This window comes from Atractosteus spatula, chromosome 24 (genome assembly GCF_055471065.1).
Source record: "Atractosteus spatula isolate fAtrSpa1 chromosome 24, fAtrSpa1.hap1, whole genome shotgun sequence".
In the NCBI taxonomy this organism is placed as follows: domain Eukaryota; kingdom Metazoa; phylum Chordata; class Actinopteri; order Semionotiformes; family Lepisosteidae; genus Atractosteus; species Atractosteus spatula.
In genome coordinates, this window is record NC_142729.1 from 3,749,528 (window position 1) to 4,012,260 (window position 262,733).

Genomic DNA, 262,733 nt, shown 5'->3' on the forward strand with positions numbered 1-262,733 from the left:
GCTGCCAGAACACTGCACTGTGTCAGGCCAACACTGTGTCACACCATACATCTGCCAGCACACCTCACCTTGCAGGCCAACACTGCGTCACACCACACAGCTGCCAGCACACTGCACCGTTCTCTGCGTCACACAGCTGTCAGCGCACCTCACCGTGCCCGGCCACCACTGCGTCACACCACACAGCTGCCAGCACACTGCACCGTGTCCAGCCACCAGTGCGTCACACAGCTGCCAGCACACTGCACCTTGCTCCGCCACCACTGCGTCACACCACACAGCTGCCAGCGCACCTCACTATGCCCGGCCACCACTGTGTCACACCACACAGCTTCCATCACACCGCACCGTGCCCGGTCACCACTGCGTCACAACACACAGCTGACAGCACACTGCACCGTTCCCGGCCACCACTCCGTCACACAGCTGCCAGCACACTGCACCGTGCCAGGTCACCACTGCATCACACCACACAGCTGCCAGCGCACCTCACTGTGCCTGGCCACCACTGCGTCACACCACACAGCTGCCAGCACACCTCACCTTGCAGGCCAGCACTGCATCACACCACACAGCTGCCAGCACACTGCACCGGGCCCAGCCACCAGTGCGTCACAAAGCTGCCAGCACACTGCACCCTGCCAGGCCACCACTGCGTCACACCACACAGCTGCCAGAACACCTCACTATGCCCGGTCACCACTGCGTCACACAGCTGCCAGCACACTGCACCGTGTCCAGCCACCAGTGCGTCACAAAGCTGCCAGCACACTGCACCTTGCTCCGCCACCACTGCGTCACACCACACAGCTGCCAGCGCACCTCATTATGCCCGGCCACCACTGCGTCACACCACACAGCTGCCAGCACACTGCACCGTGCCCAGCCACCAGTGCGTCACACAGCTGCCAGCACACTGCACCTTGCTCCGCCACCACTGCGTCACACCACACAGCTGCCAGCGCACCTCACTATGCTCGGCCACCACTGTGTCACACCACACAGCTTCCAGCACACCGCACCGTGCCCGGTCACCACTGCGTCACAACACACAGCTGCCAGCACACTGCACCATGCCAGGCCACCACTGCATCACACCACACAGCTGCCAGCGCACCTCACTGTGCCTGGCCACCACTGCGTCACACCACACAGCTGCCAGCACACCTCACCTTGCAGGCCAACACTGCATCACACCACACAGCTGCCAGCCCACTGCACCGGGCCCAGCCACCAGTGTGTCACAAAGCTGCCAGCACACTGCACCCTGCCAGGCCACCACTGCGTCACACCACACAGCTGCCAGAACACCTCACTGTGCCCGGTCACCACTGCATCACACCACACAGCTGCCAGCACACCTCACCTTGCAGGCCAACACTGCATCACACCACACAGCTGCCAGCACACTGCACCGGGCCCAGCCACCAGTGCGTCACAAAGCTGCCAGCACACTGCACCCTGCCAGGCCACCACTGCGTCACACCACACAGCTGCCAGAACACCTCACTATGCCCGGTCACCACTGCGTCACACAGCTGCCAGCACACTGCACCTTGCTCCGCCACCACTGCATCACACCACACAGCTGCCAGTGCACATCACCATGCCAGGCCACCACTGCGTCACACCACGCAGCTGCCAGCACACTGCACCATTCCCGGCCACCACTGCGTCACACCACGCAGCTGTCAGAACACCGCACCGTTTCCATCCACCACTGTGTCACACCACACAGCTGCCAGCACAGTTCATCGTGCCCGGCCACCTCTGCGTCATACCACACAGCTGCCAGCATACCTCACCATTCCCGGCCACCACTGCGTCACATCACACAGCAGCCAGCACACTGCACTGTTTCCGGCCACCACTGCGTCACACAGCTGCCAGCACACTGCACCATGCCCGGCCACCACTGTGTCACCCAGCTGTCAGCACACTGCACCGTGCCCGTCCACTACTGCGTCACACAGCTGCCAGTGCACCTCACTGTGCCCGGCCACCACTGCGTCACACCACACAGCTGCCATCACACCTCACAGTGCCCGGCCACCACTGCGTCACACCACACAGCTGCCAGCACACCTCACCATGCCCGGCTACCACTGCATCACACCACACAGCTGCCAGCACACTGAACCGTGCCACGCCACCACTGCATCACACCACACAGCTGCCAGCACACTGCACCGTGCCCGGCTACCACAGCGTCACACCACACAGCTGCCAGCACACTGCACCATGCCAGGCCACCACCACATCACACCACACAGCTGCCAGCACACCGCACCGTGCCCGGCCACCACTGCGTATAACCACACAGCTGCCAGCACACTGCATCGTGCCCGGCCACCACTGCGTCACAACACACAGCTTCCTGCGCACCTCACCTTGCCAGGACACCACTGTGTCACTCAGCTGCCCTTTAGATGCGTTATGCTCCTATTCTTTTTATGCTCAGCTACTAAAATTTCCCTTTAATGGTAAAATTCCATTTAAATTTTCAATAGTAAGCGGATTAAAACGTGGACAGTAAAGATATTAAATGATTAAATCTTTCCACGACTGACCAACGCACCACGAGTGCCCCTGTCGGTCATTCTGGCCAGCCAATCACGTACCGCGGTATGACGTGTTATCGTCTATGACGTAATGATTTGACCGTTGTACGGGTTTGTACCGCGCACTTTGAATGGCTGCATCTGCATATAGAGTATACACAGTACTGCACAGTTCAAAGACATACTGGGAGGTTAATTGTTTCATTAAAATTGGCTCTGGAGTGAGTGTGTGTGTCTGGATAAATTATTATTAGTGATGGTTTCATGATTAAAGGGGATTTGCCTTACAAACAATGAAGAAGAGCACAAGAGACTGTAAATGCAGCCCCATTCCCCAAACAAAACTGCCAATTCAATGTGCTGCATGCATAGGCTGCAAAGGAACAATTGAAGTTTAACACAAGGCAATCAGCAATCCAATAGCCTGTAACACTCGTTTTTCTTGTACTATAGTTTTAAAACGTTTTAAAAAGACTATACATTAACTAGTAAACACATTTTATAGTTTTAAAACAACTACACATTAACCAGGAAAAAAATGCAGCTGAAACATGTATAAAAATGAAAATTTAGATTTAACATTTTGTAATTTAAAAACTATACACGGTGGCATTAAAATCTGTATTTAAAACTACATTTAAAACATGTTATATACATGTAAAAACACAACTGCAATTTCTGTTTAAAAGCATTTTTAAATTATCTTGCTGTTTGAAAGGTACCTTGATATGTTTGATCTGTTGGTATGGAGGATTATTTGTGTTATTAGTTAAAATTCAGAAATGTGAATATAGTTTACAAATTATTTTAGTGTAGAGACTTTTTAATATACGTGATTGCCTTATGTTAAAATGTGACAAACAATGAGGAAGAGGGCATGATACTTAAAATCCCCCAGGCAAATCTGTCTATTCCAAATAACAAACAGTGGGATGTATCATCCCCACCCTTTCTAATAAACAAAATGTTTGTAAAAAAAGTTTGAGTAGGGAGCCGCATTCACGGAGCTGAACTTTTCTACACAACCCCTTTGTGTGTTTTCCTCAAGACCAGTCAATTTGAAATATTCCTTATACTACCCCATACCTCTGGGTGTGAAACAGTAATATTATTACATTTCAGAATACTATATTTACAAGGCAATAATTTTTCAGAAAGCAGACTTCTAATCCAAAATGTCCCTCTTAAAAATACATTTTGAGTTAAATGTGTGACAGTCACTGCAAAAATGCTTATTTAATGTCTAAAATTTTTCAACAACCAAAACTGACAAGTTAAACTTATAGATAGAAAAGTATAAAATTACAAAGAAAACTCTGTAATTCCTTTTATGTAATTCCATTGTCAGCCACGTATTATGATTCACTTCTCCATTATCATACAGTATATATTGATGTAAATGTTTGTGTGAAGGCAAGGGGTTGGTGTGCATACGGAAGTTCTACGAAATCAAAGGCCTGCCTTTTACAGGAATCCAAAACTGAAAGTGCAAGTGTCTCTTAGTTGCTGAGCTGTTTAGTTCAGATGTGGATGAAGGCTCCACCAAGGTACAGTTGTTTTCTGTTTCTTTATACCCTGGACTATGTATTTATCACAAAACTATTTTCACTTTACCTGTGTACGGCTGCATCATTATGTAATGTATTTTGAGAGTCAAAAGATCTGACATATATCTTTTTCCATTTTAATTTATATTTCCAATTACCTATAGACATGGGTGGTGTAGTGGTGCAGTGGTTAGTATTACTGCCTCACAGTACTGGGGCCCTGGGTTCTATTTCTAGGATGCTATCAATGTGGGGTTTGATTGTTCACGTGAAAGATTCAGAAATTGCAGCATCATCTTGATTGCTTTTTGTAACATCTTCCCTATTTCTGCACGTTAACCACCAGAAAAAATGCAAGCAGTCACTCTTGCTAAATGAAAGACAGTAGGAGTACTTTAAAGGATATATTATATCTGATTGTATCACAAAGGTGCCCCCTCACGTGAACATCACAAAGGTGAAAGTGTAAAGATATCTGTATCGTAACCAGTATCAATGATACATGTCCAGTATCACTTGGCATCGTATCAAGGTTAAAATTGGAAGCTCTTTGTTTTGTATTTTAATGTTTTCTTGCTCATTTTCTTATCATCTCAATGAAAGCGTCTGCAGATAAAAGAAATGGCACTGAAATTAGGAAAGTCTGCATTGCATCTTCTTTTTAGTTCTTAGTTTAGTTCTTTATGTTTTGTAAAAAACATTTTTCATTGGAAATAACCACTTTGGAGGCAAAGGTTCTATGATTTTGAGCTGATGTCTCTCGTGGAGTCCACTGCTCTTCCTTATTTGTATTTTAGATCACAAGGTTTGAAGGACAGGTAGGGAGGAGTTTGATACATTTGTTTGTTTGTTTTTTGTGTTCTGCAGGATCTGAATTAAGAACAAAGGATATTCTTTTACAGATATTCAAAATTGAAAGTGCAGTGTTTCAACAGCCAAAGCTGACAAGTTAAAATTAGATATAGAAAAGTATAAAAATATTCTGCTTGTTTTTATTTTTTAATGCAATGAGAAGCAGATACTGTACTTATGTACAATATGTAATTCCTTTGTCAGCCAGGTATTATGATAAACTTCTCCATTTTCATTCAGTATATATTGATGTAAACGTTTGTGTGAAGGCAAGGGTTTGGTGTGCACACGGAAGTTCTACGAAATAAATGGCCTGCCTTTTACAGGAATCCAAAACTGAAAGTGCAAGTGTCTCTTAGTTGTTGTTGAGCTGTTTAGTTCAGGGGTTTCTTCAAAGTATCTCTGTCTCTTTATGCCCTGGAATATATATTAATTATATTTATCACAAAACTATTTTCACTTTAGCTGTGGAAGTCTGCATTGCGTAATGCATTTTGAGAGTCAAACGATTTGATTTTTTTTCCTATATTGTTTATATTTCAAATTGCCTATACTGTAGGTATGTGTGGCATAGTGTTGCAGTTCTTAGCATTGCTGCTGTGCAGTACTGGTGCCCTGGGTTTATTTTGCAGGATTCCCTGGGTTCAATTCTCCCTGTGTTTGTGTGGGTTTCCTCAGGGTGTTCCAGTCTTGTACCTGTGGTAGGTTAATTGTTTTCTGGAAAAACTGTCCCTGGTGTAAGTGTCTGTGTGTGCCCTGTGATGGACTGATGTACCTTGCAAAGTTTATCCTTGATTGCCTGTTGCTTGCTGGGATAGGCTAATGCTGACCCGTGATCCTTCACTGGATAAGGCAGTGTGAAAATGGATTACTGGATTGTCTATAAGCTGCTAAGAAGTTGTTTTCACTGCTTCATTCAACAATATATCACCAGATTCTTGTATAAATTATTGTTTAAACTGCTTTATACAGGTTACCTTTAGGTAAACTGAGAAATGTTGAATTTTGGAATAATGATATATTTCAATTGAAAGGTAGAGTAGTAAGTAGTTTCACAGCAAATTTGGTTAAATGATTTTTATTTTTTTTTCAAATTTATCTTGTGAATTGGCTGGAAAACTCGAAAAATGTTTTAATGTACAGAGATTTCCATACTGTTTCCATATTTTTTAAATAGCTTTTCCACGTGAACAATATGTTATATTTATTTTTATTAATTTATTTTGCTGGTACTGTACATTACAATGGAACATCAAAGACATTACGTAAATAAAATATTAGTGCAGACAGTTTTATAGTGCACTGTTCTTATCTATATTTAAGCAGATGTAATATTTTAGCTTCAGCCTGCTTTACCTTAAATACATGTAGGCTTGTGAAAATGTTTAATTATGAAAATAATTCATATAATGCTATATGATCTAGAGTATATGCTGATTGAATATAAAGTAGTTTAGGTATGAAAATGTTATAATTATCTAGCATTTACATTAACTGTAGCATGACTTGTCTAAAACATGATACAAAAAACAATGATCAAGCATTGGGGAATTCAATGAAGAATCTAATATTATTTACTTTTGTATAACAAATTACACATTTTGAAAATTAAAAGACATGGCAATCAAATGTCTTCAAATTTATTGTTCATGAATTTGACTAGGCCTAGTCAAAGAACATTTCATTTGTATTTGTCATTTTATTTGTATTGTTGTCGAACAATGATTCTAAGTTTTTTAATTGTTGATTACTTTCTTCATCCAGAAGCAAACAAAACTTGATGATCAAATATGTAATTGACTTATAGGTATGGAAGTGATTTTTCAAGGAAACTGTTGATCTGTTTTCTGAAATCATTTTTTAATGTTATGACTGTGTTTTCAAAGTCTGCTTAGCTTTGCTGCCTTAGATCGAATGAGACATACATATACAAGAGACTGGCTTTATACATGGTTCTGTTACGGTCGTGTCCTACATGGCATCTCTCGCTTAGTCCTGGGAAATCATCTAATTTTCACGAGGCCTCATGGTTTTCCAGGGCTTACTGCTCTCCATTTAAAGCCAGAGCCCCGCTTAAAAATGGGACTCCATCATTGTCTTTTCACTGGTTCTGTTTTCCCATCTGCACTTATTTTTCCTTGGTTCCGGATTTATTTTCTCCCTGTCCCATCTCTTCTGGTTTGCACTCTGATTCCAAAGTAGCAGCCTCAGCAGCTTCAACGGGTGGTCGTCTCACCCTGGATCCTGAAGCCCATCTGTATTCTTGCCTGTGGCTCTTGATGCCAGGATACCATTCTGAAGTCAAATGTCCTGTTCTGCCTTCAAAGCCCAGCTTGGATCCCACTCTGTAGCCAAAGCTGCTCAAATCTGTGATGGGCCGTCTCGCCAGGGTAGAGATCCCCGGGCTAGATGCTGACCACCCGCTTCTTGCTGCTGAAGCAGTCTGATTGCAGTCTGCTCAGATTACTGCAGTCCGCTCTCACCCTGCTCCAGCATACACCGGTCTGCTTGCACCCTGCTCTGGATCATGGCAGCCTGCTCACACTTGCTCCAGACGTCTGCTACCTGCCTGGACCCCATTCTACATATTCCCATGTTCTCCTGATCACCGCAACCTTTCGAACTGGACTATACAGAGGCTCTGTCTGTGCAGTTCCCTCACCTCCTTGCCCACAGCCCAGTTTGTTCCCTGTATGCCCTGTCCCTCTTCACCTTTTCTATTCCCTGTCTTTTTGGCTGCCCTTCTGGCTTTTCTTTGGTGTGGCTTTCTTCCTTTGTTCAGGGCTCTATCCCTTCCTTCACAATCCTGCTTCTCGGGCTGTCCGGGTTCTGCTCTGTCCTGTTCTCCTGGTTTTCCCAGTCTCCACTCAGTGTCCCAGCAAAGCCTTCTGTTTAGTCCTGGAGAGCCAGGAGAGGCATCCAGTGTCCTCTCTGTCTGGATGTCCCTGAGGATTCTTGTTTCCGGGCTCTGACTAGGACTGCTCCTGGCGGCTGTGCTGACTCAGGGCTCTGAGAGTTGAGAGGGATATTAGGGCAGAATACTTGTCCCCCCATCCTTGCAGAAGTCTTCCCCAGTGGGACCAGAGGACGCCTGGGTATCCTATCCTGATTGCACCCAGGCACCTCCATCAGAGAGGATACCTGGGAGACCATTCTGACTGTACATGCCTGGCCTCGCAAGTGTACACCTTGAATCATTGGCTTCCGGTCCTTCTGACTTGACACTGTGTGGAGGTTCCCTGCCTCGTATGTGGGCTGCAGTGGGCTGGGCTGAGCAGTCTAAGCAGGGGCTGGGGCTTAGTTGTGTCAGTCTCTCTCTCTGGTCGCCAGGGATCCAGACAGCTAGCATCCCCTGACCCATCACACATTTTCTTTCTGTCCTTTTGTTCTCACTTTCCCTTTCTGCCGGAGCATCCTAACCCTTAATCGTTCGGACCTCCTAGAGAGTTCCCCCTCTCTCAGGTCTCTTATGCATGGACCCTTCCACTTTATAACAGGTTCATCATTGAATGTACAGTAGAACCAGTGAATCACATTCTTGGATTACATTCTGATTATGTATAGAAGCAGTAAAATGCAAACCAGGTGCTTGACTATATGGCAAAAAGTGTGAAATGTAAATGCAGGAAGGTTATGCTTGAGCTCTATAATGTATTATTAAGACCTAATATACAATACTTGGCTTGGATCCCACTCTGTAGCCAAAGCTACAGAGCTACAGAGGTATTCAGTTTTTGTGACCACACCACAGAGAAGGTATTGTAGTCTTCAAAGGAGTTCAAAGAAGAGTAACACAAATACTCCTGATCTGAAGAGACTGTCCTGAAGATCTGAAGAGACCTATATACAGATGCAGCCATTCAAAATGCACAGTACAAACCCGTACCGCAGGCATCTACGTGTGCGCCACCACGCACTACCGTGGTATGTGATTGGCTGGCCAAAATGACCGACAGGTGCACTCGTGGTGCATTGGTCGGTAATGAAAAGATTTAATCATTTAATCTCTTTACTGTGCACATTTTAATCCACTTAGTATTGAATATTTATATGGAATTTTATCACTAAAGGTAAATTTTAGTAGCTGAGCATAAAAAGAATAGGAGCATAACGCATCTGAAGGTCATAAACGATATTAATTTAGGAACATAAACATGTTATGTAAACTGTATATTGCTGGTCTTGGTATTTTAAAGAAAAAACACACACCAGTATTCCATTTCTCCCTAAGCATTTTAAGCATCAAAGTCTTACATGTGGTTGTTTCGGAAACGTTTTTACGTGCTCCTTGCAACTTCTGACCATGTTACTGTACGTTTATACAGTATACAGTACTTTGTGAGAAAAGTGATAGTTTTAAGCTTTTTTGCGATACCGGAGTAAACAGAAGCATACTTTTAGAATTTGATCAGTATTTTCAAAGAATTCATAATAATAATAATAATTAATTGCAAGTTATGATACACAATTGAACAGTTTCCAGTTGTGACCTTTGACTTGTATTTCACTGTGTATTCTAAAGGAACCCACTAGGATGACTCTAACAATACTTTTCAAATTCCAAATACTTGGATTAGGTCCCCTCTTCTGTGTTCTGTGTTTAACACTAAAAAAGTTTCAGTAGAGAAGGGCAAAGGTAGTTAGCAAAGAGCTATGGTGATCAGAAACCTAGACACTGAGTCCATTGACAGGCATAGGGAAACCTCAGCCCTTCGCATGCTGTTCACTTGGTTTTGTGGAGCGGATTCCTGCAGCTGAAAGCTTTCCCAGAAAAAGGAGGACCCACGGGTCTGGCATTCCAGGGAGACATAACTGCCCAGAACAGCTCAGTTCACTGCAGGTGTAACCCACCGGACTGGAGAAGTAAAGGTTCCTGAATTAAAGAGAAACCCAACCGAATAATTGAAAACATAATTGCTCATTAGGAATTGCTCTAATCGGACAGAAGGATTGCAAAACAATGACTCCTTTTGTGAATGCAATGGTTTCTTAAGGCAACTGCAGGCAGGGAGATGTTGCAGGACAGCTGTCATAACATTTATAATATACAATTGTATATACTATTATTATTACAGTATATAGTATATAATGAGAGAAACACTCTGCATCCTAAACAAAATAATATTATCCAGGGCTAAATCTCTCTTCCTATATCTCGGATGCCAAAAAGTGAAAGAATGTCTTTAGCCTTTAGCCAAGAGGATTCCACAATAAGAAAATAAAAATTTCCTTAAATAAAAGAATGGCAAACTCAGTTAAACAAGGTTGAGATTACTTAGCTAGAATCTGGATTCGAAGAATGATCAGAACAAAACCCTCTTGTCTGGACTGGTGATGGTGTTTCTTCTCATTGTCCCTCTCTCCTTCTGTTTCCTTCCTGATTCATTATCTCTTTTCACTGTCTTTATTGTGTTTTGTGTGTTGATTTTTTTATTTTTTATCATGATTAGCCAGAGTAATTCACTAGAAAATTATTTTCAATTATCAGTTACCTATAACTAGTTAAACACGTGAACTGTAACTGATTTTTGTTAAATTTTACAGCAGCTTCCAGATGTAACATTATTAAACATAACCTAATTTACATTCTACACTTTAAACTACTGTGCCTTGAAAAGATTAAACCTTGAAGATAATAAACAATAGAATAACTTTCAAAACAACAAGATGTATTATAACAATAAAGCATTAGCATTAGCATTAGTACTGATTGAGCTCAAAAGCACAGCATGAATGGCAGATCAACAGAAAGGCATGAAACAAGTGTTAATTAATATCCTAGTCTGGACACAGAAATTTCTAAAATTTCTAAACTTAAATGATAGCATTTCACATACAGTTGTATGCAAAAGTTTGGGCACCCCTTGTCAAATTGCATGTTTCACTGAATCGCAAAGTAAAAAAAAAAGTTAGCACAATTTCTGTGGGGTACATGTAATGTAACATGACATATTTCTGCACATTTTAATGCACAATTACTATTTATTTGCTGAATTTAACAGATTTTAAAAATATTTGTGATAAATTTAACCAAATCCAAACTTTTTCAAACAACTGTATTTGTCAAGTATGAGCTTAAATAAAACATGCACATATTCAAAACTAACCTTGACAATTGAATATGACCTTTAAAAACTGTCTTTAGTAAAAAATAGCATTTAATACTCTGTGTATTATATACAATACACTCTGTGAGTGATTTGTGTTTTTATTACAGATGGACCTCAAGAAGATCTTTAACCTGCTGGAGAAATATAGGCTTGAAAAATATTATAATGCCTTCCTTGAGTTAGGCATTGAAGATGAAAGAGACTTCAAAGATAGTGTCACAAAAGACAACTTGAACACCTTAGGTAAAGTATTAATCTAATCTGTAATTGTACTTAAAATAACCTGTAATTAGAAAGGTCTATATAAACAGAACATAACGAGCGGGGTACGCTGCGGTAAAACGCGGTGGGCGTGTAGCATCACAACGAGAAATAACGCGTCATACCGTATAATACCACAATTATGATAATAGTATCTGGAATCACTGCCAGGTGAAGCTAATAAAGCTTAACCTCTCATGTACTGCATTTGAGCTATTGCCAGAAAACGCATGGTTTCAAATCCCGGTCACTGCTGAATGACAATCTTTTTCCAACACTATAAGTAATATCTTCCATAAAGACTTTGATGCATAAAATATTTCTACATAATTAAAATATTTATGATGAAGGTGGTAGGTTGTGTACTTTTGTCCAACTGAGCAATCTTGCTTTCATAAAATATACTGACTTTTTCATGTTTAATGATTAACATGCTGTAATACACAGTTTAAAATTATTAAAAGTCTAAAGAGTATACAACTTAAATTCTTAACTGGAAAAAGATTGTCCCTGAGCAGTTTTTTCTGGCAACAGCTGAAATGCTGTACATGAGACGTTAAGCTTTATTAGCTCCACCTGGCGGTTTTACAAGGTGATTCCGGATACTTTTATTATAACTGTGGTATGATGCATTATGACGTGTTGTGGCGCACCACGCCTACCGAGTTTTAATGCAGCATACTCTGCGCATTTTGAATGGCTGGATCTGTAATTTCTACTTTTGGTTGCGCTTCTCCCGTAAAATGACCGAGATTGACGCCATTTTGTTTACATACCGTACCGCAGATTGTACTAATGATAACACTAGATGGCAGCAGAATGTGTCCTTTTTTGAGCACAGTGGTTTTAATTGAAGAGCAATAACGTACAGGGCATAGTAAAGCCAAGATCTAATGTCCTCATATGATGATGCGGGATCGCACGGAGGATACCATATACAGGTATATAGTGTGCAATTAAATACTTTGCTTAAATGAGATGCTTATTTCTGAAAATCCATTTGAAATTCCTTATGTATTTACCACTGTGGAGTTTTGGTCTAATTTCCTGGTCTAATTTCCTGTTTTCTAATTTTCTAATTTTCTTAGTTACAGTACTAATTTTCACTGACAAAGTACAAGTATTCAGATGTATAAAACTCATTGCAGGAATGTGTTGGAAACAACTTATTGCTTATCAGTAATTCATCCTATTAATAAATTTAAACTTCAGTCCTCTGTTCTGAATTAATAAAAGCCAGGCTGTCTTCACTTGGAGGATAGTATAACAATAATGGGACTTTTTTTTCAGTGTAAGATGATGTATTTCATGTTTTTGTATGGATGAATTCTTTCATCTTACAGTCAAAAGGAAAAAAAAACAACACATCCTATGGTATAATACATGTGCTCCCCCTGGAATGTATTTTGCATATACTGTATGCATACATAATTCATAGAAAAACACCAATTTTGTGAAAAACACCAACACTGAGTGAAATAAGCCTAAAATAACCATTTAACAAATTCTAAAACATTGAATTTTTCAGGTTTCAGTCAAATGGAAAAGAATCGATTTGAAAATCTAGTAGACTACCTTAAACACCTTGGAAGCTCAAGAGATCATGAAGCAAGACCACTTATCAGAAAGCATTTGGAAGACTACTATTTGAAATATAGAACTCCAAAGTCATCTGAGACTAAAATCATCAGAGGTGAGAGAATGAGAAAAATATAATTATGGAACTGAATTATACATCTATTATTATATTATATATTATATTTTATTTATTACTAGCTGAAGTTAAAATAGGGAGGCTGTAAACATTGAGTATTTTGTTATTGCTTAAAGATTTGTATTACATAAATATTTACTCATGGAAAGCTTCTTTATACACAACATTTTTTGTTTTGCCTTCTGGAGGAAAGATGTGAAGTTGTTTTTCACTTTTAACGTAAAGTTGTCCATGATGAAGAGAAGCATGATGATTCCAGGTTCAAGCCCACATTTTTGAGTCACTGACCCTGCGCATTATTGATAGACATAGCGAAACTGAGTCTAATGGGGAATTGAAGACGTTTGAACCTGAATGGCAGATCAGATGGAATGATTAAAAATTCTTGGAATTAACACATCTTCTCCCTTGAACGATCCAGAGAGTATTGATGCACAAGCACATATGGGTGAAGCTTTTTGATCACTAAGCGAGTTCCATTCTGCAGTTTTGGGGGGTTCCAAATTTCATGAAAGCATGACAGGACATCCAATTTTGAGAGATAGATTGAGAGGTGGAACACCAGGTGGATGCAAGGTGTTCAAAAACTCCACAGGGTATTGGACAACATCATCAATGTCAACAACAGTATCAACACTTTTGAAAACTGTTGCTTCACCAGGCACCTTTTTCAACATTCGATCATTGATGTAATCCACTGCATCATTTTTCAGTGCTAGTAGTGCTCTTTCACTAAGCCAATTGGTGTTCTTGTAGTTGGCAGCCAAATTTGGGAATACAACACTTTCTAGTGCTTCTTTGGAAGAAACAGTGACATGCTTTGCGAAGTTTATTTAACCATCTTTTTCTGTTGCCAATGTACCATCTCCTTTTCTCAACAAATTTTCAGCAAAGATTCCAGCATGCTTATCCTTTTTGAGGTGGACTCTCATGTTTGTTTGCAGATGAAGCTTCTGGACATGTTTCCAGAAATAACAGGCTTTAACTGCAGCCTTCAATTCATCAGCTCTGGTTCCTTTTGGGATAATTGACAAAGTTTGTCAGAAAACTCCTTTCATTAAAAATGTAATTCCTCCCATAATTGCATCATTGCCTCTTATGTCCTTCAGTGTTCGATCAACAGCTTCAAAGGCATGTTTGTGAGACATGGTGCGCTCATCCCAGACAATACGCTTGCACTCAATCAAAACCTCTGCAAGTCCTTTTGAAATGTTACAAGTTTGTGAATCATGTCTGATCAGATCAAGAGACAATTTAAATGTGGAATAAGCTATACCTGTTGATGCCACAGCAAGGGCAATGTGTCCTTGTGAACGCAAGTGTGCAAGGAGTAAGTTAGTGACAAATGTCTTTCCAGTTCCACCTGGAGCATTGAGGAAACAGAATCCACCATGATCAATGGCATCTAAATTTTTTCTGTAGACATTTGCTTGATCTGATGTGAGCATTGTTTCATTGCTTGCAACAGACTCCTTCAACTCTTCTTTGCTGTAGGATGTTTCCCTGAGCATTTCCTGAGAGATGCCATTTTTTTCTGTTCTTGGTTGAGGCAATCCAAATTGCTTCAGTTCTTTGCCATCTAATGAAAGGACCTTGTCTTCAATTTTCACCAGAGCCTCATTGAAGATAATATCATCATATGAGGCATTTTTATTCAGTTGCTTTTCATGATACAAAATGTCTTAGCTGAGAGCCTCCTTGTGATTCTTCCATAATGCTTGTGGGTTGTAATGATGACATGCAGTGAGCATTATGCAGAAGAGATCTCTGAGTCTATAAGGTGAAACAGTCAATGTAGCCTCTGAAAGAGCTTCATCGCAGTGCTTTTCATTTTCTAGAAGTCCATGGAGATTGCAGTCTTCTCTGTAGGTTGAACACACTCTGCCTTCAAATGTCCTGAGTGATTCAGAGGAAGTTGGACCTCTAACAGTGTGAAGTAGTAAACACATAATAACACTCACATAATAACACTCTTCATTGTTGGGATGAGCAGCGTAGACTCTTCCAAGGGCATCAGATGCTTTGATTTCAGGGAATCTTTCAATTGGTGTTCCTTGTGATCTTGGTTTCCATGTTCTTGATCCACTGACCCAAGTGAAGTATTTGGGAACTTCATGGTAAATCAGTGTCTTTGCAAAATTATTTTAAGCACAGAGATCAAAGAAAATTGTCAATGTAATAGTGGCTTTTGGATCAAGGGGGGCAGCTCGGTCAACAGTTTCTGGGTTGAAATATACATGTTGCCCATTTTCAAGGTGCACAGCAAGAGGAACAACTGTGGGATGACGCTTGGAGATGGGAAACTTCAGTATCTTCCAGACAGCTTCATTGCTACTAATGTATCTGCCCATTTGAAGCTTTCTGACCTCATCATCGTTGCTTTCTTTGTTTTGGATTCCAAAAACTGCCATGTCAAAGCCTTTGTTGACATATTTGCACACATACTTGATGGATTTGACTGAGCTGCAGTATTCAACGTGAGCAGTGAAAATTTGTGAGAGAAGTGGATTGTAGGGAACAACCCACCTGTTGTCCGCAAAAACTTCTTAACCATTAATCATGAAGATTGCCTCATGGCCACCATCTCCTGGTTTCCTTCTCTTGTACAATGGATAACCATCCTGATCGGTTTGAGTTTCTTGTAAGAACTTTCTTGGATACTTGTTGGTGAATTTTCCTCCCTGCAAGGACCACAGGTGCCCCATGAATCATGTTTTTCACTACAACATCAAACAGAACTTTGTCATCATGAGGATCTGGAATTTCAGCTGAAATAATTCTGTCAACATCTTTGGGGTGAATTTTGTTGACCAGCCAGAGCAAAATATGAGCATGAGGCAGACCTTTCTTTTGCCATTCTATGGTATACATGTGGCATCTTGAATCACCAAAGATTTTGTTCTTTGTTAGAAGATTGATGAGGGACACCACCTTTCTCCGAAAAACTCTTTGTAATAAGATCATGTCTCTGGATTGCCTTTTGGCCAGGGAAACATTCTCTCTGTATCTCCTGCCATGTAGGGTTGCATGTGAAAGTAATGAAAAGGTCAGGTCTGCCATACTTTGTGACATTTGTGACATAAGTCATGGCATCTTGAGTCTTTTCATGCATGTATCTTGTTCCTCCTGTGAATGTAGAAGGTAATATCACCCCTTTTCCAGTGTTGTTGACATCTCCATCACTGGTGATTGCATCTCTCAGACCCTGGTATGTCTCAGCTGGAAGTTGTGCCCGATAGTGGCGAATGAACAAAAGACGCTCACTTTCAGTTTTTGCCTACATGTCAACATTGTACTGGTGGAATAGTTCTCTGCACTTTAAAATGTGATTGGAACTGTTTGAACTCACCATAATTTGGTAAGCATAGTAATCATTTGCAGTTACTTTCTTTCCTGATGAGAGAGGCAGAATGTTGATGAAGTAGCCATCTTGTCCTTTCCAAAATATTATTGGGTATTGAAGCGCATCATATGAACAATGTGTTTCCGAAATTCTCTGTAGGGTATCCTCTCCCTAATGAAGGATAATGTCACATTTTCCTGCATCTTGATCAACCAAAAGGATTGCAACTTCATTTGTGGTTTGGGCATTGAACCTGCTCTTATGCTCACCAGCTGGTGTCTTGTCTGCTCTAATGATGACTTAGTTATCTCCGAGTGCAGGATCTTGCAGCACTGACTTGAAACTTCTGACTAAATTGTTGTGCTCATGGAGCATGTTTTGTAGGCTCTGAATGACTTCCTGTTGAACACCAGGCATAATATGGCACCTGCGATCTGTTTGTTCTTGCTTATCTCACATTAAGTAAATTTGAACAAATTTTAGGCAATTCTTCTTCAAAAGGTAAAAGCGAACCAATTCTGTGATACACTTGTCCCTGGATTTTGAAGGTGGGATTATCCTGGCTCATTTACTTCTTTTAAAGCACCAAACGATGTAATCTGGAAACATGAATTGTACTTTCTGATGTTTGAAAGGAAGTGCCTGGACTTTTCTGTGTCATCTTCCATCAATGAGAGAAAAGGCTCTGGTGGTTGTTCTATTGGCCAAAGGCTCACTTTTCCATTATTCCAGCATTATTCCATTATTCCAGCAAAGACCTGGTGCAGTGATTGCGCACCACACTCATAGTTCCAATTTCAACAGTTTTGTGTTGTGAGATGAAGTTATTAATGTAATTAAAAGCTGCATTGTGAAGGTCAAACTGTCTTTATCTTAAAGCTGCTTTTCTTGTTTCGTCTACCTGTTGCCTTGTTCTTCTTTGATCATCTATTTTAGCTTGGTGAGCTACAGCTGTTCTAGCTCTTTGTGCCTGTAACCTTGCTTCTCTTTGATCATCTGTTTCTGATAGGCGCGCTGCTTTGACTTTTGAAGAAGCTTTGGTGGAGCTACCCAATGATCCAGACCTCTTCTTGGTTTGCATGTTTTGATCTATCTAATTAATTAAATGGTTTATGAGAAGGTTTAAATTTCAGGTGCTTTATAGATTTAGAGAGATATTAACACAATGTCACGATTATTTGAGTAATCTGAGTTTACACAGAGTGATAAAGAATAATGCACCACCGCCTGACGTCATAATCAAAAAACAAATGTTATGAATGAAACATAAATTTACCACATGCTCAGCGTGTTTGGAACATCAAACGTTCACTGCTGCACTTGTGTTTTTAATCCAATTTATCGAAAAACAATCGGGGACGGGGATTCCCCTCAGTTTTATATGACACATGCCGGGTTTTAAATTAAATGGCCTTTTCAGCCTTTATTGGCCTTGAAGGTGAAAGGTTTTATGTTAAAAACCTAACCTAGGGTAAGATGTACTTGTGTGCAAAATTTCAGGTCTGTAGGATGAAAAATAAGAGCATCTGTAACAAACAGACAGACAGACACTGCACTTTATAGAGAGAGAGTTATTATGTTGAAGTTCAAATATCCCTACCTCCTCAACTATCTATTGGAGATAACTGCCGTATCTAAAAGGTTACTGTATTAAAAGCTGAAGATAAAATATTTCAAAGAAATATCTTAATAGTTGAACCTATTTATTTTTAATGTCATGTTTTTTGTTCATTTTAGAATGATCATTATTCCATTACTTTTTTGCTTTATTTTTAATCAGTTAAGAAAACCTGTAATGGAGTAGCAAGTGCTCTTTGCAGAAGCTGGTATAATCTCACCTATTGTTATCTCTTATAATTAATTTCTATAAATCAATGGCAGATCTTGTTTGGCCCAAGGTTGGGAGTAAAAGTGATTCTCGAACAGATGAGACACAGAAACTGTAAATGTATTTTAGTTTTCTAGTTTGTATTTTCAAGAGTTTGTCTTTTCTTGCAATACAGTAGATTCTATTGTGCCTCATTCAAAACATCTCTTGTTTCCTGAGTGGCACTTTCTGACTGTTTCAGTTCCCTTAATAATGAAAGAATTCAGCTCATTGAAGGTGTAGCTGAGTTTTCTAACTCTGAAGTTACTCGTTCTGAGTAATTTTCCATATAGAAACTGCCACAGGCCTATTCATCTTGGCCTTTATTTTGTGAATAACCCTGGCCATGAGAGGTTTAGGACGTATCACAACCACTTCCTTCTTTGTTTTGCCTATGCTGTATGCATTGACTGTCTGTGTTTGGATGTCCTTTGTCCTGGTGTTCTAGTCTTTCTTACATAGTCCAGATGTCCAAGGAACAATATGTAGTGGTGGTCTGTTAGCTTCAGGCTAGGGAAGACTTGAAAAATGCTGGGTTAAAGTACTGTCATTCCATCTTCTTTATCATTCTGGTAATTATTGTTTGTTCAAATGTTTATATTATGCTAGATAGACATTAATTGAAAGATAATTAAATAACTTCAAACTGTTATCAGCTCACTTGAGTCATAAACTTTAAGGACACATTGGACATTTCTGTTGAGGCTACCTGTATCATGGTCACCAGTAATATGCCACTGTCCTTACTCGTATGGGGAGTGAAATCAGACTGTTTTTAGCACGAGCATATTTGTTATCCTTGAGAACAAAGCATGTCTTTTTTTGCTGTTTAGTGTGCATGGGTATTGCTTTTGTAAACAGAAGAGGTTCCAAATGTATTAAACTTCAGAATTGAGGTGGAAACTGTCTAAAACCTACCTACTGTACCTCAATACAAAGCCAAAGGTCAATTGTTCATAAAAAGGACTTGCACAAACTTTAACTGCACACTTCCACAAGTTATTGGAAATGATTAACTTTAATCCCCTGTTTCTGGCTACTGTGAGGAGTGATTTCAAAACAACAAAATAAAACAAATACTGGTGTGTACCTTGTGAACATTTGTTGATCCCATTCATAAAACTGAAAGAAAAATGTTCACTTAACTACTTCAGCATCAAAAGACCAATCAGGTTAAGGCTTCAGCTCAAAAAGCTGCCAAGCAATGGTGCCAAAAGTATTTGACAATTTTTCCTGACTTGGAGGCAAAAACAACTAAACTGAGGGATGGAGCAAAACATATAACTATACTCAAAAGATATTATTATCTGTCATACTATATTAGGTGCAATTCTCCATCAACCAAAAAATGCACAATGCTGTTCCCATTACCTCTGAGCCTGCAGAAGTTGTCTCAAGGCTGATAAAGTCATCATGGAGAGATATCAGAAAGCCCAGGCTGTGACTTATAGAGGAACCAAGAAGCACAGTGTAGTCCACTGTTTATCAAGCAAACTTTACATGTGATGCCATTATTTTAACAATAAAATGTATTATAATATATTGCATATTATGCATAATACTACAATTCAATAATATACAATAATATAACATACAGGTAACTGTGAAAATAAAGGAAATACCAACCCAAAGTTTATTAAGGGGGCTAGGGTAATACAAGCCACTAGAACAGCTTTAATTCAGCTAGAATATACAAGTATCTGGAGCTCTACTGGAGGGATCAGTCACCATTCTTCGATGAACCTCATACCATAACAAATCCACCAGAACGCTTCACTGTATGAAAGAAGCACTCTAGCCTCTAAGCTTCTTTTGATGTGTGTTACACACATACTTGTCTTCTTGTTGAAGGTGAAGGATGACTGCACTGCAGCCTGACCATAGTATCCCTCTCTGTGAAGTACTTGATGAAACTGCCTGCTCACCCCTTAGATTGACATTTTCAGTCAATTGATTCAGACTTGTTTGTCTGTGTTGCTGTGCAATTCAAGCCAATGCATGGACATCATCATCCAGTATTATGCACTTTTGTCCATAATGGACCCCACTTGATGATGTCTTTCCCTGAGACTTCCATGCCAGCATCATCTTAGCCATTGTTACTCATGAAACATTAGAAAGTTAAGCAGTTTTCAACTGAAGCTCCTGTCAAACATACCTCAACAACCAATCCCCCCTTCTCTCAAAGTCACTTCTTATAGCCATGGTAGCTAAATTAAAGGGCAACTGCCCAGCATTTTTATACTTTACTCTTAGGATGATGGAATATTAATTGCTTAATTAATGCTGGAACCACACCTGTGTGGAAGAAACCACTTTGAGCATACCTTGTATCCCTCATTTACTCAAGTGTTTCCTTTATTTTTACAATTACTTGTATAATATTATAAAATAATATTGTATGGGACTCTGGAACTGCTACCTTGCTGCACTAAAGCCCTGGGTTAAATTCTGGACCTGGGTTGCTTTCAGAATGGATATACAGCAACATGGTATTTATAGATTAATTGGCTTCTAGGAAAATTGCTTCTAGGTGTGAGTGTGTGCATGTTTATGTTTGTGTCTGTGTTTGCCCTGCCACGGAAAGGCATGCTATCCAGGGTATACTCTGCCTTGCACCCTGAATTGGATGTGGTTAGAAAATGGATGTACAGATGCAGACATTCATGATGCAAACAGTATGCTGTGGTAAAATGCGGTAGGTGTGAACGTCACACCTAAAATGCAGTAGGTGAGCCGTGTCACGTGTCACAATGCGTGTTATGATAATAGTATCTGGAATCACCTTGTAAAACCGCCAGGTGGAGCTAAGAAAGCTTAACGTTTCATGTACAGCATTTGAGTAGTTGCCAGAAAAAGCCCAGTTACGAATCCCGGTCACTGCTGAGGGACTATCCTTTTCCAATTAGACTTTTAATAATTTTAAACTGTGTATTACAGCATGTTAATCATTAAACATTAAAAAGTCGGTATATTTTATAAAAGCAAGATTGCTCAGTTGGACAAAAGTACACAGCCTTCCACCGTCATCATAAATATTTTAATTATTCGTAAATATTTTATGCATCAAAGTCTTTACGGAAGATATTACTAATAGTATTAATAATGAATGACCTTGGACAGGCTGTAAGCTCAAAGTATTACTGTGGTCTACTTTCTTTATAACCGTCTGCATCAGTTTAACTGTTGCAACAGGAAAATACACTGTTTTTTCATTGACAAAAAGTTACACCACAGCATTTCGTTGATCCGATCACGTATTTGTTTCCAATCATACAAAGTAAGTTTTTAGAATCTCCGATTCACCATGCCTTTCACATGCTCATAAACGATATTAATTTAGGAACATAAACATATTATGTAAACTGTATATAGCTGGTATTGGTAGTTTAAATAAAAAATACACACCAGTATTCCACTTTCTTCCTAAACATTTTAAGCATCAAGGTCTTTCATTCGGTTACATACTGTGGTTATTTTGGAAACGTTTTTACATGCTCATTCTGACTATATTAAGTTTATATACTTTGTAACAAGTTATAATGTTTTAACCTTGTCTGCGAATACCCACACTCGTTATTGCAGTAAAAAAATGCATACTTGAAGAATTTGATTAATAGGGAACATAATATGGAATTGTGTATCTAAAGAAATTAATAACGATATAATTATATTCATATACTGTAGCTCAAATCCAGCTAAAAAGAAAATTAGACACAAGAAGAATATTATTGGACAATGTTGTGGGATTTCTCTGTAAACTGAAGAGTTATAGAGGAGACATATTGTGTACTGCCTCTTTTTAGACTTGTAAAAAAGAACATTCCAATGTTAATGCGACACGGAAGATATTATTAATAATGTAGTGCTTTCGGGCTCACATACAGATGCAGCCATTCAAAATGCGCGGGCGATACCGCATTATTTTGCGGTACGCTGTACGCAGTCTACCGCAAGCTACCGGTAAATACCTCGAGTTACCGTAAATTCTCCTATAATACGACAAGCAAAATAATAGTATCCGGAATTTCCGCAAGGTGGAGCTAATAAAGCTCAACCTCTCATGTTTGAGCTGTGGCCATCAAAGTCTTTAACGAAGATATTACTAATAGTATTAATAATGAATGACCTTGGACAAGCTGTAAGTGTAAACTCAAAGTATTGCCCTGGTCAACATTCTTTTTTTCATTGACCGTCTTTGTAAAAGTAACACCACAGCATTTCGCAATCACGCATTTGTTTCCAATCATGCAAAGTACAGTGATTCACCATGCCTTTCACATGCTCATAAAAGAGATTGATTTAGGAACATAAACATATTACCGTATGCAAACTGTACTGTATACAGTATGTATATGTATATTTAATGTCTTAACTGTGCCCGTTTAAGTATTGAATATTCATATCTAATTTTACCACTGAAGGGAAATCTTAGTAGCTGAGCATAAAAAGAATAGGAGCATACTGCAACGCGTGTGAAGGCCATAAACGATATTAATTTTGGAACATAAACATACAGTATATGGCTGGTCTCGGTACTTTAAAGAAAACATACACGAAACATGGTTTCATTATGACCAGAATCGGTCTTGAGATATTTTTAACTTGATTTACAGTATTTGAGAGGTATGTCTTAACACCGATACTACAGTGCTTAAGTACTGCTCACGTATATGTTTCTAGGTTTATATTATGCATTTCATACGGTCAAATTACTTTTGAGCAACTAATAAGAAGCGCGAAACGGTATGCGTTTTAGTTTCGTTTTGTGCTGGGACCCGTGGATTGATTAGAGATATCAAGTACATACAAGTCATTTTTTAAATGTTGTAGTTCGTCTTGAAAAAATGTTACGAGTACATCATCTATCAACAATTACACAGGTTCTGTTTCCATATTGCGGATTTTGGTTACGTAATATTATTTTCTAGATTTCACGTTGTGAATATATGATTTGGGCAAACAGAGCCGCAAAGAAGTACATTATGGGTTGTTGTTTTTTTTTTTGCAGTTTTATCTAGAACAAGCGATGCTTAAACCTTTGTCTGATTCTTGTGAAACTATCCACATGACAGTTACAGTACCTAGGAGTTGACTTCAGTGATGTCACTGATGGGATGTTTCTAAAAATCCATCCTCTGTAAAACGTCTTCTCTAGTTGTCCTGCATATGTATTAGCTAATGAAGCTGTGTGTTCTGAGCCTGGATCTCTACATTTCTGTATGAACCAGCTCAGAGGGCTAAAGACAGCTTGTGTTTAAATTGAGTGTAAGGCAATTTATGCTTCTAAAGTCATGGTCAGCATTTATTATTGTACTGTGCTGTAAACTTGTTCTGTGCCAAGTCACATTATTTTATAGCGTTTTTATAGCGTTATCAAATCCGGTGGCGCTGTGTGTTAGTTTCCTGACTCCCATGTCACATGGTCTGTGATTGAAACCTGTAAAACCGGTTTAATTCGTCACAGCCAGCACTCCGGTTGTAAAGTAGAAGTAGGCGAGATTTCCAGCGAAAAACACCTCCCCCTTCTTCAGGTGTGAGAGTCTTCTGCTCAGAATGAAACACTAAAATGTAATGTAGGCTCTGAATGGGTTCAATTATGATTTGGGCTTGATTAAGGTCGCTGCCTTTCATCTAAAACCCTACTTGAATCCTTCTAAACTAAAAATCAGTGTTAGTGAGTTCTAAATAAAGAGGTATCAAGGTAACAGTGAAACGGGCGGACAGTCTGGGGAGATCGCCCGTTTTCCATGTAAATAGTTCCCTGGTTCCGCACCCCTTGGTGTTTCTCTCGCTCTCTCTCGGGTCACCTGATCATTAGCTCGAAAGATTTGAGTGCTTTGTGTATATTCTAATGGTAGTGGGGGCAGGGTGTGTGGGAACAGGTTTGGTTGAAATTGCATTGGAGATCTATGTTCTTCACACCTGAAACATTTTCTCTGAAAGCATTTTCTTCGCAGTTTAACCGATCTTGTTACAGCATGTTACAGTTTACTATTATTAACCATATTAATTTTAAGTGCTTAATGTAAAATCTTGTAAAAATATATTTTCATTGTTCAAATATACATTAAGTCTGACTATCATATAATAAGTTAAATACAAAACTAAAGAAAAAATAGGGTTAAATATAATTCAAAATATTTTGCCAACAATGTTAACTATTTATGAATAATAAAATGTATTAACTAAGGAGTAGGATGGCACAGTTGTTAGTATGTTTTTTGTTTTGTTTCTTTTTCATAAATACAACAGTAGTACCTGATGTCTCAGTGGCTTTCAAAATTAAATTATGCATGCAAACCTGTGAACTAGAAAGATAACTAAGATATCCATCCATTTATAATGGTGGCAAAGTGGTTAGCATTGCTATCTTGCAGCACTGGGGTCCTAGGTTCAATTCCTGCCATCCTGTGTGTGCGGGGTTTACATGTTCTCTCCGGGTTACATGGTTTTTCTCCATATGTGTGATATGACTCCCTCTCGCACTCCAAAACATACTGGTAAGTTAATTGGTTTATGGGAAAACTGGCCCTGGTGTGTGTGTGTTTGTGTCTGTCTGTCCTGTGATGGACTGGCGCTATGTCCCGGGTGTATTCTGCCTTGAGTCTATTGCTTACTGGGATAGGCTCCAAATCCTCTGTACTGGATAAAGAGATTAGAAATGGAAGTAAAGGCACTGTGTGGATGGAACTATACACAGTGTTAGAAACCCACTATGAAATGGCAGCATCTCACTGAGATAAAATATTTTATAGTGCTGGCTTAAGGAAACAGCCTTTCCACCTCTCTTGCACATCAGTATCCATACCTAGTTATTTAAACAAATTGCCTCTAATTATAAACATCTTAATATGCTGGCTCTGTGGATCCGCATCAGCTATGTTTGCCCATTCCTTCAATTCATGTGCATCCAACACACAGTTCAATGCCAGCAACTACACATAATCTAAAATACAATCCTTATTTCCGTATCTATGTAAACATATAGTCTGTTAACTTCATCATCTTCATCAAAAGTATGCCTAACCCCATTAGGAAGTGTTCTTGTTATAAGTGTATTCCTCAGCTTTCCCCAAATTATCTTCTTCTTGCCAACATCTCTAGTCTTTTATCCTGCAATAACTCAGCCAACACTTAAATCTGTTAATTTCTTTAAATCACAAATATCATGTGTAAATACTGGCCATGTAATACTCTGCATTGTGGAATAATAGTTTATTTTAAAGGGAACTAGAGAAACTAAGAACTAGAGAAATCAAGAAAGGCTTTTTTTCTAGAATTAATAAATGCACATCCTGTTCACTGGGGAAATTAAATCCACACTGAGCAATCTTCAATATGTTCAGAATATGACAGCAAGAATCCTATCAGGGATGCATTACACCTGTTTTCAAGTCCTTGCACTGGTTACCTATCAGATTTCGAGTCAACTTCAAAATCCTTATCCTCCTTATATACTGTCCTACAACTGTTATTATTGATCTCCGAATTATTGTACTTGACATGACTTCATTCAGCCTTTCCTGAACGTCTATGACAGGCAGAGAGAGTGCTGTTTCTGGTGCGATCTTTTGCAGCTGACATTTCACTGTTTTAAACGAACAAGAAATTAGATTGCTCATAAATCACTTATTCTATATAAACACAGCGTAATTGCCCTCCGAAAATCCTCTTTTTCTTGTTCGTTTTAGAGACCTTGATCGAAACTGATTTTAGATGTCAGAAAGGATTTATTTTCTCTGTATTTCCTACATTGCTTTGTCGAGATTTTAACTTTATATCTAACTTTATATCTAGGCTCAGATTTCAACTATAAATCGTACAGTAATTAATAGCAGTAAATACTGATGTTTATACATAAAAAAGTCATGCCTTGGAGTATAGACCCCCAAAGGAATGCCATAGACTCAAACTGCAAAATAAACACATACAGAAAGAAAGTATTTGTATTGTAATTGCAAATCCTGGTACTGTATGAGTGATTGGTATGACTTTCCTCATTACAAATCTCTTATTAGAATTTAAATTTCTCTGTAACTCCAGGTCAGAACAGAGAAAATGTAACTGCCTTAAGGAGTTTACGATTATGAAAAATAGAAGGATAAGCATGATACGTATGTCTTCTGTCATTTTCTAAGTCATGTTACTGAGCACCAAATCTTATTGAGAATATGAATCCATTTAAGGTTTATACCATTAAAGTAACGGTTTATTCCATGCTGAAAATGTTTGTACCAGACTTTTTTGAGGCCTGTTTAATTGTGTCTGAAGTCTGATGTTGTAAATTTTATTGTTAAAAAGATCCATGAAAATGTCACTACTAAAGTTAGCTGGTACTGTTGGTATTGTAAGTGGCAAGTAGAGCTCATATTTTAGATTTTGTGTAGTTGCTAGCGTTGAACTGTGTGTTGGATGCACATGAATTTAAGGAATGGGCAAACATAGCTGATGCGGATCCACAGAGCCAGCATATTAAGATGTTTATAATTAGAGGCAATTTGTTTAAATAACTAGGTATGGATACTGATGTGCAAGAGAGGTGGAAAGGCTGTTTCCTTAAGCCAGCACTATAAAATATTTTATCTCAGTGAGATGCTGCCATTTCATAGTGGGTTTCTAACACTGTGTATAGTTCCATCCACACAGTGCCTTTACTTCCATCCATTTCTAATCTCTTTATCCAGTACAGAGGATTTGGAGCCTATCCCAGTAAGCGACGGACACAAGGCAGAATACACCCTGGACATAGCGCCAGTCCATCACAGGACAGACAGACACAAACACACACACACCAGGGCCAGTTTAAATCTAACCTCAGAACCTTTCTTTTCAGAAGACTTAGTGTCTGTATCTGCTTCATTTTCTAATTTTGGTAGCACCTCTAACTGCTTGTCTTTCTTATATGCATTTATTTTGTAATCTGTGGTCCTTTTATCTTTTTTTACATCTACTGTATTGCTTTGAGATGCCACCTTTAATGGTGATATATCAAATACAGTTTTTTATTATTGTTATAGGGAAACATGATCAGATTTTCCCTGGTTCAGAAAAAAAGATCTAAAGTATACTAGTTTGTCACTCTTCTCATTCCCTTTGCTAAATGACTTTTCATACTAATCTGATCAATCTAACTGCCAGTTTTCTGTGCTTTCTCTATCCTGCTAGATTTGCAATTATTCTGAAAATTTTCATCTTGAAATAACTCATTTCTAAATACCTTTTTCACTGTTAACATCTTGCAGCAACTCTGCGACAAAATATACACTCTGACAGTTCATCCTGCTACCAACATTAAATAAAACAAATCTTAAGATTTCTATATTTATGTCTTTATTTAGTGGTTTCATTAGTGACAAAGGCTAAACTTTCTTGGAAAAATGTCTTTTATGTGTTGCGGAAAAAAACTGACTTGCTTTAACAAAATATGTTTACAAATCCTTTCACCTGGCATTTTCGTAGTTAGAAATTATGGAACGCTCTGTTAAAAGCAAGGGAGTTTTTATGTCCGTTGCAGTTCTTTTGCAACATGAATATAATTATATCGTTATTAATTTCTTGAGATACGCGATTCCATATTATATTCCCTTTTAGTCAAATTCTAAAAGTATGCTTGTTGACTCTGGTATCGCGTTAGTTAAAGACTTCGATGCTTAAAATGTTTAGGGAGAAATGGAATACTGGTGTGTATGTTTTCTTTAAAGTACCGAGACCAGCCATATACTGTATGTTTAAGTTCCAAAATTAATATCGTTTATGGACTTCACACGCGTTGCAGTATGCTCCTATTCTTTTTATGCTCAGGCACTAAGTAAAAGGAGATGCTTCATATTGCTTGACTAATTTTAAAAACTAAGTTATAAATGCAGACGCTCCCTCGGTGCGCTGCTCTGGTGCGCCGGCTCTTACACAGTGCCTGTCTGCCGTAAGCGTTACAATATACATACCCAACACTGCTTGTGCCCATCTGTCATGCAAATAAAACACCTTGAATTGAATTGAATTGAGGGGAGAGGGGGGGGATACTAAAGCCAATACTGGCTCAATGCCCTCGATGGGCTTTGATGTGCTAATGCGTTGGTTTAATACTCCGGGTGTGGCAGGCTTCCAATGTCAACTCGACTCGATTGGAAGACAATGAACGTATTTTGTGATATTTAGAAATATAAATTTGTTTGGTGCGAGTGAGGTTTTATTTAATCTCTAACCAAGGGAAACGTTTCATTTTTTCAAAGAAATGTTTGTTAAAAAATAAAGTCATAGTTCTATGGGATTCAATCACAGACCATGTGACATGGGAGTCAGGAAACTAACACACAGCGCCACCGGATTTAATAACGCAATAAAAACGCTATAAAATAATGTGACTAGGCACAGAAAAAGTTTACAGCACAGTACAATAATAAATGCTGACCATGACTTTAGAAGCATAAATTACCTTACACTCAATTTAAACACAAGCTGTCTTTCTGTATGAACCTCTAAGCTGGTTCATACAGAAAATGTAGAAATGCATTAGCCTGATTATGATTAAAAAACACATAATTAAACACGCGTTTGCGATTTAAATCAGAACACGATTTAAATCAATATAAATGTTTATATTGTAACGCATACTGTCCAGCCTCCATTTCTCTATAAAAATTTACTCTGTTGCACACACACACACACACACACACACTAGAAGCAGGAACCGCTGTCAGAAGGGAAGATATGTTCAAAATATCGCAAATATTGATCATGTTGCGATATTTTGAAATATAAAAGTCAATTGATTGTCCATAATATCGCTATTCTATTTTTTCGAAGAAATGTTTGTTAAAAGAAAAGTCCAGCACCAGCTGGATTCAAACACACAACCTGCCAGTTGGTAGTCACGCACCTAGACCAGTAGGCTACAAGACAGCTCGCATGAACAGGCAGGCGAAACAGCCCTACACAGCCCTGTCGCAGTACACGGATATAATCATACCATTATTAAATTCTTTAGATACGCGATTCCATTTTATATTCCCTTTTAATCAAATTCTAAAAGTATGCTTGTTGACTCCGGTATCACGTTAGTTAAAGACTTCGAAGCTTAAAATGTTTAGGGAGAAATGGAATACTGGTGTGTATTTTTTTCTTTAAAGTACCAAGACCAGCTATATACTGTATGTTTATGTTCCAAAATTAATATCGTTTATGACCTTCAGATGCATTATGCTCCTCTTCTTTTTATGCTCAGCTACTAAAATTTCCCTTTAGTGGTAAAATTCCATATAAATATTCAAAACTAAGCGGATTGAAATGTGCACAGTAAAGACATTGAATGATTAAATCTTTTCACTACCAACCAATGCACCACAAGTGCCCCTGTCGGTCATTTTGGCCAGCCAATCACTTACCGCGGTGCCCTACGGTGCCCTGTGGGTTGGTTACTGCACCGCGGGTTTTTACCGCTCATTTTGAATGGCTGCATCTGTAGATATGCGCCCAACACCGCTGGAGGATCAAACCCGGGTCTCTGGCGTCACTCTACAGGGAACCAGCCAGTTCAGCCAAAGTGAGATCTCCCCTCACCCCTGGCAGAACAGGTCCCTGCTATTCACAGGGATGGCAGTGTCATCACCGCGCTGGCAAGCCCAGTATGTGTTAAGCCTTTGTCACTAATGAAACCACTAAATAAAGACATAAATATAGAAATCCCTACATTACAAACTCCAAGCGTTTCAGTTTTGTCTATTGCTACAATATCGACAGCAGTGTAGTTACAAGGAACATGTCAAAATGTTCCCAAAATAACCACAATTGAACGAGTTGAGGGTTTTGATAATAAAAGAGAAATCATAACATACAGCAACCTGCGCGGCAAGGGAGAGGCATTTATCAAGAGATGTAGGTCTGTTCGGAGACAGCTGACCTAGCGTTTGACTGCATGAACATACTGTCTCCGGCTTCTGCATCTTTAGGAGTATCTCCACCCTCCCAACCCTTCCCAGCAAAGAGTCATACTGCTCCAGCTGCTGCTGAGAAGTCTTCACACAGGTGCTGCTTTTACAGGTTGGCACCCTGGCCAGTGGCTGAGAGCAGAGACCCACAGGCTGTGGCAAAATAACAGAATACATGTAAGAAATAATGTCACACAGTAGTATTTAGCAGTTGCGGAACAGACGTCAACATAAACTTTTCGTTTCATCCGTCTTACTGCTTTCTTTGTTACTGTCCTGGTAGTCTTCGAAGATCATTTCACGTGTGCGGTGTTTTCCTGAAGAACAGGCTGCGAAGAAATATTTATAATAGAATGTATAATTCAATACAGCAATAATACCTTGTATTATGCACTATAATTGGATATCTCAGATGAAGCCTGCTGTATTTGCTTTCCCTCTGCACTTAGTAAGCTGAGGCAGCTGAAGTACTACGACTCTTCCCGTAAAAAAGTCTTTGTTTCCATACTATGGCTGTTATAGTGCAGGCTCGTGGATTTTTTTTGTGATGGGAACTCAACTTAACCAAATCCCTTGGTGTATTTATATTATATTCTTGTGTACGACTAGAATAGGTGAACCTTCCAATGAAAGACAGGTTCCTTTCGCCCAAGACTGGCAGGAAACAGTCGAAACTCGCCACACTCGGACTGTTAACTCGATCAACCTTTTTTAATAGCCTTGCAAATGAGCTCACACTGTAGGATATGCCTGCTCAAAAACTAATGTGTTCCCAAAAGCAAATACTGCACAATTATCACAACATTTGCAAACATTCCCAATACATAACTACGTTATTTAATCTGCATTGTTCTATTTTATACCGTGACAGGAGAATACACACTGTTTAAATTATTGTTGCTGCTGGGCTTCAAGCTTTGAGTCGCCTACTTACTTCTTCGACTAGCTTGCAGAGAAAGTCCTTGCCCTGCTTTTTATCTATCACTTAATAAAAAGGTCAATGTAGAACATGTTATTTATTACTGTGAATTTATTTTTGGGCTTTACATTTACATTTATAATACAGAGTCCCCTTTACCCCCATTTTGATTAAAATCGAAAACGCTTTTTATTATTTAGCAGTTTAATTAACTGCTTTTATTGATTCACAATCTGACAATGCAAGACAAAACAAAAGCATCTGTGAAATCACATTCCCGAATGTCCCCAAATGCGCTCAACAATCTTAGGAAGAACATGAAAAAGCCTGTTAATAAAATTGTTGCAACTTTGTTCTGTCAGTTCTTCCTCCCAGAATTTGTAAGTCACTACATTATTACATAAGATGTAACAGAAGATACATTATGTTACATAACATATGTAATATCTTCCGTGTCACATTAACATTGGAATGTCCTTTTTTACAAGTGTAAAAATAGGCAATACACAATGTGTCTCCTCTATGACTCTTCCGTTTACAGAGAAATTCCGCCAGAGCCTCACAACATTGTTCAATAATACTCTTCTTGTGTCTAATTTTTAGTTTAGCAGGATTTGCGTGATAAGCACATTGTTTAATGGGGATTACATTACCCCCGTCTATATCACTGTACAACACTAAGTATTTCAGGGGGATGGCTGTGTGAGCCTGCATAGTCTGCAAAGGAATAAGTAATAGGTTTATTCCATGCTGAAAAGAGAAGAGAGAAAACACAATGTTTTGGCTGTGAAGCCTTCTTCAGGTGTGAGGGTCTTCAGCTCAAAATGAAACGCTTGGAGTTTGTAATGTAGGGCGCTCTGAATGAGTTAAACTTTGATGCGGGACAAATTTCCCACAAGCTATACTGATTCTCTCTGATGCAGTGCATCAGCTGGTCAGATGACTGAGGGTGGTACATTATTTCCCACTGCATTCCGGGGAATGTAGTTTTGATAAGAAACCTCCATCTACAGATGCAGCCATTCAAAATGCGCGGGCGATACCGCATTATTTTCCGGTATGCTGTACGCAGTCTACCGCAAGTTACCGGTAAATACCGCAAGTTACCGGTAAATACCGCTAGCAAAATAATAGTATCCGGAATTTCCGCAAGGTGGAGCTAATAAAGCTCAACCTCTCATGTTTGAGCTGTAGCCATCAAAGTCTTTAACGAAGATATCACTAATAGTATTAATAATAAATGACCTTGGACAAGCTGTAAACTCAAAGTATTGCCCTGGTCCACATTCTTTTTTTCATTGACCGTCTTTGTAAAAGTAACACCACAGCATTTCGCAATCACGCATTTTTTCCAATCATGCAAAGTACAGTAATTTTTGAGAATCGATTCACCATGCCTTACACATGCTCATAAAAGAGATTGATTTAGGAACATAAACATATTACCGTATGCAAACTGTACTGTATACCGTATGTATATGTATATTAAATGTCTTAACTGTGCCCGTTTAAGTATTGAATATTTATATGGAATTTTACCACTGAAGGGAAATCTTAGTAGCTGAGCATAAAAAGAATAGGAGCATACTGCAACACGTGTGAAGGCCATAAACGATATTAATTTTGGAACATAAACATACAGTATATGGCTGGTCTCGGTACTTTAAAGAAAAAATACACACCAGTATTCCATTTCTCCCTAAACATTTTATATATATAATATATAATATTGAATATAATATTGAACCGCGTATATATTTTATGAAAGCAAGATTGCTCAGCTGGACAAAAGTACACAACCTACCTTTATCAGAAATATTTATGCATCAAAGCCTTTACCGAAGATATTACTAATAGTATTAATAATGAATGACTTTGGACAAGCTGTATACTCAAAGTATAATTTCTTTAGCACATTTGTACAAGCACTTGGAATCTGTCCAAGCCATACTTTGTCAGGCATTTTGTTTTACTTCAAAGGGCATAAAAACTCCCTTGCTTTTAACAGGGCATTTCATAATTTCTAACTACGAAAATGATTTAAAATGTGACACTTATCATTCAACTAGAGCTCAAAATATCACAAGGATCCTCAAGAGCACAGCAAAGACTGTATTAAAATATACTTGTTTGAGATACATGAGAATCCAGGCTTTTTTTATCAATGCTTTCTTTTCCGTATACCAGATTTTATGGAACCACTTCAGAAGGGTGTCAGCCAGTCAGATTCCAGGAATCGGTACTTTAAAGGAAAAATACACACCGGTATTCCATTTCTCCCTAAACATTTCAAGCATCGAAGTATTTAACTAGCATGTGAAATAGCGTGTGAAAAAGTGGTAGTTTTAAGCTTTTCTGCTAATATAATATGGAATCGCGTATCTAAAGAATTTAATAACGATATGATTATATTCGTGTACTGCGACAGGGCTATGTAGGGCTGTTTCGCCTCCCTGTCATGCGAGTTGTCTTGTAGCCTACTGGTCTATGTGCCTGATTAACAACTTGTAGGTTGTGTGTTCAAATCCAGCTGGTGCTGGACTTTTCTTTTAACAAACATTTCTTCGAAAAAATAGAATAGCGATATTATGGACAATCAATTGACTTTTATATTTCAAAATATCGCAACATGATCGATTCTAAGTCATTTTTGATAACAATGAATAGTCACCTTCTTCCCTTCTGACAACGGTCCCTGCTTCTGCTTCCTGCTTCTATTGTGTGTGTGTGTAATAGAGTACATTTTTATAGAGAAATGGAGGCTGGACAGTATGCGATACAATATAAACATTTATATTGATTTAAATCGTGTTTTGATTTAAATCGCAAACGCGTGTTTAATTATATGTGTTTTTTTAATCATAATCAGGCTAATGCAACATAAATTGATACAGTATCTCTGTCTTATTTTTAGTAAATAAAGTGCATTTTTGCACACTATATGTGCAAACGTTTTATGATATGTCGTTGTTGTGAATGTCTGTGGACATGTGCTGGCTGGACAGGAGGCTCCACTGTACACAGAGAGCTTAGAAGACAAAGATCAGACCTGGGCGCCGACAGTCAATCTGGACAAGACCAGTTATGGTTTTCCAGAAAAAAAGCCAGACCCCAGGGAAACAGCTACAAATTCACACTTAACAACACATTAACACCTAACAACGGGAGCAGGGACGAATTAGGCCAGTACCCACTATTGTTAAACATACAGAAAAGGATATTAAAGTATTGAATATTAGTATTGGCTTTAGTATTAGCCATACAGAACATTAAAGTGCCCCTTTTCCATTCAGCGGGTGCCTGAGCCGCTGTGTCCTATCTTCTGACAGTCGCCGTTGTGAACAAACATTTCTTTGAAAAAATGAGACGTTTCCCTTGGTCAGAGATATAAATATATAATATATAAATAAATTAAATTTAACTAACGTGAAATAGCGTGTGAAAAAGTGGTAGTTTAAGCTTTTCTGCTAATATAATATGGAATCACGTATCTAAAGAATTTAATAACGATATGATTATATTCGTGTACTGCGACAGGGCTGTGTAGGGCTGTTTCGCCTCTCACTTCATGCAACTGTACCAGGAAGAGGATTTCATTCTATTCGAAACGTGTATTTTAAAAGTTTAAGAAGTAAAAACCTTACAGTGTACACAGATTTCTAAACTGATCAGGATCGTTATCTTTGTCTTATGCATAATAATGTTCACCGCTCTGTCCAGCAAATTAATAATAAACTTTATTTTATATAGCGTTTTAAACGAATAAGTAATTAGATTGCTCACAAACCTAATCACTTGCTTTTTCTTTTTATTTAGGCTCAGATTTCAACTATAGATCGTATTATTAATAACCATAATAACAACCAACCAACAAAAACAACCATATAAACATAATACCAACCAAAAACATAGATAACAACCACAATACAAAATCAAATATATCAAACCAGTATACTCTCGCAAATTCCTCCAATTATCATAATCCCGCCCCTTATGCAAAACCAAACCCTCCTCCCATCCCAGTTTCTCCTCTTTATCATAAACAAAATCCACTTCAATTTTCAACATAAAGCCTTACTGCTTGCTGGGTTTTTGAGGGGGGGTGTCTTTCGCTGGAAATCTCGCCTGCTTCTACTTTACGAGTACAACCCCCTCTCTGCAGGAGTGCTGGCTGTGACGAATTAAACCGGTTTCACAAGTATTGTAGGAAGTACAGTGTTAACTGGTAGATGGGCACCTCAATTAAGTCGCTTTAACATGCTAATGCATTGGTGTAACAGTCCGGGAGTGGCAAGCTTCTAATGTCAACTCGACTCGATTGGAAGACAATGAACGTATTTTAGCCCTAAATGAATTAATAGCAAACATGGTTTACATAAAATACATTTTTCCAAGAAAGTTTATAATAATGCGATCTATAGTTGAAATCTGAGCCTAAATATAAAGGAAAAGCATTTTCAGAGAGCAATCACGCTGTGTTTATGTAGAAAAAGCGATTAGGTTTATGAGCAATCTAATTACCTATTCGCCTAAAGCGCTATATAAAATAAAGTTTATTTAGAGATGAATGATCAGTGTCGCAGTTTAAATAATTTTCGTAGGAGGGCTTGGACAGATTCCAAGTGCATTTTTGCAATTTACGTTGTAATACAGTTTAGAATACAGTTAGTCTAAGCTTTATCAGCTTTATTTATGGGTTGCAATTTAGAAAAAGTCAAAAACTGCACTCAAAATGCAATTTAGAGCTTTCTGGCAAGGGGAGACACCCAAATTATAATGTAACATGCCACTGTTTGTGCATTAACAAAGTTATACTGCAATTTTCCTTAGATACACGATTAAAAAAAATAAATTTTTTGAATCCCCGGCGGAACACACTCCATAAGAATCAGCGCTTTTATACAGTATATCGCCTTTAAACACATATATTTAAACACGCGTTTACGATTTAAATCAAAACGCGATTCAAATCAATATAAATGTTTATTTTGTAACACATAGGTGACTATTCATTGTTATTAAAAAGACTTAAATTTGATCATGTTGTGATATTTAGAAATATAAATTTGTTTGGTGCGAGTGAGGTTTTATTTAATCTCTGACCAAGGGAAACGTTTCATTTTTTCAAAGAAATGTTTGTTAAAAAATAAAGTGATACACCAATGCATTAGTATGTTAAAGCGACTTAATTGAGGTGCCCAGCTACCAGTTAACACTGTACTTCCTACAATACTTGTGAAACCGGTTTAATTCGTCACAGCCAGCACTCCTGCAGAGAGGGGGTTGTACTCGTAAAGTAGAAGCAGGCGAGATTTCCAGCGAAAGACACCCCCCCTCAAAAACCCAGCAAGCAGTAAGGCTTTATGTTGAAAATTGAGGTGGATTTTGTTTATGATAAAGAGGAGAAACTGGGATGGGAGGAGGGTTTGGTTTTGCATAAGGGGCGGGATTATGTTAATTGTAGGAATTGCGAGAGTATATTGGTTTAATATATTTGATTTTGTATTGTGGTCGTTATCTATGTTTTTGGTTGGTATTATGTTTATATGGTTGTTTTTGTTGGTTGGTTGTTATTATGGTTATTAATAATACGATCTATAGTTGAAATCTGAGCCTAAATAAAAAGAAAAAGCAAGTGATTAGGTTTATGAGCAATCTAATTACTTATTCGTTTAAAACGCTATATAAAATAAAGTTTATTATTAATTTGCTGGACAGAGCGGTGAACATTATTATGCATAAGACAAAGATAACGATCCTGATCAGTTTAGAAATCTGTGTACGCTGTAAGGTTTTTACTTCTTAAACTTTTAAAATACACGTTTCGAATAGAATGAAATCCTCTTCCTGGTACAGTTGCATGAAGTGAGAGGCGAAACAGCCCTACACAGCCCTGTCGCAGTACACGGATATAATCATACCGTTATTAAATTCTTTAGATACGCGATTCCATTTTATATTCCCTTTTAATCAAATTCTAAAAGTATGCTTGTTGACTCCGGTATCACGTTAGTTAAAGACTTCGAAGCTTAAAATGTTTAGGGAGAAATGGAATACTGGTGTGTATTTTTTTCTTTAAAGTACCAAGACCAGCTACTGTATATACTGTATGTTTATGTTCCGAAATTAATATAGTTTATGGCCTTCACACGCGTTACAGTATGCTCCTATTCTTTTTATGCTCAGCTACTAAGATTTCCCTTCAGTGGTAAAATTCAATATCTACAACGGGCACAGCAAAGACGTTTACTGTACAGTAAGTCTTTCTACGACAGACCAACGGACCACGAGTGCCCCTGTTGGTCAACCAATCACGTACTGCGGTGCCACGCGTCATCTTGCGTCACGCTGTGCGACGCCACCTGCGGTACGTGTCTGTAACGCGCACTTTGAATGGCTGCATCTGTATCACTCTCTCACAATCCATCATGCCTGAATGAGTCAAATAAAAAATAAAACGTGTTTACAAAGTGGATTACAGTAATACTACCAGCTATATAAATACATATATTTAGATCCTTAAATTAATATCATTATTAATTTCTTTAGATATGCAATTCCATATTATATTCCCTAATAAGTAAATTCTAAAAATTATGCGTTTCTTTTACTGCGATAATGAGCGCAAGTATTCATGGAAAATGTTAATCACTTAACTCACTTCACTTTGAACGTTTTGTGATATTTATATTTGTGATATACAAAATGTGAATACAGTGTCCATAATATTTGCTATTTTAGTTTTTCAAAGAAATGTTTATTTTGTTCAAAGAAATCTTATGGTGAATGGTGATAGCCGGGATTGAACCCCCAACCTCAAGCATGCAAAGCACACGCTTAAGCCATTACACCACAGACATAATCATATTGGAAAGAGTGAAACTGATGCAGACATTTCCAAAGAAAGTGTACTACTGTGATCATTTGAGCTCCAGTATATGAATATAATTATATCATTATTAATTTCTTTAGATACGCAATTCCATATTATATTCCCTATTAATCAAATTCTAAAAAGTATGCATTTTTTAACTGCGATAACGAGCGTAAGTATTCGCAGAAAAGGTTAAAACATTATAACTTTTTATGAAGCATAGAAACCTGATATAGTCAGAAGGAGGACGTAAAAACTTTTCCAAAATAACCACAGTATGTAAGCGAATGAAAGACTTTGATGCTTAAAATGTTTAGGAAGAAAGTGGAATACTGGTGTGTATTTTTTATTTAAACTACCAATACCAGCGATATTCAGTTTACATAATATGTTTATATTCCTAAATTAATATCGTTTATGACCTTCAGATGCATTATGCTCCTCTTCTTTTTATGCTCAGCTACTAAAATTTCCCTTTAGTTGTAAAATTCCATATAAATATTCAATACTTAGCAGATTAAGACATGCACACTAAAGAGATTAAATGATTAAATAATTTCACTAACAACCAATGCACCACGAGTGCCCCTGTAGGTCATTTTGGCCAGCCAAATCACGTACCGCGGAACACCGCGGTGCACTGTGGGTAATTTTGGACAGTACGGGTTTGTACCGTGCATTTTGAATGGCTGCATCTGTACCATATAATAATATAATCATATATGCACATATAATTCATTACCTTCTGCATATTGGTCATTTTATGAGTGGTATTAGAGAAGATACCATGACAGAAATAAAATATAACCTCACATTTGTCTATGTCTTAATAAACAGGCTTGGATCCTTCGCAGAATACAATTCTGGACCTTATACTGAGAATGTGTCATCTTGAAAATTTGGAAAAGGACATGACTGTTTGTCTCTTTTCACATGAGGGAATCCCTTTAACAGATGACCCCTTCTTTAATACATGTGAGTTATTAAAATTGTATTATGAAAATGTTTATGTCAGTGGCATTTCAAAGGAATCTGCCGGTAGGATTATATTTTTCTTTTATTAGTAGTTCCTTTCTAATAGGAAACACAGGATAAGAAAAATTTTAACAAAAATATATATTTTATATATATAAAATATAAAATATTTTCTTAGATTATGGATAAATTTAAATTCAATTTGAATGATACATGTTTCAAACATAATATTATTAAATATTTAGATACAAAGAAATACAATCTGAATATGCATACACACCTATAAAAATGCTAACACCAATTAAAATATGATGTTAATACAACAACAAGCTAATAATCAATCCACTTTGTGAATATGAGACTGATATGCTGTATTTTCTCATCTGATTTATAGGGAGTCTAAACGATAGGAACATTGAAAATGGAAGTGAAATTTATGCAATATTTACACTGAAGCAAAATGTGAGGCACGAACTTCAAATTGATAAAGGAAATATCCCTGTCATCTCCGGGGAAGACAGCATTCGTTGTCATATTATGCTTAAGGTATGTATTGAAATATTAGCATATCAGAAAGAAACTAATTTTCAACTTGACAAGTTATAATAGCTAATTATAAGATCTAATAGCTTTCAGTCACTAAAAAATAACATATTGCATCCTTTTAAAATTACAAACATGTTTTATTATAAATGTATATTTATAATAAATTTATAATATACATAATATAATATTGTAATAACTTTTATTGTTATATTATATCATTTAAAATATCTGTCAACAAGTTATGACAACATATTGGAAAACATAGCCAACTATACATACCTTTATCAGTCCATCTGACAGTTTTGACCTGGTAGTGATGAAGGCACTGGAGGAGTAGATGTGTAGGTCTTGCTATAGAATGTGCCATTGAAAACAAAGAACTAGCAAAGCACTAGCACAAGGTGGGACCTGCTGGATGTCACCACAGCCAAGCAGCACAGGGACTCATTATGCAGATGCAAGAAAGTTGCCCAGTGGGTTTTGTGGGCATAATAATACAGCAGGACCTATGGAACACCATGATTGAAATTAAGATTAGCGTGCCTGTGTGAAACATATGTAAGTTGAAATAATTGATGAAATTAAAAAAAACAACAACAAATGTCTTTGTCACTATGCTATGAAAAACCAAATTAGATGTTCTGCAATTGAGAAAGAAAAGTCCTAGGAGTTTAGGGAGTCCTAATTAAGAGAAGAAAGTTCTAATTGGGAGAAAAAAGTCCTACATATGAGTTTTATTATTTTTTTAATTTTATCCCTTGTGGCACTAGGGTGCTGCCTTACAGAGCTAACAATATTGGTAAAAGATTGCTATGTTGTATGTTGGTACAGTGACAGAGCACTGCTCTTCTACTTTACACTTTGTAAATCTTCAAATGTATATTCATGTTTAAGAGCATGATGGTCAGGTAAAGTATAACTCATACTACATCATGACCCGTCTCACTGAACATCTCGTGACATCAAATCCCCCTTTTTTAACTTTTCATTTGTCATACCCTCTCCTCCACTTTTTTGCACTTGTCACTCTCCAGCTTCCTCATCATCAAAGGATGGAGAGGATGGTGATGTGAACACATTATTTCACAACATCATTAATCTTAAATGTCTGTAGTTTATTGTCTTATTAATACCACTGTCTTATTTGGGATTTAATTTATAAAATTTATTATACATTGTGGTTTAAATTCTTAGTATTTAAAAGCAATTATACAGTACATGTAAATCCCTCAATTGTGATTTCTGTTTAAGGTTATCTTTAAATTATCTGACACTTGCTGAATAACTTAGAGAAGAACCTTGTTGGTCTCACTTGTAGAACTGTTTTTTACTCCTGCCATTGACAGTATTCACATTTTGCTAACTCATTTACATTCATGTTATTAATTTGATGTTAATATTATTTTAATATTTAACCACTATGATATATATATATAAATAATAAAAAAGTTATTTTTGATTCTGATAACTTTCTGCTATAGGAGTTAAGAAGCCTATAAAGAGGATAGAGAGTGTGTTAGGTGGTAGGGAAGCACCAAAGGAATGCAGTTGTTAGGCCGGGAGTTCCTGATCGAGTTGATAGCATTCCTTTGGTGCTTCCCTACCACCCTAACACACTTCCTATCCCCAGGACTATTAACGACAACTTTTCCATCCTACAGGATGATCCCTCCATTGGGGCCCTCTTTTCTGATCACCTAATCATCTCATACTGCCGACCACCCAATCTGTGTAGCCTTCTTGTACACAACTCCCTTGACTGCCCTCAGCAACCATCCACACCAGGCTCTTTCCCTTGCAACAGAGCTCACTGTATCATCTGCAAGTACATATCTAACACCACACTCATTCTAGGCCCCTCAGGACAATTCTGGATCACTCAGATGACAACTTGTACCACTAGCAACCTTATTTACTGTATCTCCTGCAGTAAATGCCCAGCCATCTACATTGGAGAAACAGGAAGGAGACTCAGAGACCGCTTCAGAAAACATTAGGGCTGTGAAGATTAAAGAGTTCTCCAAGCCCATAGTTTCTCATTTCACCTCTGAAGGCCATGATCACACTGATATCTCTGTCTGCGTTCTCAGAGTAGGGTTTCTTAACTCCTATAGTTTCTAGACAGTGAAGATTCTTTGAGCAGTGTGACAAATCACACCATGGCACAGCAAAGACATCTTGACCTGGAAATGAGTTTTGAGGCACAATCTAAGTGGCTGTATCAGTACTAAACATCTCAATAACATCTTAATATATGTGTTTACACAAACAGGAAGATTATGAAATTAAAGTGGATTTGTCAAAAGACAGCCTTAAAGACCTGAAAATGAAACTGTTTGCTGAAACTGGGATATCTCCTGCAGTACTACATGCCAAGTCAGTGTATTTTTTTTTTCATTTTTGTATTTTTTCTTTGGTATCTTTGATGAAATGATTATAATATTGTAAGGCTATCTTTTTTTTTCTTTATAAGGAAATTATGTCTGCCTTAAAGAGTAATTGATAATTATTTTCACTACAGTATTATCAATATTAGAAGGCATGGTACTTATAGGAAAGTATGATTCACTGGTAACCTAGTTTTATTTCATTTGCAATGGCATAACAGTGAAATTAATTTGAACAGATAAATTCAACTAATGCAGTAGGGTTTGCTGGAACCATACATTTATGTTCATAGTTTCTTTATACACACCAAATGACAGTAACACTAATAAATACTATATTCTGAAAAACAAATATGAAATAAGTCTTAATCTTTCATACGTGGAAAATATACAGATATGGAAAATATTAACAAACAATTAAACCTGTTACAGTCCTTGGTTAAGCAAACAGACATATTGCTGTTGATTCAGTTATCAGATGATTAGATGGTGACTTAAAAGAGTATTAAAAAATACTGATGCTGATGAGCCCTAGTAAGAGTGAAACAATTGTCTTTGGTTTCTTGTCTCTTCTTGTTGTAAAATGATAATGCCCAAATAATATTTACATATATTACTAATAGCAGCTTCTGCATGCTCTTAAGAAATCTCTTTAAAATTAGAATACTGCTATTAATATAAACAAACATCCATTTATAAATGTAATGCTCAGTTATTAAGGGTCTGATTAACCTCAGGAGTTTAGGATATGGAAAAAAATATAATTGTGAAGTGATTTACAATGGTTGTAAATTATAAGTTTTTACAACCAAAAATAATGAAATGCAGTGGTGTGGTAAAAGGAGTCCAATAAAGAAGGGAGAGTAAAGAATCAATTAAATTGGTATTTACAAATTTACATCTTCTTGCAATTTTAAGATTACAATCTCACATCTCCTCTAAATGGCACTCAAACAATCTCTGCAGACTCCAACATTAATCCTGATTCACACACCTGCACACATTTTTTAATCTAGAGGTTTCACCATTCATTTAAACAGAGACCAATGCCACCACATAAGACCACATAATAGGTTCTTAATGGCTGAAACTCTGACACACTGATGAAGAGGTAAATACAAATGCAACATGGAGAAACACAGAGCACAGTACAGACAACACGTTTAACTCAGTGGTAACAATTAAACAATACACACAAGGTTTCAGCGTGCTACTTATAAATGTGTGTCATGCACATCGGCATTGTGTTTGTGCATGTCAGTTAATGAAATGTGTGCTTGTAATATTCCTTACTCCACTTATACTGTTTGTTTGATGTTCTTCGTGATCCTGATGTAGGATCAGATGAGTAGACCTTTAGTTTGTGTTTGTATGTATGTATGTTTTGTATGTCCATTAAATATAACTTAAACATCATATCATGTAATTCTCATATCATGTAACACATTAAATTATTTTGCAGAGTTACTACAGGGGACAGAACCCAGTCATTGGATGAACTTGGAATTCAGAATGATTCTGTCATACATTTTTCCCTGTCTTCATTTTCTCCAGAGAAGGAAAAAGTTGAAAACAACTTTATAGCAGATATAATCCCTGCTGTAAAACAGAGTGAAAAAGGGATGAGTGTGTTCTTTTCAACATTGTATGTCATTGTAAGTAATTATTTGTTTATATCATATAGGTAGATGCAATTTTATTAATGTAATTTAATTGAACATGTAATATTGTAACAAAGGAAGATTTGTTTTTGAATGCTGCATGATAAGGAAGAGATGAAAGGCACACATCCAGCCATGCAGAATGCACGCTGGATATTACAGCACATTACACTGCACACACCGCGAGGCACCGCATTGCACTATGGATTTTTAAAAATATTCTGTTGTTGGGCTGCACTACTTTGTTAAAACCTCGAGGTGGAGCAGTGTGCTTAACTTGGCATGTGGAAGCATTTGGGCTGCAGCCTAGTTTCAAATCCCTGTCAATGCTGAGTGACAAGCATTTTCCAATTACAGAATTTAAGTTGTATACTGTTTAGAATTTCATTAATTTTAAACTGCACATTACATTATGTTAAATATTAAAATTAAAAAAGAAAGTAGGAGTATTTTCCAAAAATAAAATTGCTCACTTGGATATATAAAAAATGGTTTATTGTTATATTGTAGCTTGTGAACATGATGTGTTTTTTTTAGGTTTACAACCACATTGAGATGATCTATATTGTGCCTTAATGCATATTTCAGCAATGGGTAATCAGTAAACAACTTAAATTTTGATTATTATTTTTTTAACCCACCTCCAGCCCCCCCCCCCCTACTTTGGAGGACTTTAGTTTTATTTGTATTTTTTTCACTCTTTTATTTTTGTTCTTATTAGATGATAATAAAACAAAAAAAATCTTACATTCACAAAAAAATATAATTTCAAAAACTTCCTACTAATATTCTTAACATCCAGTGCCATTCAAGTATGTATGTAATGGGCCCCAAACATTCCTAAACTCATTACGTTTCTCCTGTAAATTATATGAAATCTTTTCAAATTGAACTTGTGATACAACCTCTTTAATCCATTCTTTGTACGGTGGCCCTGTACTATCCACACATTTTTGCAATATTATTTTTTAGCAATAATACAGAGAGTCAAAAAAGTATTTTTATAAATATTAAATAAATAATAAATATTAAATTATGATTATGAAAAATATGTTTCTCACATACTGTATTGTAGTGCCAATAAAGCCATACGGACTCATATATAATATAAACATAGAGTAGAGATGGTCCCACCTTCTTCATAAACATTTTATGCATCAAAGTCTTTAACTAGTTAACTCAAGGTGGTTAAGAACACTTTACTTGCAGGGAATATTAATATGGAAACATGTAACTAAACAACTTTTGGCAGCTAAAAATATCACTTGTGCATATTTTGGAAACATTTTGATGTTCTTTTTAACCATTTTTATTGTCCTTGCAGTGGTAATGGACATGAAATGTTCAAAAACTGTAATGGAGCAAGCTGCACCCAATTGGCAGTTTAGCACAGTGGTTTAGATGTCGTCTGCTATTCAGAAGGTGAAGGGATTGATTTCCAGACATACAGTACCATTGCTTTATTTTTTTTAATATCTGTATATATAAAGAATTAGTTTATTATTATAGTATGTTGTGAACGAGATGTGCCTCTTTCAGGTTTACATCCACATTGAAATAATCTATATTTTAATGCAAACTTCAGCAGCTAGTAATCAGGAAACAATTTAACCTTATATTTTTATAAAAATATATTTCACACAAATTGTACTATAGTAGCTTTAAAGTCATACAGTAGCACACTGTATGTACTGTGTATACTGTATATTTATATACAGATTATATCATACTGCAGTTGATTACTGCATAGTATGATATAATGCTCAGTATTGCACAGTCAGACATACTGAGAGACTGAAGTACTGAAGTTCAAGTAGGTAGCTGCATCAGCATGTGTAGGCTGCAAAGGAATAAAAAAAGGTTTATTACAAGCTGAAAATAGAAGAAAAGAAACACTAAGACTCAGCTGTGGAGCCTTCTTTGGGTGTAAAGCCTTCACTTGTTCCTTTGCAAAAAAAGGGAGACTTCCACCTCCACTGAGAATGTGTCTTGACACAGATTACACAGTTGGACCCAGAACAGCACTTGGAAAATAGGGACTCTATGGAGATTTGAGGAAGGCTCCAACATCATCTTCCACCCCCTACGTGGTACTGGTAGCTGGGATCAATGGGGTTGTTTTACCATTTTATGAATAATGAATGGTAGTGTAGGGGTTTTGTGAATTTACTGGGACAATTATTAATTGTAGCAGTAAGTCACAAAATGATTCTTTGATGGCTATTAGAAAACCGACCTTGCGGGATAACTCAGCAACGCACACACACGGATACTAATACATGAAACTTTGATTACAACTTTACACTAGATACTCAAAGGCAAGTACCTCACTCATAGGAATTAAATTAATATAAACTGGGATTGAGGTAACAATTAAATTCTTGAGCTGTAATGCAGAATGTTGAATACTCATCCAATCTGTGTGGATTCAGATCTCCCGCGGACACAAGGAAACAGCGGCAGGCTGTTGCTAAGTCCAATCGGCGTCCTCTGGCCTGGTGCCAGGCAATCCTGGTTCGGCGTGAGGTGGGGGAGAAGGAGGGAGAGATTCCTGCTGAGACACGCTGGCAGTGGGCTCTCTGAAGACTGGTTTGTTCCCGATGTAGCGCTAGTCCCGAATACTGAGATTCAGCTGTCAACAGTTCCAACCATAGTTCACTCGTTGATCAGGCGAGCATTCGCGGTGGGGTACCGGGTTCACGAGGCTTGCTGCTGGGCTAACCTCGGGCGGATCCTTTGGTTACGTGCGGGGGACCTCCATTCTCGACTCTTAGAACAAAGTTAATTCCTGGCACTCGGACACACTGGCCGTCACGTGATTGCCCGAGCTGAGTCTGAGAATGTCCTGGAGGAGCACCTTCTGGGCCCTGTGCTGCCTGTTTTATCTGGAGGAACTACGGTCGTTCATTGGTTGAATGTTCTGTGGGCATTCGAGACCCACGTGGGGTTGCCCTACCAGTTCCTGATTGATTGATCGAGGTAGAGGATGAGTAACAATGCTCTCTGACATTAGGGTTGTAAACAACCTGAGATGAGACTCTCCCAAGGAATCTCCCAGACAGTAAGGCATCAGAGATGACCATTTATTAGGGTGGCTGGAGAATCTCAGCCTTGGGAGTTGTTCCTTATCAGGAAATTATATCAGCTAGAAAAACACCTTAAATGTGAACCAAATGGAATGACCTCTCTGTATAGAGCACCACTAATATGAGGGAGAGAGGGACTGGCAAAGGAGCAGAAAACTTAATTCCTGTATTTTTAATAAGCCTTGCCGCTACAGTAGTATTTCATGTTTGTGAGATGCAGACTGCTTGTGCAAACTGGAGCGAATATCACTACATGCGGACACAAAGTCAAAGGGCAGCCTATAGGAGTGCTAGGTGCACTGGGTACTTCTAGGGTGAAAATTTTACACTTATAAACTAGGTGCTCCAAAATACTGGTCCACAAAGTGGAGCTGGGAGCTCTAAGTTAGTGAAACAGTGAAAAGGTGATGGACAGTCCGATATAGTATCAGACTCAGTCCTTGCAGTCTCACACTGTTACTAAGGTATAGAAGTGTTAAAGTATAAAGTGTTTCTGGCCAAAAAGGAATGACATAGAGAGGTGGCTGTTTATGTTCTTATTCTGTGAGTCTGTGAGTGAGGAGCTAAAGTCATGTGGAGTGGCGAGCCATAGATAGAGAATCCTTAATGTATCGCACATTGAATGAACCACCATACTTCTCATCGACTATTAAAATCAGTCCAAAAAAAATCCTCACCACACTCCTTTTATTGTCCTTGATACATGAAGAAGCACAAACCTAACGAGCAGTAATTAATTTACTGCCAGATCCCACTGCTTTTACTGCTATTTATTGAATTGTTTATAGTTAATCCTGTTCTTCAGGATTCAGGTTCAGTTTAAACTTTTGCAGATTTAATACAATGAATATTTAGCAAGGACACAAGTAAAGGTTTATTCCATGCTTCAGGTCACACCTTAATGTGCAGCAGACTAAATATTAGGAACAAGTAAAGGCTTATTCCATGCAGAAAAGAGAATAAAAGTAACACAACGTTTCACACACACCTGAAGAAGGCTCCACAGCCAAAACTTTCTCTTTTCTTTTCCCTTCAGCCCTTCAGTAAATAAACCTTTACTTGTTCCTTTGCAGCCTATGCATGCTATGCATGCTGATACATCTACCTACTTGAACGAAATGAGTATTCATGCTCATAAACATGATAGTATAACCATAACTAAGTATAACTCATACTACACTATGACCTGTCTGATTGAACTTCTCATAATAAATCCCTCTTTTTTCACATTTCATCTGTGGCACCCCTGATCCACACCTTATCCACTTTTGCAGCTATCCCTTGGTTACGTCACATCCTGCAGGGCATCCCAGCTTCATCCTCAAAGGAGAGAGGGGATTAAAGGGAGATGCGAACATATTTTTAGTTATATTTCACAACATCTCTAGTCTTAAACCTTTACTGTTTATTGTGTTTTTAATGCCACTTTGAGGTGTAATGGAAAATGAAATTAACAAAAATTTATTTTGGCAATAAACCAACCGCTCGGCCAGCTAGGGAGAAAATGAAACTGAAAGCTCTATTCAAACACTGAAGTTTTCCCAGGTGGCTGTGCAGAGTTTACATATTGTATGTGTTCTCCCTCCCACCACCTTGCTCCTTGGAATAAGTGCATGTATAGTGCCCCAAGTAAGGACATTATCCTGGCTTTATTATGCCCAAGGGGCAATGCGTTAAAAGAACAATATGCGGAATGTCTGGTTATTGAACCCAGAACTCATGCATAGCAGACGCCAATTCTACCACAAAACTGCCAATGCTTCACTCTGATTAGACAAGCTAAATTAAAAACTCTGTTCTGTTACAACAAAAATGACAGTAAGTGTTCACTGGAAACATAGTTAAAATAAGCATGTTAATAATAATCTTATACAGAGTCATTCTATGAGTCTTTCCTAGTAAGAAAATCTATCTTGGCATTGTTAATAATTTCATAATTCTATATACATTTTTTGTTAAGTTATTTTTTCAGAGACTTTTTTCAAAGTTCTAAAGCAATACTATCGTAATTGTTTTTTAGTAGAGGCTCCTGCCAATACTGAATTTGCAATAACTATAGGAGAAAGAATACATGAATTACATATTATTAAAACCAGACAGGACAAGTAATATATACATTCTTAAACATACTGTTATGATATTTTATTAATAACTAGCCCTTTTGACGCCATTGTATTACAGTGGAAAAAAAACTACCATAGTCTTAGAGTAGTCTAAGTCTTAATTATGTCATGTTAGTATTATTCTAACAAAGTGACAGACCTGTGCTACACATCTGACTTTCACTCTACGCATATTCTTCTGAACAAAAAAGACAAAATGCCTACAAACGCTTTAAGATGCTAACGTTACAATAATATTTTCTTGGCTAAACACCCACCTACATAAACAAACTACATGTAGTTTTAAAAAACATATATGAACAGAAATCAGATTTCTGACAGAGCCCCATTACAAAGCTGAAATGCAACGAGCATTGCGTGTTTGACCAACTCTCACATTTTAAAAGAGTGACTTACTTCTTACATATTAATCTTTAGCCAAGACAAAAAATAGTCATTTCCTGATGCACAAACTGTAAAATACAGTTTATTCTTGCTTATTGTTCTATTTAATTTGTTGACTTAGCTACAATGTAAAAACTGGATGTTGTTTCACTGCAAATGTCTGGTGATGTGGCTCATATGGTGCTTCAAATTTGTTGTAGTTTTTCAACTCCTAATGTAGCCACATTACTGAACATTATCTTCAGTAATGATTTATAATATATTTTCCCTGTTTGCTTGTCCTATATGAATTGCTACCAGACTCCAGATCCTTTTCTTCCAGCTAAAAACAAAATATTTCTTGCATCTCTGCAGCTTTTCTTCTTCTAACAAGGAGCTCTAGTTTTAATATGTATTCTAATTAGTACAGTGTATACACCTCAATGTTTTCTGGGTATCAATCAATTAACAAACAACAAGGATTCATGACATGAGGTGTGGAAAAGACTAGCTGGACAGATAGAACACAAAACAGAAGAGGAGAAAAAACAGCCAATAATTTATGATTCCCACTGAGGCACTGTTCAGTTCACATACAGCCTTTGGGTTATATCCATTTTCTAGCCTGCTATTTTCCAGATAGAAAGTAAATGCACAAATGATGAACCTCATGTGACAAAATTAATTTCAGTTTTAATTAGACAAGTCATTTGGTCTTGTCTTAATTCACGAAAACAAAGATGCAAAGATGCAAAGCAATTTAGTCTCTGTCATTATCATTGTGGATTATTTCATTAGCATATAGTTTTCATTAACTAAAATAAAAAACGGGTCATTGATGAACATTTTCTTCATAATTCTTATCCACAAAATTAACACTGCTCCCAGCCTTATATCTCTTTGTGAGAGGCAGACACACCTGGTTCACACTTTGGTAACTGCTGCAGCTTTCCAAATAAGAGCATAGGCATGTTAAAAGTGCAGCATTTCATGGAAAGGCACTGCTTTTCCAGAGCCTCAGCTCACGGTTGTGTCACAATATATGTACAATATATATATGGGTCAGTTTTGCCCATATGTTATTAACTTTCTTCTTTATCCACTTTATTTGTATCTGTCGGAAAAATCATGTGACGATGACGTGGCATTTGGGATTCAGGTGAGCATGTTTTTAGATTTGCTTTCTTCTAGACTCCACTGTTATATGATGGAAAATTTATAACAGCTTATTTCAGAGCATTAAAATCACAAAGATCTGATATTGTCAGCAGTGGTATCACCCTGTAGCTCACAACTGGCAACCCACTAAAGCTAAGCAGATGTGAGTCTGACTAGCACCTGGACAGGGGACTTCCTGGGAAAGCTAGTTTCCTTCTGGAAGAGGTGTTAGTGAGACCAGTAGGGAACAATCATGCTGTGTTCTGTTTGTGTCTTAATACCCCAGCATAGTGCTGGGACACTATACTTTAAAAAAAGGCACTGTCTTTCAGATGATATGTTAAACTGATGTACTGACATTTCTTGAAAAGGGTATGGATGTTAACCCCGGTGTCTTGGCTAAATTTCCCCCTGGCCTATATCAGTCATGGCCTCCTAATAATCCCCATTTATGAATTGGTGTGGTGATCACACTTTGGCTGGCTGCATAATCTAGGTGGGTGCTACACTTTGCTGGTGGTGGAGGGGAGTCCCTATGACCTGAAAGAGCTTTTGAATGGAGTTTCCAGAAAAGCACTAGATAAGTGTAAGGATTATTAGTATCTATTTGCTGATATTTATTTGCATATGCATGACTTTGACACAAGCTCTGTGACACAAACTTTAATTTCTTACAGTACATTTCACATAAAGGAAAGGTCATACTGTTTTTATATTAAAAATATTATACACTTTTCTGAACATGGAAATAGTAATTTAATATTTTTTTTCCATGCTTACACCTGAAGAAGGCTCCACGGCCGAAACGTAGTATTTTCTTTCTTCTCTTTTCAGCATGGAATAAACCTATTACTTGTTTCTTTGTAGCCTACGCATGCTGATGCAGCTACCCACCTAAATTAATAATTTTGTCTTTTAGAGTCGGAAGAATGGTGGAAATCAATTCAAGAAAGTTATAGCACTTATTAGAAAGCTGAGTGTCTGTAATGCTCTGGCCCAAAGTTTGCATCAAATTATATGCAAAAATGAAGTCGTGAGCACAACACAAAAGGTAAATGTTATTAATGGATAAAAAACATGTGAACCATGAACCTTTAATTAAAATTACAGAAATGCAAAATGATAGCTGCTTTTTACGGAAGCATCAAGGAGAAAACAAATATTTATTGCATTTATATTTATTTGTATAATAAAATCTAAGAAAATATTTAACACATCTGATAAGTTTCTGTTAAAAATCACAAGTATCTGTTGCACAATCTAAAGTGTATTGATCCTCAAAAAGGGCAAATATGAAATGCAAGAAATATTTGTGCAATAAAGGGTTAATTATAATCTTATTGTATTGTATGAATCTTCCCTAATAAGAACATATATTCAATTCAATTCAACTTTATTGTCATTAAACTTACACAGGTGCATAGTATAATGAAAAGTGTTTCTCATTAGTCACTCAGGTGCAGTATATAAATAGGACAGAAGATAAGACAATAGACAGTAACACAATAGCAATAACAGTAACATGTAATAACATAACATAAGCTTCAGTGTTTTGAGTAAATAACGTGACAAAAAACATAAGAATAACGAACAAAAAGCACCATTGTTTGAGAGCTAATGAAGCTGCTGAGTCCATGCGTGCCGCCATCTTGTAGGGGAGATTTTGACGCTGTTAATAATAATCCCATACTTTTATTTTTCTAATGTTTTTTAAGTTATTTTTTCAAACCAACTTTTTTAAAGGTTTCAAAGCAATATTCTTATAAATCTAGTTAGCACATTTGCAATTACTATAGGGGAATTACTGAATGAGTTACTTAAAAATATTAAAATTGGACAGGACAAGCAACATGCATTCTTTAACTCATTGGTAAAATATTATTAATAATAAAAACTACCATAGTCTAGGTAGTCTAATTGCTAATGACGTTGTGCCAGTATCATGCTAACCAACTGACAGGCCTGTGTTTCAGGTGTGTCACAGTGTTTTAATGCTACATTCCTCTGAGGAAATAAGTAAATGCCTGCATGCATGGCAAGATGTTGCTGGCACTACAATAATCACTTAACACCCAGCCACACAGACTACAAGTAATTAAGAACATTATTTTCTAATGGCTATCACATGTTGTGAAATGTACAATACACAAAACCATTTTACAGACTGATTTTAACATTTTGAAAATAAATATGAACAAAAATCACATTTCTGACATAGCGTCATTACGAAGCTGAAATGTAGCGCTCATGGTGTGTTCAAACAATTTTCATATTTTAAAAGAATAACTGACTTCTTACACATTATTCTCTGGCCAAGACAAAAAATAATTTCCTAATATGTAAACTGTAAAATATGGCTTATTCTTGCTTAGTTTTCTACTTAATCTGTTGACTAGCTACAGTGTATGAAACAGATGTCTTAATGCAAAAGTGTCTGCATGCAGAAACTCATGTCACTTCAAAGTTTTTGTACATTTCAACCCATAAGGTAACCATGTTCTATTTATCTTTATTAGGGTTTTACAAAAACTTTTCCTGGTTTGCTCATTCTATATAAAGTGCTGCCAGAGTCCAGATGTTTTTCTTCCATCTGAAAGCATGGAGAACCATAAGCATCTCCGTGACTTTTTTTGTAAAAAAAGCAAGGTGTTTTATTTTTTATATTTAATATAATTAGAACAGTGCATACATCTCATTCTTTATATGGGTAACAATCAATTAATGCCATAAGAATTTCTGACATGAGGAGTAGAAAAGACCACCTGGAAATGAGGGACAGTCAGAAAACAGAAAGAGGAGAGAAAATGGCACACCCTGAAATTTGCAATTCTCTCACATTAGAAGCCAAAGGGCACCGCACAGCCCACCTATATACAGTAGTATTTGTCAGACATAAAGTAAATGTGTAAAAGTAAACAAAGTAAAAGTGAATGTCATGTGACAAAATTCATTTCAGTATGAGTTTTAGTCGGATGTCATTTCGTCTCATCTTAATTCAGTCAAACAAAAATGCAAAGCAATTTAGTCTTCCTCATCATTCTGGATTATTATTGTGAGCACATAGTCTTCATTAACTAAAATGAGAAACAGGCCGTTGATGAACATGATAAATTTTGGTGATTAAGTTAATAGTGCAATCATTAAAATTATATTAGCAGTTCTGAGCAGTGCATACTGTACTTCAACAATATGATGGCAAATTGCAACATTTCAGCTATTTAGAACAGTTTATAGTCACAAAATTAATTGTTTTCTGAGAATTTACATTAAACAAAGCACATTAAAAACTAAGGTCCTATCCAGGCTCCAATCATGTAATACACCCTGTACAGCCACATTACATTTTGAAACAATAGCCGGGGTGTACATTTTATGTGTTTACAGAACATATAAAATGCTATATTTTCAAGAAATATTATTAATAGACTGAGAAATAACAGATTAAATGAAGTTACAGTTTTTGTAACATCTAAAGCAATACAGGTGCCACCTATCGATCTGTTTTGAGCAGTAAAGAGCTGAAAGCAACATGCTGGACCAGACTGTAGTATGCACATTCAAGATGGCTGCACCTATATATTGCAAAGAATAATAAACATTATTAATTTAGCCTGTTGATACTGATTTGAGCCAGAAACAATAGTACAGTATGCCAATAACAAGTCATAATGATAAAAAAACAAGTTATTCTCTTAGAATGAGAATGGCAACAAGTTCTGAAATGAGACAAAGGAGGAACAGAAAATGTGATAATAATGAAATGTTTCTCTTTGAAACTGGGCATGGAGCATCACATTAAGAGAACATCATGACAAGGAAAAACTGGTAATTTCACATTCAACAACAGAGATGCAATATGAGGGAAGATGACCCTAGTTTTTAAAATACATAATACATAAGACCTTATTACTACAACATTTTATTTTATTTATTGATACTTTTTTCATGGACATTCAGCAGTGTATAACACCTAACCATAATTTATTAACTACACCCTCTCATTCTTAAACTGTTGGTAATTGTTGATGCCTGTTATTTTATACTTATTGTTCATTTGCATCTTACCACTTTGGCAGAGGTTTATATTTTTGCAGTGTGGTGTTTCCAAAACAAACATTTTTTTACAGATTGTACGTCGCTATATTACAATAACAATTTTAATATGGAAGGCTTTTGAAGTTCATCACTTTTTTTTGTTTTTGAAAAAAAATAAATGTCATTCCAGATTGCTGTGGTTGAGGGTCTTTACAACCTCTTCAGAGAGCTTTTGCCCAGCGATAAGAAAAGAATGGGGAGTGAAAGAATCATCGAAGACCACGAGGTTTTTGAACAAGCTGCTCTTTGCTGGGCATATATAATAAATGCAGCCCAGGTAAATATTTAAACTAACAGTAGTAAAGTACTGAAGAATCTTGAAATTGTATTGAATATGGCTTTAAAATACATCACTTCCATGAACCATTTTACATTAATTAAGCCATTTTAGTGTGTTTCAAGAATAAAACATTTACTATATAACATACAGTTTTCTTTTGAAATGAATGTTTCTGTTTTAGACTGAAAGTATTGCTCATGAACAATATGCACCTATATCATTGACCTGTCAAGGATCTGAGGAACACCTTTGTGAACCTGTGCGCATTCCTGGAATCCAAACAGTTTTTGACAGAAAGTATGTGATGCAGAAAATATCAGGTATGAGAAGATTTTTGCTCAAAGATATTTATTTGAAGTAATTTGCTCAAGATTACAATAGCAGGTACAGGTACCTTAATAATTTCTACCAGATACGTATTAATGCAAGCTTTTGTATTCTTCTGAATCCAATATGGTAATTACATAATTTAGCATTGTAACTAATAATGCCACTTATAGTTGAGCTTTTTTGGAACTTAAATGTACTTAAATGTCTGTTTTCCTGTGCCAGCTCAAAAACTATAGCTTTTGAGCATGCTATGAACATGCTCAATTTGGTATAAATCTGACGACAGTATCAGTATCTTCAGATGAGATCAGTGAGATCATTTAGTTGTATGTTCAAGGAGCAAAACCAAAGAGATATTTGGGATAACTGTATTTATAACTACAGGTGCAGCCATTCAAAATGCACGGTACAACCAGGTACCACGTAAAATTATCTACAGTTCACCGCATTGTACCACAGTACGTGATTGGCTGGCCAAAATGACCAACAGGGGCACTCGTGGCGCATTGGCTGTTAATCATTTAATCTCTTTACTGTGCATGTTTTAATCTGCTTAATATTGAATATTAATATGGAATTTTACAACTAAAGAGAAATTTTAGTAGTTGAGCATAAAAAGAAGAGGAGCATCATGCTTCTGAAGGTCATAAACAATATTAATTTAGGAACATAAACATATTATGTAAACTGAATATGGCTGGTATTGGTAGTTTAAATAAAAAATACACACCAGTATTCCACTTTCTTCCTAAACATTTTAAGCATCAAAGTCTTTCATTCGTTTACATACCGTGGTTATTTTGGAAAAGGTTTTACATGCTCCTTCTGACTATATTAATTTTACATACTTCATAAAAAGTTATTAAGTTATAATGCTTTTGTTATTGCAGTAAAAATATGCATACTTTGTAGAATTTGATTAATAGGGAATATAATATGGAATCGCATATCTAAAGAAATTAATAACAATATAATTATATTCATATAGCTCAAATTATCACAGTAGTACACTTTCTTTGTAAATATCTGCATCAGTTTAACACATTCACCCGTGATTACATGAAAACCTTTTGCCTGCCCTTTTCAGCTACAGCTTAAGTTGTTAAGCAGTGCGTTGCCGTTTCAGATGTCAATAACTTTGTGAACAAATGACACAGAGTCTGCAACCTATTGCGATTCGGACACAGAATGGTTAAAAAATGGGAACAGGTGAGGCACTACACTACCCATTAAAACTCTTTCCCACAATTTCATGGGGGTAAGGTCATGTGGGAAAGAGGTTTAGTGGGCATTGTAGTGACCATAGTGTGTTTTAACAGTATAAAGCCAGTATGTTTTTCTATGTTTGTAATCGCTGTTCTTGCAAGTACATTTTGTATTCAGTTTGCTTCTGTGTGTTAGCCAGTGGGCAAACATTCGAGGTGAAAATTCACTCACAAGGAGTGTACTTTTAAAGCAGAGAGGACAGCACCAAACTTTTTCGGCTTTGTATGTTGCTCAAGCCATTTGTCTTTGACAATTTCTTTAGTCATAGAGGTGGGAAGACACCTCCCCCCTCCTCCTTCCCTCTGCCTGCCTCACCATTTTTAATCATTCTGTATCCGAATCGCAGCGGGTTGCAGGTTCTGTGTCATTTGTCTCATAAATAGTTATTTTAATACGTGAAGCTTATGAAGAAAAAATGGCTCTGAAAAAGATACAAGAAGCTTGAAATTATTATTATTGAGTTAATACTGTTAATAATGACCAGACACATTATTATAGTTTCAGTGGTATTTTTAATACCACTTTGTTATTCTTGATTCTAATTACAATATATACAATTTTGTTTTAAGGCTTGAGGCATCTGTTAAATTGCCGCACTGAATAAAGTGTTTTGAATTAAACCAGTTGAACAGTTGACAGTATTCACATTTACTAATTCACATTTTTATTTCATTATTAATATAACTTAACATTGAATAAGTTATAATATATATATACAAAAAACATGTTAATATAGTGTACATAATACTTCATCATGCATGAATAAAACGTTTATAAAAATAAAACATGTTTACAAAGAAAGTGGGTTACAGTAATACTACCCTGCTATACAGTATAAATACATATATTTAGATCTTAAATTAATATAGTTATTCATGTCTTTAGATATGCGATTCCATATTATATTCCCTATTAATCAAATTCTAAAAAGTATACGTTACTTTTACTGCGATAATGAGCGCAAGTATTCACAGAAAAGGTTAACCACTTAACTCACTTAACTTTGAACATGTTGTGATATTTAGAAATACCAAAAAATTCAATATAGTGTTGATAATATTTACTATTTTAGTGTTTCAAAGAAATGTTTATTTGTTAAAAGAAAACTCATGATGACAGCTGGGATTGAACCCCTGCCCTCCTGCATGCAAGGCACACACATAAGCAATTACACCAACATGCTCCTTAACAACTTAAGCTGTAGCTGCAAAGGGCAGGCAAAATGTTTCACGTAATCACAGGTGAATGAGTTAAACAGATGAAGACGTTTACAAGGAAAGTGGACCACAGTAATACTTTGAGCTTACAGCCTGTCCAAGGTCATTCATTATGAATGCTATTAGTAAAATCTTCCGTAAAGACTTTGATGCATAAAATATTTCTGAAATATTAAAATATTTATGATGAAGGTGGAAGGTTGTGTACTTTTATCCAACTGAGCAATCTTGGTTTTTATAAAATATACCGGCTTTTTAATGTTTAATGATTACCATGCTGTAATACACAGTTTAAAATTATTAAAGGTCTAAAGAGTAAACAACTTAAATTCTTAATTGGAAAAGATTGTCCCTCAGCAGTGACTGGGATTCAAAACCGGGCATTTTCTGGCGACAGCTCAAATGCTGCACATGAGACGTTAAGCTTTATTAGCTCCACCTGGCGGTTTTACAAGGTGCTTCCGGATATTATTATCATAACATGTGGTATGATGCAGTATGATGCTCCATGCCCACCGCATTTTAAGCAGCGTACCTGGCGCCTTTTGAATGGCTGGATCTGTATGGATGAATTTTACAACTATAACTTTTATAAATGTATTTATAAATTTTTAGATTTGAATTCTTACCCAAGTAATAACTTCAATTATTTAAGTATTTAAAGGGAAAATGCAACATTATTTTTGTATTTTGAGGTTGGAAGGAATCAACATTGATGACTGCATTTCAAACTACAATAAAAGAAAAATGTACACAGTAACATGCAAAACCTGTACACAGTTTACATTACAAACTAGATGAAATTTCTAGGTATCCACAGTGACGTACAGTATTCCGCAATTCAGTATGAAGAAACAAGACTTCTGGTGATGTGTTGCCTCCTTATTACATTATTACACTGTAAAGAAGCAGGCTTTTAATCTGATAAAATATTGTTTTCAATTCTGAAATGGTTTTGCAGACAAATATTGCTTACTAGTTAACTCTGCGTGCAGATCACATTGGAACATTTCTGTGGTGAATGCCTGCTATAGAACATGTACATTGCATTTCATTAGTGGCTAATGAGCAGTAAGGGCCACTTCACATTGCAATTCATGGAAACTCAAAAGCAAATTTGTGACAACATGGCGACTTACAGTACTTTAACAAAGTTAATAATTGTGTACTTAATTTGAAATTTGTAAAAACTTTTTCTATTAAGGAATTTATTTTGTTACTGAGATTTGAAAATCATTCTGAGAAATAAGGACTGCAGTTCCCCTTTAAGATCTAATTTAGAATAAATACTAGGATCCCTTGCAGCCCTGAAAAAATTAAAAGGCTTACCCCCGGAGTAAAACTAAAAATTTAATTAACACAATTTAATAATAACACAGTAGATATGTCAGCATGAAGAAAAGAAATGCCAAACTTCTAATAGCTAGCTGAATCTGAGAAAACATCTTTATGTACTTCTATACAGATCGAGGAAGCTAATCTTTTTACCTACATGTGGTAAATGAAGTACTTTATCTTATTCATTTATTCACTTTACCCATCATCTTTTGAGGTTTGTCTTTATACTTGTATTCTTTTCCATGAGGTGTAATCATTCAAAGCCACACATTCCCCTTCCATTCTGACACCTGAATACTAAAATCATGTTCCTTTCCCCAAACTGAAGGAAAGACATAATTCTCTTCTCTTTCAAGAAGGGCAGTAATCATCACCTTTCATATTCAACCAAAATGTTTTCAGTTTCTTTTCAAAGGAAAAACTAAAAGAGTATACAATCAAAAGATGGCCAGTCTGTCCATTCAGCTTATTTGGTATCTAGTAGATGTCTGATGTAAGAATTTTAATCAGTTATTTGTTAAAAGAAGCCAGAGTGTCAGTTTTAACAACAGCCCTATGTGTAAAAAATCCTGCTCCCAATTTAATTTTCAAACTAGTTTACATTTGTGTCCTCTTTTGCAGCTATTACAGTGATCACATATCCTTTAAATCTGCTAGTACTAGTATCATCTGCAACTTTAATTATTTTCTAACTAAAGCAGAACACCATATCTTTGATTCAAATTAGAAAGAGTAGTGGTCCTAATACAAGTCTTTAGTACTTCAATAATTGTATCACCCCAATTTGAACACTAACCCCTTTTTTCTACACATTGGTAAGTGGTAGAGCACACATTAAATTAATAAATATATCAAAGGTTGCAAAAGTCACAGTAGATGACAATCACGTATCAATATCTGCAGAGCTACTGTATATACTGTACTAATCTAAATGGTATAATTTCAATTAAACATGAAAATGTAGTGTTTCTACTGTTATATTAGTTTTCAGTATAATAATCCAAAATTATATTCCAAAAACTCTAAATGAAAATCCCAACTTTCCAAATTTAGTGGCTTTGCAGGTAGCTCAATAGTTAAGTGAAGGTAAAGTTTTGTCTAGCTATTACTACTAGTCCACGATTAGGACTAGTCCACAGTACTAATAGTCACCTTGGTGTGAAAGATTCCATTTCTGATAGCGTGCCAAGGGATTTCCACATGAACCCTAACCGTATCTTTTCCCAGATAGCAGTGGCAAGAACCTCCCTCGGTTGATTCTGGTTTGCCAGGTGCGCTCATTAACCATTTTTCTATTTACCGGTATCCCAACCCGGAAAACGACCGAGGCTGCTACCAACATTATCCCACTGTAATCTTTCTCTGATTTGTTATACCTGACAAAAACCTCTACCTCCAAATTGTCTTTTATATACTCACTGTTCTACCGTGAGGGTCTGTGAAAAAAACAACCTCTGGCTGCCTCAGAAACTACTTTTAAAGGAAGCTAGAGACTCCAGGTGCATTCAATTCAGTGATTTCCTCATGAAACTTTGGACAATGTGACTCGCCTAAATGAGGTGACGCCACCCCTTGGTGAGTTACCTATGTTCCCAACACCTGCTTTGCTACACTTGGGTAATCCTATTTGTACTAAAACATCATAACTCCTGGATCAAAACTCCTCTCAATCTACTTTGGTGTAAAATCTCTCTGGCCATCTCTCATACTTACAGTACCTTATCTGTAAATTAGTGTTATTGGAAATCTTTCTAAGCAATCTCCTAACTCTGGTATGGTAAAACTGAAAGGCAGTATTCTAAATAAGATCTTTCTCATGCATTGCAGCTGAAGAATAATATCCCTGGATTTTTCACTGTTTTTAATGCTTCCCCAAATTGCATTGAAGAGGACATAGAACAATATATCTAAACACCCAATCTATACTGTATAAAAACAAAAAACTATTTTCTGTGTAGCCTCCTGCAGGTCAGAATCTCCCTTGCACTGAGCATAGTGTAGTTGTCAGCTACTAGCATCTCTGGATCTCTTTGCACTTACATTTTATTTTAACAGATGTAAGCCCACCCCATGAGTTTGCATAAGTCTTTTTGCAATTATTTTGTTGCTTGTCCTGTGTTCGCAAATCCCCTTATTTTATTGTCATCAGCAAATTTGACTAGTTTGCTAACTATAAAAGATCAGGAAGAGCAATGGGCCAAAAATGGTTCCTGTGGCACACATGTAATCACATCAGCCCAAACATAGTTTATACTACCTTCAGAAAGCATTATTTCACAATTTATTATATTGCAAATTCAGATAGAACTATGTTTATATAGATTTTCTATCACTGAGCTACACAAATTGGAAAAATGTTCTGGAAATATTTTACATGTAATTTAAAAGAAAATACTTGAATGTATTGATTTGAAAAGTATTCATCTCATTTGAATGACAGGTGCATCTGATTTCTTTCTGAAATTACTCTAAAACAGGATGACTGTAGTCAATTCATTTGGTTAACATGATTTCAGAAAAAAATAATCTGTCTGGTTAAGGTCCCTCAGTTGAGTTGAGTGCATGTCAGAGCAGAAATCATGTAGACCAAGGAGCTATACGTACAACTCCATGATAGAATTGTGGAAGACGTAGATATTTTGGAGAGGTACTTAAACATATGTAGGGTGCTGGAGGTTCCCAGATATGCAATCAGGTCAGTCATTAGAAAATGGAATGAATACGGGAACCACCCAGACTGTTGCTAGAGCTGTTTTCTAAACTGAACAAAAAGGCAAGAAGGATCTTGGTTAGGGAAGTGACCAAGATCCCAATTTCAACCCTGATAGAACTACAGAGAATAGAGAACCTGTCCAAGGACAACAATACAGTATGTGCAGCTCTATACAGATGGACATTTTCGATGGAAGAGCACATCCTGGGGCTTGCAAAAAAACACATGGCAAACAGTGAGGCCATGAGGCAAAATATTTTCTGGTCTAATGAAACTATAATTGAACTCTTAGGCTTGCACAAACCTAACACAGTTACACTGTTAAAACAAGCTGTTTAACACCAATACTATTAAGAATACTATTAAGAAGCATAATGGTGAAAGCATCAACTTATGGGGATGCTTTCCAGTGTCAGGGACTGGGACACTTGTCAGGACAGAGTGGACAATAAAAGGAGCCAAATACAAGCAAACCCTTGAGGGAAAATGTAATCAGTCAGCAAAAGAGCTTTGACTGGGGGGAACATACACATTCTAACTGGACAATGACACCAAGTATATATCCAAAGTGTCACCATAGAAGGTACTGTAAATGTCCTTGAGTGTCTCAGCCACAGCCCTGACTTGAATAAAGCTATAATTGCTGCAAAAGGTGCTGAAAGTATGAACTCAGCAGAATTAATACTCAGTGTGATACACAGACCCACACAACCACCTATTCTGTTCTGGTTTTGAACAGTCCTGTCATTTTTAATATTATATTTGACTTGCTCCTGACCATGTTATTATTAATCCTCATATGATAGCTCCCCATTAATACCATAGATTTGGGTTCCTAATTATTTTAGCATTGAGACTAAACACATAAACACAGAATGCATCAGTTCTCATTTGAGTTTTTCCATAGTATTGCCTTTGGCCTTCCTGATCACACCACAACCTCCTCAAAAAGCATGAGGTCACTTTGGTAAAATAAAATAAATTATTTTTTAGATTGCTGCTCTTCTAAGTAGGAGCAGCCATTGGCAATGATTTCATTGCATTCCCACACGGCTGTCTGGGAGGTGAGAAATAAGCCAAATTCCTGATCCTTTAGGCCCCTCTTGTGGTGACTTAGCAGGACTTCGACTTACTGTGTTACAATAAAGAGTGTTGAAAAAATTGAGTTATTAAAAATATTTTCTTTTTCAATGAAATTCCACTTTATTAGCCTAACTTTATTAAGTGTTTTACGATTATATCCACATGCTACTGACAAATGTCAGTAAGAGATGCAGAGTAGTTATATGTGTACTATAAAAACAAATTAAAAGATAAAAAAGTGTTTCACAGATCAAATTTTAAATGTAAAGCAGAAATAAAACTTGATTTGTACTGTATAATTCTCATATGCCATTTTAAAAATTATTCCTTGTCTGAAATTTGGTATTTTGCAGAACGTCGAAGTGAAACGAAGTCTTATGTAAAAAAAATATTGCATTATATTGTTTTGTAATAGATTACACTTTATGGTAAATATTTCTTTTTACATGTTTACACAACATCTTTAATTTTTTTAGATGGAGAAAAAATAGAAGGCTGTACAGAAAAGAACCTCCAGTCATTCCATCTAACCAGAGCCACAGATGTTGAAAGGATTTTGCTGTGTCTTCCACCTTCACGGAACAGTTTCCCCTTGTGGATTTCATCTGATTTTGTCATAACTCAAAAGTAAGCATTCATTTTAAAAGGCAGCACATTGTGTATTATCCTCAGTAATGTTTCTACTATACATGTTATGTGACATCCACTTTTATTTACTTTTATCAATGTTAATGCTCAAACTGAGGGGAGAAAAAGTTATATATCTTAAAATGTTTTTTTTTTCATCTCCAACCACATGCTGTGATTTTTATTTCTAGTTTATTTTCAGTTATGGTCCAGTTCCTGTAAAACTAAATGTTAGTATAGAGGACCTGTAACTATTATGAGCAAAGGCAGCATTTTGAGTTATATTTTTTAACCTGTAAGGTCAGTCCACAAGTTCGACATGGTGACAGGCATCAATAACTTTCAATTATTCGAAAATCATTTAGCTTCAAATTATATTGCTGTTACCAAAGAATTGCAAGATGAAAACATGCATTACCTTTACATTATTATGAATATGTTTGATAGAATTGTTGCTTTTTTGTAAACAACAGTGCACTCCTGGTTAATCATATGTTACATCCACGGACCTCTCACTAAATAGAAACATCCTAAATTACAAGACTTTCCCCTGCTAAATCACTACATCACCAGTCAAAGGAGCGTTCCTACTGCCTTTGTCAATGATGAGGAACATTCTCTTTCTTTCTTTTCTCTATCTCCATGCATCTTAAAAATTTTAAGTCTGAATTATACTTTGTCACACAGCTGTCTTCATCTTACTTTCTTTTATTCAAATTTTCACTATTATTCTTCACTCTCATTTTTTGTCTTTCTTCATCTAAAACTTTCTCCCATCCCTGTTTTCTAATACTCTTATCCCAGCAGATCCTGTTTGGCCAGAGTCACCTTTCTGTAAGAAATGCAGGCATTGTTGAAACAACTATACAGATCCAGCCATTCAAAGGGCGCGAGGTACACTGCGTTAAAACGCGGTTGGCGTGGCGCAATATACCACATCATACCGCATGTTAATTGAAAGATGATAATAGTATCTGAAAGCACCTTGTAAAACCACCAGGTAGAGCTAATAAAGCTTAACGTCTCATGTACAGCATTTGAGCTGTCACCAGAAAACACTGCTGAGGGACAATTTTTTTCCAGTTAAGAATTTAAGTATACTCTTTAGACTTTTAATAATTTTAAACTGTGTATTATAGCATGCTAATAATTAAACATTAAAATTTTGGTATTTTTTTTTAAAAGCAAGATTACTCAGTTGGACAAAAGTACACAACCTTCCACCTTCATCATACATATTTTATGCATCAAAGTCTTTAACTTGGTAACTTACATAGGTTCTGGTTTTAATGTGCTTGTTCTAACATTATTAAGCTTATATTCTGTACTTCATTAAAAGTTCTAACATTTTATCCTTTTCTAAGAATACGTAGTAAGATCACCACTTGCTGTTATTGTAAAAAGATAAATGTTGTAGTGATTTAACATCACTTGATAGTCATATGAATATGGAATTGGGTAACTAAGCAGCTAAAGTATCACAAGTGGATGTTTTGGAAACATTTTGACATTTGTTTCTTTTTAAAAAAACTTCCATTGTCCTTGTAGTGGTAAGCACTGTAATGTTGTGAGGTGCACCCAGTTCAAAGCACGATCGGAGCATTACTTCGGTTTGTTTCTCATATAGCTGAATGCAAAAATTAGTCCACTATTATAGCTTGTTGTTGGCTCTGGCATTAATTTGTGTATCTGGATAAATTAAGTGATGATATTGTGATTAAGGATTTCTTCGCTAAATTCTTTAAGTGAAACAAAGGAGGGAAAAAGTATTATTTTTAAAATTGGCACTCCGAGATTCTGACTGATTTAATTCCCCTCATTTAGCTGAAACGGATAAAGAAATCATGCAGTAGTTATATGTATTGGAAGGCACTTTGTTTTATTACAGACACTTTGACTCAAACCTGTGTTGTACAGTGATATAGATGTGGGTAATGTCATACTCATTAAACAATGTGCTTATCACACAAATCCTGCTAAATTAGAAGCATTGCAGAAGGTGATAAACTGTACATTATTCACTGGAGCACAGCTGAGTTCAAAGAAGGAAGTCTGTGAAGCCCCCCTGTTTATTGGTACCAAACATTGATGAGACGTCACGGTTCTGTAAAGATTACAGAAAAGCAAACACTGAAACTCCACCAGACATTGTATGTACTGTTTAACTGTAGTCAAGGACCGATGCCTGTTCCCATTTGTAACAGTGTTACTCCCTGGAAATGAGTTCCTTTTAACTCGGAGTTTGTAATGTCGGGCGCTCTGAACGAGTTAAGCTTTGATGCAGTAAAATATATTTCCCACAAGCTATACCGCAGTGGCTTTAAAACTATACAACATCATGCTGTTTGCATGTGGCACATCTTTGTACAAGTTTTAAAACTACAGTATGGAAAAATGAGCGTTAAGAAAAATCAGGACATTTGATTGCTGGTTGCCTTATGTTAAACAGCAACAATGACAACAGGGCATGCTTCTGAAAATTCCTTCCTATCCTCCAAAGTGTCTCCTCTATAAATCTTCAGTTTACAGACCATCCAAGGTCATTTATTATTAATAATATCTTCCATATCGCATTAAAATTGGAATGTTTTTTACAAGTGTAAATCCACCTATTTTCTAGCCGCTTTATCTAGGACAGGTAACAGTTTCACTCCTCCCCCTTCCCTCTGCCTGCCTGACCTGTTCTCATTTTTAACCATTCTGTGTCCGAATCGCAGCAGGTAAGAGAGAGTAGGGCGAGACAGAAAAAAAGTGAACCCTGGTTTTTTGATAGTCAGACTTAACGTGTGTTTGAACACAGTCTTGCAAATTAATGTTTTTACAAGATGTTGAAGTGCAACAATTTATCACAGTGTGAATTTGAAAAAATAAAACATGTTTACAAAGAAAGTGGATTACAGTAATACTACCAGCTATATAAATACATATATTTAGATCCTTAAATTAATATATTTTTTAATTTCTTTAGATAAGTGATTCCATATTATATTCCCTATTTAGCGGATTCTAAAAAGTATGAGGATTTTTACTGCGATAACGAGCGCAAGTATTCATAGAAATGGTTAAAACATGGAATACACAGGGAGTTTCAGAATTTAAACAGAGGTCTGGAACACCCTATCTCAAAAATAGACGTTTAATAAATTGAAGTTTGTGAAAACAGTGACAAATCACCATGAGCAAAATATAATTTTGAAATACAAGCAGTTTGAAATTATTAGTTGTTATTAATAAATCACTTAACTTTGAACGTGATATTTAGAAATACCAATCCTAAGACTTACTGCTCCTATATAACTAGTAAAAAGTTCCACTGCTCCAGATGCTAATGCCTCCTATTCATACTGATCTACTAGATCATTCCTGCTCCTCAGCAGTGCACGTCTACACCATTGTAATACATAATATATAACTGTTTTAATAAAAAGTAGAAAAATCTTAAGATCTTGGACAGAAGAAATGTTCCATCATTTAGACCGTATTAATTTCAGATATCTGTTCGATTAGTAATTAGGAAACCAGATTTAAATACCCAGACTACCTCTGACAGAATGGATACAAAATATATGTTAGAAAATATTAAACACTACAAATCAGAAGAGACCCATATACAGATGCAGACATTTATAATGAGTGAGGTGTCAGGTGTTATACCACAACAAGTGCCATGAAATGACAAACAGCACTGTGTCACAGTGTTTTTGTTTTTTTTTTAATAATATGATGCAGGACTGCATTACGCTGTAAAACTACCAGGAAGCACAGTGAATCCTTAATGTACAGCTGTATCTGGTCATCAAATCAGTCCAGTATTAAGTGTTTATTAACCCATTAGTATTTTCCTGCACTGTACTACTGAACAAAGAAAACATTAAATACAATTATTACACACAATTCCAAATAATATATTTTATGGTATGGTCTTTAATAAAAGGAAGGTTGAATCCATTACTCACACAAGATGTGTACAGTAGTTGTAACCTATTTTGAGTCTGTAGCATTCAACTTTATATTCTCATCTGCAAGTATTTTGCATAAATGCCTGTAGTATTTGAGTATCAGTATTTGCTGTGTATATATGTGAATAATAGAATTAAATCTGTCTTCATAATAAGTGGATTTAAAGAAGTATCACAGCAGATTAAGTGAAGCTACCATTTCACTAACATCACAAGTTTTTGTGCAATTGCTAGTAACTAAAGCAAGGATCTCCTCTGGCAGTTTCCATCATGACTCCATTCATCATGTGTGTCCAAAATATTTTATCTTTATTTTCTTGAACAAATAAACAAAATAACTCTTTAAAAAATATTTTTAAGTGGCTCATTCATCTTCAACAGTCAGTTGGTTCAGTCTCTCTCACACTGTACCAGAAACTCTTTTCCAAGTGTGGTTCTCCCTCAGAGCCTGAGTGTGTGGCTTCACTGCCTTCTTCCAGCTACTGTACCTAACACCAATTACATAACAAAGAGCTGTCGGGTATTAAGAGTAAAACAATTTTGGTTCTTTTAGCCAGTGACTCATGCTCCCTGCCTTTTAGAATAATAAAATAGGCTTGATAATATTTATATATTTTTTTTATTTATTGTCATAATACTCATACACAGGTATATGGTATAACAAATTGTTATTTAGTAGCTAGGCGGTTAATAGTGCAAACAACAATGCAATTGTGCAAGAAAATAAAGACAGAGACAACAGGCAATGTGCAAAACAAAAACAGGTAAGAGGTAATGTGCAAAACAACAACAATTGGGCAAAATCATACTTCAATAGAATGAAATAAAGGATACAAAATTATGGAAAGTAAACATCTTGACATTTGAGGTAGAGGTAGATTTTAATGTGTGTTTGTGTTTTGATAAAGAGAGATAAGAGAGGCTGGGAGTTAAATAATTTGATAGTGCCGTGGTAAAAACTGTCTCTTAGTCTGGTAGTCAGGGCCTGAACCCAGATGGTAGAGGGTCAAACAGTCTGTAGCTGGGGTGTGTGGGTCTTTGATGATGCTTAGAGCTTTCCTCAAGCACCGTCTGTCATAAATGTCCAGGATGGATTGGAGAGCAACTCCAGTGATGGACTGGACAGTTTTCACCACCCACTGTAGGGCATTGCGGTCAGCAATACTGCAGTTGCCATACCACACTATAATGTGACCTGTCAGTATGCTTTCTGTAGTGCATCTGTAAAACTTAGTGAGAATCTGGGGAGATATCTTAGCCTTCTTCAACCGTCTTAGGAAGTACTGGCGCTGTCGGCTTTCTTAATCAAACAAGTGGCGTTGAGAGACCATGTAAGGTCTTCTGTGATTTGGACACCAAGGAACTTGAAGTTACTGACCTTTTCCACCTCAGTCCCATTGATGTGGATAGGGGCATGACCATTTTGCAGTTTTCTGAAATCAACAATCAGCTCCTTGGTTTAGCTGACGTTGAGGGTGAGGTTGTTGTCTTCCTTATAGTCATGGGTGTAGAGGGAGTAGAGCATTGGACAAAGCACACAACCCTGGGGGTCCCCAATGTAGCGGCAATTCTTATTAATAAGACAGAATTAAGTGTTGCTGTGCTTTCCCAAATGAGGCCCCATCTCTCTCTTCATCTCTGTGGTGCAGCCACAGAGAAGCTATTCATGCAGGCTGATTTAAAGATGTTTTCTTTTGATAAGGGACAGCTCCCAAATGGGGATGCACTTAGCTAAGCCTGGCTATCATGATCAATGGTCATCCATTGGCGCCTATCTGTCTAGGGAGTGCCAGATGGACATCTGGACTGCATTCCTTAGTGTCAGGAGTAAGTGACTCATATCTCACCTTGATCAACCAATCAGGGACTGGTAGGGCCGAGTAACCCACGTGGGACTCTGATGCCCATGGAACTTTCAGCCAATGAATGAGCTGAAGTTCCTCCAGGTAAAAACAGACAACACAGAGCTCCAAGACTATTCTAAGGACTTTTCTAAAAAGGAGAAATTCCAGTAGGAGAATTCTAAGGAGAATTCCAGGGGTGCGAGACAATTCCAGGGCAGGACGGCCTAGGAGCAGAAAGGCTCCCAAGGGCAGGACATTCTCGCAGAGCGCCTCCTGACCATCCTGAGACTCCCCACGGACAACCACGGAACGGCCAGTGTGTCCAAGTGCCAGAACTTTCCTTTGTTCTAAGAGTCTAGAGCCACTAGTAACCAGAGGATCCACCCGAGATTAGCATCAGCAGCAAGCCTCGTGAACAGGTCGGAACTGTGGACAGCTGAATCACTATTCAGAACTAGCGCTTCATCAGGAACGAACCGGTCCTCTTCCTGACCTGCTGGGACCCACAGTCATCTTTTCTCCTGAGCACAACTTTGCTAGTTAAAGCCAACACTAACTAACGAGTCTTCAGAGAGCATCAGCAGCGCACCGTCGCAAGCCGCACAGCACAGCCTGGCACTGAACCAGAGAGTGCGGATTGGACAACAACAGCCTGCAACTGTTTCTTTGTGCCCGCAGGAGATCTGAATCTCCAGAGATTGGATGAGTATTCAACTTCACTGCATTACAGCTCGAGAATTCAATTGTTATCCCAACCAGTTGATATCAATTTAATTCCTAAGAGTTATGTACTTGTTTTGAGTATCTAATGTAGAAGTTGTAACCAAGTTCACTTTATGAAACGGTCTAAATGAATGATATACTGAACGTATGTCCTCTTGATATATGTAACTAAATATATACCTTTTGTATTCTGATAACCCTCACGATAAGATCTGCTAGGTTTACATGCATATTCTATGTATTAATAAATGTATCCTCGTGTATTAGTACCTGTGTGTGTGCGTTGTTTGAGTTATATTACATGGTTGGATTCTAAGGCCATTAAAAGAATCAATTTTGTGATTTACTGCTACAATTAATAATTGTCCCCGTAAATGCCCAAACCCTACAGAACTGGTGCCTCGTGAGAGCACACTACACCAATGTTCTGAGTTAGTGTCCTGGAAGTGTGGTTTCCAAGCCAGACAGCCTGGGGTCTGCCTGTCAGGAAGTCCCGAATCCAGTTGCAGAGGGTGGTGTCAAGACCCAGTGCACTGAGTTTCTTGACTAGTTTCTCTGAAATAATGCTGTTAAAAGCTGAGCTGAAGTCGATGAATAGTAGTCTTGCAAATGTGTTCTTTTTATCCAGATGGGATAGGGCAGTGTGTATGCCAATGGAGATTGCGTCATCTGTGGATCTATTGGTCCAGTAGGCGAATTGGTACAGGTCCAGTGTGTCTGGAATGGTGTCCTTAATGTGCCCCATGACCAGCCTCTCGAAACACTTCATGATAACAGCGGTAGTCATTAAGGAATGCCACTGTGGTTTTCTTCAGTATTAGGATGATGGTGGTTGCCTTGAAGCAGGTGGGGACTACAGCTTGGGCCAGGGACATGTCAAAAATGTCTGTGAATACCTGCCAGTTGATTGTCATAGGCTCTGAGGATGAGACTGGGTATGCCGTCAGCCTTGCATGTGTTCACTTTTAGTAGAGATCTCCTTCCCACATCTGCAGACAGCGAGAGCACCTGGTCAGCTGCAGGGGCTGCAGCTCTGTTGACTGGTTGTGTGTTGCTGGTTTCAAACCAAGCATAGAAGGTGTTTAGCTTGTTAGGCAGGGAGGCATCATGGGCCTGATGCACAGTGTTCTTTCTTTTGTAGACTGTGAGGGCCTGTATATCTTGCCACATGCAACGTGGGTCATTAGTGCTGAAGTGTTCCTCTAATTCCTGTTTGAGTGTGTTTTTTTGCATGTTTAATACTGTTCTTTAGATTGATCCTGGCTGGCTTTAATTCTAATTTATTGCCTGGTTTGAATGCTGCATCCCTTGCTTTGATTAAGATGCGAACCTCACTGTTAGGAAAAGTTCTTATTTCTTTTGTGAGTGTCACATCATTAGCGCATTTCCTGATGTAGCTAATGACTGATTATGCATATTCCTGTATGTCAGTGTATGATTCAACTCCTTCAGGCCGCACTTTCACCGTTCTGGCCACTGGTTTCACTCGCCTGTGCAGCTGTCTGTATGCAGGGAGGAGAACCAGAGTGATGTGGTCTGAGTTTCCACAGTGGGGGAGGGGTAAGGCCTTGTAAGCATTCTGAATCTTAGTGTAAGCGTGGTCCAGAGTGTTTTCTCCTCTTGTTGGGAAGGAGACATGCTGTTGGTATTTCGGGAGAACAGAGTTGAGATTTGTATGATAGAAGTCACCTTCTAGTTATGACTAGAAGCTTCAGTAAAACAATAGACTGAAACAGAAAAAAGCATAGTTATAGCCTACAGCTACAGTATATCACTCTGCAAGTCACAACTGGCAATTCCCTGAAGCTAAGCAGGTATGACCCTAGCCATTACCTGGATAGGAAACCCCTTGGGAAAGCTAAGGTTGCTGATGGAAGAGGTCTAGTGGGACCATGAGGGGTATTCACCATTTGGTCTACGTGGGTCCTAATGCACATGTATAGTAATAAGAACACTGTACTACCAAAAAGGTATTAACCTACAGAATGAAACACAAAATGGAGGTCCTGACTCCCCACGGCCATTAAAAATCCCAGGATGTTTCTTGAAAGTGTAGGGTTCTTTATTCTGGTGTCCTGGCCTTTACCAATCATGGCCTCTTAATAATTCCCATTTATGAATTGGCTTCATTACTCTGTTTTCCTCCCCACTGACAGCTGGTGTATGCGTATGAGCAGCACTCTAGGTGCTTTTGCATACCCACCCTGGTGGTGGAGGGGAGTCCTCATTACCTGTAAAGTGCTTTGAGTGGAGTGTCCAGAAAAGCACTATATAAATTTAATTCAATTCAAGCTTTATTGTCCCCTAAAGGGACAAAGGGAAAGAGAATACAGTAGTGTTACAGGAGATGAGAAACAAGAGACAAGGTAGTTACTTTGCATTGTTTAAGAGTTTAATTGCAGTGGGAATGAAGATTTCCTGAGTCTGTTGATTTTATACCTGGGGGCACAGAGGCAGCTCCCAGATGGGAGAAGTGTGAATTCGCAATGGAGGGGGTGAGACACAAACTCCCCGATGCTTTTGGTTTTCTTAGTCACCCTCTGTTTGTAAAGGATTCTTAAGTTGATTTGATTATTCATTCATTTGATTATTTTGCCACTTATATTCACTAATTTACCCAGCCTATTACAATTACCGGTACTTATGTTGCCAAACCAGCAAGTGAAGCAGTATGTTAAGACACTTTCAATGAATGATTTGTAGATACGTGTAAGAATAGTTTTATTTACCTTAAAGCAGCTGAGTTTTGTAAGAAAGAAGAGTCTCTCTTGGCCTTTTTTATAGTGTCACAACATTTGACCTGTTTTAGGTTTTTCTCAATGACCACTCCCAAATACTTGAAGTCATCAACAATTTGAACAGGCTGACCATCAATTATAGTGGGTTGGCAGGTGTTGTATTTTTCCTAAAATCAATAACCACTTCCTTTGTTTTTTAAACATTTAACTTTAGGGAGAACTCGTTGCACCAGTTAGTAAAATTGTTTAGAATGGGCTCATGATGGTATTTTGTGTCCTTTAATAAACTGACCAGGGCTGTGTCATCAGCAAACTTAATGAGACGTCTATCTGTGTAGATAAATGCAAAGAATATTATTTTTATTATTATTGTGTTTTGTCTAGAATTTTTTTAGATCACCATTTTTTTTGTTTCTATAATTCATGGTTTCTTGTAATGTATTGGGAGTTCATTCTTATAATGCATTATTCCTAATATATATATATATCTTTTTACAGTTTTCAGATAAATTCTACAATGTCATTTGCTGAAATGTGTGAAAACCAAAATAAACCTGATTTCTCTCATCTGCTGGTGACACCACCTTTAATGCTAAAGAACATTGGACTACAGGGCCCACTTTTAGTGCTTTTAAGCAAAGGTAAGTAACATTGGTAAATTATCAGATTTGAAATAAAAATAGCATTCTTGAAGGCAAAATTACAAATTCTGTAAATTAATTTTTCCTAGTACTCATGCAGAAAATGGGAATTATTTACCTTGTTTCATTAAGTTTTAAGTTTATTTTATTCCATATGGAAATAGTTCATATTATATTAAATTGTAAAATAATTCAATCCAGGATTTGGCATGTATCACAAGAATATCATTCAGTGTAGTAAGTTAACAGCATTAATTAAGTACAAGTATCATCATGGGATCCAGCTCTGTGGCTTTACATGCATTCAAAGAACCTCAAAACTTCAGTTTCCTCCTCCTTCAGTTTTTTTCTCATGTTTCTTGTACAGATGTTATCAAATGTTTACTTTACCCGATGACAAACCTGACTTTCAAAAAAGTTTCCCCTAAAGATATTATTGTGTGAGAAATCTTAACTTTGCTTTGTTTTATTAATCTAATACAAAATACAAGAAATATATTTTAATTATCTTTAGCAAAAATGCTGCTGTTTTCATTCCATGTATTTGCTAAAATAATATACAGAAATCTTTCTAATATGATGCAAGAAATTAAGATTTTATCATTAGCATTATCATTATCATTAGCATATCAATGATGGTGTAATCTGAAATACTAGTCAGGCCTAGGTATGGCTTCTATGTGTTTCTGTTCTCAGCTGCAAACACTTGAACACTGAGAATTTCTGAATGATCATTTCCATAGGAATACCAGTTAAACATTGAATATAAATTTAATTCTGAACGTTTCATAAATAATCCATGTAACAATTTTCTGAATGAAGAAGAATATAAAATTCAAATATGTTTTGAGATACTGTAGGCATGAAAAAAGATAATTCTTGTGTTACAGTATGTATAGACCTAGAATGAATTGCAAGAATCAATTTTTAAATTGCGATTTTGTTTAAAGTGCACTCTTTTGTTCCAGATAACCTTGGTGTCTACCTTGAAAAAGACAAGATGTATCCCAACATCATCAAAGTTTTTAACACAATGAATGGAAAACAGGAAAATGTTGATGCAGACACCTTGGCTAAAAAGTAATTTTTTATGTTATGTTTATGTATACAAACTGAATAATATTAATATTGTTAATTTCCCAATAAAGTGCAAAATACATTAATAATGAAAGAAAATATAAAAGTCTTATACCCATCATAACTGGGTAATAACAACAACAACAATAATAATATTAATAAATAATAATAATTATTATTGTTGTTGTTGTTATTATTATTATTACATTACTGCTAATTTTTATAAACCATATTTTTTTCAAATATTCAGTCTTAGATCCATCCCCTAAAAGACAGGAAAAATGCCTGTGCCCAAGAAAAATATACTGTATACAAGAAATTCTTTGTTCCCTGTGCAGTATATACAATACAACTAAATGACTTTCCTGTATGCAGCTATTGGATTTTGTTTAATAGTAGTGTTATTTGTATTGCTGGATGTCTAGAACTATTGTTTGTTTTAATGTGTATTTATTTTATGTTGAGTGGTGTTTTTTGTTGTTTTGCATGGTTATACTAAAGACATATTTCCACCCTTTTGAATAGACAATAAAGTTACATCTTGTTTTTCTACATGTGCTACATGTGCTTCACTACAGTTTTTAATGCTTGTTACTAAGAAAGAAAGTTTAGTATGATTTTTTAAAATGAAAATATGAATTATTTTAGATTTGCACCACAACTGCTATATCACTATATACAGTATGAACTGTAAAGTACCAGCCATCTTACAGAACAACCCTCCTCTGGCTCTCTCTATAATTTGCTATATATATATATGTTATACAGTATATTCATGGTAAAATTTCTATAATTTAACACCAACCATTATCAACCATATTATTTTAATAATGATTATATTTCACATTAAACAACGTTTACAATAATTCTCATAGCACAAATTTCTATACAACCATTTGTATATTTGTTTCGCTTATGTGGAATACAAAACACAAAGAACACAAAGTAAATATCATTTTGAAGGCATATTTTTTAACATTTCAACACTTAAATATTTTGTTTCTTGTTTCTTCATATTTATTTTTTGTGCATTTGTTAAATATTTTATATAATTTGTATTTTAATCCAGATGAGGCATAGCTATGTTTCTTTTTGTTGCAGCACTGAAGATAAAAGAATTGACCAATCTATCAAGGCCTCTCGATCTCCTGTAGAAGCAATACTGGTAAAGTATAAATGGATTTCTTGCTTATTAAGGATTGTGTGAATTGAATTAGACATATAAAACTGCTGATCTCAGTAATGACAGAGAGAAAAGATCTGAACTCCGTTGATTAAAATTGATCATCTTCATATATTTATATGGTATACCAATCACACTGCAGTTCATTGACTTATAAGCAATGTTTTAGTATACAGTATCTGTAAATATGACTTCATGTGATTTGCGTAACCCCAGTGACACGTTGGGGCTTAAAGTCTTTGTTTTGTTTGATTCACATGGCCAATGTTTTAAAACTACATTACATTCTGTTACATTTAGAACGTCACTGCAAGTTGTGAGAAATTGCTTCAACTTAAAAATTCTGATTGGGAGAAAAAAGTCTTATGCATGATTTTTTTTCCTCATTTCAGTATATAGACTTACAGTGTGAATTAACAGTATATATGACAAACCAATAAAAAAAAGCTTATTATATTTATTGTAAAACCACTTACATCAAACACATGCATATTTATTTTAATGTGAAAACTCTAAGATTGAATCTGTAAGAAACCCCAACAACCACATCACTGGTATAACACACATGTGTAACAATTGCAACATGAGCCAATTAATATTAGAATTGCCATTGTATTAACAGTTACAACAGATTTCAAGACAAATCTTAAACCTTTTAAAACAAATGTTATTAACCCTACTGTATTTCATACCTGCATATCAGATCCAGATATGGCACACCAAGGCATATAGATGCAGCCATTCAAAACAAGCAGCACTTGTCGCACTATCACATGGGTTACTGTATAATACTGTATATAATCCCACATAGTACCGCATGATACCGCAAGTAAAATAATAGTATCCGGAATTTCCGCCAGGTGGAGCGTTTGAGTTGTCGCCATCAAAGTCTTTACTGAAGATATTACTAATAGAATTAATAATTAATGACCTTGGACAAGCTGTAAACTCAAAGTGTTACCCTGGTCCACATTCTTTGTAACCGCCTTTGTAAATGAAAAGACTATTTTTTCATTGACCGTCTTTGTAAACAAAAATACTTTATTTTTTCATTAACAAAAAGTAACACCACAGCATTTCGTTGATCCAATCACGCATTTGTTTCCAATCATGCAAAGTAATTCTTGAGAATCTCCGATTCACCATGCCTTTCACATGCTCATAAAAGATATTGATTTAGGAACATAAACATATTACTGTATGTAAACTGTACTGTATATGGCTGGTCTTGGTATTTTAAAGAAAAAATACACACCAGTATTCCATTTCTCCCTAAACATTTTAAGCATCAAAGTCTTACATGTGGTTATTTTGGAAACGTTTTTACATGCTCCTTGCTCCTTCTGACCATGTCACTGTACATTTAAAAGCATACTTTTAGAATTTGATTAATAGGGAATATAATATGGATTCGCGTATCTTAAGAAATTAATAACGGTATAACTATATTCATGTACTGTAGCACAAACAGTAGTATAAGACTTTCCATTGAGATGTACGTACCACATGACTGCCTCGGTGGTGTGATCGATTAAGTGAGTGACTTCTAATCCTGAGGTTGAGTGCTCAAACCCAGGTGTTGCTGTCAGTTTTCTTTTAACAAATACAAATTTCTTTGAAAATCTAAAATAGCTAAAATTATTGGCATTATATTGACATTTTTGATATTTCTAAATATCACAACATGTTCGTACCGTATGTACACAGCGGTAGGGTGCAAATTCACGTGATCCCTATTAATAAAGGGTATTAAGGGTATTAAGATCCCTTTAGATCTCCCTTCAGATTTAAAAGGTTATTAATAATATCTTTGGTGTCGCATCTTCCCAGTTTAGCTGATCTTTTGCTGCCTACGCATGCTCCCTGGGTAAAGTATCATACTTGACTGAGAAAGCTTTAGAGAACTTAACATTTTATTATCAACAAATTGTAAATACGACGTTTACATTGGCGTTATTAATTTTTCACTTGAGTGTATGGAGGAGTGTCAGCTATCATTGAGAGCAGACCCCCCCCCTCCCCTCTTAGGCTTGGCAAATTATTTTTTTTAATTTTTAAAAAAGAAATAAAAAAATAAATATAATAATATAAACATTTACTGTAATACAACACTGCTACGTTTTGGCTGTGAATCCTTCTTCATGTGTGAGGGTGAAACGCTTGGAGTTTGTAATGTAGAGCGCTCTGGATGGGTTAAACTTTAATGCAGGAAAAAATCAGGAGAATTAGCTCACTTATAGTTTTATGTGGAGGCTGTGAACATTTTCACAAGTCATGGTCTTTAAAATGCATTTGGTTTGAAGGCTTTCTGTGTTTCCCTTCCAAAGACATGGACAGAAGAATATTCGAGCGTAGGCAAAAAGCGTGGTTTTTATGGTCTGTAGCTCAAATCCTGCTTAATTAAAAATTAGACACAAGAAGAGCATTATTGCACAATGTTGTGATGCTAAAGAAATCAATAACGATATTAATTCAAAGATCTAAATATATTTAACGCTTACACCTGACATTAGAGGTGCCCTTTTTTTTTGTTTACAGTAGTACTTCTCACGTTAAGAAAGTTAGGTGTTAGCATAAACTATTAGTAAGAGGCTCTGGTGAAAGCTGCAAGACACTGGGGGGATTCCCCACTTTAAGAAAACAATACTTTTTATGTCAGCAGGCTCTGGTGTTATTACCTGCCTAAAGATGAGTGGCCTGTTGGAAAGCAATGGAAATGAGGCTAGAAATGGCTGCCATTTTAAATCGTTGGGTGTTAAAAGTTCTGTCAAATCATATACTATTCAGCTGGAATGCTGGCACTTTGCCAAACTGAAGGCTGACACAAAGGGGAGTTGGCAGACTTTTTCCCTGAAGGATGACACACTTGCATTTGAGATAATTGGGAGGTTTTCCAAAAGATGGCAATATGGAATTTCATAGTTTCCTGTTGCTATTGGCATGTCATGTGAATGGATGAAAGACATTCTCTCTTTCTCTGTGATGAAGAAATATTACACATACAGTATATATAGAATGAAAGGAAGAAAAGGAAGAAATGTGAAAAGGGATATAATTCATAAGACACTAAAGCACTCCTGATATCCATGTTATTGTAACCAAATGATTCATATGCATAAGCATAGACAAACCCCAGAAAAAGACTTATTACTGTATCAAGTAAAGAATTTTAAATGTGAGGTATTGTGAATGGCTTGTATCTAAGGCAACAAGAATATGGTCATTTTGCATTTTCTATAGTCAGTGTCTATACAAAAGCTTCACAGTAAGGTTTGCTATAAAAAAATCATTGCTATTGTGCTTTATCCCACAGTTTTATTGTACAGTCTATTTAATCAAAGAATACATCACATTTAGACCATACATTCCATATTAAGCCAATGTGAGCATTGCTATAACAAGCAAATTTGTCAAGAGTGAATTAAATCAGTGAGTCTAAAAATGTTTTTTTTTATATATAGTATATAGTGTGTTAAGGGCACTAGAAATGTATGAGAATCTTGTATTTTAAGTAACTACTAACTACAAAGTGAGCCAAATAGCCACCTCTTTTTTACCACCTCTTATGTACATAAAAATTTAGAATAAAAGATACTGATGAACCACTGCAACATGAGAATACAGAACAGCGTTCACCTTTCATCTATTCCATTATTCATTTCACAAGACTGAAATTAATTTAGCCAAAGTTGATAACGCTAACAAATCATATAGTTTCTTACAAAATTATTCAGACCTTGTTTTCACATTATGGTACTTTAAAGCTTGCAATCATGGCTTTGAAGTAGCAATTAATATTTTTACATACACAACTTACTCCATACATTCAAAGCAAAAAATAAAAAGATAGATGTAAATACTGTAGGTAGTTAACAGAAAAGAAAAAATGGGAAAGTCAAGATTGCATAAGTATTCCAAGCCTTTTGCTTGTCAAAACTAATTTAATTCGGGTGCACAAAAATAACGATTAGTTTAGTGGCTTCTGTCTGTGTGTAACAATATTGGTTTACATGATTTCAGAATAAATGCACCCATCTCCATAAGGTCCCTCAGTCAGGCAGTGAATTTCATTGAAAGTTGGAAACAGAGCTTTTGTTTTAGTATTTCATCTGCTAATGAAGCTTGCTTTATGTTTAAAAGTATGGTAATTAAAAACCATTAATACTTTCATTGAAGTTTAAATAAAGTTGATGTTTTGTCTTTTGGCTAGACTTGACTATTTAGCCATGAGATATACAATAGATTGTCATTAAACAACCTTATGTTTATTAATCTTCCTTGTTATGCACAGTGAGAATGATAATGTAATGAGAATTAATTTAATTACAGAGTGCTCATAAATTGTGCTAGGAAGAAAACAGACAATTGTTCTGAAAGGTCAAATATAAACAGGTTTTTGATGGACAGAATGATAGATTAACATACTGTAGAGGACAACAGTATAGGCATTGTTGATATGAGGACTTTTGAAACCAAATTTCCCAAACTGAATATGTGCTTTTCTAAATTGGTACAGTAGGACTAATAGGTTCTAGTAAAAACTTACAGTATTCAGAATTGGTAGTGGTTAGAAATCCCATTTAATGATAAGGGACTCTGGTCGTTATCCTAAAAGGAAAGCAACTCAGTTTATACTACAGTATATTTCGCTTTGCTTGGTAAAATTTGCATGGTCACTTGTTCTCAATATTTATAGATATCCATCAATACCACATCAATCAACGCTATTATCAGTTCGGGGAAAGATATTCTGCTTGCAATATACATGAAGGTGTGGCTTTTAACAGCAATTGTAAGAGATCTTATCTGTTACAAAAGGGTGGAAATATTCCATTGTAATAAGAAAAGGAAGTAGATAGATTACATAGGTTTTTATATAATTAATTTACTATCCTCATATGGCTGTTTATTCTCATTATGAGAGCTTGCTTTGTTGGAATTAGCTTGCTAATTCCAACTGAATACATTAATTGTTCCATAACAAAGGGAATTCCATATAGTACAAATGCAAGCAGTTCTCATGGCCAGATTCAAATTTTTTTATCTTAATTTTTATGGGTATGAGGACACCTTTTCAAGGGCATTTTGTGAAATAAAAAAAATAAATTTGTAATCAATGTTTAATAAATAAATGCTTGTCAGCTCTCCTTAACTCAATAACGCTGCACCTCCATCTGTATTATTCTTTAACTTTTTCTACCAACCTCTTCAAGAACACACCATCATGTTAAGTGAAAAAAAACACAATAACAGAGAGAAACACACTGCGTTGAACCATAGAAAATTACAAGTTTTAATTTTAGTGTTTAGTTTATAAGCTTGTTATTTTAGTTGGTTTTGTTACATTATTAATTTGGGTGTCTCCTCTTGCCAGAAAGCACTAAAGGCACTCTTGCATTTTGAGTGTGGTTTTTTACTTTTTTTAAATTGCAACCCATAAATAAAGCCATATGGATGTTATTAGGTCACATATCCACAGCTTGCAACTTTTTCATGAATGTTCAAAAACATGATGACATGAGAAAGGGTTACCTGTAGGTAACCTGATAACTCCTGGGGTGTGACACTGGAAGTGAATTGCAGAATGCTGGAAATACACAGCTCAGTAGAAATGGCAAGCAGCCTGGGTGTGAGAGCAAAGCATAAGCAGGGTTGATCATCTCTCAGTGGATCTAGAAGACTTCCCTGAAGCATTTCTCTTGATCTGTGAATCTCTTTGGGCAAGACCCCACCTCACAGGGGAATCTCAGGTGGTTGTCTCTACCTTAAGCCCTGATGATGCTTAACATTTCAAGAAGCCACTGTCCACCAAAGTTCAAAAAGGACATTGTTTCCTGGAGTTCACTGGTTATTAAAGATGTATTAATTACATCACCACCACTGGGCCCCTGTCATTGAACTCGCTACAAAAGATAACTCAGACACAGATTAGAGGATGGATCAGTACCCTGCTGCTTTCCAGACTATTACAGATCAATTCTGCCAAGTCCCAGTGTTGCACTGCCCTGAACTTTCTCACCTCTTGAAGATGATGTATAGCTATAATGGGTATAGGCATAAAGTAATATCTGTATATACTGTATAGTACTGTAGCTGGCAAGCATTGTGGTGCAGTGCCTTTTTTTCCTTCAGTTGGTTTAATTCAGGTTCAGTATATACAGTAAACTGCACCACACCTTTACAGACCTTATACTCCATACCTATTGCTACAATTAGCATCTCAGGAACAGCAACAGTGTGTTGTTGATTCCATGTGAATATCGTTATCAGATGTAATAGCAGTTAGTGTGGCCCAAACTTAAAAAGGAGGGAGATTTTCTTTGTTCAAGCCTAAGGTGTCTTGAGAGAGAGCACATTTCGTGTCATTGGTTTTCACCTGTGAAAAACATTGCCAGCTGAGTAGCATTTGGAAAACCAAGAACATGTTTATCTTTTTAGTGACTGCTTTGGGTTGTATGGGTAAACTTGGTTGTTGTTTACTGCTAGAATGATCTGCAAAGCACTTTTATGTGAGCAATCCTGCTAACAGGACCTTTAGTTTTTACACATATAGTATTTAGATCTCAAACAGTTTTCTGTTGGAATTAATTCGATTTAAATAAAGTGAACACCTTCTTAGAAGTTCAGCTTGGATTTTTCATTGGGCTGATCTGAAACAGAAGTAATTTAAAAAATACTTAGTGTTATTTATCTCTGTGAAAGCTGCTATCAATCACATGCAGGAAAAGGTTGGATAATTAGATAATAATGGATTAGGGGTGGTGCAGTGGTTAGTATTGCTGCCTTGCTGCAATGGGGCCGTGGGTTCAATTCTGCACCTGGGGGTCTATCTGCATACAGTTTGGATGTTCTCCCCATGTTTGTGTAAGTTTCCTCCCCCAGTCCAAATACATACTGGTATTGCCAAAAACACACTGGAAAATTGTCCAATATGAGAATGTGTGTGTCTGTGAGTGCCTTTGGATGGACTGGTATCCTCTCCAGGTTAAACCCTGCCTTGTGTCTGTTGAATTGGGTTGATGGAGGGATACTATTGGATTATGTAGTCTTTACTATAGTAGAGTGCAGAGATATTTACTTGCTCTTATTATGTAAATTTCTCATTTTCTTCTATTGTGAAGTCTTTATCCTAAAGTCTTTTCATTCACAAAAGGAAATGTACGTTATCCCTTTTGTAGTGAATGCATTTTATTTTAGTTGAAATGCCAAGTGAAAGAGAAGACTACTGCATAATAAATCCAGAATTTTCTCTGTATGTATATATTTGCTGTGGAAAACAAACACGGTGGGTTTGAATACTCTGTCCTTTCATTGTCATTGATACTATTGTTGTTCACCCAATTGAAGGGTCCTGTGTTTTTGGGAACCATTCTATTAAAAAGTAAGGCTCTAGTCCTCTATGACATTGGGTGTCATAGAATAGTTAATGTTTGCCTTATTAAAAGCTATTGCATGTCTGTTATAGCAGCACCTGGTGGCTTTCTCTGTCAAAAAGTGTTGCACTTGGTACAGAACTGAAGCATAATTGCAAAGGAGTACCCCGACATTTAAATGTATATGGGAGCACTCCACAATTACCTTGGACTGAGACTGGTGTTGGACCATTTTTCACTGGGAGGGATTCATCAAGACTCCAACACCTTTAATGCTACATGCTGTTCTGAATTTTAGTGCTGGGTGGACCTATTCTAAAAGAATAGGTTCATTACAGGATGGCATCTTTGCAGGGTGTTTAGTAGGCATAGCTGCAGTAGGAGATACTTATCAGCTGCACTTGTTGTGCCTATGCAAACACCTACAGTATGCAACTCTCTCCCTCTCTTCCCAGCAATAACCTACATGAGGCCACACTCTCTTGTTTAAAGCACCACGTCTCTTCCTGTTAAAAAGAGGAGAAACTTTACACTTTAACTCTTCAGTTCACAGAGAAATTTCACCAGAGCCTCTTGTAGTGTGCTTTCACGAGGCACCAGTTCTGTAGGGTTTGGGCATTTATGGGGACAATTATTAATTGTAGCCGTAAATCACAAAATTATTCTTTTAATGGTTTTAGAATCCAACCATGCGGTATAACTCAAACAACGCACACACACAGGTACTAATACACAAGAATACATTTATTAATACATAGAATATGCATGTAAACCTAACAGATCTTATCGTGAGGGTTATCAGAATACAAAAGGTATATATTCATTCAGTCACGAAGAGTTACATATATCGAGAGGACATACATTCAGTATATCATTCATTTAGACCATTTCGTAAATGAACTTGGTTATAACTTCTACATTGGATACTCAAAACAAGTACATAACTCTTAGGAATTAAATTAATATCAACTGGTTGGGATAACAATTGAATTCTAGAGCTGTAATGCATTGAAGTTGAATACTCATCCATCTCTGGGGATTCAGATCTCCTGCGGGCTCTCTGGCTCCGTGCCAGGCTGTGCTGTGCGGCTTGCGACGGTGCGCTGCTGATGCTAACCTCGGGTGGATCCTCTGGTTACTCCGCTTTCGACTCTTAGAACAGAGGAAAGTTCTGGCACTCGGACACACGGGCCGTTCCGTGGTTGTCCGGGCTGAGTCTCAGGATGGTCAGGAGGCGCGCTGCGAGAATGTCCTGCCCTTGGGAGCCTTCTGCTCCTGGGCCGTCCTGCCCTGGAATTCTCCTTTAGAATTCTCCTTAGAAAAGTCTTTAGAATTCCCCCTTTCAGAATAGTCTTGGAGCTCTGTGTTGCCTGCACCACAGAGATGAAGAGAGAGATGGGGCCTCATTTGGGAAAGCACAGCAACACTTAATTCTGTCTTATTAACAAGCATTGCCGCTACACTCTTACTAATAGTTTATGCTAACAACTAACTTTCTTAACACGAGAAGTACTACTGTCAGCCCCCCCAAAAAAGGGTTTTTGGAGGGGGGGCAGTATTTCTTGTGTTGTGAACATGTGTACACAGCACCCCCCGGGTTCCAGTTAATGCGTAATTCCGCATCAATGAAAAACTGGAGGTTTAAAAACAGAGAATTAGTTTTCTGATAGTTTTCTGTGGAGGCTGTGAACGTTTTCACAAGTCGTGGTCTTCAAAGTGCATTTGGTTTGGAGGCTTTCTGTGTTTTTGTCACTCTAGGAGGTTTCGTGAAAAAGCTACAGGCGTGCCAATTGTAATCGTTTTTATTTTTAAATACATTTTAGCAAAGACTTTTGCACTGCCTAAAAGGGGGGGGGTCTGCTCTCATTGACAGCTGACACTTTTCCATACACTCAAATGAAAAATTTAAAATGCCAATGTAAACGTCGTATTTACAATTTGTTGATAATAGTAATAGTCAAGTATGATAGTTTACCCAGGGAGCTGTGTAAGCATGCGTAGGTAGCAAAAGATCAGTTAAACTGGGAATATGCGACACCGAAGATATTATTAATAACCTTTTAAATCTGAAGGGAGATCTAAAGGGATCCCCACACGATACTGGTTAATGCTTCTGGAGCGATTCAGAGGGAAAGACGGTGAGTATTCGTTGTTATTAAAAAATGACTTAGATTCTTACATGTTGTGATATTTAGAAAATATAAAAAAGTCAATTAATTGTCCATAATATTGCTATTTTATTTTCAAATAAATGTTTGTTAAAAGAAAATTTGTGGCGGTAGCTGGATATGAACAGCCGACCTCTCGCTTATCAATCAGGAACTTAAACCATCACGCTACTCGCACAGTCACATGACAAGTGGTGAAACAGCCGTACACATATCAATAGGCATTGTATGCGTACAGTATATACTACTGTTTGTGTTGCAATACATGAATATAATTATATTGTTATTCATTTCTTTAGATACACGATTACATATTATATTCCCTATTAATCAAATTCTTAAAGTATGCTTGTTTACTCTGGTATTGAGCATATTCACAGAAAAGCTTAAAACTACCACTTTTCTCACAAAGTACTGTATACTGTATAAACGTCCAGTAACATGATCAGAGGGAGCAACGAGCAAGTAAAAACATTTCCCAAATAACCACATGTTATTTCACGTTAGTTAAAGACTTTGATGCTTAAAATGTTGAGGGAGAAATGGAATACTGGTGTGTACTACAGTACAGTATGTGTGAGATAGATTTTTTCATAATCAAAATTTAAAATTAAATTGTTTTCTGATTACTCATTGCTGAAATTTGCCTTTCAAAATATAGATGTTCTCATTGTGGACGTAATCCTGAAAGAGGCACACCTTGCTTTTTAAATTAATTTAATATTTAACATACTGTAATACACAATTTGAAATTAATTATAGTCTAAACAGTACACAACTTAAATTCCATAATTGGAAAAAGATTGTGCTCAGCAGTGACTGGGGATTCAAAACCAGATGTTTTCTGGTGACAGCCCAGATGCTTCCACACACCATGTTAAGCATTCACTGCTCTAACTGACGGTTTTACAAAGTATTACAGTCTCACAACTGAGTATTTCTAAAAAAGGGAAGTGTACTGCAGTGCGCACAGTGCAATGTGTTGCATTATCCTGCGTACATTCTGAATGGCTGGATCTGTACATCAAAATACACATCACAAAATATTTTATTGTAAATATCAAGTCCACAGTTTAATTTCACCATCCAATCTGAACCATATGAAACTTACATAAGGTTTTCTAAGGAATCAATTAAGGTGTGGGTACAATAGAGCTTGACTAAATAATATGAATGACATTGACATGGCATGTTTTCATTATTACTGCTAAACTTAAATAATCACTGGTAAATATACACATGCAATATTTTTTTGTTGTAGGTACTCATGGATTCAAGTTCTTCAATGGCCAGTGAATGTTATGATGATCACATAAAAATGAAAAGGATTGATGCAATTAAACAGATGTGTCATGCCTTTGCCAATAGGAGTATGGCTTATAATTTTCATCATGTTATCGGTCTTATCAGATTTGGTGGGAAGATTGAAATACTTCACACGTTCACAGAGATTTTTGAAACCTTTAAGGTAAGAAATAACTATTGTATTGTTTCTTAAGTTTATATACTTTGTGAAAAGATATGTTTTAACCTTTTCTGCCAATACGCTCGTTATCGGGGGAAAACAAAACCATACTTTTAGAATTTGATTAATAGGGAATATAATATGGAATCGCATATCTAAAGAAATTAATAACCATATAATTATATTCATGTACTGTAGTTCAAATACAAAAACACTTAACAATATATATTGACATTATTTATATTTCTCTTCAGCCACAGCGCAAGGTGAATTTGCTACAATATAATAGAGAGTATAATAAAGAGTACCCATTACCCCGCGTGTTGCGTTTATAAAATTAAAGTGCAGCTTACGCAAAGACTCTAGCAATGCTGTCCTGAGGCTAGGCCAGTGATATAACTTTAATATAAACAAGATCTAGTATCACATATGGAATCTAGTATATAATATATGCACACCCTGGAATTTTAACTTCACTGTGTGATAAAGAAATTTTAAAGACTACTTCTTAGCGTAGATCAAAAGCTTGGATTCTCATGTATCTGATATCTTTTTCTGCTGTCTTTGTTGCACTCTTGAGGACCCTTGTGATATTTTGAGCTCTCATTGAATGATAAGTGGCGCATAGTTTAAATCATTTTCATTCTTAGAAATTATGAACTGCTCGGTTAAAAGCAAGGGAGTTTTTATGTCTGTTATAGTAAAAGAAAATGCCTGACGAACTAGGGATTGGACAGTTTTTCAGTGCTTGTACAATCGATGGAAATGTTCAAATAAATGTGCTAAAGAAATAAACAAAAAACAAGTCATTTATTCCTTTATCATATTGGCTAGCTAATTTTCTGTCCTTGTTAGTTACTTGTGGCTTTGACTTACTGTGTATGATTGGAGACGAATGCGTGATCGGATCAACGAAATGCTGTGGTGTTACTTTTTGTTAATGAAAAAATAAGTAAAATAGTAATTACTAATAAATTAGTAATATCTTCGGTAAAGACTTTGATGCATTGAATATTTCTGCATAATTAAAATATTTATGATAAAGGTAGGTTGTGGGCTTTTGCCCAACTGAGCAATCTTGCTTTCATAAAATATACCAACTTTTTAATGACTGATGATTAACATGCTGTAATACACAGTTTAAATTTAAAAGCTCAAAGGCTGAACATGAGAGGTTAAGCTTTATTAGCTCCTCCTGGCAGTTTTACAAGGTGATTCCGGATACTATTAACATAATCTAATTTGCATATGGTATGATGCCAAATTACACGTTATACTGCGTCATAACACGTCATACTGCGTTTTGATGCAACACGTCCACCGTGTTTTTCCGCAGCGTACCCTGTTCGTTTTGAATGCCTGCATCAGTATTTCAAGGCTACCTCCGAGTCTTCTTTGATACTGTAGATGCGAATGTTATTTCGTCGAGATCTCCTCTCAAGGTCGATTAGTTTGGCCTGCGTTGTTTTCTGTTGCATCAGTGCATGGAGCAGGGGATCCCTCAAGTCAACATTTGCTATTTTAAGCCCCGGAATACGTTTTTCCCTCTCTGTTATCCTAGTGCCTAGGTTCTGTATTTCACTAATGGTGTTTTGCAGATTCTGGTTTGTTTCAAGTTTTAGATTGTTCAGCTCTGCTTTAATGTCTCTTTTGAATTAATCTTTGAACTCCTCTAGTTCAATCAAAGTTCATTTATCAAATGCACAACAATACAGCGTGCAGCAGTAGTTGCTGGCAATGAAATGTCTTTTCTGTGAGATCACCAGGGGGTAAAAATCACAAAATTAAAGTTACAAAATAAGGTTACATAATAATACATACTAGTGCAATAGAAATTGAATAAAATAAACTCAGAAAAAGCTCAATATAAATAGAGCTGTGTCCAGGGTGTATGCAATACATTATGTCTAAGTAGTGTAGTATGGCGAATACAATGAAAATTGTATGTCCATGTAGCCATTACTGGTGATTTGCTGAAGGAACTGCAGCTTGGCTATTTAGCAGTATTATTGCCTGGAGGTAGAAGCTGTTCCGTAATCTGTTAGTCTTTGACTGAATGCTTCCATACCGTTTACCCGACGAAAGAAAACAGTTTGTGACTGGGATGACTGGGGTCCTTGAGAATGGACCTGGACTTCTTAAGACATCTAGCTGAGTAGATGTCCTGGATGTTTGGTAGCTCACAGCCGGTAATGAGCTTCGCTGACTTCACCACCCTCCACAGTACTCTGCGATCCCGTGCGGAGCAGTTCCCGTACCAGGCAGTGATGCAGCCAGTCAGGATACTGAAGAGTTCCTTCTTCATCTCTGTTTTTAGATAATTTATTTCTTTCCTGACAGTGTTAATCACCCTTAAGGTTTCTCACATTTTCAATGTTGAAAAGTTTTCTGTCCGGTGAGCAGTGGTCATCGTCATCTCTTCTCACTTTGGGAGATTCTTGTGGTTTTTGTTTAGATAGACCTTTTATAAACTTTGCCCCACTCATATTTGGATTGTAAAATTGGTTAGGTTTTTAACATTAAGTTGAATTTCTTGGGGTTTTACTCTCTATGACTGGGAGAAAAATATATATCCTGTAATCATATAACTGTAAAAGAACAGCTCTGCACCCCGGACATTGAGCTTCTAGCAGTTAGCCTGCGGCCATATTACCTACCTAGGGAGTTCTCGCAGGTTATTGTTGTGTTGGTATACGTCCCACCCTCTGCCGACGCTGCCTCAGCGTGTGACGTCATACACACTGTTACAGCTGGACTACAGACTCGTCACCCACAAGCCATGTTCTTGATAACTGGCGATTTTAATCATGTTTCGCTCTCCTCTACCCTGCCTACTTTTAGTCAGTTTGTTAAATGCTCTACTAGAGATAACAAGACTTTGGACTTGCTGTATGCTAATGTCAAGAAGGCCTACAGCTCCACATCACTCCCCCCACCTTGGCAGATCTGACCACAACCTTGTTCACCTCCTATCTCTGTACAAGCCTCTTGTACTACAGCAACCAGTAACCACCAGGACAGTGAGGAGATGGTCAGCTGAGGCTAATGATGCACTGATGGACTGTTTTGAAACAACAGACTGGGAGATACTCTGTGAGCCGAATGGAGATGACATTGATGGTCTTACCCACTGCATCACTGACTACATAAACTTCTGTGTTGACAGTGCAGTGCCCACCAGGAAAGTGCGCTGCTTCTCCAAAAATAAACCCTGGGTCACCAGTGATCTGAAGGCCATCCTAAATAGGAAAAAGAGGACTTTCCAGGCAGGTGACAAGGAGGAGCTGAAGCGAGCACAGAAAGAGCTGAAGGTGAGAGTTAGGGAGAGCAAGGTGGCTTATAGGAGGAAAATGGAGGACAGGCTGAGGGAGAGCAATGTGAGAGAAGTGTGGAATGGCATGAGGAAGATCTCCAGATACAAGTTGTCCGGCGGCCAACAGAGTGAGGGAGGCCTGGAGAGGGCCAATGAGCTGAATCTTTTCTTCAACAGATTCGATAAAGGGTCCACTGTCCATTCACCTCACAGGCCTTTACCCTAGACACCCTCTTCATGTCCTCAGTCACCCCATCATGTGATCCCTCCTACTCCTACTCCATCTTCCCCTGCCCTCCCCGGCCTATCCATCACAGCTAACCAGGTCAGAAGGGAGTTGAGGAGACTCCATGCAGGGAAGGCAGCGGGTCCTGACGGTGTCAGCTCCAGGGTGCTAAAGATCTGTGCGGACCAACTGGGTTCAGTGCTGCAGTACATCTTCAACCTCAGCCTGAGATTAGAAAAGGTTCCGATGCTCTGGAAGACATCTTGCCTGGTGCCAGTACCCAAAAAGGGGCACCCTAAAGTCTTGAATGACTACAGACCAGTGGCACTTACATCACACCTAATGAAAACTCTGGAAAGGCTTGTACTGGACCACCTCAGAACCCTGGTGAGTACAGCACTGGACCCCCTGCAGTTCACCTACCGGTCACACCTGGGAGTGGAGGAAGCAGTCATCTATCTGCTACACAGAGCTAACTCTCACCTGGAGAAGACGGGGAGAATTGTGAGAGTTATGTTCTTTGACTTCTCCAGTGCCTTTAACACCATCTATCCACCTTTACTGAGAGATAAGCTAAGGGCGGCGCAGGTGGACACTCCCCTGCTGTCCTGGATTATAGACTATCTGACCTGCAGGCCACAGTATGTACGGCTACAGAGCTGTGTGTTCGAACAGATTGTTAGCAGTACTGGGGCTCCACAGGGGACTGTCCTTGCTCCATTCCTGTTCACCTTTTACACCTCTGACTTCAGGTACAACTCTGAGCCATGTCATCTGCAGAAGTTTTCAGATGACTCTGCAATTGTGGGGTGTATTAGAGAGGGGAGGGAGGAGGAATATAGGAGCTTGATTATCAATTTTGTGGAGTGGTGTCATCTTAACCATCTCCAGCTTAACACCAGCAAGACCAAAGAAATGAGCTTTGACTTTTGAAGGAATAAGTCTCCGCTGAACCCTGTTTCCATCCAGGGTGAGGACATAGAGGGTGTACATTCCTACAAGTACTTAGGGGTACACCTGGATGATAAGCTGGAGTGGTCTGGTAACACTGACACCCTGTACAAGAAAGGTCAGAGCCAACTCTATTTTCTAAGGAGACTCAGGTCCTTTGGTGTGTGGGGAACACTGCTACACATTTTTTATGAATCAGTGGTGGCAGCGGACATCTTTTACGCTGTTGTGTGCTGGGGCAGCAGCATCATGACTAAAGATGCACATAGGCTCAATAAACTCATCAAGAAGGCTGGCTCTGTGGTGGGGTTGAGCCTTGACCCCCTGGAGGTGGTGGCTGAGAGGAGAATGCTGACCAAGCTCACAGCCATCATGAACAACACCTCTCATCCGCTTCATGGGACTGTTACTGGGCAGTGGAGCACTTTTAGCAATAGACTACTCCAGCTATGGTGTTCAAGGGAACGTTTCCGCAGGTCTTTCCTTCCGGCGGCTGTCAGGGTGTATAACGCTGCCCTAGGCTAGGACTGTTAGCCCTTCATTTGCTCCTCTATGGACAGCATGTTTACTCCATTGTTCTTTTTGGACAATCAGTCTGTATAAACCTATGCACATTTTGCACATATTTTATTGTTTTTACAGTGACTATGATCAGCACATTTTGCACACACCTATGTATTTATTTATTTTTATTTATTTTGTTGTCTTTTGTTTTATAACTATTCTGATGTCTGTTTTGCTTGTCTTGGGCTGGACTGCTGTAACACATCAATTTCCCTACGGGATTAATAAAGTATTATCTATCTATAAAAAGTTATGCCACCATTTCTATCACCACATGACCGAAAGTCAAAGCTCTACTAAAGAATCTACGTCACCCTCATGATTTGCCTTTTTCAGTCCTATCTTAGTTCTCTTGACCTGTGTCTCCAGTGTCTCTACTTCCCCCTTGTAGAGCCTGACACAAACTGAATTATCTGTTGTCAGCAGATTCTGAAAAGGCCAATCCCGTCTGGGTCCATGGCCCCCTTAGAGGCCTCTGGTCTATAATCAATTCTCCTGCCTCTGGGACTTCTGGAGCTTGTCTCTGTCTCTCTGAATCTCATCTGTCCCTTTCTTCCTGTATCTGTTTCATTCATTCATCAGCCATTCATGGAACACAATAATTCGGTGGTGTATAGTGGGGCAGAAACATGACTGTCATCAGTTCAAAGAGCATGAAGCCTGTCATTCTCGGCTGTTGCTCTAATGGCCCGTTGCACCACTGAAAGCATTAGGTGCCATCCATTTCCTGTTTTAGTTGCACTGAAAAATAATGTTCAGTGTATGAGGACACATAGATAGATAAGACTTTATTGATCCCGAAAGGAAATTGATATGTTACAGCAGTCCAGCCCAAGACAAGCAAAAACAGACATCAGAATAGATTAAAAGTTATACAAAATAAATAAATAAAAATAAATACATAGATGTGTGCAAAATATGGTGATCACAGTCACCGTAAAAACAATAAAACATGTGTAAAATGTGCATAGGTTTATACAGATTGAGTGTCAAAAAAGTACAATAGAGCAACATGCTGTCCATAGACAAGCAATTGAAGGACTAACAGTCCTAGTCTAGGGCAGCGTTATACACGCTGACAGCTGCCGGGAGGAAAGACCTGCAGAAACGTTCCCTTGAACACCATAGCTGGAGCAGTCTGTTGCTAAAATTGCTCCACTGCCCAGTAACAGTCCCATGAAGTGGATGAGAGGTGTTGTTCATGATGGCTGTGAGCTTGGTCAGCATTCTCCTCTCAGCCACCACCTCCATGGGGTCAAGGATCAACTCCAACACAGAGCCTACAGAGTTTGTTGAGCCTATTTGCATCTCTTGTCATGATGCTGCTGCCCCAGCAAACAACAGCATAGAAGATGGCCGCTGCCACCACTGATTCATTTGTCTTAAGTGCTGTTTTTGCTGATATTTAAATTACCACCCATTAAAGTGTTTAGTTGGAGCATTTGATTTTTTAGTGAAAATATTCACTTAATCCGTGCACTTTTTCTTTGTAATTCAACAAAATGTGACCACTAAAGAATCAGTGAAAGTGAATATTTACAAGTCATTTTATACACACATACTGTTAATAATATAAACTGGCAAGTTTATCCTTACCTTTTATATAACTGGGCCTTGAGTGATGTGCAGTGAATGATATAAGCATTGAAGTTCTACCTGCAGTTTTAATGAGCACTGCTTGAGAGTCCCTTCATTTTTACAACTTCATAATTTTTCATTTTTTATAAGCCTTCTGCCTTTTTTTGCACAGGTCTGTGCCTACTTTGGGAAGAAGTACAACTCTCTGATGATATTTGTAAATTCTTTATTCCCTAATATTTACAATCTATATAGTGACTATATTTGTAGTCACTCCCCCCAAAATATGTGAATATATATTGTTACTGAACAGAAGTTTGGGTGGAGGTCAAATTGTCACACTTCTGCTTAATTGCACAAATAAGCTCTCTGTTTGAACCTAGTGAAGGACCAGAGGCTTCATTTTATCACTACTGTTTATAAAAAGATAATTTAAAACAAAACAAGTACATTACAACTTGTTCTCATTGTACATGAACCTTAGGCCAGTGTTACAGTATGACTAATGCAAAAATATTTACTGTATGTTAGACAAAGGACATTTAAGATTCACTATGCCAACTGGGAGTTTCACAAATTAGTGCAGTCCTGCATCAGATTGTTTAAAAATAATAAAATACCATTGAGGTACCAATGCATGTAAATTGTTACAAGCACATCCTTTCCCATTGATTTTTTCATTGATTCATGAATCATACCTTTATGTTATTGGTTAATAACCAATAACATACATTTTTGTACTGTTCTCCACTAAAGAGATGATTCACTTCTAACCCTGTCTCTGCCTCAATATTTTGTTTCTTGGCAAATGTATTTGATCTTTTTGTCTACTACATTTTGAATGTTATATACAGTTGCAAGAAAGTTTGTGAACCCTTTGGAATTACCTGGATTTCTGATAATGTTGCTTTATTAGCCCTATACAATTTCTTGCATTAAGAATTTGTCTTTTCACATACGGCAGCTTGCTCTCCATGAGACACAGACACACAGACAGGGAGAGAAGCTTGGGGTCAGAGCACAGGGTCAGCAAAATACTAGACAAACACAATCTGCTTAAACTAATAACACACAAACAATTGTAGCTCTTCTTGTCAATATTGAACACATCATTTAAACATTCACAGTCCAGGCTGGAAAAAGTATGTGAACCCTTGTACTAAGTAACTGGTAGAACTTCCTTTAGCAGCAATAACCTCCACCAAACGTTTCCTGCAGCTGCAGTGATGAGACTTGCACAACAGTTAGGAAGAATTTTAGAGTATTCCTCCTTACAAAACTGTTTCAGTTCATTGCTATTTCTGGGATTCCTTGTGTGAACAGCTCGCTTCAGGTCTTGCTACAGCATCTCAATTGGGTTTGTTGTGCCAGAAAAAAGGCCTTCACCTAAGAGTTTTTGTGTTGAAAGTCTTCTTTATTTCATATGCATATTGAAGTCTTGCGTTATGTGCCACAAGACTTAAAAACCAACATTTACAGTACTCTTTTAAATAGTGAACAAACAATACAAGATACACTCCCACGTGACTCTCTTTATGGCTATATATGGTAATTCTAAAAAGCTGACCAGTACATAGACATTCTTTACTGCCAGCTTGCGTGACAAGCAGCCCCTTCTGCTGAATTGACCCTTTGTTCCAGGAGAGGTCACTCGGTCATTTCCCTGAGAACTATGTCAGCTGTGCGTAATGATATCATGTGACTATGTTGTCTTTTGAGACCAGATATCCTGAGATGGATTTAGTAAAATTTAAGTATAAAGGTACATAGTCAACAAGATATAATACAAACCTTTAGTAAATTCCCTCAAGTTGAGGCCTGGAGTCTGACCTTGCCATTCCAGAACACAGATTTTCTTCTGTTTAAACCAGTCAGTTGTTGATTTACTCCTGCATTTCATGTATTTGTTTTGTTGCATTTCCGAACTTCTACTAAGCTTCAGGTGATGGACCACTACCCTAACATTCTCCTGTAAAATGTCTTGATACAATTTCAAATTCATTCTTGTCTCTATGATAGCAAGCTGTCCAGGCCCTGAGGCAGCAAAGCAGCCTCAAACCATGCTTCATGGTTGGGATGAGGTTTTGGTATTGGTGTGCAGTGTTTTTTTTCCTACAAACATAGCATGGTTATTTCTGCTAAAGAGTTCAACTTTTGTCTCATCCGTCCACAGAACATTTTCCCAGAAGCATTGTGAAACATCCAGGTGGTCTTTTGCAAACTTCAGACATGCAGCAATGTTTTTTGGAGAACAGTGGTTTCCCCCGTGGTGTCCTTCCATCAACACCATTCTTGTTAAGTGTTTTTCTAATAGTTGACACATGAACAGAGACTTTGGCAAGTTCAAGAGATTTCTGCAGGTCCTTTGCGGTTACCCTAGGGTTCTTTTTCACATCCTTCAGCATTGCACACTGCACTCTTGCCGTGATCTTTGCAGAACACCCACTTCTAGGGAGAGTAGCAACAGTACTGAATTTCCTCCATTTGTAGACAATTTGTCTTATTGTGGACTGATGAACACCTAGGCCTTTAGAAATGCTTTTGTAGCCTTTTCCAGCTTTATGCATCTCTACAATTCTTCTTCTAAGGTCCTCTAATATTTCTTTTGATCAGGGCATGGTTCATATGAACAGCTCTTTCTTGAGAAGAGCAGACTCTGTCAGTAACCAAACTTTGTGTGCCTTTTTTATAGGGGAAGGCACCTCCAACCCACACCTCCAATCTCATCTCATTGATTGAAACACCTGACTTGAATTAGCTTTTGGAGAAGCCATTAGCCTTTTTACATACTTTTTCCAGCCTAGATTGTGAATGTTTAAACAATGTGTTCAGTACTGACAAGCAGAAATACAATTGTTTGTGTGTTATTAGTTTAAGCAGATTGTGTTTGTCTATTATTGTGACTTAGTTGAAGATCAGACCACATTTTTATGAGTAATTAATGCAGAAATCCAGGTAATTCCAAAGGGTTCACAAACGTTTTCTTGCAACTGTATTTACACCATGTTAATTTACATTCTGTAAGGTGCAGTGGATTAGGTGTTTCAGCAAAAATATTAGTAACACAACCTTAAGTGTACAAAGCTTCCTAAATGCTGACATTACATATTATGCATGAAGGCATGCTACTGTACATAATTAACTGTATGAATATATGAAGACTTCAATTAAAACATTCATAGAACAAAAAATATATTTTATATTTAAATATTGAATACGGTACTATTAACTGTTTTTATTAAAAATGTTCTCAAAACATGTTATGTTATGTATTGTAGGAATACATAGATAATCTTGAGGCAAAAGGATGTACAAAACTATATGATGCTTTGGATTACAGCATCAAGGAACTCAAGGGGATTAAACAACAATTTCCTGAATGCAGCCTTCGAATTCTATGTCTCACTGATGGAAATGATGTTGGGTAAAAAAATTATATTTTATTTCTATATTTATTTCTGTTTTGTAAGTATATAAATAAATCTCTTTTAAATCTCTGATGAGGTCAACTGCCCTTTACATATAATTAAAAAGGAAAATGTTTTACTTATTGAAACAAAAACCAAATCTTTACTTTTAAATGAAATTCAGATTTATACTTTTATGCAAGTAGCAAACAAAAAATAATTTTGTTTTGTTGTCATAAGCCTCAAATTAGACGCGGAGGGTCAATTGCAACCTACTGAAAGTAGCGTAGTAACAGGAGTTCAACCCGTGCTTAGTACGCAGCTGTGGTTTAAACTTGTGCTCCACCTTAAGACCAATTGCAACAAACTTTACCGCTGTGCTTAGTCCGCACCACCATACTGACCCTGTTCTCAATTGCAACAAACTCAAAGTAACAGCTGCTGCCCTCTAGAGGTGACTAAAGTAGCGGATTAACTTAAACCACCTCTTCATATGGTTTAACCCCAGTGGTTCTCAAACTTTTTGGGCCCTGATCAAACCAAAGTACCACCTACAAGTCATCTTCTCAGGAATCACAGAAAATCTTAATGACCAACATGAGCACACGCGTGCGCACACACACACATATAATAAATATTATAATAATAATAAACTTTATTTGAGATAGCACCTTTAAAGGTGGCTTCTCAAAGCGCTTTACAGAATGACAACAGGAACGACAACAATTAAAAATAAACAATAAAAAAGCACCATTTCAGTAAGAGGGGTGAGACTGTTTAGTCGAGCAAACTAATCTTGATACAATTCACAACAGATTTGTGACAGATTTTAAATCCTCAGGCATTTTCTTGACGGCCAAGGCCAATCAGTGGATGCTGCAGGGCGTCCACTTCATATCTGGAGAACCTCGCTAATTCGTGCAACTACACTGCTGTGTCGGCTTGTCATCGCTCTAGCACCGTCTGTACAAACTCTGACGCATTTTATCCAGTCGATGCCATTTTTTTTAAGATAAATTCATTCAGAAGCTGAAATATGTTCTCTCCTGTAGTTCTTGTTGGTAGCGGCTTACAGAACAGAAAGTCCTCATGGGACATACCCTCACACTCATATCTAACATAAATGAGCAAATTGGCCAAATCAACAACATCTAAAGACTAATTGCACTGATAAGCATCTGCTCATCTTAATGCGCTACGTACTGAATTTATGCATCCGTCGCTTGGAAAATTATTGTAATATTTAACTCGAATTGCTTAACACTCATACCACATTTATTAATAACAAAGATTATTAATATGTGTGTATTAACAAAAGTGTCATTTACTAATAATTACATTTAATGTCAATCACTATTACTAACTGTGAATTTTAAGATAGCCTAAAGAATGAAGAGAACAGAACTTAAGCAAATAGTTCTATAAATGGAGGATGAGCCTTTAATGTGTTCTTTAAAATCTGTGAGTCAACTGAATAGATTTGTTAAATATTTTATTGTGGTTATCAGAAGAAAGCAGGGATAATGAGGAAATGGATGGTACGGACAGTGGCAGATTAAGGTAATCAGAGGCTCCTAGGCTACACATTGTGTAGCCCCCCCCCATCCTACCAGAAAGAAAGCGAGAGGAAATACTGTAATAATTCAGTGACGCGTTTGGAGTAAGAGCTGCTACCGCTGTTTCAAACAGAATGTACATGCATGTACACAGGGAGCCCAAATACACACACACACTACAAAAGCCTGTAATGTAAGTACAGCAATGCAACCAATAAATCAGATTCACAGCCAATCTGCTAGCTGACAACTGAAATCATGCACACGCTTACTTTGAAACCGACGATACACAACAAGATCAGCACAGCAGAGACTAATGACCACCCTGTTTGAACGCATTATTTCAAGAACAGCAGGACACTCCCCACTCTTGCAAGTCCATTGTAGTCAATAGACTCAAATACACTGCATCGAAGATTAGATATTTTTCTATATGGACTTTCAAGAAGGGATCAAACTCGCTGATAACTTCGAGAACACCTGTGAAATTCCTGTTGTCGGGCCACCCGAATGTTTCCCTGTGTCCCCTAAAAGGCAGCCCTCACTCTGCTAAAAACTTTTACAACATTTGTAACAAACTTTTACTACAACCACCCTTTTCAATACGTTAGTCCAATATTCATATTCATTGTCAAACTGTCTTTTTAGTTCTGAATCTATTAGACCATTATCAGCACATATGCAACCATAGCCTTTCTATGGCTCTCCGACACTTTGTGTTCAGCCAAGCATGCGGCTGCATTTTTCCAGTCACTATAGCCTATGGTCAGTCCGGACTGATCACCACTGTCCCCAAATAGTTTACATGCGAAACTAAACACTGCATCTTTCAAAGGGGAATACAGCAGCCATCCTCTTGACACACACTCGACATTTCTGAATTTTCTTCTGAAGGGGGTTTTAGAGAAATACGTCTTTTGGTGTTTATGTTGTCTTTCCGATGCTGCAACCTCCGCATCTTGGTTTTGACAGGAGTTCGGGACCAATTTAGCCCAGTATGCCCACATCTGTTCATTTATGCTGGGTCTGTGCTATAGGTGTCACCCCAACCAGCCAACAGAGATCATCTCGCAAAAGAGCTAACCAGTACCAGTAGCGGGTTAATAATAATAACAAGCAAGCAGCACTATTTAAACCATCTTAACCCACTTAACGCTTCTCGGTATTGAGTTAACTCTCTGAGAGCTCTACCTGGAAATTCTTAAACATTGTGTCACTCAGGATTTTGGACTACCCCTTTTGCCTTTTGACTACGTACCTCGCCCCTCGATTTGGATTGTTTGCCACCTGTGTCTGACCTGGATTTCTACCTTCCTTCCTCTCATTGACCATGATCTCGCCTCTCGATTCAGTTTGGTTGCTGCCATGACCTACTCCTGCGGCTGCACAGGATCCATACCTCCTCATTAGTGACTCATTACAATAGGAAGCAGGAGCTGCTGTTGCTGACTCTGTTAGCTCCAGGGCGGCAGGTGCAACAGCCATGGCAGTGGCTCGGACATGGCTTGTTGGTCTTGCGGAGATAGAGGCAGAGCCATCTGAAACGCCACCAACTCTAGCCCAGTATGCCCGCATCTGTTCATCTATATTACCCCACCATGCTGGGTCCGAGCTATAGGAAGCGGGAGCTGTTAGCTCCATGGCAGTAGGTGGATGGTGGTGGCATTTCAGGGGGCTCTACCTCTGACTTGTGTTCCTTTGATTCCGTTGCGGGAGCTGGCTCCTCCTCATGAGCGGCGTTGATATAGACTGCCCCCAGGCTTGAGCTAGCTGCAACTAACTTTTCAACTGCAGTTGTTGTAGCACTGGCTGCAACATTAGCCATAAACTCAGGATCTGGGTCTGGCTCAGCAAACTTGAAATAACCAGTCAATCTGGGGATCTTTTTAAGTAGATCCTGTTCACACTGCTCTTTTAACCACCGTGCTTTTCATTTTTGTGACCCACTATCATATTTTCTATCACACATTTTGAGGCTACCATAAATCTGCACCAGAGATCACCCAATGAATCCACCAAGATAAATTTGAACTGTGAACCCATTGCATCAGGGGTCTACAGGTCCATTTAAAAAAAATAACCCAGCCAATCAGGGGCCCCTGATCAGGCCCACAGGTCCGTTTAAAAAATAACTGGCCAATCAGGGCCCCTAGGCTACAGCCTATGCTAGCCTGTTCGTTAACCCACCTCTGGGTACAGAGAGTAATATCTGTAGGCAAATGCAAGCATACGTTAAAGAAAAAAACTTGTCTACTTAAAATTGATTATGTATGATAGTTTTTCGGAACACTGTCCCTTCTCTGTACATATTGCAACATCATCGACTATCTCAAATGTAGAACACATTTCAGATATAACATCCCAACAGAAAGGACATTCTCTGCAGCCACAAGACGAGACTGACTCTGACAGTGAATGTCCCTCTGGCTGGACACTCATGTAAGCCAGTGCAGTGGAGTGGAGAGTGCTGATGTGGAGGAGAGTGGTGCAGAAGATCCTGACAGCCAGACAGAGGGAGAAGATCAGCAAACACAATTTAGCAGAGCAACACGCCAGCGGGCTCTTCCCCACTTTGAAAGGAAGATGTTGGAACTGACTATAAAAGAACTTAATTTGAAACATAAGCTCTTACTGACACAGGAGGAGAGAAAACGTTATTTCAAGAGAAAATGAAAGTTCTCAAAAGTAAGCAAAAGGCACACCATGCTAAAGAAATGTATTACCTTAAAAAATAGAAATGCTAAGAAGGTCAGAGGAACAATAAACATTTATTTTTTTGCTCAAGTAATTTTATAAGTTTAATTTCCAGTTCTGCTAAAAATAAAACTGTTAACTTTACTGGTCATTAGTTGGTGTCTTTTGTAACGATTTAGCAATAGCGATGTGTTCACTTGTTCATCCGGAGTTTCTCGTTAAACAAAGGAAATTAAAGCTGCGATAATACAGTAGCATTCTGTTTCAAATGCGCAGCTGTGGTTCTCATTTGTTTCGTGACTAATAACAATTGAGTATCTCATTAATAACTGCGTACCCTCATTTGGTAAATTGTAGCCTAAATGCAGTTCTTAAATTGAAAACTAACATTAATTTGTCAGGAAATTTACTTTAAATATAAACAAGAAACAGACAAAGTAATAATTGTTTATTAACATGGCCTACATATTAACCCACTAATCAAATTAATTGAAATGCTCTGATGCACAGTCCCCTGCACTTTGTGCTAATTAGTACAGCAACAACGCCGAGCCCTGGGAACCGGATTAAGCACGTTCAGCTGAACTCCAACTTTGTTCCGAACATTTTTTCGCTGCAATTGAACTCAGAGCTGAAGATGATCTCCAGAAACTACCGTACTAACTAAACTGCAACTTAGTACGCAGCTGTGTACTAACTCGGGAAGTTTGTTGCAATTGACCCGGAGTGACTTATTGTTATTGTTGTTTTTATTATCTTTAATTGGACAAATCACCAGACCTTATTTTGAATTTCACATATCTGTTCTTGTTTGAATAGAAAACGTACTGTAGATTACTTATTCCCTGGCTCCACATAGCTCTATGCACATCTACTCCCTCCACCCTAGCTTCACCATAGAAGCATTTTCTCTGTGGATTATTCTTTATATTGTATATGAGGGGGGAACGTGACAGTAGTGATTTTCAAGTAAATCTATTACTTCATCAACCAAGTCAGTTAATACAAATATATTAACTAAGGTATACTTTTATTCTCATTAGCTAATTTCAGCAATGGAATTATTGAATTCTTAAATATGAACAATATCCAGTCCTTACATTTCCTTCATAGGTCTTATATCTCTTTATATATTTTATTTATACATCTTTAATATTTTATAGCTATATGTCTTTGAACTATGAAACTTAGCTAGAAGCCATTCTTTGTGATCACACTACCATTTTGCATGCCTTCACACTGTGATAGCCTTGCAATTCTCACAATATATTTTCTTTCTATTTTTTAGTTCCTCAAGCAACCCAGTGCAAACTGCTGTCAAACTAATTGATTCCAAAATTGTTGTTGACTCAGTCATTATTGGAGAAGTGGAAAATTATGTGTTGCATGGAATTAGCAATGTGACTGGTGAGTTAACTATGATATAGAAATAGTAAACCAACTTTTTTACGTTTACACTATTTGTGTTTTGACAACATTAAAAATATATTTCAAACACTTTAACTTTATTACTGTTTCTTTCACACATTAACTTTTAATTCAGGTGTAAAAAACAGGAACTGTAGTATAAATTAACAAGTACGTTTTCTTACCAGGTGTAGCAGGCTAAACTATAATGCACTATAGCTATAGTGTTGCTCTGTTCAATGTGCATGTCAGGCTTAAGAATTTGGAATATGAGATCTCACCAAATGTGTGTAGAGGTATATTATTAAAGATTTCCATAATTGTTTACACAAGTCATAAAAGTTACTAATAAAAATATGAAGAAACCATTAAAGGAAGACGGAGAGAAAATTATTAAATCCTATAGATGACAACAGAATTCTGAAAGTAAAATAATAAATGTGGAAATTTATGGCCATAATCTGGCCTCAGTGATGTCAGGGATTATATAAAGGGAGAGTTAGAAACTTCATCCAAAAAACATATCATATATAGCAAGTGCATCATTGGAGAAGATATATTTTTGTAATTTTGTTTCGAACTCCAACATATTCAGCTTTTCTGCTCTAAATGTATATCCAAAGGGATTACCCCACAGATTGCATGGTAAAGTATGTTTTATGAGGTGATACTTAAAGATCTAAGGCCCAGAATATTTTTGAATCCAGATCAATCAATAATGATAATTGCTTACACTTATATAGTGCTTTTCTGGCCACTCCACTCAAAGCACTTTACAGGTAATGGGGATCCCTTCCACCACCATCAATGTGCAGCATCCACCTGGATGATGCGATGGCAGCCATAGTGCGCCAGAACGCTCACCCCACATCAGCTATCGGGGGGGGGGGGAACAGAGTAATGAAGCCAATTCAGAGATGGGGATTATTAGGAGGCCATGATTGGAAAGGGCCAATGGGAAATTTGGCACCCTTGACACCCTGACACCCTTCTGAAGTGGTTCCATAAGATCTGGTATACGGAAAAGAAAGCGTTGATAAAAAAAGCCTGGATTCCCATGTATCTCAGAGAGCAAGTGATCAGAAAAAGGAACAGCTGTTACACCCAGGTTTTACGCTCTCTCTCTGTTGAATGAATGAAAGCATTTTATTAAAAACGCGTTTGCGTTTGTCTGGGTATTTACCTTGTAATCTGTGGTTTACATCTACTGTATTGTTTTGAGATGCCACTTTTAAAGGTGATATGTAAAATAAAGTTTTTTATTATTGTTATAGAGAAACATGATCAGATTTTCCCTGGTTCAGAAAAAAGATGATCAAAATCTGTAATCTTTGCACTTGTATGTCATCGGACATTAACGAGTACAACCCCCTCTCTGCCGGAGTGCTGGCTGTGACAAATTAAACCGGTTTCACAGGTATTTTCAAAGTAGGAAGTACAGTGTTAACTAGTAGCTAGGCTCCTCAATGAAATCGCTTTAACATGCTAATGCGTTGGTGTAACAGTCCGGGCGTGGCAAGCTTCCAATGTCAACTTGACTCAATTGGAAGACAATGAACGTATTTTAGCCCTAAATGAATTAATAGCAAACATGGTTTACATAAAAGACATTTTTCCAAGAAAGTTTATAATAATACGATCTATAGTTGAAATCTGAGCCTAAATATAAAGGAAAAGCATTTTCAGAGAGCAATCACGCTGTGTTTATGTAGAAAAAGCGATTAGGTTTATGAGCAATCTATTTACCTATTCGCTTAAAACGCCATATAAAATAAAGTTTATTTAAAAATGAATGATAAGTGTCGCAGTTTAAATAATTTTCGTAGTAGGGCTTGGACTGATTCCAAGTGCATTTTTGCAATTTACGTTGCATTATCCAGTGTGCTGTTGTAATACAGTTTAGAATACAGTAAGTCTAAACTGTATCAGCTTTATTTATGGGTTGCAATTTAGAAAAAGTCAAAAACCGCACTCAAAATGCAATTTAGAGCTTTCTGGCAAGAGGAGACACCCAAATTATAATGTAACATGCCACTGTTTGTGCATGAACAAAGTTATACTGCAATTTTCCTTAGATATGCAATTAAAAAATATAAATTTTTTGAATCCCCGGCGGAACATAATAATATAAATATTTATTTTGTAACGCATAGGTGACTATTCATTATTATTAAAAAGACTTAAATTCGATCATGTTGTGATATTTAGAAATATAAATTTTTTTGGTGCGAGTGAGGTTTTATTTAATCTCTGACCAAGGGAAACGTTTCATTTTTTCAAAGAAATGTTTGTTAAAAAGTAAAGTCATTTAGCTGTCTTTAGCCTTCTAAGCTGGTTCATACAGAAATGTAGAGAACCAGGCTCAGAACATACAGCTTCATTAGCGAATACATATGCAGCACAACTAGAGAAGACGTTTTACAGAGGATGGATTTTTAGAAACATCCCATCAGTGACATCACTGAAGTCAACTCCTACTGTAACTGTCGTGTGGATAGTTTCACAAGAATCAGACAAAGGTTTAAGCATCGCTTGTTCTAGATAAAACTGCAAAAAAAAAACAACAACCCATAATGTACTTCTTTGCGGCTCTGTTTGCCCAAATCATATATTCACAACCTGAAATTAGAAAATAATATTACGTAACCAAAATCCGCAATATGGAAACAGAACCTGTGTAATTGTTGACAGATGATGTTCTCGTAACATTTTTACAAGACGAACTACAACATTTAAAAAATGACTTGTATGTACTTGATATCTCTAATCAATCCACGGCGATATAGTTAAAGCAGTCCCCAGACAAAACGAAACTAAAACGCCCTGGGCATACCGTTTCGCGCTTCTTATCAGTTGCTCAAAAGTAATTTGACCGTATGAAATGCATAATAGAAACCTAGAAACATATACAGTACGTGAGCAGTACTTACGTAGTATCGGTGTCAAGACATACCTCTCAAATACTGTAAATCAAGTTAAAAATATCTCAAGACCGATTCTGGTCATAATGAAACCATGTTTCGTGTATGTTTTCTTTAAAGTACCTAGACCAGCCATATACTGTATGTTTATGTTCCAAAATTAATATCATTTATGGCCTTCACACGCGTTGCAGTATGCTCCTATTCTTTTTATGCTCAGGCACTAAGATTTCCCTTCAGTGGTAAAATTCCATATAAATATTCAATACTTAAACGGGCACGGTTAAGACATTAAATATACATATACATACTGTATACAGTACAGTTTGCATACGGTAATATGTTTATGTTCCTAAATAAATCTCTTTTATGAGCATGTGAAAGACATGGTGAATCGATTCTCAAAAATTACTGTACTTTGCATGATTGGAAAAAAATGCGTGATTGCGAAATGCTGTCGTGTTACTTTTACAAAGACGGTCAATGAAAAAAATAATGTGGACCAGGGCAATACTTTGAGTTTACAGCTTGTCCAAGGTCATTTATTATTAATACTATTAGTAATATCTTCGTTAAAGACTTTGATGGCTACAGCTCAAACATGAGAGGTTGAGCTTTATTAGCTCCACCTTGCGGAAATTCCGGATACTATTATTTTGCTAGCGGTATTTACCGGTAACTTGCGGTATTTACCGGTAACTCGCGGTAGACTGCGTACAGCGTACCGGAAAATAATGCGGTATTGCCCGCGCATTTTGAATGGCTGCATCTGTAGACTTAACACCCTCAAAGCCAGACAAAACTCAAGACCTGTTGGCTCTACATATACTACTTTTCCATTCATCTTCATAAACACTTTTCTAATGTTTGCTCTCACAAATTTAATGTTTGAAGTCTTAATTGACAACACATTGACAAGGATTACATTTAAAAAATGATATCACAATTACCAGTAGTTTTTCCCCCATGTATGTTAATACAATACTTAGACACTCACAGTTTTAGACAGAAGATACATCTGCTTGAGGAGCAAAAACAAACCCTAATGTAATGTTTAGGTTACAATTTAAATCATCTCCCAGAAAATGAGTACATCAGGTCTGATGCTGTATGAGACTGATTTTTGACAGAAAAGTAATGTTATCATGGATAATCCATAAACAGGATATTTAAAAATACATGTACTGTTACACATCAAATTGGGGGTCAAATTTTACTCTAGACTTATTTTTACCCCCTTTTTCAACAATAAGCCAATTTTCTAATTTAATAGATCAGACATTTGTCTACAGTGCCTTGCAAAAGTGTTTACTCTTTCACATCTCTCATATTTTGCTTTTTAAATTTGCCATCAAAGAAGTAAACGGATACAAAAATTTAAAAACAATATCATGATTATGTATTCATGCTTCATTGTCAAGAAACCTACTGGTAGAATAGGAGGATCCTTTTGCGTAACCGTGAATCCCACAGAACGCAGTTGTAGCAAAGGGACAATCCAAAAGATGAGATCCAGAGGCTTGGTCAATTAAGGAGGCAAAGGGTCCGGTAACGAGAGGTATCCAAAAGACAATCCAAATGACAAAATTCAAAAGGCGTGGTCAAAATGCGGGAGCAAAGAGTTACAGATGCAGCCATTCAAAATGCGTGCGTTATTTTGCGGCATACCCCGGTGGGCGTGTCGCGGCATCACGCAGTGTCACGCAGTGTGACGTGGTTAATCGCGCGTCATTTGACGCTCTGCCGGAAACTATCCGGCGTCACCTTGTAAAACCGCCAGGGGGAGCTTAACCTCTCATGTACAGCATTTGAGCCTTTAATTTTGAACAGTGTATTACAGCATGTTAATCTTCAGTCATTAAAATGTTGGTATATTTTATGAAAGCAAGATTGCTCAGTTGGACAAAAGTACACAACCTACCTTTATCAGAAATATTTATGCATCAAAGCCTTTACCGAAGATATTACTAATAGTATTAATAATGGATGACTTTGGACAAGCTGTATACTCAAAGTATAATTTCTTTAGCACATTTGTACAAGCACTTGGAATCTGTCCAAACCATACTTTGTCAGGCATTTTGTTTTACTTCAACGGGCATAAAAACTTCCTTGCTTTTAACAGGGCGTTTCATAATTTCTAACTACGAAAATGATTTAAAATGCGACACCTATCATTCAACTAGAGCTTAAAATATCACAAGGAAAAATACACACCGGTATTCCATTTCTCCCTAAACATTGTAAGCTTCGAAGTCTTTAACTAACGTGATACCGGAGTCAACAAGCATACTTTTAGAATTTGATTAAAAGGGAATATAATATGGAATCGCGTATCTCAAGAATTTAATAACGGTATGATTATATCCGTGTACTGCGGCAGGGCTGTGTAGGGCTGTTTCGCCTGCCTGCTCATGCGAGCTGACTGTAGCCGACTGGTCTAGGTGCGTGCCTGCCAACGGGCAGGTTGTGTGCTCGAATCCAGCTGGTGCTGAACCTTCCAGTTTTATTTATTTATTTTTTAATCGCGTAACATATTACCGTATGCAAACTGTACTGTATACAGTATGTATATGTATATTTAATGTCTTAACTGTGCCCGTTTAATTGAATTTTAAAAAATTATTTAACACGAACATTAAGCTGTTTACATCTTCCGCCTGAGAACAGTCACCCGTTGCTACCCAACGCAGAATGGTGATTGGCTGACACCATCTGACACCCCTCTGATTGGAGAAAAAAGATGTGCTAGTTTGCTATACATACTGTAACAGGAAGAGGATTTCTTTCTATTCAAAACGTGTATTTTAAAAGTTTAAGAAGTAAAAACCTTACAGCGTACACAGATTTCTAAACTGATCAGGATCGTTATCTTTGTCTTATGCATAATAATATTCACCGCTCTGTGCAGCAAATTAATAATAAACTTTATTTTATATAGCGTTTTAAACGAATAAGTAATTAGATTGCTCATAAACCTAATCACTTGCTTTTTCTTTTTATTTAGGCTCAGATTTCAACTATAGATCGTATTATTAATAACCATAATAACAACCAACCAACAAAAACAACCATATAAACATAATACCAACCAAAAACATAGATAACAACCACAATACAAAATCAAATATATCAAACCATTTTACTCTCGCAAAGTCCTCCAATTATCATAATCCCGCCCCTTATGCAAAACCAAACCTTCCTCCCATCCCAGTTTATCCTGTTTATCATAAACAAAATCCACCTCAATTTTCAACATAAAGCATTACACAAAATCAATACCTCAACACTCCATACTCAACAACGATAATTCACAAACAGCCAGAACATGTAACTACACATTCCCAAACAGACCTAATTTCCATAGCCCCGCCCCTTATGCAAAACCAACATCCCTCCCCTGTTCTCTCTCTCCCCTGGCGGTTGTAATTGTTTTTATTTTCAAATAAATTTTAGCAAAGTCATGCATTTTAAAAATCTTAAGATTTTTATATTTATGTCTTTATTTAGTGGTTTCATTAGTGACAAAGGCTAAACTTTCTTGGAAAAATGTCTTTTATGTAAACCATGTTTGCTATTTATTCATTCAGGGCTAAAATATGTTCATTGTATTCTAATGAAAGAAGGGTTCCTTTCGCCATAGTCGGGAGCCTAGCCTTTAACTAGTAAGTACTGTACTTACTGGGTTTTTGAGGGGGGGGGGAGAAAAATCGTTTTCCCAGCCTAACAGTATTGTTTTTAACCTGTAAATTTGCTGGACAGAGAGGTGAACATTATCACACAGAAGACAAAGATAGCGATTTACGTTACATTGTGTATCGTGCTGCTTTAATACAGTTTTAAATAATTGGAAGTCTAAACAGTATCAGCTTTATTTATGGGTTTTAAATAAAGGTGATTTAAACGCGATTTAAATCAATATAAATGTTTATATTGTAACGCATAGGTGACTATTCATTGTTATTAAAATGACTTAAATTCGATCATGTTGTGATATTTAGAAATATACATTTGTTTGGTGCGAGTGAAGTTTTATTTAATCTCTGAGCCATACTGATTCTTCTGGAAGCCAGTTTCCGCCAGGGAGTAAAAAAAAACACACTATGGTATTCTCTCCAATGCAGTGCAGTTAAAAACATACCTCTGATGCTGCTCCTAAATGAATATCGTTTATGACCATCAGAAGCTTTATGCTCCTTTTCTTTTTTCCAGTGGATTGAACAGGGAGAGGCATTTCATGATGTACTTTTCACTGATGAAACAACAGTGGCTCTGGAACAGTTTTCAACCATGTCGTTTTATAAAAAGGGGAGATATGTACACGTTACTGAAGCTAAACGTTTAGCCTTTGTCACTAATGTAAACACTAAATAAAGACGTATAGAAATCCCTACGTTACAGACTGTATATGGCTGGTATTGGTAGTTTAAAGAAAAAATACACACCAGTATTCCACTTTCTCCCTAAACATTTTAAGCATCAGAGTCTTACATGTGGTTATTTATTGCATAATTTAATTTTGAAAGCCACTGAGACATCAGGTACTACTGTTGTATGGTACAAGTGTGGTACTTTTAGGGGTACCACGGTACAGAACACTAGTTATTTAAATATGATTGATAGATAAATAGGCCCACTTTATTCATCCTGAAGAAGATAGAAGACATCCTGATGTCTTAACACAGATACTACAGTGCTTAAGTACTACTCACGTATATGTTTCTAGGTTTATATTATGCATTTCATACGGTCAAATTACTTTTGAGCAACTAATAAGAAGCGCGAAACGGTATGCGTTTTAGTTTCGTTTCGTGCTGGGACCCGTGGATTGATTAGAGATATCAAGTACATACAAGTCATTTTTTAAATGTTGTAGTTCGTCTTGAAAAAATGTTACGAGTACATCATCTATCAACAATTACACAGGTTCTGTTTCCATATTGCGGATTTTGGTTACGTAATATTATGTTCTAGATTTCACGTTGTGAATATATGATTTGGGCAAACAGCCGCAAAGAAGTACATTATGGGTGGTTGTTTTTTTTTTGCAGTTTTATCTAGAACAAGCGATGCTTAAACCTTTGTCTGATTCTTGTGAAACTATCCACACGACAGTTACAGTACCTAGGAGTTGACTTCAGTGATGTCACTGATGGGATGTTTCTAAAAATCCATCCTCTGTAAAACGTCTTCTCTAGTTGTCCTGCATATGTATTCGCTAATGAAGCTGTGTGTTCTGAGCCTGGATCTCTACATTTGTGTATGAACCAGCTTAGAGGGCTAAAGACAGCTTGTGTTTAAATTGAGTGTAAGGCAATTTATGCTTCTAAATGGTCAGCATTTTTGTACTGTGCTGTAAACTTGTTCTGTGCCAAGTCACATTATTTTATAGCGTTTTTATAGCGTTATCAAATCCGGTGGCGCGGTGTTAGTTTCCTGACTCCCATGTCACATGGTCTGTGATTGAAACCTGTAATACCGGTTTAATTCGTCACAGCCAGCACTCCGGTTGTAAAGTAGAAGCAGGCGAGATTTCCAGCGAAAAACACCTCCCCCTTCTTCAGGTGTGAGGGTCTTCTGCTCAGAATGAAACGCTAAAATGTAATGTAAGCTCTGAATGGGTTCAATTGTGATTTGGGCTTGATTAAGGTCGCTGCCTTTCATCTAAAACCCTACTTGAATCCTTCTAAACTAAAAATCAGTGTTAGTGAGTTCTAAATAAAGAGGTATCCAGGTAACAGTGAAACGGGCGGACAGTCTGGGGAGATCGCCAGTTCTCGTAAATAGTTCCCTGGTTCCGCACCCCTTGGTGTTTCTCTCGCTCTCTCTCGGGTCACCTGATCATTAGCTCGAAAGATTTGAGTGCTTTGTGTATATTCTAATGGTAGTGGGGGCAGGGTGTGTGGGAACAGGTTTGGTTGAAATTGCATTGGAGATCTATGTTCTTCACACCTGAAACATTTTCTCTGAAAGCATTTTCTTCGCTGTTTAACCGATCTTGTTACAGCATGTTACAGTTTACTATTATTAACCATATTAATTTTAAGTGCTTAATGTAAAATCTTGTAAAAATATATTTTCATTGTTCAAATATACATTAAGTCTGACTATCATATAATAAGTTAAATACAAAACTAAAGAAAAAATAGGGTTAAATATAATTCAAAATATTTTGCTAACAATGTTAACTGTTTATGAATAATAAAATGTATTAGCTAAGGAGTAGGATGGCACAGTTGTTAGTATGTTTTTTGTTTTGTTTCTTTTTCATAAATACAACAGTAGTACCTGATGTCTCAGTGGCTTTCAAAATTAAATTATGCATGCAAACCTGTGAACTAGAAAGATAACTAAGATATTCATCCATTTATAATGGTGGCAAAGTGGTTAGCATTGCTATCTTGCAGCACTGGGGTCCTAGGTTCAATTCCTGCCATCCTGTGTGTGTGGGGTTTACATGTTCTCTCTGGGTTACATGGTTTTTCTCCATATGTGTGATATGACTCCCTCTCGCACTCCAAAACATACTGGTAAGTTAATTAGTTTATGGGAAACCTGGCCCTGGTCTGTGTGTGTTTGTGTCTGTCTGTCCTGTGATGGACTGGCACTATGTCCAGGGTGTATTCTGCCTTGTGTCCGTTGCTTACTGGGATAGGCTCCAAATCCTCTGTACTGGATAAAGAGATTAGAAATGGAAGTAAAGGCACTGTGTGGATGGAACTATACACAGTGTTAGAAACCCACTATGAAATGGCAGCATCTCACTGAGAATAAAATATTTTATACTGCTGGCTTAAGGAAACAGCCTTTCCACCTCTCTTGCACATCAGTATCCATACCTAGTTATTTAAACAAATTGCCTCTAATTATAAACATCTTAATATGCTGGCTCTGTGGATCCGCATCAGCTATGTTTGCCCATTCCTTCAATTCATGTGCATCCAACACACAGTTCAATGCCAGCAACTACACATAATCTAAAATACAATCCTTATTTCAGTATCTATGTAAACATATAGTCTGTTAACTTCATCATCTTCATCAAAAGTATGCCTAACCCCATTAGGAAGTGTTCTTGTTATAAGTGTATTCCTCAGCTTTCCCCAAACTATCTTCTTCTTGCCAACATCTCTAGTCTTTTATCCTGCAATAACTCAGCCAACACTTAAATCTCCAAAAGCTGCTTGTGTTAATTTCTTTAAATCACAAATATCATGTGTAAATACTGGCCATGTAATACTCTGCATTGTGGAATAATAGTTTATTTTAAAGGGAACTAGAGAAACTAAGAACTAGAGAAATCAAGAAAGGCTTTTTTTCTAGAATTAATAAATGCACATCCTGTTCACTGGGGAAATTAAATCCACACTGAGCAATCTTCAATATGTTCAGAATATGACAGCAAGAATCCTATCAGGGATGCATTACACCTGTTTTCAAGTCCTTGCACTGGTTACCTATCAGATTTCGAGTCAACTTCAAAATCCTTATCCTCCTTATATACTGTCCTACAACTGTTATTATTGATCTCCGAATTATTGTACTTGACATGACTTCATTCAGCCTTTCCTGAACGTCTATGACAGGCAGAGAGAGTGCTGTTTCTGGTGCGATCTTTTGCAGCTGACATTTCACTGTTTTAAACGAACAAGAAATTAGATTGCTCATAAATCACTTATTCTATATAAACACAGCGTAATTGCCCTCCGAAAATCTTCTTTTTCTTGTTCGTTTTAGAGACCTTGATCGAAACTGATTTTAGATGTCAGAAAGGATTTATTTTCTCTGTATTTCCTACATTGCTTTGTCGAGATTTTAACTTTATATCTAACTTTATATCTAGGCTCAGATTTCAACTATAAATCGTACAGTAATTAATAGCAGTAAATACTGATGTTTATACATAAAAAAGTCATGCCTTGGAGTATAGACCCCCAAAGGAATGCCATAGACTCAAACTGCAAAATAAACACATACAGAAAGAAAGTATTTGTATTGTAATTGCAAATCCTGGTACTGTATGAGTGATTGGTATGACTTTCCTCATTACAAATCTCTTATTAGAATTTAAATTTCTCTGTAACTCCAGGTCAGAACAGAGAAAATGTAACTGCCTTAAGGAGTTTACGATTATGAAAAATAGAAGGATAAGCATGATACGTATGTCTTCTGTCATTTTCTAAGTCATGTTACTGAGCACCAAATCTTATTGAGAATATGAATCCATTTAAGGTTTATACCATTAAAGTAACGGTTTATTCCATGCTGAAAATGTTTGTACCAGACTTTTTTGAGGCCTGTTTAATTGTGTCTGAAGTCTGATGTTGTAAATTTTATTGTTAAAAAGATCCATGAAAATGTCACTACTAAAGTTAGCTGGTACTGTTGGTACTGTAAGTGGCAAGTAGAGCTCATATTTTAGATTTTGTGTAGTTGCTAGCGTTGAACTGTGTGTTGGATGCACATGAATGAAGCGACGGACACAAGGCAGAATACACCCTGGACATAGCGCCAGTCCATCACAGGACAGACACAAACACACACACACACCAGGGCCAGTTTAAATCTAACCTCAGAACCTTTCTTTTCAGAAGACTTAGTGTCTGTATCTGCTTCATTTTCTAATTTTGGTAGCACCTCTACCTGCTTGTCTTTCTTATATGCATTTACTTTGTAATCTGTGGTCCTTTTATCTGTTTTTACATCTACTGTATTGCTTTGAGATGCCACCTTTAATGGTGATATATCAAATAAAGTTTTTTATTATTGTTATAGGGAAACATGATCAGATTGTCCCTGGTTCAGAAAAAAAAGATCTAAAGTATACTAGTTTGTCACTCTTCTAATTCCCTTTGCTAAATGACTTTTCATACTAATCTGATCAATCTAACTGCCAGTTTTCTGTGCTTTCTCTATCCTGCTAGATTTGCAATTATTCTGAAAATTTTCATCTTGAAATAACTCATTTCTAAATACCTTTTTCACTGTTAACATCTTGCAGCAACTCTGCGACAAAATATACACTCTGACAGTTCATCCTGCTACCAACATTAAATAAAACAAATCTTAAGATTTCTATATTTATGTCTTTATTTAGTGATTTCATTAGTGACAAAGGCTAAACTTTCTTGGAAAAATGTCTTTTATGTGTTGCGGAAAAAACTGACTTGCTTTAACAAAATATGTTTACAAATCCTTTCACCTGCCATTTTCGTAGTTAGAAATTATGGAACGCTCTATTAAAAGCAAGGGAGTTTTTATGTCCGTTGCAGTTCTTTTGCAACATGAATATAATTATATCGTTATTAATTTCTTGAGATACGCGATTCCATATTATATTCCCTTTTAATCAAATTCTAAAAGTATGCTTGTTGACTCCGGTATCGCGGTAGTTAAAGACTTCGATGCTTAAAATGTTTAGGGAGAAATGGAATACTGGTGTGTATGTTTTCTTTAAAGTACCGATACCAGCCATATACTGTATGTTTAAGTTCCAAAATTAATATCGTTTATGGACTTCACACGCGTTGCAGTATGCTCCTATTCTTTTTATGCTCAGGCACAAAGTAAAAGGGGATGCTTCATATTGCTTGACTAATTTTAAAAACTAAGTTAGAAATGCAGACGCTCCCTCGGTGCGCTGCTCTGGTGCGCCGGCTCTTACACAGTGCCTGTCTGCCGTAAGCGTTACAATATACATACCCAACACTGCTTGTACCCATCTGTCATGCAAATAAAACACCTTGAATTGAATTGAATTGAGGGGAGAGGGGGGGAATACTATAGCCAATACTGGCTCAATACCCTCGATGGGCTTTGACGTGCTAATGCGTTGGTTTAAGAGTCCGGGTGTGGCAGGCTTCCAATGTCAACTCGACTCGATTGGAAGACAATGAACGTATTTTGTGATATTTAGAAATATAAATTTGTTTGGTGCGAGTGAGGTTTTATTTAATCTCTGACTAAGGGAAACGTTTCATTTTTTTCAAAGAAATGTTTGTTTAAAAATAAAGTCATAGTTCTATGGGATTCAATCACAGACCATGTGACATGTGAGTCACGAAACTACTGTAACACACAGCGCCACCAGATTTAATAACGCAATAAAAACGCTATAAAATAATGTGACTAGGCACAGAAAAAGTTTACAGCACAGTACGATAATAAATGCTGACCATGACTTTAGAAGCATAAATTACCTTACACTCAATTTAAACACAAGCTGTCTTTCTGTATGAACCTCTAAGCTGGTTCATACAGAAAATGTAGAAATGCATTAGCCTGATTATGATTAAAAAACACATAATTAAACACGCGTTTGCGATTTAAATCAGAACACGATTTAAATCAATATAAATGTTTATATTGTAACGCATACTGTCCAGCCTCCATTTCTCTATAAAAATTTACTCTGTTGCACACACACACACAATAGAAGGAGGAACCGCTGTCAGAAGGGAAGATATGTTCAAAATATCGCAAATATCGATCATGTTGCGATATTTTGAAATATAAAAGTCAATTGATTGTCCATAATATCGCTATTCTATTTTTTCGAAGAAATGTTTGTTAAAAGAAAAGTCCGGTACCAGCTGGATTTGAACACACAACCTACCAGTTGCTAGGCACGCACCTAGACCAGTCGGCTACAACACAGCTCGCATGAACAGGCAGGCGAAACAGCCCTACACAGCCCTGTCGCAGCACACGAATACCATTATTAAATTCCTTAGATACGCGATTCCATATTATATTCCCTTTTAATCAAATTCTAAAAGTATGCTTGTTGACTCCGGTATCACGTTAGTTAAAGACTTCAAAGCTTAAAATGTTTAGGGAGAAATGGAATACTGGTGTGTATTTTTTTCTTTAAAGTACCAAGACCAGCTATATACTGTATGTTTATGTTCCAAAATTAATATCGTTTATGGCCTTCACACGCGTTACAGTATGCTCCTATTCTTTTTATGCTCAGCTACTAAGATTTCCCTTCATTGGTAAATTCAATATCTACAACGGGCACAGCAAAGACGTTTTTACTGTAAATCTTTCTACGACAGACCAACGGACCACGAGTGCCCCTGTCGGTCAACCAATCACTTACTGCGGTGCCACGCGTCATCTTGCGTCATACTGAGCGACGTCACCTGCGGTACGTGTCTGTGACGCACACTTTGAATGGCTGCATCTGTAGTAACAGGAGATCAGTCAAAAGGCTTGGAAACACACACAGGAGAATACTACAAGAAGCTTCTCAATTGTGAGGGTGGGTAGGTGTGTGAGGGGAGTTAAAATATTGAAAGGAAAGGGATGTGGTTGGATAATTGGTTAGGGAGTGAGAATTTGTGGAATCTAGTGCATCTGGGAATGTGATGGGTTCAATTAGGAATGAGATAGTGAAACAGTGGTTTAGGGAATGCAACGCCGTTTGCGAGGGAGAATGTGGGGTGTGACAGGAGGGGAACGGCGTTTGCGAGGGATAGTGCGGGACGTGACAATTATGTATTCATATGTATTTGGTGCACAAAATTGCTTGAATGAATCGTCTAATAAGTTGGTTTGTGTACATTAATAGCGGTTTGCATGATTTCAGAATAAAATCTCTCTCTCAGAGTTTCTTGATTGGGTGATTTCAAGCAAAAACTCAAACATGAAATCTAAAGAGCTTTCAAAACTAGTTAGGGATCACGTAGTTGAAAAGCATTTTATAATATTAAATCCCTGAGTATAGTCTAGTGAATCATTAAGAAATTTTAAGTCTGGCTTGAGGGTTTAATGAAACTCCAGCATACCTGCACAGGGAAATTATATTTAGATAATGCGGGCTACTTTGTGTTTCACTTATTATGTATTAAGATATTTAAGAGCCCTGATTGACAGCCTAGCCTCTCTTAAGGTTTGTGTGACGGAGGAAGTACCAAGGGGTCAGAGCACAGTTTATTACTACTTTGTTTTTTACTGTTTGTTTTATTGGTTTTGGTATTAGATAATGAATCATTTCTATGTGTTATGATCCTGTCTCATAGGGCGTCTCTCTGCTAGTGGTTGCTCTGGGAAACCAACACATTATCACAAAGGCTTACAGTCTTCAAGGGCTTTCTGCATAAATTGGATCCCCTTCAGCTGATCTGCCTATAATTGCAAATTAATTAATTAAAGCTGGAGCCCTGCTTCAAGGGTGCTTGGTCATTTTCGTTTTCATCTCCATCAGTTTTCACATCTCCACTTTTTAATCCATTCTGTTTTGATTTTTACTCGCTCCTGTCTGCCCTTAATCTCCAGTTCCCCGGGCAGATGCCTCAGCAGCCTCTACATGTGGTCGTTGACCCTGGACTCCGAAGCCTGTGTGCACTCTTGTCTTTGGTTCTCGATGCTGCTCGATTCTTCTCCTCAGGGCCTCAGTATCAGGATTCTATTCCAAGACCGAGATACCCAAGCATCCTCCTTTTTTTCCATGGGAACTCGGCACATGATTCCTCTCCATAGCCGAGGCTGCTCAATACCCAATGACGGGCTGTTTTGCCAGGGTAGAGATCCCCGGGCTGAACTAACCACCACTCTAGGCTGCTCAGACTCTGATCCAGGTTAATCTAGTTCCAGGATTCACTCATCACCACAGCTTCTGAACCAGACTGTGAGGAGGCTCCTGGCCTCTACCATGGGATTCCTTGAGTTCTGTTCTGTTGGCCTTCTATCTCCATGGTTCCGTCTCACATCCTAGGGTTCTGCCTTTGCAGCCATGCTTGTCTATTCCCATTCCACTCCACTCCTGAATTTCAGGAGTAGGCATCCGGTCTGCGCCCTGGGAACCCCAGACTCTTCTCTGCTAACCTCTGACCTTTGTAGTTCTGTCCTGAATCCAGGAGGCAGCTTCTGCCATTAAGGACCCTAGGGCTCTCCCCGTGCAGTGCCGCACCTCAGTCTTAGTTCTGACCACTTGGTTTATCCTGCCCTGGGAATCCAGGAGGCAGCTTCCATTGTCCAGGACCCCAGGATACTGTCCATGCGGTCCCCTCAACTCTTTACCCAGTTTTGTTCCATAGAGTCCTGTTCGTTGCACTTTTTCTTTTCTCTGTTCTCTTTCCAGATGCCCTTCTGGTTCATCTTTGGGATCGCTTCCTCTCTTGCTTCAGGGCTCTTTTCTGTTCCTCACCCCCCTGTCTTTCAGGCTGTCTGGGTTCTAATCTTTTTCCTTTTCATCCAGTCTGCTTCCAGTGTCCCAGCAGAGCCTTCTATTCCTTCCTGGGGAGCCAGGCATCCTGTGTCCACTCTGTCTGGATATAATTTCTTCTGTTAGCCTGGTCTCCCTGAGGTTTCTTGTTCCTGGGCTCTGACTGGCAACGCTTCCTGGCATTGTGCTGACTGAGGGCTCTAAATGCTAAGAGCTATCTTAGGACAGGTCCTTGCCTCTTATCCTTCACAGATGTCTCCCCCACTGGGTCCAGAGGATGCTTGGGTATCCGATTTCTTTCACACCCAGGCGTCTCAGTCAGAGAGTGAACCTGGAAGACCATGCTGACAGCGCATGCCTGGCCTGGTCTCGGAAGAGCATCCTGGAGCATCCTAGCCCTCAATCAGTTGGGTCCAGTGTTCCATCACTCTCTGGCCGCTTGCACTTGGCTGACTTTTCAAGCAGTAACTTTATTTTGCATATTAATCACTATGGATATAGGAGGACATTGTTTCTTTCATATCAAACTAAATGGAGATGCATAAAATAAAAGACCTGAGAGCAGCTACAACACCCCAGGAGGAGTATGGTACACATGTCTTCTTGAACTTACACCTTTTAGATTGAATCAGGAATAGGAATCAATTAAGAAACACCAGCTCACATTGCTTATGGACAAATTGAATTGTTTTGTAATGCTACAGTAACTGTGGTGATGGCAGCATCATGCTAACGGATACTTATCCTCAGTGGGGACTAAAAAGCTTTTTAGGACTGAAGAAAAATAGGTAAATATAGGCAAATGCATTGTGAAAACCTGTTTCAATTTGTTAAAGATTCATAATACACATAGGTCCAATTCAGCTTTCAGTACGGTCATGTTCCAAGGCACAAGAACTTGTGTGAAAATGTATAAAGCAATTTAAAAATCTTAATATCTTTTTGAGCATGGTGAAGTTAATCATGAGAAGTTGCAGGCACCCAGTTACTGCCTACATGTAGATCAGGTTGTTCATCCAACTTGAATAGCTTGGTAAGGATGAGAATGGTTAAGGATGACTATGTGAGGCCACTGACAAGTTTGGAAGAGTACTATGGCTGACAATGGAAATAATGTCCACAAGTCAACATTGTCCCAATCAATCCACAAAGGGGCTGAGTATAGAACTGAAAAAAAACCTTTCAAATTCAATGCGGATTTTACAACAAAATGATAGTATGAAAACTAAGTGGGACAAGTTTCTGTGGTCAGAAAAGACAAAAGTTGAACTTAATGAAATGCTGAAATGCAATGTATTACATCTGACACAAATGCACCACAATGCATTGTCAATATAAATATAATCAAAACCATCCCTATTGTAAAACTAGGTGTTGGCATAATTACATTCGGTTTCTTAGTAGCAGGGACTGGGAAGGTTTTTAAGATGGATGGGAATAAAGAGCAAAAGTTTAGCAAATACTAAAGGAAATCAGGCTTCAAACTTAAAACTTGGACAAAATGCCATATTTCAGCAGGACGTTGATCTAAAGCACAAAGCCAAAGCCACACTTTTATTAAGAATAATACAATGGATCTCTGTTAAGTTGCCCAGTCAAAATTCTGACTTGAATCTATTTGAAAATCTGTGGAACAACTTAAAAACCACTGTTCATAAGTCATTCCCAAACTACATTAAAGAGCTTGAGCAAATTCGCCAAAAAATGGCAGATTTGTCATTGTACCAGTTGTACCAAATTTGCTGTGAAAACTAATTACTAAGTAATTACTAATTGAGTTCACTTATCTGAATATATACTGATGGAAAAAAGAAATGCAACACCTCCTCCTGCACACTCTGGCCCTCCCGTCTGCATGGATCAATGAAGAGGACCTGATGCCACTATTGACTAGTCCATTGCGGCCCAAGCCAGTCAGGTGTGACATCTAGGAGGTGTGAGCAGAGGATCTCTCTCACTGTCCTGTCACTGATGCGGGCATAGTGTTTGCCGGCAGTTTCAGCAGCAGTACGGTTGGCAGATCTGAAACAATCTCTCTGTTGGTCCTGCTCTGGTGTGGTCACTCAAGGGCAAATGGATTTTGGACTGTCATCTGTCCTGCTGGGCTGCTGAAACCTTCTCTGCAATCGGGACACAGTGGAGCCGCTTACTCCATAGTATCTGGCAACACTGGAAGATGACATGCCTGCCTGCAGCGTGCCAATGACCCTCTCCTTTGCTTATGGTGACATTCGAGGGATTATGGAATACCCTGAAAACTGACTAAGTTTGGCCTTTTTCTTGCAGTGACCTAAGCTTTGAATTAAGGCCATTTTAAAGGTGACCTGATCAGGCATTGTTCTACCTGGAACTCGTTGGGTAAAAGGGCACCTAACAAGCTTTTCTTTGAATGGCAAGTTGCAATGCCTCGCTGCATAAACTGGTCAAAGGGCTTAAAACAAATTGACAACTTTTTGTGAAAGTACACAAGCTATAACTATAGTATTCACATTCCGGAAAATGTTGTGTTTCTTTTTTCCATCAGTATATATGGAATTAATATGTTATTCCTTTAACTCCAAACACCATATTTTTCTCTTTAGCTTTTGTTGAGATTTACTTTGCTTACCCTTAGAATTCTTCAATTTGAGCACTCAGGTTGGGAATTAAATATTCAGTTTAAAAAACATTGTAGGCGTAATTTTGTAATTTGACAATTTTGTATGGGACATCATAGGAAGAATCTGAATACTTTTGCAGGAAGAGTATTACTATCATCTGAAATAAAATGCTGAACCACTCAAAGTAGAGATGATAAATTAAAAATAACATTAAAATGTCACTATAATACTTTAATAACAGAAATGAAAACATTTTTTATTTTAAGCATGATATAGTTAAATTTCTTAAAAATAAGTGATATTCAAAATTGACTTAAAATTACTACTGCTTAAAATCTACTAATGTAACATCTAATTTTCTCATTTTAGGAGGCTGTTGTTTTAAACCATCATCAAGTGAAAATGCATTAAAAATTTTTGAAATGGAAACAGTATTATCTATGAAGGACAGGAAACCAAAAAGAAAATATGAGGCATCATCCATCTCGACGCTGGTATGGTATTTAAATGTTTAAACCTGAACAAGGCTCTCTAGCTGAGATTGCTTTTACTACTTTTCAGCATGGAATTAACTTTTTTTTTCTTGAAAAGGAGCTTGCCAACCTTCAGCGAAACTGAAACCCCTTTCAGATTTTCAGTTTCAGTGAAACTAAAACCTGTCAACCAGAGTCAGGGAGCCAAGGCTATCATGGTGTCACCCTCATGGCTTGAGGATTCCTACTGCAAAGCTCCTGGGGAACAGTGGTCTTACATGTCTAATGGACAGTCCATTTGGTTGGTCAGTGGTGCAGGCTAGCAGACAGATACACTGATGCTCTGGATAGGCATTAGCCAGTAGGGATCATAGTTGTACTTCCCCCTGAAGCTGAAATGCCAGGCAGGAAACCCCAACGCAGTGGAGCATATTTGGCCAAGACACAGGTTAACCTACTCTTTTCCAGAAATTACTGTAGATTTTTCAGTGAGGCCCATCTCTGTGGTCCCAGCCACAGAATAACCTCTTTGGTCTTTGTGTGCTGCAATGTAGGGGAGGTGAGTTTGTCATTTGATAAGTAGCATCTCCTAGGACTGCACACCAACCAGGACCATGATTGATGTCTCACCCCTGACACCAGGATGTCTGGTTGAGAGCCATATGCATATTGGGATGGTGGTATTAAGTCACACATCATAGTCAATCATCCAAAAGATATCCCACCAACCACCTACTTGTAGGACGTGGAAACCCACTCCCCCTGGTGACTTCTTAAGCCGTCACCAACCATATTTTCACCAGTAAAAAAGCAGCGCACAACTTTAACTTTGCTTCTCTCTACTGAACCAGCAGAGTGGCAGACAATAGAACAATGCCATTGCCTCAACTGTTGTCTAATCTTTGGGAAGGAAACTTTTTCCCAATGCACTGTCAGCTGCAGACCTCATGACTAGTTATCTACCACCATGTATCTGTTTGACCACTAGAGCAATACATTTGGACTTTCATCAACACACCTGAATATCTCATTACTCAGAAGTAGCCTTTATGCCGGGAGCAAAACACTCCATTTCTCCACTTTTGTGTGAGTCACACTGATGTAGCAGTAACCCCTTTGAACAGACTTTGTTCCACTTCAGCTCAATGCTAACCTGGAAGTCCCACTGAAAAGAACTGTCAGTGTGAATTTACAGTCAGACATCTCTCTCTATCCCTGATACCTCATGCTGAACCAGTGAGCATTGAGCCAGTAGAGAACAGCCAGTAGAGCTGTGACAGACCCCATCAGCTGTTACGTTATCCTTTTGTGCGGGAGTTGCATCCATGGTTGTGGATGAGTATGGTTCAATTTTCAACATTAGAGATCTTAAGAATTCAATTTTTATCCTTACACATTGATATACTTTTTATTGATCTAAGTAATAGTATTTCACTCCTCCCTGCTTGCCTAACTTTACTGGTTCCATTCTCTCCAACTTCCATCAGTAAATTGGTTTTGCACATAAAATGCACCATCTGCCTAATACATCCCATTCCCACCACTTTATTTCAATCCTGTTTCATTTCTCTCTGTCTCATTGTCCTCAATATAATAAATGAATCCATGAGCACTGGTGTTGTACCAACAGTCCTCAAAACTGCTTCCATTACTCCCGTGCCCCGTGTTCATGTATTGTGAATCTGAGAATATGCTAGTTAAGGTAAGCACACAAAATTTACTGTAACAATTAAGATTGTGCCAATAAATTCACACAATCACTCGTAAGGATTGAATTAATACACCTTATCATTGAAGAATTTTATTTATAGCAAAATGTGTTATTTTTTTGCAATTGTGACTTTTCCATTATCCTTTAATCTTAATTATCTACTTACTTCTTTGTTGTTGATTTTTGTTTTGAAATTTGGAGTAGATTTGTACTGTATGTATTGAAACATAATATTTTTAATATAATGCATGTACTGTTAATAATGTACAGTATGTTTTTTTTTAAGAATTATAATAGATTTGATGTAGTTTTTTTTTTAATTAACATTTTATTACATTTTAACTTTAATTATACACATATTTATTTTTCAGAATCATTTAACAGGTATCTTTGCCAAATATGGCTATGATAACCATCCAGAGGCTGAGCTCCCCAAGGAAATTAATGGCAAAATGACACTGGCACACAAGTAAGTACTAGAAAAAAAAATCACAATCACAAATTATCTTATAATATTATCAACTAAACAGAAGTTTCAACCTCTCATTCCAGTGAGGTAAGATGTATATGTAATGCACAGATTAGTATATTTCTAAGCGTTTTCTTTTCATTTTTGTCAACATTGGCACTGTATTCTTTACGAGCTCTGTGTAAAAAAAGGGAAACACATCTAATTTACTCAGTTCCAATATCTGATTCTTTCAGAATTGCCTGTGAAATAGTATACATATTATCTATTGCTAATTATGATTGTTGGTTGTTAGTGTGAGCTGGTCACATAGTGTGCACTTTTAGTCAACAGTAGACAGGCACAGATATCTTGAAGTAGCAAAAACTATTAACACTAAACAGGAAAACATCTCAGCAGTAACACGATATTACTACTTATTTTCATACAGACATCGAGAGATCATACAAGTATACATAATCACATTTCATATGTCAAACCATCATTAAATCATCAAATACAACTTAAAAAAATAAACTTAAAAAATCAACATTACACCAGAATAATTGTTGTATAAACCTTAATAAGTATTCTTGATCAAATTAATAAGAATGTAAAGTGTATACATTCTATTGCACATGTAAAATATATTTATTTGGGGTGAAGCTCTTTTGAATGCACTGCCATACTAGTACAGCTATGTTACATCCTGGTGAGTCCGTACAGATGCAGCCATTCAAAATGAGCGAGGTACGCTGCGGTAATATACAATATACTGCATTATACCGTATGCAAATTAGATTATAATAGTATCTGGAAGTACCTTGTAAAACCTTGTAAAACCGCCAGGTGGAGATAAAAAAGCTTAACGTCTCATGAACAGCATTTGAGGTGTCGCCAGAAAACACTGCTGAGGGACAATCTTTTTTCAATTAAGAATTTAAGTTGTATACACTTTAGACTTTTAATAATTTTAAACTGTGTATTACAGCATGTTAATCATTAAACATTAAAAAGTCAGTATATTTTATAAAAGCAAGATTGCTCAGTTGGACAAAAGTATTTTTTTTTAATTATGCAGAAATATTTTATGCATCAAAGTCTTTACGGAAGATATTACTAATAGTATTTATAATGACCTTGGGCAGGCTATAAGCTCAAAGTATTACCATAACCGTCTGTATTAGTTTAACTGTTGCAACACAAAAATAATTTATTTTTCAATTGACAAAAAGGAACTCCACATTTCTTTGATCTGATCACATATTCATTTCCATTCATACAAAGTAAGTTTTGAGAATCTCCGATTTACCATGCCTTTCACATGCTCATAAACAATATTAATTTAGGAACATAAACATATTATGTAAACTGTATATGGCTGGTATTGGTAGTTTAAATAAAAAAGACACACCAGTATTCCACTTTCTTCCGAAACATTTTAAGCATCAAAGTCTTGCATTCGGTTACATGTGGTTATTTTGGAAACATTTTTACATGCTCCTTCTGACTATATTAGGTTTATATACTTAAAAAGTTATAATGTTTTAACCTTTTCTGCGAATACGCTCGTTATCGCAGCAAACAAAAGCATACTTTTTAAAATTTGATTAATAGGGAATATAAAATGGAATCGCGTATGTAAAAAAAATTAATAACAATATAATTACATTCATGTAATGTAGCTCAAATTATCACCGTAGTACACTTTCTTTGGAAATGTCTGCTTCAGTTTCACTTCTTCCCACGTGATTACATCTGTGGCATAATGGGTTAAGTATGTGCTTTCTGTGCTGTAAGTTGGGTGTTCAAGACCTGCTGTCACCATCAGTTTTCTTAACAAAAAAGAATTTCTTTGAAAAACTAAAATAGCAAATATTATGGACACTATATTGACATTTTTAGAATTTGATTAATAGGTAATATAATATGGAATCACGTATCTAAAGAAATTAATAAGGAAAATTAAACACAAGAAGAGTATTATTGGACAATGTTGTGAGAGTCTGGCAGAATTTCTCTGTAAACTGAAGAGTTATAGAGGAGACACATTGGGTTCCACAGATGTAATCATGTGGGAAGGAGTGAAACTGAAGTTCCAAAGAAAGTGTACTACTGTGATAATTTGAGCTACAATGTACAATTTCTTTATATTCTTTATATTCCATATTATATTCCCTATTTATCAAATTCTAAAAAGTATGCTTTTGTTTACTGCGATAACAAGCGCATTCATAGAAAAGGTTAAAACATTATAACTTTTCTCAAAGTACATAAACTTAATATGGTCAGAAGGAGCACATAAAAACGTTTCCGAAATAACCATATGTAAGACTTTGATGTTTAAAATGTTTAGGAAGAAAGTGGAATACTAGTGTTTATTTTTTCTTTAAAATACCAATACCAGCCATATACAGTTTACATAATATGTTTATGTTCCTAAATTAATATTGTTTATGACCTTCAGACGCATTATGCTCCTCTTCTTTTTATGCTAAGCTACTAAAATTTCCTTTTAGTTGTAAAATTCCATATAAATATTGAATACGCATTAGATAAAAACATGTACAATAAAGACATTAAATGATTAAATCGTTTCACTAACCACCAATGCACCACAAGTGCCCCTGTTGGTCATTTTGGCCAGCCAAATGACATACCGCGGTACACCACGGTGCACTGTGGGTAATTGCGTGCATTTTGAATTGCTACATCTGTATGTTTTTTTTGTTTTTCCACTTCCTGTATTCAGCTACCCCCCCCCCCCCACCATTGGTCCATCACTATACCATCTTTGTCGTTGTGACGTCATCATCAATCAGCTTGTCGGCCAATCAGAACTCAGCTTATTCAGTATATAACTTGGAGGTTTTCAGAACAAAGGGGCCTTTCACTTGACTTCGGTTCTGCTCAGCTCAGCTTCGTTTCACTTTTGTTTTGCTATGGGTTCGCTTCACTGTGTTCGCGTCGCATGTGTGTGTTTTCGTATAGCTTCAGCTTTGTTTGGTTTGTGTTAGTTTCCGTGTACTTTTGTTTGTTTGTATTATCTTTATTTTGCCATTACCTTGCCCAAACGTGTTATATCAACCTCTATGCTCCTTCCTGTCGCTGTTACTTATCTACTCTCATTTTCCCTTATTTGTATTCATAGTTCACTTGTGTATTTGTGTGAACTTTTGTGTATAGGGTAAGTTTAGGTTGTCTGGTACATTCTGCACATGTAGTTGATCTAAACAAACTCTCAGAGCAGGACATGCAGAAGACTCTGAGCAGGGTGAAATACGTAAGGCTGTAGGGCCTGATGGGATACCACCTCGCATCCTGAGGACATGTGCAGCCCAGCTGACCACAGTGTTTACGGACATCTTTAACTCCTCCCTGTCACAGTCCATGGTCCCCACCTGCTTTTAAAAAAACACTATTGTTCCAATCCCCAAAAAGGCAAAAGTGACATGCCTAAATGATTACCGCCCAGTAGCATTAACATCTGTGGTGATGAAATGCCTGGAGAAGCTGGTGTTGTCACAAATCAAATCCACCATCACAGAGTCCCTGGACCTCTTGCAGTTCGCCTACCAGAACAACAGATCAGTGGATGATGCTGTCTCCCTGGCTCTGCATACAGCCTTGGAACACCTGGACACTAAGAACTCGTATGTGAGAATGCTGTTTGTGGACTATAGTTCAGCATTCAATTCCTTCATACCCAGTCAACTGGTGACAAAGCTCAGGGGATTAGGTCTGTGCAACTCTGTCTGCAACTGGCTGCTGGACTTTCTTACCGAGAGACCACAGGTGGTGCGGATAGGCAATAAAACATCAACACCACTCACCCTGAGCACTGGAACTCCACAAGGCTGCTGTCTGAGTCCAAGGTTGTACTCCCTGTTCACTCACGACTGCACAGCAAGACACAGCAACAACCGCATCATTAAGTTTGCAGATGACACCACTATAATAGGACTGATCAGCGATGATGACGAGTCCACTTACAGGGATGAAGTCATACAGCTGCTTAGGTGGTATCATAGCAATAACCTGGACTTGAACGTAAAGAAAACGAAAGAGCTAATAGTGGACTTTCGGAGACACAGGCCACACACTCACAGCCCACTCAGTATTGATGGAACGGAAGTGGAAACAGTCACCAGCTTTAGGTTTTTGGGAATTCACATCTCTAAAGATCTAACCTGGACTGTGAACACTGACTCTATCATGAAGAAGGCTCAGCAACGCCTCTATTTCTTAAGTGCCTCAAGCGATGGGGGATGCCAATACATGTGTTGGTGAACTTCTACCGCTGCATCATCGAGAGCATCCTCACCAACGGGACCACCGTGTGGTATGGCAACACCTCTTCGCGAGAAAGAAGGGCAGTGCAGAGAATGGTCAATATGGCCCAGAAGATCATCAGCTGCGGTCTCACCGAGATTAAACAGCTCTATGAGGACCTCTGCCGTGGTAGAATTCTGGCCATCACAGAGGACAGTCACCACCCCGGGCATGAGCTCTTCACCCCACTGCCCTCAGGCAAGAGATATAAGAGCATACGGACACTTACCACTAGATTCTTCAATAGCTTCTATCCACAAGCAGTGAGATTGGTGAACACATTTAGCCATCCCCCTTGGACCACACCTACACCATCACCATGTACCTCATTATGATTTCTTATTTATTGCACATCTCCAGTCATTGTTTATACGTCTGTATTGTTTACATTCAAACTGTCTACATGTTTACTTGTACATTGTCTACCGTTTGTTTGTATATTGTCTTGATGCACTGTTTGCACTTTGTTTTGATTTTTTACACTTGTTTTACAATCGAGAGACTTTCTGTAAGTAAGAATCCCATTGTACCAGTACCGGTTACATATGGCAATAAAGTTCAAGTTCAAGTTCTTTGTATTAGTAACACTAGATTAGGATGGTCTTTGTCTTATATGGTTTTGGGTAGTTAGTGAAGGTTACCCAGGGCGTTAGAAGACACCGAAGACCAAGTGTTTTGGGTTTTGTTTTGTAGTTAGGTCAGCTTTCCCTCACTTTATTAGCCAGCTCCATTTTGTTCATTATTTTCTTTTCTTTGGAACTGCTCTAGTTCCCTTTCCCCATGTGTTACTGTGTCCAATTACATCCCAGTTACTTCTTCACTTTAAAATAAATCCCTTTTGCACCAAACCTGTTGTCACGCTTCCTAAGTCCCTCACCAGTGTAGAAACATTAAAATAACAGAATTTGGATGTTGGTGAGAGAAGAGCTGTTTATTACGCTTGCAAGTGGGAGAGTAGCTTACTAAAGCCAGTCTCCCCGAACGGTTATAAAGTTAGTCTTTTTATACAGTGTAACAAACAAAGCATTAGCACATACATCGTATGACTTGCTAACTGTCGACTCAGTCCTTTCCGTTCTTAAGCTGGTCTAACAGAAAAGACTTCCTTATACAGATGCAGCCATTCAAAACAAGCGGGCGATACCACATTATTTTTCGGTGCGCTTTACACGGTCTACCGCGAGTTACAGTGAATTCTCGTATAGTATCTCAAGTAAAATTATAGTATCCGGAATTTCCGCAAGGTGGAGCTAATAAAGCTCAACCTCTCATGTTTGAGCTGTCACCATCAAAGTCTTTAACGAAGATATTACTAATAGTATTAATAATCAATGACAAGCTGTAAACTCAAAGTATTGCCCTGGTTCGCATTCTTTTTTTCATTGAAAGTAACACCACAGCATTTCGCAATCACGCATTTGTTTCCAATCATGCAAAGTACAGTAATTTTTGAGAATCTCCGATTCACCATGCCTTTCACATGCTCATAAAAGAGATTGATTTAGGAACATAAACATATTACTGTATGCAAACTGTACTGTATACAGTATGTATATGTATATTTAATGTCTTTACTGTGCGTGTTTAAGTATGTAATATTTATATGGAATTTTACCACTGAAGGGAAATCTTAGTAGCTGAGCATAAAAAGAATAGGAGCATACTGTAACTCGTGTGAAGGCCATAAATGATATTGATTTTGGAACATAAACATACAGTATATGGCTGGTCTCGGTACTTTAAAGAAAAAATACACACCAGTATTCCATTTCTCCCTAAACATTTTAAGCATTGAAGTCTTTAACTAACGTGATACCGGAGTCAACAAGCATACTTTTAGAATTTGATTAAAAGGGAATATAATATGGAATCGCGTATCTAAAGAAATTAATAACGATATAATTATATTCATGTACCGCAACACAAGCTGGAATCCAGCCGGAGCCATGACTTTTTTTTTAACAAACATTACTTTGAAAAAATAAAACGTTTCCCTGGGTCAGAGATTAAATAAAACTTCACTCGCACCAAACAAATTTATATTTCTAAATATCACAACATGATCGAATTTAAGTCATTTTAATAACAATGAATAGTCACCTATGCGTTACAATACAAACATTTATATTGATTTAAATCGTGTTTAAATCGCCTTTATTTAAAACCCATAAATAAAGCTGATACTGTTTAGACTTTTAATTATTTAAAACTGTATTACAGCAGCACAATGCACAATGCAACGTAAATCGTTATCTTTGTCTTCTGCGTAATAATGTTCACCTCTGTCCAGCAAATTAACAATAGTAATAATAATGGACTTTATTGTATATGGGGCCTTTAAAGGTGGCTCCTCAAAGCGCTTTACAGGATAAAAACAATAACAACAATACTGTTAGGCTGGGCAAACGATTTTTTAATTTTTTTTAAGAAATACAAAATGAGATATAATGATGTGTTCCAGCTTAGATATTAATGAAGAGCATAACGAAGATCATAAAGGTCATAAACGATATTAATTTTGGAACATCAAATTATTATGTAAACTGTATATTGCTGTTATTGGTATTTTCAAGAAAAAATACTGTAAAATCCTGGGTTCGGTACAATGTTTCAGGCATTCATGTGAAGGACAACAGAGCTTTCACTGGCTGATTATCAAACTTTATTGATAAAACAAAAACAAAAACTATCCGACCAAGCCAGAAGAAGACAAAAAGAATAACGGACACAGCGCAAGCCTGCATTCTCTCCTCAGCTGTCCACACCACACTTTTCCCTGGGTCAGAGATTAAATAAAACTTCACTCACACCAAACAAATTACCACACACTGAACATGTTAACCCAAATATGTCTCACAATACTTTTATGGTACATTACTTTGCTAAAATGTATTTAAAAATAAAAACGATTACAAACGCCAGCAGAGAGAGAGAGACACACACAGTTCTTCATTGTCAAAAAGTAATTGTTTTTTACTTTGTCAGCACCCAGACAAACGCAAACGCGTTATTAATGAAATGCTTTTATTCATTCTTAATCGAACTCACAAGTTGTCATCTGCTGTTGAAGCTCTGTGAGACTAGACTCACACATGGCTAGACTTGACTATTTAACCATGAGATTATGTTTATGTTTATTAATCTTCCTTGTAATGCACTGAGAATGATAAGCATTCCCAAACATGGGGGCGGCGTAGCGGTCGGCTCTGGCTTTCGCATCTATACCAATGCACTGCAAGTACAACCCCCCTCTCTGCGGGAGTGCTGGCTGTGACGAATTAAACCAGTTTCACAGGTATTTTCAAAGTAGAAGGGGGCGAGATTTCCAGCAAAAGACACCTCCCCCCCTCCAAAACTCAGTAAGTACAGTAATTTTATTTTGAGAGACTGGATAAGTAATTCAAGTGTTTTTTTAACCTCCTGAAAAACAAGTAATAATTTAACAATATGTGCAAACGTTTTATGATATGTCACTGTTGTGAATGTCTGTGGAGTGTATCTTATTTGCCTGTCCTGGCTGTGCTCTCTCGCTCACCCTCCCCCCCTCAATTCAATTCAATTTAATTCAATTCAGTTCAATTCAAGTTGCTTTATTAGCATGACAGATGGGTACAATCAGTGTTGAGTATTTACTTTGTAATCTGTGGTCCTTTTAACTGTTTTTACATCTACTGTATTGCTTTGAGATGCCACTTTTAAAGGTGATATATAAAATCAAGGCTTTAACTTGCTTTAACTCTGCAAGTCTGAGTTCTTGTGTCCGTCCTATCCGAACCTGAATGTATTACAATATGTATCTTTATAGCAGGTGGTGTACAGCTTTTAAGTATAGATTACACTTTTCTAAAATGTATTTAAAAAATAAAAACGATTACAATCTAATATTTCCACGTTTGATCCCAAGATCCAAAGAAAATTAAATCTAAACGGGGAGAAAGCTATGCTGAAAGCTATGTTTATTAAGATACTTAGAAGACAAAGATATCAATTTATGTTGCATTTGTCTGATTGTGAATCAAAAAACACATATATTTAAAAACATGTTTGCGATTTAAATCAATATAAATGTTTATATTGTAACGCATAGGTAACTATTCATTGTTATTAAAACTTAAATTCGATCATGTTGTGATATTCAGAAATATAAATTTGTTTGGTGTGTAGTGTGCTCTCTGAAGGCACCAGTTCTGTAGGGTTAGGGCATTTACTGGGACAATTATTAATTGTAGCAGTAAATCACAAAATTGATTCTTTTGATGGCTTAAGAATCCAACCATGCGATATAACTCAAACAACGCACACACACAGGTACTAATACACGAGGATACATTTATTAATACATAGAATATGCATATAAACCTAACAGATCTTATCGAGAGGGTTATCAGAATACAAAAGGTAAATATTCAGTCAGTTACAAAGAGTTAAATATATCAAGAGGACATACGTTCAGTATATCATTCATTTAGACCGTTTCATAAGTGAACTTGGTTATAACTTCTACATTGGATACTCAAAACAAGTACCTAACTCTTAGGAATTAAATTGATATCAACTGGTTGGGATAACAATTGAATTCTCGAGCTGTAATGCATTGAAGTTGAATACTCATCCAATCTCTGGGGATTCAGATCTCCTGCGGGCTCTCTGGCTCCGTGCCAGGCTGTTCTGTGCTGCTTGCGACGGTGCGCTGCAGATGCTCACTGACCGGCTAGTTAGTGTTGGCTTTAACAGGCAAAGTTTGTGCACAGGAGAAAAGATGACTGTGGGTCCCAGCAAGTCAGGAAGGGGACCGGTTCGTTCCTGATGAAGCGCTAGTTCAGAATAGTGACTGTCCACAGTTCCGACCTGTTCACGAGGCTTGCTGCTGATGCTAACCTCTGGTGGATCCTCTGGTTACTCTCTGGCAATCTCCGCTCTAGACTCTTAGAACAAAGCAAAGTTCTGGCACTCGGACACACTGGCCGTTCCGTGGTTGTCCGGGCTGAGTCTCAGGATGGTCAGGAGGCGCGCTGCGAGAATGTCCTGCCCTTGGGAGCCTTTCTGCTCCTGGGCCGTCCTGCCCTGGAATTGTCTTGCACCCCTGGAATTCTCCTCACATTCTCCTTTAGAATAGTCTTAAAAAGTTCACAGAATTCTCTCAGGCCCTCTGTGCTTCCTGTTTTTACCTGGAGGAACTTCAGCTCTTTCATTGGCTGAAAGTTCCATGGGCATCAGAGTCCCACATGGGTTACTCGGCCCTACCAGTTCCTGATTGGTTGATCAAGGTGAGATATGAGTCACTTACTCCTGACACCTATTTATGCAGTCCAGATGTCCATCTGGCACTCCCTAGACAGATAGGCGCCAATGGATGACCATTGATCATGATAGCCAGGCTTAGCTAAGTGCATCCCCATTTGGGAGCTGTCCCTTATCAAAAGAAAACATCTTTAAATCAGCCTGCATGAATAGCTTCTCTGTGGCTGCACCACAGAGATTAACAGAGAGGTGGGGCCTCATTTGGGAAAGCACCGCAACACTTAATTCTGTCTTATTAACAAGCATTGCCGCTACAGGTGCGAGTAAAGTTTTATTTAATCTCTGACCCAGTTAAATGTTTTATTTTTTCAAAGAAATGTTTGTAAAAAAAAAAGTCATGGCTCCGGCTGGATTCCGGCTTGTGTTGCGGTACATGAATATAATCATATCGTTATTAATTTCTTTAGATACGCGATTCCATATTATATTCCCTTTTAATCAAATTCTAAAAGTATGCTTGTTGACTCCGGTATCACATTAGTTAAAGACTTAGATGCTTAAAGTGTTTAGGGAGAAATGGAATACTGGTGTGTATTTTTTCTTTAAAGTACCGAGACCAGCCATATAGTGTATGTTTGTTCCAAAATTAATATCGCTTATGGCCTTCACGCACTTTACAATATGCTCCTATTCTTTTTATGCTCAGCTACTAAGATTTCCCTTCAGTGGTAAAATTCCATATACTGTAAATATTCAATACTAAAACGGGCACAGTAAAGACATTTAAATCTTTCTACGACCGACCAACGCACCACGAGTGCCCCTGTCGGTCAAAACAATCATGTACTGCGGTATTTTGCATTGTGATGCGCGAGGCCGTAGCCAATTACCTCCGGTATGTGTCTGTGCCGCGCATTTGAATGGCTGCATCTGTATGGCACTCTGCCAGAACTCAGCATTCACAAAACAGGATGTTACAAGTTCCACATAGACGTTATGTGAAATCATGAACGGACAGCAGTTGCTATGTGTTTCCTGCTGACAGGCAAATAATATGCAGCTTGACCTTTAGGAGATACATTTTTAAAAGCATTTATTCTAGATTCTTCACCAGAAACACACCTGCATCAAAAACCATCCTAAATGTTACACCCCTTTACCCCTAGACACTTGGGGTTGTAACAAGCTATTGTAGCACAATCCGTAGAGAATACTGCCAATATGCTGCATCCTGAATATTCATTACACTGTAGAAGTTATTCAATCAAGATCATTTTGCTTCTTACTGTGTACAATTGTTTCAAAAGCTTCAGACAGTTAAACCATGATCAGCATTTTCAAATTCATAAAAAAAGTTCATTAGGATATATCAATTTCAGCGACACTATAAAACAAAATCACAGCTAGACTGCATAACCTCAGTAGCTTTCAAAAAAAAATAATCTTGTGAATGTTTGATTGTTTTATGTAACATAGTTTTGGATTAGCACACTTGATTAAGGAGCAGCCCTCTGGTCATAGGAAAAGAAGGTTAGAAACTAAAATTACCAGAGCAGAAACATAAAGATGGAAGGAACATATAGACAGGAGAATGCAGTGATTTGAGCAATTATATAGAAAGCTGCAAGGATGCTAGCCTCACCACACTGGAGATGGTTCAAATGTATATCTGGTATTTTTCTGAAGACCGGTGACCATGGCAAGATGCTGGGGAGGCTGCTCTAACATACAATGAGTGACCAGAAAGTCCCACTATGGAAAATACAGATTTTGTCAAAATTTCACAAAGGTGAAAAATAAAAAAGTTACAAGATACTGTGAGGGCTTTCTCATAAATAAAAGGAGGATCAGTACAGGTACCTTGGATAATATTGAGTTGGAGATAATTAAAGAGAAGTTTGTAAAGATTAAAATATGATTATGTTTAAAATAGCAAATCTAGGTGCTAGAGTTAAACTACCCTGATTTTCTTTTGTTTGTGTATCAAACATCAAATTGTTAGTGTATTGAAAGATTAAATATTTATATCTGATCAGCACTGATAAGCAAGATACTGTAATCAGTGATCTGCTATTCTGGGAGGCTTCTCAGAACATTGAAGAATTTTTATAAGTAAGATAAAGTGCATGTGATCTGGACTCACAAATAGATCTTTAGAGTGGTAGAGTGGTTTATGAAAAAAAATACATTTGCAGGTAAACCTTAATTCTATACTAAGTGTTTCTTTGAAATAACTTAGGATGGAAGGGATGCTAAAGATATCAGAAGATATGAAGTTAACATTATGAGAGAGATGAAATGATCAAAAACACTTCTACACAGTCCAATAAGAGCTATGTAAGCAAGTGTGTGATTCCCAATATAAGGTAATGTCGCAAATGATGATTAACAGGACGATTAGATCTGAATAAGGAAGAATTTGACAAGGACCAGAACTGGCATCTGGAGCATCTTGAATTTCTGAAATTGGAAACAAAACCATAGCATGTAAATAGCCTGGGAAGTGAGCTAACATGACCACATAACCAAGAACGGGTTAGTAATGAAAAGCCTGTTGAGGTAATGGAGGAATTGTTGAGCTTTAAAGATCTTTCTTTCTTTGTTTGTTATCAAAATGACTGACATTGGACTTTTATTACCAATGTAATGCCAGAGGAATGTGGCAACAATGCTAGCATATAGTTCAGAGCAACAAAACATTTCTTAGAACATGATATAAAAGAAAATGCTGTCCAGTTCCCAGCAAATCACTGACCTTGATACTAGCCTCTAAAAGCCAATGAAGGGGCCTGCATCTGTGAAGAGTTGGACATCTTCTGGAAATGACAAGTAAACAAGCAGTGTTTAGTGCCTTTACAACTAGCTTTTCTTAAATCCTTTGGAGGATTTACCACAAGTTATTTTAGCCACCAACTACTCTTCCAAGCCAAAAGACTTTCAATGACAAACAAAGTTCTGGCATAATGTGAGGTCTAATGACCCACAACCGTTCATACTTGGGACAAAGTCTCAATTACAAAAAATCTGTACATCATTACCTAGACTTTCAGTTTCTTATCCTAGTTTGATAACTTGCCTTCTGGGAAATGTAGTCTATTCTACCCTACAGTACATGACATGACTACAAACTACAGCAGTAAGTTTACCAGTACAGCTTTATTAAATCTCTCAGTCCGTAATGCATTACCTTGTAACCTTGATTCATATTTTTTTCCAGTATATATTTGTTAACTAGCTTAAGTGAAAAGCTCTTCTATTTAAAAGACAGCACAGCAGTGTATTTGGCTTCTGTTTCAGCCTATTGCATGTTGTACTCGTCTCTCTCTTCTTATTGTCTCTTACATCACGATTTGTGTCCATGGCCATCTTAGTGCTTTCAAAAACATTACAAATAATTACAAACAATACAGCAAAACACAAGCCTGATATGAAAGTAAACCTTTCCTTAACACCTTAAAAATATTTTTGATTGCATTTTAAGAATATATCTCTTCTCTACTACTTAATACAGCATTCATGAAATTTTGAGTTTAATCACCTGGTGCTGGGAGTGAGTAAATAGTCTGGACACAGGATCTACCTGTACTCTAAATGCAAGGACTTGTGACTCCACTTCACTGTCAGTAGTATTCAATTATCCAAACTTTCCCCTCTTTCATGTTAGTCAAAAATACCATTTGAAAAATTAAAAATGTGTGAATTTTGTATCTGATTAGACTTTTGGTTGAGTTTCATTCTGTAAACAATTAATGGGGTGTAATAATATTTTATTGCTCTCCAGATTTTATGGATAAAGCTTGGGGTCTGAGACGTCCCCAGATGAATATTCCCAGATAATACAGGCAATTGGTTTTTTCCCTGGTGTAACAAAAAAAAAGAAAAAGAGCAAAATCTGGAAACCAGTCAGAACTGTTTTTGGGGATTCTGATTTGGCCAGTTCAGTTTGGTCAGAAAAAAATATCTAAATTAGCTATAAATTAATTAATTAATTAAATCTACAAGTTAATGAAGGGCTGTTTATTAAAAAAGTATTAATTTGTCTAAAATATTTTTTCTTTAATTAATACTTAAACAGTCCCTTCTCTGTATGTATTCATTGCTCTGATTTTAAAGGTGACAAAACCTTAAAATAGATATCATAAACTTATATATTTAAGAAATTATAAACTAAAGACCATCTAGCACATGTAGCTTATTTGCCTGCCAATATCGAATTGATCTGAGGATGTTTTCCTTTTTCAGCCATTTTCTGAAAGAAACCAGGCTATCAGCACACTCCAGAAGCCGAAAACAAGGCTTCAGGTTTTCCAGTTTTAAATGTGATTATTTATAGAATAGTCAGCTCCTTTAATGAGTTGAAACACATTTGTATGACCTTTTCATAGGGTTTTCATGAAGTTTTTATTTGAAACAATTCTAGGATTAAGATGTGAGAAAATGAAATTTAAAACTTACTACTACTTTTTGTACTATTGTTTTTTTAGTCGTTATTTAAAAACTGTCTGGTGTTTTGTGAAAATATTTTTTTTTCATATGCTACAGAGTTGTAAAGAAAAAAAGCAAGGATTTCAAAACAGGAAAAGTGATGGAGAAGGACAGACGAATTATTGAAGAGCTCAGGAGTCTGCACTGCTCCCCACATCCTTATTACAAAGTGTTTCCAAGTGAAACTGATATGAGTGAGTAAAATCAAACATCATTTTACCCATGATTTCCAAATTTCCAATATAAGCTGCTTAAATAAATAAAAAGATAGTTGGAATTTACAACCTGTGTCTCTTTAGAAAGTAAGGAGGAGGTTAAATAGAAAAAAAGCAAAAGAACCCATGCTATAATTACTCACGATTAAAAAAAACACACACACACACAAAATTAAATTAATAAAGTCATTGATCTAAATTATGATTTAAAGTAGTTGTATGTGCATTTTTCCAGCTTTTTGGCAGATTCTTCTACTTGGCCCACCTGATACACCATATGAGAATGGTGTCTTCCTTCTGTACTGCAAGTTTGAAGATGAATACCCCCAGAAACCTCCCCTTGTGAGGTTTATCACACCAGTATCCTTGAAGTTTAATGTACAGTAATATTGGAATAGCAATATTTATCACAATCAGGTTGTCATGCTTAGAAGAGAGTAAAGGGATGCAGGATAGAAAGATGCTTTAGAATTTGGATAATGATGTAGGAAGGTTTTTAATTCTGAAATAGACTAGAAATATTATGTGATATTTCTTTTGTGATTTTCAACTTGTTCCTAAAACCATAATAGCTTAAAAACTACTTTTATGTTTGTCTTGAATCTATAAATTAAATTATAAATATACAGTGTATAATTAGTGTTTCCTCAGAATAGCTGTGACAGCAGCTCTATTACCTTGTAGCCCGATTTCATTGGATCATGGAAACTAAGCATGTCTAAGTCAAGTTAAAACCAGGGATTAAATTATTTCTTTAGAGGAGTGTAGAGAGGTACTGTTTATTCAACATATACAGTGCCCTCCATAAGTACTGGGACAGTGAAGTAAAAATTGCAGTTCTGTATACTCTATTACTCTATTGCTGTATACTGTATAAATGAAATTTGAATGCAAAGATGAATATGAGGAAAAGTACTGATTATATGTTGAAAGATGATGAAATATGTGCTTACAGTATATGAACAGTTTTAGAATAATAGCAGTATATGCAGTATATACTGTATATAGGACTATATATAGTTGCTATTATTAGTATTGTTTGATCATGGCAATTTATTATGATTAATATTTTTAATAATATACTGGTGCCTTCCTTAAAATGTATAACTAGATATACCACTGCAATGTGAACAGTGTGGGGCGCATTTGTCACCAAATATTTGATCGGAATTATTCTGCTCATATAACAATGAAAGAGGTCTTGGAAGCTGTTTATGGACTTCTGATTGCACCTGAACCAGAGGATCCATTGGACAGGTATTTTTTTGCTGTATCTAAACCTGGGACTTCTGACCTAAATAACTGTCTCACACATCAGAGAAGAAGTGCTTCTCAAAACTTGTGTTTGTCTGTAGAGAAAATTGCAGAAAGAGAGTGGAGATCGTAGATGAGTTACACTATCCTTTTTATCTTTATTTACAAACATTTCTAACATTTCAAACAAATAAAATGTTGAGAAAGCACTCCTTATTTGGTCTACATTATCATATTTTTAGATATAAAATGTAATTGAATGTTTATGAAGGAAAGATCAAAGTAACCATATGAGGTAATAGATTGATGAACCAGTAAACACTGGGGCCTTGCAACACTGGGGCTCAGGGTTCAATTCCCAATCTGAGGTGCTTTCTGTTTGGAGTTCATAAACATGTTCGCATGTTTGCCGGGTGCCCTGGTTTCCTTCCACAGTCCAAAGACATATTGATGGGTTAATTGACTTTTTAGAAAGTTGACCCTGGTATGAGCGTGTGCTTGTTTGTCTGTGTGTGCCTTGCGATGGACTGGCATCCTGTCCAAGATGTATCCCATCTTGTGCCTGTTGCTTGCCGGAATAGGCTCCTGCTCCACAGTGACCCTGAATTGGATGAAGCAGTTGCAAAATGGATGGATGTAATAATGAGACATACATTTAAGATAAGGACATAAATTATATTTGGATGTTTTAGTAAAAAAATGATCGAATAGTAAATATTGGTGACAACAATGACATGACATTTCCATGAATAGTTTATTAACTACATTGGCTTTTAGAAATGTGAGTAATTCTTCCTTACAGAACTTCTTCAATAATAGCTTGGTTCAGGTCTTGCCATAACAACAAGGTTAAGGACCAGACTCAGACTTGGCCAATACAAATCTGAAATTCCTTCATCTTTAGCCATTTTGTTGAAGATCTACCTGCATGTTTTTGATCATTTTCTTGCTGCATGTCTCACTTTCAGCTCAGCTTAAGCTGCTGAATGGATGTGCTGACATTCTGTTCCAGACTTTGGAGATACAACACCAAATTCATGGTTCTTTTAAGGATGCTAAACCATTGAGGTTCTGAGGCAGCAAATACAGCCATAAATTATGATTTTTCAACCACAGTTATTACCATCAGTATGAAGTCCTTCCATTGCAAGGCAGTGTTTGATTTTTGCCACAAAACATTTTTCATTGTAACCAAAAAGTTCAATTTTTAACCCATCTGTCCAGATAAGATGCTTCTTATAGTCTCATGGATCTGTGGCTAACCTGAGACAGACAGCAATGTTTTTTTTAGAGAACAATGGTTTCTTCCTAGCTATCCTCATATGAAGATTCCCAATCATTTTTTTCCTGATGATGATGTTAGCTGCAGGAAGAGATGTTACTGTGGCCTTCTTTTTCGACATCCTGTATGATGTTTTTTTTAGCTCTTGCATCTTGGCAGGCTGAACGTTACTTGGGATATTCACCATAGTTTTGAATATGTTCCTTTCATTTGTCTGACAGTGGATGGGTGTAGTAGGATGTTTAGAAATTATTTTGTAACACTCTTCAGATTGATTAGCATCCTAAAAACCAGGGGTTTACTTATTGTATAAGTATATATAGAGTCTACAAAGAAACAAGTAAAGGTTTATTTCATGATGAAAAGAGAAGAAAGGAAACACAACATTTCAGCTGTGGAGCCTTCTTTGGGTGTGAAACACGGAAATGGTGTGCTTCTATTCTTCTCTTTTCAGCATGGAATAAACCTTTACCTGTTCCTTTGCAGCATACGCATGCTGACACAGCTGCCTACTTGAACTTGTTAATATTTTATGTGTATAATGTCATATACAGTTATACATTGCCCTTACTATCTTATTCCTTGACATTGAAATTATACACTTTTTAAGGTGGGTAGCTGCATCAGCATGCGTAGGTTGCAAAGGAACAAGTAATAGGTTTATTCCATGCTGAAAAGAGAAGAAAGAAAACACAGCGTTTCGGCTGTGGAGCCTTCTTCAGGTGAGAAAGGCCTGTCCTTCTCACACCTGAAGAAGGCTCCACGACCAAAACATTGTGTTTTCTTTCTTCTCTTTTCAGCATGGAATAAACCTATTACTTGTTCCTACATAATTTTTAATACTTGTAAACAGTATAAACCACATATCTTAAAATGTATGTAAACTCATTGAATTTTCAAAGCATTTTGGCTGAGGAATATTTGTCCAGCAAAGGAAAGTATCTGGAACAGGCCAGGAAGACAACAGCTGATTATGCTAGTACATCACTGGAGGACATGGAGAAGGTTAGTGTCCAGCATGATTTTCCCACAATGTATTTTGTATTCATACACAATGTGTATGTGCCATTGCAATATTTAGAAATAGTCTGTATTTAAATAACTTAAAGCAACAATTTGCACACAGTTTAAAACTGAAACATAATCATTTCAAATGTTATTGAAATTATTCCTTGCATTGAGCTGTATATAAATGTAAGAAATCCTGTCATTCCACAGCCTGAAAATAAAGTACATTTACATTTTACTTTTGGAGTTTTACTCAGTGTTTTTTAAATTTTCTAGTTTAAATTTATTTCCTGGCCTGAACTTAAGTTGACAAATTTTGGAAATAGTTAATAGGTTTATTCCATGCTGAAAAAAGAAGAAAGAAAACACAATGTTTTGGCCATGGAGCCTTCTTCAGGTGTGAGAAAGACAGGGCAGTAAGCAAAGGTAATGTAGCGGGAGAACAAAGGCTGGGAGAGAGGAGGAGTGAGGGGCGGGAGCAGGGGACAGAAAGAGAATGCTGGTTTAGTGAGAGAAGCGGGCAAGTGGCCCAGGGAGGAAGAAAAGTATGCCGAAGAGATCTAGAAAAAGATTTGGAGGAAGGCATATTAGGTCGCAGCAGGTGTAGGCTGTAGAAGTTTAGGTGGGTAGCATGCGTCAGCATGCATAGGCTGCAAAGGAACAAGTAATAGGTTTATTCCATGCTGAATAAAGAAGAAAGAAAACACAACGTTTCGGCTGTGGAGCCTTCTTCAGGTGTAAGAAATGTCTTCCACATTGCTGTTTCTCTAGATCCACTAATGAGTGTGTCATCCATCCATGCTGTAATTATTTTTTATTTGAGTCATTTCAACAGGTTTCTAGCCCTTACTTTAGTCAGTTCCAATGAAACAAACATTGAGACAAAGGGCACAACATTCTGGCTTGAAGAAATAGTGTAATTTTCTGTGTGTTTGTGTTTCCTGTGTTCTGTTTCAAAGTACAATTTGTATGACATTTACATTTTTTGGGTTCCACTACATTCTTTTCAAAGTAAAGTTATTTGCAAATTAATTCACAAACATCATTATCATATTGATCACAAAGTTTCAAAGACCGTATGAAGATTGGATTTTTAAAATGTGTCCAATGACCCAGTGAAAATTATTCACATCACCTCAAATGATCATGTGAACTTAAAACACAATAAATTGTCTAATATACAAATGCAGAGTAGCAATAAAGCTGAAATCCAGCATATAAAATAATTCCAAAACTGTTTTACTACTTTTATAACAAATATTTTTTCACACACACAAAACACGTAATCATCCGGAGAAACATAAAAAGAGGAAATCAAAGACATGTTATCATAGTAAGGTATTGTAATTGCAAGAGTGAAATGAATAAGGAAAGTGCTGCATCTTCCCTAGTTTAAGACTTAAAATGAGGTTAAACTAATCTCAATCATCCTATTAATTGTCAATTCTATTTTTTCCTTTTTATTTGATTTGGAAGATAACTTTTAAGCCTTTTCAAACCATGTAACATATGTACTGGACTGTAAACCTAATATTAAAATACTGTTTTCAAGATGTCTGGTTTAACTTTGAGACAAAAACTTCCCAGGCGTTGCTTAGGAAATATAAAGAATTTACTTAATGTATACACCATTTGTGTGAGAGTATGCTCATTGTTTTCTGAAAACTTTGAGTCATTATTATTCTCATGGTTTAAAACAAGGCATGCTGTTGAAAAGAAAAAAACCTAATTTATGCATTGATGGCATATGAAAATATGTTTAATAATATGTTGTTTGGATATGAGCAGCATGTGTTTACTGTTTAGACATCATACAGTGTATAAAATAAAATAAACCTTTGTAGATCGTTCCTGACACATCTGTGTGTTTTAATGTTTACCATCCCAAATCTTAATAAATAACAATAAACAATTTATTGTTTTGTATTATATAATTATTGTTAGTCTGGTTTGTTATTGTGTGTGTTATCTCCAGTGTAATCCTTAATCTCTAATGCGCTTTATCTTTGCCAATTTACTCTATAGAAATTAGTGGACATGGACCTGGCAGATGATAATGCCCCTTCTCATCTGGTTTGTAAACTGACAAAAAAGATGTTTGTGGATCCGGTGAAAACCCCATATGGAAATATTTACGAGCGCAGAGCCATCGAGAAACATTTGAAACAGTATGTACTGTACCTGTAAAAAAGTCTTCCTAAAGTTTTGCAATGTCAGTTCTGAAACTATCAAAAAAAAAACAAAACAACAACAACTTGTTGTGAGTAATGCAGTTTTATTAACTGGCAATTTTCTCTTCATTGAAACAAAGCTGGAAAACCACATTGTTGCTGGATGGCATTTTCTCCAACACTTTTAATGTTTTAAGAACAACACAAAGCAAATACAATTTATGTTAATGCTGTTTGTTACATGAATTTGTTTTGTTTTACATTATTTCAGACTTCATAATGATGCTCAAAGCAAATAATTAAGAATTCCACAGCACAAATTAGAAAATTAGGAAGAATCAATTGAACTTATAAGTATCCTTTTTTCCATTAACAAATTATCTGTTTAGATTTAGCCCTTTGAAATGCATTTAATTTTGTTCATCTTAACTTTGAATTGCAAAAATGCAAAGTTCAAAAGAACAAATGTTATATTCTTGCATCTTTTTGAACAGAATACTTCATTCTAAGAAGGGTGTAATGTAGCAATGGGGTGTATGCACAAACATCTGCATTGTTTGTGTTGCTCTAGAAGCCACATTTACTGTATGTAATTAGCTTTTTTCACAAAACAATTATTTTTTTTCACACATAAAGGCATATACAATATAGATGCATACAAATTATTACACAGACAAATAAACATACTTAACAAAATCATTTGCAATGAAAAGTGTAATACCACTGTATTAACTTTTTTCATTGTTATATTTTATTCTTAATCTATTAATTCATTCTTAATTAAAGATAGTGATCAATACTGAATTTTACTCCTTTTAGATTTAGGTGCCAGCATCTAATATAGAGCTTCTTTTTATATATTTTATATATTTGATTTTCTTTTGGATTATATTCTGTTATCAAATATGTATTGATACAAATTAGTATCATAACAAGTGCATTTACAGATAACAATTAAGAGGAAACCACATACATTTCCATTAAAGTTGACAAGACTTTCTTTCTTTTTTTTTCTGGGTCCTGGCTAATTCTGTTGACCTGACTAGGTAAGTATTTTAAACCTGTATTACAGAGAATAAAAACATTCTTTTTCTTTTTACTGATTGCAAACAATATGTATAATCTCTCATCTTTTAGTTAGTTGTAAGTTCAAGGTTCTCTCTTTTTTACTTATTTCATTTACTATTGTGTTTGTCTGGTCAAATCACTGTGAATTTTAATTTATTCTTAAAGCGTGTATCATTATATTTTCTGATAATCACTCAACAAGACCTAATATCTAATTAGTCTGATGTCTTTCCGTTTGATCTCATTTTCTTCTTTCTTTGCCTGGTGTTGTACCATATATGAACAGTAATTATCCGCAAGCAAAGTTTAATTTTGCAGCTCTCTTTTCTTTCCTGTCCTTTTCAGTCACAAGGAAAGATTGAAAATATATAACAGCCTCAAACACATCTACTGCCTAGGTGTTGCTTTTTCTTATGAAATAATCTTAAAATACTATATTGCTTTGACAAGTGATAACTGAGTAACACTAAAAGGAAAACAGATTCACTTATTGCTTCTGGCAAGCCTTTATAAAGAATATTAATTTATTAATTCAAATTAAGTCATGATAATTTCATGCCTCCAACTTAATCTATCAATTATCTAGTCATATTAAGGGATAAGAAATGATTATACAATTTTAATCCCATATTTAAAACTGCATGTTCATTTCTAATGATCAACTCATGTGGTTTCCAATGGATTCTAGACTTTGCTGGATACAAATGACATTAGCAGGAGAAAAAATGACCTTGTCATTACCTCTGTCATGCTCCAAAATACCAAGATAAGTCAGGCGAGTTTTGAATAAGCTGTGATGAAAAAAGAAGATAATAAAAAGAAAGAAACTAAAAACAATCCAAATAACACCACCTTATCTGTGAACCATGGTTGAGGTCATAGTCTTGGCATGGGTGGCATGGCTTTCTTTGAAACTCTTTTTCTTTGATGATGTTACTAAAAATGACAGAAGCAGAATGAAGTTAACAGAAACATTTTGTATTCTTATGTAAAATAAAATTAATAATGTAGCTGAGTGGAAATTATTAAGCAAAGACAGGGCAAGTAAAAGAGGACATGTACCTTTAAATTGTATATTTAAAGATAATTGAAGTGTGGAGGGAATTTTAGCTAAAGGTAGACTAAACTCTAGTAAAGATTTCACACATCAGCAGGAAAAAATAAGATCTGTGTGGATTTATGGGTTTTTGTTGGGACAGTCCCCTATTCAACACCATGTCCTAGGCTGTCTTGAAATTTTTTGAACAGATGTAATGCACAAAAATTGAAAAACTTTTTGAGAATTAACAAATCCTGGTGACTAGTCAGTTTGGGAAATATGGTCACTCAACTAAATTTATATTGACCTGAAGAAAACCTCATATTTTACGGTGCCAAATTTGCCATATCTAAAGATGATGTGAAACAATTAAAAATATTAGTTTAAAGTTTCCTTTTAGCATCTTGTAGAACACAATACATTGCAGTTGCACTGTCTGTTCTGTTCATATTGAGGGAAAAACAAACATTTCTCAAGACATCATTATCAGATCAAAATAAGAAGTTCATCTATTTTCTACAGCTCATTCTCCAATTCAGTTTTACAGAAGAGCTAGAGCTTAATCCAGCAAACATGGACATAAAATGGGATACACCCTGGATGGGATTCCAGTCCATCAAAGAGCACAGACAGATACGCATACACATACAAACTTACTGGTATGGTTTTGGACTGTGGGAGAAAAACTCTGAGCAAACATGGAGAGGACATACACGTTCCATACTGGTAGCACTCCAGGAATCAAATCCATTGTGCCCCCATGCTGCCCTTAAATTAGCTTTTAATTTTGTAATGCAAATTTATCAGAGTGGAAGATAGGATTTCAGGCATTTGAGAAATTGTGAGCACAGCTCTGGGGAAAAAGTAATAACATTGGAGACTTTCTTCTAAGCTTTTTTTCTCTCTGTTTTACTTCAGTTTTTTTTTCTTCCTGTTCTCCCCTCTATTCTTTTATTTGCTGCTTTATATTGTGTATCTGTCTGTGAAACATCTACTGATTTACAATGAAGTTGATTAACTGAAGCAAATCACCAGTGAAATTTCTAAGACAACGTTAACAGTTTAGATTCCAAATGGATAAAAAAATGCTTACTTACTGTATGTAACTGAATGCTTCTGCAAAATACCGGATGTACTATTAGGTTCATAATTAAGTAGTTGTTTTACACAAGTATATTTTGTTTGCTTAAACAAAGCAAAATGGCAATTTATCAAATATTTTAGTCAAACAAGTAACAACGTGAATGATTTTCTCCTAAAACTTGCAGGAGAAATGTTGACCCTTCAAACAATAAACCCCTCTATCAAGCTGAGCTCAAGCAAAGCCTTGAAATGAAAAGAATGGTGGAACAATACAGAAGAAATCAGATTAAAGAAACTGCACTGTAACACAAATCTGGAGTTTAATCTGTTCTATTTTCTCATCATTAAATTTTCTAATCTCAAAACTATTTTTGATTTTAATACAGATCTGAATTTGAGAGTAAGAAGAGCGTTAATGTATAAACCTTTAGTTAAACCACTAAAGATAAGCTTATCTGCAGTGGAAATTTGACATAGTAAATGAATGACATTCTGATGAGATATGAATTTAATTTTATTTTGAAAGAGCTTTATTGGTATAAGCTGTGTAAACCTATTGTTAGCTTTTTTTACTACTATATATATTTTACTTTACAAAATTTTACTCATATTATCATATATTGTATGTATTACTTTGATGCATTAACTGGTTTTGAGTGATTGTTTTTATATGAAAGCTCAATAGTAATTGATTAAACAAAAAAACGCATTTGTACCAAATAGTAAATCTTGTTAGAAGATTTATATATTCTAATCAAAACATGTATATGCATATGGTTTGGTAAATATTAATATTATTTACAGGTTTTTATATTACAGGGCTCTTTGAACAGTCTTTATTTTCACTGTAATCTCCAAATTTTCTTGTCATAAAATTTAGTAAGCATCACGACTGATACCTAAATTAGAACACAAACAATCCTATTGTAGGAAGGAATTGGAAAAAACACATTAAGCTCTCTGTTCTATGGAAATTTCTTTGACTGCTGACATTGATTACCTAAGGAACCCCAGTAAAACTAGTTCAGGAAGAATATATGATACAGCTTTGAGAAATAAATATTTACTTTGAGACCATGGTAGAAAAAAAATGTTTTTGAATGTAGATGTTTGTTTTCGTGGTTTCCTTTGGAGATCTTCAGGGATCAATTCAATGGTCATTAACCTTCAGGACATGATGGAAGGGTGTGGTTTCTCATCTGCCCTGAGCATCAAGCTAAGTGTACTCAGTATACAGCCACCGCAACCTTCATCCAGAATGTATAATTTTGATAATGGTCAAATGTACTGTTTTAATCAAAAGTTGGATAACTTAATACTTTTTCATAGATTTTACTTTAATCATAAAAATCTAAAACATGGAGTACATCTCAGTCAATCCATTTTCATTCTTTTTGTCCTGATGAAGGTGAAAGTAGGAGTATACAATGTAACCCTTAATATAATGTTCTTTATGAGATACCCAATGTAGCCTTATGAGAAAAATATATGGTAATAAGCTCAGTTAACACCAAATCAATTTTCTTAACTTTCTTTGAAATAAAAGTGCATGCAAACCAATGTTTTCTTTCTTATATTATTTATTCTTTCTTAGATAAAATTGCATCAACAAAAACATTGCTAAATTTGTAATGTGCAAATTCAACCAAATAAACGGGTTTTGTAGTCCTGGACCTGATCCTTGTTGCATATCTTTTTATTGCTAAACTCTTGTTAAAACCACATACTGTATGTGAAATTAATAAACCTGACAAAAAAAACAATATAAAATCACCTTTTGGGTCTTTTGACCCAATTCTAAATTAGACTTCATGTGCTGATATTTATAGCCTTTATAGTGAGGTATGTTTTGACCCTGATATACTTCATGCTAACAGAATAGAATTTCAAAAGAAATGTTCTGATTTGGTACATCCAGACAACCTCCCCTATAAGCCCCACATTAAAATTAATTAAACTATACTTCACAAGGAATAAGGTTAACCTTTTTGACTAATTCAAAAAAGATCACAGAATTCTTGGCTTAACCAGTCAATTGCTAGGAAATTTAATTTCAGTCCATGACCACGTGCTCATATTATTCTTCTGAATGCCCGCTGCTAGGAATTTAAATCCCCTTTCCTCCATGTGGAAGATACTTATGAATTCCATGCAGTGGGATTATGGTACCACATCAACATATTGAATATTTTATTTAGAGAACAGTATCAAAGCCTAACAGCTCATCTACAGCACAAGGGAAAGTATGACAAACAAATAATGCATACATGAGACAAAAGACACTTGGACACACGATATGTATATTCTGAGTCATTGCATGTGTGTCCCATCTCATAATATTGATCAGGCAATGATTATATAAGAAACTGCAGCTGGGTGCGTATACACTTTAAGTAAAAATATCAGAAAAGGTAACTTCCCTTGAGAGCACACTCAAGCACACCATGTAAGAGTATAATTATAAAAAATTTCCATTAATAAATAATTCTATCATATGGAGGAAAGCCAAATTGTCAAAATTTATTTGAGAATTTTTTTTTTGCTAGGGCCCTAACTGTAGTTCTGGCCCATCCCACCACCATGTTTGTAGTTTTACAGAGGTTTTTTGTTGTACTCTTTATGAGTTGAGTGCAGCATCTCCTTTTATAGGATATTACAGTCAGTTGACTAGTGCGTCTGAATGGTTAAGGAGTTGGGAGATTGAGAGCTAAAGGATTTCTTAGGCTCTTAAGGCTGACAGACATCACTCCTGATATCTTATGTTCTTATAAAAAAAGTTCAAGTTACAGAGGGGAGATTCAAAGATTGAAACTTTTTTTCTTAAAAAAAGAATTGTAAAAATAGCTTTGCTGGCAGTGATAAAAAATAAAGCTACACTTCTGGAAACAGGCTTTGAACTGTTTTAGCATTTGCTGAACCACTAAAAGGATTTAGTGAATTAGGAGATACAAACAAGCAGACACTCTTAGACATATAACTGTGTATACAGAAAGAAAGCTAAAATTCATAAAACACACACGAAGATGTGACAGGAGATTTTAAAAGATTTAAAAGTCTTTTCACTTTTTCATATAGTAAACCATTACACAAAAAATGAACTCCAGAATTCAACTATATTGATCCAAATAATGAGTTCATTAAATATGGCAACCACAAGATTAGAAAGGCATTCCTTGTTTTTGGAAATTACCTTTTTTCTCAAGCACTTCAATTTAAGGTCTGAAAGTGCAAGCATTTTCTTTTTTGCCAGCAGTCTTTTTCTTCTCTCTAGAACCCTTTTCCCTAAACTACACTTTTGCAGTCACCAGCTTCCTCTGCTGCCTCCAGTGAGACAGTTTTCTTTTTTCCCCCAGCTAGGAGAAAAGCTCTAATGTTTTTTTTGTTATCTCTTGCAGTCTGCAAGTCAGTTTCTACTCTCCCTTCATACTGCTTGTCAACAGCTACAGTAATTCACCTGCTTTAATCTATAACCTTTTTGTCTGATCACATTCACTCATTTGCTTAATTAATCCTCGTTCCACACAAGGTTCCCAGGCATTCTGAAACTCTTCACCTGGAGCCCTGATTCTCAGGGACCACAGTGTGACAGAGTTTCAGAGCCAAGAAACAGAACTCCAGGGGGGCTCAGAAACATGGCTTAAATTCTGTCTCACCATGAAAAAACACTCTTGCAGCTCTGTGTGATCACTTCATGGCTGGGTATCAGACAATGTCTAAGACCTATTGGCAGGCAGGGATCTCCCATCAACTCTCAGGGAAATTAAGTCCCTTGCTGTTTACCTAGAAACCTGTCTCTGTGAACCACAAGGAACAGCATTGGAGTATTCCCATCTTCTTATCCATGCTCCCCTTGCTCTGCTAAATCAACAGTCCATCCAGAACCCAGATCTCATCATGGAATCCATGTGGTAGGGGAAAACAAAACTTTTCACCAAGGAATGGATGTGACGCCTACTGTGTGAAGCCTACTGTGTGCCTACTGCAGTGAGGGTGCACACCTGATCAAGAATGCCCACACCTTTCAGGAAAAGTTCACGCTCAGTAGATGAAGCGGAGGGTGACAACACCTCATAAAAACTCTCAACATGGTTCCAGCCACTTTAGAAATGGAGATATACAAATATCAAGAGTAAGTATTTACAGATTCTGGTTTGACAGGAAAGTTAATCTAAATCACCACTGTTAGGTGTCTACAAGTGCCTGTAGTACACTGCTCACCCCTATGCCTACCCAGGGTCTAGATGGCACTCATTTAGGGTCTGATTAAATCCAGTTCAAGACTGCAAAAATTATTATGAATATGGGAAATGTCTTCATACAAAACAGGTTGAGTTTTTTTGGATAACATTGCCACAATGTCTCTTAATTCTTAGGTTCCCCTAGCTCAATTATCATGATCCCAGTTTCAACTGTTCCATAGGCCAGCTCACTGCCTGGGGCTCTGAGTTTCACGATTGCATCCAGAATTGGAAGTCTTCTCAGTTCTAGGAGGCCTATAGGCTGAATATACGGTCACCCAAAAAAATCACTATCTCCTTCCCTTGATTCCATTACTTCTAGAAAGGGACGGACTGGCAACCATCTTTTACAAAAAAAATATTTCCAGGCGGTATAAAATCTAATAAGAATCAGGAAATGGGACAAATGGAAGACTGCTTTTAACAAGCACGGTGGACAATACAAATATTTAGTGATTCTGTTTGGGATCTGTAATGCCCCAGCTGTCTTCCAGACATTGATTAAGGACTGTTACGATCCCTGCCTCCCGGCAACGGAAAAGGCAGAAGGCATAGCGTTACTTCATCAGTCTACCTATCAGTTTTCTTATTCACCACCACACCCCCATCTCATCCTGTACTTAAACACCTGTCTTTTCCTACCTCCTCGCTCAGTATTGGTTTTCCTTTCAAGCTTCCTAGTTGCGCTACTCCTTCTTCTGCTTCGTGTCATTCTTGGTTTTCGGATTACGGTTTTTCCCCCTTTGACGACGGTTTTTCGGATCACTGCTTGGCTTCGGTACTCACACTCTGTTTTGGTTCTCTGGCTTCCCCTGGACTCTCGGATTGCTCTATTGTCTACAGTTTCGGATCACGGTTTGGCTTCAGTAACTCGTTCCCTGTTTGGATCTCAGGCTTCCCCTGGACTCTCGGCTCGTTTCTTCGACTACGGCTTTCTTTGGATCACGGCTAGGCTTTATCAGCTCCTGCAAGTGGGTTATTCACTGGTTTTGGTTTCTCTTACCGAATCCATAACAAGAACACCTTCTAGACGACTATGTAGAAGCCGGTGTCACTGAGCTAGTTGCAGACTTATTTGAGCCATTTCAGTTTGGCTTCCACTCAAATCATAGCAGCAAGACTATTCTTGTCAGTCTTATTACTTCTGGGGGTATAAGTATCCTTTTGCTCTTTGATCTTAGTGCTGCTTTTTATCCAGTAAATCATTCAGTGTTGCTCAGTTGCTTGCAGACATTCTTGTCTATGAATGGTACTGCCTTTACCTTTTTTTGCTCTCATCTGCCTGGCAGGCAGCATTTTGTCTCCCTTGGTCCTCATAAATCGCCCGTGGCTCCAGTCAAACATGGTGTGTGTCAGGATTCAGGCTTGGGCCCTTCACTTTTTATTATCTACAATAAAAGCCAAATTATATACAAACATGGTCTTCAGTTTCACTCTTATGCTGATGATACTCAGATTTATGTAAAAATCAGTTAAAATCTTCCCCCTCTGGCACTTATCTCTGGTTGGCATCAAATTTCCTGAAGCTAAATAGTGACAAAACAGAAATATTACCGGTAGGCAGCAAATCTCAGTTAAATAAACTTAAAGGTTTCACTGTAATGATGGATGGCTCACATCCATCTCACATCAGCCATAGTCAGGAATCTGGGAGTCACACTTGATCCTCTCCTATCTTTTGAGTCACATTTGAAAAATTTGATTAAGACATCTTTCTGTCACCTTAGAAATATTGCCCGCATTAGGCAATTTTGTTCGATGTCCAATGCTGAGTGCCTGATCCATGCATTTACAGATCCAGCCATTCAAAAATGTGCGAGGAAAGCTGGGAAAGCTTAACATCTTATGTGCAGGATTTGGGCTGTCACCAGAAAACGCTCGGTTTTGAATCCTGGTCAATGCTGAGGGAAAAGTTTTTGCTCAATTTAAATTGCATACCTTTTAGACTTTTAATAATTTCAAACTGTGTATTACAACCTATTAAACATTGAACTGATTAAAAAGCAGGTATATTTTATAAAAGCAAGATTGCTGAATTGGACAAAAGTACACAATCTTCCACCTTCTTCATACTGTAAATATCTTAATTATACATAAATATTTTATGCATCAAAGTCTTTAACTTGGTAACATACAGTGGTCTGTGGTTTTAACATGCTAGTTCTAACATTATAAAGCTTATATATTGTACTTCATAAAAAGTTATAATGTTTTATCATTTTCTAAGAATACTGTACATATTGTAGTAAGAACACCACTTGCTGTTATTGTTAAAAATAAACGTTGTACTGATTTAATATTACTTGATAGTAATATTAATATGAAGTCATGTAACTAAGCAGCTAAAATATCACAAGTGGACATTTTGGAAACATTTTGACATTTGTTTAAAAAAAATATTGTTTTGATAGTGGTAATGGGCAATGGACTGTCATGTAGCTCAATGCACCCAGGCGGTTCAAAGCCCGATCAGAGGATTACTTTCAGTTTTGTTTCATACATAGCCGAATATATAAAAATAGTCCACTATTATAGCAGTCACACATAGCTTGTATCTGGATGAATTATAAGTGATGGTTTTGTGATGAAGGGAAAAAGGGTTATTTTTATATTTGCCAGTAATCGGAGAACAGCTAATCAATATGTTGAAACTGAAGAATGAAGAGATAAGAGAGATGCCCGGGAATGCAGTCTATTGGCTTGAAGTAGGCCTTGTGCTCAAATATATATAAAGATGCTGCCTATCGTTGGTCAGTAAGATAAGGGGCATGTATTTGGTAAGCTGGCTATACGCCCAGAACATGAAAAGAACTAACTGCTAACTAGTCTGCAACTTAGATATAATTAATTGGCAGGTGTTGCTGTTTTATAATTTGTTTAGATTATATCATAGTAACTCTTTGTGTTTTAAGATAGATAGATAATACTTTATTAATCCCGCAGGGAAATTGATGTGTTACAGCAGTCCAGCCCAAGACAAGCAAAACAGACATCAGAATAGTTATAAAACAAAAGACAACAAAATAAATAAAAATAAATACATACATAGGTGTGTGCAAAATGTGCTGATCATAGTCACTGTAAAAACAATAAAATAAGTGCAAAATGTGCATAGGTTTATACATACTGATTGTCCAAAAAGTACAATGGAGTAAACATGCTGTCCATAGAGGAGTCTATTGCTAAAAGTCCTCCGCTGCCCAGTAACAGTCCCATGAAGCGGATGAGAGGTGTTGTTCATGATGGCTGTGAGCTTGGTCAGCATTCTCCTCTCAGCCACCACCTCCAGGGGGTCAAGGCTCAGCCCCTACACAGAGCCAGCCTTCTTGATGAGTTTATTGAGCCTATGTGCATCTTTTGTCATGATGCTGCTGCCCCAGCACACAACAGCGTAGAAGATGGCCACCTCCACCACTGATTCATAAAAAATGTGTAGCAGTGTTCCACACACACCAAAGGACCTGAGTCTCCTAAGAAAATAGAGTTGGCTCTGACCTTTCTTGTACAGGGTGTCAGTGTTACCAGACCACTCCAGCTTATCATCCAGGTGTACCCCTAAGTACTTGTAGGAATGTATGCCCTCTATGTCCTCACCCTGGATGGGAACAGGGTTCAGCGGAGACTTATTCCTTCGAAAGTCAAAGATCATTTCTTTGGTCTTGCTGGTGTTAAGCTGGAGATGGTTAAGATGACACCATTCCACAAAATTGGTAATCAAGCTCCTATATTCCTCCTCCCTCCCCTCTCTAATACACCCCACAATTGCAGAGTCATCTGAAAACCTGCAGATGACATGTCTCAGAGTTGTACCTGAAGTCAGAGGTGTAAAAGGTGAACAGGAATGGAGCAAGGACAGTCCCCTGTGGAGCCCCAGTACTGCTAACAACCTGTTCGGACACACAGCTCTGTAGCCGTACATACTGTGGCCTGCAGGTCAGATAGTCTATAATCCAGGACAGCAGGGGAGTGTCCACCTGCGCCGCCCTTAGCTTATCTCTCAGTAAAGGTGGATGGATGGTGTTAAACGCACTGGAGAAGTCAAAGAACATAACTCTCACAATGCTCCCTGTCTTCTCCAGGTGAGAGTTAGCTCTGTGTAGCAGATAGATGACTGCATCCTCCACTCCCAGGTGTGACCGGTAGGCGAACTGCAGGGGGTCCAGTGCTGTACTCACCAGGGTTCTGAGGTGGTCCAGTACAAGCCTTTCCAGAGTTTTCATTAGGTGTGATGTAAGTGCCACTGGTCTGTAGTCATTCAAGACTTTAGGGTGCCCCTTTTTGGGTACTGGCACCAGGCAAGATGTCTTCCAGAGCATTGGAACCTTTTCTAATCTCAGGCTGAGGTTGAAGATGTACTGTAGCACTGAACCCAGTTGGTCCGCACAGATCTTTAGCACCCTGGAGCTGACACCATCAGGACCTGCTGCCTTCCCTGCATGGAGTCTCCTCAACTCCCTTCTGACCTGGTCAGCTGTGATGGATAGGCTGAGGAGGGCAGGGGAAGATGGAGTAGGAGTAGGAGGGATCACATGATGGGGTGACTGAGGACATGAAGAGGGTGTCTGGGGTGAAGGCCTGTGAGGTGAATGGACAGTGGACCCTGTATCGAATCTGTTGAAGAAAAGATTCAGCTCATTGGCCCTCTCCAGGCCTCCCTCACTCTGTTGGCCGCCGGACAACTTGTATCCAGAGATCTTCCTCATGCCATTCCACACTTCTCTCACATTGCTCTCCCTCAGCCTGTCCACCATTTTCCTCCCATAAGCCACCTTGCTCTCCCTAACTCTCACCTTAAGCTCTTTCTGTGCTCGCTTCAGCTCCTCCTTGTCATATAAAGGACCATCTTCAGCTACTTATTTTTTAAGTCTGGTGGTTGCAAGCCAGACTTCCATATGCATATGAACAAAGAGACTTCTGCTTCACTGACACCTGAACTTTGTCATTTGTTTGACACTACAATTTGGCACTGAGAAAACAGGGTACTCCCAGCTGAGGGAACTCTGACAGAGAGGTGGAAAAGCTAGGCGGCTGCTTCTAAAAAGAGGTAAGGACTCCTCTTTTCTAAAAAGTCCCTTATCCTTGCTGTCAAGGGTTTTTCTGTAGCTGAAGCGAGTACAAAAGAAAAATGAGTTTATGGTGTATGTGGTGGGAGACGTCTGATAAGTGTGCCGGTTGTTTTCCAAGTTGAAATATACTGGACGTGTTTTCCCGGTTGAAAGGTACTGGACTTGTTTTCCCAGTTGTAAGATACTGGATGTAGTCTCCCAGTTGAAAGATACTGGCAGAGGATGGCTGGGTCAAGATAGAGGAATTGTTGAGAAGTAGCATTCCACCCGGTTAGTGTGGTAACCTGAGCTGTACATGTGGTGGAGCCAGGGAAGGTAACTTGGTAAGATTAAGCTAAAGGAAAAGAACTGTAATTAGCATAAAGGTTGCTGAACATGTGGGTGATTGCAGAGGATAGATAATGGTTTGGTGTGAAGAAAAATTAGTAGAGGTGTCTGACTGGGTGTCAGAGAAAAAGAAATTAGATGAATGTAAAATGAAACTTAAAAAGAAATACGGACTGTCAGACGGAATATGGTTTGAACAGGAATGTAGAAAAGTGTATGAACAATGGTCTAAAAATAAGCAAACAGAGACAGGACTTATGTTAGGGAAACATTTGAGAATTCAAAAGTATATGATAGAGAAAACGGAATGGGATAAGACACTAAAATCCCTGATGGAAAAGTTGAAAGCTTTGGCAGAACAAAATGAAGTAATATATATTAAAAAAGAAAAAGCAAAAGAAGAAATAGAACGCCTCAAGAACGAATTAGGGAAATGTAGCAATGTGAAATTATATCCAGATCTGAGACCTTTAAAAGGCAAAAATGAGGACTGGGACAGATATCCCGACTTGCCGTATCCAGAAGGAGGGTCGGATTGGGAAGACACTTCATATGATAGAGATAGAGATGGGTCCTGGCAACCCCCAGGTCATAACGTTTTTACAGGGAAAAGACAAGAGTCTCCAAGCCCAGTTAGGGGTATAAGCAGGGCTGAGAGATCAAGTAGTGAAAGATCAGAAGAAAAAGACGGGTACAAATCCAAGCCTGAGGATATAGACCGATGGGCTAAAGAGGTACCACACCCTAAGTCAGGCATGCAGCAAACCTGGAGTGCACTTCAAGAATTAAAGGATACATATGGGTTTAGACCTATAGAAGTGGCAATGATTTTGAGAAGAGTTGGTGAAAGAAAGGCAGGACAGTTAAAACAGGTGTGTGAAAGAAAGAACCTGGGAGAAGGGTGGGAATTAGTGCGGAGATATTTGAAAGAACATTACCCACCAAAAACTGATTGGAAAAAAGTAACAGCATGTCAGCAGAAGGAAAGTGAAGATGTTTCAGATTTTACAGAAAGGTTTGTAACTCTATGGATAGAATACTTGGGGTTAGCAGATGAAAAGGAAGTGAATGAAGATACTTCCACAGTAATAAAACAAATTTACTTGAGTAGGTTAAAACCTCATGTTGCCAAGCATGTGCAGTTACGTTTTCCTGACATTATGGAGAGTGGAGACAGATTTGATTTAATAACTCGCGAAGCTAGGAAGATAGAGCGGAGCATGTATGCTAAAGTGCAAGTGCTGCAAATGGGAGATTCAGAAACTCCCAAAGAGGAGAAAAAGGAACAGCCAGTGTGTCGCTATTGTAAGAGACCGGGCCATTTTTATAAAGCCTGTAGACAATTGTTAAAAGCAAAAAGACAGAGTGACAGAGGGGGAAGGGATCCCCCTCATAACCCTACTGATAGAGGGCCAGAAGGGGCTGATATCTCAATTATAGAACAGAAGCTGAAACGAGAGCTTTGCGTGAAATAATAGATTTAATCTGGTAAGCCCCTTTGTAGCCTTCCTAAATTTATCTCAGGATTTAAATACAAGTGAAATAACCTTACAGTGTGCAGTAACTGGGGGACACAGGGGCACAGCTGTCCTGTTTTTAGACTAAAACAGCATAAAGATGTGATATAAAGTTTTCTAACGGGTAACAGGAGGCTACAGGAGTAGGGGGGCAAGGGTTGTGTTTAAAGCAAATACAAGCTGTCACAGTATGCTAGGGAAAAGATGTACAGTTTCAACTACTGATGTGGGTGTTGGACACCCCAGACCTATTGGGCTTGGATGTCCTGCAGTATTTATAAGGAATTTGTGTATGAAATAACATTTATGTAAACTACCTCAATAGAGCTATGTGATATTGTGATTGTTTTACCTAATGAGGGAATCCATAAGGCCAGGCTACTCCAAGTATTAGATCTTTGGACGGAAAATGGGTATAAAACCAACTACATGACAAAGCCAGGGTGAATTCCTTCTCAGAACGAGCTTCCCTGGTGACGAACTGGCTAAAGGGAGGTAGTGCAGTCTAAAGACAAAATTGCCTTGACCGCTGCAGCAGAAACCGTTTTTAATGTTTTGAAACAAGCAAGCTTTCTTGCAGGGACAGGCCCTGGACTGGATTCCCTCAGACGGATCATCTGTATGTAATCTGTTTGTAAGTGAAAGAAATGGGTTGTGAGCTGCTGTGCTGGTGCAGGAGCATGGAGGTAGGCATCGTCTGGTGGGTTACTATTCTGGACCACTCGATGCGGTGGCCAAGGGGCCGTGTTTATGTGTTGTGCAGGCTACCTGCCTGGCTGTATAAACTGTGAATAATCTGGTGTAAAACCAGCAGACCGAATGAAAAGATTTAATTGAAACTTGTAAATATGTTAATTGGAAAATTGTAGTGATTTATATAGACTCTATATATACATTTGGTGTATGCCACAATTTTGGATGGCGGTGGAGGAATAGGGATTTCCTCAACACGGCAGGGACTCAGTTAAGAATGCTGGGTTTGTCTCCGAACTGTTAGAAGCTTTGCAGCTACTGACTGAAGTAGCTGTGGTAAAGTGTAAATCACATAATAAATAAATGTTTCCAGTAACTCGAGGGAACAACTTTGCAGATGCAGCTGTCAGGTGAGCAGTACTTGTAGAACAGGAGTCTGAGACCTCTGTGAAATCTCTGTTGGTGAAAAGGGGACAGCTACAGAACATTCAGACTGAGGCCTCTAAAGCAGAGAAATGGACATGGTTAGAAAAGAATGTGGGGCTGCATGATGATTGGGTGTAGCGCTGCTAGCACACTGGATACCCTGCATGCCCTCACAGCCTAATGCCCTTTGTAGCCCGACAAATGCACTGTCGGACACCCGGGTGTGAGTCAAATGGTGTGCCGATTACCCAAAACTGGGTGGGGACCAGGTTTGAAGCAGTAGCCACTTATGTGGTATCTTGATGTGATGCTTATCAAAGGAACTCAACTACTGTTCAGGTGCGGGTGCGACAGCTCAAAAGGCCTGCTCCTGAGGAACCTTTCATGCACTGGCAAATTGATAATTGTAAAGGGAAACCTGGGCTTTTATAATCTGTTTTCCCAGTGGGCACTGCCCTGCCGGTTGTATTATGATGAAGGGACACACTTCACAGGGAAAGTGTGTCAGGCTGTGGCTGCGTTGTTCGGGGTGAGATGGACTGAGATCACCCTCAGACTGCTGGAACAATGGAATGAAGGAACAGAACTCTGAAAGATCGACGAAACATCAGACTGAAGGAACACCACGGGTAGATGCTCTGCCTGCTGTCCTGTGTAGCCTGTGGGCTGGATCAAACAGAACTGTGTAATAGAGCCTGTTTGATATCATCACGGGCCAACCAACGAAACTTCCTGGAGGGCCAAATCTGGCTAATGGTTCATTTAATTTGCTATCTCATTCTCTATTGTAGTATTGTACGTTGTTAATTGAAGCAGTGCACAGGGCTGGTGAACAGGTGCTGGACACTTGGAGACCTCCAGTAGATGGAAGACATGACCTGATACCTGGCAGGTGGGTGTGGGTGAGGAAGATATACCCTGCCAGATGTTGCAACTCCGCTGGGGAGGGACCATATCAAGTGCAACTGACTACCGACTCTGCCATCTGAGTGACAGGATGAGATCGCTGGATCTATGCATCGCACTGCCACCAAGCCACTTCGCCAGAGACTGAGTGAACATTATTATGTTTTTACGGTTTCTGTGTTTGTTGAGCTTCCTGAGGGAGGCTGACAGTGTGCCTGTTAAGTGTAAGGAGTTTTACTTTGATAAACGGGGATATGGAATCAATACTTTATCAATCAGCCACAAATAATAATCAGAGCTCATGCTGGGTTTGTACTGCTATAAAAGATGCTCATGGGAGTAATCCCCTTTGATAGAGGTGATTATTTAGGTTTATTGGCATGGGTAAATAGTTCTGCTTTTAGTCTGAGTGTAACTTAAATGTATTAGAATGGAACGAACCATATGCTCCCTGCCATAATCACAGTTCTAGACCATCCTCTATCAAGGTGATAGACAGCTGTTTAGGTGAGAGAAGACTAAGCAGTGCTTGTATTCCAGACAATTCTGAGCACATTAATGACTTAGCACAGCACATTTATGATGAAGAACAATAAAAAATATATCATATTTATAATCCAGATGATTAGGGCATTGGTGCGTGGCTACAGTCTGTGCTAGGAACATGGTGAGGGTCTCTGGTTCAATACATATTTGTGGGTCTGGTATTATTCATAATGATCATGCTGCTGCTTCTGTGCTAATTGTATGCCCTGAAGGGATCACGAAGGTCAAGAATGATTTCCTGGGAAAGGTTTCTACATCTCTTATCTAGAGGTAGAACATAATTGGTAGAAGAATAATGTTCTAAGGGAGGACTGAAGAATGAAGAGATAAGAGAGATGCCTGGGAAGTGAGATCATGATATAATTTTCTTATTTTTGTATGTTTTTGCAAACTATGCAGTCTATTGGCTTGAAGTAGGCTTTGTGCTCAAGTATATATAAAGATGCTGCCTGTCCTTGGTCAGTAAGATAAGGGGCATGTATTTGGTAAGCTGGCTATACGCCCAGAACATGAAAAGAACTAACTGCTAACTAGTCTGCAACTTAGATACAATTAATTGGCAGGTGTTGCTGTTTTATCATTTGTTTAGAATATGTCATAGTAACTCTTTGTGTTTTAAGGTATAAAGGACTATCTTCAGCTACTTATTTTTTAAGTCAGGTGATTTCAAGCCGGACTTCCATATGCATATGAATAAAGAGACTTCTGCTTCACAGAAACCTGAACTTTGTCATTTGTTTGACACTACAAAACCATACCATGACAGTGAAGATGTGTTTCACCTTTAAGCAAGCCAGTGACTGTTTACTATGTTGTGACAATGTTGTGTGGCTCTGTGGAAATTATTCTGTAAACCTAAGTTTATAAAGCAGACACGTTGTGTATCGCCTCTTCTTATATTTGTAAAAATGTTCAAATTTAAATGCAACATGGAATATATCTCTATATCTATAAAATGTAGTGTCTGTTTGATTGTTTGTTTGTTCTTTATGCACGCTCTTATTTTCCATCCTACAGACCTGAAATTTTGCACACAAGTACATCTTACCCTAGGTTAGGTTTTTAACATAAAACCTTTAACCTTCAAGGCCAATAAAAGCCGAAAAGGCCATTTAATGTAAAACTCAGCATCTTTCGTATCAAACTGAGGGGTATCCCCGTCCCCGATCATTTTTCGATAAACGGGGTTAAAAATGCAAGTGCAGCAGTAAATATTCGATGTTCCAAACACACTGAGCATGTGGTAAATTTATGTTTCATTCACAACATTCGTTTTTTGATTGTGATGTCATGTGGTGGCGGGTTATTCTTTATCTCTCAGAGCAAACTCGCAAATAATCGTGACGTTGTATAAATATCTCTCTATATCTATAAAGCACCTGAAATTTAAACCTTCTAATAAACCATTTAATTAAATTAAATAGATCAGAACATGCCACACAAGAAGAGGTCTGGATCATTGGGTAGGTCCACCAAAGCTACTTCAAAAGTCAAAGCAGCGCACCTATCAGAAACAGAAGAGCAAAGAGAAGCAAGGTTACAGACACAAAGAGCTAGAACAGCTGCAGCTGACCAAGCTGAAACAGACGATCAAAGAAGAACATGCTCAGGGAAACATCCTACAACAAAGAAGAGTTGAAGGAGTTTGTTGCAAGCAATGACGCTCACATCAGATCAAGCAAATGTCTACAGAAAAATTCTAGATGCCATTGATCATGGTGGATTCTTTTTCCAGCTTTGGCGGACCTACCAGTGATTCAGACCTCCTCTTGGGTGGCATGATTTGATCTAATTTAATTAAATGGTTTATTAGAAGGTTTAAATTTCAGGTGCTTTATATAGAGAGATATTAACACAACATCACGATTATTTGCGAGTTTGCTCGGAGTGATAAAGAATAACGCACCTCTGCCTGGCATCATAATCGAAAAACTAATGTTGTGAATGAAACAGAAATTTACCACACGCTCAGCATGTTTGAAAAGTCAAACGTTCACTGCTGCACTTGTGTTTTTAATCACGTTTATCAAAAAATGATTAGGGACGGGGATTCCCATTAGTTTGATACGAAAGATGCTGGGTTTTAAATTAAATGGCCTTTTTGGCCTTTATTGGCCTTGAAGGTCAAGGTTGTATGTAAAAAAACCTAACCTAGGGTAAGATGTACTTGTGTACAAAATTTAAGGTCTGTAGGTTGAAAAATAATAAAATAAAATAAATTGCATAAAGAACAAACAAACAAGAAAACAGACACTGCGCTTTATAGATATAGAGATAAGCCTTTGTTGAATTTGCACGAGAGACAAAGGGTACCTTTTGGGAAGTCGTGTACAGGTTTCAAAGTATCTGATTTTGACAAAGCTAATTTTGCTTGAAGAATTTAAAATCTGTCTGTACTGTAGCTTTATTTAATTGAATAGAAAGTCACCTTGTTCTTACAAGCGGCTCTGTTAAGCAAAGTTTGTGTTAACACACCGCACCTTTTTGAATGAGTTTGTATCAGCTACTGGGTAGAGTAATGGGGAGTGAAATAAATGGCCTCCAGCACTTTTCCTTCCCCCCAATGCGAGGTGATAATGCAGAAAACACAGTTTTTTTTTTTCTTTTACTGTGAGTGTGAAAACAGCACCAAACTTTTTCACCTCTGATTCTGTTTAAGCCATTCCTCTTTGGCACTTTAGCCTCCCCCCTCCCCCTTCCCTCTGCCTGCCTGACTTGTTCCCATTTTTAGCCGTCCTGTGTCGGAAAAAAGTGAACTCTGGCTTAAATTTAAATTATATTTTATCTTCATTTTTTATTTTATTTAAGTTTGTATTTTACTTGTTTTCTGATAATCTGATTTAACATATATTTGAACATAGTCTTGTAAATTAATGTTTTTACAAGATGTGGAAGAAGTGCAACAATTTGTCACAGTGTACATTTTAGTACTAATTATTGATTACTTTTAGTTTATGCCAACACCTGACTTTCTTATTTAGATGTATTTAAAATATTGAACTAAGAGTTACATAACATTCAGAAATACAATTGAGAATACTCTGTGGTATTTGTATAGATGAGACTTTTTTTAAATGTATAAAAAAATAAATGATTAAAATATTTCCACATGATTAGGAAGTACAATAAGCACCTGCTTTGTTTAATGATGGTTTCAAATATAAAACTAACTGGTGAGAAAGCTATGTTAAATGACAATTAAGAGACTCCAAGTTAAAAGAAATTATTTACATTCCACTATTACATTTTAAAGGCAAACATGTTCAGTGCCATAAACAGTATTGCTGAGCTCCACAGCTCTCAGTGCTGCCTCTTCTATTACATGTTACATGTTATGTTTTTGAGAGTTGGAATGCTTCAACTGATGCATAACAATATAGCATAATGTGTTCTACCGTTATGAAGTCGCTTACACTGCTTTATTCAAACAACGGTTTCTAAAAATGCAAGTGGTACTAGATAATGTTTAAATAAAAGCTGTGAATTTTTTTTTTTCACACATTGCGATCTTTAAAATGCCTGTGGTTTGAAGGCTCTGTGTCATTTTTCACAAAGTTATTGACATCTGAAATATCGTGTAGCGATGGTTATGCTAGAAGCGAAAGGTTATGCAAACTGGATAAAACAAATGACTCTGAAAAGATACAAGTTTGAAATATTATTATTTTTAATAAATTAATACTGTTAATAATGATCAGACACATTATTATAGTTTCAGTGGTATTTTTAATACCGCTTTGTTATTCTCGATTCTAATTATAAGATATACGGTTTCATTTTAAGGCTTATTATAAAGACTTGTGTTAAGTTTCCCCACTGAATTAAGTGTTTTTAATTTAATTGAATTGAGTTGAACTGGTTTAACTCCCACTGATTGACAGTTTACTCATTCATGTTTTTATTCAATTATTAATGTTACGACCCCAAGTGAGGTAAAGGGGTGTAATATTCAGGATGGTTTTGGATGCAGGTGGGTTTCTGGTGCAGGACTAGGAAGCATAACAACACATTTTGGTGCAAAAGTGATTTATTGTAAAGTGGATAAAGTGACTGGTATGTAAATAGGACACAAAAACATACAGGAAAAAGGGAACTAGAGAAAAAAAATAAAAATAAAATGGAGCTGGCCAATAAAGTGAGGGAAAGCTGAACTATCTACCAAAACAAAACCCGAAACACTCGGTCTTTGGCGTCTTCTAATGCCTTAGCTTACATTCACTAACTACCCAAAAACTATACAAGACAAAAGGCGCACACCCATCCTAAACTAGTGTTACTAATACAAAGACAAACTAGAGATGCAGCCATTCAAAAGAAGCGGGTTATACCGTGTTAAAACGCGGTGCACTTGTCACAGTATAACACGGGTTACCGTATAATACCATATAATCCTGTATAATACCGCATGATACCGCAAGTAAAATAACAGTATCCGGAATTTCCGCCAGGTGGAACTAATAAAGCTCAACCTCTCATGTACAGCGTTTGAGCCGTCGCCATCAAAGTCTTCACCTAAGATATTACTAATAGTATTAATAATGAATGACCTTGGACAAACTGTAAACTCAAAGTATTACCCTGGTCCACATTCTTTGTAACCGTCTTTGTAAACGAAAAGACTATTTTTTCATTGACTGTTTTTGTAAACGAAAATACTTTATTTTATCATTAACAAAAAGTAACACCACAGCATTTCGTTGATCCAATCACACATTTGTTTCCAATCATGCAAAGTAATTCTTGAGAATCTCCGATTCACCATGCCTTTCAAATGCTCATAAAATATATTAATTTAGGATCATAAACATATAACTGTATGTAAACTGTACTGTATATGGCTGGTCTTGGTATTTTAAAGAAAAAATACACAACAGTATTCCATTTCTCCCTAAACATTTTAAGCATCAAAGTCTTACATGTGGTTATTTTGGAAACGGTTTTACGTGCTCCATGCTCCTTCTGACCATGTCACTGTACGTTTAAAAGCATACTTGAAGAATTTGATGAATAGGGAATATAATATGGAATCACGTATTTAAAGAAATAACGGTATAGCTATATTCATGTACTAACGCACTAACTGGAACCCGGGGGTACCGCTGTGTATACATGTTCACAATGCAAGAAATACTGCCCCCCCCCCCTCCAAAAACCCCTTTTTTTTGCTTACAGTAGTACGTCTCGCGTTAAGAAAGTTAAGTGTTAGCATAAACTATTAATAAGAGGCTCTGGTGAAATTTCTCTGTGAACTGAAGAGTTAAAGTGTAAAGTGTGTCTTCTTTTTAACGGGACGAGATGTGGTGCTTTGAAAAAGAGAGTGTGGCATTACTTTTTGTCAATGAAAAAGTGTGTGTGTTTTTTTGTACTCCCTGGCAGAAACGGGCTTCCATAAGAATCAAGTAATAGGTTTATTCCATGCTGAAAAAAAGAAGAAAGAAAAAACATATTCCATAAGAATCAGTATACTGTAGCTTCTGGGAAATACATTTTTCCTGCATTAAAGTTTAACCCGTCCAGAGCGCCCTACATTACAAACTCCATGAGTGCCCCTGTCAGTCATTTTGGCCAGCCAATCACGTACCGCGGTATGACGCGTCATGACGTAGGGAAATGCCTGCGGTACGTGTTTGTGCCGCGCACTTTGAATGGCTGCATCTGTACGTGTGCACACAAAAGTTCACACAAATACACAAGTGAACTACAAATACAAATAAGGGAAAATGAGAGTAGACAAGGAATAGGGTACAAAATCACACAGAGGTTGATATAATACATTTGGGCAAGGTAATGGCAAAATACAGGATAACACAAACAAACATAAGTACAAGAACATTAACACAAACCAACAAAGCTGAAGCTATATGAAAACACACACACGAAGCGAAACGAATGAAAATGGAGAAAAACAAAGCCGTAGAAAAGCGAAACAAAGATGAGCAGAACCAAAGTCAAGCAAAAGGCCCCTTCATTTAGAAAACCTCCAAGTTACTGAATAAGCTGTGTTCTGACTGGCCAAGAAGCTGATTGATGATGACGTCACAATGGCAAAGATGGTAATGGACCGATGCGGGGAGTGGTTGAATACAAGAAGTGAAAGAAAAACAAAACAAAACATCCGGACACACACGAGGATGTAACAATTAATATCACTTAACATTTAATACGTTGTGATATACAGATGCAGCCATTCAAAATGCACGGTACAAACCCGTACCGCACGCAAATACCCACAAGCCACCACAGTGCACCAGGGTAAGTGATTGGCTGGCCAAAATGACCGACAGGGCCACTCGTGGTGCATTGGTCGGTAGTGAAAAGATTTTATCATTTAATCACTTTACTGTGCACATTTTAATCCGCTTAGTATTGAATATTTATATGAAATTTTACCACTAAAGGGAAATTTTAGTTACTGAGCATAAAAAGAAGAGGAGCATAATGCATCTGAAGGTCATAAACAACATTAATTTAGGAACATAAACATATTACTGTATGTACGTAAACTGTACTGTGTATGGCTGGTCTTGGTAGTTTAAAGAAAAAATACACACCAGTCTTCCATTTCTCCCTAAACATTTTAAGCATGAAAGTTTTATCTCCCTTGCTTTTAACCGAGCGTTTCATAATTTCCTAAAATGAATATGATTTACATTATTTCCCACGCTGGGAGCCAGCAGCCATATCACCCTGCAACTCACAACTGGCAACCCACTGAAGCTAAGCAGGTGTGAGCCTGGTCAGTACCTGGATGAGAGACCAGGCGCCGTCCTTTGGATGAGACGTAAAACTGAGGTCTTGACTCTCTGTGGTCATTAAAAATCCCAGGGTGCCTCTCGAAAAGAGTAGGGGTGTAACCCCAGTGTCCTGGCCAAATTTCCATTTTGCCATGGAATCATGGCCTCCTAATAATCCCCCTCTATGAATTGGCTACATTACTCTGCTCTCCTCCCCACTGATAGCTGATGTGTGGTGAGTGTTCTGGCGCACTATGGCTGCCGTCGCATCATCCAGGTGGATGCTGTACATTGGTGGTGGTGGAGGGGAGTCCCCATTACCTGTAAAGTGCTTTGAGTGGAGTGTCCAGAAAAGCGCTATATAAGTGTAAGCAATTATTATTATCATTATTAATAAGGTATCTATCATCTATCTAAACTATGGGACAGAATTCTGGGGTCTCCCTATTCCAGAGATTACGGTAGGGCTTCAGAATGGTGATTGGCTGACACGATCTGACACCCCTCTGATTGGGGAAAAAAGACGTACTGTCTGCACTACACACCAGGAAGTCAACAACATATGTTGTTTCTATTTGAAACAAGTATTTTAAAAGTTTAATTAAGAAGTAAAATCTTTACAGTGTACACAGTTTTCTAAGCTGAATAGGAGGAAGAAAAACCACCCGTGTTTCGTGCATAAAAAGTGGTTATCGAAACCCTTTTATTTATTTTATTTTTATTAATTGGCTTTTAACATAAATCGTTATCTTTGTCTTCTGCATAATAATGTTCACCACTCTGTCCAGCAAAATAATAATAAACGTTATTTTATATAGTGTTTTAAACGAATAAGTAATTCGATTGCTCATAAACCTAATCACTTATTCTACATAAACACAGCGTAATTACTGTCTGAAAATGCTTTTCCTTTATATTTAGGCTCAGATTTCAACTATAGATCGTACACTAATCGCTAGCAGTAAATACTGATGTTTTGCTCCCTCTTACCACAAAAATATTAAAAATAATGTATTGTAGCTGGGATTAACTTTTTTCCGAACGTGTCTCTACCTGCTGCGGACACGGAATGGTTAAAGATGGCGACAACTCAGGCACCCAGAGATGGGGGGCGTCTTTCCACCTCCATAATTAAAATGCCAAATAGGAGTAGTTTTTAATTCAGTTTGAATTATAACTGTACGTACTGTCTTCGTATTTGGCCAGGGCTTTCAAGAGAGGGCGCGCCAAAATTTTTTGATGCCGTCATCTGTGCTTTAAAGGTACCCCTGTCGCGGAAGAATTTGACCTCGGAACGTTTACCCAGTGTAATAATTGTATTTCATTGCACTTTGACAGATTGTCTTTAAATCAATTCTTGTCAGAATATCCCCACCTCCAAACAAGAACAAAATTGCAACGATTTTAATAACTGACTGTTTCAGTAACCTAAAGTATATATTTAAAGTAATAATTTAACAATATATGTAAATGTTTTAAGTTTATGATGTGAATGTCTGCAGATTGTATCTTATTTTTAGTTTTTGTTTTGTTTCACGTTAATTTGATGAGGGAAACGATTAAAATACTTTTATTTTTTCACAATCTGGTAATGCCAGACAGAATTCACATTCGCTGCAGCCAAATGGCCTTGCAGATCAGAAAATCAAGGAACAAAACAATTATCGCGCCCGGCTCCTCAATGGAATTGCTTCAACATGCTAATGGGTTGGTGTAACACTCTGTGTCTACAGTACATTGTGAACAAACCGGTTTCACAGGTATTTTCAACCCCCAACCACTGTTGTTTCATCGGTTGTTATCCTGTAAAGCGCTTTGAGTAGCCACCTTTAAAGGCGCTATATAAAATCAAGTTTATTATTATTATTATTATTAATATTAATCATATTTTTCCTCCCAGAACTTGTAAATTGTTGTTGTTATCCTGTGAAGCGCTTTGAGAAGCATACTGTCCAGCTTGTCAGGTGCATTCTCTTGTAGAGCTTTGGGGTTATTAGTGCTCCACTTACAGCAACCCGTAAATACATTTTGTCTCCAAATACACCACCACTTGTATGAATCATATACCTGCCAAACAATGCAAATTCCGCTGCAATGGTTGTGTGCAGGAATTATTCAGTATGGCATCTCCAGGTTCAAGTAAACACTGCTCTGTGTGCAAATGCAAATGCATTTAAAAAAAGTTTATTTTTAAAAAAAGCCACCTTTAAAGGTGCTATATAAAATAAAGTATTATTATTTATTATTATTATTAATATTGATGATATTCTTCCTCCCAGGACTTGTAAAATTGTTGTTGTTATTGTTGTTACCCCATAAAGCACTTTGAGAAGCATACTGTCCAGCATATTGTATTTCATTGCACTTTGACAGATCGTCTTATAATCACTTGTTGTTAGAATATCCCCCAAGAGGATATTCCCCCCAAGAGGATATAGAGGATATCCCCCAAGAGGTATCCAGGTAACAGTGAAATGGGCGTACAGTCTGGGGGATCGCCCGTTTTCCATGTAAATAGTCCCCTTGTTCCGCACCCCTTGGTGTCTCTCTCTCTCTGTCTTTCTCTCTCGGGCCCGTGCTCTTGGCAGACAGCTGGTTTTTGTTTACAGCTTGACAAATGTTTATCAGTGAAAAGACCACGGGCATTCTTCCTCCCTCCTACATTCTCACAGTAGAATAGAATTTATTACTAGCACAATTTATTACAGTGCTAAATGTAATATTATTGATTACTAATAGTTTATGCTAACACCTAGCTTTCTTAACCTGAGAAGTACTACTGTAAGTACTGTAAGTACTTACTGTATTGTACTTAAGTACTACTAATGTAAGCAAAAAAAAAGGGGTTTTGGAGGGGGGGAGGTGTCTTTCGCTGGAAGACTCGCCCCCTTCTACTTTGAAAATACCTGTGAAACCGGTTTAATTCGTCACAGCCAGCACTCCCGCAGAGATTGATGAAAACCGCGCTGCGCCAGGCGAATGGACATAATGTTGGGCTTTTGGGCTCAGGTGGATTTGCGCACTACAGTTCAACCTGCGGTACCACTGTGTACTGTACATACAGTACGAACGTGTTATTTTGAAATATAAAAAATCTCAATATACTGTAGTGTCCATAATATTTGCTATTTTAGTTTTTCAAAGAAGTGTTTCTGTTAAAAGAAAACTCATAGCGATTGCTGGATTTGAACACCCGACCTTACGCTTCAGTACTGTAAATTGGTCGCTTAAGCCGTAACGCGACCGAGGCAAGTCATGTGACACACACTGAAACAGCAATACAGATATTACAGTAATATGGTCTGAAGGTCAACTACATGTAAGACTTTGGTACTTAAAATGTTAAGGGAGAAATGGAGTATTGGTGTTTATTTTTTCTTTAAAATACCAATAACAGCAACATACAGTTTACATAATATGTTTATGTTCCTAAATTAATATCGTTTATGACCTTTATGACCTTCGTTATGCTCCTCTGTGTTTTATGCTTAGCTACTAAAATTTCCCTTTAGTGGTAAAATTCCAAATAAATATTCAATACTAAGCGGATTAAAATGTGCACAGTAAAGAGATTAAATGATTAAATCTTTTCACTAACAACCAATACACCACGTTATCTTCCATGTTGCATTAACAGTGGAATGTTTTTTTACAAGTGTCAAAAGAAGTGATACACAACCTGTGTCCTCTATAACTCTTAAGTATACAGATAAATTCTGCCAGAGCCTCACAACATTGTCCAATAATACTCTTGTTGTGTCTAATTTTTAGATAAGCAGGATTTGAGCTACAGACCATAACACACCAAAAAACAGAAATCACCTGCGATTCGGGTGTGAACAAAACGTGTTTACAAAGAAAGTGAAATACAGTAATACTACCAGCTATATAGATACATGGATTTAGATATTTAGATCCTTTAATTAATATAATTATTAATTTCTTTAGATACGTGATTCCATATTATATTCTCGATTATAAAACAGATAATTCTGGTCCTGGAATCTGACTGGCTGACACCCTTCTGAAGCGGTACCATAATCTCTGGTATACAGACACCCCAAAATTTGACTTTTTACTGTGTGATAAATTCTAAAGGCTACTTCTTAGCGTAGATAAGAAAGCGTAGATAAAAAAAGCTTGGATTCTCATGTATCTGATACAAGTATCTTTTAATACAGTCTTTGTTGTGCTCTTGAGGATCCTTGTGATATTTTGAGCTCTGGTTGAATGATAAGTGTCGCAGTTTAAATCATTTTTGTTGATAGAAATTATGAAAAGCTCTGTTAAAAGCAAGGGAGTTTTTATGTCTGTTATAGTAAAAGAAAAAGCCTGACAAAGTAGGGATTGGACAGTTTCCAAGTGCTTGTACAAATGTGCTAAAGAAATGAACAAAAAAAGTCATTTATTCCTTTATCATATTGGCTAGCTAATGTCCTGTCCTCGTTAGTTAGATCAACGAAATGCTGTGGTGTGTAGGGAAAAATAACCGGTTCAGGGACGCCAAATATGTAATCATAGTGGCTCTCTGAAGGCACCAGTTCTGTAGGGTTTGGGCATTTACTGAGACAATTATTAATTGTAGCAGTAAATCACAAAGTTGATTCTTTTGATGGCTTTAGAATCCAACCATGCGACATAACTCAAACAACGCACACACACAGGTACTAATACACGAGGATACATTTATTAATACACAGAATATGCATATAAACCTAACAGATCTTATCGAGAGGGTTATCAGAATACAAAAGATATATATTCATTCAGTTACGAAGTGTTACACATCAAGAGGACATACGTTCAGTATATCATTCATTTAGACCGTTTCATAAATGAACTTGGTTACAACTTCTACATTAGATACTCAAAACAAGTACATAACTCTTAGGAATTAAATTGATATCAACTGGTTGGGACAGCAATTGAATTCTCAAGCTGTAATGCATTGAAGTTGAATACTCATCCAATTTCTGGGGATTCATATCTCCTGCAGGCACAAAGAATCAGCTGCGGGCTTGTTGCTGTCCAATCCGCGCTCTCTGGCTCCGTGCCAGGCTGTGCTGTGCGGCTTGCGACGGTGCGCTGCTGATGCTCACTGACCGGCTAGTTAGTGTTGGCTTTAACTAGCACAGTTTGTGCACAGGAGAAAAGATGACTGTGGGTCCCAGCAAGTCAGGAAGAGGACCGGTTCGTTCCTGATGAAGCGCTTGTTCTGAATAGTGATTCAGCTGTCCACAGTTCCGACCTGTTCACGAGGCCTGCTGCTGGTGCTAACCTCGGTGGATCCTCTGGTTATTCTCTGGCAACCTCCGCTCTAGACTCTTAGAACAAAGGAAAGTTCTGGCACTCGGACACACTGGCCGTTCCGTGGTTGTCCGGGCTGAGTCTCAGGATGGTCAGGAGGCGCGCTGCGAGAATGTCCTGCCCTTGGGAGCCTTCTGCTCCTGGGGCGTCCTGCCCTGGAATTCTCCTTTGAATTCCCTTTAGAATTGTCCACAGAATCCTCTCCAGAATCCCTTCTGAATCTCCCAGGCTCTCTGTGTTGCCTGTTTTTACCTGGAGGAACTTCAGCTCGTTGATTGGCTGAAAGTTCCATGGGCATCAGAGTCCCACGTGGGTTACTCGGCCCTACCAGTCCCTGATTGGTTGATCAAGGTGAGATATGAGTCACTTACTCCTGACACTTAGGAATGCAGTCCAGATGTCCAACTGGCACTCCCTAGACAGATAGGCGCCAATGTATGACCATTGATCATGATAGCCAGGCTTAGCTAAGTGCATCCCCCTTTGGGAGCTGTCTTTTATCAAAGGAACCCTAAATCAGCCTGCATGGTTTCTCTGTGGCTGCACCACAGAGATGAACAGAGAAATTAGGCCTAATTTGGGAAAGCTCAGAAACACTTAATTCTGCCTTATTATTAAGCCTCGCCGCTACATATCCCCCCTTTTTGAAGGTCACGAGGTCCTGAGGCGTTGTTGCCTTCAAAACAAAACAGAGTTAAGTGATGTCCCTTGCCATTAGAACATTAATCTTAAATGTCTACATTACTCCTCGAGAATTCATACCGGAACCAGCATTGGATACAAACAGGATGAATAACATCTGGAGTATGTATAAACACGGTAGGAGACATTATCTAAGTCTAGGAATTACACATCAGGAAGTTCACTGTCAATATCTGATACCTCTGTGGTAGATATTTGGGGAGAAGTCACTTCCTTTCTTTTGACATGCTACCTTTGACTCATTCGTGCTACCCAGAGTACATCTTGATGTGAGAGTACAGCATTCAGAGTACATCCAGTCATGATCCAGCTACCCGGCGGTAGTGTTACAATAACAACAGTTCCTGTTCCCAGCCCCCCGATAAACCACAACACCTGTGTTGGGTATCTGCTAGGGTGGTTTGGAGGTTTGTTCCATTAAAGCAAACTAACTACCTGTACCTCTTCAGGGCTTACTGTTTCTTGGATTTCTATCCAATTCAATAGTGTGGCACCTGAAGGCATCCATGACCTCAAGTTTGGTCTTATGTTGTCTGGTTCCAGACCGTACAGTGTTAAGTTACCATGCTGTACTATGGCCTCCTCAGGAACTTAAAGGAACTGTTTTATTAGGTAGCTGCATCATGCCTGTCACAAGTCACAGTGTCAGTTAAACATGGTGTGCCGACCAGCCATTTACTTCCCACCTGCTCTTCATGGGGTTCATTAACCTCCCTCTGCTCGTTAGTAGCTTTACACCCTTCATTGGTGAATCGTTTAGACACAGCCAATGGATAGCTTTGGTAGCCATACCCATCTCAAGATTTGGAACCGAATTCAATCTTGGATTGCCTTCTGGGTGAGCTATGAGCGATGGGGTTAATGTCACATACTCCTCTACTGAGAAGAGTGGGATCAAGTGGGTTGGGATTTGTGCCATGGCTAGACTGGCTACAGTGGCACTAAACTCCCTTAACAGGTCTTGTGTCAACATTCTGGCCTGTTGCACACAAGCATAAACCCACTGTATAACACCAACAATCATGTCCACTGGTTGGGGAATAAGGTTTAACCCTGTTGCATAGGAAATTGCCTGTAGGGTTTTCCCTAAGCTTTCCAACTTTTGCTGCTGTCGATACAGTCTGTCACTACCCTCTGGCATCTCCTTCACCTGCCTTCTTGGGGCAGTCAGGGTGAGAGTGCCAGTAGCAAACAAACCTACCAGAAATAGCAAATGCACAACAGTGGCGGCAGCAATCAGTCCTCCCAAAAGTCTTTTAGGGTGGCTGATCCCAGTCATCTCCTTCTGAGTGACTGTCGCCTTTCTAAGCTGGCGCAGCGTGTACATGGTGTCTTTCTCAGTATGCCATGTGGCATCTTGGGCACCAACTTCCTGGAAATCTGGGGAGATCTGACGCAGCTGCTGATGCTGCTCCTCCTTTTCCAGGGCATCTGCTTTTTCGATTTGTTCATGCCTGTGCTCTAGGAAACCTGCAGGGGGCGGTGCAGCGGTGGAGCATGCCTGACCCTCGGCTGAGTGGTCATCTGGAGCACCTGAGTGATCTGGGATTGTTATCCCATTCTCACTGTTCAGGTCCACCCTGCACACTTCCTGATTGAGGAATCCCTCTATCGGCATGTTTACAATCGTTAGCTGGGCGTGGGTGTAGGACACCTGCTCGCTCCCCCCTTCCCTCGCTAGGGGTTCAGGGGGCAGCCCCAGCACTGGGATAGCTAGTTCATTGTCTTTGAACTTACTATCACCCACCAGGCCCATGTCAGTGCAGGCGGGGATTTTGACACCCCTCTTTGCGATGTCCTGCACTGGCAGGCGGGTGGCTTGACCATCCAGCTCCAGTCTGGCTGAACCACTGTTGGTCAGACTCAGACTGACAGACTGAGCTGGTGGCTGTAAGAAAACCGGCTCGGCTTTCATTCCCTGTCCCTTCTGGGGGACTGGGTGTGTTGGAAACCCTGCTGTCGAGGCAGGAACAATCAGGTCAGTCTCACTCACTACCTGGTAGTTGTGAGAAATAATGTTACCTGACTGCAGGTTCCCTGGGTCGCAGCAGAGGGAATCGGCATCTGGGATCAGGTGTGTCCACAGCGCAGTAGTCTCAGCGTCCAGCTGGACCTCCTGTCTAACCTGTGAATGTTGCACCAGGGGCACCTGGCGGTGGCCCTGCGACAGCTGCTCAAGCAGGTCCTCACTAAAAGAGGACCTCTCAGGGCTAAGGGTGAGGGCTACATCACCAACCTGCTCTCCTGCCATCTGGATCCCTTCCACCACTGCAGGGTGGTGGTCCTGACCCCTCTTGGGTGCCAGGGTGCACAGGGAAAGCTCCTTTTCATCACCAAGTGGGGAGATCCGCTCCTCTTTAGGGATGTGAAAGGTGTGTGCTTTACCTGGTGGATCAGGCGGCTGCTCGGAGCACCGCTCCTGTGGCATGGAGGCTGTTGTGACCTCAGCCGGGACACGACTTCCCTGTATATCCGGGGAACAAGGAAATATTTTTATTTCTTGTCCAGAGGGAACAGAAGGAATCTTCACATAGGCTTCTGTGTTCGGTGGGCACTGTGTGAGCACAGTCTGCCTCTTGGCCCCCCTTTCCTTCTGTACAGAAGGCTTAGGAGCCTTGACCTGTTTCCACACTTTGCCTTTCTGGTGACCCACCAAAGGTTCCACTCTGAGTCGCATACCCTTTTCTTTTTCAACCCGTTTGAGCTTGCCGTGTGACATCAAACACCTTTCAACCTCAGTGTCAATCAGTGTCTCACTGGGTAAGACATCTCCCATGGCAGCCTTGAGGTAAAAGCTTCCTGCTTTTCCTTTGTGTTTTACTGCCTGCTCTGTGACTTCAGGGGTGGAGTCAGCACTCACTTGGGAGTGGCTGGCCTCATCCAGGCAGGAACCCTTCCGCTCAATCAGATAGACTGAGGGAGGGAGAGGGGGCGGGTCTCCGCCTCCTCCAGTGGAGAGTATCAGCTCATTCACGCTTCCGGTAGCCTTGGGGAGCGGTTGTCCCTGTCCTAATAAAGCTTGTTCAAGCCTGGCCAGGCGGGCAGCTACTGAATCCTTTTGTTCAGCTTTATCTAGCCCTTTCCCTCCCCCGGTGTTCTCATGGCACTTAGGACGCTGGGTGCGGTCCTGTGTGTCTGCTTTAGAACGGGGCTTAGCCAGCTCAGGAGCCTGTGCTCCTTCGAGCAGGAGGGAGTTAACCCTGCTGGCTCTGACGGTGAACACAGTCGCTTTAGCCGCTTTTTGCTCAGAGCGACTTTGGACATCATACTCCCAGGCTTTCTGCGCGAATCTCCTAATATCAGTCATTTTCATGGTCTGTGCATCTGTATGCATTAAGATCATCTTTCTGACTGATGGGTGGAGATTCGCAATGAATAAACCCTTGAAATGTGTGTTCTCTTCGCAACCCTCATAATTTCGCCCTGCAAAATAAGTTAGTCTAAATCTCTCGTAATATTCGCGAGGGGACTCTGCTCTCTCGTGCTTAATATTAAGAGCGGCGGCTATCGCGGCAGTCGGGTCAATAAACGCACTGTATTCTTCGATAAGTGCTTGACACAGCTCCTCAAAATTATTACAGACTTCTTTCATCTGCCTAGCCATCCACTCATGTACAGCTCTGCTGGTAGTTTTCCTGACCAGAAACACTTTCTCCTGTTCTGTGGCGTTTGGCAGGTACTGCAGGGTATACCTGAGGTCTTGAATATAACTCTCGATATTATTCTCTGACACTGCGGGGTCAAATCTCTCTATGTCCTTCGCTAGCTCTCTCAGAGAATGGAGATTTATTCTCCTAGCTTCTCCGCTGACGGAGATATGGACGAGATCGTGGTCAGACTTGTCGTTGCTAGAGAGAGTGCTTAATAGCGACTTGAATTCAGACCTTTTAGCAACCATCGTTAAACTTAAAGAGTATTACTTTTAAGTACGAAATCACAGTTTTACCACAGAAAACCACAAGATCAAGTATGCAATCAACCTGGTAGATTGCAAAAGATCACAAAACAATCAAGCACTGCTTAAAGAGCAAGGGGAACTTTTTCTTCCTTTCGGCTTTCAGCACACACTGTATTATCGTGTATGAAACCCGCGGCGTTTTATATGAATTATTCCGCTTGGTTGATTCATTTCAGTCTTGCCACGCCCACCCAGGGACGCCAAATAATGTAGGGAAAAATAACCGGTTCAGGGACGCCAAATATGTAATCATAGTGGCTCTCTGAAGGCACCAGTTCTGTAGGGTTTGGGCATTTACTGAGACAATTATTAATTGTAGCAGTAAATCACAAAGTTGATTCTTTTGATGGCTTTAGAATCCAACCATGCGACATAACTCAAACAACGCACACACACAGGTACTAATACACGAGGATACATTTATTAATACACAGAATATGCATATAAACCTAACAGATCTTATCGAGAGGGTTATCAGAATACAAAAGATATATATTCATTCAGTTACGAAGAGTTACACATCAAGAGGACATACGTTCAGTATATCATTCATTTAGACCGTTTCGTAAATGAACTTGGTTATAACTTCTACATTAGATACTCAAAACAAGTACATAACTCTTAGGAATTAAATTGATATCAACTGGTTGGGACAGCAATTGAATTCTCGAGCTGTAATGCATTGAAGTTGAATACTCATCCAATTTCTGGGGATTCATATCTCCTGCAGGCACAAAGAATCAGCTGCGGGCTTGTTGCTGTCCAATCCGCGCTCTCTGGCTCCGTGCCAGGCTGTGCTGTGCGGCTTGCGACGGTGCGCTGCTGATGCTCACTGACCGGCTAGTTAGTGTTGGCTTTAACTAGCACAGTTTGTGCACAGGAGAAAAGATGACTGTGGGTCCCAGCAAGTCAGGAAGAGGACCGGTTCGTTCCTGATGAAGCGCTTGTTCTGAATAGTGATTCAGCTGTCCACAGTTCCGACCTGTTCACGAGGCCTGCTGCTGGTGCTAACCTCGGTGGATCCTCTGGTTATTCTCTGGCAACCTCCGCTCTAGACTCTTAGAACAAAGGAAAGTTCTGGCACTCGGACACACTGGCCGTTCCGTGGTTGTCCGGGCTGAGTCTCAGGATGGTCAGGAGGCGCGCTGCGAGAATGTCCTGCCCTTGGGAGCCTTCTGCTCCTGGGCCGTCCTGCCCTGGAATTCTCCTTTGAATTCCCTTTAGAATTGTCCACAGAATCCTCTCCAGAATCCCTTCTGAATCTCCCAGGCTCTCTGTGTTGCCTGTTTTTACCTGGAGGAACTTCAGCTCGTTGATTGGCTGAAAGTTCCATGGGCATCAGAGTCCCACGTGGGTTACTCGGCCCTACCAGTCCCTGATTGGTTGATCAAGGTGAGATATGAGTCACTTACTCCTGACACTTAGGAATGCAGTCCAGATGTCCAACTGGCACTCCCTAGACAGATAGGCGCCAATGTATGACCATTGATCATGATAGCCAGGCTTAGCTAAGTGCATCCCCCTTTGGGAGCTGTCTTTTATCAAAGGAACCCTAAATCAGCCTGCATGGTTTCTCTGTGGCTGCACCACAGAGATGAACAGAGAAATGAGGCCTAATTTGGGAAAGCTCAGAAACACTTAATTCTGCCTTATTATTAAGCTTCGCCGCTACAGGTGTTTGTCAATGAAAAAAATAAACACTTTTCATTTAACATAACGGTTAGAAAGAATGTGGACCAGAGTAATACTTTGAGTTTACAGCTTGTCCAAAGTCATTCATTATTAATACTATTAGTAATATCTTCAGTAAAGGCTTTGATGCATAAAATATTTCTGCATAATTAAAATATTTATGATAAAGGTAGGTTGTGTACTTTTGCCCAACTGAGCAATCTTGTATTCATAAAATATACCAACTTTTTAATGACTGGTGATTAACATGCTGTAATACACAGTTTAAATTTAAAAGCTCAAATGCTGTACATGAGAGGTTAAGCTTTATTGGCTCCTCCTGGCAGTTTTACAAGGTGATTCCGGATACTTTCCCGTATGAAGTCAAACGGTACGCTACACCACATGATACTGCGTGATACTGCGTTTTGATGCGACACGCCCACCGCAGGGTACCGCGCTGTACCCCACGCGTTTTGAATGGCTGCATCTGTAAATCAAGGATGATGTGCATGTAATGATTAGGTTACTGTCGATCATCGGAAAAGAAAGCACAGAGCGAAAGATGCTGAAAGCCAGGCAAAACTCGGAAATTGTGAGGACTGAAGCAGAGTGAGGATCGGAAGATTTGAGAGTCACAAAGACCATAGTGCAGTCAACCGTTCGGAAGTAGGGGTTATAGGGGTAGGAAGAGAGAAAGTGAGCTAGATTGACGTCTGCACCTCATAAAATTTGCTGCTGGAGCAAGAGAAGAACGGGAGGAGGACTAAACACCAGTGCATTAGTAGGAGCTAGAAGGGGAATAGCTCTTTGGAGAAAAAAGTGCCTGTTAAGGGGGGATGAGGCAGGAGAGATGGGAGCAGGAGCATCAGGGAATGATGGGTTGGTTGAAGTAGAAGTTAACACTGAGCTATGTTGGACGCCAGGGGATAAGAGAGACAAAGATTTATTAGGACGCCTGTAGGCTGGGCCTTAGGTTGGATGCTAGGCACACAGTTGGGCCAAGCCACCAGAGGTGGAGTGGGCAGAGAGATTGGAATCTGGGGCTGAAGACACAAGGTGACTTATGCCAGGTTGGACACCGGGGACAGAGGTAAAGATGCATCCATTCAAAATGCATGGTACAAACCGCGGTATGGTTAACTACCAACAATTATTATTATTATTATTATTATTATTAATATTATTAATATTGATCATATTTTTATATTTTTCCTCCCAGAACTTATTAAATAGTTGTTGTTATTGTTGTTGTTATCCTGTAAAGCGCTTTGAGAAGCATACTGTCCAGCTTGTCAGGTGCATTCTCTTGTAAAATAATAAGTAGAGCTTTGGGCTTATTAGTGCTCCACTTACAGCAACCCAATGTAAATACATTTTGTCTCCAAATCCACCACCACTTGTATGAATCATAGCTTGCCAAACAATGCAAATTCCGCTGCAATGGTTGTGTGCAGGATCTATTCAGTATGGCATCTCCATTTTCAAGTAAACACTGCTCTGTGTGCAAATGCAAATGCATTTAAAAAAAGTTTTTTATTTTAAAAAGCCACCTTTAAAGGTGCTATATAAAATAAAGTTTATTATTATCATTAATATTGATGATATTCTTCCTCCCAGGACTTGTAAAATTGTTGTTGTTATTGTTGTTATCCTTTAAAGCGCTTTGAGAAGCATACTGTCCAGTATATTGTATTTCATCGCACTTTGACAGATCATCTTATAATCACTTGTTGTTAGAATATCCCCCAAAGGGATATTAACCCCAAGAGGATATATAGAGGATATCCCCCAAGAGGTATCCTGGTAACAGTGAAACGGGCATACAGTCTGCGGAGATCGCCCGTTTTCCATGTAAATAGTTCCCTGGTTCCGCACCCCTTGGTGTCAGTCTCTCTCTCTCCCTCTCCCTCTCTCTCTCTGTCTCTTGGCAAGCTCTCTTGGCGGGCTTGTCTTGTGTTTCTCTCTCGTCTGGGCGCGGGAGTGCTGCTGGCGAGTGGTGACGGAGAAGAAATAAAGTGCAGTTTTTAACTCCACAGGTTTGAATCTCTGTGTTCATCCTCAACGAACCTAAATTCATTACATTGGTGTCAGAGCGGGAGGATGGACAGTGAACGGCCGATGATGTCGGACTCAGAGAAGCGCCGGTTCCCCCAGCAGCCGAATGACCCGCTAAAGCGCCTTTTGGAGGCGAGCAGCAGCCGCCAGGGGCCAGGACGACCCCTCAGCACCGCCAGTGGCCACAGCCCTTATCAGGGCTACCCCACGGTGACCTACTCAGTGGAAGGTGGGCCCTTTCCTGGGTTGCCTCAGGCCATGTGGCAGGAAGTAGATGCCAGACCAGCAGGGTCCAGCCCGCCACCCCTGCTCCAGCCTGCGACGGTGAGACCGAGCCGTTATAATGGGGAGATCTCATGGCAAATGTTTGAGGCCCAGTTCCAGATGGCGGCCTGGGCAAATGGCTGGTCTCAGGTGGAGATGGCGGGCCACCTCGCCGCCGTCCTGGAGAGGAAGCCCTACCAGGCGTTGCTGAATGTACCCGGGGACCAGCAGTACAGCTTTGCGGTGTTGGCGTCGGCACTCTGGAGGCATTTTGGCAGGAGAGGGGAGGCGCCGGGATTGCTGCGGGCAAGGTTGACCCAACGCTGCTGCCTAGCGGGAGAGCCACTGGGTCCAGTCGCCGCAGACGTGGCCTACTTAGCCTGCCAGGGTTACCCTACTCTCCCGGAGGAGGCCCACCAGGAGATAGCGCTCCAGGCACCCTGGTGCCGACAAGTGATGCTGGGCGCGCCGGTCCTCTTGGAGCAGGCCCTGGCTCTTGCTGAGCAGGCTGATGGCGTAATCGAGGAGACCGGTAGGCACCAATAGAGGGGTGCACGGGGAATCAGATGGGGAGGAGGAGACAGCCAGCGTGGTGATGCTGGGGGAGCAGCGACGGCTGGTCATCTTTCACCACTGTGGGGAGAGGGGGCACATAGCCCAGGAGTGCCAGGCGCTGGATCCCAGGGGACTCCGGAGGTAATTGGGAAATGGGAGCTCACCATGCACTTTGGGGCTGCAAGGGTGAAACAGCCCTTCTTCCTTGCCCCAGTCTGCGAGGTTTGGACGTTGCAGCAAGTGACCTCGCCTCTGGGGGGCACTCGCCACCCCCGGCACCCCCGGCGCAGCACCCCAACCCTCACGCCCAGGTCAAGGCAACCACCCATCTGCTGCAACCAGTCCAACCCCAGGATACAGTCCTCGTGGACTGGGGCAAGGTAGAAGGGGTGTTTCACCCTCGCAGCCCCAAAGTGCATGGTGAGCGCCATGGGGGTCCTGCTGCCTCAGTGCTCAGCAGGACACCAGGCCGCAGCAGGGTGATGGTCGAACCGGTGTTGACGAAGGCCTGGCAGGGTCTGCCCTCGATGAGGCAGGGAAGAAATAAGCCCCGGCTGTGGCCAATCATTCCCACAGCAGGCGGGGTGAAGCACTCTTTCTGGCTTTCCGGAGCGGGGGTAGCGTCGCTCAAGGGCGGCCTTCCCCCCTTTAGGCCGCCCCGCTCCCGTTTCCCAATGACCTCCGGAGTCCCCTGGGATCCAGCGCCTGGCACTCCCAGGCGATGTACCCCCTCTCCCCACAGCGGTGGCAGATGACCAGCCTTCGTCACTCCCCCAGCATCGCCGCGCTGGCTGTCTCCTCCTTCCCATCTGATTCCCTGTGCGCCCCTCCGTTGGTGCCCACCGGTCTCCTCGAATACGGCATCAGCCTGCTCAGCCAGAGCCAGGGCCTGCTCCAAGAGGACCGGCGCGCCCAGCATCACATGGTGCTGCACCTCAGTCGGCGCCAGGGCCCAGAGGAACGCCTGGAGCGCTATCTCCCGGTGGGCCTCCTCCGGGAGAGTAGGGTAACCATGGCAGGCTAGGTAGGCCACATCTGCGGCGACTGGACCCAGTGGCTCTCCCACTAGGCAGCAGTGTTGGGTCAACCTGGCGCCTCCCCTCTCCTGCCAAAACGTCTCCAGAGGGCTGACGCCAACGCCGTGTAGTTGTACCGTTGGTCCCCGGGTACATCCAGCAACGCCTGGCAGGCCTTCCCCTCCAGGATGGCAGCGAGGTGGCCCGCCATCTCCAGCTGAGACCAGCTGTTTGTCCGGTCCGCCATCTGGAACTGGGCCTTAAACATTTGCCACGGGATCTAATGGCTCGGTCTCCCCGGCGCAGGCTGGAGCAGGGGTGGCGGGCTGGACCCCGCTGCTCTGGCTTCTCCTTCCTGCCACATGGCCTGAGGCGACCCGGGAAAGGTCCCCCCTTCCACTGAGTAGGTCACCGTGGAGTAGCCCTGATAAGGGCTGTGGCCACTGGCGGTGTTGAGGGGTCGTCCCGGCCCCTGGCGGCTTCTGCTCACCCCCAAAAGCGCTTTAGCGGGTCACTCGGCTGCTGGGAGAACCGGTGCTTCTCTGAGTCCGACATCATCGGCCGTTCACTGTCCATCCTCCCGCTCTGACACCAATGTAATGAATTTGGGTTCGTTGAGGACGAACACAGAGACTCAAACTTGTGGAGTTAAAAACTGTGCTTTATTTCTTCTCCGTCATCACCCGCCAGCAGCACTCTCGCACCCAGACGAGAGAGAAACACAAGACAAGGCTGCCAAGAGCGCGGGCCCGAGAGACAGAGAGAGAGACAGAGAAAGAAAAAGAGAGAGAGAGACACCAAGGGGTGCAGAACCAGGGGACTATTTACATGGAAAATGGGCGATCTCCCCAGACTGTAAGCCCATTTCACTGTTACCTGGATACCTCTTGGGGGATATCCTCTATATCCTCTTGGGGGGAATATCCTCTTGGGGGATATTCTAAAAACAAGTGATTATAAGACGATCTGTCAAACTGCAATGAAATACAATATACTGGACAGTATGCTTCTCAAAGCGCTTTACAAGATAACAACAATAACAACAACAATTTTACAAGTCCTGCGAGGAAGAGTATCATCAATATTAATAATAATAATAAACTTTATTTTATATAGTGCCTTTAAAGGTGGCTCCTCAAAGCGCTTTACAGGATAACAACCGATGAAGCAACAGTGGCTAGGGGTTGAAAATACCTGTGAAACCGGTTGGTTCACAAACAATGTACTGTAGACACAGAGACTCAGTAGCAATAGCAATTAAGAATATCAAAATAGCAATATTATGGACATTCAATTGACTTTTAAAAAAAAACGTTTTTTTGACAGCTGGTTTTTGTTGACAGCTTGACACACGTTTATCAGTGAAAAGACCACGGGCATTCTCCCCCCCCTACATTCTCAGAGTAGAATAGAATTTATTAACAGCACAACTTATTACAGTGCTAAATTTAATATTATTGATTACTAATAGTTTATGCTAACACCTAAAAAAAGGGTGTTTGCAAAAAAAAAGGGGTTTTGGAGGGGGGGGTGTCTTGCCCCCTTCTACTTTGAAAAAACATGTGAAACCGGTTTAATTCGTCACAGCCAGCACTCCTGCAGAGAGTGATGAAAACCGCGCAGCACCAGGCGAATGCACATTAATATGTTGGGCTTTTGGGCTCGGTGGATTTGCACCCTACAGTTCAACCTGCGGTACCGCTGTGTACTGTACATACAGAATGAACGTGTTATTTTGAAATATAAAAAATGGCAATATACTTTAGGAGAAATTGAGTATTGGTGTGTATTTTTTTAATACCAATAACAGCAACATACAGTTTACATAATATGTTTATGTTCCTAAATTAATATCGTTTATGACCTTTATGACCTTCGTTATGCTCCTCTGCGTTTTATGCTTAGTTACTGTACTAAAATTTCCCTTTAGTGGTAAAATCCATATAAATATTCAATACTAAGCGGATTAAAATGTGCACAGTAAAGAGATTAAATGATAAAATATTTTCACTAACGACCAATACACCACATTATCTTCTGTGTCGCATTAACATTGGAATGTTTTTTTTTACAAGTGTCAAAAGAAGCGATCCACAACCTGTCTCCTCTATAACTCTTCAGTTTACAGAGAAATTCCGCCAGAGCCTCACAACATTGTCCAATAATACTCTTCTTGTGTCTAATTTTTAGTTAAGCAGGATTTGAGCTACAGACCATAACACACCAAAAAACAGAATCCACCTGCGATTCGGGTGTTAACAAAACGTGTTTACAAAGAAAGTGAAATACAGTAATACTACCAGCTATATAGATACATAGATTTAGAAATTTAGATCCTTAAATCAATATCATTATTAATTTATTTAGATACGTGATTACATATTCTCGATAATATAACAGATAATTCCGGTCCTGGAATCTGACTGCCTGACACCCTTCTGAAGCGGAACCATAATCTCTGGTATACAGACGCCCCTGAAATTTGACTTGTTACTGTGTGATAAATTTTAAAGACTACGTCTTAGAGTAGATAAGAAAGCATAGATAAAAAAGCTTGGATTCTCATGGATCTGGTACAAGTATCTTTTAAAACAGTCCTTGTTGTGCTCTTGATGATCCTTGTGATATTTTGAGCTCTGGTTAAATGATAAGTGTCGCAGTTTAAATAATTTTCGTTGTTAGAAATTATGAAAAGCTCTGTTAAAAGCAAGGGAGTTTTTATGTCTGTTATACTAAAAGAAAATGCCAGACGAACTAGGGATTGGACAGTTTTTCAGTGCTTGTACAATCGATGGAAATGTTCAAATAAATGTGCTTAAGAAATAAACAAAAAAGTAATTTATTCCTTTATCCTATTGGCTAGCTAATGTCCTGTCCTTGTTAGTTAGATCAACGAAAGGCTGTGGTGTTACTTTTTGTCGATGAAAAAATAACTCTTTTAATTTAAAATGATGGTTACAAATAATGTGGACTAGCGTAATACTTTGATTTTACAGCTTGTCCAAGGTCATTCATTATTAATAATATGAGTAATATCTTCGGTAAAGGCTTTGATGCATAAAATATTTCTGCATATTTAAAATATTTATGATAAAGGTAGGTTGTGTATTTTTGTCCAACTGAGCAATCTTGCTTTCATAAAATATACCAACTTTTTAATGACTGATGATTAACATGCTGTAATACACAGTTTAAATGTAAAAGCTCAATGCTGTACATGAGAGGTTAAGCTTTATTGGCTCCTCCTGGCGGTTATACAAGGTGATTCCGGATACTTTCAGGTATGACGTCAAATGACGCGAGACACTGCGTGATACTGCGTGAAACTGCATTATGATGCGACACGCCCACCGGGGTATACCACGAAATACCCCACCCATTTTGAATGGCTGCATCTGTATAATAATAACTAATTGTTAATAGAGTGTACATAACATTTACTATTTTATTTTTTTAAAAAGGAGTCTTTCTTTGTTAGTAAAACTTGTGCCCTAAGCAGGTATAGAACTCTGATCGCCTAGATAGAACCCCTATTGACAAACCTGCTGTACCAACAAGTCACTCAGACACGCAGCTGAGATGAACAACTTTAAAATGTTTAGAAAGTAATCCTGCTTGAATGAGTCAAAAAAAATGTTTACAAAGAAAATGCACTACAGTAATACTACCAGCTATATTAATAAACATATTATATTTATACACTTAAATTAATATCGTTATTCATTTCTTTAGATAAGCGATTCCATATTATATTCCATATTTAGTGGATTGTAAAAAGTACATGTTTTTTTTACTGCAATAACAAGCACAAGTAGTCATAGAAAAGGTTAAAACATTATAGCTTTTTATAAAGTATATAAACTTAATATAGGCAGAACGAGCACATCAGATCTTTTCCAAAATAACCACAGTAAGTGACTAAGTGAAAGACTTGATGCATAAATGTTTTATGAAGGAAGTGGAATACTGTTGTGTATTTTTATTTAAACTACCACTACCAGCCATATACATTTCGTAAAATATGTTTATATTCCTAAATTCATATTGTTTATGACCTTCAAAGATGTTATGCTCCTCTTATTTTTATGCTCAGCTACCAAAAGTTGACACCTGAAGAAGGCTCCACGGCCGAAACGTTGTGTTCTCTTTCTTCTTTTTTTCAGCATGGAATAAACCTATTACTTGTTCCTTTGCAGCCTACGCATGCTGACGCAGCTACCCACCTGAACTACTACCAAAAGTTATACCCCTTTAGTTATAAAATTCCATATTAATATTCCAAATTAAGTGGATTTAAACATGCGCTGGCCACTCCATTCCTTCACTACTTCTTTTACATTGCAGTACCCGTTTCAACCCCAGTAAGACATGCTTAACACATAACATCTCTATTATCATGCCAGCTTCACCACATCCTTAAAACATTCTAATTCCAAAGATCTCTGCCTCATATTATCTCTTACCACCTTTATGTCAGTTTTTTTTGCACATAAGGAACTTCTGTCTCTGCTTGGTAATTAATACAACAAAATATAATAATCACACAGAATGTTTGTCTGTGTAGTTTCAGATGAAATGTTTTACTATGCTCTGATATATTCAATCAGAGTTTGGGTGCAGTAGATTAACCACCTCTGCAGTGGTTGGAGACTAGTGGGAGTAGCTACACCTGCTAGGATGGGCCAGGTTTTGTGTCACAGGAATATTAAGAGGAATACAGTAGGTGAACACACAGAGAAGCTGGAGAGCCACTGCAGGCAACTCTGTACTGTACAGTCAACACACCCTCAACCCATACTCTCACTGGGTGAGAGCATGTGCACCATTTATCACTACTTCTTGTCTTTAACACAAATAGGTACAGATACACAATTACAACTGAGTGCTGATGTCTGGACAGTATGCACGTCACAGACATTTTGCTCTCAAAAAGGGGTTAAATGGAAGAAATTAAACTTAAGTTGAATAATGGCCAGAGCAATGTCTTCAATCAGTGCCAACAGAAATAGCACACATACCAGAGTACAAGGATGAACTTACAAGAATTTAAGAACAATAGTGGACAAAGAGTGCTATGTTGAATTAAACGGGAACTGCAATGTAAATTTTATATTTCGTGTTTGAAAGAATCTGCATTGATGAATGCATTTCAAACCACAATAAAAGTAAATGTACACAGTAACTTGTAAAATCTCCAGGTAACAAATATACAAACTTTCCAGGTATGCATACAGATGCAGCCATTCAATATGCGTGGTACAAACCCGTACCGCACGCAACTTCTCACGTTACACTTGATTGGCCAAAATGACCAACAGGGGCACTTGTGGTGCATTGGTCGGTAGTGAAAATATGTAATCATTTAATCTCTTTATTGTGCATGTTTTAATCCACTTAGTATTGAAAATGTATATGGAATTTTACAACTAAAGGGAAATTTAAGTAGCTGAGCATAAAAAGAAGAGGAGCTTCTTTTTAGGAACATATTATGTAAACTGTTTATGGCTGGTATTGGTATTTTAAAGAAAAAATATACACCAGTATTTCACTTTCTTCCTAAACATTTTAAGCATCAAAGTCTTACATGTGGTTATTTTGGAAACGTTTTTACATGCTCCTTCTAACCATATTACATTTAGATACTTTGTGAAAAGTGATAGTGTTTTAACCTTTTCTATGAATCCGCTCGTTTTCGATGTAAACAAAAGCATACTTTTAGAATTGGATTAACAGGGAATATAATATGGAATTGCGTATCTAAACAAATTAATAATGATATAATTATATTCATGTACTGTAGCACAAGCAGTAGTATAAGACTTTCTATTGATATGTGTACGGCTGTTTCAGTGCTTTCCACTTGACTGCGTTTGTGATGGCTTAAGCATCTGCCTTATATGTCTGAGATCTGCATTTCAAGCCCTTTAGTCGCCATTAGTTTTCTTTTAACAAAACATTTTTTGAAAAACTAAAATAGCAAATATTATGGACACTATATTGACATTTCTTCACAAATATATCACAACGTGTTCGAAGCTAAGTCATTTATTAATAACAACAAATAATTTCAAACTGCTACAGATATTATTACTGACAATAAATATTATCGACACTATATTGTTGTTACAAACATGTATGAAATGTCGGCCGTATGGAGTACGCATTACTGAAAGTTTAGCCTTTGTCACTAATGTAACCACCTACGTTACAAACTGTATATGGCTGGTATTGGTATTTTTAAGAAAAAATACACACCAGTATTCCACTTTCTTCCTAAACATTTTAAGCATCAAATTCTTACATGTGGTTATTTTGGAAACGTTTTTACGTTCTGACCATATTAAGTTTATATACAGTACTTTGTGAAAAGTCATAATTTCACTGGATAATATTTCAGTTTCACTGCTTCTCACATGATTATGTCTGTGTCATGATGGCTTTAGTGTGTTTTTGTGTAGTATTACTGTATTCCACGTTCTTTGTAAACGTTTTATTAACACCCGAATCGCAGCAGGTGAGAAAGAGACATAAAAAAGTGAATCTTGTTATTTTTATGGTCTGTAGCTCAAATCCTGCTTAACTAAAAAATTAGGCACAAGAAGAGTATTATTGGACAATGTTGTAAGGCTAAAGAAATCAATAACGATATTAATTTAAAGATCTAAATAGATTGTAATGCACACGGCCGACATTACAGGCTGTGCCGGCTTGCCAGCGCGGTGATGTCACCACCTTTCACTCTGAATAGCTAGCAGGGACCTCAGTCGCAGGGCTGAGGAGAGATCTTTCTTTAGCTTAGCTGGCTGGCACAGCTGGCAGTGACGTCGGAGGCCCAGGTTCGAGTCCCCAGTTGATTACCAATTCCACTTTCTTTGTATTGTAATCATGCAATGTATAAGTTAAGCAGGAACACATCATTATATCTCATTTTTTATTTCTAAGGGCGTTTATAATATTGTGGTATTATCGGCTTGGCGAGGATGGACACAGTGAATCAGACACTTGTCGAATGAAAAGCGGTACTTTATTTTTTGGCACAGCTGGCACAACACCCCTCCGAGCCCCAGCAGAGAGAGAGACACACACACACAAACACAACATAAACTGGAATGCTACAGAACCCTAAACAGCAAGATAAGAACACCAAGATAAGAAACAGCAAAAAGAAACAGACCCTGACGAAGTACAGGCTCAGTGACCACAGCCTGGCCATAGAAACTGTGCAACACAGGCAGGTCTGGCTGCCAAGAGAGTGTAGCGGCGAGGCTTAATAATAAGGCAGAATTAAGTGTTTCTGAGCTTCCCAAATGAGGCCCCATTTCTCTGTTCATCTCTGTTGTGCAGCCAGAGAGAAACTATTCATGCAAGATGTTTTCTTTTGATAAGGACAGCTCCCAAAGGGGGATGCACTTAGCTAAGCCTGGCTATCATGATCAATGGTCATCCATTGGCGCCTATCTGTCTAGGGAGTGCCAGTTGGACATCTGGACTGCATTACTAAGTGTCAGGACTAAGTGACTCATATCTCACCTTGATCAACCAATCAGGGACTGGTAGGGCCGAGTAACCCACGTGGGACTCTGATGCCCATGGAACTTTCAGGCAATCAACGAGCTGAAGTTCCTCCAGGTAAAAACAGGCAACACAGAGAGCCTGTGAGATTCAGATTCAGAAAGGGAGATTCAGTAAGATTCAGTAAGATTCTGGAGAGGATTCTGTGGACTGTTCTAAAGGGAATTCAAAGGAGAATTCCAGGGCAGGACGGCCCAGGAGCAGAAGGCTCCCAAGGGCAGGACATTCTCGCAGCGCGCCTCCTGACCATCCTGAGACTCAGCCCGGACAACCACGGAACGGCCAGTGTGTCCGAGTGCCAGAACTTTCCTTTGTTCTAAGAGTCTAGAGTGGAGGTTGCCAGAGAGTAACCAGCAACAGGTCGGAACTGTGGACAGCTGAATCACTATTCAGAACTAGCTCTTCATCAGGAACGAACCGGTCCTCTTCCTGACTTACTGGGACCCACAGTCATCTTTTCTCCTGTGCACAAACTGTGCTAGTTAAAGCCAACACTAACTAGCCGGTCAGTGAGCATCAGCAGCGCACCGTCGCAAGCCGCACAGCACAGCCTGGCACCGAGCCAGAGAGCGCGGATTGGACAGCAACAAGCCTGCAGCTGATTGTTTGTGCCCGCAGGAGATATGAATCCCCAGAAATTGGATGAGTATTCAACTTCAATGCATTACAGCTCGAGAATTCAATTGTTATCCAAACCAGTTGATATCAATTTAATTCCTAAGAGTTATGTACTTGTTTTGAGTATCTAATGTAGAAGTTGTAACCAAGTTCATTTATGAAACGGTCTAAATGAATGATATACTGAACGTATGTCCTCTTGATGTGTAACACTTCGTAACTGATTGAATATATACCTTTTGTATTCTGATAACCCTCTAGATAAGATCTGTTAGGTTTATATGCATATTCTATGTATTAATAAATGTATCCTCGTGTATTAGTACCTGTGTGTGTGCGTTGTTTGAGTTATGTCGCCTGGTTGGATTCTAAAGCCATCAAAAGAATCAACTTTGTGATTTACTGCTACAATTAATAATTGTCTCAGTAAATGCCCAAACCCTACAGAACTGGTGCCTTCAGAGAGCCACTATGATTACATATTTGGCGTCCCTGAACCGGTTTTTCCCTACAAGAGGATAGGCTGTGCTCCCACTGCCAGCGGGGAGAAATAGAGACAGAGGTGCACTTCCTACTGCACTGTGACAGATACTCTGGGATTAGAGAAACATTCATCCCTAAATTCAGAAATCTAATCCCAGAGTTCCCGCACCTGCCAGAATCACAACAGGTCCCAATCCTACTGGGAGAGGGAGGAGGGAACGTAGTTGAACTTGCAGCCAAGTATGTGATCTCCTGTCACAGCTTGAGGAACAGTGAGTCTGTCTCCTAATAATTCTCCATCTGTTAACAGTATATGTAAATATTGTATGATATGTCCAAGTCGTAAATGTCTGTAATATGTCTGTAGATTTTACTTTCCTTTTATATTTTGTTTTGTTTAATGTTAATTTTTATTATTTTTATTTGCTTTGGCAACACTGATTGTACCCATCAGTCATGCTAATAAAGCACCTTGAATTGAATTGAATTGAGAGACAGAGTGAGAGTGAGAGAGAGAACGAGCGAGCAACAGAGAGGGTAACACACAGGGGTCTATTCGGGTAGCTACACAAGGAAAGGGTGGCAATTGGGTACAAGTTTAACAGGGGTACAAGTATTATCCCCACCCTGACCACTACTATTTCCGTCCTGCCCCTTGGCGCGAACCCTAGCCAGCTGCAGCGCAAGGCAAATGCGCTACAATATAATAGAATGTCCCCATTACCCCCATCCTGATTAAAATCGCAAACATGTTTTTAATAAAATGCTTTTATTTATTCACAATCTGACTCACAAAACTCAAATTCCCGAATGTCCCCCCCTCCGCTCAACAATCTTAGGACAACACAAAACAGCCTGTTAATAAAGTTGGTGCAACTTTGTTCTGTCAGTTCTTCCTCCACGAACTTGTAAATCGCATTGATCAGTTCTTGCTTTGTGCTAGGTTTAGCCGTTTTCCAAATATAGTCTTTCAGGGAATGAAATACCATCTCTACTGGATTTAAATCTGGGGATTCAGCTGGAGTTTTCACCCAGTTCACTCCCTCTGCTTTAAGGCTGTGTGTTTCGGATCATTGTCCTGAAAGAAATGGTACCTTGATCCAAAGTGCTCCCTGATGTATGGGGCAGCATGCTGTTTGACCACGACTTACTCAAAGAATTCACAATCCATTATTCCTTCGTAAATAAGAAGTGGTCCCGGGCCTCTTCTAGATATACCCCCCCAGACGTGAACCTTCAGTGGATGTTTGGGCTTTGGCTTGTTCACATATCTTCCCTTTTTATAAAACAACATGGTTGAAAACTGTTCCAGAGCAACTGTTGTTTCATCAGTGAAAAGTACATCATCAAATGTCTCTCCCTGTTCAATCCATTGAAGCACTTGTTTGAGCCTTTCCTCTTTATTTTTTACCCTTATCATGGGGCATGTGTTGGTGTTTTTATATCTCCATCCAAACCCTCTGTGCACTATTCTTATCGATGTCAGACGTTCACACTGAGGTCAGCCCACAGCCATCTTTGAACTTGAGCCGCTGATAGCTCATCATTTTCCTCCATCAGTTTGTCAATGGCTCGCACAATAGGACTTATAAATAGTTTGTTATAACAGTAATGTGTGTAGTTGTAGTTACATGTAATAAAATATTTTTAGAAAGTAATTTACCTTTGAATCGTCCTTGGTTTAGAGTCACTTTACCTCCTCTCCTCTTTATAATGTCATCTCACTGTGCTTTCACAAACAAAGATGTCCATGGAAGCCAAATGCTCTACAATGTCTCTTGTTGACTTCCCATTTCTTTTCATCTTCATTATTTGGTGTGAGAGAGTCTTCATGATTTTGGTCATAGTCCGTCTCCTTACCAAAGCTATAGTGCAGTAAGTTGTCTGTCCCGACAAATGGTACAGATAAACGTGTACTATACTGATGAGCTCATATCTGGGAAAGGCTTCTTTCCTCAAATCGAACACAATATAAAACAGACAATTAACACATTATGCCAGGAAATGTGTTAGACGCATTAGCAAGTTAATGCAATTCCATTAAAAAGCTGGGCTTGATTTTCTCTCCCAGCCTCAGACAGCAGTTTTCTTCCTAATTATTTTCTTCCTTGATTTGATGATCTGTAAGGTTGTTGAGCTCGGTGAATGTGAGTTCTGTCTTGCATTGTCAGATTGTGAATAAATAAAAGTATTTTATGAAACACAAGTTTGCGATTTTAATCAAGATGAGGGGTAATGGGGACTCTCTTTTATAAAATTAACATGCAACAAAACAAAAAAAAATCTACAGACATATTACAGACATTTACAACAAAGACATATCAGAAAACATTTACATATACTGTAAATGTATTACTTTACATATATACATTTTAAATTACTGTAAATATATGACAAATATATTACTTTATTTTATATAAAGTAGCAACTTTAAAAGTGTCATCTCAAAGCAATACAGGATTCTGGTTGTCAAATTCTGAACATATTGGAGATTCAACAGTGTGGATTTAAATACCCCAGTGAACAGGTTGTGCATTTATTAATTCTATAAAAAAGCCTTTCTTGATTTCTCTAGTTCCTATTTTCTCTACATGGCCAGTAGGGAAACTAAAGGGACATTTTAGTACTGTAGCTGAGCATAAAAAGAAGAGGAGCATAAAGTGTCTGATGGTCATAAATTATATTAATTTAGGAACTGCATCAGAGATATTTTTTAACTGCACTGCATCAGAGAGAATCAGTATAGCTTCTGGGAAATACATTTTTCCTGCATCAAAGTTTAACTTGTTTAGAGCACCCTATATTACAAACTCCAAGCGTTTCATTTTGAACTGAAGACCCTCACACCTGAAGAAGGCTTTTAAGCTGAAATGTTGCATTTTCTCTCTTCTCTTTTCAGCATTGAATAAACCTATGACTTTGCAGGCTACGCAGGCTGACGCAGCCACCCACCTGAAGTAGTTAGTGTTGTACAGTGAAATAGACATGGGTAATGTCATCCCCATTAAACAATGTGCTTATCGTGCAAATCCTGCTAAACTAAAAATTAGGCACAAGAAGAGTAATAATAATAATAATAATAATAATAATAATAATAATAATTGCTTACACTTACAGTATATAGCGCTTTTCTGGACACTCCACTCAAAGTGCTTTACAGGTAATGGGGACTCCCCTCCACCACCACCAATGTGCAGCATCCACCTGGATGATGCGACGGCAGCCATAGTGCGCCAGAACGCTCACCACACATCAGCTATCAGTGGGGAGGAGAGCAGAGTAATGTAGCCTGTTCATAGAGGGGGAATTATTAGGAGGCCATGATTGGTAAGGCCAATGGGAAATTAGGCCAGGACGCCGGGGTTACACCCTTACTATATTCGAGAAACGCCCTGGGATTTTTAATGACCACAAAGAGTCAGGACCTCGGTTTTACGTCTCATCCGAAGGACGTAGTGTCTGAATCACTGTGCCCCTCCTCGCTGAACCCGAATATACTACAATATATATTTCTAAATATCACCTATGCGGGTTGTTTGCACAAACTCGTATTGAGCAGTATTTCTTGCATTGTGAATGTATGTATATAGCGTTCCCGCAGAGTGTAGGCCGCAAACCATCATGAGCCCAAGAGCGCTACATCATTAATAATATCTTCCGTGTCGCATTAACATTGGAATGTTCTTTTTTACAAGTGAAAAAAGAGGCAATACACAACGTGTCTCCTCTTTAACTCTTCAGTTTACAGAGAAATAACACCAGAGCCTCACAGCATTGTCCAATAATACTCTTCTTTTGTCTAATTTTTAGTTTAGCAGGATTTGAACTACAGTATATGAATATAATTATACCGTTATTAATTTCTTTAGATGCACGATTCCATATTTTATTCAGTATTAATCAAATTCTAAAAATGTCAATATAGTGTCCATAATATTTGCTATTTTAGTTTTTCAAAGAAGCCTTTCAAAGGCTTGAGGCATCTGTTAAATTGCCCCACTGAATAAAGTCTTTTGAATTAAACTGGTTTAACAGCTCTTAAGCATACTGTAGTTTTTTTCAACACAGCTTTGTCAGTGAAAAAAATTACCGCGGGCACTTTTCCTCCCCCTCTTCATTCAGTAGAATAGGCGAACCTTCCAATGAAAGACAGTCCCTCTTTCCCCCACAGACAGACTGATAAATGTTTTCACTGCCTTTTATTTGAGCTGCAGTACATGAATATAATTATATCGTTATTAATTTCTTTAGATCTGCCAAAGATCAGCCAAAAAAGAGGTCAGATAGGCAGAGGGAAAGGCGGTGATGTCACCGCGCTGGCAAGATAGATACTCTCTTTAGATACTTTAGATACTTTTCTTTAGATACCGGATTCCATATTATATTCCTTATTAATCAAATTCTAAAAGTATGCTTTTGTTTATTCCGATAACGAGTGTATTAGCAGAAATACAGAAAGAATTTTTAGAATACACTAAATAAAGAATATGAAATCGATTATCTAAAAAAATTAATAAAATATTAATTTAAGGATCTAAATATATGTATTTATATAGCTGCTAGTATTGCTGTAATCCTCTTTGTTAATAAACATGTTTTATGTTTAATTTTTAATTTTAATCAATAATAAGTCTTACAATTCGCACTGTGATAAGTTGCACTTCCACATTCATTTGCAAGACTGTATTCAAATATACGTTACATTTGACTATCAAAAAACCAGGGTCTCTCCCTACTTTCTCTCAACATCTGCAATTCTCAGAATGGTTACAAATGGGAACAGGTCAGGCAGGTAGAGGGAACGGGGAGGGGGGGTGGAACTATTACCTGAATAAAGCGGTTAGAAAATAGGTGGATTTACACTTGTAAAAAACGTTCCATTTTTAAGATAGATACTTTATTGATCCCGTGAAGGAAATTGCAGTGCAACAGCAGCTTAACACAGTCAACACAGCAACAGTGTAATGAAATGATACAATCATACAATACAATACAATCAGTACAGTCAGTGAGAAGTGCACTAAGAAGAGTTGCTCACAGTCCAGAACATACAAAAAACAAACCAGAACAGTATTCAAAAAGTTGTATTGCACCTTATAAATATAAATATACTGTATTGCACAATGCGATACAGTATAGCTTCTGGGAAATACATTTATACTGTATCAAAGCTTAACTCATTCCAACAGGGCCCAACAACACAAACTCTGAGTTTAAAGGAACTAATTTCCAAATGAGTAAACCTGTTACAAATGGGAACAGACCATCGGACCTTGACTATGGTTAAACAGTACATACGATGTCTGGTGGAGTTTCAGCGTTCGCTTTTCTGTAATCTGTACAGAACTGTGACGTCTCATCAATGGTTGGTACCAATAAACAGGGGGGCTTCACAGACTTCCTTCTTTGAACTCAACTGTGCTTCAGTGAATAATGTACAGTTTATTACCTTCTGCAATGCTTCTAGTTTAGCACGATTTGTGCAATAAGCACATTGTTTAATGGGGATGATAGTACCCATGTCTACTATATATCACTGTACGACACAGGTTTGAGTTGGAGTGTCTGTTAATAAAACAGAGTGCCTTCCAATACATATAACTACTGCATGATGTCTTTTTTCGTTTCAGCTAGATGAGGGAAATTAAATCAGTCAGAATCTCGGAGTGCCAATTGTAAAAATAACCCTTCTTCCCTCCTTTGTTTAACTTAAAAAGTTAGCGAAATAGCAAACAAATCCTTAATCACAATATCATCACTTAATTTATCCAGATACACAAATTCACGCCAGAGTCAGCAACAAGCTATAATAGTGGACTATTTTTATGCATTCAGCTATATGAGAACCAAACCGAAAGTAATGCTCTGATCATGCTTTGAACCATCTGGGTGCAGCTCACTACATTGCAGTGCTCATTACCACTACAAGAACAATTGAAGTTTTTTAAAAAAAGAAACAAATGTCAAAATGTTTCCAAAACGTCCACTTCAGCTGCTTAGTTACATGATTCCATATAAATATAGCTATCAAGTGATGTTAAATCACTACAACATTTATCTATTTACAATAACAGCAAGTGATGTTCTTACTATTGTACGTATTCTTGGAAAAGGATAAAGCGTTCGAACTTTTTATGAAGTACAGAATATAAGCTTAATAATGTTAGAACAATCACATTAAATCCAGAACCCATGTAAATTACCAAGTTAAAGACTTTGATATATAAAATATTTATGGATAATTAAAATATTAATGATGAATGTGGAAGGTTGTGTACTTTTATCCAACTGAACAATCTTGCTTTTATAAAATATACCAACTTTTTAATGTTTAATGATTAACATGCTGTAATACACAGTTTAAAATGAAAAGTCTAAAGAGTATACAACTTAAATTCTTAATTGGATAAAGATTGTCCCTTAGCAGTGATCTGGATTCGAAACCGCGTGTTTTCTGGCGACAGCTCAAATGCTATACATGAATGGTTAACCTTTATTAGCTCCACCTGGCAGTTTTCCAAGGTGATTCCGGATACTATTAACATAATCTAATTTGCATACGGTATGATGCGGTATACTGCAACACGCCCACCGTGTTATACTGCAGCATACCCCGCTTGTTTTGAATGGCTGCATCTGTACCTTAAAACACAAAGAGTTACTATGACACATTCTAAACAAATGATAAGACAGCAACACTTGCCAATTAATTATATCTACATGTAAGTTGCAAACTAGACAACAGTTAGTTCTTTTCATATTCTGGGCGTACAGCCAGCTTACCAGATACATGCCCTTTATCTTACTGACCAAGGACAGGCAGCATCTTTATATATATTTGAGCACAAAGCCTACTTCAAGCCACTAGACTGCATAGTTTGCAAAAAAATACAAAAACAAGAAATTATATTATCATCTCACATCCCAGGTGGCTCTCTTATCTCATCATTCCCCCCTAAGAATCTTTCCCAGGAAATCATTCTACAAATATGTATTGAACCAGAGACTCCCCCCCCCCCCATGTTCTCAGCACAGACTGTAGCCACACACCAATGCCCCAATCATCTGGATTATAATTATGATATTTTTGTCCCTTATCATAGATGTGCTGTGCTAAGTCGTTTAGGTGCTCAGAATTATCTGGAATATACGTACAGCACTCGGCCCCAATTACTGCAAAAGTCCCCCCTTGTGCTGCTAACAGGTAATCCAGAGACAGCCTGTTTTGCATGGACACAGTTCTGAGAGCTACCATTTCATCATTTATAGTTTTACAAAGCACTGAAAGATGAAAGATGGCACTGGAGAATTACAAGAATATAAGAGACTAAAGAAGGTAGCAAAAAGAAGTGTAGCAAGAACAAAGGAAAAAGCCTGGAAAGAATGGTATGAGAAACTTGAAATAAAGGAAGGAGAGGACCAAATCTACAAGATTGCTAAACATAGAGCGAGACAGAAAAAATATATTATCCGGGTGGCAGTACTCAAGGATGGAGAAGGCAGAGTCTTGATTAAAGAAGAACAGATCAAGCAAGGATGGCTGGAGTACTTCAAAAATCTGTTAAATGTAGAAAATGAGGGGGAGAACCTAGTGGAGGCAGAAGTAGTGTGTGGACCAATCCAAGAAATTTCAGTAAAGGAAGTGACAGAAGCTATCAAAGAGATGAAAGTGGACAAAGCAACTGGACCATCAGGAATAGCAGCAGAACACTTTAAGAACCTCGATGAAGAGGGGATTCGGTGGCTGACGAGATTGCTAAACAATATTGCAAAGGAAGAGAGAATTCCAGAAGAATGGACAAAAAGCAGTATGGTTACCATCTACAAGGAAAAAGGACACCCAATGGAGTGTAAAAACTATAGAGGAATAAAACTTCTGGAACATGGATTGAAAATCCTGGAAAAAATTCTGGACAAGAGACTCAGGAAGATAGTTAGGATCCACAACTCATAATTTGGATTCTCAGCGGGGAAAAGCACAACAGATGCCATTTTTGTGATGAGACAGTTACAGGAGAAGACACTAGAGAAAGGGAAAAAGAAAAAGAGTATGTGGCCTTTCTGGACTTGGAGAAGGCATATGACCGTGTGCCCAGAGAGGTGGTGTATTGGTGCTTGAAGAAGAAAGGAGTACTAGAAAGCATGGTGAAGCTAGTTCAAGCAACCTGTAGAGATGCAACTACGAAGGTGATCACACAACGGTGAGAGACAAAAGAGTTTGAAATCACAGTTGGAGTACACCAAGGATCAGCACTAAGTCCTTTCCTTTTAATAAACATTATTGACACACTGGCAGAGGAGGTAATAACAGAAGTGCCTTGGGGACTCATCTTTTCTGATGATGTGGCACTGATGGCAGATTCAGAAGTAGAACTACAGGAGAAAGTGTTCAAATGGCAGAAGAGTCTGGAAAAGGGTGGACTGAAAATGAATGCAGAAAAATCTGAAATAATGGTAATGGAGAGAAGAGGAGATACTATGACCAATGTTGAGGAGATAAATGGAGGAAAACTGAAACAGGTTGATGGCTTTAAATACCTTGGATCAAAACTGGTAAAAGGAGGAGAAACACTGGAGGCAGTAAAACAAAGAGTGAAAGCTGGATGGAAGTGGAGAGAAATAACTTGAATAATCTGTGACAGGAAAATTCCTAGAAAGTTAAAGTGCAAAATGTACAAGACTGTGATTAGACCTGTACTACTATATGGAGCTGAATGCTTGGCAGTTGGAAAGAGGGAAGAGAACTTGATGAGAAGAACTGAAATGAGGATGTTGAGATGGATTCTGCAGATTTCAATGAAGGATAAGATCAGAAATTAGGAAATCTGTAGACGATGTAGGGTGGTGGATGTGGTTGAGAAGATGCAAGAGGCGAGGTTACGGTGGTATGGACATATCATGAGGAGGGACGCTGAGGGAGTAAAAAAGAGGGTAATGGAATTTGAGGTGGAAGGTAACAGGGGAAGAGGCAGGCCTAGAAAAAGATGGATAGATTGTGTGAGAAAAGATATGGAGGTATATGAAGTGAGTGAGGAAGATGTGCTCAACAGAGACAAGTGGAGAAGAGCAACCAAAGCAGCTGACCCTAGGACAGTCTGGGACTAAGGCTGTGAAAAAGAAGAAGAAGAACCCTTCTGAAGTCTTGTTTCCCAATGTTTCTAAAGTTGCAGCCATGTTATTTACTTCCCTAGATAGTTTTGCTACTCCATATGTAGGAAATGCTATAGCAAAGAAATGTTCGGTTTCTATTATGGCTCTAAGTTAAATCCTAGAATGATTTGAAGAGAAGGGGCTGTGTGTATACGGATATGTGGAATGATATATCCCAGATAGCATGAACCCCACAATTGGTTGGCAGCCAGGGATATGCTCTTTTCCCACAAATGAAATATGTCCCATTTGGTACCCCCAATCCTGCAGGAAATAAGAAAGCTGCACTAAAATTAGGAGTACTCCTGTCCCAACCTGGGATCTGAAAAGTAGAGTTCATGAGGCTCATTTAGATAGTGAGGCTACAGACACTTCTTCTTACTATGCATGAACAGTTATTATTTTCAAAACAAACCTCCCCATGTCATCTGTTGCTGAGTGTAATATATGGAGATGTTCGATTTAGATTGTATTGCGGGCTGTATGATCCTTCGAAGCTTCTGGGTTCTATCCCTTTTGCTCTCAAATACTGCATTGGTAGTGCAGTTAACAGTTGTATCATTACAGCCTCCATGAGTAGTCATGTTAAAATCCCCTATTTTGTCTCTCCATATAACCATACCTATGACCTCCTCAAGATGCCAGGGCACAGCCCCCATGGGTAAGCCCCCCCTTACATACTTAGGTAATGTTGTGCACACCCAACAGGCACTTTGATTTGATTTTTTGACATATACACGCTGTGATAGCAAAAAAATAAAATTAAGATGGCCTTCATGCTGTGTCTTCCTCCTCTGGATGATGAGCTTGCCGACAGTGTGACGTCTGAATCCACCGGTCCCGTCCTTCAACCCTCACAGCCATGTTGGTCGGCAAGAGCACCTGGAATGGTCCTTCCCAGCGAGGTTGCAGTGTCTGTGATGGTATCTTCTTGACCCAGACCCACTCTCCACGTGTCAGGTTGTGTCCTCCCTCGGTGGGCGGTCCCCAGGCCTCCAATACCTGGTGATGTGCTCCTTGGACCGCCTCAGTCAAGAGTTGCACAGAGTTGTAACAGACAATCAGTTAGTAGACTCAAAGACCCTTTAAACAAATCAGGTGAGTCCGGCAATCACATGGGCCTCCCTGTCACCACCTTAAATGGGCTCAGGCCCACTGATCGATTGGTGCTGGCCCTGATGCTGCAAAGAACTGGTGAAAGCGCTTCGACCCATTGGGCCCCCTCAGTCTGATACCAAGTCAAGCGGTTGATGATTCTTTTCATTCTCTCAACTGTCCCACTCAACTGGGGATGATGTGGACAGTGCAAGTCCCAACTGATTCCTGGAAAATTTACCACCGCCTGGTACACTTTTCCAGTAAAGTGTATCCCCTGATCAGAGTCTATGAGGCATGGCAATCCCCATCGAGGAATGATCTCCTTCACTAGATGTTTGGCAGTCACAGAAGCCGTGGCACTTTTAACTGGGAAGGCCTCAACCCACCTAGAGAATAAATTCACCATGAGCAATAGCCCAGTCTTTCCTTTACTCTCTGGAAGAGAGCAATAATCAATTTGCCAGTGTAAAAACGGACCTTCCGGTGCAGGTTGTCGCTGTTGAGGCGTCTTCACCTGAGCAGACGTAGAGTTTTTGCTGACATGCCCCACATCTGTTAACCACATCTTTTGCTTAAGTTGCAAACCCTACACCTACCCAGTTCTGATTAAAACGTTGTTTCATCTGCATTGCTCCCAAATGACCTATTGAATGGATTTGCCTGGCTACAAAGTGCATTAAGGATTTTGGACAGGCCACCCGTCTGGTGTGTTGACATCGCCATAGGCCTGTACTATCCAGCCCGATGCTTCTCTCTAGCCCATTTTTCTTCCTTGGGTGCCTCCTGCTGGAGCTCCCCTAATTGTTTGTTTTGGTAGGCCACCCTTAGGTAAAGTTCAGGTTCTCTTTCTGGCCACCCGTAGTTCATGGCAGCCTGTATAGCTGCTGCGTCTGCCAACGTGTTCCCCTTAGCTACCAGAGAATCTTCTTTACTGTGGCCTTTACATTTTATCACTGCCACCTGTCTAGGTAGAGTCAGTGTGTCTAACAATTCTGCCACAAGTTCAGCATTTTTCACTGGAGTTCCTTCTGTGGTAAGGAAGTCCCTATTCTTCCACAATCTCCCAAAATCATGACACACTCCGAAAGCTTACCTGGAGTCTGTATAAACATTTACAGTCTGGTTTTTAGCACATTTACAAGCTTCTATAAGTGCCTTGGGTTCGGCCTGCTGTGCTGACTTTCCCTCTGGCATGTTTCCTGCACATATGATCAGGGTGTCTGAGACTACTGCCCATTCTGTCATTTTCTGTCCATTATGCATAAAACATGGCCCATCTGTGTATAACACCAGATCGGCATTTTCAAGGGGCAGTTCTGATATTACTGAGTTCTCAGTCCCCAAAACCCAATCCTCAAAGTCATGTTCCAGTATGCACTGGTCGTTGGGTTCTGGCAACAAGGTTGCTGGATTTAGTGCACCCTCTCTCTCTCTATCACAAGGTTAGGGGCTTACAATAGTGCCTACCATTGGGCCCAGTGGCTAGCACTGACTTGACTCACCCTGTTGAGAGACATCAACATCTGTACTGCATGGGGGCATCATACCACCAGGTGTTGATCCAGCACTATACTGCTCACAGCTTGTACTGCTTGACTCACAGCTTGTAGCGCTCTCAAACAGGGTCCCCTTCCCTTGGCTACCGCATCCAGCTCTCCAGAGTAATACCCTACCAGACGAAACCTACCTCCGTGTTCTTGTGTCAGCACAGCAGTCAAGAACCCCTTGCGCTCACTTACATACAGGTAGAAAGGACACTCCGATCGGGGAAACCCAAGCACTAGAGCCTGTAAAAGAGCTTGTTTCAAATAATTAAAGGCATCCTCAGCTTCTTTTGTCAAGTGAACTGGGTCTTCTGAGGACCCCCCTCCCATAAGTAAATCTGTTAGGTGTTGAGCCCGTTCTGCAAAAGAGTCCACCCAGGTTCTGTTGAAATTGCACAATCCCAGAAAAGCTCTCAGTTCCTTGATTGTCCTGGGAAAAATACAGCTGTGAATTGCCTGAGAGCGATCTTCTGTCAATTCCCTTTTTCCCTGGCTGATTTACCCAAATATACCACAGTGTCTAAACATATTTGAGCCTTGTCCAAACTTGCCTTGTGGCCCCTTGCAGACATATGGTCCAAAATTGCCAGTAATTCTCGCTTGTGGGTTTGCTCGTCAGGAGAAGCAATCAAAATATCATCAACATACTGAATGACAACAGATGTGAATTGGGGCAACTCCCTTAAGTGTTGTCTCAGAGCCATATGATACACTGTTGGACTGTTGTGAAAACCCTGGGGCAAACTTGTCCATGTATATTGTTCCCCGTCTACAACAAATGCAAACCAGTCCTGCACTTCTGGATGCAAGGGCACTGACCAGAAACCATTGGCCATATCCACAACAGAAAACACCCTGTGATCTGGACTCAGGAGTTGAAAAATAGTGAAAGGGTCTGCTACCAGTGGAGTTAATTTATCAATATACTGATATGATTTTTTGTAATTAACAGTGTAGTGTGCTCTCTGAAGGCACCTGTTCTGTAGGGTTTGGGCATTTACTGGGACAATTATTAATTGTAGCAGTAAATCACAAAATTATTCTTTCAATGGCTTTAGAATCCAACCATGCAATATAACTCAAACAACGCACACACACAGGTACTAATACATGAGGACACATTTATTAATACATAGAATATGCATGTAAACCTAACAGATCTTATCGAGAGGGTTATCAGAATACAAAAGGTATATATTCAGTCAGTTACAAAGAGTTACATATATCAAGAGGACATACGTTCAGTATATCATTCATTTAGACCGTTTCGTAATTGAACTTAGTTACAACTTCTACATTAGATACTCAAAACAAGTACATAACTCTTAGGAATTAAATTGATATCAACTGGTTGGGATAACAATTGAATTCTCGACCTGTAATGCATTGAAGTTGAATACTCATCCAATCTCTGGGGATTCAGATCTCCTGTGGGCTCTCTGGCTCCGTGCCAGGCTGTGCTGTTTGCTTGCGACGGTGCGCTGCTGATGCTCACTGACCGACTAGTTAGTGTTGGCTTTAACTAGCACAGTTTGTGCACAGGAGAAAAGATGATTGTGTGTCCCAGCAAGTCAGGAAGAGGACCGGTTCGTTCCTGATGAAGCGCTAGTTCTGAATAGTGATTCAGCTGTCCACAGTTCCGACCTGTTCACGAGGCTTGCTGCTGGTGCTAACCTTGGGTGGATCCTCTGGTTACTCTCTGGCAACCTCCGCTCTCGACTCTTAGAACAGAGGAAAGTTCTGGCACTCGGACACACTGGCCGTTCCGTGGTTGTCCGGGCTGAGTCTCAGGATGGTCAGGAGGCGCTGCAAGAATTTCCTGCCCTTGAGGGCCTTTTGCTGAGATATGAGTCACTTACTCCTGACACTTAGGAATGCAGTCCAGATGTCCATCTTGCACTCCCTAGACAGATAGGCACCAATGGATGACCATTGATCATGATAGCCAGGCTTAGCTAAGTGCATCCCCCTTTGGGAGCTGTCCCTTATCAAAAGAAAACATCTTTAAATCAGCCTGCATGAATAGTTTCTCTATGGCTGCACCACAGAGATGAAGAGAGAGATGGGGCCTCATTTGGGAAAGCACAGCATCACTTAATTCTGTCTTATTAACAAGCATTCCCGCTACAACAGTGAACCTCCATGCTCCACTAGACTTCAGCACTGGCCAAATGGGGCTGTTACTCTTACTATGGGTCTTTCGAATTATCCCTTGATCTAGTAATTTTTTTACCACTGGGCGTATCCCTTCCTCAGCTTCTTTGCTGTGGCTTGGTAAAAGGTGGCTGGGTTCCTGTAAAAGTCACAGGCTGCATATTTAAAAGTCCACATTCATCTTTGTCCTTAGACCAAATGGAATGTTGTTTAACAGCATCCTTCTGCAAAGACCAAATGTAAATCTGAACCGAATCTTCTGCCACCATCAGCGAGACCCCTAGCAAATGCTGAAGTGTATCCTTTCCCAATAAATCTGGGATATCTCCCACCCACATTTGTATTTGAAACTGTACATCATTCCCCATATGTATTGTAACCTCTAGAGTTTCTTTTAAACAAACCTTTTGCCCCCCTATTCCTGTAGCCTCCTGCCACCCATCAGTGAATTTTACATTACATTTCTTTGCAGTACAAGTTGATAAGCAAGATAATTGTGCACCCATGTCCCACAATAAGGGTACCGCCACACTGTTAACTTTACACTGCAAAACTAGCTCTCTTTTATGCAAACTCTGGATAAGGCTCAGAGAGGCTACAATTTAAATCTGTCTAATTTAAATCTATGATTTCCTTCAGGGCTCATCTCTCTTCCTCAGACATGTTTTTTAGGTGAGATAAAAAGCCCTTTCTGTCCCTCTCTATCATTAGGATTGTAAGGGGGATCCCTTCCCCCTCTGTTGTTTTGCTTTCTAGCTTCAAGCCGATATTTACAGAATTTGTACAAATGACCTGGTTTCTTACAATAGTGACAGATCAGATGTTCCTTTTTCTCCTCCGTGGGATTCTCTATATCTCCTATCTGCAGCGCTCGCACTTTAACATACATGCTTCGCTCTATCTTCCTAGCTTCGCGAGTTATTAAATCAAATCTGTCTCCGCTCTCCGTAATGTCAGGAAAACGTAATTGCACATGCTTGGCAACATCAGGTTTTAACCCACTCAAGTAAATTTGTTTTATAACTTTGGAAGTATCTGTGGAAGTGTGGAAGTCTGGCTTGCAACCACAATACTTAAAAAATAAGTAGCTGAAGATGGTCCTTTATACCTTAAAACACAAAGAGTTACTATGACATATTCTAAACAAATGAAAAAGCAACACCTGCCAATTAATTATATCAAAGTTGCAGACTAGACAACAGTTACTTCTTTTCATTGCAGCCAGCTTATTAAATACATGCCCTTATCTTACTGACCAAGGACAGGCAGCATCTTTATATACATTTGAGCACAAAACCTACGTCAAACTACTAGACTGAATAGTTTGCAAAAAACATACTAAAACACGAAAATGATATTATTCTCTTACTTCCCGGGCATCTCTCTTATCTCTTCATTCTTCATTATAAAACTGCTATCTGTTTACCGGTGCAGTCCTGGGAGTGTTAATGCTAAACAGCTCATCTTGCTCTGCTACAACACATACTGTACCACCAAGCCTGTGTTTCCTGACTGGCTAAAAGTGCTTCTGAACCCAGAAAGACAATTTGCATATAGAAGACTGTGACTCAGACTCCAGCAGTGAAATCTGTTTCCCCAGAACAGACAGTCACTATGAGGTCTAAGACCAGTCCTTAAGTGTACACTGATGGCTCTAAGCACTGGCAAGCATGGTACCAACAGAAAGCTGGAGATAAGATCACTTAATTGGCCATGTCCAATTTCTTGTATTTGGCCTATACCCCAAATGTCACATACCAATGCCATCACATACCCCAACTTGCTCTCCATGAGATACACAGACAGGGAGAGAAGCTTGGGGTCAGAGCACAGGGTCAGCCATTTATAAGCGCCCCTGGAGCAGTTTGGGATTTAAGGCCTTGCTCTGGGGCCCAATGGAGTAGGATTTCCCTGCTGGCCATGGGATTTCAACCAGCAACCTTCCAGCCACAGGCACATATCTTTAGCCACAGAGCCACCACACCACATAAAAAAAATAGTTAAAACTATAATATAATGCTGCTTTCCATGGAAATCTTTCATAAAAGGTGAAAGATTTATATGATCTGAAGAGAAACGAGAGTGTACTCTGTTTAGGAGATGCTACAAAACTCCCGATCTATTATATAACTACCCATCAGAGCGTTTCAGTGGCAATGGATCTGGGACTGACTTCACTCTGAATATCACAGGAGCAGGACTGCACTGCTGCAGCTGGGACCTACTCCAGATGCTGAGAGTGAAGGCAAAGACACTGGACACAGACTGTGGAGGAGCTCAGCTGCACACAACCACACTGCAAATCTACTAAATTATTTGTATTCAATCTATTAAATTAGTGTTGCCATTTTGTAGGTGTTTGATAGATTTTTAAAAAATAATTTAGGGAAAATATGCAGAGTTTACACAACACAATCCTCCTTTAGTGTCAAAATCCACTTTAAAAACTGATAGGTCACTTACTCTCCCCGTTGTGAAACAGTGGTTCTTATACTTTATAGTAATCTGAAGAAGGATATTTTTTGTTTAAATAGTATCTTTGAAGGTAATTATGACAAGTGATTCATCAAAAAATGTTTGTCAATTCATAAAGTTTTCCACAAAGCATATCCCAAAAAAACAGTAATTCAGTCCAAGACAACACAAAAAACATAAAAACATCTATATTAATCATGTCTTAATTTGCAGCATGAGCCCATGTATCCAGGTGCAGAGGAGAGAGTGCGAGTGTTGTTGGTGTTGTCACAGAAACGACAGCTTTCGATAAGGAGATCATTATGTAGCTGATTTGTTACTCTAAATAACTGAATAATTTATGGATTTTGGAAATAATATTTTCAGTCAACAAGGACAACAGTTCTTTTACTTGCATAAGTTATTCAACACAAACATGTTGTCCTGTTGTACAAGAGCCCTCAATACTATCTAGTCTAGGACCAGGGTTAGAGAAAGAGAAAGAGTTAATCAATCTGAATAAAATACAATCTGCTCTTTGTGCCTCAGTCTTGTTGTTTTACACATCTTACGCATCCCCAGGTGACTGAGAATGGGAGGTTGCTCCTCACACCCTTCTGGGAAATGTAGCTCAGACAAGAGTCTCCATGTTCCAGAGAAATAGTTGAGATCTGTTTGATCAGCCACAGTAAATTAGAAATGTTCAGGAGTCCAAGCACAAGTGATACCATGTCTCACACGTCTTGGCTGCACCTCTCCTGTCTCTAATTTATTTGTATCTCTCACAGTCTCAATATCCACAATGGGGCTACTGCAGATAAATTGTTGAACCAGTCCGACAGCCTTTCCCCACAGTACAGACTGACACTAGCCTGCTGTTTGCACTACGGGGCCCTGCTTGAGAAGTTTCCACACAGCCACAAGACTTTCAAAACTATAAAGTTCTCCAATGTTTAAGTAAATCTTGACTCATGTCTTAATGCTTTTCTTAATACTAAGATTTAATTTTATTATCTCAGATTTTAATAATAAGACATTAACTGAGCATTTAACACATATAAACAGATAATAACACCATATTTTATATTCTATCTGTATGAGTGTTTTGTAAGCTGACATGTTAAAGCCTGCGTAGTCAAAGTTAAACATGACATCATACAATAGGGATATTAGCAAGAATTTTTCTTCTAAATTAAAATGTTGTCCCTAAATGAGATACAACCAGAACAACAAAATAAACCAGACAGAAATCCATGCCCTGTCTGCCCTTAACCCTTTGTCTTCTGGGACATCCGAATCTCAGTGACCCCTGGCGAAAATGATCCTGTTGTTTCTAAATTCCTGATGACACACTGAAGTGAAAGAACAGCAATAATTTTCATGCATGATCACTCTCTGAATCCCGAGAGCAAATGCAGACCAGACTGAGAGAAACTGTAAGATTCTGTCTAGAGTCTAGAGTGTGTGGAATGTGAGTATTATGTCTATGATATGTGTCCTCTGTGGGTTGTGAGGTGTGTCTGTGTTGTAAAATATCTTCTAACAAACCTAGTGATTAGTCCATGATAACCAGTAATATGATAAACATGTGAGTAATATATTAAAACTTCTTTAGCAAGAGATATATTTAATGCTGAGGAGAACCTTATAAGCACTGCTTATAAATAATAAATTAATATTATTCCACTTAAAATTTAAAACCAAACTGTGTACATTTTCAAACTGTCAGACCAGCAGGCCACAACGACAAAAGAAACAGACATCTTTGAAACTTTTCACATGTTCACATGTTCATATTAGGAACGGAGCCGGTCTCTGAAAAAAATACAAGAAATAATATTGTATGCCGATAAACTCAAAAATCTGTTTTTAGCAGGGAAATGGAGTAACAGCATTTCTCTAATGATGCTTCTCACAATTTGAAGAGATGTTTCAAAATACCTATGTCAGTGATATTACACCTTCTAAAACATCTGAAATTCTGTGTATCAAACGTATTCAGGTATTTCAATAGTAATTAAATTGCAGGTACACATTGCAACTTTCTGAGTAAAATTATTTCCACATTTGATGAGAATATCTGGGGATATTTGCATTGTTGCTACACCTATTCAATTCAATTCAATTAATTTCAACTTTATTGTCATTAAACTTACACAGGTGCATAGTATAATGAAAAGTGTTTCTCATTAGTCACTCAGGTGCAGAATATAAATAGGACAGAAGATAAGACAATAGACAGTTACACAATAGCAATAACAATAACATGTAATAACATAACATAAATAACATGTAATCAAGTAATCAAACTGTGCAAAATTCCACAAACAGAGAAAATATAACAGGACAAAAACAGTGCAAGGTAATTCTTGGAACAGTGCAAAAAATAGTATGGTTAAAAATAGTATGGTTAATTAATAAATATTAAATATTATTATGCCTGTTACAGTTTTACTGGGCTATCGAGGGGACAGTACAATTTCGGCTTACATGTGTGTGTGGTGGTGTAGGAGTACAGTCATTGTGGGTACAGGAACACGTTAGGAGAGATCATAATAAGGTGGGAGGGAGTGGGGGCGTCACCAACTTGACAGCTCTGGGGAAGAAGCTATTTTGGAGTCTAGTTGTGTGCGACTGGAGTGACCGGAACCTTCTGCCAGATGGTAGGGGAACAAAAAATTTATGACTGGGGTGAGTGGGGTCAGACATAATTTTGGTGGCTTTTTTCAGACTCCTGGTGTTGTATATTTCCTGGATGGATGGTAAGGCACTGCCGATGATGTGTTGGGCAGTTTTGACCACCCGCTACAGTGCCTTACGGTCGGATGCGGTGCAGTTGCCGTACCAGACTGTGATGCAGCTGGTCAGTATGCTCTCCACCGTACATCTGTAGAAGTTGGTGAGGATCAGTGGACGTAGCTGTATTTTCTTCAGCCTTCTCAGGAAGTACAGCCATTGTTGTGCCATCTTGATGAGACTGGAGGTGTTCAGTGTCCATGTAAGGTCCTTAGAGATGTGAACACCTAGGAATTTGAAGTTATTCACCATCTCCACAGCAGACCCTTCTATGTATATGGGGGAGTGAACTTTTCCTTGTCTCCTGAAGTCAACAATCAGCTCTTTGGTTTTGCTGATGTTGAGACATAGGTTGTTGGTTCGGCACCAGTCTGCGAGTTGTTTTATTTCCTCCCTGTAGGCAGTCTCATCATTGTCAGTGATCAGGCCCACGACCGTGGTATCGTCAGCATACTTGATGATGGTGTTTGTGCTGAACTTAGCAGTACAGTCGTGGGTGAACAGGGAGCAAAGCAGTGGGCTGAGCACACAGCCTTGAGGGGCACCGGTGTTAAGGGTGAGTGTGTTGGAGGTGAGGTTGCCAATCCTGACAGTCTGGGGTCTGCTGGTGAGGAAGTCTAGGATCCAGCTGCAGAGGGTTGTATCTAAACCTAGAGCCCTGAGTTTGGTAGAAAGTTTTATGGGTATGATGGTGTTAAATGCTGAGCTAAAGTCAATGAACAGCATTCTTGTATAGGTGTTCCTTTTATCCAGGTGGGTTAGTGTGGTGTGTGGTGTGTAAAGCTATAGCTCCTCTGTGGAGCATTTTGTGTGATAGGCAAACTGGAGAGGATCCAGTGTTTTTGGAATGCTGGCTTTAATGTGCGGAATAAGTAGTTTTTCAAAGCACTTCATTATGATGGGGGTGAGTGCAATAGGGCGGTAGTCGTTTAGGCATGTGGGGGCTGATTTTTTCGGTACTGGCACGATGGTGGTCATCTTGAAGCAGCTAGGTACAGTGGCCTGGGCCAAGGACATGTTGAAGATGTCGGTACAGACATCAGCTGTCTGCCAGGCACATGTTCTGAGTACCAGGCCAGGGATACCATCAGGTCCAGCAGCTTTATGTGTGTTCACTCTACTTAGTGATTTCCACACATCTAGCTTGGATAGTGTGGGGGTTGGGGTGGCAGGGGAGTCAGTGGTCCAGGTGGTTGGTTCAGGGTTTTGAGCTTCGAAGCGTGCTAAGCTTGTTTGGAAAAGAGGGGTCAGTAGCGCTTACAGGGCTTGTTTTGCTCTTGTAGCTTGTGATTGTATTTATGTCTTGCCACATGCGTCGTGGGTTAGTGTTGGTGTTTTAGTGGTGTTCTATCTGGGATTTGTACTGTTTATTGGCAGATTTTATGCCAGCTCTTAATTCTTTCCTAGCCCCTCTCAGTTCTTCCTCATTACCAGATTTGAAGGCTGCATCATGGGCTTTGAGCAGGGAGCGGATCTCAGTGTTCATCCAAGGTTTTTGATTCGGGAGTTTGCGTATCTTTTTAACGCTCACCACATCATCAGCACATTTGCTGATGTAGCTAGTGACTACTGATGCATACATATCAATATCAGTGTGGGATCCATGGGAGGCTGCATATTTGAACACACTCCAGTCTGTGCACTCAAAACAGTCCTGAAGCATTGATTCTGCCTCTTTGGTCCATGTTTTTACAGTTATAACTGGAGCCTTGTTGCATTTGAGAAGTCGTCTGTAGGCTGGGAGTAGGAACAGGGAGATGTGGTCAGATTGTCCAAGAGGGGGGTGAGGTACTGCTTTGTAAGCACCGGGTACATTAGTATAAACAAGGTCAAGTGTGTTGTTTCCCCTGGTGGGCAGTCAACGTCTTGGTTGTAGCTAGGCAGGACTGATTTCAGATTTCCCTGATTAAAATCGCCTGCAGTAATAAAAACACCATCAGGGTGTGCTGATTCTTGTTTACTAATAGCTTTGGACAGCATTTTGACTGCTTCCTTAGCATTAGCGTTAGGAGGTATGTATACAGCAGTAATAATGACCGACATGAATTCCCTAGGTAGGTAGAAGGGTAGGCATACTCTAGAAATATTCTAAGTCGGGTGAGCAGTGGATAGCGATTTCTGTAGTATCTCTGTACCATGCTTAGTTGACATAAATACACAGACTTCCTCCTTTATTTTTACCAGAGGCGGCTGTTCTGTCCGATCGGAGAGTCCGGTATGTTGTTGTGAAGCCACGTTTCCATAAGCACAAGAGTGCAGCAGTCTTTTATTTCCTGGCAAGTAGTGAGCCTGAGTTTTATTTCATCCAGTTTGTTGTCTAGGGACCGTACGTTAGTGAGGAACAGGCTGGGTATAGGTGGTCTGTTCCGCTGTTCTTTTAGTCTTGTTTGCAGCCCGGCTCTCTTACCGCGTTTCTGTTTGCGCTCGCACCGCTTGCGCCGTCTCCTCTCCCGGCGGTCACGGTCAGGTGGCTCCGCGGCTTCCGGGTCTGCGGTGTAGAGGATGGATGAGCTGATGTAATCCAGGTCGAGCGAACAAAAGGAGAAATCCCTGCAGTTGTTTCTGATGTCCAGTAATGTTTTCCGGTCGTAGGAGAAGTAAGCTTCAGTGTTTTGAGTAAATAACGTGACAAAAAATGTAAGAATAACGAACAAAAAGCAGCATTGTTTGAGAGCTAATGAAGCCGCTGCGTCCATGCGCGCCGCCATCTTGAAAAGACCTACACTAGACCTACACTATATAAACGTGTTAGAAAACAAATTTCTGAATATATATATTCATGATCAAGGAATTTTAAATGTAAACCCAATAAGCAGTTTGAAACAGCAAGAAGATACAGATGCAGCCATTCAAAACAAGCGGGCGATACCGCATTATTTTGCGATGCGCTTGACGCAGCCTAATGCGAGTTACCGTTAATTCTCGTATAGTACCTCATAATAGCACGTGGTACCACAAGTAAAATAATAGTATCCGGAATTTCCGCAAGGTGGAGCTAATAAAGCTCAACCTCTCATGTTTGAGCAGTCGCCATCAAAGTCTTTAACGAAGATATTACTAATAGCATTAATAATGAATGACCTTGGACAAGCTGTAAACTCAAAGTATTGCCCTGGTCCGCATTCTTTTTTTCATTGACTGTCTTTGTAAAAGTAACACCGCAGCATTTCGCAATCACGCATTTGTTTCCAATCATGCAAAGTACAGTAATTTTTGAGAATCTATGATTCACCATGCCTTTCACATGCTCATAAAAGAGACTGATTTAGGAACATAAACATATTACTGTATGCAAACTGTACTGTATACAGTATGTATATGTATATTTAATGTCTTTACTGTGCCCATTTAAGTATTGAATATTTATATGGAATTATACCACTGAAGGGAAATCTTAGTAGCTGAGCATAAAAAGAATAGACTTTGACTTTTTTTTTAACAGACATTTCTTTGAAAAATTAAAACGTTACCCTGGGTCAGAGATTAAATAAAACTTCACTCGCCCCAAACAAATTTATATTTGTAAATATCACAACATGATCGAATTTAAGTCATTTTGATAACAATGAATAGTCACCTATGCGTTGCAAAATAAACATTTATATTGATTTAAATCACGTTTAAATCACCTTTATTTAAAACCCATGAATAAAGCTGATACTGTTTAAACTTTTAATTATTTAAAACTATATTACAGCAGCACAATGCACAATGCAACGTAAATCGCTATCTTTGTCTTCTGTGTAATAATGTTCACCTCTCTGTCCAGCAAATTAACAATAGTAATAATAACTATTTTTTTAAGAAATACAAAATGAGATATAATGATGTGTTCCAGCTTAGACATTAACGAAGAGCATAAGGTTGGTCATTAAGGTCATAAACGATATTAATTTTGGAACGTCAACATATTATGTAAACTGTATGTTGCTGTTATTGGTATTTTAAAGAAAAATTCTGTAAAATCCTGGGTTCGATACAATGTTTCAGGCATTCATGTGAAGGACAACAGAGCTTTCACTGGTCGATTATCAAACTTTATTAATAAAACAAAAACAAAAACTATCCGACCAAGCCAGAAGAAGACAAAAAGAATAACGGACACAGCACGAGCCTGCATTCTCTCCTCAGCCGTCCACACCACACTTTTCCCTGGGTCAGAGATTTAATAAAACTTCACTCGCACCAAACAAATGACCACACACTGAACACTGAACATGTTAACCCAAATATGTCTCACAATACTTTTATGGTACATTACTTTGCTAAAATGTATTTAAAAACAAAAATGATTACAAACACCAGCAGAGAGAGAGACATACACAGTTCTTCATTGTCAAAAAGTAATTGTTTTTAACTTTGTCAGCACCCAGACAAACGCAAACGTGTTATTAATGAAATGCTTTTAATCATTCTTAATCAAACTCACAAGTTGTCATCTGCTGTTGAAGCTCTGTGAGACTAGACTCACACATGGCTAGACTTGACTATTGAACCATGAGATTATGTTTAGTTTATTAATCTTCCTTGTTATGCACTGAGAATGATAAGCACCCCAAACACAGGGGCGCCGTAGCGGTCGGCTCTGGCTTTCGCATCTATACCGATGCACTGCAAGTACAACCCACCTCTATGCGGAAGTGCTGGTTGTGACGAATTAAACCGGTTTAACAGGTATTTTCAAAGTAGAAAGGGGCGAGATTTCCAGCGAAAGACACCTCCCTCCCCTCTAAAACCCAGTAAGTACAGTACCTACTAGTTAAGAAAGCTAGGCTCCTCAATTAAATCGCTTTAACATGCTAATGCGTTGGTGTAACAGTCCGGGCGTGGCAAGCTTCTAATGTCTCCCGACTACGGTGAAAGTAACCCTTCTTTCATTGGAAGACAATGAACATATTCTACCCGTACATGAGAATATAATGCTGGCGCGTGGGCGCGGTGGGGTGCTGTACCAGCTGTCAAAAAAGAAGTTGTTTTTTTTAAAAGCCAATTGATTGTCCGTAATATTGCAGTAAGTGAAAAGACCAGGGGCATTCTTCCTCCCCCTACATTCTCAGAGTAGAATAGAATTTATTATTAGCACAATTTATTACAGTGCTAAATTTAATATTATTGATTACTAATGATTTATGCTAACACCTAGCTTTCTTAACTAGTAAGTACTGAACTTACTGGGTTTTGGAGGGGGGAGGAGGTGTCTTTCGCTGCAAATCTCGCCCCCTTCTACATTGAAAATACCTGTGAAACTGGTTTAATTCCATATTAAATTCCATATTAATTCCAGATTTAATTCCTTCACTTCTGCATAAGCTTGCTGGAGGAACAGTGGATGGGATGCAGCTCTTTCTGGGAATACTGCAAATTCACAGGTGCCTGATTTGATGGAATTCACATTATCATATTCACATATCACCCCCCCCCCCCTCGCTTGCCATCCCCCCTGTGTATTGTCTGCTTAGGGCAAGCGAGAGAGAGTGTGCTGTCCTTTGACAAAACAAGGCTCGCCAGACAATGTGAATCAAAACCTGTTTTCTGGCTTTTAAAGTCGTGCGATGTGTAAGCAGGAACACATCATTATATCTTACATATGAAAAATACATAATATAGCTCCCAAACAAACGCAAACGTGTTTTTAATAAAATGCTTTTATTCACTCATAATCTGACAATTTCAGGAAGACTAAGGAAGGACTAAGGAAATTGTCAACTGTTGTTGAAGCTCTGTGAGCTCGGTGACTTTGAGACCACTTGTTATCCCAAGTTGTTTGAATCGCCACAATTCAAATAGAGAAAAAAGAGCTGACTGACAAGATTTAAGATGTGGCTGTCAATGTTGGATTAAAAAAACACGTTGCCCGACGTTAGTTGTATTGCTTGAAAAATAATTTTATTTCGAGAGACTGGATAAGTAATTCAAGTGTTTTTTTAACTTCCTGAAAAACAAGTAATAATTTAACAATATGTGCAAACGTTTTATGATATGTCGCTGTTGTGAATGTCTGTGGAGTGTATCTTATTTGCCTGTCCTGGCTGTGCTCTCTCGCTCGCCCCCCCCCCTCAATTCAATTCAATTCAAGGTGCTTTATTAGCATGACAGATGGGTACAATCAGTATTGGGTATTTACTTTGTAATCTGTAGTCCTTCTAACTGTTTTTACATCTACTGTATTGCTTTGAGATCCCACTTTTAAAGGCGATATATAAAATCAAGGCTTTAACTTGCTTTAACTCTGCAAGTCTGAGTTCTTGTGTCCGTCCTATCTGAACCCGAAAGTATTACAATATGTATCTTTATAGCAGGTGGTGTACAGCTTTTTAGTATAGATTACATTTTTCTAAACTGTATTTAAAATATACAAACGATTACAATCTAATCTTTCCACATTTGATCCCAAGATCCCAAGAAAAATAAATCTAAATGGGGAGAAAGCTATGCTGAAAGTTTATTAAGATACTTAGAAGACAAAGATATCAATTTATGTTGCATTTGTCTGATTGTGAATCAAAAAACACATATATTTAAACACGCGTTTGCGATTTAAATCAAACCCGATTTAAATCAATATAAATGTTTATATTGTAACGCATGGGTGACTATTCATTGTTATTAAAATGACTTAAATTCGATCATGTTGTGATACTTAGAAATATAAATTTGTTTGGTGCGAGTGAAGTTTTATTTAATCTCTGACCCAGGGAAACGTGCACATATATGACTCTAAGCACAGATTAGCCTGGTATCAACAGAAACCTGCAGAAACTCCTAAACTCCTGATCTATGATGCAAGTACCCATCAGACTGGGATCCCAGAGCGTTTCAGTGGCAGCGGATCTGGGACTGACTTAACTCTGACCATCACAGGAGTCCTGGCTGAAGATGCAGCAGATTATTACTGTCAGAGTTTACACTACATCAATAGTATCTGGTCGTTCACACAATGTTACACACCTGTACAAAACTCTCCCTCAGCAGGACTGCACGGTGACTGCACCTGCAGCTTGTGCTGAGGGTGAAGGCAAAGACACCGGACACAGCCTGTGGAGGAGCTCAGCTACACACGGACACACTGAGTTTCAATAATAAAATTATTGAACTAAAAAAATATAAACTTTCTCTGACATTGAATAGAAGATCATAAAAATCAGCTACTTCATTGTTCTGCGATTTAATAAAACATTACAATTTAAAAATTAGAAGTAAACAGACTTCAGCTATGTCTCTTACATATCACATCGCTTTCAATAGCCACTTATCCAATTCAAGGTCATGGAGGCCCAGAGCCTATCCTATGAAGCAATCAACAAAAGATGGGATTCATCCTGGATGGGATGTTAGTCTATTCCAGGGAACATACAGACACACAGACACACTCGCACCAGGGCCAATTTTCCCAGAATCCAATTAATGTACCACATGAGCACAAGGAGAACATACAAACTCTACATAGGTAGAACCCAAGGTCTGGAATTGAGCCCAGGGCCCCAGCACTGTAAGGTAGCAATGTTATTCACTGCACAACTGTGACACCTAAATGTTTATATATGTTAGTAATAAATATAATTTGTAAACAAATGTTAGTGTTTATCAATTTCATGTGAATATGCTGTTAGTGGTGGGTTAGCGGGTTAGTGGTGGGTGTGAATAGTGTGGAAAATGCAGGAGTCAGGAGCCCACAGACACATCACAGCTACACAGCTGTCTCCAGTCCTGTCACTGAGCATCTTTAATCCCATCTGTTGTACTGTCTTGTAACGTTGCCATAGCCAAAATGTAAATGTAGTGGCTCTCTGAAGGCACCAGTTCTGTAGGGTTTGGGCATTTACTGTGACAATTATTAATTGTAGCAGTAAATCACAAAGTTGATTCTTTTGATGGCTTTAGAATCCAACCATGCGACATAACTCAAACAACGCACACACACAGGTACTAATACATGAGGATACATTTATTAATACATAAAATATGCATATACAGATGCAGCCATTCAAAGTGCGCGTTACAGACACGTACCGCAGGTGACGTCGCTCAGTATGACGCAAGATGACGCGCGGCACCGCAGTACGTGATTGGTTGACCGACAGGGGCACTCGTGGTCCGTTGGTCTGTCGTAGAAAGACTTACAGTAAACGTCTTTACTGTGCCCGTTGTAGATATTGAATTTTACCACTGAAGGGAAATCTTAGTAGCTGAGCATAAAAAGAATAGGAGCATACTGTAACGCATGTGAAAGCCATAAACGATATTAATTTTGGAACATAAACATACAGTATATAGCTGGTCTTGGTACTTTAAAGAAAAAAATACACACCAGTATTCCATTTCTCCCTAAACATTGTAAGCTTCGAAGTCTTTAACGTGATACCGGAGTCAACAAGCATACTTTTAGAATTTGATTAAAAGGGAATATAATATGGAATCCCGTTTCTCAAGAATTTAATAACGGTATGATTATATCCGTGTACTGCGGCAGGGCTGTGTAGGGCTTTTTCGCCTGCCTGCTCATGCTAGCTGTCTTGTAGCCTACTGGTCTAGGTGCGTGACTCCCAACTGGCAGGTTGTGTGTTCGAATCCAGTTGGTGCTGGACCTTCCAGTTTTATTTATTTATTTTTTAATCGCGTAACATAAACATATTACCGTATGCAAACTGTACTGTATACAGTATGTATACAGTGCCTTGCGAAAGTATTCGGCCCCCTTGAACTTTTCAACCTTTTGCCACATTTCAGGCTTCAAACATAAAGATATAAATTTTTTATTTTATGTGAAGAATCACCAACAAGTGGGACACAATTGTGAAGTGGAACGAAATCTATTGGATTTTTGAAACTTTTTTAACTAATAAAAAAATGAAAAGTGGGGCGTGCAAAATTATTCGGCCCCTTTACTTTCAGTGCAGCAAACTCACTCCAGAAGTTCAGCGAGGATCTCTGAATGATCCAATGTTGTCCTAAATGACTGATGGTGATAAATAGAATCCACCTGTGTGTAATCAAGTCTCTGTATAAATGCACCTGCTCTGTGATAGTCTCAAGGTTCTGTTGAAAGCGCAGAGAGCATCATGAAGACCAAGGAACACACCAGGCAGGTCCGTAATACTGTTGTGGAGAAGTTTAAAGCCGGATTTGGATACAAAAAGATTTCCCAAGCTTCAAACATCCCAAGGAGCACTGTGCAAGCGATCATCTTGAAATGGAAGGAGTATCAGACCACTGCAAATCTACCAAGACCTGGCCGTCCCTCTAAACTTTCAGCTCAGACAAGGAGAAGACTGATCAGAGATGCAGCCAAGAGGCCCATGATCACTCTGGATGAACTGCAGAGAACTACAGCTGAGGTGGGAGAGTCTGTCCATAGGACAACAATCAGTCTTACACTGCACAAATCTGGCCTTTATGGAAGAGTGGCAAGAAGAAAGCCATTTCTCAAAGATGTTTGCCACAAGCCACCTGGGAGACACCCCAAACATGTGGAAGAAGGTGCTCTGGTCAGATGAAACCAAAATCGAACTTTTTGGCCACAATGCAAAACGATATGTTTGGCGTAAAAGCAACACAGCTCATCACCCTCAACACACCATCCCCACTGTCAAACATGGTGGTGGCAGCATCATGGTTTGGGCCTGCTTTTCTTCAGCAGGGACAGGGAAGATGGTTACAATTGAGGGGAAGATGGATGCAGCCAAATACAGGACCATTCTGGATGAAAACCTGTTGGAGTCTGCAAAAGACCTGAGACTGGGACGGAGATTTATCTTCCAACAAGACAATGATCCCAAACATACAGCAAAATCTACAAAGGAATGGTTCACAAATAAACGTATCCAGGTGTTTGAATGGCCAAGTCAAAGTCCAGACCTGAATCCAATCGAGAATCTGTGGAAAGAGCTGAAAACTGCTGTTCACAAACGCTCTCCATCCAACCTCACTGAGCTCGAGCTGTTTTGCAAGGAAGAATGGGCAAGATTTTCAGTCTCTCGATGTGCAAAACTGATAGAGACATACCCCAAGCGACTTGCAGCTGTAATCGCAGCAAAAGGTGGCTCTACAAAGTATTAACGCAAGGGGGCCGAATAATTTTGCACGCCCCACTTTTCATTTTTTTATTAGTTAAAAAAGTTTCAAAAATCCAATAGATTTCGTTCCACTTCACAATTGTGTCCCACTTGTTGGTGATTCTTCACATAAAATAAAAAATTTATATCTTTATGTTTGAAGCCTGAAATGTGGCAAAAGGTTGAAAAGTTCAAGGGGGCCGAATACTTTCGCAAGGCACTGTATGTATATTTAATGTCTTAACTGTGCCCGTTTAATTGAATTTAAAAAAATTATTTAACACGAACATTAAGCTGTTTACATCTTCCGCCTGAGAACAGTCACCCGTTGCTACCCAACGCAGAATGGTGATTGGCTGACACCATCTGACACCCCTCTGATTGGAGAAAAAAGACGTGCTGGTTTGCTATACATACTGTACCAGGAAGAGGATTTCTTTCTATTCAAAACGTGTATTTTAAAAGTTTAAGAAGTAAAAACCTTACAGCGTACACAGATTTCTAAACTGATCAGGATCGTTATCTTTGTCTTATGCATAATAATGTTCACCGCTCTGTCCAGCAAATTAATAATAAACTTTATTTTATATAGCGTTTTAAACGAATAAGTAATTAGATTGCTCATAAACCTAATCACTTGCTTTTTCTTTTTATTTAGGCTCAGATTTCAACTATAGATCATATTATTAATAACCATAATAACAACCAACCAACAAAAACAACCATATAAACATAATACCAACCAAAAACATAGATAACAACCACAATACAAAATCAAATATATCAAACCATTTTATTCTCGCAAAGTCCTCCAATTATCATAATCCCGCCCCTTATGCAAAACCAAACCTTCCTCCCATCCCAGTTTATCCTGTTTATCATAAACAAAATCCACCTCAATTTTCAACATAAAGCATTACACAAAATCAATACCTCAACACTCCATACTCAACAACGATAATTCACAAACAGCCAGAACATGTAACTACACATTCCCAAACAGACCTAATTTCCATAGCCCCGCCCCTTATGCAAAACCAACATCCCTCCCCTGTTCTCTCTCTCCCCTGGCGGTTGTAATTGTTTTTATTTTCAAATAAATTTTAGCAAAGTCATGTATTTTAAAAATCTTAAGATTTTTATATTTATGTCTTTATTTAGTGGTTTCATTAGTGACAAAGGCTAAACTTTCTTGGAAAAATGTCTTTTATGTAAACCATGTTTGCTATTAATTCATTCAGGGCTAAAATATGTTCATTGTATTCTAATGAAAGAAGGGTTCCTTTCGCTGTAGTCGGGAGCCTAGCCTTTAACTAGTAAGTACTGTACTTACTGGGTTTTTGAGGGGGGGGAGGTGTCTTTCGCTGGAAATCTCGCCTCCTACTTTGAAAATACCCGTGAAACCGGTTCAATTCGTCACAGCCAGCACTCCTGCAGAGAGGGGGGTTGTACTTGCAGTGTATACAGTACACGCGTTATGCTCTTCGTTAATGTCTAAGCCGGAACATATCATTATATCTCATTTTGTATTTCTTAAAAAAAAATTGTTTTCCCAGCCTAACAGTATTGTTTTTAACCTGTAAAGCGCTTTGAGGAGCCACCTTTAAAGGCGCCATATACAATAAAGTTCATTATTATTACTATTGTAAATTTGCTGGACAGAGAGGTGAACATTATTACACAGAAGACAAAGATAGCGATTTACGTTGCATAGTGTATCGTGCTGCTTTAATACAGTTTTAAATAATTAAAAGTCTAAACAGTATCAGCTTTATTTATGGGTTTTAAATAAAGGTGATTTAAACGCGATTTAAATCAATATAAATGTTTATATTGTAACGCATAGGTGACTATTCATTGTTATTAAAATGACTTAAATTCGATCATGTTGTGATATTTAGAAATATACATTTGTTTGGTGCGAGTGAAGTTTTATTTAATCTCTGAGCCATACTGATTCTTCTGGAAGCCAGTTTCCGCCAGGGAGTAAAAAAAAAAACACACTATGGTATTCTCTCCAATGCAGTGCAGTTAAAAACATACCTCTGATGCTGCTCCTAAATGAATATCGTTTATGACCATCAGAAGCTTTATGCTCCTTTTCTTTTTTCCAGTGGATTGAACAGGGAGAGGCATTTCATGATGTACTTTTCACTGATGAAACAACAGTGGCTCTGGAACAGTTTTCAACCATGTCGTTTTATAAAAAGGGGAGATATGTACACATAACTGAAGCTAAAAGTTTAGCCTTTGTCACTAATGTAACCACTAAATAAAGACATATAGAAATCCCTACGTTACAGACTGTATATGGCTGGTATTGGTAGTTTAAAGAAAAAATACACACCAGTATTTCACTTTCTCCCTAAACATTTTAAGCATCAGAGTGGTTACATGTGGTTATTTATTGCATAATTTAATTTTGAAAGCCACTGAGACATCAGGTACTACTGTTGTATTTATGAAAAAGAAACGAAACAAAAAACATACTAACAACTGTGCCATCCTACTACTTAGTTAATACATTTTATTATTCATAAACAGTTAACATTGTTAGCAAAATATTTTGAATTATATTTAACCCTATTTTTTCTTTAGTTTTGTATTTAACTTATTATATGATAGTCAGACTTAATGTATATTTGAACAATGAAAATATATTTTTACAAGATTTTACATTAAGCACTTAAAATTAATATGGTTAATAATAGTAAACTGTAACATGCTGTAACAAGATCGGTTAAACTGCGAAGAAAATGCTTTCAGAGAAAATGTTTCAGGTGTGAAGAACATAGATCTCTAATGCAATTTCAACCAAACCTGTTCCCACACACCCTGCCCCCACTACCATTAGAATATACACAAACATTTTAGCGTTTCATTCTGAGCAGAAGACCCTCACACCTGAAGAGTGCTGGCTGTGACGAATTAAACCGGTTTTACAGGTTTCAATCACAGACCATGTGACATGGGACTCAGTAAACTAACAGCGCCACTGGATTTGATAATACCTAACCAAAATCCGCAATATGGAAACAGAACCTGTCTGATTGTTGATAAATGATGTACTCGTAACATTTTTTCAAGACGAACTACAACATTTAAAAAATGACTTGTATGTACTTGATATCTCTAATCAATCCAGGGGTCCCAGCACAAAACGAAAGTAAAATGCATACCGTTTCGCGCTTCTTATTAGTTGCTCAAAAGTAATTTGACCGTATGAAATGCATAATATAAACCTAAAAACATATACGTGAGCAGTACTTAAGCACTGTAGTATCGGTGTTAAGACATACCTCTCAAATACTGTAAATCAAGTTAAAAATATCTCAAGACCGATTCTGGTCGTAATGAAACCATGTTTCGTGTATGTTTTCTTTTTCATCTTGAAATAACTCATTTCTAAATACCTTTTTCACTGTTAACATCTTGCAGCAACTTTGCGAACAAAATATACACTCTGACAGTTCATCCTGCTACCAACATTAAATAAAACAAATCTTAAGATTTCTATATTTATGTCTTTATTTAGTGGTTTCATTAGTGACAAAGGCTAAACTTTCTTGGAAAAATGTATTTTATGTGTTGCAGAAAAAACTCTTGCTTTAACAAAATATGTTTACAAATCCTTTCACCTGGCATTTTCGTAGTTAGAAATTATGGAACGCTCTATTAAAAGCAAGGGAGTTTTTATGTCCGTTGCAGTTCTTTTGCAACATGAATATAATTATATCGTTATTAATTTCTTGAGATACGCGATTCCATATTATATTCCCTTTTAATCAAATTCTAAAAGTATGCTTGTTGACTCCGGTATCACGTTAGTTAAAGACTTCGAAGCTTACAATGTTTAGGGAGAAATGGAATACTGGTGTGTATTTTTTTCTTTAAAGTACCGAGACCAGCCATATACTGTATGTTTATGTTAAGATTTCCCTTCAGTGGTAAAATTAGATATGAATATTCAATACTTAAACGGGCACAGTTAAGACATTAAATATACATATACATATTGTATACAGTACAGTTTGCATACGGTAATATGTTTATGTTACGCGATTAAAAAATAAATAAATAAAACTGGAAGGTCCAGCACCAGCTGGATTTGAACACACAACCTGCCAGTTGGTAGTCACGCACCTAGACCAGTAGGCTACAAGACAGCTCACACAAGCAGGCAGCCGCAACAGCCCTACACAGCCCTGCCGCAGTACACGGATATAATCATACCATTATTAAATTCTTGAGATACGCGATTCCATATTATATTCCCTTTTAATCAAATTCTAAAAGTATGCTTGTTGACTCCGGTATCACGTTAGTTAAAGACTTCGAAGCTTACAATGTTTAGGGAGAAATGGAATACCGGTGTGTATTTTTCCTTGTGATATTTTAAGCTCTAGTTGAATGATAGGTGTCGCATTTTAAATCATTTTCGTAGTTAGAAATTATGAAACGCCCTGTTAAAAGCAAGGAAGTTTTTATGCCCGTTGAAGTAAAACAAAATGCTTGACAAAGTATGGCTTGGACAGATTCCAAGTGCTTGTACAAATGTGCTAAAGAAATTATACTTTGAGTATACAGCTTGTCCAAAGTCATCCATTATTAATACTATTAGTAATATCTTCAGTAAAGGCTTTGATGCATAAATATTTCTGATAAAGGTAGGTTGTGTACTTTTGTCCAACTGAGCAATCTTGCTTTCATAAAATATACCAACATTTTAATGGCTGATGATAAACATGCTGTAATACACAGTTCAAAATTAAAGGCTCAAATGCTGTACATAAGAGGTTAAGCTCCCCCTGGCGGTTTTACAAGGCGACGCCGGATAGTTAGTCACGTGACACACGTGAACCGCGTGATACCCCGGTGGGCGTGTCGCGGTATGCCGCGAAATACCTCACCCATTTTGAATGGCTGCATCTGTAAAACTAACAGATCTTATCGAGAGGGTTATCAGAATACAAAAGATATATATTCATTCAGTTACGAAGAGTTACACATCAAGAGGACATACGTTCAGTATATCATTCATTTAGACCGTTTCGTAAATGAACTTGGTTATAACTTCTACATTAGATACTCAAAACAAGTACATAACTCTTAGGAATTAAATTGATATCAACTGGTTGGGATAACAATTGAATTCTCGAGCTGTAATGCAGTGAAGTTGAATACTCATCCAATCTCTGGGTATTCATATCTCCTGCGGGCACAAACAATCAGCTGCAGGCTTGTTGCTGTCCAATCCGCGCTCTCTGGCTCCGTGCCAGGCTGTGCTGTGCGGCTAGCGACGGTGCGCTGCTGATGCTCACTGACCGGCTAGTTAGCGTTGGCTTTAACTAGCAAAGTTTGTGCACAGGAGAAAAGATGACTGTGGATCCCAGCAAGTCAGGAAGAGGACCGGTTCGTTCCTGATGAAGAGCTAGTTCTGAATAGTGATTCAGCTTTCCACAGTTCCGACCTGTTCACGAGGCCTGCTGCTGGTGCTAACCTCGGGTGGATCCTCTGGTTATTCTCTGGCAACCTTCGCTCTAGACTCTTAGAACAAAGGAAAGTTCTGGCACTCGGACACACTGGCCGTTCCGTGGTTGTCCGGGCTGAGTCTCAGGATGGTCAGGAGGCGCGCTGCGAGAATGTCCTGCCCTTGGGAGCCTTCTGCTCCTGGGCCGTCCTGCCCTGGAATTCTCCTTTGAATTCCCTTTAGAATTGTCCACAGAATCCTCCTGAATCTTACTGAATCTCCCAGGCTCTCTGTGTTGCCTGTTTTTACCTGGAGGAACTTCAGCTCGTTGATTGGCTGAAAGTTCCATGGGCATCAGAGTCCCAAGTGTTCGGCACTCCCTAGACAGATAGGCGCCAATGGATGACCATTGATCATGATAGCCAGGCTTAGCTAAGTGCATCCCCCTTTGGGAGCTGTCCTAGGACCTTAAATCACCCTGGGAATAGTCTCTCTGTGGCTGCACCACAGAGATGAACAGAGAAATGGGGCCTCATTTGGGAAGCTCAGAAACACTTAATTCTGCCTTATTAATAAGCCTCGCCGCTACAGTCTCATAAGGAAAAAAAAATCTTTATTCTTTATGGTTTTAACTGACTGTAAAACATAATTGTTGACATTAGGTGGGGAAACTTTGGGGTTTATTAAATAATTTATAGTTCATGATATTGTTACAGATGGGGGTTACAAAAATTGTGAAAATCAGGATTTGACCAAATAGTTTAGTCAATCACTGAAATAATTATTCTTTGTAAGTATTTTCTAGCAATATACTCGAGCAGCTGGTATAATTGGTGACACATTAATTCTTTCTTCTATGGCACAGCTGTGTTGAGAGGAATAATAATCTAGCCACACTTGGTTTAACAAATATTTATTACAATAACAAGACACAAACTACACACAAAAAACATACAATACAAAGATTATGCAATGTAAGAGGCCCAACATTCTGCTCATCCAAAAAATCTCAGACTGTGACTAAGCACTAAACTCTTAATTTGCCTACAGAGACCACATAAGAGATGAGCTGCCTTCTAACTTATACATACAAAGCAACCTGTAGTTAAATCTCTCTCTCTGCACCTGGATGCCACAAAATAAATGGGAGCCTATATCCCTTTCCATAAAATGCACCCTAATCGGGAAAGACAATTCTAACTGAGGTATCTTTTACCAAGGAAACCCAAGTTTCCTATAAAAAATGGAACAGCATGTTCAAATACAGTACTTTGGTCCAGTCAGGTTTTGTATGGATGATCATGAAGTAGGAGTTTTCGCCTGGTGCAAGCTTCAAGTCCCCACCCCTGCAGACTCCTCTCTCTTCTCCTTGTTTCTTGTTTCTTCTTCTTGTCCTCTCCTTTTCTTGCTCTTAATGTGGTCTTATATTATGTGTGTCTGTACTGCTCCTTGAAAATCATTAATCCACAACTTACCACTACTAGGTATACTAAGGTTTACTTTGCTTGAAGATCAAATTCAGCAATAAGTGTAGAGGAAATAAGGACAGGACAAAACACAAAACAGAAGCCAAGTTCACTCTGAACAGTTTCAGTTCCCTCAATATCCCTGCCACGAAGCTTAGGTGTCAATAGTATCAAAACAAACACATCGACACAGTCCAAACATTTTATTAAATTACCAGCTCCTGGTTTCATACCCTCATCTCAGTAATACCTGCAGTGATCAGTGGACTGGTCAGGTGGAAGAGGTCAACAGGTTATGTCAGTTCCCAGAGCTCCAAAGATATATTTTTGTATGTTTTTCTATTTTTTTTTATTTTTCTATTTTCTATCCAATATCTTGAGGGGCTTCATGCAGAGTTCAAGACCTTCAGATGCTGTAGTTCTGTTCTTCCAGGGTCTGAAGAACTTGAGTTTGTTCTTTCAGTAGTTGAGCTTTGATCCTGAGGCCCTGGAGTACTGCTCCATGATCTGCAGGGCTCTCTTCAATCTTCTGTCCAAGATCAGGAACAGTGCCATATCGTCTGCGTACTGGGAGATCTTGAGGGTTTCCTAGTTTTGCCAGGCTGTCAATGACTGAGTTCTGTCTCACCACCTCTGCTAATGGCTCTTTGAAGGGAACATAGAGAAGAGGTGAAAGGGGACAACCTTGTTGTACTCCAGACTCTTGTTTGTAACTTATCTATTCTGTTTTCTTTAAAACTGGTTAACAAACCTTTTTTGTAGTTATATAATTAATTTATTTATAATGATTTTATTTTTCATTTTGATTTTCAACTCTGGACTCCCTACACTGATGTCAGGGCAGGTTAGGCTGACAGCATGTTCACAGCTCTTGTATGAGTCTAATTATTCATCAATAAACACCAAACCAACAAGGGACTCCTGAAAGCTAAAAGCTAAAATGGTGTCCCAATGCTTTTTCATCTGATATTAATTTTAACACTATAATGAGAAATGGTTATTATTGTTTATAGTGAAAATCCTATTTTAGACCTTGGGATTACCTATCACATCTGAACAGATGGCTTTGCCAGAGGAAGGGTTCCTGGTCAGGAAATCTGAAGCCTTTATGTCTTCATTCTCTTCTGGTCTTTGCAGATATCCAGATTACCATTTCCAGTTGAACACCTTTGCCTGGTGCAGGCAGGTACAACGATAAGAGCCCCGGCATTGGCCTTTTCTTAAGTATGATGCCAAAGTGTTTGAATTCATGCTTTGAATGTATCTGCGTGACCCTTGAGAAAGAATCTGCACACACCCCTTAAATGTTAACAAACGTGAACCTAGGGAATGTATTATATTAATGTCCCATTTTGTTGAATTATTATTCGAATTGCAGAAAACAACTTTTAATCAATACCAACCACTCCATGGAAAGAAACCCACTGGCCCGGGTTGCAATGATATATTGCCTTGCCTCATACTGAAGACTACATGCTAACCCTCCATAACCTTCTCTGTAGCCCTGAACAACAACATACGCATTATCACTGGGTGCATTAGACCTACACCCACTGAATTGCTACCGATTCTCAGCGGCATCTCTCCACCTAATCTTCACAGAGAAGCAAGTTGCATCAAACTTGTATTGAAAGCCTCGGATGACTCCAACCACTTGCTGCACGATGCCATCTGCAACCTGAACACCACGATCCTCCGACTAGAAAACCGGCACTCACCTTCTAACACAATGAGGCACCAATTGGGCTAACAAAAAGTGGCAAGACGCATGGAATAATAACAACCACAGACTGAAACAGTTTATCGACAAAGTATCTAACAATCCCGCTGGAAATGACCTACCCTGACAAGCCTGGGTCAAGCTGAACCGACTAAGAACCGGACATGGCTGGATGATGCCAGCCGCGACTGGCTGAGGCACCTCACTGTGACAATATAACTATGTAACCTCTGCATGTTAAGCTCATACAAATATATATATCGCAGAAATCATGTGTTGCAAAATCACAATCCAGTTGAAAGGGGAATACATGTTAAAAGGAATGATTAACTGTGGAGTCCAGGGACATTAAGCTCACTCAAAGGGACATCATCTGTATTAGGCAGAGTACAAGCCACATCAGATACTGTACAAGTTGCTCCTGATTTAATCTGAAGGGCTTTTCTGATCAATTTATGTCACTTAACAAATAAATGCTTCTTATTTTATACAGTATAGTTAGTAATTATTTGAGAGTGTATTTGTTCTATACTTTGTAGAATGGCATGTACCACTTTAAAATAAATAAGTTTAAAATAAATAGAGATATAATACATTGAAAATTTAAAATTAAATATAAAATCAAATTAAAAACTAAATTAAATTTTAAAATACAAACCTCAAGCTAGCAACTGGATATTGCTACAATCATATACCTGTCAACAGCATGTCTCTGGACTCTGAGCGGAAACTGTTAGAAACAGTAAAATATTACTGCTATACTACAGAACTGCGAACTACAGAGCAAGCACCTGGGGCAAAAATCAAACCCATGGCCAAAGAGCAGGGGTGGCAGTAATTAAATTGTATTTACATGCTTCACAGTTTAATTTTAGGTACTAAGAGTCTTTATCCTATGTAGAAATTGTATTGTATTCCTTTTCGATTATAATTTGATATCTCTAGTCATTTCAGGACTTGACAAGTAAAGAGTGCTGATTAAGCAAAACATATGCTGGGCTGTGAGCTCATCTGAAACTAAAACCCAAAAGACACTGGGGCAAAGAGGTGGAAGGTTAGACATCTCCAATCTAAACAGTTTTGAAAACATTGAATTCTGACTGTCTCTGTCCTTTGAAGGCCTAAACACACACTAATATTGTGGGTAGAGCTTTGAAAATAAATCTGTGAGGAGAGCCTGCTCACTGATCTTTATGTGACACAAGCCAGACAATCTTACACATTAACAGTCAGACCTCTCCCCTCTCTTGAAGCTTCCTCTGTGATATCCCTGATGACAACTGAGATATCTCTTATGTTCCACTTTCTGATGAACAGGGTGCAGGCATGCTGTGTGACTCTCTGTATTTGTTGTTTTTCATTTGTTTACTGGCCCTGCTGACTTTGCAGTGCCTGAGTGAATTCCAAATTAGTGACTGACTGTGACTAACTACCCAGCACGAGCAGTCAGCCAAGTCAAAAAATACAAACAGAAAATCAGCAGGACAGAACAAAACTCAACTAGCCTAAGGCCACAATCTGAAGGCCTTTTGCAGCCCTTTGTCCTGTGATCTCTATTAAAGAAGTCTCCTTTCAATGAGTGATAATACATCACTACTTTCTACATGATCAAATCTCTCCCAATGTCAGGTTTCAAAGTGTTAAAGAAAAGCTACCGTTAAATCTAAGACCAATCACAGATCATGGACAACAAGCCATTTTGCATTAATAAGTTCGATGTGGTCTAATGGTAGTAGGAACATACTGTAGACTATACATGTTGAATGTTGATACTTAGCTGCAGAAAGTTGTCCATGAATGAGATTTTGGTGTTTATGTGAAGTTTTGTATTTCTTCATCAAGGTAATGTGAGAAACCACTTACAAAAAGAGGGAAAATGTACAGTTTAAAATCAGGTAAGTTTTGCTTGAGCTTTAAACATATCTTGAATATTATGTTCAAGATCATGATAACACAGCAATGATTACAGCTTAAGACACAGATCAAGGATGAAAAGGAATTATTTCTGCTCTCCGGGGATTTTTTGGATTAGCTGTGTTCTCCAATCAAATTATTTGAGCAGTCAATGCCTAATGTTTGTTAATTTATGTGATAAAAAGCTCTTATATCATATATACAGATGCAGCCATTCAAAGTGCGCGTTACAGACACGTACTGCAGGTGGTGTCGCGCATTGTGACGCAAGATGACGCGAGGCACCGCAGTACGTGATTGGTTGACCGACAGGGGCACTCGTGGTCCGTTGGTCTGTCGTAGAAAGACATACAGTAAACATCTTTGCTGTGCCTGTTGTAGATATTGAATTTTACCACTGAAAGGAAATCTTAGTAGCTGAGCATAAAAAGAATAGGAGCATACTGTAACGCGTGTGAAGGCCATAAACGATATTAATTTTGGAACATAAACATACAGTATATGGCTGGTCTTGGTACTTTAAAGAAAAAATACACACCAGTATTCCATTTCTCCCTAAACATTTTAAGCAAAGTAAGGTAAAAACCTTACAGCGTACACAGATTTCTAAACTGATCAGGATCGTTATCTTTGTCTTATGCATAACAATGTTCACCGCTCTGTCCAGCAAATTAATAATAAACTTTATTTTATATAGCGTTTTAAACAAATAAGTAATTAGATTGCTCATAAACCTAATCACTTGCTTTTTCTTTTTATTTAGGCTCAGATTTCAACTATAGATCGTATTATTAATAACCATAATAACAACCAACCAACAAAAACAACCATATAAACATAATACCAACCAAAAACATAGATAACGACCACAATACAAAATCAAATATATTGTAACGCTTACGGCCGACAGACACTGTGTAAGAGCCGGCGTACCAGAGCAGGTGACGTCACCGCCCTTCCCTGTGATAGCAGGACTACAGCTACTGGGCTGTAGAGAGATCTCTCTTTAGCTCACGGGGCTAGGTCGCTGCAGAGAGACGCGGAAGTCCCGGGTTCGAGCCCCGGACAGTGTGGAGCCGACCTGATGCGGCAAGGGCGCCCGCCTGAGCCCCCGTTTCGTTACATTGGTGTCAGGAGTGGGATGGGATAGCCCTTCGCCGGGTACGGCGATTTAAGCAGGGGAGAGTGTAACGCTTACGGCCGACAGGCACTGTGTAAGAGCCGGCATACCAGAGCAGGTGACGTCACCGCCCTTCCCTGTGATAGCAGGACTATAGCTACTGGGCTGTAGAGACATCTCTCTTTAGCTCACGGGGCTAGGTCGCTGCAGAGAGACGCGGAAGTCCCGGGTTCGAGCCCTGGACAGTATGGGGCCGACCTGATGCGGCAAGGGCGCCCGCCTGAGCCCCCGTTGCGTTACAATATCAAACCATTATACTCTCGCAAATTCCTCCAATTATCATAATCCCGCCCCTTATGCAAAACCAAACCCTCCTCCCATCCCAGTTTATCCTCTTTATCATAAACAAAATCCACTTCAATTTTCAACATAAAACCTTACTGCTTGCTGGGTTTTTGAGGGGGGGTGTCTTTCGCTGGAAATCTCGCCTGCTTCTACTTTACGAGTACAACCCCCTCTCTGCAGGAGTGCTGGCTGTGACGAATTAAACCGGTTTCACAAGTATTTTTAAAGTAGGAAGTACAGTGTTAACTGGTAGCTGGGCACCTCAATTAAGTCGCTTTAACATGCTAATGCGTTGGTGTAACAGTCCGGGAGTGGCAAGCTTCTAATGTCAACTCGACTCGATTGGAAGACAATGAACGTATTTTAGCCCTAAATGAATTAATAGCAAACATGGTTTATATAAAATACATTTTTCCAAGAAAGTTTATAATAATGTGATCTATAGTTGAAATCTGAGCCTAAATATAAAGGAAAAGCATTTTCAGAGAGCAATCACGCTGTGTTTATGTAGAAAAAGCGATTAGGTTTATGAGCAATCTAATTACCTATTCGCCTAAAATGCTATATAAAATAAAGTTTATTTAGTAATGAATGATCAGTGTCGCAGTTTAAATAATTTTCGTAGGAGGGCTTGGACAGATTCCAAGTGCATTTTTGCAATTTACGTTGTAATACAGTTTAGAATACAGTTAGTCTAAGCTTTATCAGCTTTATTTATGGGTTGCAATTTAGAAAAAGTCAAAAACCGCACTCAAGATGCAATTTAGAGCTTTCTGGCAAGAGGAGACACCCAAATTATAATGTAACATGCCACTGTTTGTGCATTAACAAAGTTATACTGCAATTTTCCTTAGATACGCGATTAAAAAAAATAAATTTTTTGAATCCCCGGCGGAACCCACTCCATAAGAATCAGAGCTTTTATACAGTATATCGCCTTTAAACACATATATTTAAACACGCGTTTACGATTTAAATCAAAACGTGATTCAAATCAATATAAATGTTTATTTTGTAACGCATAGGTGACTATTCATTGTTATTAAAAAGACTTAAATTCGATCATGTTGTGATATTTAGAAATATAAATTTGTTTGGTGCGAGTGAGGTTTTATTTAATCTCTGACCAAGGGAAACGTTTCATTTTTTCAAAGAAATGTTTGTTAAAAAATAAAGTGATACTGTACAGTAGTTCCATGGGATTCAATCACAGACCATGTGACATGGGAGTCAGGAAACTAACACACAGCGCCACCAGATTTGATAACGCTATAAAAACGCTATAAAATAATGTGACTAGGCACAGAACAAGTTTACAGCCCAGTACAATAATAAATGCTGACCATGACTTTAGAAGCATAAATTACCTTACACTCAATTTAAACACAAGCTGTCTTTAGCCCTCTAAGCTGGTTCATACAGAAATGTAGAGATCCAGGCTCAGAACACACAGCTTCATTAGCGAATACATATGCAGGACAACTAGAGAAGATGTTTTACAGAGGATGGATTTTTAGAAACATCCCATCAGTGTCATCACTGAAGTCAACTCCTACTGTGAGTAACTGTCGTGTGGATAGTTTCACAAGAATCAGACAAAGGTTTAAGCATCGCTTGTTCTAGATAAAACTGCAAAAAAAAACAACAACCCATAATGTACTTTGCGGCTCTGTTTGCCCAAATCATATACTCACAACGTGAAATTAGAAAATAATATTACGTAACCAAAATCCGCAATATGGAAACAGAACCTGTGTAATTGTTGACAGATGATGTTCTCGTAACATTTTTACAAGACAAACTACAACATTTAAAAAATGACTTGTATGTACTTGATATCTCTAATCAATCCACGGCGATATAGTTAAAGCAGTCCCCAGACAAAACGAAACTAAAACGCCCTGGGCATACCGTTTCGCGCTTCTTATCAGTTGCTCAAAAGTAATTTGACCGTATGAAATGCATAATATAAACCTAGAAACATATACAGTACGTGAGCAGTACTTACGTAGTATCGGTGTCAAGACATACCTCTCAAATACTGTAAATCAAGTTAAAAATATCTCAAGACCGATTCTGGTCATAATGAAACCATGTTTCGTGTATGTTTTCTTTAAAGTACCGAGACCAGCCATATACTGTATGTTTATGTTCCAAAATTAATATCGTTTATGGCCTTCACACGCGTTGCAGTATGCTTCTATTCTTTTTATGCTCAGGCACTAAGATTTCCCTTCAGTGGTAAAATTCCATATAAATATTCAATACTTAAACGGGCACAGTTAGGACATTAAATATACATATACATACTGTATACAGTACAGTTTGCATACGGTAATATGTTTATGTTCCTGAATCAATCTCTTTTATGAGCATGTGTAAGGCATGGTGAATCGATTCTCAAAAATTACTGTACTTTGCATGATTGGAAAAAAATGCGTGATTGCGAAATGCTGTGGTGTTACTTTTACAAAGACATCAATGAAAAAAAGAATGTGGACCAGGGCAATACTTTGAGTTTACAGCTTGTCCAAGGTCATTTATTATTAATACTATTAGTAATATCTTCATTAAAGACTTTGATGGCTACAGCTCAAACATGAGAGGTTGAGCTTTATTAGCTCCACCTTGCGGAAATTCCGGATACTATTATTTTGCTAGCGGTATTTACTGGTAACTTGCGGTATTTACCGGTAACTTGCGGTAGACTGCGTACAGCATACCGCAAAATAATGCGGTATCGCCCACGCATTTTGAATGGCTGCATCTGTATTATATCTTATATCATATATGCTCTTATACCAGCAGCCATATCACCCTGCGACTCACAACTGGTAACCCACTGAAGCTAAGCAGGTGTGAGCCTAGTCAGTACCTGGATAGGAGACCTCCTGGGAAAAACTAAGGTTGCTGCTGGAAGAGGTGTTAGTTGGGCCAGCAGGGGGCGCTCACCCGGCAGTCCATGTGGGTCTTAATGCCCCAGTATAGTGAAGGGGACACTGTACTGTAAACAGGCGCTGTCCTTCGGATGAGACGTTAAACCGAGGTCCTGACTCTCTGTGGTCATAAAAAATCCCAGGGCACTTCTCGAAAAGAGTAGGGGTGTAACCCTGGTGTCCTGGCCATTTTTCCCATTGGCACTTACCAATCACGGCCTCCTAATAATCCCCCTCTATGAATTGGCTAAATTACTCTGCTCTCCTCCCCACTGATAGCTGATGTGTGGTGAGCGTTCTGACGCACTATGGCTGCCGTCGCATCATCCAGGTGGATGCTGCACATTGGTGGTGGTGGAGGGGAGTCCCCATTACCTGTAAAGCGCTTTGAGTGGAGTGTCCAGAAAAGCGCTATATAAGTGTAAGCAATTATTATTATTATATAGAATACACCATGCCATTGCTGTCAGATTCCGATTGTGAACTTGGTTAACATGTATCAGGGTTTAGAAATCCAGCTGTGCCTCATGCAACAGAAGAAAAGAGAAAGGAAAGAAAAAGACAAGACAACAAACAAACACTGGGGGTGAAGGATTGTATTTATCTTTTGTATAACACAATTGTTATCAGAGCATTGCTAACTTCTATTGTATATTTTGTATAATATAATTGTAAATGTTATCCTATTGCCTACAGAAAGTTGGTTATGCTTAGCAGGATTTGTGACATTTGATAAACATAAAAGCAATTATCTGATAGTGACAGATTGTTCAATAAACAAGTTATAGATCCTTTGATAACATAAGAGAAGCAGACTGAAAACTGTTATAAATTGCTTAATGAACTTTATGTAGCAGACAGATAGCAAACGTTCACCCCCAACCACAGGATGAGGGAACGTGTCAGTTTAGGCAAAAGGAGGAAGTGGCTACTAAGATGTGGTTTTGTGATGCTTCCTTGTTATAAATATAAGCTCACCAGGGAAACTGGCAGTGAGCTTTTTCACACTTTTTCACAGTGAGCAGTTTTTCACACTGCTGTGCTGAGACTTCAGAACTGAAATAAGACCTGATGATCGCATCTCCTCTGTACCTTTGACTCTGTTCCTTTCCTGACCTCCTGAAGAGGGGTGAACTCCTTCTGCTCTGTTCTCCTAGCCATGTACTGGCCAGGGTCACACCTACTTAGCTTCAGTGGGTTGCCAGTTGTGAGTTGCAGGGTGATATACAGTAGCTGCTGTAGGAAAAAAACAGTAAAATCCCATTCTTAACGCAACCAGACACTAAATGTTACTGTTTTGACATTAACTGTGTAGTTTTAATTATCAATAATCTTTAGTAATTAATAGAGAGTTATTTTATTAAATTATTATAATTAATACATTTTATTCTATTAAATGTAAATATATTAATATTGTTACAGCTTTATGTAACTGAGAAGTATCTCTTAGATTCCAGATAAAGTCTGTGACACTTGTAAGGGTAAACACTTCTAATTTCAAAGCAGAGAAGATGCTTGCTGAGGTCTGGGGGGTTCTGTGAGCAGAATTGTAAAGTTTATCTTTGTTTACCTAAGTAAATTGTGGGTTAATGACTGTCAAGGAGCAGTACACACACACAGGAGAGAAGGACAACGAAACAAGTAGAAGAAGGAGAGGAGAGAGTAGTCCAGAGGAGTTGGGACCTGAAGCTTGTGCAAGGAGAGAGGCCCACAATTCAATTATTAATTCTTTCCATTTAAATAAAATTATTTTAAAAATTCCACATCCATCCCTACCCTGCGCAGAGATGAGTGTCCAGATGAAGATGGTGATAAAAATCATTTTGCTGTGCGTTCTGTTGCCATGATGGGCAGCTCTCAGTCATGAAGTGTTAAACTCACAGGGCTATAAACATTCTCAGAGCACTGAAGCATGTGCTGTCAATGCAAAGTGTCTTTTCTATGGAAATTGTCTTTCTGGATTCAGCAGCACTTGTAGCCAGTCAGTGTTGGAAAAAGGCCTTGTGGCTTGTTTTAGAGCAAGATGAGTAGTTTAGCATTAACACTGTCAGGACAGCAGGACTAGACAGAGAGTGGTTTTATAAGGAGCAGAGAATGAGACACAATCAGCTGAGTCCTTATTCCGCTCAACACAGCTAGAATGAAGTGGAGTATGGAGAGTCTGATTAATGCAGTACTTTGTGTGATCAGATACAGCAGGGTCAATAGGGTCAAAACCATATTTTACCGAGACTGATGCATGGAACTACACAGGTACAATTAATACTCCACAATAACAGAATGAATATCTTCATAGTTTTCAGATATTTAGAACAGTCATGAAACTTACATTTTATACAAGTTTACACTATCACATATCTATTGTGCCCTTATTCCACCCAACACAATGGAAATGGAGTGGAGTGTAGAGAGTCTTGTTTAAACTGCATTTGGTTCTGTTTGTTCAAATGTAGCACGATTACTAACTACACTGGTTTTAACACTCTTACTACCTTTGAGGCAGGTGTTTAGTCAATTTAAATTTTCCACAGTCAGATTGAACAAAATATCCCGTTATATATTTGTGTTCCCAAGTGACATTTCTCACAGTATTCAAGAAAACACCACCTACAGACCGCTGTTGCAGTTCCACCTTAAACAGTCTCTTTACACTATGACTGTCTTGTTTCTCTGTGCCTGGTTTCCCTGTCATGGTTATGGAACAGAGGCTTCAGATGGTGAATAAAGGACTAAATAAAGAACATTCTCAGTGTCCGTCTTTCAGATGATTGATTACTTGATTACATGTTATTTATGTTATGTTATTACATGTTACTGTTATTGCTATTGTGTTACTGTCTATTGTCTTATCTTCTGTCCTATTTATATACTGCACCTGAGTGACTAATGAGAAACACTTTTCATTATACTATGCACCTGTGTAAGTTAAATGACAATAAAGTTGAATTGAATGAGACATTAATCCGAGGTCCTGACTCTCAGTGGTCATTAAAGATCCCCAGGCATTTCTTGACAAGAGTAGAGTGTTATGTCTGGGCCAAATTTCCCACTCTGCCTATACTGTAGCCTCCAAATTGTCCCCCTGTATGATTGGCTTGCACTTACCCTGCAATGGACTTGCGCCAGGTCGAGGGTGTACCCTGCCTTGCGCTCGTTGCTTGCGTGGTATTTTCCAGCTTCCTGCGACACCATATGGTATAAAATGGTTTGGCAAATGACATGACATGACATACTCACTGTCTGATACCAATTTAAGATGTCTGATATTGCCCCCTGTTGTCAGGAATACTGTATGTATTGATCAAAGTTGTTGCTGTTTCTTCATTTCCAGTACAGTGAGGTAGTGCAGTAATGAATAAGTCAGTCAACGTAAAGACACAAGTATTTATTTCCAACACTCAACACTGTCACAGAAGCCGGGTTGATCTCCTGTGGAAGGTGGTGTTTAGACCCTGTCTGAGGCAGCAACTCCGGAAAAAGGACCACAGACATGGTTCATGGAAGACACATGGGGTTTATTGGTGCTCAGTGTGAAGTAGGGAAGTTCGTGCAGAAGTGCGGGGAAAATCAAAAGGCAAAGATATCCAGGGAAGTTCATGGGAAAGTCAGGAACCAGTCCATAAGTCCATAGCCGGGAGATCCATCAGGAGACCCAGATGAACAGGAACACAGATGAGACGAGACGAGACAAGAATCCAGGTAATATGGGGCTCTCTTCCAAGTCCCGGGCTCAGTGGGTGAGGGAGCATAAACAGGCCTATGCCCTCAGGCTTCCTTCTGAAGCCTGGTGGTAGGTGGGCCATTGGGTTACCGTGTTCCAAAGCTGAGCGCTGAAGGCAGGAAGGAGTAAACTTAAATAGGGAAACTAAAATAAGGCACACCAGGAAGTAGTGCAGGTAATAATTAAAAGAACTAACATGAGGAGGTGGGAGCGCCCTCTGGAGGAGAGGACGGTGACTGTAACAAACACAAACTACTATTGATAGGTTATTAAAAAGCAATGATTCCCATAGCTCAGGTCTGATACACCGGGTGACAGCATTGCTCAGGTTACACACAGGCAGCTGATCGATCTCTGTCTCAGAGTTCTTCCAGCCCCTGTTTGACCCCCATCATCTCACACTTCTTACACTGAGTACATCTAGAAAATGTCTTTATTGTACTGGTCTGTATGTTAGTTTATATTGTCACACTTGCTCCTACCAGAGTGCATGAGAGTGCACTAGAATCACCACTTGATCCATGCACCCACACTCTTATATGTCTTGCGGAATTGGTCCTCACTGTCTTACACTATCACATATCCACTGTGCCCTTATTCCATCCAACACAACGGAAATGGAGTGGAGTTTAGAGAGTCTGGTTAGAACTGCACTTGGTCCTGTTCACTGAAGACTTTCTCATTCAATACCCTTTTTAATCAGCAGGTTAGTGGAATTGCCATGGACACCAGGATGGGTTCCAGCTCTGCTAATATTTTTGTCGTCTGGGTAGAAGAATGCTTCTCTACTTCCTACACTGGCTTTGTCCCTGACCTCTACAGGGAATACACTGATGACTGCGTCAGTGCTACCACATGCTCTAACTGCCAGGCAGAACATTTCCTGCATCACTTCACCAACGTCTACCCATCCTTCAAGTATACAGTTAACATATCTTCCACTACTCTCCAGTTTCTACACGTAAACCTATCCATTTACCATCCACGACTCTCCACTTCAGTCTATTACAAACACAGATTCACACAGCTATCTCGGGTACAGCTCATTTCAACCCCAAACATACTAAAAATCCTCTCCTTTTTTCACAGTTCCTCAGGCTCCGACAACATGAATTTCCAAAACCAAGCCCTAAAGATGGAATTTTTTTCATCAACAGGGGATACCCCACCCATGTTATTGACAAGTCCCTCACCCAAGCCAAAACCAGCCCTGGATCATCAACTCAATCGGGAACTCCTGGTCTCACAACTGCATTCCATTGGTGCTTCCGTTCCACTCTAACACCTTTTCTATCCCCAGGTCCATTAATGACAATTTCCCCATCTTACAAGATGATCCCTCCACTGATACCCTTTCGGCTGACCATCCCATCATCTCATATCGCCGACCACCTAATCTGCATAACCTTCTTGTTCACAGCTCCCATGACTACCCTCAGCAATCATCCACACCAGGCACTTTCCCTGCAACAGAACTCACTGTATCACATGTAAATATATATCAAGTATCACGGTCATTCAAGGCACCTCTGGACTATTCTGGATCACTCAGATCAAATCTTGTACCTTCAGCAGCCTTATTTACTGCATCTCTTGCAGAAAATGCCCAGCTATCTACATTGCTGAGACAGGAAGGAGACAAGGAGACTGCTTTAGGTAACATGTCAGGGCTATGAGGATCAAAGATCTGTTCAAGCCCATTGTTTCTCATTTCACCTCTAACGGCCATGATCATACTGTCTGCGTTCTCAAAGAGGGGTTTCAGGACCTGTGGCAGAAAGACATCCAAAACCAAAATTGTCCTGAAACTTGGTTCACACCTTCTCCCTTCTCTCAACCACTGACTTGTTTCTTTCTAATCCTCTCTATTCACTTGCAGGTTTTGACATCACACCTTTCTTCTCCTCTCTTGACTTCACACCACCTGAGTGTCCACTCTGCTTCTCTCCTACCCCCATCTCCTCTCCACTCCTGGCTTTTGGTCCCATGCTTTATCAGCTGCTGATTCCCCTCTCTTTTGCACACCCAAAGAAGGCTCCACAGCAAAAACATTGTTTCTTTTCTTCTCTTTTCAGCATGGAATAAATGTTTACTTGTTTCTTAGACTCACTATGGCAACTAGCAACGTCTCGGCTGGACCTATCAATCATCTGGTTGCTGTGATATCTAGATATATAGTATAAAATATAAAACTAAATAAAAAAACCTGAAAACAAGATAAGCCACAACAGGCTTATTATAGAAATAACACAAATTCAACTCACAGATTCCAAGCTATTAAAAAAACTACAGTAAGTCACCAAATTCTAACACTCTAATTCTAACAAATGAAATTCAAATAATACATTTATAAAGTCTTTTGAAAATACTCTGCAGGTAATGGTTCTATTAGTGGAGCTCCTCACAGATATATTGTACATACACCTTTTTATCACTCACTCATTTTCCAGGTCTACTCACGGTCAACTCACAGGGGGATCCGGGTAGCGGGAACAATTGTCCTCCTTTGGCACACAATTGGGTCCTATTATTAGGAGCCAGAAATAAGGGATGGAGACAGAGTTTGCTTTTATTTCTTGGGGAGTGGTTATCATTGTTCTTCGTTTAGATGTTATACACAGTATAAGCTAAAGATACAGCACAGGTTAGTCATACAGCAACAATTCTCTCCTGTGCTCTCTTTCATAGTCCACCTGACTCACGCTTGTGGTAGCTGTGACGTCAGCCATGACCTGTTACATATTGTTACAGCTTTTGGTGACTGTGCTGGTCTGTGTGTCAGAAGCAAGAAGGAAGCTGCTACTGAAATAATATTGTTATAGCTTTGGGTGTCTCTTAGATTTTAGATAAAGTTTGTGAAACTTGTTAGAGTAAACACTTTTAACTTCAAAGGAGAGAGAATGTTTGCTGAGATATGGGGGTCCCTTGAGCAGAAGCCATTGCAAAGTTTACCTTAGTATACCTAGTAGTGGTCAGTTGTGGGTTAATGATTGTCAAGGAGCAGTACAGACACACACAATGTAAGATCACATTAAGAGCAAGAAAGGACAGGACAAGAAGAAGAAACAAGAAACCAGAGGGGTGGGGACTTGAAGCTTGCACCAGGCGACAACTCCAACTTCATAATCATCTAGACAAAACCTGACTGGAGCTAAGATGCAGCCATTCAAAATGCGTGAGGTACACCACGGTACCATGCAGTGGGCATGTCACATCCTCACGTGGCATGACGCAGTATCACGCGTCATATAACGTCAAATCGGAAAGTATCCGGAATCACCTTGTAAAACCGCCAGGAGGAGCCAATAAAGCTTAGCATCATGTACAGTATTTGAGCTTTTAAATTTAAACTGTGTATTACAGTGTAGTGGTTTGATGGTTTTACTGAGACAATTATTAATTGTAGCAGTAATCACGAGGTGGTTCGTTGTGGCTATTAGAAAATCAATTGTCAGAACAACTAACAATGCACACACATGGGTTCAATACACAAGATACATTTATTAACATAAATTGTGCACCAAACATATACTAGTCTGCCTGGATACAAGTGGCAGACCTTACTGTGAGGGTTATCAATATACAAGGTATATAATCTCGAAGAGATGCAAACACAAAGAGATACACAACAGAGAATATATGTCAATATATATATCGTTCAGTTACACCAAATCGCTAATCAGTGTTATCACCCACTGTTACTCTAAACTCGGAAGTAAATACATTACTCATGAATTAAATTGATAACAACTTGTGTTGAGGAACAATTGAATTCTCGAGACGCAATGTAGAACATGGGGTTTACTTATCCACTGTGTATGGATTTGGAATTTCCTGGCACGAACACCAAACTCTGTTCCCGCGGTTGTCCAATGGGCATTGGCCCAGCGTCCTCTGGCTACTGGCCAACCAGTGGAGGTGCAGCTCGGAGTAGGACGGGTGGAGGAACCTATCTGCAGTGTGCAGGGCAGTCGTTGCTCCGAAGGGATCTACCAGCAGTCCGGCTGGCTGGTAGAAAGTCTCTATGCACAGTGTGTGACCGCAGGTCCTCACAAGTTACTCTTTTGCCCGGGAAGAAGCTGGTTCATTCCCGGTCCTGCGCTGCTTCTGAATAAGCTAGTCAGGTTGTTGACGAGGGTCCAACTGTAGGCTGCTGTTGATCAAGCAGAGCATTCACGTTGGTAGAATTCTGAGTACGTACAGGATCCTCGGCCTCGCGCTTAGAACAAAGTCCAAGTCCCAGTGCAGACAACAGCAGTTGTCACGTGATTGTCTCAGAGGATGTGCGAAAATGGCCAAGGAGCTCCGACCTGAGCTTGCACTCCCTTTTTGACCAACACACAGATGTGTGCTGATTGGTTGAGAGTTTGGCGGGCATTGGAGACCCACGTGGTGTTACCACGCCCTGCCAGTCCCTGATTGGTTGATCAAGGTGAGATATGAATCACTTACTCCTGACACTTAGGAATGCAGTCCAGATGTCCATTTGGCACTCCCTAGACAGATAGGCGCCAATGGATGACCATTGATCATGATAGCCAGGCTTAGCTAAGTGCATCCCCGTTTGGGAGCTGTCCCTTATCAAAAGACAACATCTTAAATCAGCCTGCATGAATACTTTCTCTGTGAGAGATGGAGAGTGAAATGGGGCCTCATTTAGGAAAGCACAGCAACGCTTAATTCTGTCTTATTAACAAGCATTGCCGCTACAATGAACACTTCAGAAAACCAAAATTATGTCGGCCCGATGCCGCCGCCAGAACTTTACGGTGTTAACTACATGCTGCCGAGCGAGAAAGCCGAGTTTTTGGTTTGGTATGAAGAATGCAAGGGAAGTGTGTTTAACTTACTGAGAGAGTTGAAACGCTACTGCCAGCTGGATGTGGCAATTCTAAGAGAAGGCTGTGTCAGGTTTCGGTATGAGGTCATGAATATGACCAACCAGACACGCGTGACTGAGTCAGGGGCCGCCTGAGTTGTGTGCATTGACCCCTTTCAGTTTGTGACCATCGCTAGTGTCTGCATGGCCATGTTCAGACTTATGTTTTTACAGGAAGAGACCATAGCGTTGCTACCCCATGACAATTACCACCGCCAGCAAAAACGATTTTCTACACTCAGCATTCAGTGGCTTATGTACATCGAACACACAGAGCCCGTTAGAATCCAACACACGTTAACCACGGCTGGTGAGTTCAAGGTTAGACCATATTTTCTGGATGGTTATGCTGTGATTGATGGAGTGCAGAAACCCTTTGAGTTCAACGGTTGCTTTTTTCACGGTTGTAGTGTTTGTTATTGTGAAAACGATTTTAATCCTCTGACAAACACTACTTTTGGTTGGTTGTACAGAAAGACGATGGTGAAAATTAATTTTCTCAAAATGAGAGGTTTTAACATACGTGTTTTGTGGGAACACGAGTTCAGAGACATGCTTGTTGAAAATGGTGACTTGGGTAAATTTCTAACAGCTGCGCAGTTACCAGAGTCTCTGCAACCGCGTGATTCGCATTTTGGGGGGAGAACAAATGCTATTTGTTTGCATTACACAGCGCAGCCCAGTGAAAAAATTCATTACTATGATTTCACCAGACTGTATCCGTTTGTGAACAAAACTAAAAAATACCCACTGGGGCACCCCTGAATAATTTATAACAACTTTGGAGATTTAAAACGGTATTTCAGTTTAGCGAAGGTGAAAGTTTACCCACCCAGACGTTTGTACTTTCCAGTTCTTCCGACCAAAATTGACAAAAACTGTTTTTCACACTGTTTTGTACGTGTGCTGAAACAAAACAGACCACTCCCTGCGAGCAAAGTGATGAGATCGCGCCTTGACTGGTGTCTGGTGCACCCCGAATTACAGATGGCCTTAGATCTGGGGTATAGAGTGTGTAAAATTTACTAAATTTGGCATTTCGAAAAGGCCTCACACGATCTTTTTTCAGACTACATCAAACTGCATCTGAAAGGGAAACGGGAAGCTTCAGGGTTTCCAGAGTGGTGTACAGATGTCGCGAAACAACATAGATATATCAGTGAATATTATGAAAAAGAGGGTGTCTGGCTGGACCCCGGCAACATTAAAAAGAATCCGGCAAAAAGACATCTTTCAAAAATTGCCTTGAACAGTTTGTGGGGCAAGTATGGGCAAAGAGACAATTTACCACAGACCACCATTGTGAGAAACCCCGATGAACTGTTCAGGTACTTATTTACACCATATCATGAGGTGTCAGCCTGCGAGTTTATCGATGAAAACACAGCCTGTGTTACATGGAAACACACTAAACACCACTATACAGGCCATTCAAACACTAACATTTTCATCGCTAGCTTTACAGCCGCCTATGCCCGCTTGGAGTTATACAATCTGCTAAATGCTTTGCAAGGCCGCTGTCTGTACCACGACACAGATTCCGTTATCTTTGTGAGTGGAATCCCGGGCTGGGTGACTATTTAGGTGAGCTGACCAGCGAAATCGATGCTGGACAACACATCACCGAGTTTGTGTCAACAGGACCCAAGTCGTACGGGTACAAGCTGTCTGGTGGGAAAGCCTGTTTAAAGGTGAAAGGCATTACGCTCAATGTGAACAATTGTGAAAAAGTTAATTTTGAGAGTCTGCGGGACTTGGTTTTTGACTATGGCGTTAACCCTTAAGCAGAGTGCCGGGAATTTAAACACATTTCTATTCAACAGAAAGACTAGTACTTCTCGCGTTAAGAAAGCTAGGCGTCAGCATAAACTATTAGTAATCAATAACATTAAATTTAGCACTGTAATAAATTGTGATAATAATAAATTCTACTCTGAGAATGTAGGGGGTAGGAAGAATGCCCGTGGTCTTTTCACTGATAAACTTGTGTCAAGCTGTCAACAAAAACCAGCTGTTAAAAAGTCCATAATAAAAGTCCACAATATTGCTATTTTGATATTGCTAATTGCTATTGCTACTGAGTCTCTGTGTCTTCAGTACATTGTTTGTGAACCAACCGGTTTCACAGGTATTTTCAACCCCCAGCCACTGTTGTTTCATCGGTTGTTATCCTGTAAAGCGCTTTGAGGAGCCACCTTTAAAGGTGCTATATAAAATAAAGTTTATTATTATTATAAATATTGATTATATTTTTCTTCCCAGAACTTATTAAATTGTTGTTGTTTTTGTTCTTGTTATCCTGTAAAGCACTTTGAGAAGCATACTGTGCACCTTGTCAGGTGCATTCTCTTGTAAAATAATAAGTAGAGCTTTGGGCTTATTAGTGCTCCACTTACAGCAACCCAATGTAAATACATTTTCTCTCCAAATCCACCACCACTTGTATGAATCATAGCCCTGCCAAACGAAGCAAATTCCTCTGCAATGGTTGTGTGCAGGAATTATTCAGTAAGGCATCTCCATGTTCAAGTAAACACTGCTCTGTGTGCAAATGCAAATGCATTTTTAAAAAGCTTTTTTTTAAAGCCATCTTTAAAGGCGCTATATAAAATAAAGTTTATTATTATTATTAATATTGATGATATTCTTCCTCCCAGGACTTGTAAAATTGTTGTTGTTATTGTTGTTATCCCGTAAAGCACTGTGAGAAGCATACTGTCCAGCATATTGTATTTCATAGCACTTTGACAGATCGTCTTATAATCACTTCTTGTTAGAATATCCCCCAAAAGAATATTCCCCCCCTAGAGGATATAGAGAATATCCCCCAAGAGGTATCCAGGTAACAGTGAAACGGGGAGATCGCCCGTTTTCCATGTAAATAGTTCCCTGGTTCCACACCCCCTTGGTGTCTCTCTCACTCTCTCTCTCGGGCCCGCACTCTTGGCGGGCTTGTATTGTGTCTCTCTATAGTCTGGGTGCGGGAGTGCTTCTGGCAGGTGGTGACGGAGAAGAAATAAAGCGCAGTTTATAACTCCACAAGTTTGAGTCTCTGTGTTCATCCTCAACGAACCCAAATTCCTTACATTGGTCTCAGAAGCGGGAGGGTGGACAGTGAACGGCCGATGATGTCGGACTCGGAGTGGCACTGGTTCCCCCAGCAACCGAGTGACCCCCTAAAGTGCCTTTTGGGGGTGAGCAGCAGCCGCCAGGGGCCGGGACGACCCCTCAGCACCGCCAATGGCCACAGCCCTTATTGGGGCTACCCCACGGTGACCTACTCAGCGGAAGGGGGGCCCTTTCCCGGGTCGCCTCAGGCCATGTTACAGGAAAGAGACGCCAGACCAGCGGGGTCCAGCCCGCCACCCCTGCTCCAGCCTGCGCCGGTGAGACCGAGCCGATATAATGGGGAGATCCCATGGCAAATGTTTGAGGCCCAGTTCCAGATGGCAGACCCGACACCTGCGGCTCCAACAGTCCCAGGCGACGCCTGCCGCTGCCAACTCTGCTTCCCGATCCGGTCAACCCACACACCCTAGACACCTCCCGCCCCACCCACCGCGAGACTGATTCGTTCCCCCTGCCTCACCAACTCTCGCCAGACCAAGTCAAGGCAACCACCCACTTGCTGCAACCAGTCCAACCCCAGGATACAGTCCTCACGGACTGGGGCAAAGTAGAAGGGGTGTTTCACCCTTGCAGCCCCAAAGTGCACGGGGGGCCTGGCAGGGTCTGCCCTCGGTGAGGCAGGGAAGGAATAAGCCCCGGCTGTGGTCAACTCTTCCCACAGCAGATGGGGTGAAGCGCTCCTTCTGGCTTTCCGGAGCGGGGGTAGCGTCGCTCAAGGGCGGCCTTCCTCCCTTTAGGCCGCTCCGCTCCCGTTTCCCGACAGCGTCCAGAGTCCCCAGGGCTGGGGGAACCAGCAATTCTCCGAGTCGGACATCATCGGCCGTTCACTGTCCATCCTCCTGCTTCTGACACCAGTGCAATGAATTTGGGTTCGTTGAGGACGAACACAGAGACTCAGACTTGTAAAGTTAAAAACTCCTCCATATCCTCTAGGGGGGGAATATTCTTTTGGGGGTTATTCTAACAACAAGTGAGTATAAGACGATCTGTCAAAGTGCTATGAAATACAATATGCTGGACAGTATGCTTCTCAAAGTGCTTTACGGGATAACAACAATAACAACAACAATTTTACAAGTCCTGGGAGGAAGAATATCATCAATATTAATAATAATAATAAACTTTATTTTATATAGCGCCTTTAAAGGTGGCTTTAAAAAAAACTTTTTAAAAATGCATTTGCATTTGCACACAGAGCAGTGTTTACTTGAACATGGAGATGCCTTACTGAATAATTCCTGGACACAACCACTGCAGCGGAATTTGCTTCGTTTGGCAGGGCTATGATTCATACAAGTGATGGTGGATTTGGAGAGAAAATGTATTTACATTGGGTTGCTGTAAGTGGAGCACTAATAAGCCCAAAGCTCTACTTATTATTTTACAAGAGAATGCACCTGACAAGGTGGACAGTATGCTTCTCAAAGTGCTTTACAGGATAACAACAACAATAACAACAACAATTTAATAAGTTCTGGGAGGAAAAATATGATCAATATTAATAAATAACTAATAAACTTTATTTTATATAGTGCCTTTAAAGGTGGATCCTCAAAGCGCTTTACAGGATAACAACCGATGAAACAACAGTGGCTGGGGGTTGAAAATACCTGTGAAATTGGTTTGTTTACAATGTACTGTAGACACAGAGTGTTACACCAATGCATTAGCATGTTAAAGCGATTCCATTGAGGAGCTGGGCGCGATAATTGTTTTTTTTTTTTTGGCTGCAGCGAATGTGAATTCTGTCTGAAAAAATAAAAGTATTTTAATCAAGATTCCCTTATAAAATTAACGTGAAACAAAACAAAAACTAAAAATAAGATACAATCTACAGACATTCACAACAAAAACATATCTTAAAACATTTACATATATTGTTAAATTATGACTTTAAATATATACTTTAAGTTACTAAAACAGCAAGTTAATAAAATCGTTGCAATTTTGTTCTTGTTTGGAGGTGGGGATATTCTGACAACAATTGATTTAAAGACAATCCGTCAAAGTGCAATGAAATACAATATTACGGGGGTACCTTTAAAGCAGAGACGACGAAAATAAAGTTTATTATTAATTTGCTGGACAGAGAGGTGAACATTATTATTCAGAAGATAAAGATAACGATTTATGTTGCATTGCCAGATTGTGAATCAATAAAAATATTAAATTGAACAGGGGTTTGTGATTTAAATGGAAATGGGGGTGACGGGAACTCTTAATCTAAATAAAAATAAAATAACAAAAAACAGGTTTCGATAGTTAATAACCACTTTTTGTGCACAAAACATTTTTCTTCCTCCTGATCAGTTTAGAAATCTGTATACGCTGTAAGGTTTTTACTTACTAATTAAACTTTTAAAATATGCGTTTCGAATAGAAGCAGCATACAGATGCAGCCATTTAAAATGCGCGGGCGATACCACATTATTTTCTGGTACGCTGTACGCAGTCTACCGCGAGTTACCGGTAAATACCGCTAGCAAAATAATAGTATCCGGAATTTCCGCAAGGTGGAGCTAATAAAGCTCAACCTCTCATGTTTGAGCAGTCGCCATCAAAGTCTTTAACGAAGATATTACTAATAGCATTAATAATGAATGACCTTGGACAAGCTGTAAACTCAAAGTATTGCCCTGGTCCGCATTCTTTTTTTCATTGACTGTCTTTGTAAAAGTAACACCACAGCATTTCGCAATCACGCATTTGTTTCCAATCATGCAAAGTACAGTAATTTTTGAGAATCGATTCACCATGCCTTTCACATGCTCATAAAAGAGATTGATTTAGGAACATTAACATATTACCGTATGCAAACTGTACTGTATACAGTATGTATATGTATATTTAATGTCTTAACTGTGGCCGTTTAAGTATTGAATATTTATATGGAATTTTACCACTGAAGGGAAATCTTAGTGCCTGAGCATAAAAAGAATAGAAGCATACTGCAACGCGTGTGAAGGCCATAAACGATATTAATTTTGGAACATAAACATACAGTATATGGCTGGTCTCGGTACTTTAAAGAAAACATACACGAAACATGGTTTCATTATGACCAGAATCGGTCTTGAGATATTTTTAACTTGATTTACAGTATTTGAGAGGTATGTCTTGACACCGATACTATGTAAATACTGCTCACGTACTGTATATGTTTCTAGGTTTCTATTCTGCATTTCATACGGTCAAATTACTTTTGAGCAACTGATAAGAAGCGTGAAACGGTATGCCCAGGGCGTTTTAGTTTCGTTTTGTGCGGGGACTGCTTTAACTATATCGCCGTGGATTGATTAGAGATATCAAGTACATACAAGTCATTTTTTAAATGTTGTAGTTCGTCTTGTAAAAATGTTACGAGAACATCATCTGTCAACAATTACACAGGTTCTGTTTCCATATTGCGGATTTTGGTTACGTAATATTATTTTCTAATTTCACGTTGTGAATATATGATTTGGGCAAACAGAGCCGCAAAGAAGTACATTATGGGTTGTTGTTTTTTTTTGCAGTTTTATCTAGAACAAGCGATGCTTAAACCTTTGTCTGATTCTTGTGAAACTATCCACACAACAGTTACCTACAGTAGGAGTTGACTTCAGTGATGTCACTCATGGGATGTTTCTAAAAATCCATCCTCTGTAAAACGTCTTCTCTAGTTGTCCTGCATATGTATTCGCTAATGAAGCTGTGTGTTCTGAGCCTGGTTCTCTACATTTCTGTATGAACCAGCTTAGAAGGCTAAAGACAGCTAAATGACTTTATTTTTTACAAACATTTCTTTGAAAAAATGAAATGTTTCCCTTGGTCAGAGATTAAATAAAACCTCACTCGCACCAAACAAATTTATATTTCTAAATATCACAACATGATCGAATTTAAGTCTTTTTAATAACAATGAATAGTCACCTACAGATGCAGCCATTCAAAGTGCGTGTTACAGTCACGTACCGCAGGTGGCGTCACGCATTGTGACGCAAGATGACGCGTGGCACCGCAGTACGTGATTGGTTGACCGACAGGGGCACTCGTGGTCCTTTGGTCTGTCGTAGAAAGACTTACAGTAAACGTCTTTGCTGTGCCCATTGTAGATATTGAATTTTACCACTGAAGGGAAATCTAAGCAGCTGAGCATAAAAAGAATAGGAGCATACTGTAACACGTGTGAAGGCCATAAACGATATTAATTTTGGAACATAAACATACTGTATATGGCTGGTCTTGGTACTTTAAAGAAAAAATACACACCAGTATTCCATTTCTCCCTAAACATTTTAAGTATCGAAGTCTTTAACTAAAGAGATACCGGAGTCAACAAGCATACTTTTAGAATTTGATTAATAGGGAATATAATATGGAATCGCGTATCTAAAGAATTTAATAACGATATGATTATATTCGTGTACTGCGACAGGGCTGTGTAGGGCTGTTTCGCCTCTCTCTTCATGCGACTTCCCCTATAGCCTACTGGTCTACATGCCCGCTAACCAACTCACGGGTTGTGTGTTCAAATCTAGCTGGTGCTGGACTTTTCTTTTAACAAACATTTCTTTGAAAAAATAGAATAGCGATATTATGGACAATCAATTGACTTTTATATTTCAAAATATCACAACATGATCTATTCTAAGTCATTTTTGATAACAATGAATAGTCACCTTCTTCCCTTCTGACAACGGTCCCTGCTTCCTGCTTCTATTTGTGTGTGTGTGTGTGTGTGTGTGATAGAGTAAATTTTTATAGAGAAATTGAGGCTGGACAGTATGCGATACAATATAAACATTTATATTGATTTAAATCGTGTTCGCAAACGCGTGTTTAATTATATGTGTTTTTTTAATCATAATCAGGCTAATGCAACATAAATTGATACAGTATCTCTGTCTTATTTTTAGTAAATAAAGTGCATTTTTGCACACTATATGTGCAAACGTTTTATGATATGTCGCTGTTGTGAATGTCTGTGGACATGTGCTGGCTGCACAGGAGGCTCCACTGTACACAGAGAGCTTAGAAGACAAAGATATCAATTTATTTTAGTCAAAAATTGATATATCACCTTTGAAAGTGGAATCTCAAAGCAAAGTAAATACCCAACACTGATTGAACCCATCTGCCATGCTAATAAAACACCTTGAATTGAATTGAGGGAAAGAAGGGGGGAGGGCGCGCGGCAAATAAGATACACTCCACAGGCATTCACAACAGCAACATATGAAACTTTTGCACATATAGTTAAGTTATTACTTGGTTTTCAAAGTCGGGAGACATTAGAGGCTTGCCACACCCGGACTGTTAAACCAACGCGTTAGCACGTCAAAGCCCATTGAGGACCCGGGCGCAATAATTGTTTTGTCCCTTGATTTACTGATCTGCATTAATTATGGAAATCGAGTTCCTGCTCTGTGCAGACGACCTGGTCCCGCTGTCGCCGACAGAACAGAGGCTGCGCCAGAACCTGGGACTGCTGGAGCAGCACTGTCAGACCTGGGCGCCGACAGTCAATCTGGACAAGACCAGTTATGGTTTTCCAGAAAAAAAGCCAGACCTCAGGGAAACAGGTACAAATTCACACTTAACAACACATTAACACCTAACAACGGGAGCAGGAACGAATTAGGCCAGTACCCACTATTGTTAAACATACAGAAAAGGATATTAAAGTATTGAATATTAGTATTGGCTTTAGTATTAGCCATACAGAACATTAAAGTGCCTCTTTTCCATTCAGCGGGTGCCTGAGCCGCTGTGTCCGATCTTCTGACAGTCGCCGTTGTGAACAAACATTTCTTTGAAAAAATGAGACGTTTCCCTTGGTCAGAGATATAAATATATAATATATAAATAAATTAAATTTAACTAATGTGAAATAGCGTGTGAAAAAGTAGTAGTTTAAGCTTTTCTGCTAATATAATATGTAATCGCGTATCTAAAGAATTTAATAACGATATGATTATATCCGTGTACTGCGACAGGGCTGTGTAGGGCTGTTTCGCCTCTCTCTTCATGCAACTGTACCAGGAAGAGGATTTCTTTCTATTCGAAACGTGTATTTTAAAAGTTTAAGAAGTAAAAACCTTACAGCGTACACAGATTTCTAAACTGATCAGGATTGTTATCTTTGTCTTATGCATAATAATGTTCACCGCTCTGTCCAGCAAATTAATAATAAACTTTATTTTATATAGCGTTTTAAACGAATAAGCAATTAGATTGCTCATAAACCTAATCACTTGCTTTTTCTTTTTATTTAGGCTCAGATTTCAACTATAGATCGTATTATTAATAACCATAATAACAACCAGTCAACAAAAACAACCATATAAACATAATACCAACCAAAAACATAGATAACGACCACAATACAAAATCAAATATATCAAACCATTATACTCTCGCAAATTCCTCCAATTATCATAATCCCGCCCCTTATGCAAAACCAAACCCTCCTCCCATCCCAGTTTATCCTCTTTATCATAAACAAAATCCACCTCAATTTTCAACATAAAGCATTACTGCTTACTGGGTTTTTGAGGGGGGGGGGAGGTGTCTTTCGCTGGAAATCTCGCCTGCTTCTACTTTACGAGTACAACCCCCTCTCTGCAGGAGTGCTGGCTGTGACGAATTAAACCAGTTTCACAGTTATTTTCAAAGTACAGTGTTAACTGATAGCTGGGCTCCTCAATTAAATCACTTTAACATGCTAATCCGTTGGTGTAACAGTCTGGGAGTGGCAAGCTTCTAATGTCAACTTGACTCGATTGGAAGACAATGAACGTATTTTAGCCCTAAATGAATTAATAGCAAACATGGTTTACATAAAATACATTTTTCCAAGAAAGTTTATAATAATGCGATCTATTTTATGATCGAATTTAAGTCTTTTTAATAACAATGAATAGTCACCTATGCGTTACAAAATAAACATTTATATTGCAACCCATAAATAAAGCTGATAAAGCTTAGACTAACTGTATTCTAAACTGTATTACAATGTAAATTGCAAAAATGCACTTGGAATCTGTCCAAGCCCTACTACGAAAATTATTTAAACTGCGACACTTATCATTCATCTTTAAGTAAACTTTATTTTATATAGCGTTTTAAGCGAATAGGTAATTAGATTGCTCATAAACCTAATCGCTTTTTCTACATAAACACAACATGATTGCTCTCTGAAAATGCTTTTCCTTTATATTTAGGCTCAGATTTCAACTATAGATCGTATTATTATAAACTTTCTTGGAAAAATGTCTTTTATGTAAACCATGTTTGCTATTAATTCATTTAGGGCTAAAATACATTCATTTTCTTCCAATCGAGTCGAGTTGACATTGGAAGCTTGCCATGCCCGGACTGTTACACCAACGCATTAGTATGTTAAAGCGATTTCATTGAGGAGCCTAGCAACCAGTTAACACTGTACTTCCTACTTTGAAAATACCTGTGAAACCGGTTTAATTTGTCACAGCCAGCACTCCGGCAGAGAGGGGGTTGTACTCGTTAATGTCCGATGACATGCAAGTGGAAAGATTACAGATTTTAATCGTCTTTTTTCTGAACCAGGGAAAATCTGATCATGTTTCTCTATTACAATAATAAAAAACTTTATTTTACATATCACCTTTAAAAGTGGCATCTCAAAACAATACAGTAGATGTAAACCATAGATTACAAACTAAATACCCAGACAAATGCAAACGCGTTTTTAATAAAATGCTTTCATTCATTCAACAGAGAGAGAGCGTAAAACCTGGGTGTAACAGCTGTTTCTTTTTCTGATCACTCGCTCTCTGAGATACATGGGAATCCAGGCTTTTTTTTTCAACGCTTTCTTTTCCCTATACCAGATCTTATGGAACCAGTTCAGAAGGGTGTCAGCCAGTGAGATTCCAGGAATCGGTACTTTAAAGGAAAAATACACACCGGCATTCCATTTCTCCCTAAACATTTTAAGCATTTAACTAACATGTGAAATAGCGTGTGAAAAAGTGGTAGTTTTAAGCTTTTCTGCTAATATAATATGGAATCGCGTATCTAAAGAATTTAATAACGATATGATTATATTCGTGTACTGCGACAGGGCTGTGTAGGGCTGTTTCGCCTCTCTCTTCATGCGACTGTACCAGGAAGAGGATTTCTTTCTATTCGAAACGTGTATTTTAAAAGTTTAAGAAGTAAAAACCTTACAGCGTACACAGATTTCTAAATTGATCAGGATCGTTATCTTTGTCTTATGCATAATAATGTTCACCGCTCTGTCCAGCAAATTAATAATAAACTTTATTTTATATGGCGTTTTAAACGAATAAGTAATTAGATTGCTCATAAACCTAATCACTTGCTTTTTCTTTTTATTTAGGCTCAGATTTCAACTATAGATCGTATTATTAATAACCATAATAACAACCAGCCAACAAAAACAACCATATAAACATAATACCAACCAAAAACATAGATAACAACCACAATACAAAATCAAACATATCAAACCTTTATACTCTCGCAAATTCCTCCAATTATCATACTCCCTCCCCTTATGCAAAACCAAACCCTCCTCCCATCCCAGTTTATCCTTTTTATCATAAACAAAATCCACCTCAATTTTCAACATAAAGCATTACACAAAATCAATACCTCAACACTCCATACTCAACAACGATAATTCACAAACAGCCAGAACATGTAACTCCACATTCCCAAACAGACCTTATTTCCATAGCCCCGCCTCTTATGCAAAACCAACATCCCTCCCCTGTTCTCTCTCTCCCCTGGCGTTTGTAATCGTTTTTATTTTCAAATAAATTTTAGCAAAGTCATGTATTTTAATAATCTTAAGATTTTTATATTTATGCCTTTATTTAGTGGTTTCATTAGTGACAAAGGCTAAACTTTCTTGGAAAAATGTCTTTTATGTAAACCATGTTTGCTATTAATTCATTCAGGGCTAAAATATGTTCATTGTCTTCAAATGAAAGAAGGGTTCCTTTCGCCGTGGTCGGGTTGAAATTAGAAGCTTGCCACGCCCGGACTGTTACACCAACGTATTAGCATGTTAAAGCGATTTCATTGAGGAGCCTAGCCATTCTTAACTAGCACTGTACTTACTGGGTTTTTGAGGGGGGGGAGGTGTCTTTCGCTGTGAAACCAGTTCAGAAAAAAGACGATTAAATTTAATAAACGATTAAGGGTATTTACCTTGTAATCTGTGGTTTACATCTACTGTATTGTTTTGAGATGCCACTTTTAAAGGTGATATGTAAAATAAAGTTTTTTATTATTGTTATAGAGAAACATGATCAGATTTTCCCTGGTTCAGAAAAAAGATGATCAAAATCTGTAATCTTTGCACTTGTGCAGTATGTCATCGGAAAATACAATCAGTTTCTGCTTTGTCTAAGGATGGTTTCAAAAAGTAATCTAAGTGGTGAGAAAGCTGTGCTCCTCAAAGCGCTTTACAGGATAAAAACAATAACAACAATATTGGCTGGGCAAATGATTTTTTTTATAGAAATACAAAATGAGATACTGTATAATGATGTGCATGAACAAAGTTATACTGCTATTTTCCTTAGATACGCGATTAAAAAAAATAAATTTTTTGAATCCCCAGTGGAACACATTCCATAAGAATAGGCGCTTTTATATATCGCCTTTAAACACATATATTTAAACACGCGTTTACGATTTAAATCAAAACGCGATTCAAAACAATATCAATGTTTATTTTGTAACGCATAGGTGACTATTCATTGTTATTAAAAAGACTTAAATCCGATCATGTTGTGATATTTAGAAATATAAATTTGTTTGGTGCGAGTGAGGTTTTATTTAATCTCTGACCAAGGGAAGCGTTTCATTTTTTCAAAGAAATGTTTGTTAAAAAATAAAGTCATAGTTCCATGGGATTCGATCACAGACCGTAAGACATGGGAGTCAGGAACCTAACCCAGTCACATGCAGAGTGCTGAAAAAGCACTACAGAAACATTATCGACAGACAATGTACAGCGTGTACTATTCTTGTGTTGCGGTACATGAATATAATTATATCGTTATTAATTCCATACGCGTTACAGTATGCTCCTATTCTTTTTATGCTCAGCTATTAAGATTTCCCTTCAGTGGTAAAATTCAATATCTACAACGGGCACAGCAAAGACGTTTACTGTAAGTCTTCCTACGACAGACCAATGGACCAGAGGTTCCCCTTTCAGTCAACCAATCACGTACCGCGGTACTGAGCGTCATCTTGCGTCACAATGCGCGACGCCACCTGCGGTACGTGTCTGTAACGCGCACTTTGAATGGCTGCATCTGTATGCTGTTTTCTTCCTCCTATGTAGAACAGATCAGGAAGTTGTTTTTTCCCCAGTCAGAGGGGTGTCAGGTGGTGTCAGCCAATCACCATTCTGAAGCCGTACCGTAATCTCTGGTATAGGGACAGCCCAGAATTATGTCGCATTTTCATTTTAGGGTTATGACTCGGTTAAAAGCATGGAAGATTGTCCGTTATAGTGGACATAAAAACAAGTTTGCTGCGGCATTATTGGAAACCCAATTTTTACACAAATTGCCGGCATTATATCCTAGAAGACACAGACCGGCGCCAGACCGGGGGAATACCCGGAGCATTAAAGGGATTGGACAGTTTCCAAGTGCTTGTACAATTGTGGAAATGTTCAAATAAATGTGCAAAAGAAATTAAAAAAATATTTATTCCTTTATCATATTGGCTAGCTAATGTCCTCTCTTTGCTAGTTACCTGTGGCTGTGTTTCTGCATTGCGTAGCAATGAGTGACTATATTCTCTGGCGGAGGAACATAAACAGCTTAATTTTCTTGTTAAATAATTTTTTTAAATTAAAATTCATTCTATACAGCAATCGCATATTTGGGGACTGTTTAATAAAACTTTGATGCTTAAAATGTTTAGGGAGAAATGGAAGACTGGTGTGTATTTTTTCTTTAAACTACCAAAACCAGCCATATACAGTACAGTTTACATACAGTAATTTGTTTATGTTCCTAAATTAATATCGTTTATGACCTTCAGATGCGTTATGCTCCTCTTCTTTTTATGCTCAGCTACTAAAATTTCCCTTTAGTGGTAAAATTCCATATAAATATTCAATACTAAGCGGATTAAAATGTGCACAGTAAAGAGATTAAATGATTAAATCTTTTCACTACCGACCAATGCACCACGAGTGCCCCTGCCGGTCATTTTGGCCAGCCAATCACTTAATGCAGTAGACTGCGGTGGCTTGTGGTTAGTTGCCCGCAGTACGGGTTTGTACCGTGCATTTTGAATGGCTGCATCTGTATTTGAACCTTGTTAGAGAGAGCTGTTCTGTGTTTTTAGGGAACTTGGGTTTCCTGTGTAAAAGATACTTTAGGTAGAAACGTCTTTTCTGATTAGGGTGCATTTTTATGGATAGGGATTTAGGCTCCTACTGTATTTATTTTGTGGCATCCGGGGTGCAGAGAGAGATTTACCTGCAGGGTGCTTTGTATGTATTTAGTTAGAAGACAGCTGTTCTCTTGGGTGGTCTCTGTAAGCATTAAGAGTTTAATGCTTAGTAGCAGTCTGAGGTTTTCTGGGTGACCAGAATTTTAGGCTTCTGAAATGCCTTGCTTGTAAATACTGTATATAAAGTAACTTTGTGTGTTGTCTGTTGTGTGTAGTGCAGTTTGTGTTCTGTCATTGTAATAAATATTTGTTTAACCAAGTGTGCCTGGATTATTACTCCTCTCAACAAAGCGGTGCTGGAGAACAAAGAATTCACATGCCTCTAATTATGCCAGCTGCTCGAGTATATTACTAGAAAAGGTGGGTAGCTGCGTCACCATGCGTAGGCTGCAAAGGAACAAGTAATAGGTTTATTCCATGCTGAAAAAAAGAAGAAAGAGAACACAACGTTTCGGCCGTGGAGCCTTCTTCAGGTGTGAGAGAGACAGGGCAGTAGGCAAAGGTAAAGTAGTGGGAGAACAAAGGTTAGGAGGGAGGAGGAGTGAGAGGCGGGAGTAGGGGACAGAAAGAGAGGCCAATCAAGAGGTGTGAAGTCAGAATGGGTGCAAAGAGGTGTGAAATGAAACTTCCAATGAATGGAGAAAATTTAAAAGAACATTAGTCTGTCGTTAAGGGAAGGGAGAATGTGTGATCCTAGCTGCAGAATAATTTTAGTTTCGGTGGTCTTTCTGATGTATGAGTTCGGAAAACCGTCTTTGAGAACACAGACGGAGAGATTAGAGTGGTCGTGGCCGTCAGAGGTGAAATGAGAAACAATGGGCTTGGAGAGATCTTTAATCTTCACAGCCCTGACGTGTTCTCTGAAGCGGTCTCCGAGTCTCCTTCTTGTTTTTCCAATGTAGATGGCTGGGCATTTACTGCAAGAGATACAGTAAATAAGGTTGCTGGAGGTACAAGATGCTGTCTGGGTGATCCGGAATTGTCCTGAGGGGCCTTGAATGAGTGTGGTGGTGGCTGTGTACTTGCAGGTGATACAGCGAGTTCTGTTGCAAGGAAAAGTGCCAGGTGTGGATGGTTGTTTAGGGCGGTCAAGGGAGCTGTGAACAAGGAGGTTACGCAGGTTCTGTCCCCTACTCCCGCCTCTCACTCCTCCTCCCTCCTAACCTTTGTTCTCCCGCTACTTTACCTTTGCCTACTGCCCTGTCTCTCTCACACCTGAAGAAGGCTCCACGGCCGAAACGTTGTGTTCTCTTTCTTCTTTTTTTCAGCATGGAATAAACCTATTACTTGTTCCTATTACTAGAAAATACTTACAAGTTGGGGGGTTATAAATAATTATTGACTAAGCCGCTCTGTCAAATCCTGATTTTCACCAGTTTCATAACCCCCCATTTGTAACAATATAATATAATAATTTAATAGTTTAAATAAAAAATATAAAACTGGATAATTTATTAATGAATACAGAATTTTACTCATTAGGGCCTCTGTACTCTCTTTCTAACCTAGAGAAGAAAAACTGAACCTAAGGTTCTGTGATGCAGCAATGCTAACCACAGCGCCATATTGTCCACTATACAAAATACTTGGCTGCTGTATTGTTTTTTCTCTTTTGTCTCTACAGGGGTTGTTATGCCCGGAAAGGCTACATACATTGCAATTTGTAATAATATAAAAACAATTATTTTAAAACCATCTGTTTAAGCTCTTTTCTCAGTGACCTAACTGTTGACAAGAGTGAAGAGGTTATGAGATATAACTTGGTAAATTATTATTAATGGTTTTATTCACTAATGTTCAGGAATCTATAATTGAATTGAATATAATTGAAAGTAGTGTACAGAAAGAGTTGTTTTAAAATATTTTTTATTTATAATGCAAACACCTTATTTGAATAAATATGCATCCACCTTTTTCAGCTATTTATCATAAATATGTGTACTCACAAATACTCAAAGAAAAACAAGTAGCGGAAATATCTCACCCCTTTCTCTCTCAATGAAACCTCTGAGACGCATTTTAACACCCACATATAAATTGAGAGGTTACGGTGAAACAACAACACTACAAAAATCTGTCCTGCTTCCTTGCAAATACAGATGCAGCCATTCAAAATGCGTGGGGTATTTCGCGGTACACCGCGGTGGGCGTCACATCAAAACGGAGTATCACGCCGTGTATCACGTCATTTGAAGTCATACCAGAAAGTATCCGGAATCACCTTGTAAAACCGCCAGGAGGAGCCAATAAAGCTGAACCTCATGTACAGCATTTGAGCTTTTAAATCTAAACTGTGTATTACAGCATGTTAATCATCATTAAAAAGTTGGTATATTTTATGAAAGCAAGATTGCTCAGTTGGACAAAAGTACAAAATGTACCTTAATCATAAATATTTTAATTATGCAGAAATATTTTAAGCATAAAAGCCTTTACCGAAGATATTACTAATAGTATTAATAATGAATGACTTTGGACAAGCTGTAAACTCAAAATATTACGCTGGTCTTTCTAACCGTCATTCAAAACGAAAATGCTTTTATTTTTTTCTTTGACAAACACCACAGCATTTCGTTGATCTAACTAACGAGAACAGGATATTAGCTAGCCAATTTGATAAAGGACTTTTTTTGCTAATTTCTTTAGCACATTTTAATCCGCTTAGTATTGAATATTTATATGGAATTTTACTACTAAAGGGAAATTTTAGCAGCTAAGTATAAAATGCAGAGGAGCATAACGAAGGTCATAAAGGTCATAAAGGTCATAAACGATATTAATTTTGGAACATAAACATATTATATAAACTGTGTGTTGCTGTTATTGGTATTTTAAAGAAACAAATACACACCAATAGTCCATTTCTCCCTAAACATTTTAAGCACCAAAGTTTTACGTGTGGTTGACCTTCCGACCATATCACTGTAATATCTGTATAACTGTTTAAGCGGATGTGTCATATCACTTGCCTCAGTGGCGTCACGGGTTAAGTGACTGATTTACAGTACTGTATAAGGTTGAGGCCGGGTGTTCAAATCCAGTAATCGCTATAAGTTTTCTTTTAACAAAAATACTTCTTTGAAAATCTAAAATAGCAAATATTATGGACACTAAAGTATATTGACATTTTTATATTTCAAAATAACACATGTTCGTACTGTATGTACAGTACACAGTGGTACAGCAGGTTGAACTGTAGGGTGAAAATCCACCTGAGCCCAAAAACATTCACCTGGTGCATCGCGGTTTTCATCACTCTCTGCGGGAGTGCTGGCCGTGACGAATTAAACCAGTTTCACAGGTATTTTCAAAGTAGAAGGGGGCGAGTCTTCCAGCAGGAGGGGGGAACAAGCTGCCCAGCCGTGAGGAATGCTACAGAACCCTAAACAGACAATACACACTAGCCGAATATTTGACCAAGATATCCAGACACAGCTATATGAGCTCCACCAGTAAAACTCAAAGTATTACGCTGGTCCACACTATTTGCAACCGTCATTTAAAATGAAAAGATTTTATTTTTTCATCGACAAAAAGTAACACCCACCACAGCATTTCGTTGATCTAACTAACAAGGATGGGACATTAGCTAGCCAAAATGATAAAGGAATAACTTACTTTTTTGTTTATTTCTTTAGCACATTTATTTGAACATTTCCATCGATTGTACAAGCACTGAAAAACTGTTCAATCCCTAGTTTGTCAGGCATTTTCTTTTACTATAACAGATATAAAAACTCCCTTGCTTTTAACAGAGCGTTTCATAATTTCTAACAACAAAAATGATTTAAACTGCGACACTTTCATCATTCAACGAGAGCTAAAAATATCACAAGGATCCTCAAGAGATCAACAAAGACAACAGAAAAAGATATGTGTATAATATACTGTCCATGGGAATCCAAGCTTTTTTATCTACGCTAAGAAGTAGTCTTTAAAATTTCTTCATTACACATTTAAGTCAAAATTCCGGGATGTGCCTATATTAGTACGCTGGACAAACGTTCTGAGATCAAATTCTTCCAGCATGGGGGTACCTTTAAAGCAGAGACGACTGC

General features: G+C 38.6%; 1 protein-coding gene and 1 non-coding gene across 2 annotated transcripts; one reads left to right on the forward strand and one right to left on the reverse strand.

The window, feature by feature from the left end:
* The first annotated feature begins 4,066 nt into the window (after positions 1 to 4,066).
* On the forward strand, positions 4,067 to 148,270 carry LOC148815789 (uncharacterized). Its single transcript, XM_088904884.1, has 25 exons — positions 4,067 to 4,108; positions 11,178 to 11,313; positions 12,860 to 13,024; positions 38,816 to 38,953; positions 39,348 to 39,499; positions 41,772 to 41,875; positions 43,349 to 43,541; positions 51,197 to 51,328; positions 54,503 to 54,649; positions 54,834 to 54,972; positions 63,076 to 63,226; positions 72,989 to 73,131; positions 74,100 to 74,211; positions 75,310 to 75,373; positions 86,194 to 86,400; positions 96,308 to 96,453; positions 101,975 to 102,093; positions 121,155 to 121,279; positions 123,341 to 123,438; positions 137,533 to 137,669; positions 137,926 to 138,050; positions 138,802 to 138,947; positions 141,129 to 141,231; positions 143,260 to 143,402; positions 146,781 to 148,270. The coding sequence occupies exons 2-25, from the start codon at positions 11,178 to 11,180 to the stop codon at positions 146,899 to 146,901; spliced, it is 3,246 nt and encodes a 1,081-aa protein (XP_088761010.1). The 5' UTR covers positions 4,067 to 4,108; the 3' UTR covers positions 146,902 to 148,270.
* A 58,896-nt stretch (positions 148,271 to 207,166) lies between these two features.
* Positions 207,167 to 207,284, reverse strand: LOC148815790 (U5 spliceosomal RNA). The gene has a single exon (XR_016086060.1). It is a non-coding gene; the product is annotated as a U5 spliceosomal RNA (small nuclear RNA).
* Positions 207,285 to 262,733: the final 55,449 nt, after the last annotated feature.

Coding starts and splice junctions, on each gene's coding strand:
- LOC148815789 (XM_088904884.1), top strand. CDS start 11,178: ATGGACCTCAAGAAGATCTTTAACCTGCTGGAGAAATATAGGCTTGAA. Junction 75,374..86,193: donor CTCCTGTAGAAGCAATACTG/GTAAAGTATAAA, acceptor TTTTTGTTGTAG/GTACTCATGGATTCAAGTTC. Junction 143,403..146,780: donor ATCGAGAAACATTTGAAACA/GTATGTACTGTA, acceptor TAAAACTTGCAG/GAGAAATGTTGACCCTTCAA.